General features: G+C 40.9%; 17 protein-coding genes and 2 long non-coding RNA genes across 45 annotated transcripts; 14 read left to right on the forward strand and 5 right to left on the reverse strand.

The window, feature by feature from the left end:
* Positions 1-1,277: 1,277 nt before the first annotated feature.
* Positions 1,278-17,080, forward strand: LOC137785160 (tuftelin-like). 2 transcript variants are annotated; one of them, XM_068576242.1, is made up of 13 exons: positions 1,278-1,410; positions 11,045-11,122; positions 11,227-11,319; positions 11,454-11,528; positions 11,663-11,728; positions 12,107-12,196; positions 12,833-12,943; positions 14,206-14,429; positions 14,775-14,880; positions 15,186-15,269; positions 15,466-15,554; positions 15,690-15,802; positions 15,874-17,080. In XM_068576242.1, the coding sequence occupies exons 1-12, from the start codon at positions 1,354-1,356 to the stop codon at positions 15,760-15,762; spliced, it is 1,146 nt and encodes a 381-aa protein (XP_068432343.1). In that variant the 5' UTR covers positions 1,278-1,353; the 3' UTR covers positions 15,763-15,802; positions 15,874-17,080. The 2 variants fall into 2 exon arrangements, with proteins under 2 accessions (XP_068432343.1, XP_068432342.1); XM_068576241.1 differs by having other exon boundaries at positions 15,690-17,080.
* Positions 16,966-19,571, reverse strand: cunh1orf43 (chromosome unknown C1orf43 homolog). The gene is made up of 7 exons (XM_068576243.1): positions 19,208-19,571; positions 19,003-19,104; positions 18,799-18,907; positions 18,661-18,714; positions 18,161-18,327; positions 17,971-18,029; positions 16,966-17,734 (listed from the first exon to the last, which is right to left on the reverse strand). The coding sequence occupies exons 1-7, from the start codon at positions 19,262-19,264 to the stop codon at positions 17,527-17,529; spliced, it is 756 nt and encodes a 251-aa protein (XP_068432344.1). The 5' UTR covers positions 19,265-19,571; the 3' UTR covers positions 16,966-17,526.
* A 1,236-nt stretch (positions 19,572-20,807) lies between these two features.
* ubap2l (ubiquitin associated protein 2-like) lies at positions 20,808-42,853 on the forward strand. 9 transcript variants are annotated; one of them, XM_068575135.1, is made up of 30 exons: positions 20,808-20,878; positions 22,236-22,373; positions 23,166-23,243; positions 23,769-23,879; positions 24,521-24,695; positions 25,420-25,521; positions 25,693-25,738; positions 28,459-28,503; positions 29,344-29,450; positions 29,762-29,821; positions 29,923-29,975; positions 30,282-30,367; positions 30,789-30,969; positions 31,133-31,331; positions 31,484-31,794; positions 32,014-32,186; positions 32,410-32,530; positions 33,103-33,142; positions 33,255-33,438; positions 34,457-34,523; positions 34,785-35,103; positions 36,376-36,464; positions 36,566-36,619; positions 36,736-36,817; positions 37,084-37,301; positions 37,587-37,692; positions 38,998-39,123; positions 40,888-40,955; positions 41,078-41,275; positions 41,446-42,853. In XM_068575135.1, exons 2-30 carry the CDS (start codon positions 22,278-22,280, stop codon positions 41,539-41,541), a joined length of 3,591 nt encoding a protein of 1,196 aa, XP_068431236.1. In that variant the 5' UTR covers positions 20,808-20,878; positions 22,236-22,277; the 3' UTR covers positions 41,542-42,853. The 9 variants fall into 9 exon arrangements, with proteins under 9 accessions (XP_068431236.1, XP_068431235.1, XP_068431237.1 ...); XM_068575134.1 differs by lacking the exon at positions 20,808-20,878 and adding an exon at positions 20,906-21,056; XM_068575136.1 differs by lacking the exon at positions 20,808-20,878 and adding an exon at positions 20,906-21,056 and having other exon boundaries at positions 41,081-41,275.
* A 1,630-nt stretch (positions 42,854-44,483) lies between these two features.
* hax1 (HCLS1 associated protein X-1) lies at positions 44,484-46,827 on the forward strand. 2 transcript variants are annotated; one of them, XM_068575716.1, is made up of 7 exons: positions 44,484-44,685; positions 45,020-45,282; positions 45,375-45,589; positions 45,685-45,748; positions 45,836-45,969; positions 46,178-46,298; positions 46,391-46,827. In XM_068575716.1, exons 1-7 carry the CDS (start codon positions 44,621-44,623, stop codon positions 46,462-46,464), a joined length of 936 nt encoding a protein of 311 aa, XP_068431817.1. In that variant the 5' UTR covers positions 44,484-44,620; the 3' UTR covers positions 46,465-46,827. The 2 variants fall into 2 exon arrangements, with proteins under 2 accessions (XP_068431817.1, XP_068431818.1); XM_068575717.1 differs by lacking the exon at positions 44,484-44,685 and adding an exon at positions 44,762-44,907.
* Positions 46,828-49,064: 2,237 nt separating this feature from the next.
* aqp10b (aquaporin 10b) lies at positions 49,065-52,276 on the forward strand. The gene is made up of 6 exons (XM_068575213.1): positions 49,065-49,373; positions 50,079-50,205; positions 50,406-50,543; positions 51,159-51,277; positions 51,397-51,614; positions 52,081-52,276. Exons 1-6 carry the CDS (start codon positions 49,065-49,067, stop codon positions 52,274-52,276), a joined length of 1,107 nt encoding a protein of 368 aa, XP_068431314.1.
* A 229-nt stretch (positions 52,277-52,505) lies between these two features.
* Positions 52,506-60,852, reverse strand: znf687b (zinc finger protein 687b). 3 transcript variants are annotated; one of them, XM_068575722.1, is made up of 10 exons: positions 60,789-60,852; positions 57,725-60,079; positions 56,736-57,031; positions 56,466-56,650; positions 56,109-56,285; positions 55,833-55,995; positions 55,278-55,640; positions 54,917-55,017; positions 54,709-54,796; positions 52,506-54,453 (listed from the first exon to the last, which is right to left on the reverse strand). In XM_068575722.1, exons 2-10 carry the CDS (start codon positions 60,063-60,065, stop codon positions 53,836-53,838), a joined length of 4,332 nt encoding a protein of 1,443 aa, XP_068431823.1. In that variant the 5' UTR covers positions 60,066-60,079; positions 60,789-60,852; the 3' UTR covers positions 52,506-53,835. The 3 variants fall into 3 exon arrangements, with proteins under 3 accessions (XP_068431823.1, XP_068431822.1, XP_068431821.1); XM_068575721.1 differs by lacking the exon at positions 60,789-60,852 and having other exon boundaries at positions 56,736-56,998; positions 57,725-60,184; XM_068575720.1 differs by lacking the exon at positions 60,789-60,852 and having other exon boundaries at positions 57,725-60,184.
* A 224-nt stretch (positions 60,853-61,076) lies between these two features.
* psmd4a (proteasome 26S subunit ubiquitin receptor, non-ATPase 4a) lies at positions 61,077-65,393 on the reverse strand. Of its 2 annotated transcripts, none has more exons than XM_068575163.1 (10): positions 65,285-65,393; positions 64,549-64,689; positions 64,308-64,422; positions 63,752-63,838; positions 63,531-63,599; positions 63,170-63,385; positions 62,564-62,672; positions 62,340-62,471; positions 62,174-62,226; positions 61,077-61,703 (listed from the first exon to the last, which is right to left on the reverse strand). In XM_068575163.1, exons 1-10 carry the CDS (start codon positions 65,308-65,310, stop codon positions 61,533-61,535), a joined length of 1,119 nt encoding a protein of 372 aa, XP_068431264.1. In that variant the 5' UTR covers positions 65,311-65,393; the 3' UTR covers positions 61,077-61,532. The 2 variants fall into 2 exon arrangements, with proteins under 2 accessions (XP_068431264.1, XP_068431265.1); XM_068575164.1 differs by lacking the exon at positions 65,285-65,393 and adding an exon at positions 65,073-65,217.
* Positions 65,394-68,257: 2,864 nt separating this feature from the next.
* LOC137784472 (phosphatidylinositol 4-phosphate 5-kinase type-1 alpha-like) lies at positions 68,258-75,787 on the reverse strand. 3 transcript variants are annotated; one of them, XM_068575162.1, is made up of 16 exons: positions 75,758-75,787; positions 74,972-75,121; positions 73,778-73,812; positions 73,500-73,586; positions 73,096-73,226; positions 72,879-72,996; positions 72,460-72,612; positions 71,694-71,993; positions 71,337-71,542; positions 71,173-71,256; positions 70,697-70,745; positions 70,518-70,602; positions 69,654-69,821; positions 69,283-69,499; positions 68,945-69,023; positions 68,258-68,852 (listed from the first exon to the last, which is right to left on the reverse strand). In XM_068575162.1, the coding sequence occupies exons 2-16, from the start codon at positions 75,018-75,020 to the stop codon at positions 68,847-68,849; spliced, it is 1,767 nt and encodes a 588-aa protein (XP_068431263.1). In that variant the 5' UTR covers positions 75,021-75,121; positions 75,758-75,787; the 3' UTR covers positions 68,258-68,846. The 3 variants fall into 3 exon arrangements, with proteins under 3 accessions (XP_068431263.1, XP_068431260.1, XP_068431262.1); XM_068575159.1 differs by lacking the exon at positions 75,758-75,787 and adding an exon at positions 75,508-75,613; XM_068575161.1 differs by lacking the exon at positions 75,758-75,787 and adding an exon at positions 75,250-75,394.
* A 20,165-nt stretch (positions 75,788-95,952) lies between these two features.
* On the forward strand, positions 95,953-103,404 carry hcn3 (hyperpolarization activated cyclic nucleotide-gated potassium channel 3). Its single transcript, XM_068576023.1, has 7 exons — positions 95,953-96,416; positions 100,396-100,825; positions 100,941-101,102; positions 101,650-101,868; positions 102,416-102,562; positions 102,770-103,010; positions 103,202-103,404. Exons 1-7 carry the CDS (start codon positions 95,953-95,955, stop codon positions 103,402-103,404), a joined length of 1,866 nt encoding a protein of 621 aa, XP_068432124.1.
* Positions 103,405-105,223: 1,819 nt separating this feature from the next.
* ndufv1 (NADH:ubiquinone oxidoreductase core subunit V1) lies at positions 105,224-110,872 on the forward strand. Its single transcript, XM_068575578.1, has 11 exons — positions 105,224-105,309; positions 106,127-106,236; positions 106,329-106,411; positions 106,646-106,816; positions 107,365-107,548; positions 108,454-108,643; positions 108,831-109,043; positions 109,419-109,585; positions 109,672-109,753; positions 109,881-110,026; positions 110,614-110,872. Exons 2-11 carry the CDS (start codon positions 106,132-106,134, stop codon positions 110,689-110,691), a joined length of 1,419 nt encoding a protein of 472 aa, XP_068431679.1. The 5' UTR covers positions 105,224-105,309; positions 106,127-106,131; the 3' UTR covers positions 110,692-110,872.
* Positions 110,873-111,265: 393 nt separating this feature from the next.
* Positions 111,266-114,401, forward strand: LOC137784857 (oocyte zinc finger protein XlCOF22-like). The gene is made up of 5 exons (XM_068575810.1): positions 111,266-111,284; positions 111,768-111,910; positions 112,061-112,176; positions 112,954-113,097; positions 113,183-114,401. Exons 2-5 carry the CDS (start codon positions 111,772-111,774, stop codon positions 113,858-113,860), a joined length of 1,077 nt encoding a protein of 358 aa, XP_068431911.1. The 5' UTR covers positions 111,266-111,284; positions 111,768-111,771; the 3' UTR covers positions 113,861-114,401.
* A 1,095-nt stretch (positions 114,402-115,496) lies between these two features.
* Positions 115,497-141,182, forward strand: kmt2ba (lysine (K)-specific methyltransferase 2Ba). 4 transcript variants are annotated; one of them, XM_068575182.1, is made up of 36 exons: positions 115,497-115,845; positions 118,371-119,853; positions 120,305-120,471; positions 121,058-121,150; positions 122,025-122,181; positions 123,971-124,247; positions 124,576-124,637; positions 124,791-125,030; positions 125,359-125,468; positions 127,846-128,691; positions 128,910-129,023; positions 129,151-129,297; positions 129,751-129,843; positions 129,947-130,064; positions 130,339-130,455; positions 130,755-130,945; positions 131,063-131,164; positions 131,398-131,508; positions 131,786-131,862; positions 132,035-132,216; positions 132,337-132,422; positions 132,730-132,864; positions 133,002-133,160; positions 133,325-133,442; positions 133,590-133,668; positions 133,803-133,963; positions 134,059-134,226; positions 134,348-136,736; positions 137,172-137,297; positions 137,550-137,668; positions 137,831-137,956; positions 138,134-138,386; positions 138,481-138,591; positions 138,729-138,812; positions 138,921-139,050; positions 139,255-141,182. In XM_068575182.1, the coding sequence occupies exons 1-36, from the start codon at positions 115,546-115,548 to the stop codon at positions 139,528-139,530; spliced, it is 9,507 nt and encodes a 3,168-aa protein (XP_068431283.1). In that variant the 5' UTR covers positions 115,497-115,545; the 3' UTR covers positions 139,531-141,182. The 4 variants fall into 4 exon arrangements, with proteins under 4 accessions (XP_068431283.1, XP_068431285.1, XP_068431284.1 ...); XM_068575184.1 differs by having other exon boundaries at positions 128,587-128,691; XM_068575183.1 differs by having other exon boundaries at positions 125,374-125,468.
* An 878-nt stretch (positions 141,183-142,060) lies between these two features.
* LOC137784367 (trypsin-like) lies at positions 142,061-143,913 on the forward strand. 3 transcript variants are annotated; one of them, XM_068574946.1, is made up of 5 exons: positions 142,061-142,135; positions 142,256-142,395; positions 142,802-143,055; positions 143,158-143,294; positions 143,764-143,913. In XM_068574946.1, the coding sequence occupies exons 1-5, from the start codon at positions 142,061-142,063 to the stop codon at positions 143,911-143,913; spliced, it is 756 nt and encodes a 251-aa protein (XP_068431047.1). The 3 variants fall into 3 exon arrangements, with proteins under 3 accessions (XP_068431047.1, XP_068431048.1, XP_068431049.1); XM_068574947.1 differs by having other exon boundaries at positions 142,061-142,100; positions 142,242-142,395; positions 142,802-143,064; XM_068574948.1 differs by having other exon boundaries at positions 142,061-142,100; positions 142,242-142,395.
* Positions 143,914-145,670: 1,757 nt separating this feature from the next.
* Positions 145,671-169,822, forward strand: LOC137785115 (uncharacterized). Its single transcript, XR_011077459.1, has 5 exons — positions 145,671-145,780; positions 146,429-146,515; positions 152,301-152,354; positions 160,220-160,299; positions 169,569-169,822. It is a non-coding gene; the product is annotated as an uncharacterized lncRNA (long non-coding RNA).
* A 2,992-nt stretch (positions 169,823-172,814) lies between these two features.
* LOC137784936 (chromosomal protein D1-like) lies at positions 172,815-176,107 on the forward strand. Of its 2 annotated transcripts, none has more exons than XM_068575933.1 (2): positions 172,815-172,938; positions 174,176-176,107. In XM_068575933.1, the coding sequence occupies exon 2, from the start codon at positions 174,242-174,244 to the stop codon at positions 175,517-175,519; it is 1,278 nt and encodes a 425-aa protein (XP_068432034.1). In that variant the 5' UTR covers positions 172,815-172,938; positions 174,176-174,241; the 3' UTR covers positions 175,520-176,107. The 2 variants fall into 2 exon arrangements, with proteins under 2 accessions (XP_068432034.1, XP_068432035.1); XM_068575934.1 differs by having other exon boundaries at positions 172,821-172,938; positions 174,156-176,107.
* Positions 176,108-177,035: 928 nt separating this feature from the next.
* On the forward strand, positions 177,036-181,875 carry LOC137785223 (chromosomal protein D1-like). The gene is made up of 2 exons (XM_068576343.1): positions 177,036-177,165; positions 178,490-181,875. The coding sequence occupies exon 2, from the start codon at positions 178,538-178,540 to the stop codon at positions 179,939-179,941; it is 1,404 nt and encodes a 467-aa protein (XP_068432444.1). The 5' UTR covers positions 177,036-177,165; positions 178,490-178,537; the 3' UTR covers positions 179,942-181,875.
* A 1,453-nt stretch (positions 181,876-183,328) lies between these two features.
* Positions 183,329-190,048, forward strand: tmem79a (transmembrane protein 79a). Its single transcript, XM_068575948.1, has 5 exons — positions 183,329-183,433; positions 185,189-186,036; positions 187,370-187,564; positions 187,666-187,888; positions 188,939-190,048. The coding sequence occupies exons 2-5, from the start codon at positions 185,295-185,297 to the stop codon at positions 189,129-189,131; spliced, it is 1,353 nt and encodes a 450-aa protein (XP_068432049.1). The 5' UTR covers positions 183,329-183,433; positions 185,189-185,294; the 3' UTR covers positions 189,132-190,048.
* Positions 190,049-190,602: 554 nt separating this feature from the next.
* LOC137784426 (myocyte-specific enhancer factor 2D-like) lies at positions 190,603-214,647 on the reverse strand. Of its 6 annotated transcripts, XM_068575048.1 has the most exons (13): positions 214,462-214,647; positions 207,896-208,289; positions 206,080-206,283; positions 205,585-205,722; positions 203,883-204,099; positions 203,520-203,576; positions 202,353-202,534; positions 201,192-201,221; positions 199,406-199,535; positions 198,478-198,718; positions 196,573-196,641; positions 195,385-195,435; positions 190,603-194,874 (listed from the first exon to the last, which is right to left on the reverse strand). In XM_068575048.1, exons 2-13 carry the CDS (start codon positions 207,947-207,949, stop codon positions 194,406-194,408), a joined length of 1,842 nt encoding a protein of 613 aa, XP_068431149.1. In that variant the 5' UTR covers positions 207,950-208,289; positions 214,462-214,647; the 3' UTR covers positions 190,603-194,405. The 6 variants fall into 6 exon arrangements, with proteins under 6 accessions (XP_068431149.1, XP_068431150.1, XP_068431151.1 ...); XM_068575049.1 differs by lacking the exon at positions 201,192-201,221; XM_068575050.1 differs by lacking the exon at positions 195,385-195,435.
* A 9,911-nt stretch (positions 214,648-224,558) lies between these two features.
* Positions 224,559-237,004, forward strand: LOC137785245 (uncharacterized). Its single transcript, XR_011077466.1, has 4 exons — positions 224,559-224,835; positions 226,646-226,704; positions 229,008-229,257; positions 235,341-237,004. It is a non-coding gene; the product is annotated as an uncharacterized lncRNA (long non-coding RNA).
* The last annotated feature ends 14,276 nt before the right edge of the window (positions 237,005-251,280 follow it).

Here is a 251,280-nt window from a genome sequence, read left to right on the forward strand (position 1 = left end):
AGAACTCTGTTTAGTGCACTTCTCTTTTCTCGCTGCTTTGATCCATTATTCAACAAAGATGTTCTCACTCTGTCAGCAACATTGTCAAATGCTGAAAGTAGGACGCTTTCTCTGAGCTGATGTGTCACAGTTTATATACCCAAAAAGATTTTCAAGCCATGAGCCACCAAAGGCAAATGAGTTCTACCATAAGCCTAACAGGATAATAAGCAAGTGAAAGTGGCAACAGGGCCGTCTGACATGTGACCGGACTGTTATTAAACAGGGCTACATCCTATTTGCAGCTCCGACACCGAATTAGCTGCAGATCACAGCGACTGCAGACTCCTGGTGCTGACAGAGATGTTGCTTGAAAGTTGGGGAAAAGTTGAACAGCATTTGTTGAGGAAAGACAGGTGAAGCGAGACAGCATATGGGATCCATCTGGAAGAAGATCAGGCAGGTTACTGAGGACAAAATGCTGTTTTTCTGCAGCACTCACACCAGATGTCTGCCGGATGGAGCTGTCATCAACTTCTCTGAGGTCAGACGTTGTTTATTTCCTGAGTTCTTCAGTCATTACCCTCCCTGGAGATCCCAAGGATAAAGAGGATTTTTTGATTCCGGTGTATCTATCTCACTCTCTGTACCTTGTAATGTATAGTATACATGACTGAGTGCCACGTGTTATCAATATGAAGCATTTTAGGCTTCAATCAATTACCTTTTTCCAAATATGCAAAGCTAGCTTTTTGTGTGAATCAAAATAAATATATTTATATGAACTATCCACGTTGAATTAAGTAATACAATGTCATGAATATCATATTAATGTCATACCAGTTTCCATTTCAGCAGCTCAAGGTAGAGGCAGATATAGGAACTGATTACAAACACAGTGAGAGAGAAAAAAACAGCCTCAGTCCATAAATTACAGCCTACTATAACCCGTAAGTTGGCATAAATGGTTTCTATTAAGCAAATACATGATATGAAAATGATTAAAGAATGATTAAAACGTATTAAAATAGTAATACTAAACCAGTTCAAAATAAAAAACATTAAAAAATAATTACAAACAGACTTCTGTTTCCTACATCCTGAATTATGATTCAGTGCATTCCTCGTACATGAGGTGCGGCATGCTGAAGCGCTGCAGGGTTCAACTTTACTGGCTTTCCTGGACAGACCGTGAACGCAACGGGGCAGGTCCCAGGTGTTTCTTCGCACTTTGCACAAATCGCGCACGAGAGTTTTGCGAAGAGGACGAGATGTAAAGTTTCAAAGACCTGACTGACAGGAAGGCAGAGCAACTCTCGACAGCTACAACTTGTTTTTTATTGTTATGTTTTAACTCAACTTTCTGCTGACAAGATGAGCGGCGGCGTGAGGCGGACCGGGAGACCCGGAGAAGAGGACAGCAAAGCAAAGGTGAGTGATGAATACACCTCAACATGTCTGATGAAAGAGACAATCACTGGCCGATTGAATCCAACTTAAATGGGTCCGCGGGAGTCAAAAATATGTTTATAATGCACAGCTGTGATAGACGGACCAACGATATAGCTGACTGTCCTAGTTTACAGAATGTCTTGAGCACAAGTGAAACTGCACAGAAAAATATGTAAATGGTTCCTGTGAGATATTTCAAGAATATGTGAAAGCCACATGTGCTTTTTCACTTTTCACTTTTCTTCTCCTTCTTCTTCTTCTTCTTCTTCTTCTTCTTCTTCTTCTTCTTCTTCTTCTTCTTCTTCTTCTTCTTCTCCTCCTTCTTCTTCTTCTTCTTCTTCTTCTTCTTCTTCTTCTTCTTCTTCTTCTTCTTCTTCTTCTTCTTCTTCTTGGACTTTCCAACTCTAAATATATGATATTTGAATGGAGATTCAACTGGTGTTGTGTGTCATATAAATTGTGTGATGGATTAAGCATGAACTTCTGAACTTGCATCTCATGTGTGAGAGCAAAGCGAAGTTGATGACACGGGCAAGATGGTCAAGGCAAACCACAAACATGAGTTACCTGCACTGTGACATCATTTAGTCATTTAATGCCTGAAGGTGTGGGCTGGAGACTGCAATTTAAAAGGCAAGTGGATTTGATTGTGTCCTAAATACCTCTTCCATGTTATCAATCCCATAAATACAGATCAAATGGCAGGGGGATAATTACTCGCCACCTGTTGCATAAGTTGAACGTCACTTATCTTTGACTTTTCTCACAGAGTTCATGTGTCACTGTGTACATGGCACTTTCTCTGGAACTTTTACCCGCGCTGTGCCTTTGAATAATGAGTGTGCAGTCTGTATTCTAGTGTATGCACAGAAAAGAAAAGCCAGTATTCGTAGCGCTTTCACAGCATGGCCTCAACTCAATATGAGAAGGAACGTGTTGAATATGTTGAAAACAAGTGAAGTCTAAACGCCCTACTTCAAACGTTGGAAGAAGTAAATTAAGTAATGATACCCTCCAGACATGTTTTAATGGCTTGAAAATAATTGTAATTTTTTATGCTGTCCCAGACAGTCCTTTTGTTCAGGCTCAGTCGAGAAAATAACTTACAGAGGATTCCAAGAACGCATTAAGAAAGTGCCGAGACTTGTTCGTGCAATAGTTTAATAGAAATATCTTCTATTCTTTGGCTGTTATAACATTTATTTTTCTTTGACCATTCTCATGTCATCATAAATGACTATGTGACATGTGACACAGTAAGTGCAAAACCTTTTTTCACAGTGTGTTGTAATTTGTTATAAGTTGTTTGTGTTGAGTCATCGAACATTTCATTGTAGAGACCAAAGTTTAATGGACATTCACCAAAAGTGGCGTGAATAAGAATTGTCAAATGAAAGGTGAAATATGACTCAAACTAAACCATTGAGTCAATTAATAGCTGTTACGTGCCGTCACAATGGCGCATGAAGCAGAACAGGATGTTGGCAGGAATGAACAGATTCTTTGTTTAATCAGAGACGTGGCAAGAAGAGGACAAATGCATCCTTTTAAATACATGCCTAAACTCAAACACATGTTCCAAATGCATTTTTGGCAGCTCTCAGCTTTAATGGGCTCTAACTGTGCTGAGGCAAAAAAAAAAAAAGATTTGAGATAGATTTTAATTTCATTGAGTTGTATTAGTTGTAAGTGAATGTAAGGTGGTGATTGATGGCTCTATGTCCATATAAATGCACTTTAGTTTATTGGCCCTTTTACACAACCATGACTCATTTTTTTTAATGCCTTGAGTCGTGTGATCTGTAAACATTGACTTTGGCCTTGTTTGTTTCCAATTCTGCTAAACACGAACCCATTTCATCCCACGCATGCACATTTACACTAAAACATGTTTTTGTGGATCTTGACATTGCAGTTGAGATGTGTTCTCTCATAGCGTGAGAGCACGCTGGGAAGAGCAACAATGACAAGCTTATTGAAATAGCTCAGCTGGATTGTTGTGGGGGGTTTGTCACCTCCAGGGTTTACCTCGCTGCATAAGAGACATCCGCTCTAAGCCTTTTGTGTGCAACACTGACTTTGTTAAATGGCATGTTTGTACTGCTCACATATCAACAAAAGGATAAACGTCTATTAAATATGTAAAAAGAGAGTGTTGACGTATTTTTAACGGCCAACACTGGAAGTTAGTATCCCACAGAAAGCCAATGGGATTTTTCCGTAAATTTAAGATATTTCTGTCTTATTCAGCAAGATAATCTTCTCAAACGAACGCCACTTTTATGATTTTTGAAGAGTGAAACGCAATCGGTAGAAGTAAAAAGCTAATGTTAGGCTATGAGCAAACTACACCACAGCCATGTGAGTGTGGGTTTACACAACAAGGCTGTAATGGTGGAACAATCTGTTGTTTTTTACTACCATTTAGCCACTTGTGAGCAGCCACCTTCTTTAGGATGCATAAAATATTCAAAATTCCCAGGAGGGGTATCTACTGATGTATTTCATATCTGAGAACACAACATTAAAATCCCCCACACACACATGACTTAATGAACTATACTTTTGTTAAGCAATAACATGTGATAGTTGTTCTCAAAAAATAAATTCAATATTTTTGAATACCTTTGGGTTTTGTACTGCTGGTCTGACAATACAAGCAATTTGAAGGCAATGATGATGCATTTTTCTTCATTAATTGATACATGGTTTGGTCTATAAAATGTCAGAATATGGGGAAAGATTCTCGCTACAGTTTCCCAAAGTGACGTCTTTAAATGTCTTGTTTTGTCTGACCAACAGTCCACAACACAAAGATATTTAATTAGTTAACTATCATGAAAGACGAAGGAACTCATATATATTAACATTTAGGAAGCTTGAACCAGGTCATTTGGGTATTTTTTCCCAGTTATTTACGGCTTAAGACAAAATAATAAATCATTAAATTAAAACAAAACCAATAGATTAAGTAGTATTTTTTATGATTTAATTGCAGCAACACTTACAATTGTAATTAAAAAAACATTAGAATTACGATTGTTACATTGGAAGTTTAACATTTTAAGTTTCAGGTAGTCCTACACACACACACACACACACACACACACACACACACACACACACACAAGCATGGACATATTTGGACTGCGGCATTTGACTTTTGTTTGCACAGTTTTGTTGACATTGCACACTCTCAACGTGCCGGTGACTGTCGTATAAAGACCCTTCATTAATCCCTCTTATATAACTGCAGCACACATTCCTCACGTACCACTGTCACCATGTACCAGATATCTTTAACCCACAATTTATGTATTGGTTACTAATTGTCCCACTAAGCTATATATTAGTGTATATTTGCATGAAAATGTGTATTAAAGTTTAACAGTCACTCATTTACTATTCACTAATTAATGAAGATAAAAGCCTAGTGCTGGACCTCTACATGCAATTTTTTTTTTAAATGTTAATTTGATCAAATTCTAAAGATGGTTTTCAAACTGTCCCGCAGTTTAGATTCATCATCAACAAGCCTCATTGCTCAGGATGGTTTATCATCCAATCAGACAAATGTTCCTTCCACTGTGCATTTGGCGCTGCAGTCCTGCAGGGGAGGCTAGCAACCATGTGCCTCCTCGGACGGGCACTGTGGTTCTCTGACTGGAGAACGATCCGGGGGAAAAAAGGGTTGGGCAGCCGACGGAGCCTCACCCAGCCATGTAAGGCAAGACGGCCGCGGCTTCTCACGCTCTTAGTCACGAAGACACAGACAGTCCGGATCACAGACGCCTGAACATCATTGGGAAGAGTCCCCGACAGCTTCGTCTGCCCAGGTAGATATCAAAGACATAACGTAGAGGGCTTGCGTCTGGGTTCATACCAGGTAAAGTGCGTGATGGTACCTGCGGTTGTAGTTTTTGTCTGCTTCATGACCGTGTTCGTTTTTATGACTCATTTGGCTTCATTGTGGACTTGTCATGCTAAAAGCTAAGGGCTGGTTTCCCTCGCACAGATTAAAACAGCCGAAAGAGATACTTCAAAATATAATATACAACAGAGACATCAATTTAACCTTTATTTGATTGGCATGATTTAAACATCATGCAAGGCACGCGTCTCTGTTAAGTGTCGTTTTCAGTGTCAGACATCAATCTGAATCAGTGGGTTCATCTTCATTACATTTTATTTGACACAGACCCCCTGAATGCAAACGCTGCCATTGAGTTTGTCAATACAAAAAGCAACTTTAAAACTTTTTAGAGTCACTGCCCTTTTGTCAGTTACTGTGGATGAGTGACTCATGTGTCGTATTGGTGACACATGCTGTTGTGAATCCGAGGGAAGGAATTTATAGTTACCATGTGTGATGTGTGATGGTTTACAGCGGGACTTGCTGATATCAGCAAGTTACTCTGTTTGTAGTGTTTTATGGCTTTTATTTGGAATCATATATTGCCTGGTAATAAAGGTAAGTTGTTTTGACTCACTGCACGCAGAGATGGATGGACTTCACGATTTTCTGTGAACTCTGTCTGCTCTTGGGGAAAGGAATGCTGAGGCCGCTGTTGGTGCGAATAATGATCCACCGTTCCACTTTCTCAGCTTGTTAGAACAATTAAGTACATAGATTTACAGCCGTGTCTGGGTGATCCTGTACCTCGTGTGTGCTTCCGTATCCGTCGGCCTGCAATGCAGCTGAGCACAGCAATGCTGTCATCTCCAGCAGCACTCATAGAGGAGCTTGTGGCTCGTTAACTGAGATTGGATGGCCGTGTATTGATTGTGGGAGCGACTGACTGGTATGAGGATGCTCTTGCAGTGTTTGTGTGTGTGTGTGTGTGTGTGTGTGTGTGTGTGCGTGCTCGCATTTAGTTTTTGTGCACGAACACGTGAGTGTCAGAGATATTATCTCCTCTATTCTACTTCACACGGCCCCAATTCTACTTTAGAGGAGCTGTGGTGTGTAGCTACAGCACGGCTCTGTCTCTTCCTCGGGCCCTCGCATGCTGCTCAGCTAAAGAGCCGACCTGGTAAATGATCCGGTGGCAGATAATCTACCCGATAGTTTACTTTAACACCTCATTTGCGCCTGTCGCGTTGTTTTTCTCTCTTGTATCGTTTCGCTCCAGTAGAGATCAAACCAATTGGATTTCACTTGTTATGGAGACATCTGGACACCATTTGAGAGGCTTGCAGCAACCTGTTAAATAATCAAAGCTGTTTTTACCACCGTACCTCCTCTTGAATGACGAGCGTTAATCGTGGAGGTGACTGGCAACACAGAACATCATCAAATGCAGTTTTTTCTCAAGTCATTCATTACATACCGTACATTAATTACAGAAACAGTTTGGATTATGTGCAGTGTCTGCATGTAAACAAGTATATATTACTGTAGAAAATAACAATGCAAGAGGTTACGTTGTCGTAAATTATTTTGACGTTGCATAGTTTTTCCAATAGAAATATTTCTGCACAATATCTTGCAAAGCATCACAGTCGTAAACCTCAACGTCTTAAGAATTTAAAGACCCTGCAGGAAAAACCCCAACAACCAATATTGCTGCACAGGTAAAGGAATGTCCAATACTTTACTTGTCAACTACATGCCAAGGCCTGCTGATACATTTGAAGGTTGATCCTTTGTTTGTTTCTGTTTTTGTCTTTTGATCTGTATCATTTAATTCATGAGGAACTAATTAATGTAGATTTATGCTTCGGAGGAAGAATAAATCAACTAATAGAACAACAGCTGAACACCTCAGTTAACAATATTGATATCATCTCGACAACAATTATCATTAGTTAGTGCATATAGACTGAAGTTTGATTGTATTAAATGATTTGATGTGTCCAAATAACATTTATGCCTTTTAAAAGATATGAAAACACAAGGATACAATTTAACCTCGCAGGTTTTGTTTTCTCTGTGTTTAATAATTAATTTGAGGTTCCCAGAAATTACAAACAAATAGAAGTTAAGCATTTCCTGAGCAACATGCACAAGTGGATTAGTACAAAGTGTAACCTGTTTATTGACAAAAACATGATCCTCATGTTCTTGAGCGCACACTCTTTCTGATGCAAGTCTCTTATTCGTGTCAAAACATGCTGTTATGTTAGAACTGAAGTCTATAATATGTTAATTGTTGGACAGGCCAGGACCACAAAGGTATGCACTGATTCAATGTTTAATTCCACTTTGGAACAAAATCACACCTACATTTGACCTGTAATGATGCCTAATAAGCACCTTTTGTTGGAGTGGTTTCCAAGTAACTCGTTTTCACCCATTTTGATTGGTTTGGGGTGTTGTTACGGCGCTGTGCAGTTTACCTCCGCAATATGTGTTGAGTACAACGTGCACAACAAAGGATTCTGTGGTCATAATGCAGAAGAGATTTTTAAACAGCAGAGATTTCTTTGGCGCTCGATGTAACACTTACACGTGCATTTGTAACATCGTAGTCTGCAGCTTCCCATTTTTCTTTCGTTTGTCTCAAACACGCTGCTGTTGCTGTTTTTACCCCGGATTATTCCCAGTGACCGAGGCAACCCCTCATAGACATGCAGTGCGAGCAGGGAAAAAAAGAGCTTGAAACAAGGGTTTGCACTATTAAGGATTCAGTTGCATTCTGGGAACCAAAACATACCCGTGATTTGCCTTCAATGTAGCTTCATGAAAAAGCAGATTATCACCTGTATGCAATTTTTCAGGTGTGCTTACTTTGGCGCTCTGTGGAGGAAATGTGTCCACGGAGTGGATTCCACAGACATGCAGGAGAATAGCGTGTGGTGAGGAGCTGTGTACAGTAACCAGCTAGGCGTGTCTGTTCCACCATCCTCTGTGGAAAGCCCTCCAGCTGTCGCTCCCTTTGATCGCAGAACGAAATGTTGGCCTGCCTGTCTCTCCCTTGACTCTGATGGTTTTATTACACAAAGATCTGCCGTTCAGGCTAAACCATTTAGCCTGTCTTTGTCATGCAAAGCAGGAAAGTGGTCGCTTACACAAGTAAACAAATGTGTCAGCCACACGTGATGCGCTCTTCTTAATCCTGGAGCTATACGTTACTGTATGTGTCAACATGACTTATGGGAGGCAAGTTTGCACACATTCTAAAGACCATAAATTGTTTCCACCCGTTCACACACAGTGACAGTGACACACACACACACGAACAAAACAATAAAAAGCATTGACTTATATAACGTAACACACACACACTCACTCACTCACATCCAAAGAAAAGTCACTTTTGTGTTAGTTGAATCCTACACAATGTTGCATTTTGCTTATATTGAACAAAGATGATACGAACCACAGATGGACCATTCCGCCCATGTTTTGCTCCTCATCATGATCTGCAAGCAAGAGGCATGATTGTTGATGACCGAATACCATCAAACGTGTTTTAAACTGCAGTGATACATTCAGCACCTCTGTGCAAGTTGTTGCTGTGTTGTCACATAGAGCTGTAACATTCAACCGCTGACTGACACTCAACGTGTGTTCACATGATCCCCGATACAGTGAAGGGCTTTTCCCAGGGAAGAGGTGATTGAATGATCGTGGCGGTACTAGCTATCAAGCGTGAAACAAAATATTTGCAAAATGTAGTATTCCGGTTGGAATACTTTGAACATTCCCGCAGTCAGGCTCAAGTGTCACTACTGAAGTTTTCATTACAGCGCTGCCTTCACGCGCAGACAGACTGCGCTATGTGAAGAACGTGACAGTGCCTCTTTATTTTTTTTTCTTCCTTTAAGTCCCTGTGTCATTCTCACAGGGCGAAATTACAGGTGTTTAAAGTGGCTTTATTAGGTGTACACTATGTGAGCTGAGTCACGGCGAACCAAAGAACACATCATTAAAACATGAGATGTTCCCGAGCAAGTACTTCAAGGGAGTGACTTTATGCAAATAATTACGCAGGTGAAATTGATGAGACAAAGAAGATTATTGCCGTCCTGTAGCTGGATTCAAGAAGAGATGATGATGGAAATATTACCTGTGCGTGTGAAACTTGTAAACAAAGTCAGTTCTGGGTAAAAAAAATTGGGAGCGAAGCTTCCGTTTCCACCCGTGTGACACAGTCTGTGCAGCTGTATTAAACATAATTTAAACTTAAATAGTCTTTTAGACTGAGACTTGAAATGAAATCAACAAAGGATTAAGGTAATCCCAGTGCGGTCATCTACAGGACATTGTGTTTATGTTTCCTTTGTGCTTTTGACTAAAAGATCACGTGTCCTTTGATCGGATCGCTATCTGGTTTACTCTGTAGCTGACACCCACACAAAGCTGATTTAAGACCACTGATAAAGATGATGATGAAGATGATGATAGCACCTACCGCAGTGTCAGAAGGTGAAATAGTTTATAATTCTGTAATGACTGATAATATCCATTCATTCTTCATCTCGTATACTGTCAAGGGGAGGCACACAACATACAGTAGGTCCCGTATGAGCTACATGTAAATATGAGCATGTGCACACACATAAAAAAACACACACACACACACGCGCATGCATGCATACAAACACACAACACCACATAGAGGCGAGGATTAAGCGTGATTCAGGTTGAGGATGAGATAACAATCAGCTATGGTACATAACCCTGCTGTACCTGCACTGTTATCCTCGAGCTAAACTGGAATTAGTTTGTCAAAGTGCCAAATGGTTTGTTTTCTTTGTACATTGAGAGGAAAAGCAACACAATTTTCTGCGTAGCCACACACCTCCTTACTTAAACGGGTGTTACCAAGAAGGATTATGTGTCGTTAAAGCAAGTGTTTGTGTTGGGGAAAGGTCGTACTTTGTTTTGTAAAACATATTTAGTAAAAAAAAGGTCAACTGAACTGAGGCCAATTGCCATTTCACTTTTTTAATTGAAATATGTTGGAAATTATACATTTATTTACCTTCCCATTCTGTTTTGTAACCTATTCACTGGATCCTGGGTTATTTGTTTGTCGCTGAAACATACAATCTGAATAACTGCAGTGTCCAGTTCAAGAACGATAGTGTGTTGAAACATTATGCACACTGCTCATGTGTGTGTTAGGTCATTTGCAGTAGATGACCTTAAATAAATAGAATTCAACAACATGAAACAAATCAATATATTCAATCTGTTGTTGCTATTTTATATTAATACTTTGTGTTTAGAGGGAAGTTGTCAAGTACTCACACAGTCTGTTTTTATTTAAAGTTGCATTGAGAGTGACTCAGCGGTCACACTGTTTTGAGTCTCGGTATTTGTGGCTCTGACTGGAAAGGACTGGTTTCATTTTCTCCAGATGTAGACTGGACTGTTTGGTCGTAACCACCAGACTTTCCCCCCTCGAGGATGCAATGGAAATCCTCTGTGTCGGTTGCTAGGCTTTGTCGTCAAACAGTGTGGCCTCCACAGAGGAACTTCAGTATGGGGAAGTTTTATGACAAAAAGAAGGCCCCTCTTTCTCTGCTCCACCCTCTTTCTCACTGACGGCATTCATTTTACGCCTCTCTGCCTTCTCCGCATTGGTTGTTTCCCTCAACATCCCCACAGCTCCATTGAGTCATCTAAATGTAGTTTCTGTTGTGCCTTAATCTTTCATTTCAGGTCCAATGCGGGAGACTTGGACTCACTCTACAAGATCAGGATCTGTCCGGCTGCACCTCGGAGCGGCACAGCAACAAGGTGCAAATTAGAGAGGAAACGGTTTAGTTGTGTTGTGTAGTAACTGAACGTGGGGAAAAGGACAGTACAACTCTTTTTTTTCTTCTTCTTTTTACTGATCATAGGTGAGCAGCATTGCAGTAGTGCTGCCACAGAAACCAGAGGAGCAGGAAGAAACACTTATCACTCCCACAGAAGACAAAGTTGAAGTCATTAAGGTATGTCGGATTGTTTTGGCGTTTGTTTTCATAATTGTACGCATGTGCGAGCCAGTCCACTTATTTGTGCTTATTTAAAGTATGTGTGTGCTCACCCGTGTTATCTAACACACTCCCGTCACTGTGGACTCCAGGTTTATCTCGAAGCCCGACCAGAGGCCCGGGAGAGTGTCAAAATGATGACAGACGAGGTGTCCCAGATTCAGGAGGTCAGTCTGCGACTGGAGAGTGGAGAACAGTAGAGTGAAGAATAGTAGAGTGGAGAACAGTAGAGTGTGTGTGTGGGTTGAACAAGGGGAAGGGCATCGTTTTGGCATCGAACCACTTGTGTTTGTGTTTCTAGGTGAGGTACTGTCTGAAGACTCTGAGAGAGCAAATGGCTGCCCGGCAGAACACGAACAACAATAAGGTACACACCCTCTGCATCATACATAAAGACGTTTTGATGAATGTTGGGCTGAAACAATTAGACAAATGATTGTTCGGCGTTGATAAAATCCTCACTAAATCAGAAGCATGGACACCACGAGTCGTGTGCTTTTAGTAGAGCAACACCAGGAGGCCTTGAATGGCAAAAGCAACTCATTGCCGGTGTGACTAATCGTAGACACAACAAGATTACAATGCATTACAACAGTACATGACTGTCGTGTTCCACAATATCTTGTGTTTCCTTCAAGTTGCGTTTGCCGTGAGCTCTCTGGGCCACTTTAGTAGTGGTGCATAGTGCGAGTAAAAGGAGAAATAAGCCCTGACTCCACTAACCAACCGCTGCTCTCCTCTTCAGTATCCGGCCAATGGCTTCAGAGTGAATTTACCCAGCAGCCCAGCAGCTGTCTCCAACGGCAACGCTGTTCTCACCGACTCAGACGCTCAGGTGAGCTAAAAACAATGCAACTTTCTCGAACTGATGTTTGCTGCACGTGCCTTCGCGATCTGATCATTCATCAGTTTAATAAGGGTAAGCCGCGGGGAGTAGCAGAAACCAATTTCAGCTGAAACTAGTTTGAATGCTTTCAAATGAGTATTTAAGTGACAGGCGTAACATTCATAATGGAAAAGATGTCTGGCCTCCAGCTGTTTTGCATTCAGACAATCCAACTGCCTGCTGCTCCAAAGAAAATGGTGCCAGGCTCTCTGAAGCTGATAACAAAACGTATCACACACACAGTGAAGGGCTCACTTACATCCTGACTAATAGTGTGCGCTCACAAACACTACACATACACACACACACACACACACACACACACACACACACACACACACACACACACACACACTATTGTATTTCCCATGGATTATTCTAGACTCAGCACATCACATCATCTCCTGTAACAAGACACCATCATCTACCAGGGCAGTAGAGTCAGAGCGGGGAGGTATTGTGGCTTCCCGTACCCAGTGCCGGTCTTATCTGTCTGTTAGCACCAGCCTTGCCCTGGGGTTCAACTTGTTTGCCTGATTAAGCCTGATTGAGCGTTTCACTTTCTGTCTGCCTGCACTCTGTCAGGTCGGGGATAATCAGGAGGAGACTGTGAACCTCAGGGAGGCGACCAAGCGTCTGTACGTGCAGCTGAAGGAGATGGAGAAGAGGCATCAGAAGGAGAGGGAGAGACTGCAGGTCTGTCTCACGAGACAAGTAACATGACACGACTTCCTGTCTGCAGCTATGACTCACTCCTCGGCTGCTGTCTTGTGCCTTTAATCGCTCTCATTATCTGTGGACTTCATCCTGTGATCCTCGCTGTTTGGGTCTTTGCGCAGCAGCTCATTCATGCGTCAGGTCATGCAGGGACACAGACTAACCGCAAGCTGATCTGTCGGGCACTGTCCCTAAAACCTTCCTGTACAGTTAGTGGCACCAGCACAATTATATTGATACAACAGGCAGAGACGTTGAACCATTTACAGAGTTTCAACCATCACGCGTCATTTTATTCAGCTTTATTGCAAGTCATCCGCAAATACGTTTAAGTTGTAATTCAGACAGAACATAGCAAATATTATAACAATGACAATTGTTATAATACAATTGTCATTGTATTATAATGACAATTGTATGCATCATTGAGTATGATGCATACTCAATTTGAGTATGCATCAAAGACAGGCTCTGAGTATATTTTATTTTGTCAATTCCAGTGTGACTGCAATACAGAGAAAACGTATCTGGTAAAGAATTTGAGACACAGCTTGTGTTCTAATAAGGAAGGTAGAGGAGTAAGCCGTCTCGTCCTAACAGGCGCAAAGAAACTATTGAGGAACATGTCATGGGTGTGAAGGGACATCAAATGCGTATGTCCATTATACCCAATGTTAGAATAACTCCCAAAGTTAATCGCTGGGATCAAGGAAACCCACTGAGTTGCTATCTGAAAACACAAGCAGCTATACAATCAGAGGATTTAAACAAACTAAATGAATTAACAGACTTCTCGGGTTTAACTGCTATCCCTGTACTTGCTGTTGTGCAAACAGGGACGGTAAAGGCTAGGGGGGATCCTGTAGATCAAAACATTGCCTTGCAAAGAGTGGAAAAGAAATAAAGTATTTATTTGGAGCATAAGAGTGTGCAGGCCTCCTTTGTGCTCTGCTGTGAAGTATTGTTTGTCTTAACAGAGTATTTTTGCCTGCATGTGCGCACAGTTGGTCCCGCTTTAAATAGGGATTGTGGCCGCAGACATTTTTGGTTTGACTTCCAAATATAGTGGTTTAGATAATCTGAATAATTGTAGACTAGGCCCAAACAACTTCAATGTGACAGAGGTCTAATCAGCCAGAGTAACTGAAAACAGTAATTAGTTATGTCTTGAACATGGTATCCACTCTTACTTAATCACAGGGAAACCCAAACAAGGTCTTACTCTGTGGCTCCCCTCACAGGCTGAGTCACACGAGTGTGGCGCTCGTCTGGCCAAGCAGTCCGAGAAGCTCCAGACGGCGGAGAAGCTGTCGGAGGAGAGGGGTCAGCAGGTGGAGGAGCTGCAGAGGCTGCTGGGAAGCATGGCGATGGAGAGCCGCAACCTCAAGGACAAGATGGCGGAAGGGGAGGCAGAGCTGCTGCAGCTCAAAGCAGATAAGGAGGAAGGGAAGGAGAGTGAGGATAGGTGAGAAGAGAAACAACGTGATGAGACAAAGTACAATCATTGGTACACATGGGGAAATAAAATCTGTATACTGTATACAATAATGTTATCTTTCACTGTTCGATGCCTTGAAATCATCCTCGTTGTACATCTTCAATATACAGATAACAATATATCTGCAAATATAATTTAGAAATGAATGATTTTATTAGCAACTTGTTTCCCATGGTGTTACCCAATAATTATGACAGCTAACGTGACCTCCACTAGTCAAAACTTGTTCAGTGGTTTTCTTAATGTATGGCTTTTTACTCCATTTGCTATTAGTTTGACAGCGTTTTCTCATACATTTGTGTGTGTTTGCAGGTGTGAGGAGCTGGAGAAGGAGGTGGCCATTCTGAAGGAAAAGATCCATCACCTTGACGACATGTTAAAGAGTCAGCAGAGGAAAGTCCGCCACATGATCGAACAGGTATTTACACACACAAACTACGAGCAGTCAAAGGTGCGCACAGACACGTGCACACGTCATGCAAATGAGGCTCTCCGGTGCCCACAACTGCACAGGAAGCCATTAACAAGGAAATTAGATTTTGAGGAGGCGGACGCATGAAGAGTAATTGATGTGCAAGAGTGGAGTCGAGAAGAAACGTGTGGCGAAAACAAAAAAAACTCACTCGTCATGAATAAGTGATGCCCGCATCTGCTCCTGCAGGGAAAGTGTTTCACCTGAACTCACCACATTGTTTGTTTGTGTTTGTTTATTTTGTGATACAGCTGCAAAACTCTCGGACGGTCATCCAAGAGAGGGATCGATTCATCGGGGACCTGGAGGAGCGGGTGGCCTTCCTAGAGGCTGAGGTCAGGAGAATCATAGTTCGAGTCTGAATTTGCTCTTGTCTGACATGTCGATAAAGTACATCATGTGTGTTTTTAACTTTTAACACTAAAAAGAAAAAAGCTGAAAAGTTGGAAGCATGTGAAACATTCGTACCACTGCTGTGTGATGGCGTTGTTTGCACACAATGTAACGTCTTGAACCCCTTTCTGTCTGCAGAACAAAGAAATGCATGACCACTTGGAGTACTTCCTGGCAGGCCAGGAGCCTCCGCCCATGACATCCAAGAAGCCTGAAGTTGTTTACAGGTAAGCCGCTTGCTTTCTTATTTACATTAAGAACGCTGATTTCCCACTGAGATGGTGTCTTGTCTGCCACTCTTGCTAAACTCAAATGTCCACATAAACCTCAAAGCATTGAAGTACTTTGTCTCTTCTGTGCAGTAAAACACTCACACCGACGACACAGAGCAACAAGGCCCTCCCGTTCATCAAAGTCATCGAGCTCAAGTCCTAAACAGTGTCAGCCAACGGAATGAACAAATGGAAAATACTATGTAAATATATATTTATATATATTTAACCAACCATCTAATGTAGACTGCAGTGCTTTTTTTTTTTTTTAAAGCTGGCTTAACAGACCTCATGGGGACCCAACGCAGCACATTGGTCCTTTGGTTAGTACCTCCATGGTTACTCTTGAGGCTGTTCTGCGTACATGTACTGCATCCAACGGTGTCGAACAGAATGTAAAAAAAGGGATTCAAACTGGGATCTGATGGTTGGAGGAATCCTGAAAAGATACGAGGAAGGAGCTGTGCAATGCAAAGAGTTGTACTGAACTTCTTATATAATACACAAAGACACAAATATGTGCAGCGTGTACTTTGTCAGGAAGTCGCAACGTGGCAGAGGCAAGAGTTCAGCAAAGTTCTCTGTGTTTATTGCTATCCACCTCTACTTCTTTCCCATGCAAACATCTCAGTAAATATGTTAAAACAGCTTAATGTAAAAGATGGGTTGAGATTAAAAACCCTCCCTGTTATACATACATACTGTGTGTACTATGTGTTCCGCCTCACTCTGAAGCAGCAGCAGGGTTTGGGGTCAGATGCCTCAGTGCTTTGCACCACATTGCCAATGGCGGGCATGCATTTGTCATCTTAATCTTGAAATATGAGTTATACTTAACTTGGATATATTTCTGACTTTAGAATGGGTTTAATATTATGACTGTTAACATTATTTTAAATTAGAATTTAGATTTTTTTTCTTCTTTTTAGCCATGCTAGTAATTACTTATTTGAGGCTACTTGTAGAGATAGAGGCTAGCTAATAGCAATATTTGTATTCTCATCAATGCCGCCTCGACATCTTTATTATATATATTTCCTGTTTTGTGCTGAATTGTTGCATATTTAATAACACCTTTTCAAACTTACTGACATTATGCGTTGTTTGTATGACTGTTTTTCTGTAAAATACTTCGAGGATGTACATTTACATTTTTATAAACTGAGTACCCATTTACTGTGAACACTGTAGATAGATACATTGAAGTTTGGTCTGTTATTTCTTTGAAGACTGTTATATTTAATTTCAATATCATGAAATACCTGGTTTATCTGACTTATTTGTTGTATCGCTGCTGGTGCATCTTTACTCAGTAACCTTGTACTGCCATCTAGTGGAGTTATTAAAGACTCTGAAAATGAAGAAGTGGGTTTCAAGGCTTTTATCTCAAAACACGAAAGAGTTCAACCTCACACAAATACAAATCACTCAATATCAATTAAATAAGGTATGAAGGTCTGTATAAATATCTTACATCTGTACAAACAAAGTAAATAAAAACATCATATTTACATTTGGACTTGGAAAAACAAATCCAGGTGACTTCGCCTTTACTTTTTGTTTTGTTTTTACAAAAATGACAATGCAAACCTTGCCATGATGGCTACAATCATATTCGTCCTCTGAACATGTGCATTACATCCAAAATACCAATGAAGGCCTTGGTTGAAATGAGAGGGGAAAAGAACCTTCTAACAATTGTCATAAAATGAGTAATGTCTTTCTCCTTATCATTCTTTGAAATTACATGGAAAATAGTGCAATTTACTGTAAGGAGAAGTTTTCCCATCTCATTAGTGGGTGAATATTAAAGCTTAACTTAAGAACACATTTATACATCACAACTTTGTGTTTTCCAGCAGGAAACATAAAGTTGTTAGTCCACAAAAACGTTTTTTTGCCACAGTCGGTCTGTAGCGGCGGCGTCTCACAGCGTGCTCTCTAAGGTGTTGTAGTTGTCTTTGAAACTTTTGAGCTCCAGAAAGTGTTTGGGCCTCTTACTGCGCTGGCCAGTGGAGGGCAGGTAAGTGACCTGGATGGTGGAGGGAGTGCTCCGGACTGGGGAGCCCGTCAGGTCCTTTGCTGCGGACTGGTGGTGCTGGTCCAGGCTGGTGGTGCTGGAATATGCTTTCACCCTGAGGGATGGGAGAAGAAAGGAGCGTTATGATGCAATAACCATACTAGTATGTGTAAAAATGTTCATGAATATCTAAAGAAACAGCAGCAGTGTCAGTAGTAGTAGAAACGATTGCATGTGAAGGCATACACAAGGTCGGGCCTTGTGAGTGTCAGCCATGCGGGTTTTAAAACGTGCCCCAACAGTGTTTCAAGACGAACTATTTCAACTCTGAACCAGTGGAGCAGCACTTACACATCAGCCAGTTCGTTGAGAGCGTGCTGGTATTCAAGAAATTCATTTTCCCCAAACACCTGAAATACACAGTTCAAGTCAAGATGCTGCAACATAACTGTTAAACCCATCATATTCATATTTTATTTTCATCACCCATCAGTCACACACACACACACACACACACACACACACAAACACTTGTAAGCACCCCAGTCCCATGTCGAGCGCTGTCGTAGCCCTCGAGTAAACGGTCGATGAGCGGGCTGCGGCTGCTCTTGATCAGAGAGTGGGAGTTGCGCAACTCCAGAAGCCAGTTCCTAAAGCTGCGTCCAGTAAACGCAGTGGGACATCGGCTTATCTCCTGCAAAGGGATTCCTGAGGGCCAAACATGAAGGAACCACAGGGAAAATTGGGTCACTATAGAAAAAAACATGATTTGGTAAACTCAAAGAGTATAAGACATAAGTACAAAAACCAATGACATAACAAATAAAAAAATGTAAATGTTGGAGATTAACAGATGAAAAGCTGTTTGAGCTGCTGCTCCTCTGTGAGAGGTAAAGCGTGTGACTTTGAGAGAAACTTTGAGAGAGAATCACAGTAATGAGTGTGAGAATAAAAGATTTAGTTTGTGTGATTAGACCATGATGAGATCAAAGGACGCGCCTGCACAATCAGTAAGTCCAAGCATCATGTTCAAGTTCTCACCTGAGTCACGGATGGCATCCAGAGCTTTCATTCTGTACAGGTAGTTGAAGCAACCTGTGAAAATGTGAATAAAGGTTTTTGATATAGAGGGGAAAAGGACAGAAGTGGCAACAAAAGGAGGTGAAAAAGGTGACTAACTGATTTGTGACTCTTGCTTCAGCCTGTCGTCTTCCTCTGACAGGAGACGAGGCTCAAAGCGGATCTCGTGGACCTTGGACAGTCTGGAGTCGATCCTCTCCCTCAAACCCTGAATCAATCCAGGAGGAAAAAAATACACAGACACATGAGCATTGCATGGGCTATTCGATTATGGCAATCAAACTTTTAAAAGATCCACTTTACCTTTGGTGCGTTATGGCCAATAGGGGCATGGGGTCCTCGGCGTGATCTCATTGCGAAACGCATGATTTGCCTCTTGACGAAGATGAACAACAGCACGAACACCTGCACACGAAACCAAAGGTGCCAGGATGGGTGTCAACGTGGGCATCATCATCAGCATCATCATTATCATCACACGAGTACTTCTCAGAGAGACTTCACTTACCAAACTCCCATAGGCCATAACCAGAACAACATTAACCCCTGACAAGGATTCTGCCATGTTGTCTGTCCGTGTGCACGTTACAGTTTATCCACAGGTCGGTCACGTGAAGCTAACCCAGCGAACACGGAATGTAGCCGGCGTTAAACGTTTTGTTATTAACGTTACATTAGCTCGGCAGCTAGCAGTCGACTGTCCATCTTGAAAAGAAACCCCCAATGCTGCACAGTTTTTAAGAGGGTGATTCGACAAAGAGAAAAAAAAACTATGCTGCAACAGTTATGATACTCATCTGTGTGTTCAGCAACATCATTCATGAAGAGAGGTGTAACGTTTGCTTGAGCTAACACTAGCTAGAAGCAGTGAGGGCGACAGCGACTACTGATTTACGACTTTTGAAATTACCGTAATAACTATGTAAGAAGCTCCAGTCAGGTCTCACAACCTACGTGTTCAACGTCCACGATTTGCCCCAAGATGTCACCACACCAAAACCTACTGCTATCTGTTTTGTATTGTACCATGTGTATTTTATGTAACGTTTATTTTTGTAAAAAAAAAAAAAAGTGATACAAATATTGAAGGTACTTTGGCATTATGATTTTTCATATATTGTTGTTGTGTATTAAACAATCAATTTACAACAATATAACTGCACCTTCTTTTTACTGGATTCTCTCTCTCTCTCTCTCTCTCTCTCTCTCTCTCTCTCTCTCTCTCTCTCTATATATATATATATATATATATATATATATATATATATATATATATATATAAACAATGCTTTTCTTTGAAAAAAACTTTTGAACGGTAGTGTATGTACATTATTACTACGACTAATACTACTACTACTACTACTACTAATAATACTACTACTACTACTAGTAGTAGTAGTAGTAGTAGTAGTAGTAGTAGTAGTAGTAGTAGTAGTAGTAGTAGTAGTCGTTTTAGTGGTTACAAATCTAAAACTATTTTATCCAGAATTATTTTGTTTATATTACTTATTTCCTTGTATTTCATACTCCATCACAATTTTTAAATATCTATACAGATAAGTATAATCATTGCATAGTGATTGTATATAAATTACACATTGCATATATTACTCACCCATATATACTTAAATTGATTGTATTAATTATTCATGCTTTACCTACCCATTTATATATCTAGCAAATATAGCATGACTAGTCTCTACGAAATAAGGATTTTAGTTCACAATCGGATATATTTGCACAAATATGCACAATTCATTAAGTGGTTCGTTATGTACTGTGAATTATGTAGTTTATGTAGCTTTTGATTGTAATTGTTGTGCATTCTTAAATGCATTATTGTATTGCATCTATTATATATTATTTTTCACATTCCTCTTAAAATTTCTCTTGCGCTGCTTTTGCACGGGAAACCTAAGTATTTCTGAATATTTTCAAGTTCATGGCTCTCACTCAAATGTTATACATATAATTATTCTGAGATAAATGCTATCCCTCACATGCCACGTCTCTCCGTTTGGCCAAAATGTATTATCTGTGTTGTGCATCCACACCGCTGACATGTCCGCTGGTGATATTGAACTAGTCTGTGATCACATGTTGTGGGTCCAGTTTCCGCGAAGCGCCCGATAGACCACGTGACTTTGCCCTCCGCGGTGTCAGAGTGGAAAAGAAACAGGTAAATTCAGTCTCTCGCTTATTGTGCGAGCGAGTCGGTTCGCTATATTTCCCCAACTTAGTTGTATCAACTTGGGGTTCAGGAAATATATCCTGTCCTAAATCCGACTAGAAGGTCGACAACGAGACCACTTGTCGGTCGGCTGTGTAGCCGTGTCTAATATTGAGCCGGGTTTCTGGTCAGTATCGCCTGTTATTTATTTTCATATTAGCGGCCTGTAGGCCTTCCTTTAGCCTCGGTCTACGTTGGCAGCCCGGCCGGTAGAGATGCAGTGGCGTTCGAATGTTGTATAGTGGTGTTGCCGTTTGTGAAGCGGCTACTGAGCTAACCTAGCTAACTGGCCACCGTTGCATAGCTGTGCGAAACGACGTTAGTTCGTTAAATTAGCACAGCTACTATTCGTTTGCAGCCGACTAGTGGGAGCGGAGTGACTTGGGCGGCTTTGGTTTGGTCGGACATTAAAGCTTCACCGCTCGCCTGTACCCAATGAGCTAATTCACTTGTGGCTACCAAGCTAGGTCTGCTAACGCTAACAACTCATCGTTGTATAGACAATTTAGCTGGTTAGCTAGCGTCTGCAAGAATCAGCCTCGTTGTCGCCATGAGGTGAAGCCGTGAGAAGCGGAAGCCCACCAAGACTTCAGAGCTGGATGCTTTCCTCAAGTATTAGCGACTTGGCTAGCATTTTGGCCATGTGGCTGGTGAATAGAATTGGATATGTTGTACAGGCCCGGCTTTAGGCTCGTGTTATGGGGCTAACGTTAACGTTAGTCCACACAGGGTTTTACGTAACGTATGCGAGATTAAGCAGCCCCCGTCGATAGCAAGGTTAACGATTTGCCATCGAAAAACGATGCAGTCGGATGTGTTTGTTATATACACCAAATGAGACGGATAAAATGCAGTGTAGATCTGTCTGTGATAGATTTGTAATTGTATACTCTTGTTTCACAATAAATAGGTTAAATAAAGACCACCAAGGCTATGTTTAAATAGAAAGCGTTGCATAATACTATTAAGATGTAACTTAAATAAACTAACGGTTTGCGCGTGTAAGCCCTGACTGCATCAGCACCCAGCGTACCATGACTCTTGCTTCCCGGGTCAAACCCGCAAAGCTGTGGTTTTAGGCATTGCCTTAGAAAGGGGCTGAAAACACCCTTTGTCAACGTCCAGCCGTCTCTGGGAACAAAGCTGATGCTGTCTTCTTGATAGCGCTGCTAGCTACCCCCCATTAGGCAATAAGCCACCAAGCAGTTTAAGGAAGTAGTATTCAAGTGCACCAGCCATGTACACTATGACATAAATAGGTCATCATTGCAGGTCTTTAATTCCTCTCTTGGTTGTCTCTCCTCAGGTGTTATTCCTTTGTAAATACTGTTATTTGTATATACTGTAAATGATGACGTCCATGGGCGGGAACCGAGCCCGTGGCAGCTGGGATCAAACACCAAGCCAGACACAGAGTCAGACACAGCACAAGCAGAGGCCTCAGGTACCCTCACCACCTGGCACACTGCCCACACGGATGCACAGTTATTTGCACCAGGGTTGAGTATAGGCAAACCAATTAATGAATCGCACGTCGTTTTTTTTTGGGGACGCCATCAATTGAGATAGAACTATTCAATATAACTTCTAATACAAAAAGCATTGTTCAACTAAATATTTTCACTAAAAGATAGTGAAAAGCAATGTCAGTTAAAGCCTTATTACTTTTGATCTGCTTAAGATCCAAGAATCTATTATAGGATAATCAAGCCTGTCGCCACCATATTTTGACAATTAGGAGAAAAATCCCTGATTTGGGGCATTGGGGATTTACGCCTTCAGTCTGAACTTCAATGATCAAGTTGATCAGCTAACATTTGCCTGTTAGAATGTAGTGTTTGGTCAAGTCTTTAAGTGTGTTTGGATTGAAGGGTTTAACTCGACTTCTAGTAGCCTGATCTGAAATTAGTTTTTTCTTTCCTCACCTGCCACTGGGGCAGGTCACTGAACATGTCAACAAGGCACTTTTTATTGTCTGCCAGCTGTGAAATCTATTTTTAATTCAGGATTTTTAAATATTTATATAATATCATGTCAATGCTATCAATGTCTTGCAATGTTTACCTGCCACAGCCAACATTTACCATGTATTTGACAGGTGCTAATTTCCTGCTTACTGTTCGATGTGGCATATTGTTTGCACAAAAAAAGATGTTGTTAAAGATTTTAGAAATGGCTAAATATGCTCATGGTTGTGTTTGTTATAAATATTGCATGTTGACTTCTTTTTGAATAGGCTACTGCAGAGCAGATCCGACTTGCGCAGATGATTTCAGACCACAATGATGCAGACTTTGAAGAGAAGGTCAAACAGGTGAGCGAATGCACATCCTTTTTTTCCCCTGTTCAGCTGTGTGAATGTGTCAAACACTAAATATACTAGAGTTTGAGTCTTGCAAGAAGCCTATTTCTACACTTGCTTAACTGATCTCTTATGAGTCTCAGAAGTTTCAGTTACTAGTTTGACAAACTACTCAAGCTCAACTTAATCACACACTTGATAACACGCCGAGTAAGCCAGGTAACCTTTTTATCCTACCGATACGCCTTTAAAAGTATTTAAAATGGTATCTATGGTCTATATAAAATGGTATCTATGGTCAGAAATTCAAAGGCATTGACAATGAGCGTGGTGCCAGTCTTTATGGAACATGAACCCTGTGGTGTAGCTACTGAAGTGACCAAGATGCTGAATCCCTGCTGTTATCAGGCATACTGTTTTGTACATGCATACATCCGAACCCAGTGTTCGGATGTATGTATGTATTTGTTTTATGTAAAAGAACGTGTCAGCCAGGAGTCCCCTCGGTCTCTCATCATGACACTCCTTCTTTTGCAGCTGATTGACATCACAGGCAAGGACCAGGATGAGTCTATGATTGCACTGCACGATTGCAACGGGGATGTCAACAGAGCCATTAACGTGTTGCTGGAGGGTAGCCCAGACACTGTGAGTATTGGCTTTGTGTGAGGGCTTAGCGCTGTTAGGGCCAGATCCTGGAGAATCAGTGCTACATTGGCTTAGATAACTATGATAGTGGACTAACAGTGTCCACTGTACAAGGTGGGATCCTGTGACGATACAGCATTGAATGATTACAGACAGAGGTTTTCCTTGTTTAGACAAAGTTGTATCTAAAAGTAAAAATTGCAAAAATATATTCAGCTTGAACACATTTTCTCTACGTCCCTTGTTGGTCAGTATGTCACCTCTATATGCCCAGAGTGTATTTTGTTACAGACCCGGTAAGAAAAATGAACCTTGAAACAAATGTATTACTGTCTCATATATGTCTCAATTACATTATCTAACTAAAGGTGAAAACAAAACAGCGTTTGTGTTTTTACTTTGTGATTTTAAAATAGCTGCTGCCACATCTTGCGCACCCAACCTTAAGTTGCTGCATCTGTGACAAACGTGTATCCAACTCAGAAGCAGGAATATGTAGATTTACTACTTGGTGAAAAAGACAACCATGAACTGTTTTTTAATAACCAGTTAACTCACTGCCAATCGTTTCAAGGCAATGGCCACCATGCAACTCGACAGTCAGTGAGTGCAGCAGTGTAACACCGTCTTTCTTTCTTAAGGAATCTTGGGAAATGGTGGGAAAGAAGAAAGGGGTGTCAGGCCAGAAGGAGACTAGCCAGGCAGAGACTGGAGAGGAAGGAAAAGAGAACAGGGAGAAAGGCGGCGAGAAAGATGTAGTACGTCGTCGAGGTGGAGCTCCACGCAGGGCCCGTGGAGCCAGCAGGGGACGAGAGTGTAAGTGCTTACCATTATTTGCCTGTGGCTTCATCATTTAACTTTTTTGGTATCTTAAAAATAAACAATTTTTTGTTTCCGAACAAAGCACTAGTGCAATAAACATTGCAACAGGCGTTCTACAATTTACAACATTTCATCTCCACACTAATCAAACACCATACGTGTGACCCATTCATGGCCATCATAGTCTTGTAAGACTCCAAATGTACCTGCATCATGCGCATGATTAGTTATTTGTCAAATGAAGCTGTATTTCAAAATGAAAGTTCTTTAGTGTTTAAACAATGAAGGCTTTCAAAGTGAAGAAGCGAAAAAGTGTTTGGTTCGCAACAGTAGCTTGAAACTTGTCTGAACAGTGTAGTTTCTGTTAGATTAAGTTAAAATTACAAATGTTGCTCATGTGCAATAAAAAAAAACTGAGAGATGAAAATGAGGAACCTTTTAAAAATGGTTGGAAAGTGGAAGCTCAGCTCCATCATGCCATTTAGGAACTTGTAGCCCACCCGTTGACCCTTCTTCGCCCAAATTGGTCCCGAAGTAGAAACAGTGTGTCCCACATTTAATGAAAGACAGCGAGAGATTCATAGTTCGTCTCTGGCTCTGATAGAGAATCATTATTTTGATACTGTCTTTCTAAACTGTAAACAATCTAGTTGATGTGATTATTTTGGACATTTTGCATACGGTATTGTGTCTAAATTTGAAATTGTTCCCTCTCAAGTTCGTGGTCAGGAGAATGGCTTGGATGGAGCCAAGGCTGCCATAGCTGGACGAGGTGCAGAGCGAGGCCGAAGGGGAAGAGGCAGAGGAAGAGGGACTATTGGTAAGTGGCTGTACACTCTCTTTAAACAAAGTCGTTGGTGAAAGAAATGTTTCTAATCAAAACGAGCCAGTATCTAGTGATGGTTTTTATTTTTTACCTAAACCACGGTTATTTTTTCTTGTGACAATAGTTGTCAAGCTAAGAAACTGAAGTAACCTCTTTTCTCTCCAGGAGTATCTGGACGGCGAGGAGGCAGATTTTCAGCGCAGGGCATGGGGTAAGAGAACACCTGTGTTGCCTAAAACCAGCGGGCCTTTTGTTCCACGTTTACCTGTTGCCATGGTCACCAGAGAGCAGCACCCCATCCTTTGTTTAGCCTTAATCCAAAGGAGGGAGAATATACATCAGCCAATGGGCTAGAATAACGTAGGCATAACAATGCGTGCGTGTTTGTGTAGATGGCTGGATAGATAGATAGATAGATAGATACTGGTATCTTAATCAGTGGGTGTCAGAATAGGATGGGTCCTCCTTAAATTAGCGGCCAGCCAAATTTAATGGTGAAAGATTGTATTTGTCATGACACATTTCCTGCCATTTAACTTTAAGCAGTTAGGTGGGAGGTTATAGATCCTACAATCTTTTTAAAATTTTTAAAAATCTTGATCTGCTACTTCTGCGTAGCAGATCTGCGCTACTTTAGATCTGCGCTACTTTAGATGTGATCTAAAGTAGCGCAGATCTGCTACGCAGAAGTAGCAGATTCTCCTAAGAGAATTCTCCTAAGAGAAGCATGACTGTAATTTTCACTCAACTTTGTTCTTCAAAACAGCAGTAATCATGACATACATATTTGAACACGGGTTAAGAAGATGGCGGTAGACTTGAATGAAACTAAAAGTGTTGTGATTTAATTCACAGATATTTGCTTAGTGTTGCACACAATTGCTGTAACAAAACACACGTCTTTTAGGTTTGATCTGTATGCTCTGTGTTTCCATGATGCTGTGAAAATGTCAATGTATGTGTATTTGAAGTGTGGCCCCAGATATTGACTTTCATCTCTCAAGGAACACTACAATATGCTTTTTTTTCATATTGGTCGTAATTGAGCTGAGTGCCAGGGCTTCGCACCTACAATTGCATGCAATGCTAGCTGAGGTGTTTTTTCTTTCTTTTATGTTCCCTAACCCCACACACCTCATGCCACACCACAGTCCTGTGATTGCTTTTGCTTCTTGCTGCTAGCAGACAGTTACAAGCATTGCTTCAGTGTCACTAAAACCCAGTGGCTTAATTGAAATGTGGCTTTAAAGGAAGGAGTCTTAAAGCAGATGAGGTCTTTGATCAGTTTATTACAGTGGATTGCTTTCTTGTGTTTACCACTGGTACCTTGTGCTAGTATATTTAATATGGTATGGCAGCATGTACCATTCACCTCGCATACACATATTCTGCATGACAATGTTTAGCATGCCCTAAATTAAATACAATTAATACTGTGAGCTCACAAGGGAAACAAGTACCGCAATTCATTCCTGAAGAATAAGCTGATCAAACAGCTTTGCTCTTAAGTTGGTGTAAATCTTGAAACTTGAACTGATAGGGTTGATATTAATAAATGAATTCAATACAATCCATAATTGTTGGTTTTTATCTAAATATATCAGATAATATATATATATTTAAATTACGTATTAACCAGTAGCTTGTAGATGCAGAAAACCTCAGGGTGCCAAGAATCTCAGACACATTCATTGTATTGTTTAATGTGATACAGAAGATACTCAATCTATAAAGCGGCCCCAGTTTGAAAACACTGTTGAAGGAAGTCTAAGGTGTTTTGCACAATATTAGTTTTGGATCACTTTTCCCCTCTTGTTTCAGAATGTGTCACTTTGTAGGAAAATATGGATGATTTGTCTGAATATATAAAGGTCTCAAGTATTGGCCCATTGTTTGTAAAACGGATCATGGTATTAAAAACCCTATTGAATTGATCTTTAGTCACTTCCACAATCGCTTCAGATTGTGGCACAAACTGTTATGTTGCATCCAGAGTGGCGTTGGCCATAACTGCAGCATGTAACAAGGCTGCATATCTCCATTGCTGATGTTGCTTGGCATAAAGGATGCATCCATTATATAGCCAGGTGTATTCACTTTTACCACATAATGGTTGGTACATTTGCAGCGCTGCCTCTTTGGGTTAACTGTTGGCTGCCTTTTGTATTTGAGTTCTGTGGTTGAGTGTGCAGAAAAGAAACTGATGGAAGAGATGGGACTTTCAGTTTGTTGCATCAATAGAGGCCTCTTCAAATAAGCATGAATATAACCCCCCTGAAAATGGTTACAATTGTAGGACACAGCTTCAAAGAAGTATGGTTTTGCTCCGTTGGAGACTACGCTGTTTATCTGAATTTACAAATTAAATTTGAAGCTGGTCACAGTTTATCGCAAAATGTTTTCGGCATTATTCACTTTTCACTAAAAGATCAGTGAGATCATAGGTGGTGATTTTATTTCAATGGAAGAGATATTCAATGCTGACTGATGCATTCTCATCAGCATTCTGATCCTGTATGATTGTTCAGCAATAGCTTTGAGATGATGCAGCTGTGTGATGGACATCATTGAAATTATGAGATTGTTTAGCCATTAACTGCATCAATGGAAAGATTACTGCATTTACTCTTGCACAACTGCTCTCCTCTAGCTATGGTTTTTGTGTTTGTGGCTGCATTGTGTATACTTCTGGTGAGTTGGGTTTCTTGGACTGTATTTACCCACCATGACTAAAAGCACACTGGCTTGCCTTGCATTGGGGAGTGACTGACAGGTGGTGGAGAGTGTTTGTTACAATACTGGCACAGGCAGATCGTAGGCCTTTTGCTCACGCTGCTTCTCTGGATTGTGGTCTGAAAAACAAAAGCTTTATCTTCTACTTTTTACTTTGTTGTGCTTCTTGTAATTGTTGCCATTATTTTTCCTCTAAAGCCAGATTGATAAGGGGCCCAGATATGATATTGCAGGAGGTGAGAGGTGAGTGCATCGCCTCTGGTGTGTCTGTTATTCTTGTTTTCTGTAGGGAGACTTTTAAATGACAAAACAGGATGTTTTAATATAAGATATAATCACAAATAAAGAATTACTCTACATTCTATTAATAGTATATGAAAAAGAAATTACCTTCCTGAAATTTAAAGTTAATTCTGGTCATGCACGCCATAAGTGCCCTCAGATTTGCACAGGAAATATCTTAGACAAATAATGAAAGCAGCTTAGCTTTGCTTGACTCAAAAGAAGTCTTTTACTTTATCATGTTGCTAGGTTGCACCAGCTGTAACGTTTCCCAGCATGCACGGATGTATCAGATTAATGAAAGACATGCAGTACCAGGAACGAGTTGTTGAGAAACGACAAAAACAATATTTGGATGCTAACACGTCCTTATTTGCATGTCTTGACTGTAAAAACTCTCAAAGACGGTAATGGATTCACTTCAGCCTCTTATCATTTCCTCTTCCTGCTACAACCCCAGTCACTCTGAAGTGTTTCTATTAGCTTAAAGTGTAATGACGATAAGAGCAGAGCTGGGGATTTAGTCAAACAGTACTCAGAGTGCAAATTTCAGGCGCAAAACCAACCAGCTCACTAGTGGTTTGAAGCTCTTAAGAATTGAATTGGGGTCTGCTTCTGCTTGACATTTTCAAAACTTTGACCTGTAGAAGGTAAGTTAAAAATGGACCCCAGATTATTGTGTGTGGGCACCCAGTCTTGACTGAAGTAATTTTTTGTAGCGCTGACATCCCTTCAAATGTGGCCAGTACATACTTTATTACTCAATTCTCAACTCGACCCACTTATTGCTTTCTTTCTCAGAACATTCAACCCTGCTGACTACGCGGAGCCAGGCCAGACTGAAGAAAACTATGGAGGGGGCAGCACCTGGAACAACACAGGAAGTGCAGAGCTTGAGGAAGGACCGAGTAAGTTAATTTATTAGGAAAGGTTTCCCTTCAATAAGAGGGGTTAATCTTATCAATGAAGCATCTGTTTACTATCAACGTCACAAAGATACTTCTGCAGTAAGGATAAAACGAAGGTTCACTTGTGGTTAAAGGGCACACTCTTTGTGAGGCTGATTATTGAGGCGTTCTTCATCAACCATGTACATCGGGACGCATTGTATTCCTCTTAGATCTTGACACCCAGATCTATAGGTCCAGTTAACTCGAGTATAATCAACTCTTTTCATTACATTTAACTTTTATCTCCTCTCCTCTGTCTTTGTCTTCAGGGTTGGAATATGCTGCAGGAGAGGGGACAAATTACCCGCCAAAGTTTGACTCTGCTCCGGGTAAACCTGTTTTTATTTTCTGTTTTTATGCATCCCTTATTCTGTTTGATTCTCTTTCTTTTCTTATCTCTGTCGTATTGAACTCTTTCGTTTTGACACAGGCGCCTGGAGGTCTGCCACAGAGGAGTGGGGCACTGAGGACTGGAATGAGGACGTAAGTGTTTCTGAAATTAACTTCATGCAACTGCTGTAGCTCTAGAAGTTGTAACTCAATGTCATATCTAAAAATCGAAATGTATAAAATATTTTAGCAAACTTGTTACTGAAGGAAAACTGGATACATCTGTATCATATGCTAATTGTTTCAATTCCACAGGCATGTTTTGTTGGATGAAATTAAGTCATGACTATTTGGACAGTCATGGATGGTAACTGGAACTACACTGGTTAGCGGAGGCATACGGCAAATTCTGTGCTCAACTAAAACTACCCCCATTGTCTACTCCCTCTTCTTTTGCAGCTTTCAGAGACCAAGATATTCACAGCTTCCAGTGTGGCGTCTGTCCCTCTGCCTCAAGAGAATGTGACCATCACCAAAGGACAGAGGTGGGTCACTTACACATTTTATTATCCCCGCGCCTGTTTTCCAGGAAATGGTCGAGAGAATAATTACATTTGCTTGTTTTCACTGTTGACTTGGCTTATTGTCAAACATATTTTCTGGGTTAAGCTTCTCAATTATGAAGATTTGCTATGTTGTCTTTCACTTTAGTAAACATATTGTTTTGTTTTGGACCATTGGTTGGAGAACACTATTATGAGGATGCCACCTTAAAAATTATGATGGACATTTCTTTAAACTATTTTGATGTGTAATACAGCAAACAATTAGTAAAGGAAAAAATTGCATAATTCTTAGTTGGTGTCCTAAAAAGATATTTCTACTTGTGATATAAATAAAGGTTCAGTTGACTTGAATCACATTTCAAATGTCTTTGTTAATATACATATTTCTGCCTTGCTATAGGATTGACCTTGCAGTGCTCCTGGGGAAGACTCCCCCATCCTCCTCTTCAGAGACAGAAAACCCCCCCATGGAGGCCACCCAGCCCCCATCCTTGTCCCAGTCACTGGTTTTTAGTAACTCCAAGCAAGGCGTGCCACTCTCCCAAACATCGTCCAGCACCCCTTACACCCAGCACAGCATGGTATGACTCGCCAATAAATAAAACAAAGGCATTTTTAAAGTTTGACATCTCAATCTTACATGAAAGAGATAGGGCCATGAACATCAAGTCATAAATACGGTCATGTTGCAGCAATTGTTTTTTATTATTGTTAAAACGATGTCATAATCTGCTAATGTTGCAGGTCAGCATGCTGAGCAAGGGTTTCGGAGATGTAGGGGACCCTAAAGGAGCTAGCACAGGAACCACTGGTTCTCAATTCCTGGAGCAGTATAAAACGGCCCAAGCACTGGCCCAGCTGGCAGCTCAGCACTCTCAGACTGGACCTCCGAACACAACCCCTTCATCCTGGGACACCAGTGCCACTTCACTGGGACAGTACGGTAAGATGGCGTTCTCCTGTAATTACTCTGCTCTTACAGAAATCCCTTTTGAGGATGTTAAGGATAATTACATCTTTTCTTTTTTTCAATGTTGGCATATCCCAACTACTCTCAGGCTTTCATCTCTAACTTTAAATGTTTCCATTTTACAGAAATTAAGTCTCAGGCGGAGTCTGCAGTCCATACGACCTTTACGAAGCGGCAGCCCTACCAGGCTGCCACCTCAACCTCGTCCATGTTGGATGTTTTCCTGCAGGACAAAGGCCTGCCTCCTTCCTCCTCAACTTCTTCCTTACCCCATGTCGTGCCGCCGCCTGCTTCCTCCCTTCCAAAAATGGCAGTAGTTCCTTCACTAGGTCAGCAAGTTTCCCCAAGTTCCTCAGACGCCCATGGTTCTAGTCCACTGCCGTTGCACCAACACAAACTCAAACAGCAGAAGAAAAAGACTTCCATTTCAACAAAGGTAACAACTGAATTAAAATACTAGCATATTTGAAATGTGATGATTTAATCTTTTATTAAAGTTTTTTATGGATGACAGAATAATGAGCTTAATATATTCTCCATGTAAAGGAAATGGCACATTTCATGGATGTGAAAATAAACTCTTGGTTCTGGGATAGCAAAAAAAACATCCTTCAACATTTGTTCCAAGTCTTATAATGCCCTTCATCTTCCTCAGATTCCTGCATTGGCAGTAGAGATGCCAGGCTCAGCAGACATCACAGGTCTCAATCTTCAGTTTGGTGCATTGCAGTTTGGGTCAGAACCAGTTCTACCAGACTATGAGTCCACCCCCGCCACTTCAACACCAGCCAACCAGGTTCAGAACAGTCTCTACACTAGCCCCAGCAGGTTAGTACATCTAAAATGTATATTTATACCCTTTTGTGTGTTCTGTTTTATACATCCCACAAAATTTAATGGATTTATTTTTACAGTAAGTGATATATGTATGTGCATGCTCTAGTCCTTTTAAAAGTGCTTAAAAACTTAAGTTGCGACTATACATTTTTGCGTCAGAACCACTAGTTGTTCTCTAAGAACACAATCTTGTCAATACCATTATAATCTGCAGTGAGTCAACTCCAGCTCTCTCCAACTCCAGTCAGATGGACCTGTACGATCAGAGAGCGTCCCAGAATCGCCGCTACCCTCCCTCGGTCTCTTCCTCCCCTCAGAAGGATATGCAGTCCAAGGTATGGCCAAAGCTTCCCTCTTTCACTTTTGTTATTGTTATTGCAGTAGTTGGAGCAGTGGCTCGCGTAGACAACATACTCAATGATGAGCACCGTTGGAGCTCATTGCTCGTGTTAATTGAAAGGTTTTTGTTTAATGCAGAAGTCTCCTAGTGTCAAACATGTCCACACCTCATGAACCTTTTGGAAGGTGCTGTGCCTGTGTCTGCTTCGTCACTGACCCTGACTTTCCCTTATGGTCAAGGGAAACACACTGAAGGACATTGAAAACCATAGGGATGTAGCCACCTATACCATGACACTTTGTTTTAGACACTAAAGAGTGCTGTGTTTTCATCTGTTAATAAGAATGTCCTGCTTATTGGCTGGGGCTTGAACCCCTTTTTTCGTCTCTGTAGATGCAGACACTGCCACAAACTTCTAGTGGGTCATAAGAGATAATCAAGAGGGATTATTTTTGTATTAGTCGGTACATTGAATTTTTAAGAAATCCTTTTTTGATATGCCTGTTTAAGAATGGTCTGTTTCTATAGAAACATCTGAGCTCACCTTTTTTATTGTTGGTTTCACAGAATGGCTTCAGTTCGATGCAAACTGCCCAATCTGTGGAAGGTAACTTTATTCTATTCTTTGCTATTATTCTTTTCTTTACAGCATTGTTGACATTTTTCCTGATCACTCTGGGTTATAATTTACTCCAGAAATGTCTGTTCTCGTTTTCCAGCTGCAGCGTGCTCTGCAGGATTGGTCAAGCCGGGCTCTGATTCAGTGACGTCCGTGTCCAGCATGGGCACTTTGGTTGATAGTGGCTCTGCCTCGATGTCTACATCCAATCAGACGTCCCACAGCGGGCTTGGGCACAGTGAACACATGCCTCCAAGCACCCTCCCCCCGCCTCACCACAACAAGTGAGATGCTGCTAAATTACCACATGTGATAATATAGGAAGTTAACCCGTATTTTAAGTTATGACCTCTGGACAGAGTTAGGCATTAAGTTGGGGAACCTGCAAAAATGTGGCAATGGTTGAAAAAGAAAGAACAATTCTATAAATTTGAGGGTTTACTGAAAGCATTTGGGCAGTCGTTGAGAAATCAGAAATGAAAATGGTTTTGCTGCATTTTTTTATATCTATTATCAAGCCTAGTCTGCAATCAGTTTGTATGTTATTAATTAATGAGCGTTTCAATGCTGTCAGCTAAACTGCTAGAATAAATCACTCACTGGGCCTGCAATACACTGGCGGAAACCTTGACGGAGGGCCAGGCGGACATACAGCTCACAACATCGCAGCTAAACTAATTGATGAGGTCCAGTCTTACTGGCTCAGTGGCTGCATGTGTCCATGACAATGCCTCTAACTCTCCCGGACAGGTGAACTCGGGATTTAGTTTCCGGTCTTGCTCATGCATTGCAGCTGGTGATAAATTATGGATTCAGCCTGTGCATTGGTTATTATTGCAGCTGGGTGGCTTGTTAGACATGTCAACCAAAGCACCCCTGCATGCAAGGCATTGTCACTTAACAGTTGATAATCTGTTAATTAGGGTCTGCTATTTTTCAGAAAAATAAATTGACATCCAAAGCTTCCAGGTTGTTGTTGTATTGTGAAAGCCTGGCACTGATTGTGCTTGCCATCACAGCATCAAGCACAGCCATTAAAGGAGACTTCAACTTATCCAGATTTGTGATTTAAGAATGAAGAGCCAAGTTTAAACCAAATGCTGTGTGTTTAATCATGGATCACATGGCAGAACTTGTGTAAACGGATGAAGATGGGTTCAGTTTTTAATGGGTCTGTTCCTGTACTGCGCTTTGTGGGCATGTTCAGGTGTGCAAAACTGTACCCATGCAGGACTCATTAGTACATGTGATGTGAATCGGAGATAGTTACAACGTGCTCTGAACTTTCCTGTATTTTTACAGCTCTCACCCATCACAACAGAACAGTCACGTTTCATCTACAGTCCGGACTTCCAACTCAGGCCTTCTGGTAAGCTGATAAATTATATATATTAATTTATTTAAACCAGAACCTGTCAAGTGGATCTAGCATAATGTCTTCTGTTTTTTATGACTCTTAATGCAGAAACCATGAGCAGAAACAGTGCATCTTTATCCATCTCTAAGCTTTTTCAAAGCTGCATTTCTTGTGATGGCAGATGGACACATTAGATGTTCATTCACTCTAATGGAAATATAATCCCATCAATCCTAACCGCTTCTTTCTATCTTTTTCCTTCCGTCTCTACAGCATCCCAACATAGACGGTGACTCAAGCCTGCACTCCTCCTCCTTCCCTTCCTCGGTGTCCGCCGTAGTGCCATCAGTTGCCTCCTCTTCCTCGGCGGCTGCTGCGCATGTGTCACTCGGGGCCCCTCAGGCCTCCTCTGTGGGCTCTGCCACCGTTTTAGCGCCCTCCGGCCTCGGCCCCGTCAGCAGTCTGGCCATGGGCCTCAACACTGCCGCCATGTGTATTCCAGCAGCAGCCGTCGCTGCTGCTGCTTCACTCGCCTCAGCGGCTTTGGCCATTCCTTCTTCAGCTACATCGTCACGCAACTCTGCGGCCTCAGGTTAGATATAAACACAACCACAAACACCCCGTCATGTTTGTTTGCTACTGATGCTAATTGCAACTCATTAAAAAAACACAATGCTAATAAAGAAATGGGATATTTTATTTTAAAAGATTAAAACACATCTTGTCATTCGCAGTTTTAATGTTATACGTTGGTTAGTGGTAATGTAAACGGCTCATAATTCCCTCTATTTAATAATGTTGTCAAAACATCATCATGATAACGTCTGAAGTTACCTTCGCCCAATGCTAATTTTCACTGTAAAGAACCTGATTGTATCATATTGTAACCAAACAGACTCTTTGTCGGCCATTGGCGTTGCCATCGTTACTATATATGTTAATTAAAACACGGATTGATTGTTTACAATTTAATGTTATCAGAGATCGGCATCTATAAAAGCTGATGTCCTGATTGCATATTTTACTTTCTCTTACACTGATGGTAAACTGTGTAATTAGTTCACATGCATGACAATCCATGAAGGGGGCGGGGGAATCTGTATGGATCACAGGTCAATAGTCTGTTATCCAGCAGTGGTGCAACTATGGCAAACAATTGGGAGCTTCAGAAGTATGTGCTTTTTTTAAATTCAAAAGCCAGTAAAGAAATGTGACTTTTTATATTTGGTAAAAGCTCATAGTTTCTGTCCGAGTTGGATGCACTGTTTTCTATTCCTCTGACTCATCTTACTCTAGTTGCTCCGGAAGTTTTTTTCCCTCTCACTCACATTATTTTTGTCTTACTCTCTGCTTCCTCTGCCAGTTTATCACGTGGTGTGTTGCGGTCGAGTGATGCAGCTTAGGGAGAAATTTGTAGCTTGTGGGTTGATGCAACAGTTCTCTCTCTTCTAATTAAAATCTGGTTCATGTACAGATGAGATTTCATTCTGATGCAAACAAGTAAAATGTGATGCCAGAGGTTTGTTTCTGTTTGACGTTGAATAGAAGAATTGGTGAGCAGATGCTATAGTTACCATGTTTGAGTTAGAAATTATTATTATCATCATTGGCTCTGACTGATTCTCATCATTTTTTTAATGTACTAAAAGACCTTCACTTTGATTAAACAAATGGCAGGTTGTGTCAGTTTTTACACATCATTTAAGCATTTTAATTAATCCCCCTGGGCCCTACTAGCTGGTACTCCATGCCCTTTTGGAAAGCTCTTCCATTTTAAGCAACGGTTAATAAATACATCTGTAGTATTGGCTTGTTTTGGATATTGAGTACAATACTTATGTATGATTTGGCTTTGTGCTTACAGGGAAAGCTCCTCCAAATCTGCCACCTGGAGTGCCCCCTCTACTGCCCAACCCATACATCATGGCCCCTGGACTACTGCATGCCTACCCTGTAAGTTCTGCCAGCTTTAAGTATGTCTTTTTACGATTTGAGCTTTACCGGTTTTGTTACATAATTTATATAGTTACACTGTTTTCACATGCTTTTTTCAGCCTCAGGTGTATGGCTATGATGACCTGCAGATGCTGCAAACAAGAATACCGCTGGTGAGTTTTATTTATTTATTTTTTAAGTCTTAAACTCCTGCAATAAAAACATTATACACAAATAGTACTTTATTGCTTTGTCTATTTTTGTTTTACAAAAATATTTTTCTCTCCAGGATTATTACAGCATCCCCTTTGCAACTCCCACAACGGCACTGACTGGACGAGACGGTAGCCTGACAAACAATCCGTACTCTGGTAAGCCATCTAAGAAATGCGTTGATTATAAGCGTACTTTGTCTCTTCAGCAGCTGCATGTTGAAGAAGCTGTATGTATGTATATGTGTATTGACTTAGGAACATTGAAACTTTTAGTATTATCCTCACGATGAACCTAAAGATGCTGTTTGTGGTTGTTGCTGTTAGTGTAAAACTAAGCCTGGCAGGTTGACGATGTACCCATCTGTGGACACATGGGTTCTAACTTCCCACTTCCTGTCACCTTTCGCTTCACATGTTTGCAGGTGACTTGTCCAAGTTTGGTCGGGGTGATGCATCATCTCCATCTCCAGCCACCACATTAGCTCAGACGCAACAGAACCAGACCCAGACGCATCACACCGCACAGCAGCCCTTCCTCAATCCCGCATTGCCGCCAGGCTACAGCTACACGAGCCTCCCATACTACACTGGCATGCCAGGCCTGCCCAATACTTTCCAGTACGGACCTGCTGTGTTTCCGGTAAGAAGACCTAAGTCTCAACAAGCTGGCTAACTTGTTGAATTGCATTAGTTAGTAATAAAAAATAAAACAACTGTCTGCAATATCTTTTTCATAAGCAACAGAGGCATCATGAGTAAAAATTGGTAGGTTTGGACAAGAGCCAGCTAGGAAATTTAATTTAATGTGTGTATAAATGGGAGACATTATTTTGGTTGTCCTTTTGACCTTTCTTTTGGTGCCGTCCCCCCACAAGACACACTTTGGTTACTGCTTGCTGACTACACATGCTGTGGTTTTGTCTAGGTGGCTCCTACCTCGTCAAAGCAGCACGGTGTGAATGTCGGCGTCAACGCATCAGCCACACCCTTCCAGCAGGCTAGTGGCTATGGTTCACATGGATACAGCACTGGTAAGGCGCTAAACTCTATTGAAGCTGCATTTTTTTTTCTTTCACCAAGGGGTCATGCAGGTCCTGCTCTATATACCTGCAATCCAATAACTCTGTGCTGTTTCTCACAATGAGCCCTTTGATTTATCATTGGCACTGAGTGCATATTTCATTTGAGCTCCGCAGCGTCTACAAGCATAAACATGATGCTTGTGTAAAACCTTTTGTTTCGCTTGTGTTGCTAACGGGTCATAACGCATTGTTCTGTGCTGATTCTCACTTGAACTGTTGACCTCCAAAGTTAATCAAAATGTTCTTGGAGTGAGCATGATAAATATTAAGGTTTAATTGTGTCAGATTATCAGAAATGCATCTTCTCCTTATACCCTGTTTTCATTGTCCGTACATACAAGGATCATGTCTTAATAATGGAGCTGTTTTAAGAGGACTAGAATTTGCCTGCCACTTCTGGTAAATGGTTTCTTGTGATGAAATATATGCGTCATTTAAACTGGATGGGAAAGGGGACAATGGGCTTGAACAGTGGCTCCTGGCTTTAATTGACAAAGGGGTTAGAGAATCGTTCTCCTGCTCGGTCGCTTCCATAGCTTGCTCTGCTATGGAGTTTGTACCATGGCTTCACCTTTCACCACATCTCCTCCACACACATTCATCCTTAATGCATCATCAAATGGATCACCCTGCCTTATTTCTTAAAATGAGTCTCCCTGTAGCGCTTTTTTTCCAGCAGTTTCATTGCCCGCAGTGGCCTTCTGGTTCAACACTTATTTTCTTTTACAGTGACACTGGTTTTTTTTTATCTTCACACTTTAATTCATCACTCAATATCTAGCTTTGGTCCATGTGCAACACCCATTTGTTCTAAGCTGCACCATCTGCTGCTTTCTGCCATCACCCAACTCAAGCTCACTTTCCACCTCCTCCCTCCCCTCCCACACACAACCTGCCTGCCCCCTCACTTCCCCCACCTCCTCCCCTCAGACTTGGGTCAAATAGTATTTGCAAACGATGTTGGCGTTGTTTCTGACCTGCTTATTGTGACCGGATCAACAGATTTTGCCACACAGGACAATCCATTTGGTGTCAAGTTCAGATACTTCCAGTAAAGTATTTGGATGTCAGTATGGGTTTGCTTGAGGGCTTGACACTATCTGTATTGTCGCAATTTGGTAAAACCTGTCCATGTGGTACACAGTTTCAGATGAACGCTACAGATTGTTTGTAAATGCTGTTTGAGGCAGGTCTGTTTCCCCTGCCTGGTGTGTCTAATGCTGTGGGCTGCGGCTGTGTGTCTGACTGTTGCAGGCTATGAGGATGTGGGCCAGGCTTCAGGGAGTGGGGATTTCTGTAAGGGCGCATACGGCACTGCCGTGGCCGCTGCCGCTTCTGCACAAAACAAGCCAGCCAGCTCTGTCACCGGGCCGGGAGTCGGTGAGTGCCGCCACCTGCCAAAATACAGAAAAAGGAGAGAGAACAACCCTGTCCCTCCCGTCTTCCTCCTTGTGTCACCAACCATCCTTCTCCCACTCTTTGCTCTGGTTCCTTTGCCTCAATGCTGATGAGGGGCCTGTGGGAAGACCCGCCTGCCTACATCCACTTTTAGACAATCCAATGCAGCCTGCATCTCTTACTAGCCTTACCTGCCATTATGTCCGTTTAGTGTTCTCTTCCAGGGCAACTCGTTGTCAATCCAATCTGTTCTTTATATTCTTGACATTTATGCTACGTAATTATCAGATTTAGAGTCAAAAATGTGGCAGGTCACAAGGGCTGTGGCTGCCATAAATGGATGAGTTGCTCTGGTTGATGCTGTCCCAGTTTCCCCTCCGTGCTGCTAGCGCTTCACTCATGTCGTCATTGCTGGCATGTCCATCTCCAGAGTATTCATTGTCCTGTAGGTTGCAATACAAGAAAGATGGGGCAGCAAAATGTCCATTACTTGTAAAATATTGCTCTGCTATGAGTGTGTGTGGGAATGTAGCGTTTGAAGAAGCTCTTGTTGTTCACACAGACTGGTACCTGAATGAGACAAAAGTTACCTTGTAAAGGGGTTTGGGGTTTTGATCTTCAGTGTTTTTGCCATATTCTTTGGAGTCTGTATTGTGGCATGTCTGTGAGAAATCAATATGAAATGTCTATAAGGAATGTGTAACTCAAGCAAGACAATGAAGGTAACGTCACTGTGCCATCACTCGAGTTAGAGGTCAATAATTTGTTGAGAATTACAACAGCTTGCTGGCTCAATTGCATAGTACCTGTCAGGAGGGAGCTTTTTATCATATTTAGCTATGCTGTCGTGGGTGGGTGTGTGGTTGATTTATTTTTTTTTAAATTTAAGAGGGGGAGGGGGGGCAGGGGGCTCCAAGTATCATTTCTATAGCATTTTCAGCACAGTCTTAATTGATCCTATGGGATAAATGCAAACTACGAGACTACAGTGGCCCAGAGATGGGCATCTCTCGTGCTGACAATGAGCATTTAAGACTCAACTAAAAAAAAAATCTGTGATTAATATTATGTTCCCGTTTACTGTGGCTTCAGATGCCAAACATGACATTAGCGTTGTGCCTTTTTCCGTAACTGTCATGTCTTAGTTAAGCCATAAATAGGGGTTGCGTAACTAACTGAATGACAAAAGTCATTTTAACTCAATTTAGGATGAATTCATCATGTTATCAGTCTTTTTGCTCACAGATTTTGACAACTTGTTGAGGGTCGCGAAGGCCATTTTGTATGCGACTGTCAGTCCTGTCCAGTTCTGTTTTGCACACCCGTTGACCTTGTTTTACATCTCTATGGCAATATGGCGTGTAACAACCAAAGCAGTAACCACCAGATACACTGCGACACCATCTTCTTCTCTTCTCTTAATCTTCACTTCATCCCTCTTCATCGCCTCTGCTGTCCTCACTACAGGGAAAATTCTACTCCAATCATGCTGACATGTACATTTTTTCCAGGAACCTTGTTTGTTCTGAAGTCCTCAGATTTTTCTTTTTCAGATGATTGAATTGGAGAAAGTGTTTTAACAAATATTTAAAGGGTGTATAAACATATTATACATTGGATTCCTTGTAGCAATTTTGCTGGTTAGAATCTGAAAATGACAAAATGTCTGCGCATGGTTGATTCATTTCTCATTAACATGCCCAGTTTTTGGATTAAATTCGTGTCTGGTCTCCTCTGTCTCTGCAGGAGTCTCTGTGACATCAAGCAACACGGGGGTACCAGATATTTCAGGGTCTGTTTACACAAAGACGCAGGTAATTACAGATCATAAATATTTCAAGCATCCCTCCCAGGAGACGCGCCCCCCCTTCCCTCCCTCCTTGCAGATTGAATCAAGTGAAAATATCATGTCTGTCCTTCGTGTCCCTTCCTCCAGCAGTCGTTTGAGAAGCAGGGTTTCCATGCCGGCACGCCAGCAGCTTCGTTCAGTCTGCCCTCGGCTCTGGGGAGCGGCGGACCCATCAACCCCCCGGCGGCTGCTGCCTACGCCCAGCCCCCCTTCATGCACATCCTGACACCGCACCAACAACCCCACTCTCAGATCCTGCACCACCACCTGCAGCAGGACGGACAGGTAGTGTACATTGTTGTTTGTCTCCATCTGTTGGTGCGGGTCGCGCTCACACCTGTGGTTCAGTTCGGACCTATAAGTGTGTGAGTGGCAAGTCACTACTCTAGACAATATGTGAGTAAAAACATGGCATGAAGGAACATCTCAAAGATAAACTCTGTCTTCTCTCACAGAGCGGCACCGGACAGCGCAGCCAGAACGCCTCCATTCAGCAGAAGTCTCAAATCAACAAGTCGGCATACAACAGCTATAACTGGGGGGCAAACTAACATCAACTGTCGGGGCCCCCACGCTGTTGACAGAAGCTAGTAGGGGGCTCTTCACTCTTCTGCAAACAGTCTCCACATATAAACTCCCCCTCCCCCTACAGAGGCTCCCTCCCCCGTCTCTTGGCCCAGCACTCCTGCAGCTCTGACTGCGGTCAGAGGAGGTGCTGTGCCGAGAGAACCAGCACCGTAAAGATGCAGGGATGGGCGGAAGGGACGAAAGGGGCTTAGACGAGAGGGGAGATCGGAGCTAAGTGGTTATAGAAATACACCGTCAAGAGGTGAAATATTGAGTGTTGGGAATTTGTATTGTGTTAATCCCCCAGCCCCACCTATTTTTCTTTGACTTGTATGTAACATAGAACTGTTTTCTAAAAGAATGAATGTTTCCTGTCTCTTTTTTTTTTGTCTCCCGCCTCCCCGCTTTTTTTTCTTGCAGGTGGGGAGGAATGAAGTAATATCTAAAGGTGGGGGGGACAGGCTGGTTTTTTATTTCTCACCCTCAACTCCCCACTCAATCTTTTGGTGGAACACAAAATACCCAAACACATAAATTTGCTTAATTACTGTTGAATGTTTTTTTTTTGTTTTTTTTAATTATGTCATTTTAAGTTTGAAGAAACAATTCTCTAAATTGGTAGAGTTGTGAAGTTTATTTTTTACCAAATATAGATATATTATATATAAAGACATATAAGCGAGCTCACTGGCTTGGACTGTGAGAAAAGTGTGTTTGTCATGTGACTGCGTGCATGTTTGTACACACGGGGGCTGTGGTTGTGTACTGTGCTTTGTTTTTTGCCTAGCACAGAATTTTTCATTATCCAACACTTGTACAGTAACTGTTCCTATGAATTATAAATATGTTGCATAAAGGCCCCACCTATTCTGCAAGAGATGTTGAATGATTTCCAAGGCCAATACACACCCAATCTGCCTTCCAGTGTGTTTTTTCTTTTTTTTTCTTCTTTTTTTTGAGGCCCCCCACCTCCTCCCTGCTCCACCACCTGTCTCCCATTGTAAGGAAACCTGCAGCATTGAATACCGATGGACAAAATTGTACTATGGGATTTTTGTCAGTGATTTATTTTTTTCTTTTTGTACTGTGCGTTTTAAAAATTTAAATGGATAAACTTGTCTTGTACATATATAAAAAAAACACAAGTACTGTAGTCCCTGTTTGTTCGATGGCTTTCTCCTTTACCTTCTCAAGAATCCTTGCAGACTTGTTAGCGTTTTGTTTCATGTAATTTTTTTTTTATTTTGTAAAAATATATAAATATTAAGTAAATAAACAAGAAAAAGACTTTCATAATTTTGGATGTGAATGTCTTCTAAGAAACTATTTGTTTCGCATGTGGCTTGGCCTTAATTCATCTGACAGTTTGAAACGTTTAAATCACTGTTCCTTGCTATCAGGGACAATGAATTGACAAACACTGTAAGAAGCAGTTCCAGTGTTTGGCACACCTGGAACCCTCGAGCGTTGGTGTCTGTTAGAGGCCCAAGTTATCCAACAAACTCCAGAGGATCAGCGCTGCTTTGTTTCTTTATTTACACAATTTGGAAGACTTCGCATCTAAATACCTGTTTCGCAGAGTGATATTCAGTTTACTGTTAAACAGCTTGGTATCCAGCTCAATATCTGGGAGGCCACCTCCATTCAATGTAATCTTGTACATTTCTTTAAAAAAAACTTTCTGTCAAATGTAGAGCTTCACATTTTAATTAGTCATGTCAACATACAGCCCACTGATAGTCCCTACAGGATATTCCACACATGTCTGGTTCCCCAAGGTGTTGTTTGTGAAACTCAGTGGTGAAAGGTTCTGTCCAGTAGGTATATATTGTACTTAAGTATTTGTTTTGTACCATTTTTATACTCCTACTCCAGAATGGAAGCATTTTACTTTGTTTAAATCTCGTACATTTAAACAACGGTTTCTTCACCGGCTTTGATTTGAATTGTTATGCCTATTTGTGTTGTTTCCCCTCTACTGAAAAGCTTTAGGACACGTGACGACAGGACTAACGGCCCATCGCACACCGCTATCGTCGGGAACGGCTCGTTTTTGTCGAAATATTTCTTCACGACAAACTCCTGTTTATAAAGTCAAAATGCTTAATTAACCCATTCAGACATTTATTTCACAACCATCTCATGAAATAACCTTCGAATTGTATGTCACCTATTTATATCTTTAATCAGTAATTAGCTAAACTGCTTCTTAGACCTGCCTCATGTGGCCGAATTTGGCCCAAATGTGAGCGAGTCACGTTGAGAGGATGTGCAGGAAAAGCATATATTTTGCACAGATAAACTATTTTACAAATATTACTCAGTATATATATATTTTTTTTTAAAAACACACACACTGACCATTTGTATCAATTATTATATTTTGTTTGTGACACAAGGTGACACCAGGCCCTCTACTGGCTGGCCGTCACTGCTTTATGCTTAAAAATAACTAAACTCCTGTAACCAGCTGACTGACTGGCGTCATAATACTGGTGCAATTTGTCACACTGACGGTAATGCCACACAGTTGGTAGGCAAACGTTATTGAGCTCCTTAATAAATAAAAAAAGACTAGATGTATATAGGCAGCAGAATCGCCTGTGCCATAATGTAGCTTTTATTGCTACTGCATTAATGCATGAACATATACCTTAGTTAAGATTGGTAGCAATCAATAACAATAAAAAATACAAGATATTATCCAATGTGATTCTTTTAATATGTAAAAGTAAATTTAAAAAGTCGGATCAACGGCGTTCAGTAAAATGCACAATCCAATTAAAATGTGACTTGTTTACACTCCTCGACGTCTTGCATTTAAAACATTAACACTTAAAACACGCGGATCAGCGTTTACACTTCGAAAAGCGTGCGGTTATTTTTCTCCTGCGCATTTCTTCAGATATTTATGGTAAGGTGGCGTTACGACAGTTTGCGTAATTTGGAAGTATCCGGAACACTTTACGACACTGTTGACAGCGGAAGCTTTCTCCAGCGGGGGTCTGGTGTGCTTTTTTTTTTAAAGTTATGTCTTAAGCTTTCTCCAAAAGCTGTCGATAAATGAGCGTTTTCGATTTATTTCGCGGGTTCTTCGGAGTTCCTGGAGGTCACTATCGTGACCGAAGGTGAGTTTGTGGCGTAAAAGTTGAGCAACGTCACACAGCTGCGAAGCTAACGTGAACTCTGTAGCTAACTGTGATTAATGCACTGCACGTAGTTGGGTAGTAAAACGGCTTAAATTACAAGATTAGTGGTCGTCCGCCAGAAGGACCACACGGGTCCTGTTTTATTTGGGCTGATGGTGACCTCGCGATTAATACCGTTGAGTTCTTCAACTTCTATTAACGGTAACTGTTTGTCTCTCCACCTGACCAACAAACCCGAAGCGAAGTAGCAGTAATGATCAATTCACATCATGCCCCTGTTGAATCATCTATTTTACTAACTGTAATGTTTCAGGGACCCCTTCTTTGATGCTATGACTCATGATGATGATGACGACGACGAGTATGATGATGATGATCAAGATGGATTCTCCTATGATGGGATCCAGGGGGGCAGGCAGGACCCCTTTGACAGTGCCTGGAGGTTTGGCTTCAGCGTGGGCCCCGATGGGATGAGGGTGCAGGAGCCGCCGGTGTTTGGCCACGTCCTCCGGGAGATGGAGGAGATATTCTCCCAGCTGGGCCGCTGGGACGGACAGCCGGAGTGTAGAAACTTTGGTACGAGACCTGAGCCATGAGGTCCTCCACCATCTCCAGTCTACTGCAACACTCGCTTGTAGATTCAGCCTGCGTCTCTCTTTTCGCTCTAGATGTTCCCAGAATCACGCCGCCACCTCAGGGCCGGGCAGAGGAGGGTGGAGGGGGATCTGGTGGAAACTCCCTGAGAGACTTTATGCTCAAGTCCCCTTACAACAACCCACAAGAACCCCGAGCAGGACCGTCGAGAGAGCCCAGAAGCGACCCACCTTATGAGTCACCAGACTTTCCCAGCTTGCCATTCCATGGCTTGACCCCTTTTTCAAAGGTACATGAGATATTGTCTTGTTTTTCATGAAGGTTTCGTTTCTGTGGCAATATAAAGTGTTTCTGTATCAACCTTCTCGTGGTATCTTTCAATAGTTTAATGATATCTGGAAAAGAGGGCCGCACAAATCTTCAGAGGAGGACCTCAAAGAAGACAGAGGTGGGGAACGTGATCGATATTTCAGTAAAACAAATGAAGTATATTACTTTTACTCTGTGTTCCAACTGAATTCCCATCTCCATGCAGATCTGGACTCTGCGGTGTCCTCTGGGGGCTTGGATCAGATTCTGACACCACCTGCTGGTCAGTTACCGGACCAGCCCAGAGCCCGCTCCTTCTTCCAATCCGTGATCGTCACCAAGGTGCTGAAACCTGATGGGGTGAGAGAAACTCTTCATCTTGATTTTAGTATTACTCATATATTAATATGCCATCACAACATATTTAAATATAAATATTGAAAGGTGGTGAGACATGGTAGGAAAACCCCATTAAAACTATTATTCAGTTGTAATCTTCTCTTTTTGTTACCACTTGGCTGCAAATTATTATGTAAATATATTTGTTTACTGTTTTGATGTTTGGTAGTCTGTCGAGGAGAGGCGAACTGTTCGAGACAGCCATGGCAAAGAAGAGACCACGGTGACCCGCTCAGGAGGTTCTGGTAGCCAAGAGGGACCGGACCATCAACCTGGACCCGTCCCGTCAGGTCAGTCTGTTTTTAATGAATTAGGGTTTGAGAGTATTTTGCCTAATGTAGTAGTTATATTTAGCTCTAACGCATTGTTGTTTATATTTCAGGTGGTCCAAATCTGTTTTCAGACTTGCGGGATGACGCCTCCTTATTTTCCAGGTTCTTTGGAGGGTTTAGATAACGTGTAACACGGAGTCCCTCGACTGGTTGAACATAGCTTTAGTGCCCTGAAAACCTTTCAGTCAAGGAGTCAATTTCCCTAAAGCTGTGCGTTTGCATATGTATAGTTTATATCTATATATCTTGGACGGAACACTTGACCGCCACTTGCCAAAATGAACGTGTTGGATGGATGAGGATGTCTGGCCGGTGTAAGGTCACACTGGGGTTTCCACCTCACGTAGACGAGAAGCTGCAAATCCAGAAGACTAGTAATGGTAGTAAACAAATTCACAATTGCATATTTTGTTTTGGAATTGTCCTGTAGGATAAACGTGTATGGATACGAGTGTGATATGTCAAATAAAGAAGCTTAATATATTTACACAGTCGTTGTTGTTTTCCTGTATTTTTTTAGGGTTATTCAGTTTGTTCAGCCCACTTTAAAATAACACCAACTTGGATATGAGCTCTGCTCTCATTTGGCAAACTGCAGAGTAGTTTGACTCTTGATCATGCAGATCACCCGAGTGATGAATGTGTTTGTGTCTGTATATTTCTAGTTCTGCTTTGTGATGGTGATTTGTTAACAGCTGATCAATTTCTGTTGGATCAAAACGTCGCACATTGAAACCTGCTGGGAGCTTTAAACACAAATCTTTGGATTTTTAAATCCACCCCTTTTTTTATTGATTCATTTAACCAGATATTTCACGACGATGTTGAACTTGGGGGGAGCTTTTCAACGGCACAACACTGCAGCTCGTTCTGTTCTTCTCATGTTGAGTTGCCGCTTTGTTTTTACTCATCGCCTCATCTTATTTATCTTATTCCACCACAACCTCTTCTCCTTCTCAAAAATGTCTGTTACATAAAAGGCCCTTTTATTTCTGAACATGTCGGTGTAACCTCACACAGGTTTGTGGTTTCTATGTCCTTCAGATACAGAAAGAATGTTGCTTTATTTTCAATTAAAATGGGGGGGAAAGCTCTTTCATGTGTGAAATATCAAAAGGTCTTGTGTTGTGGTGAATCTTCCTCGGTGAAGGAGGTCCAGGTCGTGGGAGTTTTCCTTTGAAAAAGGGCATGACACTCAACTTCAAAGGGAACTGTCCTTGTGAAACATTCAGGAACCCTACAGTGTGGCGCTCGCCCTGGTTTCCTCCCTCAGCTGCTAACAGTCGCGTTCCTGTGTGGACCCTAAAGCACTTAAAGTCACCCGTTCACATTCATGTAGTATTACATTTTTTAAGTAAAAAAAAAAAAAGGAAAGTTCAAACTCCTCTTTTTTCTCTGTCAAAACTTTACAGATCTTCACGTTATCAATGATTTGTATCTTTGTCCTCTATCTGTGTGATCTGTGATCTTTATCGAGGTTTTACTACGCTAACCGTTAGTCAAGTAGTTAAAGATGATTATTTCTTTCTCATCTAATCAGCTTTGTTGAACACACCTTCCAAAAGCCCTTAAAAGAAACAACATGAAGCACATTTAAACACTTTGCCGTTTAAAAAAAAAGAAGCTTTTAACCAGCAGAAGAATGTGAACAGAAGAGTTTTAGTGTGACATGCTGACTTCCATTTGTATTTATTCCCCCCTTAATTTGACATGAATGTAGTAAGCCTCTAATATTTCTCCATGAACACGTCTGTTGATTTAAGTACATCAGGAGCTTAAAAACAATGACATTGTTCTCAAGCAAAGTTGTATCAATTTTAAAAAAGTCTGTGGGTGATCACAGATCTCGGAATTTGATTCATGCTGTGTGTTGTATAGTCCGGCCCTTTGAAATATTTTCTTTAGTTTCCCCTTTATTCACATCCTCTTTTTCCTCCTTATAGAAGATACTAAGTTATCTTACTGGTGCTCGACCACAAACTACAGAAAATCTTATGAGGTGTGACCATAATCTGCTTGACTTTGTTTCTCCTCTAATGTTTGAACAAACTGTCTTCATACTATAATTAGTGTGATAATCTCTCGACCTCCATGTTATTTCATTTGCAGTGATTTATTCCACCATTCAAAATAGATGCATTTGATATGCATCATGAGAAAAATACACTTCCAATAAACAATATTATCTCTGTCGATTATCTCATCCATGACCAGATTATTCTTATCGAAGATTACAGTGATGACTTTACGAGCACATGGTGCAAGCTAAGGACATTTTTATCTCTTGTTATCTTTATTTTTCCGTGGTAATTTATACAGATGCAATATGGCACAAAACAACAAGTTGTTCAACCTCAAATGTGGAAAAAAATGCATTTATTTGACGGATCGATGTATACTTTATTCATCCCCAAGGAGACATTTGTTTGTCACCGTAAGGTTACATAAAACAAATATCAGGAATAAAAAAAATGCTCAATATATACAACAACATGTATTTATTTATTGGAAGCATGTGTCTTGTTTCAGATAAAGAACGCCGAGATAACGGCCAGAGAAGAAGAAATGTCACGACCAATCACACGAGAACAACAATCACAGACAATTCCTGTCAGGTGAGATCACTGGCAACCTGCCAAAGGGAGCCAGAAGAATCCGGCCTCTGTTTCTGAGTCCAGCTCTGTGCAGCGAAGCGCTCTGAATCATGTCCGCAGTGGTCTGAAGATGTCTTACGTAGTGAGCTACTCTCCTCCCCTGTGTGCATGCACGCCGTCACCTCAGCCGCGTCGTAAAGTGAGTGACGAAGCCTGCAGGTCCAGCGTTAAAGGGCAAACTCTGCTCAGTCAGGCAGACAGTGCAGCGCCGTGCGGGTCACATCCACCTGTTGACGGCGTCCCGGCTCTGAAAGCTCACCTGTGGCGAGGCGGTGCAGAGGAAACCTCTGGGATGGAGAGGCTGCTGAGGAAATGTCAGATCAGAAACCAGCTGGTCAGGGAGTGCATGGCTGAATGCCTCGGAGTCTATGTCCTGATTGTGAGTATTATTCTGTGAACCGGAACGTCAGTTAGTCGCATGAGACACTTTGGGGCCACGCAAGAGGTCATGTGTGTTCTTTTGCATTGGATTGGCTGTAATGTAGAGAAAATAATGACTTTATTCTTCACCAGTTCATCCAAATTCTCACCTGATCAGCAAAAATCAACATCAAAGTGTTTAATATGTTTCCTAAAACAATGACATACTGACGCGCTTGCTTTGAAGCAGATAGTGAATCCAGACAATGGATAACTGAGGACTTTGGCCTGACAGACAGACAAAGAGAAGGAGTGAGAGACCAGAGAGTGGGTGAGGATGGGTGAGGGGAGGATAGAGAGCGAGGGTGCTGCCACCAGTGTTTTGGAGCGACGCGGAGGTGTTTGTTCGTCTCTGCTGGTGGGTTTGTCGTCTCAGCTGCCGGGGCAATGAGCGGTTTACAACACAAATCATAAAGCAGGTTCCTTAGCAATGAAGTTCATAAAAAAAGGAGATTACACCAAAGGAAGCAACGCGTGTTCGCTTATCTGGGACAGACCTTTCTGAACTTCAGTGTGAGTAGGTTTGAAGTCTCTATATCTGACTCAGTTTCATCAATCTGTAGTACTTTAGTACTTAAATGCACCGTACAGTCATGCAGATTGTTTTTTGTTTTGTTTGTGTCTGTTTTTGCACTTTCCTCTAACACTTCTCATCCTATTGCAGCTCTTTGGATGCGGCTCCGTTGCCCAGGTGACCACAACTGGAGATAAGAAGGGGCAGTACCTGTCAATCAATCTGGGCTTTGCTCTGGGAGTAACATTTGCGGTCTTTGTGTCTCGTGGAGTCTCTGGTATGAAAATTATGTTTCACTTCGTTAAAAAAAAAAGCAAGTCCCCATAAAATCTGTTTTTCATTCTGCAGGCCAACGCGTCTAGATGGTTGATCTTAAACGTGCATGTTATGGGTATTTGAAATGATTGTTGGCAATTTCAGGAAGCACAAATCTGTTTGATTTATGAATTACGAATCTGTGTTATTTTGGACCACAAGGTGCCCATCTGAACCCCGCCGTGTCTCTGAGCTTGTGCGCTCTGGGCAGACATCCCTGGATGAAGCTGCCGTTCTACGTCTTCTTCCAAGTGCTCGGAGCCTTACTGGCTGCAGCCACCGTCTGCCTGCAGTACTACGGTGAGCTTCTACGTGATTACTGCAATCAGAATCGCATCATCTGTGACAAGACAAACATTACAAGAGAAGTCAAACCCCTGTTCCGCAGGTACAAAGGCCAAGTTCATATTGGAGGGGCGAATGGTGCTGCCTCCTTCAATCTTATGAAAAGACCAAAGCCAACAGGTGCATTGTTCCATCTCCTCAATACTTTCAGACCTATTGAATACCACTAGTGTCATCATTTAAACAATTTGAAAATACAGCTGGGATCTGTAGTCTTCAGCAAATATGATTTAAATTAAAGTAAATAGTTGATTTGTTGGGGATTAATTAACACATTTGATGCTCCAGTTGATATTTCTGGCAGTGGTAGTGTGTATGTGGCAACATACAGCTCAGTGCAATGTTATGGATCACTGTGTTTATCAACAACAACAACAACAACAACAGAGGACTATTATTGGTCGGTTTTGGTCTTTTCAGGAGAATTGTTGGCGATAAGAATAAAGAATATCGCCAGACTTATCACTCAATGTTTACCATGAATAAAAACGTGTTAATGATGCATGTGTTTCTATGTGGGGTTTTGTATGGATGATGATGATGATGATGATGATGATGATGAGTCTGCAGATGCCATCCGGACGTACAGCGGTGGCGAGCTGACAGTGACCGGTCCCACCGCCACAGCAGGCATATTCGCCACCTACCCGGCGGACTACCTCAGTGTGTGGGGAGGAGTCGTGGACCAGGTGAGCCGATCATCGGCGTGAATTCAGACGTTTTAGATCTTTTTTAAACATGCCCAGCTTTTGTACTGAAACTGTCTACCCCACCACCCCCCACACCCCACCCCTCCTGTGCCCTGCAGGTGATCGGCACGGCTGCCCTGCTGCTGTGTGTCCTGGCTCTCGGGGACCAGAGGAACAGCTTCGTGCCCGACGCTCTCCAGCCCGCCCTGGTGGGAGCAGCTGTGCTGGTCATCGGCATCTCCATGGGCTCCAACAGCGGCTACGCCATCAACCCCGCCAGGGACTTTGGACCTCGACTGTTCACGTACATCGCTGGCTGGGGAGTGAATGTTTTCAAGTTAGTCGACTCGGGACATTCACATGCCCTTTGGTTTATTAATTTAACCTTTTAGAGACCCAGATGGACCCATTTGAGTTTTTTCTTTTTCTTAGAGCAAGTCAACAGTATACGCTGCATGTACGTCATACCCAATATATGCCATGTCACGACTCCTGAGAAATATTCAAATCAAATTTATAGAATAGGTGGAAATAGCACAGTTATACTGAATGTTAAAAAGACTGTCTGTAAAGGGGATTCTCACGCATTAAAAGCTTTTTTATATACAGATATCTTCCAGTGAGGTGTGACCCCTGTGACTACATGCATTCCTGCTTTCCCCCCTCGTCCAGATTTGTGGCGTTTTAGCCCGGTTCCCATCAATTTAGCGTGACGCAGGTCACCGGCTTTAAAACGTCACCTTAGGGATCTTTATGTCGGGTGGGATCACTGCAAAGTCTGACTCGTGTGTAACCCTCTACAGGGCTGGCGGTGGTTGGTGGTGGGTGCCCATAGTGGCTCCCTGTGTCGGGGCGCTGCTGGGAACTCTGATCTACGAGCTGATGATTGAAGTCCACCATCCTCTCGGTCCATCTGAGTTACAGTCATCACCTCAGGAGCCCGTTGAGGACAAGATGGGAATGGAGCTGGAGCCAGACTTTGGAAAAGCCAGACTGTGACAAACACAGAAGAACTGTACAGTAAATGCTACTTGTGTTGTGATACCCATTGAAGCGGTTTGTGTTAATGTTTGGGACTGATTCACTGGATTGGTTCTGACAATGAGGTGAATGCAATATGGACTGGGAAGTCGAAACAATCCCGGAAAGAAGCCGCAAACGCTTCTCTGAACGCGACCCGCTGTTCTGAGGATGAATCGGCCGCATGAGTCAATCTTCTCTTTTACACATTTATTTCAAAAACAGCACAAAAGTGTATGGCATTTCAGCAAGCAGACCACGACCATGGAAAAGAAAATGACATTAAATTTCCACTATTGAGCTATATAAATATGATATTATGACATATAAAAGATACAAACAAAAGAAAATCCACTCTTAGGCCTCCATCACGTGACCATGAAGGCTGTTTTTGAAACATACAAAAGAAATGTGAGTACAGCAAGCACTGAATCTGTAGATAAAAAAAGAACCGTCTCAAAGAGACAAACGTTTGTATTCATACACATTAAGACAACACAACCCCCACGTATCTCCCTCTGCTTTGTAATTACAATGTATAGCTACCTCTGGGGGGGAATCCCTTCACACTTTAAATTGTTTGGAGAAAAAAAAAAGGGAACAGTACAAGTACAAGAACTATACGTATTCACATTATCATAGCAAGTTACTAAAAACAGAATGCTTTCTTTTTAGTGTAATATGTATTTACATGGCAAAACTTACACATATACTACTGACAGGAAGCCTGACCTCTCTTCTAGCTTAACGATTAACAACATCACACATTGTTCACACTACACAGGTTACGGCCCTCCAGTAACCTCGTCTCCTAATGAAATGCCTTCAGAGATTCTCATCTCGTGTCTCCAGGACTGGTGCGACTTGACGCAACCGACTCACACAAATACCAACAGCAGTAATGTGTTTCGTATAAATAAATATTATAGCAACATAAAAATCAGTGTTGACTTTCTCCAAACACTCTTCTTCATGCTTCAGGTGTCTCGAGATCAGTTTTAAAAGCCTCCGGAGCAGATAAAACATCTCATGCTGGAATAATAAATGTGGACGTGAGGCGAATGAGTGTGAATACCACGAACGATAGGTTAGGTATAAAAATATCGGCACTACTGTGAGATGTGCAGTGGGAGGTGTACGTGTTTAGGTGTGTCACACTGAAAAACAAACAGGTGGCTACAGTCAGTGCAGAGTGATTGAAATGGAAGGACGAGACGTATCAAACACAGTATGGCTGATATATAAATGCTTTTCTCAAAGGGCTGCTTGAGTCTTTACACTCGAGAGTCTATCACAGGTGTGTTCAGATAAGTGATCAGTAACATGACCAAGCATGCAGTTACAATCGCACAGAGGAGGTGCCGTAGATTAGAGTACAACTGTTTATGGTGGCAAAAAAAAACTGCACGGGAAGTTTCATCTCAGGATCAACATACATATTCTACAGCCTCTCTTCCTCCGCTGTGACCCCCCTTCTGCCCCAAAGTCTTTGTTCGAGATGATCTGTCAGTCTCAGAAAACCCCGCCCCTTCCCTCTCCTAGGGCTTGTCCGTCTTGTGTGCGGTGAGGAAGGCCATGCCGTGGGTCCTGAAGTGGGTGTTGAGGTCCGAGGCCTTGTCGAAACGCCGGCCGCACACCTTGCAGATCAGATTCCCGTCTCCATCCTCGCCCTGCGCCTGAGGGGAGCCTCCCGGTGAGCCGTCGGGAGAGCCGTGGGCGCGGGGGGTGCCGCGGTCCGCGTCGCCGTGGGCGTCCCGCACGCGGTGAGCGATGAAGCGGTGCCTGCTGAGGGAGCCGGCTGACGCGAAGCAGACGCCGCACTGCAGGCACTGGAAGGAGGCGGTGTCGGCCCGATGCTGGGGGATGTGGCGCTGAAACTCTGCCCCGTCCTCGGTGGAGAAGCCGCAGGGGACGCAGCGGAAAACGTTGTCTTCCTCCTCCAGCTCGTTGGGTGCCAGCGACGTGGACGCGATGGACGCCCTGGTTCTCTTTGCAGGACCTGCAGGACCGGCAGCAACCTCCTCACCGTCCTCGGGGGCGTTTTCCTCCTCGTCTCCGGCCTTCCCTCCAGGAGGTCCGCCCTCGCCGTCCTGTTCTGAGGAGCTGCCTGGTCCTTCTGTCCCTGTGGCTGCTCGCTTCCTGGTCATGGGTCTTTCCTGAGGACCCAGAAAGGTAGAGAGAGACTAAACGTTTGCTTTATTGATGCACACGGCCAGAAGAATTATCAGGAAAACACTATCACCCTTTAACATTTCCATGGTTTTTACATCCTACATCCTAACACACAGCATACACATAATCCTACTGTACTATTTTTTTTAGTTTGAATTTAAAAAATAAAATAGATTGCTTCATAATGAGAAAATTATGCAACATGTGGTATTGGGACACAGCTTTAGTTGTCGTCTCACCTGTCCATCTGTGGGTCTGTGATGGAGCCGAATATGCTTGTCCATGAGGAATCGACTGCCAAAAGTGCGTTTTCCTTCTGTGCAATATCTGAAAAATAATTACACTTGTTAAATCTGATCAAAAAAGTTAAAACACATGATTGATTTTTTTTTGTGTTTTAAAAATTCTGTTTGTGTTTTCTTTTTCTGTGACGTTGAAGTAACTCACTGGCAATGGAAGACTCTCTTGTTGCCCTCATGAATGACACGCTCGTGACGTCTCAGGCTGGAAGACGTGCTGAATGTGCCTCCACAAATACGACAAGGAAACTTTGACAGCACACAGAGAGGCAGAGAGAAATGAGATGAACATTTTAAAAAGATAATAAGCCTCAGTCAAATGTGCAGACAGGAAATGAACAGCCTCCCTCCAAGTATGAGAGCTTCTTTGCCTGCTATACCCTCCAGGATTGGATGCAATTTACCAAACACAAAGTTCAATTTGCTAGTTAACCTGTTCAAAATGACTGCACGAACTAATCACTGGATTCAATACAATCAGGTTAAAGTAAATCATAGAGATGCTCCACCTTGCCGTGCTGTGTCTTCACGTGACTCAAATAGTCTTCGTTGTCGGTGAAGGTGGACTGACACTGAGGGCAGGTCCACTCGGTCTGGGCGGGGGGTTGACTGCTGCTGCCGCCGCCCGCGGCGGTCGAGTTAGCCCCCGGAGCCTCGTAGTCCTCGTCCCCCTCGTCATCATCGTCCTCCTCCTCCTCATCATCATCCTCCTCCTGTTCTCGCCCCCAGTCTTCTCCGTCAGAGTTGTCCGGTTTTCCAGAGGACTTCGACTTAGGGCCGGAGGAGCCGGATGTGTTGGTTGGGGCCGAGGCAGCGTTCGAGGCGTCAGGCTGGGACTCTGTCTGTTTGGCTGACGGTCCTCTGTGAGCCGTCTGAGAGGCGAGGAAGGTAAAGTGTGAGAGAACAGGGTTTCAAATTAATTAGTTTACCTTAAAAAAATGCAAATAACTCAAACTGCCGCACAAAAAGACAATCTGAGACATTATACTCTACCTATTCAACTTAATCTTAAATCTATAACATTTTCATGTATACTTATTCCCTTTACTTTCATAGTAACACACCTTAATATGCTCCATCATTGATCCTTTCTGGGCGTAAAGTTTGGTGCAGTCGGGACACTTGAACACGTGCACTTTTTGCTTGGCTAAATGAGTGTCAAAGTGCATGTACAGCAAGGGTTTTTGGGTAAAAACTGTATCGCACATCACACACTTGTAGATCATTCTGCAAAAGGACAAAAAAAATCAGATAATTTTAGGTTCTAGTTCCAAATTTGTGAATGTAATTGAGAAAGCTTGATCTCCCCTGAATTGTTTTGGTAGCATTAAGTTACGTACTTGGCCTGTCCTCCGGTGAGTGTTGGGTGCTGGGTGCTGATGTGGCTCTGGGCGCTGGGGGAAGACTTGAAGGCCATAGGGCAGCTGGGGCACTTGTGGAAGACCTCGCAGTGAGCGGTTTGAATGTGGGACTTGATGGAGTTCAACCCACCGAACACGACCTGGCAGCTCGAGCATCTGCACGAGCACATGGTACACAGCATGTTGTATTATGGCTCTTGTACAGAACAACCTCTTAAAAATAAATACTTGATGTTCTTAATCAAAGAACAACAATTGTCAAGGACAAGCTTGAATATAGGATAATTTAGCATATGTTACGAGTCTTAACGATGGTTTTGGGAAATGCCTCCACACCTGTATCCAATGCGCCTGGCAAAGTGCAGACATGCCTCTTCCAGGTGGGTCTGGAAGCTGGCCTGCCGGGCGGTCCCCCCACACTCGGGACAGACGTGAGGCGCTTTGTGTTTATGGACCCTCTGGTGGGCGGACACGGCACACGAGTTGGGCAGCATCATGGGAGGAGAGCATTGCGTACATGTCTGAAACGGAAGAAAAGAAACATCAAACGAGTGATCGCTAGCATTTCATAACAGCAGGTATGAGCGGCATGAAACAAAGCCTCACTGAGTTGGGAGCAGCTCTGATCTGCTGGAAGTGGGTGACCAGCTCAGCCTTGCCCGCGAACTGTGATTGGCATTCCGGACATTTGTAGCTGTTGTACTGCAGCCCCTCTGCCTTCTTGCAAGGCAGAGGCATCAGTGCTTGGGGGCCCTGGGGTGCTCGGCGGACAGTACGAGGCTGAGCGGTTGCTGGAGCCGAACCCTCCTTCATTGGACTGGAGCTGGCCGAGACGGCGGGGGCCCCGGATGTGGTCGAAGGAGACGAGACTGGAGGAGAGGAGGACGAAGAGGTGAGCAGGCCTGGTCAGCCAAAGGTTGAAAGTGGAGGAGACAGATGGGATGCAGTCAATGGAGATAAATCACAAATGAATGAGATGTGTTTTATCTTTATTTTATCAGATGTATTACTGTGCTTCTTGCATGACTCTCTCCACAAATGGGAACAAAAACTATGACATGGAGGTGAAGCGATCCAAGAGAAAATAAATGAATACGATTTATTGATTGCTGGTGATTTTTTTAACAAAAATGATCTGGTTCCAGCTCCTGATTTTTTAAATATTCGCTTGTATATACTTGCTTATTTTAAGCTTGTGTCTTGTCTAGTCTATGATACTATATTTCATATCTTTGGGTTTTGTTTTGTGTGGTCAGCCAAAACCAGCAATTTGTTTATAGTCTATAGAGTTTTATAGTTTTTAATAATTGACAGAATAACCCTTGGCATAACGTAAACTGTGTTGACCCCGAAAGCATCAAACAGTTGATTACTTCCTTTGTCAATGAACAAAAAATATACTAACTATTTTTAGAATCAATTGTTTGTCATTAATCTAAATTAAAATCCTCCAATTCTCGCTCCATAAATTGAGAATGTAATGCTTTTCTCCATTTGATACAAAGTTAAATTGAATAACTTACAATCATATCATAAAACTAAAACAACAAATGAACCGACGGTTAAAATAACCGTGCGCTTCAACTCTTTCTTACCACCAATGGGCGTTATATCCTGCTGACCAATCATCTGCTCCACAGTGACGGGTCTCATGACCAGGTGGGAGCACTGCATGACCAGCCCACGCTCCTTGTGCTCCCTGGCATGCAGCAGCAGGCTGCACTTATTGAAGAAGGCCAGCCTCTTAGCACAATGGTTGCAGGTCACCTCGATGCGGAGTGATCGTCTGTCGTAGTGTCGAGCCAGGCTGCGCTCCAGGGCGAAAGCATCCCCGCACTCCAGGCAGCGGTACCCTGTGGCCGGGAGCGGGAGACCCCACTCAGGCGGCGGAGGCGCCGAGAGGTCCGGCTTGTAGCTCGGTAAAAGGTTCTTACTGTTCAGGATTTTGTTGAAAGCCTCCACCAGGCTCGACTGACTGCGGGAGATAACGGCCCCTGTGCTGTTGACAATGGAGGCAGGTTTGTTTGGCTGGAGGGTGCCGCCAATGATGGTGCCGCCACCTCCGTTGGCTGTCTTGTTAGTGGATGTACGTACACTGATCCCACCCGCAGCTACTGAGAACTTGGGAGAGGAGGCCACGGCGGGAGTGGCAGGCAGAGCAGCAGATTTAGTTATGCTGACAGCAGTGGCAGAAACCTTGGCCTTGTCAGAAGCAGCCATTTTGTTTTGGACCTTGGTGGCAGCAGCGAGCATCACGCTGCTTGCTGCCAGCGTAGACACGGGCAGAGCATTGAGAGCGCTTACTTTCTGGGAGGTTGTTGTTATGTGACCTGAGGAAGCGTCAAGTTTTTGGCCCTTGTTTCCCAACACCTTACGTTCCCCAGTTTGAGCTTTGGGGTCCAGACCTTTACCTGCAGCACCACCTTTAGGAGCTACCCTTGTGACAGTTCTGGTGATTCCGCCTGTGGAGGTTTTAATCGTTTTTATTCTGACTTTGAGGGGTCGGGCTGGAGCTCCAGAAGCAGCAGGCGCAGCAACGCCTGCTTCTCCTCCACCAGTGGACTGAGATTTAGGCTTCCCATCATCTACCTCCATCTTTTCCTCATTTGTTCTTCCATTATCTCCCTTGTCCACTTTTCCATCGGCGACCTTTTCTATCCCATTACCCACCTCCATCTCTTCCTCCTCCTCTTTGGGCTCCCGTAGTTCAGTAGGAGGAGGAGTGGAAGCCACTGCGGGGCTGGAGCACCTCTTTGATGCAGCTTGAGTAGTTGATTTTGGCATCTCTGGTTCAGGACTCTCTGGTGAGTCTCTCTCTTCGATGACATGTTCTGGATGTCTGTCCTCCAGCTGGGGACTCTCTGTTGAGCCTGACTGGGGTGTTGATGAAGTTAAAGATGCCCCTGAAGGAGTGTCCCCAGGTTTAGGGTGAGAAGTAGTAGAAGATGTGGGTTGTGCTGAGACAGAATCCGACTTGTAACGGCGGCTCAGCTGAGGGCATGTCGGGGAGTCAGGGCTCTCTTGGATCACCAGCGGACTCCCCAAATCAGGGTCAGAATCATCCTCATCCATCTGTTGATGCTGAAATCCAGCAGGGCCAACTTTGGGAGCTCCGTTAAAAGGCTGAGACGAGTGCAGCGGGTGTGACGATAGGGCAGAGGGTGGAGTGGAAAGCAGAGGCTTGGAAGGGGGAAAGAAAGGCGAGGCTAGTCCGACGGCCCCACCTGCAGCCAGAGGAGACGACCCGGCCGATAAAGAGGAAGATGAAGGTAACGATGCTTTGACGCCATCTGCCCTCTCTTGGCCTGTGTCCTGCTGCTGCTGGTGTTGCTGTTGCAGAAGCTGCATCTTCCTGGCCCGCCCCACTGGATCTCCAGACCCCTGTGCCACAAGCGGTTTAAGTCTGTTGAAAATGTTCCCGCCCTGCTTGTGAGACTTGGCTGCACCAGCACCTGGTGCTTCTGAAGACACTTTAGGGGTGTTTATTGACCACGGTGCTCCGTTAGACTGGGTCTGGCTGAGGGAGAGGGGCGTGGACACACTAGATGCCCCAAAACCGTTGTGATTAAGAGCCTCAGATTCAGCCATTCCAGGGGCACATGCCCCTAGTCTTGGACCCACATCTACCCCTGCAATCACATCGACAGGGTCCTGGTCTGTGTCTCCCTCCTCTCCATCTGCAGCCTCGAGGCGGACTTTATTCTTCACAATCACACTAACAATTGAGGTGTCCGCCTGGGTGTCTGAGGGGCTTGGCGGTCTTAAGGATGACCCAACGCCCACCACGCCATCCGACTTTCCCAGAGATGCACCTGCAGCTCCATGGGGTCCCTCTGCCTCATCTGGGGCAGACTGGATGGCCTCTTTGGCATCAATGTCAGGAATGTCGAATGCTGCCAACAGGTCATCAAAATCTGGGGTCTTCATGTCCCCCATACCGGGATTAACTCCTGTAAAAACAAAATAACAGACATAGTAGCAGCAGGCAACACTGGTCATTAACATACATATGTCTGTGTTGTCCATCAACCTCTGTCATGTTTTGCGAGCATAATTATATATGCTGCAAAGCTAAAACATGCAACATTATTAAAATCTTTAACATGATTATATTTGAGGTAAATTCCGCGAATAAAATGCCTTGCATGTACTTCCGTTTGACACAAAATAACAAGCCACAGCAGGTTAGCTTGTTTTCAGGGACCTGCAGCTAGCATTCGTTTTAGCCAGCTAGCTTGACAGCCACGGCGCTGCTGCAGACAAACCCTCCTCTTGAGAAACAGGTCCGGGACTAATTTGCTTTGAATGGGAAACGCTCCTTCTATTGTGCTTTTTGCGCATGCTGAGCTTTTTAGTAGAGGTCGTTTGAGGAGCCGTTCAACCGGCACGGCGCCTCGTAACGGCTACCTCGGGAGCTTGGAGCCACCGATGTTCCTCCCCGGCTGAGGCTTGCTAGCTGGCCGCTGAGCTCCAGCCAAGACAGAGGGGTCATTTAGCTAACGAGCTAGCGTTCGCCATTAAAAAGCAACTGGAGCGAGTCGCTGAGGTTATGGTATGACAGCAATAACAAGCTGGTGGTCGGAGGGTCGACGATGTCACAACAGAGGATGGTTGGGATGGGGCTTTTCGTTTAATATTTCATGTATTTTGATTGTTTACCTGGATATGCGATTCCCGACTATCCTAGCTCGTTTTCAGCTGAAAATGCAGTGCTTCCCGTCACGTGACCTGCGACATCCTATCAGGCTCAGATAATGCTGGAAAAATGCACGGAGGATGCTGCAAACGACACGTATATTTTTTTCTAAACATTAACACATAAAACATCTCTACATATCGTCGCTAAACGATTTTTTAACATTTAATGTCGGGACACTGGTCTCATAAGAAAATGCAACCGTCTGTCTCGCAGCACTGTCAACATGAGCTGAAAAAACAACCAAAATGCAAGATATTTACACAATGATTTTATTGCAAAAACACACATTCATGACAGGAGGGTGGCTAGCTAGTTTAAGGGCCTGTCATGAAAAATTCTTGCTCTTCTGGTAGGTTAATTATACCATGTAGTCAAAATGTTGGATAAAGAGAGTACAAGGCAATTTGAGAGGAGGCCCATATTACATTTTCAGGGTGATATAAATTTGTGTTACAGGGCATTCAGATTTTACACTAAAGTCATTTAATACTTAGTATGTTTCTTTATTACTGTTATGTTGGTGCTTTTGAGTGTCTGACTGTAAACGATGGTATTAAATGTCAGTGCCGTCTCATGCTGGGCTGTCAGTCTGACAATGCATCAGCAATATTTTGGTATATTAAAGTAATCCTGCATTAGTCTGCAATTGTTCATTTATTTTTTCTAGTCAGTGTCTGATGACTGTGTCCCATCTTGTTTGCCCCTCACTTCTTCTTCTCTTCATCCTTTTTGCCTTCTGGCTTGTTTCCGGTCTGGGAGGCCAAGGAGCCCATGGCGTTGCGGATGGCCTCGTTGTTCGGGTCGACGCCAGGCAGGTTCTCCAAGACACTCTGAAGAAACTCCGGGTCTTGCATCACATCATAGTCATCTTCCTCCTATTCAATCAATTACATTAGAGGATAGAATAGATTAGATCTTATGTGGTTTTAAGATCCCTAGACTGACTGGTCTTGTATGTAAAATATTCCGAGATGGGAGAAACCACTGGTTCCAGGGTTTCCAAAGTAGTTTTTTCCCCCAATTAAAAATGTCCTACTGTCCAACTTTGTCTGGGGGTTTCTACAGGGCATAATATTTAGCTTCCACTTAAGTGTAAGCACAGCGCACACAACACCCACACAAATCTCGATAAAATGTTTATACTAAAGCCACCTTGGGACTCACACGTTTCTTTGTACTTTTGACCTATCAAACAACCAGGTGATTTCAAAATCAGTTGCTAATTTGTTTATACTAATGATTTATTAAAACTTTGAGGACCTTGGTTCCATAAATAACTATTGAGATACACAAGGGACAGGTGAGCCTAATTTAACAATTGCTCCCATAAAACATAATTAATCACCTTCGCTGCTTCTGCCGTGTCCATGGGTGCAGCAGTGTCCATTTCTCCGTACTCTGTTCACAGGACAAGTGAAAAGAACATTTTATCTTCCAACATATTAACAATTAGAGTGACCCTAAGTTATAGCAAGCGCATTCATTTGTACGATTAATCAAATGGAACTCACCTCCTCCGGCAAGTGACATCTGCATGGCGTAGGCGATCTGCTCCTCCTCTGTCATGCTGCTGAAGTCAGGAAGCACTGCTGCAGTGCTCTCAGGCTGAGATACTGTCATCTTCAATAAGGCTTCCTCTGATTCTGAGAGAAAAATCAGTCAAAATCAATTAAGTGTCTATTGAATACTAATAATTGTAATGAAGTGTAAGCAACTTTGTTAGTCCAACTATTACCATCTGCGCTGGGTGTGGGCATGTCTGTATCCGCTGTAGAGGCAGCAGCAGCTCTGCGGGCCTCTTCCTCCTGCCTCTGTCGCTGTTCCTCCATTGAAACACGCAGGGCCTAAAGGAATTCACAGAGACGGCACAGTGAGAAATAGGTCAAAGGGCCTCACTTTAAACGGTGAACACCTTTTTATTCTAATAAAGTCGACATGCACTTGAGATCTCAAGTTTTTGGCATTCTTGGCCCGTTTTCAAGGTTGCCCATTGCCTATCATCGTCATTAAGCCCTCTCTTTGCACCAGTGACATTTTAATGAAGAAAAGTCACACGTTGCTATTTTTACGACCATGCAGCATCAGAATGGCTTCGGATGAGTTTCTCACCTCAAATAGCGAATATGCTATAACAGTCTTAATAAAGTATCTGATTGTTTTCTATACAATAACAGTATAAGTGCTATGTTTATACTTTTTGGGCGTTATCGTAACAAACAAATGTTTGCTTTAAAAGAACCCTCGAATTTCGGTCTTGGGTCAATACATCCAAGCTGCCATTTCTGCTCAGTACTAGTTTAAAATGTTTGCTGGACCTAACTCACATGTATATATTGCTTACCAGGGCAAGTTCTGGATCTGCACTGGGATCCACACCAAACTCAAAGTCACTGGCCCCTAGACCCATCATAGAGCCTCCTTCCCCGGCCAAGATGGGAGAGGAGAGCAGCGCATCAGCCAGACTGGGTCCTGGAGGGACTGTGACCAGATGGGAGCCAGTCCCCTCCTTCCCATTTAAAGTATTTATAAAAACAGTCAGCTTCTCTGTGTTCAGCTCCTGAAAAAACAGTTGTGGAGAAAGCAAGGCCAGTTCAAAACTAAATTTATAAATGGCAGATATGAACATCTAGAATATACAACATTATGTGTTGCTTCACTCTGCCTTATAACAGTGCACTGGTAGACAAACAAGAAATCCTCACCTCTTCTCCAAAGTTGATAATATCCACATTCACTTTCTCTTTTTTCAAGCGCTTTGCCAACTTGACAAGCTGCAGGATCAGCAAGTGGATGAGTAGCAGGTTAGGATGAAGAAAGAAAGAAAGCCAGATGTACATTGGCAGTGATATAGACAGTGGTAGAATGTGTAACCTTTTCGCTCTGTGGGATTTGCACAAAATGTGATACAAGACTTCAAACTCACCTCTTTTTCATTATCCTCCACAGGACTCCCAACAAAGGCAATAATCCTCATCTTGTGGTTTTTCCCTTGTCTGTGTTTTAGGGCCAGCTACAGAGGAAACGTGACAAAAAAATATGGCTACTTAAAGACTGCTGCTGTAGACACCAAACCCCTCTTATTTAGCACTTCAGTAATCACTTGATATAGCCCTTCTTTTAACGCTAGGGTTGGCAATGTTCAAAAACATTTTCCTATTATATAATTTAACATTTCATAACATCGACATAATAAATCAAATGTTCTGACAAAAAGGAAAGAAAAAAAAATGTATCTGTGGCAGTCAAAGGGCTGTACTAATTCAACAGCCCACCTGCCGGTCTACCCGTGCACTCATTGCTCGTAGTCAGTCTTCCTGAAGCTGTGACTTTCATTGGGGAAGAGTTGGCAACACTGGCACAACATTTTTGGTTGGATCATTATTAAATCTAGCATACTCTTGCTGGTTTCTCGAGATTACCAACCCTAGCCTTAATATGGAAACAAATGCTTAAAATGAGAGAAATCTTGAATCACACACATGAGCCACTCTGATGCCAGTGCAGAAGCAGATGTTTCCTTTGGGCTGGATGGCGTGGAGTTTAGACAGGATGCGACCAGAATCTGGTGTCAATGTGTTCAGGACCTCACAGTTGCTGTATAAAAAAACAAAAAACATTCACTGCTATCCATCATCCGCTACCATGTACGACACACTATGAGGTATTGAAGTGATACGAGGATGAACGCTGCTAGACCTTGTGATAGTGAGAATAACTTACTTTGCCATAGTGATCAGGCCCACGTTGTTTTCTGGGTTGCTTCGTGTTTTAGAGTGGCAAACAATGTTGACAGCATCTTGTTGGGCTTGTAGTCTCGTCGGTAAAAAGTCTCCATTCCTCATGTATTCACTGTTGTCCACGCTGTGGGAGAAATATCAGTTTAACGTGATAACGATACGTCACGTAAGGCTCCTCACCAGCATAGGCCGGTAGATACTTTACGTCAGTAATGCATTACTGCGTCCTATTGACTATCAGCTCCATGGGAACACGTTGCCTTCTTCACCACGGGAGTATATGTAAGATTTAATTAGTTCAAATGAAGCCATTACAATAATGTAACAGAATTAGCACGGCTGGCTAACGTTAGCAACTGGTGTGTTCACAGAAAGCTAAGCTAAGTCGCGGGTCGAAACAACCATATCGCCGGGGGTGTCAGTTTATTATGAATATATAAAGCAGTTTACTTGATTGTGAGGTAAATAATGTATGAATTAAACGACAGCTACCTAGCAAAACAATACCTTAACAAGACAGTAAAGCTAAGCTAACTTTAGCTACAATGACTCAGCCGGTCGACAGGCTAACATCAACGGTCCGTGTTGTCCCGTTAACCGGGACATGTGCTCTAGATTCAGGTCGAAAATCTACTACACTGAGAGATACGTTATTGTGTCTTCGAATGAACCGATAACAGATCAACAACTACGCAAAAGAGCATTTATAGACTTCTTACCAGACCATAGTACTTTCGAGCCCCATTTTGGAACCTTCTTGTTGCTGTCTGTCGTTATCCTACCACCTCGCAGCTGATTGGCCGAAAACCGAGCAACGCGAAATGTGATTGGCCGGGTTCTGTGGCCAGTATTTATTTTACTCATTTCCTTCTATTCATAACTTGTAATGTCTTATGTTGAGCACTTTGACATGTCATTATTGTTTCTGAAAGATAACAAATTAACTTTCCTCGCCTGTACAGATGATATTGCTTTTACTCAGTTGTCATATGAAATAAAGACTAGGATTGGACACTATGAATGCAATTCTCCTTTAAGGTTTAATGTAGTTTTGTACTGAAATTTCCATATAAAGTACACATTGATCAATTTAATAAAAAAAAAAAAAAACGTACACACAAGTCTCTGCCTCCTGCAATAATTTAAATTCAAGATTACTTAAGGTATTACATCTTATTAAAGCAAAAATTCAAATGAAATGCTGTTTTTTCATATGCAACATTGCAAGGGTGTAGAACACACATGGAGGATTAGCTCACTCACGATTCAAATTGTTTTACAGCATGCATTAGTCATATTCCATAACTCTATTATAGAGAACAATCTTTATGATGTGATATAATCAAACAAAAGCAACATTTATAACATTGAGAGAAAGAGAGAGAGAGAGAGAAAGAGAAAGAGAGAGAACTTCTAAATACATATTCTGCTGCAAAGGCATTGTTGTGATTCTTGCATAGAGTTGTGCACACATTTATTGTATGAAATGCAAAGGCAGTTAAGGTAAACAAATTTACATTAAAAAATTAAAGCATTGTTGTAATCAAAATCTTCACAACAAATAAAAGATTTTACTCTGTTACAGTTGCATGCCTTTCATACAAGCTTGTTGTGCTAAAGGAAAGGCACATTTTCAATCAGTACTCACCATTAATACACATTTTGGACACCAGAGAATACATACACTAATAAATACTATAATACATATGACAATGTACATGTTTGGTTCATAGGCTGTAATTTTTAACTGCTTTAAACTTGCTTTAATAAGACACAGTTTTAGTTTCAAAATAGAGTAGGACAGTTTAATATACTGTATAACGTTGAGCAGAATAAAATACCTCCACATACCCTAAACAGTATGCATAAAACTGAAGGATGTTCATCTTTTCTTCATTGGAAAATTGTCATGTCAGTACTGTATTGCACCTGCATCTATTATTTGATGAATACAGTATATATATATATATATATATATATATATATATATATATATATATATATATATATATATATATATATATATATATATATATATATATATATATATATATATATATATACACACACACTGTAAACAACACATTTTGCTGCATAGTTGAAGTATCTTTCAAGCTGTTGATTTAATTTGTCTGTCAGACTAAAAATGTATTCTAAAACATTTCTGCATTTTTAAACATCAAACAATAATTAAAATTTAAACATTGCACATCAATTTTTAGTGCTAAAACCCAACTTGAATCAAAAAACAGACTGTTTTTTTGTCTTTTTGTACTTTTATACACCAGAAAGCCATCACCATGTTTTCCTGATGGGAAAAAAAAATAAATAGTACTATTCTTTAGTTGGGACCTGTCTCAAAAATCTCTCTTTATTAATTTGGATAACTCAAAGCTCACACAGCTGGCCCTGTTAACCCCAGGTTTACTAGTTCAGCACATGACAGAGGCATGTTTTTAAATACAAGCCAATCACATGCAACATCAACAAAAGTGATTTTAACAACAGATGGAGAATATATCACTTAGTGGAAATTGCAGTAACAAAAGTTATGTTACTTAAATAATGGTAATATCGTATTAATATAACCAAATAGTTTCAAAACAGCAACGAGAGTTTAAATGTTTAGGAAATACTTGATGCACAACTCATTCATAAATAGCAGGAACACGAAAACAAAAAGCTATAATACATGGTTGACATAAATAAAGGGGAACAAGTAGATTCATACACAGGTTTTTAACTTTTGGCAGTGGACTACTGCAAATAGTGGGAGTGTAATTACAAAATATAGTAAAAATGCAGTACCAACCATGGTTAGAGTTGTATATATTTAGCAGACAAGTCAAAACTCCTACCAAATATATCTAGAAACATATTTAGGTCTAAACTGCGGCTTCTGTTACTTTTTGCCTTTATGTGGTGCAGTTTGGACTGGAAGGCAGGTGGTTAGGCAATTGGATGATATTAGTGGAGGCCAGTTTCAGGTGCTTTACATAACTTACCCGAACAATGCATATGATCTGCTGTTATTTATGACTATATAAAAATATACCTATTTAGAAAATCACATTATGTTCTCCTTGGCTGCAGAGTTAGAATGTGTCATTACTGTGAGACTGAGCTGAACCAATAGGTACGTTGGATGCTCTTTTGGAAACAGTTTATTCCATTTTACAGCCACAGTGGAACACTGACTTATACTGCAAACATTTACTCTATTATCTAAAATGTCATAACTAATAATGAAAAACAAAGTGATTGTACCACGTTTGTAATCATGTCATGCTTTTTGGTAAATGACATTTAAAAGTCAGTTATTTATTTTCCATTGAGCTCATGTAAAATTCTAAGTCAATTTCCCCGATTGATTGATCAGTAGGGAGGTGGTTCTTTATACGACTACACTTCAAACTGAATAACTCACTGCTATTGCTTTATGAGACAGGCACTAGGTCACAGAGTATCAGTTCTTTGGTCACATTTAGACATAAAGCAGTCCAACTGTACAGTATAAGTATAAAACAATCGTGTTAATACCCTTTGACCTGAACATGAGATGATGTTTAGGATTCACAGTCCATCATTAGAATAGTTGGTTAAATAAAAAACACACGCTAAGGATCACCTATTTTTCCAGCATGATTTGCATTCAGAGTAGGCTTAAGAAACGGCAGCTTACTCAGTATGTATACAGTAATTGCTTTAAAAAATGTTTTATTTAAAACGGTGTTCCCAACCCGAATAATATGGGTTTGTGTTAAGACATCTTAGTCAATCATGGAGCAGGAACAGTACTCTCGGATTGGGCCTTTGGGCTGTGGAACAGACACTTACAGAGACGAGTATGCACAAGGACGCGCAACAGCATTTGGTAAAGACGAACGAGGAAGTCATTCTCAAATAGAGACAAGTATTTTGAAGAAACAACACTTAAATACAGACAGTTGCAAATAAGGCAAAGTCCTTGTGTTACACTTAACATCAAATGCTGGCTGAGTCTAGCACATTCGGTGCCAGAACAATCTGGTTGTGCATAAAAGCATTCCTATGAGATGAATAATAGTGTTCAATAACCACAGCATAAATGTACCTGCAAGTACTAGTGTCAGAACACAACCACCCATTGACATACCATGTACAGATTTGGAAATCATAGTGCAAAACAACATTTAATGTCCCTCTTGGTCTCGCTGATGCACTGTAAACTTTACCTCAAATCACACCAAGGGGGGGTCGTAACAGCCTCCAAGTTATCTCGGTTCATTTGAGTTAATCCTTTTACACCTATAAAATAAAGGCAATGAACATAGTTACAAAACAACACGCCACAGAAACAAAATCTGTCACAAGAAATACATTTTCTTTTAGCAACTTACAGCGCATTTGCTTGTGTTGGAAAAAATGTCATTGAGTGAGATCACATCCTCAGAACTGATACTTTCGGCATACTGAGCTCTGCAAACAACAAAGGGCCAGTGTGAATGAATTGAACCTTCACACAATATGAAACACAAAAATAATCTAGTGTATATATTTGGCATAATGTAATATAATAAACTTGAATCTGTGTATAAACTTTGTCAATTTAATCACACTACACATTTAATCATTAGACAACATAATCCATGACAGACCCAAACATATTTAAATATGCACAAACTTCTGACAAGCTTTCATAATAAAATACTATCTCAACGTGTGGTTTCCCTCTTACGTCTTGGGGGAGCTGAACTCCTGGTCTTTGCTCAGTGTGTTGTTTAAATCCACTCCCACTGGCTTGTATTCGTCCTGAGGGTCAGGCGGAGGCTGACTTGTGGGAACAGACACAGGGTTTCCCGAGAAGGAGGAGGCGGTGGTTTCAGTAGCGATGCCAACAGCGTTGCTGGGCGGTAAAGTCTTTGGGAGGAGGTCAGGACGACCTGACTGCATGACTGGGTGGAATGGGAGGGAAAACTGTTAATACCCTGTGGTGAAAGAAGCACTTCACATGCTGGGACAGGCTGGAGCACCGTCGGTACCTAACAACAAACTAAAGTTGATTTCAGCCGTTTAGCTGAAACCTGAAATCCTGTTTCTAGTTCTTACCGTTGTCGCCTTCAGGTTCTTCTTTAGTCTCAGAGCTGACTTGATGTTGGAGGACAGACTGCTGGCTGTTGCTGCTTGTTTGGGTCATAAGAAAAGACCCACCGCCAGCTGTTTTCCTCAAAGGACCATGTGTTACTGTACGGCGCTTCTTAGATGGCGAAGTCTTTACTAAATACAAGAGGAAAAGTGTTAATTAAGAGGCCATAAAATGTGACTGACACGAAAGGCCCAATTTTGGTGTCGGGGGAAATAGTGTAACCCAGTGGGCAGAGCAATCTTGTTGCCAAGATGTTTTTCCTAATTATTTTGTCACTTCATGTGGTAAAGGCACACGAAAATAAACTTCTAAAATCAGACAAACACCTTTATTCATGTTTCGTCCACAGTTCCACTTTTTCAACAAACTGACATTTTACAATAGTTTTTTTATTTTTGGCCCTTTATCAGTTAGAGAGGACAGGTAGACGAGAAAGGGAGAGAGAGGAGGGACGGCTTGCAGCAAAGGTTTACTCTGGTGATGCTCTATTGTCATCTGAAGGCAGCAAAGATCTGTTTTATCTGCAGCCTTTAATGTTGAGTGATGTTAATGAATTCAACAAGAGTCATTATCTGCTCTTGGCAGCATGTTTGAGGAGCTGTTTCTATATTTGAAGCTCTGCACGTTCAAGACAACAATAGGTCTCCTCTGAGGACATCCCCCCCACAGGGTTCCTAAACTGTCAATACACCATAACAGGGAAAAGCCCTGTGTTTAAAAGGCAGTGAAAGCAACAAATGCACCAAACCATGAGGTGACACAGGTGTAATCTGTGCAGGTTTCATAGTATTCATATGAACGCATTCATGGATATGATATCTACTTACATAAGATCTTCCTGAAGACTGCATTGCACATGAACTTCTGAAATCGTTCTGCGTAGAAACTCGGTCTGTGTACCGATACAGTGTCCTACAGAAAAGGAATGGTTACAGGGTTTACATCCAGAAATTCAAATTCAAGCTAATTTCAAACACATACAATTAGGCTAGAGGATGAAGCCTACCCCATCATGAACCAGAGCTTTCCACGAGTGTTCAAGCTTCTTTACTAATCTGAAAAAAACAACACAAAGAGCCTGGATTACACTCAATATTGTAAATGGTAAATGGACTGTACTTATATAGCGCTTTTCTAGTCTTCTGACCACTCAAAGTGCTTTCCCACTACATGTCATCATTCACACTGATAGCAGACGCTAACATGCTAGGTGCCACCTGCCCATAAAAACTAACATTCATAGCACAGCTACGGGAGTAATTTAGGTTCAGTGTCTTGCACCGCCAACCCTCTGATTAAAGGATGACCCTGCTTTACCACTGAGCCAGATGCCCCTAAACACATCTTGTGAAGACACAGACGGGCCACTGAAGCTGCCACTGCTCTGCTAACATGCTGCTTTTGCTATGCAGGCTGTGTAGACATTGTGTGTCACTGACTGGACAAAGGCTTTTGAGGTATACAAACATGTGTGCCATTTACCTGTAGGACTGCAGAATGTCGATGATACCAATATACACCAGAAGTCTCTCGCCTTTTGAGTTTCGTGCTGGGATTCCTCCCGTTCTATCAAATCAAACAATAAGTATAATTTAGTGTTCTGTTATTACTCTTAGTAACATGACCACTAAAACACTGTCACTCACTGGTCCTCTGTCTCCGGGGATCCCATGCTCCCTGCCTCAGCCTGGATGGCCTCTATAGCAGTGCTGTACAGAGACTTTTGACCTTGTGGCCTTGTGGCCACAGCCCCAACCACCACCTCTTTGCTGGCCTGTTCTCGAAAGGCTTGATTTACATTGTGGATTCCCACCAGAAGGCTGTAGTCCATAATCTTAAAACTTTGCAGAAGCTGAATGGAAAACAAGGAACACACCAAACCAGTAATTACAAATTAGTTTGGAAGAAAATACATGATCAAAATGTGATATTTCTGACTAATAATTTGAAAATGTCACACTTTTAGCTTTATGTTTAGACGGCCATTAATCTGTAGTTCTTACCAGGCAGTCTCTCTGGATGGTCTTGCAAACAGCACTATACTTGTCTGCCTCCAATAACAGCCCACCCTGCATGTCCTGCAAGAAGTCCAGGTCTTTGTATGTGGCCACAGACTTTTCTCTCTCTTTAGCTGAGGCCCGCCGCTTGTAGGTGGAGCCCTTTAGATCGTACTTGAGGTGCATTTGTACGGCACTCGGGAGCAGATTGTTCATGACTGCGATACGGATGTTCTTACCCGCTGCCTGGACACAGTAGAGTCCATAAAACTTTGGTAATAAAGTACGTTTGTTTTGGTTCAGATTCTGAAAAAGAGCAAAGAGGATGGTAGAAGGAAAGTCAAATATTAACACAAAATTAAAACAAGCATCGGTGCAATTGACCAGAAAGTGAATGCCAGTATTTGACTAATGTTCACCGAAAAATTAATAGATGATGAAACAAATGAGAAAAAGTAAAAATATTATCCCACACAAGGGTGGCAGTCAGTGACGAATACGGCACCTTGATTCGACATACAATTGTAAAAAACACTTTCCCCCAGTTTCAATCAAAATCCAAACATCGTTACAAGTTGCCCAACTGCCAATATTTATATAGAGCTTGTCATTTCAAAATAGTCTAATAATGGTCTAATGCCTTTTGTGAAGCAACTAATGAATTTTTGCATGAACAAAAGTCATTGTTAATTATTCTCCTTATGTATCATGTTGTCTGCAATATGTCAGAAGTTCCTACGGTAACATATTGAAGCCAATCGTTAGATCTTACCATGAAGTAACCTGGGAGCAGTTTCTGCAGAAACTCTGCCTCTTTGTGCTGCACTGTCTTAATGATGAACTCATCGTCACTGGAAACGTAGAAGAGAGATCCACTTGCCCCGGAGTTTGATAGCTCGATCAGCGGCTCATTACACAGAGAGTACTGTCACAAGGACAGAGCACAATGTTAAATGTTGTATTATAGAAACCAAAGAACACATACTATGAGCATGTGTTAAAAACTAGTCAGTTGTGACTTTACATTATAAGCAGCCTCACTTACTAGTGTGTCAACACCTCATTTTTTCCCACTTCCCCTAGTTTCACTCTGTCACGTCTTTTTTCTCAGTAATTTCACTTTTCTCAGAGTTGTATTGATCTGCTGGCACATTTTGCTGATTATCACAGATGCAGAGTAAACAAGAATACCATGTAGTCATCAGGCCGGATGCCAAACATTTCTCTGAAGTACCGGAAGGCCATTGGGGCATACGTCTTGAACCTGAAATCTCCGTAGTGGTGGGCTGGCGTCAGGTTACTGCCCTCACTGCGAGTAACAGACAACATACACGACGGTTACGTGAGGAGTGATAATTTATTACAGACAGAACCACCATCATCTTTACCTAACAATGTTAAAATGTACCTGGGAAAGAAGAAGCTTTCCACTACTTCAAAGTCCTGCAGCAGCACATCTCTCTCAGGTTTCTGGCTTAAGCTGCCCACCGTGTGAGCGATACCTAGCTGGATAGCGCCTTGCAGGGCTGAAGATGTCGTCTGGAAATAAATTAATAATAATAATTGATTAATTGTTTAAGTCATCTTTAGAGCAAAAGTTTCCAAGTAATGTCTTTACAATTTCAATAGCTTTTGTTCTGTTAGTCAGCCAAAACAAGACTGATATAAAGATGTTACTGCTGGCTCTTCAAAATTGTATAGACTAAGCAATAAATCAAAAAAAATATTTGGCAGATTACAAAATATTTGTTTGTTCCAGCTCAAATTGATTGTAAATGTGCTTCAGTCAGTCAATGAAGGCTGATCTCCCACCTTCTTGTACGTTGTCTCTCCAGTGGTATCAATTCCACGATGGCCGATAGTTTTTTTCATGGCCGGAGACATGCTGGTGCTTGGACTCTGTGAGGACAAACAAGGTGAAAGAAAGAATTACAAAAGGGAAATAAAATGTGCAGCAAAGGAATATCTCCATGTTTCAAAGAGGAAGAAATTGAGGGTGTGTCAGCTAAATATCTCTAAAGACAAACGCAATGCGTTTCCTAACTCGCAGAAAGCTACATTACGCATTTCCTGATTACGTTATATCTTACATCAGGAGAAGCATTTTTTCGGGTCGCAGTTGGATCTGCAGTGAAAAGAGGAATAAACATAAAAGTTAGAAAATAATAAACAAGAAGGGAAAAAAATATGTTAATCAAACTAATTTCATTCTAACACTGGATGCATTTATATTACACAACACAGCTTAAAACAGCTTCCACCATTCCCTAATGGTGAACAGAAAAGCGAGCAGCTTTGAAACAAGCATGCAGACGCACCTCGTTCATTACCTCTGAGAAAAGATAGTCTCCTCCAGAACTGACTCTGCAGGTCTTCGAGTGCAATGGGAGGAATTAGATAAGTATTCTATTACTGTTGGAGTACATTCATGAAAAGCTAATGAATGTCCTGATATCTATAGCGGACAGTTGTTTTCCTGGGAGTCTAAAGTCAACATTAGCCCTTAATAGTACACAAACTTACACTTTAGAATTTGATGCAAAAAAAAAATGGTGGCATAGTCTACTTTTCAGTTTGCTTTACTTACTTAAAAGGAAAGAATAACCCTGATGTTCTTGTTGTAATGTCATCAAGAGAGCATAACTTTAAACAAAAAAGTACTGAGTTTGAAAGTTGTGGATATTTACTAAGCAAAGTGGGTCTAATAAAAAGATGGTTTTGGTTGCATTACCGGAAATGTAGGATTTGTAATTTTTTAGAGCTTGACCCATATCAGGGACTAAAAGAAATGTTGACCATTTATCTTTTTAATCTGTCTCATATGAATCCCACAACTTCATTGAACTAGAATACCAGACAGCTAGAGTTCCACTTATACTTTCACTCAGTCGCAGCGACATCTAGTCCATCACATGGATTTCAATAAGACTTAATAGTATACGAGTAACACCTCTCATTATACCTCAATTAATTTCAAGTAAATAACTCACAAAAGGTTTGAACAAAAACTGCAAACAATAAGCTTTGTGAAAGTAGTGGTTTCAGCTAGGTGTGCCTAAAAACCAGGCAACAGAGTGGATACAAACAGTAGAGCCCATGTTGAAGATCCTTTGAGCCATACAGGTTCTCACAGGACTGACTGGTGGCGTGCTGATACACGTCCGTGCACAGGATCCATAACCTGAGCTAGTGAGCATCGATCCGTGTCATCTGTGTGAATAACTCACGTCAAACACATCGGACCTGTCCGTTTCATAATGTACAAATACAGCGTTAGTACTTACTACCAGAGAGGCCCTGCAGCTCTGGAGGCTCCTCTGCAGCTGTGGCCATTCAGACCGAGACCTGAACTCAGACTCGGTTGTGGTGAAAGTCAGATCCCAACAAGACGTTATCGAGTTGTCTCTGCGCGAGCGCTTCTAGTGGCTGTGGATCTATGGACACAAAAGTAGATAATTAACCGCAAATACTTCTGATGACTTCATGCCATAAATATTGACAACCGCCACGTTGACTGGCTCTGGAGGAGCAGCTTTTGAAAATACACAGTGTGCAACATTACCAGGACGGAGACGGACTGCTGGTAGTTTTTAACGACCACTTTATGCAACCCGACTGTGAATAATGCTCCTGTGGGCTGTAGTGGACGGTGAGACCAGTGCGTTAAGTTACACTGGATTGCGACATTTAACGAAGCTAGCTTAGCTGCTAACTGATCAAACTTTTCTAACTTTAGCAAAGCTAGTCACGCTGATAACTAAGCAACAACAATACAAACAAAGAGTCCACTAACTCAGAAGTATTATGGTTTAGCTCTCACCGTTTCCCAACAAGGAAAAAAATAACTTTAAAGGCACTGTTTTAAATAAACAAGGAAGCAGTGCGGAAGCAGCAGTTTGGCATTATGCACCACAAGCTAGCGCAAGAACACAACTTCCGGGGAAATGTACTTTCAGAATAAAACACAAATGTCACAAGGGGTGGAAAAATAAAACACAGGAGCTTAATTGTGTGCACCACGCTATCAAAAAAATATGTATAATGTAAAGATATAGTGTATTAATGTCTACCTGAGCATCGAAGGAAATCACTCTCCCTCTATGTGTGTCGCAAACAGAGTTTCTCTGTGTTTTAATTACATAGCAGCCTGGCCACTTTATTACCAATTCTCCTATCATAGCAAGGTCATGACCTGTATTCTCATCCCAACCTGAAGCAATTACTCACTAATTGCGTCTAAACTTTAGCAATCCAATCAACAAAATCAAATGACAGAATAGGGTGGATCATACTTTTGCCATAACAGGATTCATAATTTTGATGGCCGGTGCCCACATAATGTTAATGGATCTGAGCGGGTCCCACGAGCTAGCTATTGCCTCAGTTCTGCACTGCCCTTAATGACTCCGGTCAAGTGAGCCCTTATCCGCCGAGTGAGCCGCACACATGAAGATAAATGACCGTTACGATATGGTACCGTTACGGTATGGTACCGTTACGGTATGGTTACGGTATGGTTACGGTACGGTATGGTGGTCTACGGTGGCTGAGATAGCGCTTAGATAGCACAAAAAGCAAACGTTTTCAAACGTAATTTCCCAATATTCAAACAGCTATAAAAACAGATCCTTAAATTTGTAAAGTAAAATTACAACACAGTCTTGTACAGGGGGACCTCTGCTATACACATGCACATGGACATGGGATTTTACTGTACAGTTTTGGAGGAAAGTGACTTCAAAGTCAGCTTACATGTAATAATGATATTCATAACTTCACAATTTCCAATATTCAAAGGACTATAAAAACAAATCCTTAAACTTGTAAAGTGAAATTACAATGCAGGCTGACCTCTGCCATGCAAATGTGTATGGCCGTGAGATTTTACTGTACAGTTTTGGAAAAGTGACTTCAAACTTGATTAAACCATTTAGCCTTATTTAGGCAATACAGCTACTGTTTCCAAATCAAATACATTATTTATTAACCAGGGCACTCACATTAGAGCTTAGCATTAAGAGAGCCTATTTTGACTGTATTAACCACCGTCTGAAATGAACAGTAGGAGGCGGTAGAGGCTGTTTTGGGCTTGCTTCTCTCTCTCTCTCTCTCTCTCTCTCTCTCTCTCTCTCTCTCTCTCTCTCTCTCTCTCTCTCTCTCTCGCTCTCTCTCTCTCTCCCTCTCTCCCTCTCTCTTTCTCCCTCTCTCTCTTTCTCTCTCTCTCTCATCTGCTCTGTTCAGTGCTCCTACACACAGCAAACAGCGCTGTCCATGGTTCTGAAACAGCAGGGAAAGTCACGCTGTACCAAAGGTCGTCGTTCATTACTTCTATTAAGGTTTTTAAATATAGCTTTGAATATCCATTGTTATATTTTGTGACATCATCACCCTAACAAAAATCTGTATTAGCGTGTAGGGATACATCTGAACAAAAGTGTTAGTTCTTGTCTCGTAATACAAACTTTGGTCAATGCATGTATGCATGTCCCTTCTGTTTTTGTCTTTTGTAGTCACCCTGAATGCCACCTGTGTCAATAAGACAAGGCTGATGGGTCCTGTGATGCTATCTTCTGTATGAACCAATTATTATTATTTTTTTACCATTATTTTAAAGCATTATGCTTTGATCAAGTTGATCATTATGGAACGCTTTGCTCTTCTTATTGATTTCTCCGTAACTTGAAAAAGCTGATGAGATAAATCATTAAAAATTAATGAATAAACCTGTGGAATTTATTATAGATTATGTGTTTGAACACGATTTAACTTTCTAGGAAATAGTTTAATTATTTTAAAGAAAAAAAGTTATAATAATATGAGAATGAAGTCATAATATTTCAAGACAAAAATGTACCTGCCCAAAAACACTGGTTTTAACAGAAAACACTTTTGATAAAGAGTAACTCTCACTATTATGTGTGTTATTGTCCACCCAAATGTTAACTTCACCACCTGCCATAAACCTTCAAACCAGCAGTTTGTGGTTTTAGTTGGCATACTTTTTGTGTGTAACATCACAGTGACCACAAACCTTCTTTCTTAACATTCCCAGGATGTTAGCTGGACTTTATTTTCCTAACTTGCAGCGAACCGGTTTATTTTAACATTTACAAAAAGTCGTTTTCCTAATTCATCTTTACAGAACTATATGGTCTACTTTAATGCTCTACAGCTTTATGTATCTCTTCCAGAGCTTGTTATTTATGTATTTCTTTCTAAATTTCTTCCCCAGGGCCTCTAGGTTAGCTGTAATTTCATGTCAATAAGTAAACACCAAGGTTCTGTTGTCTATTGCCTCAAACAGCGGATAAAGCCTTTTCTAAAGATTTTCTAAAAAAAATGTTATTGTGACTTTATCACATTGCTAATCTGGTTTAGCAGCACACTCAAAATTATCTGTAAATGTCAAACACGCAATTATGACATTAAATAGCGGCCCCCAGTGACCTTTTGTTTAACTACACATGCAATTTGTTTATTACAAGACTTAAACTTGTTTCAAAACCCAACTTTATGTTTTTCATTTGATGCTGCCATCCTGCTGTTTCTCCAAAGTTATTATGTGGCTCAATAACATAAAATATACAAAAACTGTAATGTCTATATATCATCCATTATTTCCATAACAAAGAATACTACCGTGCATATAGAAACTGTGAAATTTGCTCGAAACACAATTTATTTGAGCTGTGACAGGGAGTGAACATTTCCAGAACAAAAACATGTTATCTGTTGTTGTGACAAAGCTGGTTAAAATACAATTGTCAAAATAACCGACTTCAGCTGTTATATCCTGACTCAGCATTACACAACCAGCATGTCCTGTCCTCCTCTGTGACCAAGATCTGCAAGACATATCACATTATTAACTCAGCATTTTACAGGTTTTATTCAGCACATTAACCCAAAATCACTCCCCAAAGTTACACACAAATATGTATTTAATCTCAAAATAGTTTAACATAACTATTTGGTTCACTTTTGTTTTTATATTGTATAGATTTACTTCAGCAAGCAGTTGTGTTGAAGGTGAATCCTGACTCCTCGGGGACACGGGGTGCAGTGTAACCTGGTGTTGGTTCATAGTTTGGGTTCGGCTGCTCACTGTTGAAGCACGTCCACCGAGCGTCTCCATTGTCCGCACAGCACACATAGGCCTTAGTCATGGTGGAGTACTCCTCGACACAGAACTGGGACAGGCTTTGTTTCCACTGGATGAAAAACATACTTAAAGTCACAAAGTTGTATTTCATCTCCCTTTGAAAAGCATGTTTCATCTTAACCCATTTTAGTTACTAAAGTTATTTCTATTCCTTTGTATTTGGGTGCAGAAGATTAGACGACTACTGTCTTTTGTCTTTTAATCTAGTCCGGTGCTGATCCTATGAACTCAGGCACTGAGATCCTTGTAACGATTTATCTTGATATTCATAAAAGCAAACAATTAAACATATTTTTTAATTATGACTTGAATCATTGTTGTGATTGACATTGTTATATATACAATTATTAAATTATAGTTATACTAAAATGATTGGTATATTTCCAATTATTAAATCTATTTCATTATTATTATGAAATATTGGTGCAGGAGGTATTTTTCTTGTTGCTGCATTTAAAAAAATATTCATTTATTAAAACATTTTATGTTAAGGTGCCCACAGAACAACAAAATCACAAAAGATGATAAACAAATATAATATATTAAACTATCAGTTTAGTGTAAATTTTTGGAGCAAACAAATATATTTATACGACTATACTATATAGTTGTTGACATTTTGTTATGATTTTTAATCAAAATATTTATTTATATTATATTGTTATTATACTTATTTGTAAAAAAAACAAACTGATGTACTCGTGCTGTCTCACCTTAATACTGTTATAACTGTCTTTATTCATAAATAAGGGTGTAATATAATTCCCCTCCATGCACAAACAGGCAGAAACTCACTGCTTGCTGGGCGCAGCAGAGGAGCTGCTCGCTCTGCTCGCTCTGCTCTCTGCAGCACCAACTGTACCACCCCTCCAGACGGTTGATGGCGACTCCGCGGCGGCGGAAGTGACTGAAACCGGAATCCGGGAAGAAGCTGGACGGGTATCTGGGACGGCCTTCACCTAGATTGCAAATGGCATCAAGGTTCTGAGCAGTGGGAGCAGCTGGTGGGAAAGGCACGTCAGGCTCATTGAGAGAGTTCCTTTTGGTCTCTGTAGGCAAAGAACATAAAGCAACACAGAAGTTAACAGCATTGCAAATAGAAGAGTGCATTAACTATAAATGCTTCAAGAATCTAGAACAAATTACCTCCCACATCTGCACTGTAAAGCAGTGCAATTATCAAAAGTCCTGTGACGCCTCCAATCGAAATCATAGCTGTATGCTTGTCCAGACGAAGCTTAGGTCTCTCAAAGATATTGGGACTTGATCTGCAACCAGCTTATATAAAGCAAAGGTAGTGATAGGGGGTGGAGGGTGGGGGTGGGGGGGGGGGGGGGGTTAAAAGTTGACTGTTTTCCTTTTGTGTGTGTGTGTGTGTGTGTGTGTGTGTGTGTGTGTGTGTGTGTGTGTGTGTGTGTGGAGAGGTAGGGGTTTGGGGGAGGGCGGGGGCGGGACTTAACTGGATAAACTGAAAACACCTGAAACTCCCCTCGCTAAGTGTTTTTGTAAAGTAAGCCATTAAGCCAGTGCCTTAGGGAGGGGAGTTTAAATACCACAAATTGTTATGAATTTGTTTCTACACAAAGATCGGGTTTATCTAGTTCTGAAGCGGCAACGTGTTTTGGTATAGTTTGATGTAAGAAGGCCTAATCAAAAGTCTTCATCAGAGTGTCATCAAGTTTGAGACTGGGGATAAACACGATAAACTGGATGAACACGGTCGTTGTGTAGAGACAAACACCAGAAACTCCCCTTGTCATTAAGCAAGTCATTAAGCCTGAGCCTATGGGGAGTTCCTGGTATTTGTTTCGACACAATGATCGGTTTTATCCACTTATGAGGCAGCAAAGGGTTTTTTGGTATAGTTTGATGATGTCATTTAAATATATCATTGAACTTAAGTTGTAAAAAGGCCTGATCAAAATCCTTGTTCAGAGTATCATCAAGTTTAAGAAAAGCTGTGATTAGCCACAAGTCAGGATTGTGATGGATGAAAGCTCATTAGTTTGCTCATAGGCTACAAAAACTAAAACTGTAGTCCATCTGAACCCTGAGAGACAGATGTCAAAATGTCCTCCTTGAAATTTCCACTTTTAATATAAAAATGGTCTAAAGAGTAGAACAAAATCAAAAAATAAACATATTATACGTCTATCATTCTGATGTCTTTCCCAGAAGTTAATACTTGACAGCAAACTCCCACAACCTGTTTTCAAAAACTGATTGAGTGTGCTTTCTGTTATCTGCCACAAATAGTGTTCTGACTTGTTTCATGTGAGGGAAATGAAGGACGTACTTGCTGGAAAATCATTGAATTACTTTAATAGTTTTTCACTTCCTAGGATTGAAACTTAAATAAAACATTTGAATCACTGCCCTTTTTTTTCTATTTTACAGGCATTCTTTTTAAATATTTGTTAAAGATGTAATATGTAGTTTGACAACATGAAAATTAGTATTTGATGGGTCTGTTTTGTATTTCAAGTGTTTGTTGGGGGTGTGACTTCATATATTTATCACCCATAACTTGTGCTCTGTTGTGTTATCACTAAACCGATCTGAAACTGTCAAATAGTGACTTATTGGATTTAATTCTTTCTCGTCTACTGCATGTGTTGCTCTGTTTGCTTTGCGACCATATTTATCACAGTATGATTGATTTTTTTTCATTGTGTAATTAGTAATTAGTGTTGCTATGCAGCTAAATGGAGAACTTACCAACTTTCTTGTCAAACTCAAACACAATTTTACAGTCAGCATTTCAGCAAATGCCGTGCCACATTTGACCTTTCCAGTTGTTCAAAAAAATATCACCGCTATGTGTATAATGAGACACACTCTTGGGGTGCCAGATGTTTTCATTAATTTGTCTTGTTTCCAATTGGTGTACTTTAACTAAAAATAGGGGACGCTACAGCAGCTTGAAGGTGCTTGATGGTTTGATGATGAGTCAACAGATTAGTATCAGTTACACAAGAGACAGACATTAAACCAATTGTTTATTGAGTACACAGTGAAATGCGTCATAATCTTTCGAGTGGTTGATCTGTTGATATTATTTATTCCCAAGCTAAATTTTTCAGTTTTTATTTAAGAATAAAGTATTACAGATGTTTGAGAAGACAAATATATTTTTCAGAATTAAACCAATTTAAAAGAAGCAAGTAATGGGATAAGGGATTATCTATATAAATAAAAAGGATTTAATTAATCAATGATGCTGTCAGTCTGGTTAGCGCGGAAGGATGTTGATCAATGCAGTTGATGAAAAGCTGGCAGGACTGAAATTTACAAATCACTGAAAAAGAAACAGAGACATTTATTTTTTCAAACTGAAGAAAGGTGTAAGTAAATAACAATTCTATCATATGCAAATCTGGAAGAAATAATTACAACAATAATAATAATCTGATTTACATGCAATTTGCAAAAGTGACTTATGTGCAGTTAGATTTTTGTTTAGTTTGTGAGATTCTATTATAGAAAAATACAATTCTGTGGATTTACTTCATAGGTTCATGGTGTTCAGGTCTTGTTAGTAGCAGCCATTATTTAAAAGCCTAATTTATGTTGCTTACCAGTTGGGGAAATCAGGAGCTAGCCACTGCCCAATGTTCAGCGGCGCAGTATTCAGCTCGAGAAAATAGATCAGCGGGTTCTTTTTCAGACCATCTTGTGTTGTGACAGCAGTCTTGATGGTCCCACATGCCCCACAAACCACATCAGCTACTTTATCACTGACAGCAATAGTGAGCTCATTAGTTGAACTATAGGACACCTGAAAGCTGGACGTGCCGTTAATTCTCACTGTATTGTCAGAGACCACCACTTTCATACCGTTCTGGGAGAAAGTGGTTTGAGTCAACGCTCTTCCATTTATCTGTGAACGCAGATTGAACACTTTATAGTAACGTTCATTTTTTCAAAGTAAGATTAATGTCGTATCTTTATCCAGGCACTTACCCAGACGTGATGTTTTCTGTCGACTGTGATCACCCCTTCATTTAAGAACACATGCACAGCTACAACTGTGTTGACACCAGGAGTGCACGTCTTCAACGTCGCCACCACCCTGAACCAGGGTGACGTCGGAGAGACGGCACAGCTCTTGATAACCTCGTAGGATCCTGGCACTGCAATGGTACCAGCCTCCCCATTAAATTCAGTGAGTTTCCCATTGGGGCCCAAAAGGCATTGATGAACGTGACAGCCCATCACGCCTTTCTCGACCAGGCAACTCTTCCTGGGGTCACATGACATGTTTTGAGACAGAACTACTCCAGAGGCCTGGCAGGTGTGAATCCTGTGACAGTCATCAGTTATAATGGACTCTCCAATCTGCAACAAATGACATGGTTTGGTTCATGGTTAATGTGGCCTCCCTACTTTCAGAGTTTGTAGTGTAATGAAGTTGGGAGTATGCGTTAGTGTTCACGTCATCCATGTTTCAAGTGGTAGAGGCGAACTCTTCTGCCTTTAAAAATGCCCTTTTGGGGGGTCGGTGCACATCTAAAATGTTCTAAAGAACAGATAGGCTTAGAAAATGGACAGAGCTTCTGTCTGCAGAAGTAGGAAACATACACAATCTCACAAGTCTGTACTCTCCTTTGTACTGCCTACGTTTATTTAGTGGCCATACTGCTCCTCCTTCACTTATATTGCAGCAGGATTAATTATAAACACAGCAACTCGTCTCCAATTTGAGTTTTTGACACACTGTCCCTTATAATTTAGGAGAATATTGATTAGAATATCGGCAGAAAGGAGAAAAGACCCAAACATTTCCTCCTCACAATTCCACGTCATTGAATATTAATGAATAAGATGAATGTCTAGTGTATGGATGTTGAGCACTGCACAAGCCTCGACACAAAATGTGTTTACCAACAGACTGAATAGTATCCAGCTTCACTTCATCAGATCTAATCTACCTGTAATGAAACAATAATATAGAATAACTTCTCACCTTGTAACTTTGGCCATTGTAATAGCAGCTGCACTGGTCCGGGGGCACACAGCCAGTTCCATTGTAGAGGTAGCCTTTATCACAGACACAGCCCTCGACGCACTTTGTTGAGCATGTCACGAGGTCAGAGAGACCAGGACATGGAGAGTTACATGACAGTGCACAGATGTCGTAATGGCTGCCAGCACTGCATTTAAAAGCTGTTATAACATAATAGGAGTTAGTCGTTAGAGAGAGAAATCTTAAACGTAAAAGTGTTGAACAGATGTAAAGAGATGGATATTTCAGTGTACAATGAATAATAAAAATGTGCAGACTCACGGCAGATAACAGAACTTCTCCAGTCCTGAATCTTTACGCCAACGGCTTGGCAGTCTGACACATATGCAGCGACACTGAGACACAGCACGCTTTCATTATTGTTAGCAATGCAAGTATCATAGACACAATCTCTGAAGTAGGGGGCGGGATCAATCACATCTTGGCAAGCGGCAAATGGACCTTTGGGAGCGGTGATTATTGAGCATTTTTCTTTTATCAGGGTTTCTTCAGAAGCTTCACATTTGGGGCACTTGTCGCCAGTGCACCCGTCATCACACACCGCTCCAGGCACGGCCACCTTCCACGCTGCTGCAAAGGTCTGGATGTTCTTGGTCAAATTTCCATCCGGCAGCTGGAAGTCATCTGCTTTGTCATCATTAAAATTGCCGCACAGACCACAGGTTTTGCCCTTGTAGTTTCCCGGGACAGTGATAGTGACGTGGTAGACCAGATCATACGCGACCCTCAGTCCAAAGTCGGTACTAATTACATCATAATCCCCCTCCTGAGAAACTATCACTGCACCGTTGTTGAGGTTAAGTGGAAGTTCATATATGACTCCATTTACCTGCAGAAATAATAAGTACTTATTTTAGATACATTGGTCATACAGTAACATTTATCTGACTATGAACAATAGTACCCATTTTGACTCTCCATGATGTCTATCATTGTTGTAATCTTCATTTGCATAGTTCACTAACTCAGTCCAAGCCCTTAAACTAGCAACACCTAATTTGATTGAATTGGCATATCACAATGACTTTCATTGCAAATATATAGCTCTGTTTTTTATCTCTGCCATTTAGATATGTGTTCACCAGCTAGACGATAACTTTGTTTGTTGTTTTGTCTTGAACAAGTAATGTACCAAGAGTTTATTAGAGCTGTTTTGCTGAAAGTTTGAATTGTGGCCTGGACAACTAAAAAATTATCTGAAAATCCAAGAAGCTCTGTAGATTCCATCAATAAATCTTTCAGGTTAATCTCCAGATAGGACACCTTTCACATTGTAACTCACTTCAATATATAAATCAAATCACTGTTAGCGTGAAGTATGGTCACCGCATCTTTAAATCATAGAAGTCACTTACCCAAACCATATTAATGTCATTACTGCGGAGAATCAAGACGCTTCCGTAAACTTCTACCGCTACCATTTTTGCCACTGACACCTCGGGGTTGTCAGACATAGCATACCACTTTTCATTCTCTACCACCACCGAGAACTTAGGCAGCTGCGTGTCGCCAAGGTGGCAGCTTTCAGCGGCGATGTAGGTGCAGGTGCCTTGGAAGTCATAGGTGGTGTTGTCAAAGGTGAAGTAATGTGGATCTCCAATGATGGAGCAAACTCCGTTTCCCAAAGGCTGACATGATCGCACGTTATTCTTCATCTCACACTTCTCATTTGGACCACAAGAGGACTGCTTACACTGCATCTAATGTGAAAAGACATACCTGCTTGATCATTGTTGAACATGTTGTGCATTAAATTGCATTCCCATTGTTTCAAACAGATCTTGGAAAAATAAACCTAGATAACGCCTTAAAACTCTCCGTTCATGTCATCCTTACTGTGCCGTTACAGGTGCATTTCTTCTGGCAAAGGGCATCGGGGTAGTAGACCTGTCCGTGGTGGTAGTATTTCCCTTCAAATGTGCAGCCACACTGGTCCGCAGGCAAACATTTACCTCCACTCAGCACATAACCATCATTACAGACACATCCTTCCATGCACTGAGCTCCACAGTTGGGGTCTTTCTGACATGACTTGAGACATCCGTTGCCACAGAGCTCGTAATGGCTTTCTGATGGACACTGGGAATCTAGAAAGAAGGCATGGTTAGAACTATTTAAGCCCTATCAGGGTTAAAGACATTCACAATAATTTGATAAATAGATGTCCTCACCACAGAACTGAGCTGACCTCCAGGAGTAAACTGTGGCACCTTTCAGCTGGCAGGCGGCTGTGTAGGCAGTCAAAGTCTTGCACTGAATGTTCCCACCCTGGTTAAGACAGACATCATACACACAGTCGTTGAGGAAACCTGTGGGGTCGACCTTGACGTGGCAGTCACGGAAGGGGCCCGCAGGGTCGCTGATTAAGCCACAGTAACTGTTAGTGTTGTAGGTTTCTTTCTGAGTGGCGCTGCAGCCGGGGCAGGTGCTGATGCAGCCGTCTTTGCAGCCGGGGAGTGTGGCGACTTTCCAGCTTTGACCGAGCACTTCAGAAGTGGCGGCTTGTTTCCCATCTCTCATCTGCATGTCGTCTTTGGGGTTGAGGTTGTAATTGCCACAAAGACCTTGCGTGGCGCCCTTGTACGTACTGGGAACGGTGACGATTGCTACACTGCTCCAGTCGTAGTACACGTTCACTCCGGAGTCCATCTCGATAACAGCAAACCAGCCGCTCGGGTAAAGATGGAGTTTATTGCTGTTCAGCGTCAAAGGGAGGTTGGTGAGCTCGCCATTTACCTTAAAAAGATAATAGTAATAAAGTGTTTTGTACACACAATGATAAATACATACAGTATATTTAAAAAATAACTAAATGTACGTGGAGCTGCAACTATTTGTTTATTCACAAAATTAATTTAAACCAATTTTGATACGAAAACCATATAACTGAATACATCTTTGTGTTTTGGACAGCTGGTTGAACAAAACAAGGCATTAGATGATGCCACATTGGGCTTTATGAAGTTATTTACTTGTTTCATGGTGTTGTCCAGCCTGAACAATTCATAATTTCTTGAGCAAGTAATCTGTCAGGTAACTGATTGTCAAAACAATAACAATTATTACTTGCGGCCCTACAAGTAAGATGTTTTTTATTCGGAAGATACGTTACCACAACAGCACCGGGGTGCTCTTTGCTGATGATGATGGTGTACCCGTCCACTTTAACCTCTACCAGCTGGACAGCGGACCCGATCTTCTTATCTTGGCCATTATTCTGCAACATAATGCTAAAATGTTCCAGGTCGGTTTGATTGGAGGAGACGCCAACCAGCTCATACGCACAAGTGCCCTGGAAGTTGTAGCGTTCCCCATCAAAAGTCACAAAATGTGGGTCACCAGACACCATACACGTGGCATAGTTGACAGCATAGCAACCTCTGATCCCTTCCACCACTTGGCACTCCTGCCCGGCGGGACAGCTTGTCTGAACGAAGGACAAGCTTCCACCAGCGGAGCATGTGTAGCGTTTGGTGCAGCTCTCACCGCCCCAGAAGGAGGCTCCGGGTACCACATAGCGACCCTCATACACGCAGCCACACTGAGCCTTGGGGACACACTCTATGCCACTGAAGATGAAGCCGTCATTACAGACACATGTCTCCACACAGGTGTTGTTGCATTTGGTGGGAGGGTCGGGGTTTGCACATGTGGGTAGACAGCTACTACCACAGAACTCAAAGTGGCCGTTTTCTGGGCACAGGGGTGCAGCTGTGTGGACAAACAGGAGACAGATCCAGTTGTGCACGTGTATTCAGTGATGAAGGACATTTTCAGATCATTTACTTAAATAAAAGTACTACAGTAATGTAGAAATACTATGGTGACAAGCTGCATTGAAAATGTTACTGAAGTAAATATATGTAAACTATGTCAAATCGGTAAAATGTACTTAAAGTATTAAAGTAAAAGTTCTATGAAGAAACATGACCTCTGAGGAAATACTAATATATTAGACCTTTATTATTATTACTCATGCATTTACATAGAAGCAGTATTTTACTGTTGTTGGTTGAGGTGGAGGTCAGCATTTTGTATTAATCTGACGATTATTTTCTCCATTAATTGATCAAAAATAGAGAGAACAGTTGTCACAATTATTCATAATTCAAAGTGACACTTTCACAATGTTTTGTCCCATCAACAGTCCTAACCTCAACATTATTTTTATATTATACATATATTTTTCATATTTTCTAAGTTCATTGCAAAAAATGTATTTTGTACAACTTTTAACATTCACCCACTGCATTCTTTAGCATGTGTTTACAATATAATATTTAGTTTGGATTACTCACGGCATTTAGTCGAAGTCCTCCAGTTGGGTCCTTGGGCCCCAAACCTCTGACAGACTAAAGCGTAGCCTTGAAGAGCGTTGCAGAGGTACGTGTTCATAGCTTCACCTCTACAGACGTCAAGCATGCAGTTGTTTTGAAAGATTTTGGTGTCAATGATAGGTTGGCAGCCCAGAAGTTCTACAAAATTTTGAATGAGGGCGCTACAGAAGATTTGCCTCTCCAATTTCTGAACAACACTGAGAGGACAGTTTTTACACTGCTCACCACACCCATCTTGGCAACTGGCATTATGTGCAGCACCGGGAACCTTCCAGCTCTTTCCCAGAGCTGCCACACTGCTGGCCATTGAGCCACTGGGAGTGGTGAGATCATCTTCCGCTTTGTTGTTGAAGTTGCCACACAGGCCGCACACACTACCGGCAAAAGTGCCGGGCACTGAGACGGAAACGTACTCGTTCCAGTCGTACTCCACTTGCAGTCCAAAGTCTGTCTTGATGATGACATACAGACCTTTTCGAGAAAGCGTCACTTGGCCATTGTTTAAGTTGATCGGAAGACTCCATTTTTGATAATTCACCTGAAAATAGATGTGATTTCACTTGCACAGAACTATTTATACAATATGTTGAAAAATATATGAATGAATTGTAAATGTCCCCAGTGCGGGACTTATAAAGGAATATCTTATCTTATCTTATCTTTACTTTTGTTATTTTTCGTTTGTTTGTTCGATAGTAGAATACAATAGGAATCAACATTACTGACTGACTCACCCGGACAATACCAAACTCAGAGCGAACTATATTGATGTTGATCCCGTAAACATTGACAGTGACCGTCTCCACTGTCGGGACCCCTACAATTGCCTCGTCCGTGTTCTTGGTCACCACTTCAAAGGCTGGGAGGGAGTCATCAACATGGCAGTTCTTGGCTAGGGTGTAGGTGCAGTTACCCATGAAGTTGTAAGTATTGTTATCAAAGGTGGAGTGGACCGTTCCTAAGACCCAGCAGGTGCCTGACTGTGGTGTTAAAGTAGTTGGTCCTCCTCTGCAAAATCCTGGAAAACATTAAAAATCTCTTAAGGGCGATTTTTACATGCAGAATATCAGTCAACAAAAAATAAGTTAGGTTATGTACTTAGAACCCGTAGACAAGTACATACATTTCTGAAATATTAATAAATGTCTAACGTAGTATTGAGCTGTTTGAAACAATGTGTCTCTTACCGTTTGTGACAAAAGGTACATTCTTAATTTCTTTACATTCTTAACTTTAATTGTGATCTAGTTCAACTCACATATAGACGTGAAACTGAAACATTTTGTCATCAACCGTTATTTATAAAATATGATTATTTAAAAGATAATGCTTGATAACTTACCACTCAGGAGCAGAGCTGAAAGGATTGCAACAAACAACCCCATGTTTGTCAGTGGGGGGACCTAACACCTAAAAAGAAACCAATAAATCAGGAACATTTCATCTTTTTAACTTTTGGCCGTGCTGCATGTTGCAAACCTCAATTTTGTCTCTGTTACGTAAAATACAAAAATATCATGAACACAACGAAATTACAAGAAAAATGCTTTTTTATAATAAAAAAATTGCTTACACAGAATTTGCAGTATTTCGTTTAATACTTTAGTTAACAAAATCATTCTCACCTAAGCTGGTCAACAGGCATTCAGGGGTGCAGGTGGATCTGAGGATCATTAAATACGTTCTGGCTGCTGCCAATGGACCAATCAGCTTCTATACGTGGCTTTTTCAAGTGTGCAAATACAGCATCACATGACCTATTTTTGCAAAAATCTTCCTTGCCTGAGAGACAGATAACCTTAAGAAGTTAATCATATTTTACTAGGTGATAAAGGAGTTCATTGCAGTGAAAAAAGTAAGTAAAAATGTATAACAACAAGCAAAGTATGTTCAAAGTGTAATGCAAAACTACTAAAACAGGACGTAAGACTGCTGCGATTATTATACAGATGAGTTTAAAATGACTCACCCTGCGTGACCATTGTTATATGCGATTAGCCTGCTGGCTTTGAGCCCATCGATTTGACTTCATAGTGTTACTGTAAAACATTCGACAACTGTGATTTATTTGTTGACTCTGTGGCAGCTTGGTCACCACCTGCAAGAATAATGGGAGGGTGTAAGTGGTTTGAATGCATAACTCTCAATGCTATCGTGAGACTTATTTCGCAACGATCAAGAGCTCTGTGACGCGCTGGTGCTGTTTCTTAATTGTACCAATGGTATGTTTTGTGTGATGTTAGACGATAAAGACTTTGACTGATTGTTCTATTTATTCTTCAGGAACACAATTGAAAAGATAAAATAGTCTCGACAATGTGTTTGTTAGAAGATAATGGATTTTTTAATGGTTTATTTCACTTAATTAATCTGAGAATTGTTTTATAAAGGAACAGTTTATATGAAAAATGATAAATTAAAAAAATCTGTAAGTACAAAGTGTGCATAATTAAAACTGTAAATGAATAATTTTATATAACAATGATATATTGAAAAAAGAAAACATTAAAACAGAACAAAAGTTAACAGAAAGTAGCATAACAGTTGAACCAACACTGAGGTAGGGGACGGACTTCCTAAAGACCCCAAAAGAAAAGAAAAACTTAAGGAGCAAAACAAACAAGAAAAGTTGAAACAATCAAACTGTTTGCAAACTTTGTTGTCAAGTGTTTGAGCAAATAACTACATATTTTTTCCAACTCCAGTAAAGCCAGTCACGCTGGTGAGACCTGAGTTGACGAAGAATGAGAGATAGATGGAAATGGTTTCAGGTTTCATGGTTTCTGAGGATAACTATAGTCTAGCAGATTAACAACAGCAGTCCATAAAAAGTGAAAAAATTTTTAAAAAAAAAGATAGACCAGTTGGGCAAAACTAACTTATTCATGTGTCTTTTTCAATTCTTTTACCCACAAATTTTTGACAAAAAAGGTTTTAGCCCAATTTTGTAAGACACGTTGAACAGCTTTAATAACTGGAGCGATATTAGCTTGCATTACTTTTTCCAAACTTGGTGTTAATGTGACACCAGGTCCAACCTGACGTCATCTACTTGAATTACTGCCGCTATAGCTGGGAGGCAAATCTTTAGAAAGAGTCATGGTGAGGGGAGTCAATTGTGTTTTTACAAGAGCAACACACACACACACACACACACACACACACACACACACACACACACACACACACACACACACACACAGAGACACACAGTTCATTATATTATCACTACAACAGTTGAATTGAATTCACCCACAACCCTCCCACTGTCACTAATTATTACAGGCATAATCAAATGCTCCAATCAGCCATCAGCTTCTTCTTCTTTTTTGTTGAATCCGGGTAAAACCACTTTGCATATCACAAACTACACTTGTGATCTTTATCAAGTGATTGTTTATGATACACAGAATGCTGAGTGAGTTATTCAACCGGTCTGTTGAGAAAGAGGGAGGTGGCAAAAAGTGCAAAGAGCTGAACTGATACCAGTTGTAAATCACTTTGGTTGTTTGCTGCCAAGATACACACAATCTGTGTGGCACATTTGTAAATATATGAAATCTGGAACTAAAGTAGTCCACCTACATAGGAAGGTAAGATGTAAATGTGATTAAGAGTGGGAAGTAGGAAGTTTAACTAGCTATTGTTCTGACACTCTTTTTGATAAAAGTTGACTGAACACTGTGTGAAATTTGTCATCTCGGTGCTTCTGCATATGTTATTATGTCTCTTGTTTTCTTTCCGCAGTACAGAACCCCAAACTGCTTCAATGCTGGCTCAGGGGTTTGTGGCCATTTTATCCATCCTCATGTCCACGGCACTGGTGATGGTCATTCTGAGTCAACAACAAGCGTTGACCGTCCTGTACTGGAGAAAAGAAAAGCTGTCAACAGAGTTGGAGAGACTGCGTAATCAAATATCAAAACTAGAGAGCTCTAATGTCCAGCTGGAAGAGGTGCTGGCTCAGGGGGGAAAGGTAATGGAGGACCTGGAGGCTGAGATGGCCAAACCTGGCACACATATAAAGAAGATGAAAACAGAAATTGACATCTGTCAAGCAAAAAAGGTGAAAGATTTCTTCTTCTTTTTGTGGCTCTTCACCTGTTCTGTGTGTTGCCAGTAAAATGCTGGAGGGCAGGGTGTAGTCCAGGAAAACAAATCTTCACTCTTATCTGGCACAATGTTTTTTTTTTCACAGTGAAACGTGAAGCCTTTAGAAAACTTTATGAATATTTATGAACACTACATGTTCAGTATGAAGGGCTTTATAAACACATTCAGTGGTCAGTGGTGGAACGAATTTATTAGGATTTGCCAACATCTAGCGGTAGGGTTGTGGACTACCTGACACTTGTATGACAAGTGTAGGAGAACTACGGTATAGCACTCCCCTGTAGAGCCACTGTCAGGTTTGGTTTGAAACACGGCGGCCGGCTCCTTGAACAGAACCTGGTCCGTATATAAACTCATATAAGGTTAATAAAAGACCACATTTCATATTTTAGGTGATTAAAACATACTTTTAATTGATAGTACAGTCCATTTCTGCAACACAGCTCCCTGATTGCTACACACTGTTCCTTTAAGTACAATGTTAAGGTAATTGCACTTAACTTGAGTATTAAATGTTATGACACTTTATACTTCAGCTGTAAAACAGATGTCAACTGTATCAATATTTCTCAATGAAATATTCCGCCTCATTAAACATCTGACAACCCTTCAAATTCATTGTGTGACCTCGTAAAACAACTAACCAAAGCACCTTTCACTGCCCATCAAGACATACATTCACACACCGTAGGCCTAGCTATGGGAGTGTCTTTCCCAAGGGCCCATTGACTAGAGAGGGATCAAACCACCGATCCTCTGATTGAAAGACGACCCTGCTCTACCACTGAGCTACAGTTGCCCCGTTGTGTAGTTCAGATCACAATGGAGGTCAGATTCAAAGATGTCTGTGGTCTGAGCAAGGACGCCGGTGGAAGGGGTGTCGGTAGGGAAGGGCTGAGGGGAACAACACACCCTCCTGTTAGAGGAACCGGGATGTAGTTGTAGGGTAAAGACTCACAAGTGAATATTCAGTCCATGTTATATTCCATGTTGTATTAACTAACATTTCTCCCACACTATTTTAGCAAAGAAAGGCAGACGAGCTGGTGACCAAGGAGAAGGACCGCACAGAAACTGAAGGTATTACGCTCAATGACCTCACAGATAGCTCTCAGCTGCTAGTGCCATCATGTGGTAGTATACAAGAATTACTATTATGTCTAACTTGTTCCTTATCTTCTTTTTTTTTTTGTCACTCAGCATATCTAAAATCAGATTCTGACGCCTGGAACCAAGAGATTAAACATCTGAAAGCACAAGTGAATGGTTACAGGCCAATCTGTGATTATGTGACAGATGACACAAGAGCGAAGTAAGTCTCAAATATCAATCAAACATTTGTGAAAAATGGAATTTAAATAGTTTAATGATAACAATACAGCTCAATTCTGTCTTTTAGGAAACTATGTGGCACCGAAGGCAAACCCCTTATCTGACGAATATAAAGGGGTAAAATCTCAACTTTCCACATCTGGGTTTTTTTTTAAAAATTATTTGTCATTCCTGTTACTTTGCAATGCAAACACTGTGGTCATGGCATTTCTTTGTTACTCGTGGTATTTAATAAAATGTGTTATATAATGTCACTTCTTTGTAAAATAAAACATATAAGCTTCTCAAAACATTACCTTTGTATAAGCCGAGAGAAACAGCCGTGCATTCAACTTTGTGTTGATCCATCTGTATTTGGAAAGCCTCTGTTCCTCATTACACATTAAAATGCTTTAATTATGACATGTACATGTCATAATTAAGCAGCACAAATATACTGGTTTTTAATAAAAATTACTGGAGACGTATATATTTTTTATTTTAAATCCCTTATTAGTCCCACAGTTGGACATTTATATTAAGGAGCAGTGGGCAGCTTCGTGGAGCGCCTGGGCAACAAATGGGGATTCAGTGTCTTGCTCAAGGCCATTTCGACATGCAAACTACCTAATAATCCAGGTTTTATGTTGAACATTGTGAGTGTGTTGATTAATTGCTCTCAGGTGAATCTTAAAAAGTTATCTAAAATACCTCAGAATTGTATCTCATGAACCTTCAGTTGTTTATATTCATAGTTTAGTTGTTTTTTTAATGACAATGTTATATTAACAACATGGCAGCAATTTGACTAGACTAGTATGATGAAAATCGTCCCTGTGATGGCACAATTATTTTCAAACATCTCGTGAAATATCTTTATGCTTTTGTCTGTCTCTTTGGTGTCATTTCCCTTCGTCTGACATCATTGTTATATAATATTACCATGTGTGTGTGAAACTAGAATTTAGTAGCATGCTTGAAGGTTACTTCTACATCAGATGGGAGAAAGAACTATCCTACTTCAATTACTTTCACATGTTGATGATAATCAGCGAGCTTTAGATAGGATCAGTTGTCTTTATCCAGAGAGGTATTGTTATTCATGATTAACTTTGTGCATGGTATCCGAAACCCTAACACGAGCTCCAGGAGGTCCAGTAATTGTGTTTTTTTTTAGTGTGCCTGTTCAGGAGACACAGGTGTAAATGTGAAAACGATACCTGTAACTTCAGAGAAGGCATGGACCCACAATGGTGAAATGTGACCTTATAGCCTACAGGGGGTCTATATAATGAAGACTGACCTGGTCACGGACAGAAGATAGCGGGAGAGAGAAGGTCTTTGAGAACGTTGAAGTAGCTGAAAATACAGGTGTAATAAAAGATAATTTTAAGAAATGTCGGACTTTTTCATTAAAGAATTCAAGAATAAATTGAGCATCTTAATCAACTGAAGATTTTTTTTACGCTTTTTGTGCGGCTATTTAACGTTACAACTAAAACGTTACAACTAAAACCTTTGTCATGGTACTTTAAAATGTGACAATTAAAGGGAGTCAATATCTTAAATCAACAGTGTATATCGAAAAATAAATGAATATCGAGCGTAACAGTAGACTTCTAGCCGGTATGCCGGCGCTGGGTTTTCCTATGACCGTTAGCTTAAGTCTTCGCGGCTCACCTGGAGCCTCCCGGTCCGGGCTGCGCAACGAGACCTGCAGCCGCACCACCACCCGGGACTCGTCCTCGAAGAGGGAGGGCCCTTCCTCCGCGGGGAGGAGGAAGAGGAGGAGGAGGAGGAAGAGGAGGAGAGAGGTGAGTGGACGCAGTTATGCCAACAAGCCGATTATTGAAGGCTACTGAAGCCTCTCTGTCCCGTCAAACAAAGACGGACACACTTCATCTGAGGCGGAAGTTTCTTTTTCACGGGGCGGAGGATTCATTCACCAAATCGCAGGGAAGTACTTTTTTCGAATGGCTGCAACTTTTTTTTATGGGTTTGAGAAAACCATTTTTTCTATAGTATACGATTTTGAGACTTGTGAAATGAAATGTGTATTTGCTAATCTGCGGAGAGCTAAAAGTGACCACCTGCTATTTAATGGTGTTCTTTAGTTGCTGTTGTGTCACTGTTTTATAGGTTTAATCTACACTACCTGCATGCTCAAAATATTTTTTGATAAGGATTTTTTGCATCAAATGAAAATGGCAGCTACAGTGAACTTTATTAGTAAGTGAACTGTACAACCAGACCCTTATAAGCCAAGTCACAGAGACAGCAGAGCCCTCTTTGGCTTGCCCAGTTTGAAGTATGAAAATGAACAGCCTCTCAAGGAGTATCGAAGACCAGAGAAACATTGGCGAGAGCCCTGCTCACAAACCGGAGACATCCAGGTACCGCAGCTGGAGCAGCCTCCGCTTCTCGAGGTGGAGAAGTGGCTCCCAGAGGACGACCCCCCCTGGTACACCCTCCCCAAAGGTAGAGAAGAGGGCCGATGTGACCAAGACACTCTTCTCCTTGGTTCAGACTCACAATGACGACTATACGGCAGATCCGGATGGCCTGCTGGAAACCAACGAGGAGGTCGAAGGAGACACCGACGACACAAGACCCTCATCGGACCAGTCCAGCTACTTCCACAAGCAGTTTGGGTCATTGCTGCAGCCCGGGGTCAACAAGTTCTCCCTGCGGATGTTCGGCAGTCATAAGGGGGTTGCTGCTGAGCAAGCTAGGGTCAAGAGCTTTGGAGTGTGGGTCATCCACCCTTACAGTGACTTCAGGTAATAATGAGGTTATCTTCAGAGTTTCCAAACCTTGGTTTTCCTTTTCATTTAAGTGCTGTTTGTGGGAATGTGTGCCCGCATTATTTTTACATGAACATGGACAGAACATGCAAAATGGGTAAAAAAAAACAAAAAAAAAACACAATTCAGTAACCTTTTGCCAAAACCAGATTCCCTAATTGGTCGTTAATCTTAATCAATCCAGTTTACATTCAACCAAACAGCCGGTGAAGGTGCTTATATCCACTTTTTCCAAGGACAAGCTGCAGGACAGCAGCTGATGTCAGGGTCGGTCTCACATGGTAAGGCGATGAAGGGATTTGATTAGTGATACAGTATATAGGACAAGATCATCTGGATTAATAATACCACTGGTAATACTTTCTCCACGCTGACCAGGAAAGAGAACTACATTCATTGATCCTTTTCATTTAAGTGATCCAATGTATTCCATTTTAAAAAATGTAGCTCATATTCAGCCTTTTGGAGGATTTGTCAGATCATTTAGCTTTTGGGGCCGAGCAACATTTTAGCAGTGATGCTGGCGATCCATCTGTGTTGTCCCTAACAACAGTCAGCATCAAATTTAAACAATTTTTAAACATCAGGTCCATGCCAGACAGAGAGGATAAACCAGTGCGGAGGGATTATTGTCCATAAGAATCCCTATAATTCCAATCTTGCTCTATTATGCAATAATACACAGACAGCTGAGGGGGGGATTACCGGAGGCCTGCTCTCCTTAACCGTATGCTCAAACTTCCCCTTTTAGTGGATGAGTTGGAATAGCACATTTTTGTGCTCAGCTTCCCTGTTTAGTGGTTAAGGTTGGATAGCTAGTATAATTTCACATTTTATATCAATTGGAAATTTGAAATACAACGGTGGAATGACATGTAACAAAGGTATTTAACATCTAAAAGTGGTGCTGCAATATCAATTTATGGTTACATGTTCTCCCAACAAACATTCAGGTGGTCAACAAAATAATCTGAATTCATGGGCTCTCCAAAGTCATTGGACTTCATCCTCTGCAAAACCTGAATCGCTGTACCAACTTTAAAGTTAGCGTTGGCCATCTTAAGAAACTAGCGAGAGGGTTCTAGATTTTTTAAATGAACCAACCGATAAGCCAGCCCAGTGTTGAACAACTATTTTATAATGAATGTAGCTAGCAACACAAACTTCAAAAGAAGAAAGAAAAAGAAAGTTGTCAAGTCAGCAACACTGTCAGCGTGTCGCTATCAGGCGGCAACCTTAGAATCTAGTAAGTAAAGGCAATGTAAACTTGCATTTCTCTATAATAGCCATTAGGGGCGACTCCTTTAGCTGAAAAAGAAGTCTGATTGTATAGAAGTCTGTGAGAAAATGACCCTACTTCGCACTTGATTTATTACCTCAGTAAACATTGTAAACATGAGTTTACGGTCTCAATCAAAATAAAAAAGTTTGTCAATACAGCTTTCATTTCGTAAATGATGGTCAAATTTGAAGTAAAATAGTCTAATAGAACAGGGTGTTCTTTGGGGTGTTGCTACCTTGTGATTGACAGGTCTCTATCAGCTCAGGTGTTTTTATTCTAGAACTTTAACCCTTTCACCTTGTGCCATTTTGGTCACCTGTAAATGTCAGCATTTGGATGTACTTATACCCTCTCATGTCACTTCTGGTTGCAAAAAGCGCGAGATGACGACTGCCAAATACCAAGATGGTGTCGGTCAAAATGCCGACCTTGAGGCAGTCCACAAACCAGTAGGTTATGTGACGGTGACTACTTCCACTTTGTTGTATACAGTCCAGGATCCTTTCAGACCTCCCTCTGAAGCTACCTTCTCAAAATTATCACTATAAATGTAAACATACCATAATTAATGAATGAACGTGAGCATTGAACATGGGTATTGTTAGTACTCGCAGCTGTTAAGCATGTGGAAGACTCCAGTGACGTGCAAGAGGCAGAGTGCGTGCATGCAGGCAGGTGGACAGGCAGGTAGGCTGTCTAATCATTTAATTCGGGCCAAAGGGAATTATTGGAAGGTTTATCACAATCCTGTGACAGCCACAAATACCACATTTTCTTTCTATATTTTGTCAGAACATTTATGAATTGATTGCTGCCAGAATGTAATGAGAATTTCAACAAATAACAAAAATGTTTTTGAAGAAGAATAGACTATAGCTTTAATGGCAATCCATATAATAGTTATGTAATAGTTATAGTAAAACTCCGTCATGGAGTTAGATTCAACATAATACTTTTATAAAACCACATGCATATTCCTGTTCCACTCCCCCTTTTATTAATAGCTAAAACGTCTAAAAGGTTTTCACAGTAGAATTAACTCTGCCTCTCACACGCTTCATGTAAACAGCCATAATGGCGTCCAGAGTCTTTGGTTGAGTTATTAGCAGCAGGCAACCACATAATCTGCTGCAACATGAGAGGAGATGATAAGTAGTCATGTAAACCAGCGAGTTGACACAGACAGCATGGATTGATGGGGGGATAAACGGGAATGACAATGGAAAACTAATACATCACTTCCTGTATCTCTGCGAAAGAAGACGGTTATTTTCTCACAGGGTTAATGGTGCGATCGCTGACAAGTGACGGTAGTCAGAAGTAGTCTGGTCTCGTTCATATTCTGTTACTGTGCCTCTGTAATGAGAGAAAGAGAGAGGGAGAGAGAGAAAGAGAGAGAGAGAGAGAGAGAGAGAGAGAGAGAGAGAGAGAGAGAGAGAGAGAGAGAGAGAGAGAGAGAGAATGCCAATGATATTAAAACTGTAAATGTATAATATCATATCACAATAATATATTGAAAAAATATAACATTAAAAAAATAACAAAAGAGATATAGATACCCAAAGTAATTGGCACCTAATGGGAACAACCTGCAAGGAAACCCAAACCGTGTACTTGTGATGTAAGCGAGACACTGGACACTAATAGGAAAATGCGACTTGTATGACACGTAGCAGACAGGGATGATTGAAGCTACGTGCAGCGCAGACATCCTGACATCAGCAGCAGACTGCATATCAGACATTTCCAGTGACAGTGACGTTTGTCTCCATATTGAGCCCGCTGAAGTAAACACTATTCATTTTTGATGAGAAAGGGTTCGTCCTGTGACAGCAGCTTATTATGAGAGTACTAGTCACTCTGAAATGGGTCCTTCACTTAATGACACACTGTTTATTTGATGACTTCACTTCAAATTATCTAACCTAAAGGAATAGGGCAGCTGCAACAAAACCGCTGTCTGGGTGACACCAATAGGCTCCATAACAATTAATTCACTCATTATGTGACCAGATTTCACTATAAGCCTTATGCTGCGTGCAGGGATAAGGCCTTTAACCTCCCGAAAAGCTCCCCGGGCCTCTCTCCTCAAATCTGAACCCAAAGAAGTTTAGGTCGCACGATTAACTGGACAACCAGCATTATTAAGATTAACCAAGAGCACTTACATGTAAGAAGACTTGTTCCCGTGTTTACAGCGCTTTCATTGCATTTTGAAAGTGTTTGATGTATTTGTAAAGCTTGTACATTATGTATCGCACATAACCATTTATACACTGTTTAGATGATATATATATATAAAATTGTATTTTTTTGCTTATGAAACTATTAGTTTCATGCAGGACTGCATTTCTTTTAGTCTGCAAACGACAGACTTAAATAGAAATATTTGATTGTTTCTTTTATTAATTTCCCTGAATATTATCATTTATTAATACGTTTAAGAAGAAATCAACGGTCCTTTATAATAAGAGCACTAAATTAGCCTCAAACAACAAGAGACCATATTATTTTATTAAGAAGAAAAAAGTGAATTTGTTATATTGTGCACTCTTACTCTAACAAATAATTGAGCTGTGAGTCCAACAGGGGTTTGGGGTTTAGTTGTGCATGAACTTCTCACAGTTTTACATCTGCACAACCTTAAACTCCCACCACTCCTGGTCTGTACAGGTTTTACTGGGACATCGTGATGCTCCTGTTGATGATGAGTAATCTGGTCATTTTGCCGTGGGGAATCACCTTCTTTGAAGACCAAAACACCATGCCCTGGATCACCTTCAACGTCCTGTCTGACACTCTCTTCCTCATGGACCTGGTTTTCAATTTCCGCACTGGCATCCCGGTGGAGGACAGCCACATCATCCTGGACCCCAAAGAGATCCGCATGCATTACCTCCGCACCTGGTTCATGGTGGACTTCATCTCCTCCATCCCCGTTGACTACATCTTCCTCGTTGTCGACCTGGAGTCCCTGCACGATTCGTCTGACGTGTACCGCACCGCCCGCGCCCTCCGCATTGTGCGCTTTACCAAGATCCTCAGCCTGCTGCGTCTTCTCAGGCTGTCTCGCCTCATCCGCTACATTCACCAGTGGGAGGAGGTAAAGGAAGGATGAGAGATAAAGCTCACGATGACACACAAAACATCAGAAATTCAACTTTTGTCCAGTTTAATATTGTTTTTTTCCCTTCCATACAACTTCCTCTCTCACTCAGATTTTCCACATGACTTATGACCTGGCCAGCGCTGCCGTGCGCATATTCAACTTGATTGGTATGATGCTGCTGTTGTGCCACTGGGATGGCTGCCTGACCTTCATGGTGCCTATGCTGCAAGACTTTCCCCCAGATTGCTGGGTAGCCAAAAACAACATGGTGGTGAGTACATATTCATAAAAACATACTCACATGCATATGTAAACCTGGAAAACAAATCTATCTCTATTTATGGGGAAAATACATTAGTAATTCTTTATTACTTTCATTATTTCACTATAAGCCAAAATGCAATATATCGTGATTTGTCTGCTTGCCACAAAATCACTGACTGAAAAACAATGTAGGTTTCATTGGCAATTCATTTGATTAAATAAAAGGAATAGTTTGAATGGCTTTAATCTTCTCACCAAACTCTTGTCAATTTAATAAGTGTATTTCCCCAAATGTTAAACTATTTATTTTATTATAGATTTATTAATTATTTATTTATTTACTAATTTATACAAAGTGCACCAGTTGAAAACTGCATTTATTTTGCTTCAAATTAATGCCATATATACCTTAATTCCAGGAAACTTCTAGGAAATTATTCAGCGAACTTTATCTGTAAAATGATGTTACTATAAAAACATCACGTATACTGCATTCAAGTGGCTATAGCCATACAAAGTATATTTTCTCATGACAACGCTATTGTCCTTCCCAGAATTCTACATGGCACCTCCAGTACTCCTACGCTCTTTTTATGGCCATGAGCCACATGCTATGTATAGGTTACGGCGCCCACCCTCCAGAAGGCCTGACTGACGTTTGGCTTACCATGATCAGTATGGTCGTGGGAGCCACCTGCTACGCAATGTTCCTTGGTCATGCAACTAATCTGGTCCAGTCTTTGGATGCATCACATCGCCAGTATCAAGAGAAGGTAATCACCTTTGCATTGTCTGCTAAAGATTAATAAATTTAAACCTTTTGACCTACAGCTTTTGCGCTCAATTTGTCCCGATAGCTGCATGTGGATGCCAATGTAATTCTGGCTGCGAGGTTTAATATCTTATCCATGTTTTCTATCATAGGCTTACTTACTTGCCTGTACTTTATTCATGAAAATTGTGCCAAATGCCTAGAGAATATGTGTATTATCTAATGGATTTTGTGACCTCACTGTGACCCTTTCTAGGGGATTTTCACAAGATAAAGCAGAACGGATGATGGACAAATGGTGGCACCTTTGTTTTGATCGCTATTCACTAATGCCCATTACAAATTAGTTTGTAATCCACTTAAAATTGGATAATAAAAAAAAACACTACAAAACAAATAGAATAAATGCGTAATTATTGTGCTCAGGAATAATTCAGCAAACACATGGTAGAAAATGTGACGAGATGTGACATCTGACAGCTCTGTGGAATTCCAATGTTATCCTCATGAAGGTCAAATCTCCATGTGTTTTGTACAAATGATTTCAGTATAAGCAAGTGGAGCAGTACATGTCGTTCCATAAACTGCCGGCGGACGTAAGACAGAGGATTCATGATTATTACGAGCAGCGATTCCAAGGCAAGATGTTCGATGAGGACAGCATCCTTGGAGAGCTCAGTGATCCGCTGAAGGAGGTGTGTTATTCATGAGGACATCTATTTGATTTTCCCTCTCTTTGTTTTTCTCAATGTCTCTCTTTATCGAGACATCCTCACACAGATTGATTGATTAATCTGAGTCCAACACCCTAAAGATGTAATAAATTGATAACAAGGTACGATAGAAATGTCTCAGCATCACTTATCTTAACGTCTTCTCTCTCCACTCTGTCCACCATGCAGGAGATTGTCAGCTATAACTGCCGTGGGCTCGTAGCCAACATGCCACTGTTTGCCAACACCGACCCTCATTTTGTGACAGTTATCCTGACCAAGCTGCGTTTCGAGGTCTTCCAACCTGGGGACTTTATTATACGAGAAGGAACGCTGGGTCGGAAAATGTACTTCATTCAGCACGGCACCGTCACTGTCATCCCACGTGGCAGTAAAGAGATTATGCTCAGCGATGGGGCGTATTTTGGAGGTAAATAATTTGTGAACCTTCAAACAGTTTCCCATCAAATCGTGAAAAAGCTGATTGTGTTTCTCCTCATGTTGTTGAAGTTGTGCTGATCCCTTTTCACTTTCTCTGCATTTACGATACAAATGTATTGCTCATGTGTAGCACAACGTATTGCCTTAAATGTTGACTCTGACACTCTCTTCCTTGTTCAGAGATCTGCCTGCTAACCCAAGGACGACGCACCGCCACCGTGAGGGCTGATACCTACTGTCGCCTTTACTCCCTGAGTGTGGACAGTTTCAACGAAGTCCTGGAGGAGCATCCTCTAATGAGGAGGGCGTTTGAAAGTGTGGCTGTGGACCGACTAGGCCGGGTGGCTCGCAGACCCAGTTATCAGCCTCCAGCAAATGAGTGACTTCCTCAGTACCAACAAAGAGAAACTGAATGTCATGCTGTGACTGAACTTGAGCACATAACAAAGAAACCTTTGTTGTAAATTTGACTGATTGCGGTTTACTTTAGTGCTGAATAATGGACAACCTGATGTATAACCTCAGTTTTATTTATATACACATTATTGCTGCACTTGGTTGAAAATGTTGTACTTCAGTTGATTTTGTTTTGTTTCTTGGAGCTCAAGTTGTTAGCTGAAATCTCATTTTGTGTTAGGTATATGTATGCATCTAATGTTAGATTAATTGTGTCATTTACAAATCAATGACAAAAAAAAAATCACAATTTTTTTGTTTCTTCGGCAACTTTGGTGATACATAATGCTTTTTATTATTGGCAACACTAGCTTTTTTCAAATGTAAATACTGCTTTTAAAATGATTTCCAGTTGCCTATATGCTTTCTGGCACTGCAGTTTCATAATCCATCACATCTTTCATATGAGCGCAGGAGCACCAGCTGGGCAACACATCACATGGCTGAATGTCGCACTGTTCTAATGATCCCTCAGTTCTGAAGGTTGCATCAAGTCATGGTTTAATACCAATGTTCACTGAAGATAAGCTGCTGTGATGTAATAACTCCCAACGAGACAGATTGTACAGTTATACATCACTGTTTAAATTGCCACATTTAATAGCACTTTAAACTTGAATAGGTAATCTAAAAAATATCTACTTTTGTATCTCTCCAACTAAGTGTCCAGTATCACTTGGATTTCTTTCCACACATTGATCTTCTTTGGTTTTAATTCTCTGCTGGCAATTAAAATGCAAACAAGCATTTGGCTTTAAGATAATATCATACTTATTCTAATAATATGTATGCATATATATCATTATTTATTTTAATACTATATTATATATATATATATATATATATATATATATATATATATATATATATATATATATTGATAATGTATTTATTAAAATAAACCTTCAGTATTTTTTTTTTATTTTATAGTAATGAAAAAATGTAAATCAACACATTTCTAATTTTTTATGTTAATGTGAAAAGGATATTATCAATTTACGCAACTTATCAGATGAAACAAACATATATCATGTATTTCTGCTGTTAGACTGAATTTATTCATATAGTGATATTATTTTTCAGATAATTTTGATGCACAGAAAAAAAACATTGTTTGTCAACTGTCCATTTTACAGTAATGTAAAGTAAGAATGCAATCATGTAAATTTGTTCAATCTTACATAAACTTTCTGATGAATGATCTTCATATGTTTATATGTTTTGTAAATAATATACATATGTCTACCCTTTAAACATGAATATAATGTTTTTTGTTGCCTATGCAGTTCGTTTATAATTTGCCTACGAGCACACACACACACACACACACACACACACACACACACACACACACACACACACACACACACCATTTAACCATTTAAAAACATTAGATTAATAAGTGTGTGTGTGTATATATATATATATATATATATATATATATATATATATATATATATATATATATATATATAAAGCAACATTTTAAGCCTACCCTACATGTTGAATATGTATTCACATGGTTTAGTAAGTATAGCTGTCAAATGCGTGATGAGTGAAAAAGTTGAATATTTCCCTCTGAAATGTAACAGCACTAAATTAAAGTAATGTTACCCAATTACTGTAAAAGTACTTCTAAAGATACACAAATAGTTTGTTATTCAATGCAAAGAGGGCGGTTCATGCTCAGCATGTTGTGCAACCAAAACATTAAGCCATCAAAGAAGCCTGCCCTCCACGGCGCTGCAGTGGTGTTGTTGATGACAGCTTCCGATCCTGTGCTCTTACTTCCTGTCAGTGTTTCATAAACTAAGGACCTACAGCTAGCGAAGGTAAGCAGTGCTAATTGCTTTGCTAACTTACTTCAAACCCGTTTATTTTCTAACGGATTTAATAACAGCTGCCATTGCAGATGTTTTGAACGAGTCCATTCATGTTTTGTTAGTGTGACATCTGGATGCGATGTCGTGAATCCGCTGATGTTATTCTGACATCACAAGGTTAACTGCTAGCTGCATTAGCTTAGCGCCAGGCTAGCTGTAGCTAACGTCAGTGCATGGGGCTGAGGTGTCCGCTTTAATTGAGGTAAAATAGTTAAGTTGTAACGCTACTCCACTCTGTACAAATGTGTTTATCTGACGCATGACAGCTGGGAGTGTTGTGTGGATTGATGACGCGACTGACACTCGTCCTCACCTTTGTTAGCTAACTTCTCTCAATAACATTCCCTCTGACGTATCAACGCCTCTTAACAAGTTATCTGGTTACACAAGCGCTCCCGCAAAACCTTTACAGTGACAGTGCATTTTTTAAAATTAAAATATCTATTGGTCGTCACCAAATAAAAAAAAAACTGAATCTGACGTTAGTAACTATTGGGTTATAATCAAATGTGACGGTGATGAAATATGACCAGCTCAAGCTCATCCTCTGTTGATTAGATGCAGCCTAAAGGTACGACAAATATATTTAGCAGCAAAAGATTGTTTTTACAGAAAAATCATATGTATTATTGTCATGTCATAGGGGCATGGATCAATCAATAATGAAAATAAGTATTGCTTGCAGCCCTAACTGTGATTGTCCAACATTTCTTGTTAAACGAAAGTAATTTAAATTATCAATCTGACTTGTCTCTCGTCTGTGCAGAAAAGATGCTGGCCCTGTCTCGTGCAGTGGTGTGTGGGGTGGCCCGTGCTCCAGCTGCTGTTAGTCAAGGTGGAGTGACAGCTATCACACGATTCAACAGCACAGCTCAGGTACCTGGCCTGTTTTTTTTGTTGTTGTTTTTTTTTACAATAATGTAAATATGTTTAAGATGTTAACACTTTTGATTGTGTCTATTGCTTAGACTGCTCCAAAGAAAACAACTTTTGGACCTCTTTCAGATGAGGACAGAATTTTCACAAACCTTTACGGCCGTCATGACTGGAGGTAACAACCAGTTTATTCGCATGGGCTGTGTAAAATCTAAAGACTATATACATATTAATTATATTCATTCTCACACAGTATAAAATAATGTGCCAGTAACAGTTAAAGAAGAATTCCAGTCATGCATGCTTTTGACCTGACACGAATTTTGGAGACAGATTTAAAACGTTATAAATAATTTCTTTTGAAAAAAATATAGAAGACAATCGTCACCCTCTCATGTTTGTGTTTCAGGCTCAATGGGGCATTGAAGCGTGGCGACTGGTACAAAACTAAGGAGATCCTTTTAAATGGGGTTGACTGGATCCTCAATGAGATCAAGGGCTCTGGCCTGCGCGGGAGAGGTGGAGCTGGTTTCCCCACTGGCATGAAGTGGAGCTTCATGAACAAGCCCAGCGACGGCAGGTCAGTGAGGATACAGACACATGCTCTTTTTTTCTTGATATTCTCAAGTGTGTCTTTTTTTTTACTAGATTCATATGGAAACACAAATGTCTTCCACATTATAAACCAATAGTGAAAAAATGTTTGTGCTGATTTCTCAAAATAATAACATTGGGTGTTTTAAATGGTATTTATATTTTTCTTAATATATCCATAGCTTGATATTTTATCTTTTCTAAAAAAAAAGAAGTAAAAAAACAGCAAGTATATTTTTAATAATTCCATCTTGAGGCATTAAGAAGGAGCCATTAAGGCCAGAGTATGCCCTTTCTGAATGATTTTCACTAAACATGAATTCAAATGGTCAATGGCAATCAACATTCGTTGAAGCTGAAACAATGGACTGGTGCCGCTTTGAAATCTTGGTTGAAACCATGAAACTATATTTGAATGGATGCAGTTACCAGACATTCGCTCAGACAGTTTGGACACATTCACCGTAAGGGGTGCTCTGGGACTAAATTAAGTTGTTGATACCTATTTAACCCAGTTCTAATGTCTTGCTTTAGGCCAAAGTATCTGGTGGTGAATGCTGATGAGGGAGAACCTGGCACCTGTAAGGACAGGGAGATTATGCGGCATGACCCACACAAGCTGGTGGAGGGCTGCCTGGTGGCTGGGAGGGCCATGGGGGCGCGTGCTGCTTATATTTATATCAGAGGAGAGTTCTACAATGAGTCGTCCAACCTGCAGGTGATTATGACACAAGGAAACCTGACATATAAATATTTAAATGATTGCCCTTTGTCTTAATGATGTTCCACATCCATTTATGGAAATGGAAATCAACAAACATTCCAGTCGCTTAAAAAAATAACATGCCAGTAACATTTACTCAATTCACTTTTTAAAATCAGTAAATAGCTTATGATTCAATAATTGCTTTGTAACTAAACTTTGTATCCAATATATTTTTTTTTAATTTAAAATAATTTGTCGGGAAATTCATACCATGCTCATGACATACACCCAACCCAAAGATAGATGCAGACCAGCAATTACTACGAAACATATCAGAGAAAAAACTGTTTTTATGCGTGTAGCATTACCTTGTCTTTGAAAATAAAATTGGAATTGTTACCAAATTGTTCAGACCTTGTTCAACCTTGGGTTTACATCATAGGTCAGTCTCTCTAATGACATAACAGCAACCTGGTTCCAAATAGGGCTCTTGTTTGATGGATCTATTAATATATGTTGCTTATAGATCTGTTAGTTTCAAATTATATAATAAAATTATATAATTCCAAAACAACACCCAACCACTTTTATGCACATTTGTGCTTCAAATCATTCTTGCATAATACAACTCCATCCTTGATAGTCAAAACTCATATGAAATGTATTCTTTACAGCATATGAAATTGCTCTTGAAAATGTAAGTACATTTGTAGTACTCCAATTATCTTATGTTTAACAACATAATAGAAGCTCAGCGGTCCGCCAACCAGTTGTTGTTGTTGTACATTGCAGTGTTGTCTTAATGTGGTTTATTTTGACATGATGAGCTCATGACTGTAATAGGCGATTTGTAAAAAATTCAACGTATGATTGTCGTAATTCATCATGTTGAAGCATTTTTCTATATCTGCTCTTAGATGGCTATCAACGAGGCCTATGCTGCAGGGCTAATTGGAAGGAACGCCTGTGGCTCGGGCTATGACTTTGATGTGTTTGTGATGCGTGGTGCTGGAGCGTACATCTGTGGAGAGGAGACGGCTCTTATTGAGTCCCTGGAGGGAAAACAGGGGAAGCCCCGTCTGAAGCCCCCATTTCCTGCTGATGTCGGTGAGTTAAGGGGCCAGGAGAGGGTTGTATAAAATATTGAAAACATGGGGAAAGAACTATTGATTGTGTTATTTCTTAGCTTGTATCCCACAGTGCATTGTCACACTGGTCACACTAGTTAATATGATCTGAACACAGTGAAAGTGCCACTGAAATATCTTTACTCACTCTTGCTGCTATCTTAAAGGTGTGTTTGGTTGCCCAACAACTGTTGCCAATGTGGAGACTGTTGCCGTGGCGCCCACCATCTGTCGTCGTGGCGGCTCGTGGTTTCTGGGCTTTGGCAGAGAGAGAAACTCCGGCACTAAGCTCTTTAACATCTCCGGCCATGTTAACAACCCCTGCACCGTAGAAGAGGAGATGTCTATCCCTCTGAAAGACCTCATTGAGAGGCATGCAGGTACTGTGACGCTAAGAATGTGTTACAAGATGTATCCAATGAGCCCACTTGACTGATATCATTGAGACAATGTTTTTGAGTTCATATCAACACCGTGGGTCTCAAACTAGTGTTTAGAGTGACCTGTTTGTAAATATTCTATGGCATGTGTCAGTAGTTAAAAAAAACTGAGTGGAAGAAATTTACTATTTCTGGTGAGTTATTAAAGCCCTCCTGGAATCGATAAAGTGAAACTGGGGGAATTCCGCAAGACCTAAATGCATCATTTGCTTATCTACAGGGAGGGGGTCAAAGAAGATTAAGATGGCTTAACATAAGCATGCTCTAAGTAAATGCATTTTTTTTTCTTAATTGAAACACAAATCTGTCTGGTAGGTGGTGTGCGTGGTGGTTGGGATAACCTGCTGGCTATAATCCCTGGTGGCTCCTCCACACCCCTTATTCCCAAGAATGTATGTGCAGAGGTGCTGATGGACTTTGACGGCCTCCTCCAGGCTCAGACTGGCCTGGGCACAGCGGCTATTATCGTCATGGACAAATCTGTAAGTTGCCACCTCTGCTCCATAATGCATTATGCATAAAGCAATCATCAAACGTGTTACATTGGGGTATACGTTATTTTTTGCAGACTGACATTATCAGAGCCATCGCCCGCCTAATTGAGTTCTACAAGCATGAGAGTTGCGGCCAGTGCACACCCTGCAGAGAAGGTAGGAGTTAGTCATTTTCTGCAGCGGCCATAACATCATACATAATGGGTTTTTCAGTGTCTCGTAATACCTAAAAAAAAATAAAAAAGGAAACGTATAAATTTTCCCTTTTTATCTGTTTCTGTAGGAGTGGACTGGATGAATAACATGATGTGGCGTTTCGTGAAGGGTGATGCACGGCCATCAGAGATCGACATGATTTGGGAGCTCAGCAAGCAGATTGAGGGACACACTATCTGTGCCCTGGGAGATGGTGCAGCATGGCCGGTGCAGGTAAACACATGGACTCTCGGGATCATTCAAAAAATGAATGTGGGACTGAGGAATGAATGAGTAAATATTTTGCACATTGTAGTTTGTGGTGCTGTTAGTATGGTAGTGTTTTGTACTACATTATCAAAAGTTTCCATTATTGTGTGAACTCTGATTGAGGGTGGACAAAGATCACTACAGAGTTCAACAAACAGCTCTTCAGCAGAGTAACAAAAACGGAATATGATAAGTTTCGGAAAGGAACGATTGATTGCCGGGCAGTTGTATTGGATCATATTAGTAAGAAAGACGAAATGTTCCTTTATTAATCCCCTTGCGGAAATTCTTCTCTGCATTTGACACATCCTTGATTAAGGAGCAGTCGGTTGCCCTGTGAGGCGCTTGTTGAACAGCTAGGGGTTAAGTGTCTTAACCCCTAGCTGAGCAAACGTCCAACCACAAATCATAATCTCTAAAATAATTACTCCTAAATCTCTACAACTTCTAGAAATTAACACTTTTTTTTACTGTATGTGGTACAGTGTCTGTTGCTCTTATGCTTTATTAATGCAACTTTTTCCTCTTTTTTCTCTTTTCTCTGTTCTTAGGGATTGATCAGGCACTTCAGACCTGTGATGGAAAGCCGAATTGCTGAGCACCAGCAGAAGCAGCAGGCCAGGGCTTAAATGGTTCTTCTAACTACTTCAACTCCTCCTTCTGCCTATTTGCCCTCAACCTTGTGCTTGTTTCATTGACAAATTATTTAAAGCAAATATGTGCCGTCTTATCACCTCATCATCAAGTTTTACATTGATGTGTCTGCCTTGTCTGATAATAACCAATAAAATTCTAGGAATCCTAATTAAACTAGACCTTTGTTTTTTGTAGTGGGGAAAAAACAACTTGCAATAATAATTTTGAAGCATTGTAGTTATTATGCAATTTTTTTCTACTCCTTTTTACAAAAATAAATTATTATCATTCATTAGTCCATCCATCCATTTTCATTCACTTATCCAAGATCAGGTTGTGGCAATATTATCAATGTTTGGGAATTAACAAAGTTAAAACTACTGGCAGCTGAGTTCATGTATTTACAAAATAATAAAAAGCATTGTGTCGCCTTTTAAAAATATAATATAATATATTGGCCCCTCGAAAAAGCCACAAAACCGCAGTTCCATAATCTCGCGATATCTCCGTGACCGGCAGCCTTCTCATATCACGTGATGTGGGCAGAAAACTCACTGCGGCTTCATTTCGGCGGACGTTTCGTACGGTAAGAAATGGATCCCTTTTTGAATTGTTTACAAAGACTTAAGTCTAAATTAATAACGTTTGCTCCTTTATGCACAGATGTAAAGTACAAAGGCACAACATGGAATTAAGTACAAAGCAACGGGATTTAAAATGTTGCGACAGTACAGAGAGGCACAATCCTCTCGCTCTCAATTGTGGCTGTGCGAGACCACCAGTGTCCGTTTCGCTGTCAAGTAACTAGCTCAGGCCTATCGTTATAGGTTGTGTTTGCTCTTTATTTCATAATTAGTGTGCCCAACGTAAAACAAGATAACCAGCCTCTCTTCAGCCCTGTATTTATTTGTATATATTTTATAATTCCCCCGCCCTCCAATCTCTGAACATATATTGCGCGGGTTAATTCAACGCTAGCCTCACGTCTGCCACTGCAGTCATCTTCTGTGGTCGCTCATCAAAACATTGAAGATGCATGACCTGTTTAGTGTGTGTTTCAACATTGCAGCTCCATGAGGCAGATTGGTGTGTGTGAAAGCATCAGCATGGAAAGGATGAAGATCGAGCAAGTCATTGTTGGGAATGAGAAGAGATCCGCCGCCGCGGAGATCAAGCCTGAGCCCGTGGTCGCACCTGTACCTTTACAGTCCTGTAAGCAAAGATGTGTCATTGCATACTTCATGCACGATGTGATCATGTTAATCTAGTTTAATAGCAGTACAGCGCGAGGTTATAAATTTCTATTCCTGCGGTTTTGTTATCACTAATCGTAAAGCAACGTGTCATCTCATTGTTATGCAGATCAGCACGAGAGTCTGCAATGTTTCCAGTGTTTCATCACTTTCTGTAACTCCAAAGCCAAGGAGAGACACATGAGGAAGAGTCATCGGGACCAGTACAAACAGCACCTGCAGCAGGTAGAGAGAAGCAGCCTGCAAATACAAAACGGCACATAGTAGTGACACAAACTCAAGCATCCATATGTAATATGGCTTAATGTTAATGCCGTCATTGGTAAAATTATAGATTCATCTGTATATTGTCTTGTCATTGTATTAATATTATCTTGTTCTGTTTAACCAACAGTCCAAAAATCCAAATGTCTTTGTCGTGTAGTCTCATAGAAATCCTTAAAACAGCAAATTGTACATTTTCTGTTGATTGACAAATTAAATAATTTACAAAAAATTGTTTAAACTTAAGTAAATATTTTTCAATGAATTGCAACTGCGGTAAGAAGTGGAATGCTGTATGGACTAAAGGAGGAGGAGGAGGAGGAGCGCCGGTATCAATATATGACCTGATATTTGTCATGAACATAAAACATTTTTTATCATTTCAGAATGTTTATTATAAAAGTATTACCATAATATGTACAGTATTTAGGACATAGGACATTTTACAGGTAAAAGATTTGTCAGTATGCCCTCACACAAATCTTCTGTATTGCTGATATTGACAGAGCCCAGTCAATATTGTCTCGGCCAATGTATCAGTCAGGCTCGTGTGTAGACGCAGATTTTTCTGCAAAACCTTGTCTTTTTATACGTTGTATCTGGATAAAAGATGTAATTGAAGTTAAAGACAGATTGTATTCAGTTGTGAACATCTTCATCATTCAACAAACTATGAATAATGCCTTTCGTTAGGATTTCATATTTTTTAAACCATTTTCCTGCTCATCATTTTCGTAGACTGATACAGTCTTCACGTGCTACAAGTGTGACAAGAGCTTCTCCTACTCTGAGGAGCTGAGCCAGCATCAGGCCACCCACAGCACAGAGGAGAAGCCTTTCCTTTGTGCTTACTGCCAGAAAAACTTCTTTACCTTCACTGAGGTGAGTGCGCAGCCGGCTACATCATTTATTGTGCCGGAGAACCCATTTAAATAATTGCAGATGATAAATGTTTAATGTCTTGCAGCTGAACAAACACAGACGACATGAGTGCGTAGAACGACGGTGTCCCTGCAGGGACTGCGGCGCCTTGTTCCCCAGTCCTTCACGCCTGCGCAACCACCGCCTCTCAGTGCACCCCCAGCGCCCCTTGGTGGCCGATGACACCAACACCTACCAATGCTGCAAATGTACTCACGGTTTCAAAACAGAAGAAGAGCTTCTGGAGCACCAGGAGGAATTTGCCAGTGATATAAACTGTGGCGTTAAGCCGCAAGGCAAAAAACGTGGCCGTAAACCCAAGAACGCAGCTCAAGGAGACACAGTTGAGAGCAAGAAGATCAAAGAAGAAGATGAAGCAGAATACACTGACTCCACAACGGAGGGTTGCCCCACCAATGAGCTGAAACTGGAGCTCAAGATACCTTGTTCTGAAGCAAACTGTGACATTGTGTTTCCTTCTGTTGAAGCCCTGCGGGCACACAAAAGAGATGCACATGGGCCACCCCCTCATAATGCTCACACGTGTACAGAGTGTGATGAGAGCTACGCTCAGCCCGAGCAGCTCAAAGCGCACATGGCCAGCGATCATCACCACTCTGGATACGCTTGCCCCATCTCTGAAAAGAGTTTTAAACAAGAGAGCACCCTGGAGATCCTCCAAAACACCCACACTGAAGGAGAGGTGGCAGCAGAAATAAGATAATATATGGGGAAAAAGACTAACTTCATCCTACATTATTCACAAAAATGATGTTTGTATTATAATCTGTCTTGTGTAGGTTGAAGATTTCTATGTGAATATTTGAGGGTGAGAGTTTTTGAAGCAAGGTTATGCAACACATGACTTATGGAGGTTGTTTCTGGAATGCAGCTATTCAATTGCTTTAAGAAAGACATTCTACACATGCAAATAAAACTGTATAGATTGATACATAATTATGATTTATGTCCACTTTAAAGCTCATGTCACAAGGCCCTCGCTCTTCATATTACCTCTATTGTACCTGGACTATTTTGTTTTTCATGTAGACTAGCTACCTATTTCTCTCTTAAATGGGGGGATGTTTTGTATTTTCCAGGATGTACACATAAGAATGTATGACCCAAACATCATAAAATCAAATATCTGAAAAATGGCAAGTGTAGGATTCTGTAATAAGGGACTTCAACAATGTATTCTGCAGGTTCTCTTTTTTTCTTTCTAAAAGTAAATTCTTGTTGCATTAAAACAATACTTATGTTTCTGTGACGTCTTTGGTTGTCAATTTGTGAGTGTGTGTGAATGGTTGAACGAGGCGCTCAATCAAGTGTAGTCATGGTTAAGGTTGATGGTCACTTCTCCCCGAATCTCTTTATGTTATAATATACTTTTGTCCTCTAAGTAATACAAATACAATAGATTCAACAATGTATATATATATATATTTTTAATTACTATACTATAACTTTGGTCTAATGTATAGATGCCAACATGCAAATTATTGATTATATTATTGCTTAACCACAGATTAATGTACATTTTTGCTTCTACAATATACTAAAAAAGTCTAAAGCTCAATATGTTTTTACGTTGTTCACACAAATACAAAATAATGATGGAAGTGATAATTATATGTACAACTCAGGGGTATAAAGTAACAAAGTACGACATTATACACAAGTACAATGTTGAAGTTCTTGAGGCACTGCTTTATTTGAGCGTTTCCATTATTTGCAGCTTTATATTGTACATTTTACTCCACTTCATTTATTTTAGTTACTAGTTACTTTGCTATTTGAGATGTACGTACAAAACATACATCTGTTCATATAAAATAACATTAGCTGCTTCTTCGCTTTTGCATGCAGGACTAGAAATGTAGTAGTTTAAGATATTGCAACTTGTACATGTGATCTGAATACTTATTACACCTATTATAGAAGCTATAATAGTTCATCTATCTATACAAAATAGTTCATGTTTAACGTTACACCTGATTTACAAAAAAAATGGTCTTCACAAGCGAAGTCTCGCAATTTGCCGAACTGGCGTCGTCCTGGGGCCTCAATTTGGAATCCTAATCCTGCAATGGCGAAGGCATGACCCGCCCTACTATGCCTCCGATTGGCATGTACCTGTTTGGCTGGATTGGTTAGATTTACGCGATTGGTTAGGGTAAAGTTAAGCATATCCATGTAAACCAATCAGAGGCAGAGTAGACTTTATCAGAGGCAGAATAGGGCGGGATATGCATAATATCGCTTCATGAGGGGGAGAAGTTCGTTTTCCCATGATGCACTTGTGATTTCTTTCTATCTCGCGCCTTTGCATCGGCGCAGTCCATCTTGCCTCACTTATCGCTGCTGTCACACTCTGCCAGCTCGCCGTCCGTGTTGTTGTAGTAAATAATGGCGGCATCGGGAGGTGGATTATCATCTCCCGCTACCGTTGCGGGATTGAGTATCCAAGCGCCGGCCCGGGCTCGGTTCCCAGGTCGGCCATGTCCGGCTCGCAGCAGGTTGCGGTCGGAGAAACGTACCAAACGCGGAAGGTTGGGTTCCGACGATGGGGAGCTGCCTACCGAAGGGCCGAGGCCCGTAAACATCGGCCTGGCGTTGAGCGAGGACCCGGCCCTTCTGCGTCTGCTCGGCGTGACGGAGAAGCACAGGAGGCAGAGCGATGCGGGCTTCGAGTCCAGCAGCAGTGAGGTGAATAAGCTAACTGTAGCATGTCAGCTCGATGGGTAACAATACGACGCAAGTGTACGGTTTTTTCTTTCAAAAGCACGTTCAAATTCATTTGTTTGTTACTTTCTAAAAGTGTTCAAGCTAACGTAAAGCTATTAGCGGTAACTTAGCTTGAAAACTAACCCCAAATAGGCATCGGAGCTAGCTGCCCGTCTGCGGGGTACGTTGTGCTACACATTCCTTAAATTGGTAGATATTTCGTCTTATTGACTATTCAGTTATTCATTGTTCACGTTAGGTTTTTAAGTTGCAACAGACACACGGAGATCATCGTAGCTCCAGCTGAGTTGTTTTGCATGAAAAGAACATTAGGCGGAAAGTTTGGCGGTATGATGACAATCGTGAAGGCGTTTTGTTGTGGAAACCAGTAGATGTCTTTGTTTGTACATCCCCTGTCGCGTTTTGTTGAGTTGAACTTCCCACATAGCGCTGACATGCACTCGTTGATAATCTTGTCGTAGTAAAAACGACGCCGCTGTTAAAGGCGGATCACTTTCTCCACTTGAGCGGTCAGCTGATTGCACGGTGTTTTGAACGTGTGGCGCAAGGGAGAGGAAAACAGAAACTCCACCTTCACGTTATAATATACAAAGTCACACACTGGAAGATGAGCCTTTTCTAAAACCTCCGTTTGCATAGTGCATGTTACCAAACATGTATCACTCCCATCATGCATTCTTATTGAGATTTGTGTACAGGTGATGCAAACGAAGAATCAAAGCTTTTCCAACTTTTATACGGTCAGTTTATTTTAAAAAGAGAGCAGGGTTCTCTGCATGGCCACCATGCTCTCAGAGGAGCACATTTGCGTTGCTTGCATAAGCGTTGTCACAAATGATGAGTTATTGCCAAGTGCCCTTCTACCTGCTAGAATGAAGTGGATAAAAAAACAAAAACATGTCTGCAGTCATCTAGTTAGGATGCACTGTGTGTGTCTTGTACTAAATAACTGTCTGTTTTTATGGATGCTCTTGCAAGATTGTAGTGTGTGTGTATATATAGTTTGTTTCGGGGTGGTTGTTATGTTGTGGCTTACTTCTCAGTTTTTGGTTACCGTGTCGATGGTTTCATACAAAATATTGTTTCACTATCTGTTCTAAAATGCAGACAACAATTTAAAATGGTATTGTTTTGACCCCCTATTTATTCCTATCCAGTTATTGTGAGAGGTCTGCTAAACCAAAGTTTAAGGATGCTCTTAGCAAAACCTTACTTCCTAACTTGTAATAGCAGGAGTCTTCATAATGAGACTGTACTACTGTATTTGATGTAAACTGATGAGAGGACTTTAATCTACCACACTGTTGTTAGTTTCAGTATTTCTTTATAGAACCTAGTCTGTTATATTTACTTACAAGTTGGTCTCATTGTTGCTCCATTCAGATATGATTTTGATAATGATATATTGCCAAATCTGATGTTATTATTTAATCTCCAGAACAGGGGCTTTAGTCTCTGACATCAGTTGGACTTCACTGACACAATCCCTTTAGAGTGGACTGTAACTGAGTCACATGGCTTAAAGCCTGTGGGTGCTGATGAACTGGATACCACGCATCACGTAGTGGCACATACTCAAGTGCTCTGCAGTTATTTGGAAAAGTAATCATATAGGAGAGTGCATGATAATCATGGTATGACTCAGAAGTGGGGGAGAAAGTACCAAATCTCCATTTTATCAGAAATCAATCACTTTCAGGCCCCTCCCCTTTCGATGTGAACGGTTTTTTCCTACATGTTAACCGATACAAGACTGTTAGAACGTGGTGTAATTAACCAGAATGACCAACCCTTTAGGATTCATGGGCTTTCAAAGTCTGCTCATAGCCTACCCTACCCAAAGGCATGGATCTCTTCTTAAAAAGTAAACGCAACAGTAGGGTTCTTTGATTATCAGAAAGCTAACAGAAAACGTTAAAATCAATAAACCCCAAACAAATATGTAAATATGCAATTTCTTTATAATTTGCAAGAAACACGTACACTCTTGATTAGTTACCAGATTGTAAAAATTAAACAGGGCAAGTTCTTTAAAAAGGAATGTCCCTAAAAAACTTTATTGAAAAGAAACAATTTGCTTATTTTTTAAATAATTTATAGAAATTGCTCAAACGTTTGATGTGCTTCAACAAGTTATTATGACGACAAGAAGGTGTCATCCTATTGACACTGATCCTCCCAACACACACAGGAAGCCGAGCACCCGCTAAACCCTTTCATTATCATTGAGTGAATCACAATACTCAGCCAACAAAGTCGTCGTGTTTACTACCACTTTCATATCAGCTCTCTTTATTATAGGAATGCTGGATAACTAAATTATTTTATGCATTTGTCATTAAGTTTTAAACATTTTCATGTCTTTCTTTTTTTGTCTGCTTTGTAGGGTGTACAGCATACCAGTCCTGTCTTCATTTCAAAATGCTCAAATGTTTTATGTCCTAAAGGTTGTACTTTCTGTGTTTTTTTTTTTTTTTTTTTTCCAGGAGGAAGTTTTCCTTGGATTTGGGACCTCAACAGTTGGTCCACAGAAAGCTTCTCAGGCATCGTTACTCAGCCCAGCAAAGCCTCATCAAGCTTCAGGCCGTTCTCTAGCAGCATCGCTTCTCATTGGAAATATTACACCCAATATCCCAAAACCGAGTCTTATTGGGAAAATTGTACCAAGGGCCTCTAAAGAAGGCCAGGGTGTCACAGAGAGACCAGCAAAAGACAAAGAATTACCCACGGTGGTAATTAAACTGCATGGAAAGCAGGTAGCTTTCTCTGCAAAAGCCAAACATGCTGGCGAGCAGGCCTCAAGGGGACAGAGCCGTACAAGATCAGCTGACTTTATTAGGAACGAAGGAAAATTGCCGCACTCGCGCAGTCGGCAAAACCAAACAGCCGCTACCTCAGCTGGTGGCCACAAGCAACCTACTGAGGTCAGAGAACTCGGCGAGGTGTCGGAGAACTCAGACACAGACCAACAGCCACAGCGATCTGTGAGAGGCATGAGGGGGTTTCGATTTGGGCACACCAGACGCACATCCCAAGCAGTCGCTCTGTCATTCGCATCCTTCCACAAACGCCAGAGGAAGAGAATAGCCAAGGGTATGGGTGCCTCTCCAGAGGCTGGAGCTGAGGCCGGTGCCCAGAGTGGAGAAGAGGCAGCGATGCCCCTTGAGTGCAAAGCAACAGACTCTTCTGGGAAAAAAACGCACAAATCACAAAGAAGACGCAAATCTTTGTTGGGGCACAGGCGGAAGCAACGAAAAAACACTCCACCATTAAGTCCTCCAAAAATATGTCGTAGTCGCACTAGGCGTGTTTATTACACTTATGTGGCAGAACCCATTCCGGCCACACCAATGCTGGACGGGAACGAGCAGCAGCAGCAGCAGCAGCAAATGCAGAGTATCACTCCATCTGAGGGTGAGCTGAGCTTGTTTCCTAAAGAAGTCCAGAAGAACTCATCCACTCCTGTAATGAGTGCACGGTCCTCACGCGTCATTAAAACTCCAAAGAGGTTCTTGGATGAGCAAATGATTGCCTTTCCAAGGGGGCCTCTTTCAGCATTGCTGAAAAGTCAACAGAGAGAGGACGGAAAACCAAGTCCATCATGTCATGAGTCGAGCTATGATGGCAACCTGCTGCAGTCAGACAGTGAATCAATATCTGTAACTGACAGCCTGTCTGCAGTGACAAAGTTCTCATCAAAGCCCAGGCCAGGAACGAGTCATGTAGAGATCTACAAAAACCTCAAGAAACTAACCTTGAAACTGGCAGAGAAGAAGAAAGGCCACTCCTACACAGAGGAGGATCCGGCACATCATGGCGACGGTTTGACTTATGTCAAGAAGAGACGGCGGTCAAAGATCACGATGGAGGAGATGGACTCTCCTGGTGTTGTGAGGAAACTAGCTGTGTCGGTGGACGCTGAGATGAAAGTACTCTCACATTTGCCGTTCGCAGATACAGGCAACAATGGTAAGAATTGTTTCTTTTTATGTTTATTATCTATGAAGATCTTGTTTTTGCAGATGCCCTATAATGTTTTTCCTGCACAAAATGTATCTTTTGAAATGGTGATATGTTTTTAATATAAATAGGACTACACACTTGAGTTCATGGACCATTGAGGAAAAAAAGTCAGCAGATGCTTCAGCCAGTATTTTAAATGTATTTCTTTAATGCAATTTTTAAGACGTAGCTTTATTAGACAGGTCAAACTAGAAAAAGACAATAAAGATGTCCTAGAGAATGCAACTACACTATGCAATCTCGACGCAACTCCATTAAAAGGTTGAATGTCTTGGAAATTGCAAAGAGATAATTTAAGTTATTTTACTGTTTAGTATACATTAATTGACGGTCGAAAAATGACAAAGCGCTTGGTCGTACACCACACTATTCACACGTTCTTCACACTGTGCTACAGATGAAGCAGCAGGCATGACTGCAGAGAGTCATGAGGCATTAGAAGTCAGCGGGCCCAGCTATCGAATTGGTCTCAGTGGAGCTAATAAGACGATGCTCCACCTGCTGAAGAAAGCCAAAGTCCAGCTCTTCAAAATTGATCAGCAGAAGCAGCTCAAGTTGTCACAGGTAAGAATCCAATCTATACAGAAGTATAAAAGAAGATGCATCCGATTAAATAATTGTCCCTCTGTAGCTGTATGTCTCACCGTGTGGCAGTGATGAGGATCATTCTTTTTATGTGGATACGAACATCAGGCTTGGTTTTTAACATTGCTTTCTTAACATTGAAAACCAAATATAACAAAGACAGAAACTGAATTGTTATTATAATCCTACACCAATAACTTGGTCCAAAATTGAACTACAATTCTCGTGTTAACCTTTTTAATGCAGACAAACAATTTGATCAAAGCTTAAATAGGGTTTCAAATTCCAATATATCATATTTAAAGTATATAAATAAAAAGATTGACCCCATTGTCCCAGATAATGATTCAGTTATTTGAGTCTGTATCAGCCTCGGTGAATACCTGCTGGTAATGACTCACCACATCCACACAGCAACATTAGTGTTGCCGTTTTATTTTAGTCTGAACTTTACATGTCAGTTTGTAAGTAACATGAATATTTATTACAGAAGGTACTGTAACATAATGACGTTGTAGCATCTTTTACATAAAACCTTGTTTCTCTTCTTTGTTTGGTACGATAGTTGGGCTCCAGAGAACCACGAGTGCCAGTGAGCGGAAGGAGGAGAAGGAGGAGGAAGAGAGTTGGCGTATCTCCCAAAGAAATCAATCCTCAGGTAATACTTTCAACTAAAAAATTAACATTTGTTTGTTTTATTTTCTGTGTTTTGAGTGAAGCAGCATCAGTCCTCTCAAGTGCTTGTAATCACCTGCAGTTTGGTTCTTACCTTGATCATTTATTACGTGCTGAGGAGGATCCCTCTAACAGTCTTGCCTGTGTTGTTTATGTGTTTCTGTGCAAACAACCACACATAGTTAGGGTGTTGAGCCATTAGGAAACACTCCTGCTTTTGCACTTCAAGCAGTGGAAACCCAGCATCAGCTGCTGCTGTACATCCGCATACCAAAAAAAAGATAAAGTGCATATTTCTTTGTGCAGCATCTTCACAAAGAATAACTAAACTGATGATACATAGCACACAAATTCATAAGATCTGATGTAAACTATTTTGAGGAAATTTCTTTATGTTACCACTCTGTTTAACTGTTTTCATTTGTCAAGTAATGAAATCACACAGGAGTATACAAAAATAGGCTTCACTCTGTAATTATTTCATATAGACTTTATTTATTTAAGATATGAAATAACCTATATTGCATTGAAGGTTTTGGCCATGTCGCCCAGCCCTAGTATCATACTGTTTGTATATTGTCAGACTAGATCTTTAGAGGGCGGTTGTATATCTCGCAAATAATGTTTCGATCATTTGTTTACCATCAAATAGGCATTCGCCGTCACTCGCCACTTTCAACGCGGCACTTAAAACTTTTTTTTATTTTCTCACTATTGTCATCTCTTGTTGCTTCTATTGTTGTTTTTCACCATGGAAAGTGCCTTGAGTACCCTTTTTTTTATAAGCGCTATACCAAACAAATGTATTATTGAATAATATTTCTGCATTTCACCATATGTTTTGGGTTTGTGTGCAGGAGCAGCCGCTTGGTGGTCCGAGGATCAAACATGTGTGTCGGGCAGCAGCAGTGGCTTTGGGGCAGCCCCGTGCCATGGTGCCAGATGACATCCCCCGACTCAGCGCCCTGCCGCTACACGAGAGAGAGGGCATCACTTTTTCTCCTGCAGCAGAAGGTACAGTGCATTTGCATGTGTTTGGATTTCAGCAGAATGCAGAACTGAACTTCTCTGTAACTGTACAAGAGGAAGAGGAGCACATCAGTGCATTTTGCTTTGCACTGTGTATGTACATTTTAATTGAGGTTTAATAAACAAGGTAGTTTATCTCAGTGCACTCGCTGTGTATGATGCCATAAAGAGAAAGCATTCAAGTTATTAAGTGATATGCTGAATGGGTTCATTCTGGATCAAATACATTTTCTCTCGTTAAGATCTGACCACTAAGGAGGGATGTCAAGCTCTCAATTTAGTAACTGCGTCGCTTAAGAGGTCTGAGAGCGTTGATTTCAGTTTTCTCACAAAATAAAGGATTTAGAAACTACTAACGTTTTTGTTGCTTGCTGTGGGCAGTAATGTTAGTTACAATGATTTTGTATCCTGGTGATACGACAGTGGATTGTGCATCCAGAAAACTGTTGAATCCTTTTCATTCGGCACCATCTGACGACGCATATTCAGATCCAAGTCGCATTCATTCTATTATTAGAATTGATTGTTATATACTACTCTGAGATGTGTAAACAAAATGGGATGTAATTATTAATAATTTAACGCCATGTCGTCCCTACTGGTTTCCCATCATACTTTTATTAAGTTGCATTTATGTGGGATTTAAAAATACCTCAAAATCTTTACAATTGAAGTTTCTGAACCCTTCAAAGACAAATTCAGAAGCTTTTCGCATATTGTGTGCAGTGTCAATTGTTGCTGTGGTACAGTTGGAGTTACTGCTACCCTGAAATACTCAGGACTACCACGTCTTTCAGATTGACTGTAAAACACAGGTGGACTTGATACTGTATGTAGCCATGCTCTCAGGTAGGTTATCTGTTTTCAATCCAATTGCTCCTGAATGCTTTATTAGCATTTCTGCCAGTTGTTGTTTGGCAAAGCTGCTCTGTATGTATGTATTGCAATCAAAACATTCACCAGCTAAAATATTTTGAACTGGCAGTAATAAAAATCCAAGTCCAAAAAAAAGATTATTTTGTTAAAAACAAAAAACAAATCACAATTTTGATAGCTTTTGGCAAAGTTAACCTGCTGAGCGCAAACCATAAAAAAAACTGCTTTGTTAGCTTAATGTAGTTGTAACTAAGATATTTGCCAGCAAAAATATCTTTTGTCACACACAGATTAGCCACCGCTGTTGGAAAGCTTTACCCAACACTGGTCGAGTGAGCATCTCTCAGTATGAGGTGAGGAAGTGCCGTTTGACAAGTAGTCTCACTGCCCTGAATTTTGTCTCCTTATGAACACATCTAGTGCTGTTGGGAAACACAGATCCTGACACAATGTTAGTCCACCTACATTACGCATTTAAAATTATGACAGTAATTTATTTCTGTGCCGGCTGGCATTGAAATACTACTACTGGGGGATTCCAGAGGTTGTCAAAGGAGTTTCAAATCTATTTCTTGTAGTTTTCAATGCTAAAAATGTTGACAGAGACTCCTGATGTGTTTGTCCACTCACTTAACATTGTTCTAGAGTGACTTTTCCTTATTTCCAACACTTCAGGCAACCGGTAGTTACTTGTAGCTGTAGAAACCAGACAAAAGACCACTAAATGAATATATTCGCACCTGCAATCACAGCAGTTAGACCTGTAATGTCTCCTGCAGACTGAATAGTAAGTTTTTGGCTTCCACAGATGTCTGCCCCACACCACATGTACTTTAATAATGATTGAAATGTATATTGTGGGCCTCTTTTACCCATCCTCTCCGTCTCTTGCTTGCAGATGTGGCAGATGATGATGACGTCTCTGATCAGGACAGGGCTCAGTGGGTTGTCTCTCAGGAACACAGCCAGCGGCGGAGGAGAAGGAGGAGGGGGAGGGGCAAGGGCCTCAGGTTCAGAAAGAGGAAGACCCTGAGTCAATATGCACCCGGGGGAATCCGTGCCCGACGCTGTGGGTGCTGCGAAGGCTGTTTGATAATGGAGGACTGTGCAAAGTGTATAAACTGCCTCGATAAGCCCAAGTTCGGGGGGCCCAACACCAAGCGCCAGTGTTGCATGTAAGTTAAACTCATCACAAATTCTATTTGTTGAGTTTACAGAGCATCCTGGGGAAAAGGCTAAGGAGACAAAAGCTGGCAGCATAAATTAAACTATTTAAATATGAGGATCTCAAGTTGTTCTTTTTTTGTCACTTAAAATAAACTTTGGACGATTAGGCGACTGATCAAGTGAAGAAATGCCTCAATACTGAACTATGTAACCTGTTACTCATATTTGCATTCTGATTACCTTAAATTTAAACAATGGCCACACAAAAAAGTGAAGTGAAGGCAAGTTGATTCTTCTTATACATTATAGTGACACTTGACTGTTTCTTCTCCCCAGACATCGGAAGTGTGAGCGGATTGAGAGAGCGAAGACTGACCGGGTTGTCAAACCACTGAAACGTAAGTCTTTAAGTATTAGATAATGCTCTTGTTTTTATCCCAGAGTGAATGAGTCTTTTTCAAACTCATGTGCACTTATTTATGGTCTAAACAAATTCGTGAACATCCAAATATCTAGTTCATAAAATTAATCATGGGGCTCCCTGTTCTCAGTCCAGGCGAGGCGTTTTGTGGGCTCGGTGTTGAGCGGTGAAGATGATAACTGGAAGGTTGACGGCGCAGGTGACGGATCGTCGTCGATGGCCCCTGCGGTCAGGAAACATTCCCTGCGTAACATCACACCGCGCTCCTACAGCAGCCTGCTCAAGTCTGAATCTGAGGAGGAGGAGGAAGAAGAAGATAAGGCGGAGAAATCGCCAGTCAAGAAAACTGTAGCTGGAGCCAGCAAACCAGGTAACTAATGCTTTGTCCTTGTGACACAAACCTCTCGGTGTGTCTTTTCCTGTCACTGTATTGGTTTAGCAGGTAGTGGGTTGAAGATCTTGGCCGAACACAGGTTTGTCGCAGCCAGCGTATCACAAATGATAACTTTTATATTTAATGGAACAGGTAACAGAGTTTTAAAGATTAGCTAGCAGCCTCACCATTTTTCTCTGGATTCCAACTGTGCACTGCACACAAACCCAAAACTTATGCTCCATGATCACGTCAACAGCAGGTGTTAGATAATATAATATGTTAGTTATGGGACTGTCTCAGATCTATTTTTCTCCTATTGGAGATGTCGCTCTTCCAGACGGCGCTCCTCTGCCAGACGACCCTCTAGCTGAGGTGGTGAAACCTCGCCGGCCATTTGCCAGAGGATCTGCGAGCAGACCCAGAGCTTACAAGGTAAAAACATCCAACACATTTCCCTCCTCACTCCCAGTGTTCCATCTGATCAAACCTGGGTCAAATTGTGCTTTTATAAAATGTTTTTTGCGTCTTCCAGAAATGTGATGTATGAAAATGATACTTTTTTGTCTTTTTTTTGTATCATATATTTCTGTAATTAAATTTGTCAGTTTAAATTTAATTGATTAACTGACATTAATCATGATTTAGACGACACAAATATTTCCAAGTAACACTTTGCCCAGGTCTGTGTCTCACTCTGTTTCACATTTTATTTGATCATCTTTGTTGGAGTGAGTGAGTCTAGTCTTTCAAATTCACCCTTGCTAAACTTCTATTTCTGACTTTTAGCTTTTGTCCTTCATATTAAACACCTTGCATGTGCTTGACCTCACGCTTTATGAATTATAGGTGAGTTGGTGTGTGTTCATGATCAAGCATGGCACTGGTCTATCTAGACTTAGCCTCTGAAACGTAATCTACATCTAAACTGGAAGGAAAAACTACTTCTTCTGTTAAAAGGACTACCGTCGTCCTTTTAACAGAATATGATAATTTAGTGCCATCTACTTGTCCCAAATTGCAGCCATCCTTTATTATGCACACATGGTTTACAACAGGGTTCATGACTGGGACTTTGAATCATGAGGGGGACAAAGATTCAGAATAAATAAATTGATGACCTCTCATAAGTGTGAGCATTAAATCGGCAAAATATAACTACTATGACCGGATGTTATCACCTTAAATAAGAAATTTCTTCATAAAAAGTAACACGACCTTAAACTTGATTTGTAAAAGCCGTAATAAATATCACTTTGACAAACCTAACGATTTAAAAACCTAACTAACTGACAGTCTAAGCCTTTCGGGTCTCACGGGATAAGTGATCAGTAAAATCTACCATCGCTTTCTAACGCCTCTGATTTCAGTGTTGCCCAGCCTGTTGGCTAAGATGAACCATCCATCTGGGATTTGCCCTTTTACGCTTTGCTTCTGCCTGTTCTAGTTGGACTGTACATTTCAGATCACATGCCAATCTAATCAAGCAATCTTGTGATTTAAGAACCGTCTGCTTGTCCACTGTCAAAGCTCTGATTTGAAAGAGTTGCTAATTCTTTTTTCTTTTACTTTTATATCTGCATTGCTTCAATCCCTAACATTCTGCATAAGCAGTCACCCTATATTTATGCACAGACACTGTTTCCAAGCGTTTATTTATCTCCATCTGTGTATGTTGCTTGTGAATTGGTGATGAACTCTGGTTTTGTCAAGTTATCATGACATGTACCCATGCATACGGCCATGCTGCTCCTCATTGGCGATTGACTCATTGGTTGCCACAAGCCAATAACTCATCTTGCTCAACAACATCAAAATCAGAACCCTTTATTGCCATGTAGGTTTTCACATACAAGGAATTTGTCATGGTGGGTGGTGCATAACATTAAACAATAAACAGAGTGCAAGATGTGGTCTATATAAAACGCATTGTAACCAAAGCGACAAGTGGCTTTTCCTTGTTTCAACCTATTTATGGACTTTTGTTTGCTGCAGATTTGTCCATGGTTGTCGACAGTATACTGCTGGGTGCAAAGCAAATGTACAAGTTATTGGTGGAGACCCACTATTCAGGAAATGCTCATTTATGATACAAATGCATACCATATATCTAAATGCAGATTTTTATTTATTTATTCGGGCTGGGCATGTTAACGCGAGTCGCTTGTCCCTAACGGGAACCCTTACTACTGAACCCTTACTTTCTTCTGTTACCTGTTCAGAAAAAACAAGAAAACTGATTTATATACAATGTATTTATGTTAATTTGCTGTTGCTCTGAAAGTGCCTGATATATTGTTCTAACATTACTTGAAAATAAAAGCGCGCAATACTCATTCATTATTGAATTTGGCGCATAATGCCATTAATCGCAGAAAAATAATGTAACCAATCAATAGTTGTTTTAAACTTTGCCCAGCCCAAAGGAGTAAATCTATAATTTTGGTGATTGTTATCCACCCCTGTACCTTGTTCGCCTGTTTGACACTTACGTGACACATTTTGTGAGTGTTTTTGTATATATGGACAGTAGTTCATATACTAAATGTCAGCAAAATAATAAGCCAGTTTCGCTTTTGGGATTATCTGGTGGACCTTGAACACCTTTTGTTAGTGCCTCTGCTGCAGCCTAAAGCTTCTTCTTTACCTTTTTCTTACCTTTTATTCCTGGCTAACATTCTCACAGTCATAGCACTGCTCTCCTTTTCTGTCACTTTGGCTGCTGCCAGTCGCCGCCTCTGCATGCCACTAGAATTCGTGTCACTTTGGTACCTGTCGTGCTGGTTGGCTTAGGCAGTCCCCTCCTCCACAGGAACAGGAGAACACGGAGGAGATGGAGCCCAGAGAAACTTTACCAGAAACCAGCCCACCCAGAAGCCCAATGCCGAAGCTGCAGCAGCAGCTCCAAATACACTTACACCGTCTGCCTGATTTTATCCTGCAGTCTGTTTTGAAAAAGACGAAGCAGTGTCCCCAGAGGCCAGATCAGTGTGCTTCCCCGTCGCATCTAATATCGTCCCAGCTTTTAACTCAGCCGGCTAATTCAAAATCATCACATTCCACACCACAGTGTCCTCCAGAACTGTCCCAGCCCGTAACGCCTCCCGATGCTCCACTTCCCCTGCATACGATAACAGACTCTTCACAGAAGGCTCTGCTGTTACGTTTGCACCGTTTGCCCCAGGCCGTGGTGCAGTCAGCCTTGCATTTGCACAAATGTATATCATCACCATCTCAACAACACCCCCAGTCCATACTACACTCAGCTCTGTCAGGGGCTTCGGCAAAGTTGGGTTTTCAGGAACATCTGGAGTCTGAGGTGCAGGACCCAGATGTTTTGACGGAGACATATAGCGCTAACAAAGATAAAACTGTACAAGTGCCCCCTCAGACAGTGGATCCTGGCACAGAGTTACAGGAGGGCACGCCAGAGGAGCAGAATGTCAGACGAGGGCATCAGCCCGAAGAGGAGAAGCAGGAGGACGGTTCTGTAAAAGAGACAGTGACGAAACACTGTCTCTCAACTGACAAACACTATGTCCTTCATTCCCAGAATCCTGCAGAGTGTGCGTCAGTGAACACCCTGACTGGATTAACTAACGGGTTTCCCCAAAAGGGCTTGTTGCAGAACAAGTACAAGATTCGCGTAGACTTCAAGGTGAGTTTTCTTTATTTTTTTTATTGTGTTAGGTGGTATTTATATTTCGAAATAAACTGCTGACATGTTTAGGACCAGCAGTTGTTGTTATAAGGTTATAATGAAGCTCCTTAGTTTTAGATCTTTCAGACCAGTTATTGAGCTCACGCCTCATCAGAATACCAAAGAAAAAACTGATCTTTGTTCTTACTTTCTATTTCTTTCCTTGTGTTCACCAGGAGGACTGTGCTGTGCAGAACGTATGGCTAATGGGCGGCCTCAGTGTCCTCACATCTGTCCCTACGACACCACAACCTGTCTGTCTGCTCTGCGCTAGTAAAGGGCGACATGAGGTAATCCTTTACCAGAGCTAGAATAGTATTTCTGTTGCTAACATTTTACACATGATATTGCCAAGCCTGTGTTTTGTTTTGGTGCTTTGCAGGGCCAATAATAACTTTTGCTTTACACTTCCATCAGATGATATTCTGCCAGATCTGCTGTGAGCCGTTCCACAGTTTCTGCCTCTCACCAGAGGAGCGCCCCCAGAAGGAGAACAAGGAGAACTGGTGCTGCAGACGCTGCAAGTTTTGTCACGTGTGTGGCCGCCGAAGCAAGAGCACAAAGGTATCCAACTCGGCATCACTCGCAGTATGATGTCAAAGCTAAAATGTCTCCTAATTGTGTTTACAGATATGTTCAAAATGTTTCAAGTCTATCCTAATGCAATAGTCGTGTTCTCATGTATACTTTGAAACTGGGGTCACTTGCTGTAATCATTTCTCTGAGCCTATCTTTTTAAAAACTAGAAAAAAGGGGTAACATTTCTCAAGCACACGGGTAATGAAAGATGTAATGTAATAGACACTGGCAATTCAATTGTTACACTTTGCGATATCTAATTCATTTCAGAGAAATGTATGAATGGAAATTATCTTTATGGAACATGAACATTTTGTGAACATTATTTTTATTTAGTAGCATGTTTGCAAATTTGAGAGGGATCTCAAGCTGAAGAGGTGCTAGTCAAATATTAACACCATCAAATAACTCATCATTGATTTACTTTTTCCACTCTAGCCAGTCTTACAGTGTCGGAGATGCCAAACAGCATACCACCCTTCCTGCTTGGGACCAACCTACCCTAAACCTATGAACTGCAACATGCCCTGGGTAATTGCTTTAATAGCCATGATTGTTTTTGTTTTGCCACATCCTATGGATAGAGAGAAATCCTGAGGGAGAAATGTTTTGTGACATCCTTGTGAATGTGCAGGTGTGCATGACATGCATTCGGTGTAAAAGCTGCGGCGTAACACCTGGAAAATCTTGGGACTTGGCCTGGAACCACGAGCAGGATCTTTGTCCTGACTGCACTTTGCTCCACAAAAAAGGTAAGATGTCAGTGTTTTATAGAGGCTTTGTAATCTTATTGCTGCGTTTGGGATGTTTCTGGGCATCGTCAAAGAGTCTTCGGGCCCCATGTGTCGGTGTATAGGCCAAGCAAGCCTTAAGCTGGCCAACTGTGTTTGTGTTTACAAACAACAATGCTTCAGGTGTTGTTTCGATGGACGACCTGGACTTGTATACATAGTCAGTTTTTAAAGTTAAAATGTGCGGCACAAGAAATGGATAATGTGACTAATATAAGATCTGTATCTGTATCAGGCAATTTCTGCACAGTCTGCCACAAATGCTACGAGGACAACAACAACCAATATACGCAGATGATTCAGTGTTTAGAGTGCAGCCACTGGATTCATCACGCATGTGAAGGACTTTCAGGTAAGTGACACTATGTATTCATCCGTGAAATTTTAAAGTGATCCAGGGTTTTCATTCCAACCAAAGACTTCCCTCGGTTTCCGTATTTGGTAGAATATGTTCATTTTTTATAAATGAACAAAGTATTGCACAATGAAACATCGGTTGTTACATGTAAAAGAATACAGGGGCTTATGATCCCATTTCAACTACATCTTGATTACTTAAAGAGCGCCATAAAGTATTCTGGACAACAGAATAATACTTCAGATCTAACCTTTAATCAACAATATGCCTCTAAAATGTGTCTGCCATTACAGATGAGCTGTTTGGGTTGTTGTCAAGCCGACCACAGGACGTGCATTTCACTTGCTCACCCTGCAGCGAGCGCCAAACTGAAAACAGCAGCTTGAAGGAGGAGCTGCAGAGCAGGCTGATAGCCGGGTTGGACGAGGTGCTCACTGACCTCCTCTCCGATGACACCACACAGCACCTTCTTATGTGTAAAATGGTAAGGGCTTACCCAAGGGACTTTTATTCCAGAGTAATAAACTAAACGGAAGCCTTGTTCCCTCAACCAGATAGCAGGATTAGTCATCTTATTTTAGCTGTTCTTTTTCTGTTTCAGTGTCGGGACCCAACCAACACACAATTTCTCAGGGAACAGCAACCAGTGTGTGATCTACAGGCCGTGGACAAGAAGTTTAAAGAGGGTGGTTACACCTCAATAGTGAGTATATTTTTCCTGATTATCTGCTAAGAACAGATGCTGTTTATTCCTGTGCATGTATCAATGGAAACAGTAATGAATAGAATACAGCAAGTGTTGGCACATTCAGCTGAGAGAAATCAATAAAAATGGTAATTAAATCAGTTATGTAATTTTTTTTTTCTCAAACCCACTCTTGCAAGTTGCTCGTGATTGAATCCCTGACCTTCTTTTTTTTCTTCTTGCTTCCTCAGAAAGTTTTCCATGCCGATGTTGTCTCTGTGATGAGGAAGTGGTTGAAGGAGGAGGAGATTCTCCCTCAGGACCAGAGACCAACCAGTCAGGCCAGGACCTGCTATGTCAAAGTAAGCTTCCCTTCCAAATCTCCCACGGTTTAAGTTTATTTTTAGAGACTCATATTTTCAATGATTTGCATTGAAAATCCTCTTTCCTTTTCATTTCACTTTGCTTCTGTTTTCATGGTTATCTTGAATACGAGCTGTAATGTGGAGCTGAGTCATTAAACAAATATTAAAGTCTATAAAAAGACTGTTTCGAGTAACTTTTTTTTTTTCAAAATGTCCACAAATAGACCACAATATTCACCATAAATTTCTAAATTAAATTGTGTTTTTTATGCAGCTGATTGAGCAGGTGTTCAGTTGGTTTCCTGCAAGCTTTCTGAAAAAGTGGAACACATTCTCTCATGACTTCCCAAGGTAATTACCATGTGCAGTAAACTTAACGTTACTCCCTCAATATCTAAACATTAAATAGTCACCACTCAGTATGTATATTGGAGCTTTTTGCCATAGTTGTAGCAGTAAATGTGCAACTCACGGTGGAGTTGTCTCAAATGTCCTGTCTGACCCGGTTTTCTTCGCTCTGTAGTGGCATGCTTCCTGAGGCAGTCCTCCCACCATCTAAGGAGCACAGCTATGCACAGTGGCTGGAAAGGACATATCAGTCCAAAGAGACTCTGGGACAAGAGGCGGGGAAAACTGACTCGGTCCTGTCCTCGGTCACTACGCAGCAGTCTGATCTAATGCATGACAGCCCTCTGTATTCACGTGGTATGGAAACCATTGTAGCCTGTTCTGTATCATTTGTGCTGCCGCATGGTACATCACTTATTTTTGTTTTCGCTGGTTTAAAACATGCATTTGTTCATTTGGTCCTCTTACTTTCTTCAGGTATGAAGAGTGATCTGCCAACAACCAAGACTGAAGATATGAGGCAGTGTGCCTTGTGTCAAAGAAATGGAGACTACGCGCCAAAGGTGAATTTCACTGTTTTTACTACAAGGGCTGCAACTAATACATATTTACATCATCCATGAGTCTGCAGTATATTTCCTTGATTAACCAATTGGTTATAACAAATTATAAAGAAGGACAAAAAACTTGACAATTTAACTAACAGTTAAAAAACCCAAAGATTGAAACTAATTGTTTCAGCTACTCTTGTGGATTCTGAAACGCGATGCATCGTGTTTGCAGTGGCTCCACATTACAACTCTTCTGATAAGACTTATTTCTAAATGTTCTGCATTATTAAGTGATGTGACTGTGTGTTCCCCCCGATAGGATGCAGGACGGCTATTGTACCTGGGACAGAATGAGTGGGCCCACATTAACTGCTGCCTTTGGTCTGCAGAGGTGTATGAGGACAATAGTGCTCTATTGCAAGTGCACAGCGCTGTCTCAAGAGGGCGCCACCTGGTAAGATATTACCAAAAAATAAAGTATATGTTTTTTGTTGCCAGATGTTTAAGGATTGGCACAAGTTCTGTAACTCTGTGAGCTACCTGTGTGTTTGTGTATAAGTAAAGTAACATTATTTGTACTTTATTCTGCAGCGTTGTGATCGTTGTGGGCAGTCCGGGGCCACGGTGGGCTGCTGTCTTTCCACCTGCCAGAGTAATTTCCACTTCATGTGTGCTCGTGCCCAGAACTGTGTGTTTCAGCTGGACAGGAAGGTGTACTGCTCTAATCACAGGGATCTTGTCAGTGCAAAGGTATAGACACAATATCCCTCCAAAATATCTCTATTTGTATTATAGTTACAGATTAACATTTTTGAACATTACTCAATCCATTTACCCACACACACCTTACACCTGCTGAATTTCTCTACATTATATTGATTTATGTTTGACCCTTTACACCCTTATCATACTAGATGGTGTCTGGAAAAGGGTTTGAAGTGCCTCGACGGGTATATGTGGACTTTGATGGGATCAATCTAAGAAGAAAGTTTCTCACAGGCCTGGACCCAGAATCCATAAACATGACCATAGGTGAGAATATCTTGGCTGTTGTTGGTTTGAGCCACTCGACTCCTGTTCAGACTGTGTGGTTCTATTCAGGGCTGCAATGTTACTGCTACATATCAGAATGCCTTTAATCAGCTGTAACGTGTTTTATTTTCTTCCTCATTTTCCCAGGCTCTCTGCAGATTCAGAAACTTGGTGTGTTGTCTGAACTGTCGTCAAATGGGAGGATGCTGTATCCTGTTGGTTATCAGTAAGTGTGCATTGTCATTATACTGGTAATCGTATCTCTTAGTACCTTTTTGGTACATAAAAACAAATGGAACATAATTATTGCTCCTTTTTTCTTTATTTACATTAACCCATTTTTCTCTCTTCCTTTGCCAGATGTTCTCGGTTGTACTGGAGCACTGTTGACCCCCGTAGACGTTGCAAGTACACCTGTAAGGTGACAGAAGTGAGCACACCTCTCCCTGGTGAGGAACAAGATCCGAAATGGGACAAAGAAGAGAATCACACCATAATCCACAGTCCCAACCGCCACAGAGGTCAGCATTTAGCTTTATTACAGCTAAATCGTTTATTAAAACTGATCCAACTGAAATGTCAATTTTGCAACATGACACCTTTGCTTCTTTGCCAGATATGGATTCCCCAGAACGTTTAAATTCTACATCAAGCTCTGGCTCTGTAAAGTCCGCTACTCCATCACCTAACTCTAAACTGCACAACTCGCCTGGATCTAAAAGTCCTGGTTACTCACAGACCAGGAGACCAGCAGGAGGATCATCCCGACCTCTTCCATCCCCAGGTAAATAGTTTATGAAGATTTTTTTTTTTTTTTTGCGGTTGAGTGTCAAATGCCACAGGGTCTACTTCAAGAATACAATTGGCATCGTTGCCTCTTCTTTACTCTTTATTTGATGTTTCAGGTTCAGCGCTTCCCAAATCTCATCACATCCTGACATTGAGGGACCTGGAGGACACCCGGCGGCCTCGTAGGCTCTCATCAAGAAGCCGCTGCAGTTCCTCTCCAACAGACAGCGACCCATCTGTACCGATGACCCTCCGCTCTGGTGGCACCATCAGCTCCAGATGTGCTCTGTTCAGCTCCCCTCCCAGATCATTAACCCTGGGTGCGGCCTCCCCGCCTCTTTCTCGACAAAACTCAGCATCACCGGTCTGGAGCTCCCCGCCTCGGTCCAACTCTAGCATTTCTGCAGGGCTGTCGCCTCGAAGAGGAGCAATCACTCACTCCCCCAGAGGGAGGCAAAACTTCAAGATTACCACTCCAGTTTCTGCAGAGGTTCCCCACGACTTCCTAGCATCATCTGAGGCCGAAGATACAGCAGTGGCCACAACCAATGGGATCTCATTAGCTCCTGATAACCTTGAAGAGGAGGTAGCTCACCTGATGGCCCAGGAGCTGCCCTACACTGTGTTTGATACTGACACAGAGGTAGCAGTGGCCTCCATGCTGAATGCCAAGCTTGAGTTTGATGAGGCTTTGCTCACTGAGAATGTAGCACTTCACTGCGGAGCACAAGGCGGGAGAGGAGAGGTGGAGGGCGTAGTGCAAGATGTGGAAATGCAAGTAGATAATCGGGAGAATTCCGAAGATGAAGACTCAAGCCATTACTTGAAATTTTCACGCACAGTGGTGTGCGACGCAGCTGGCAGCTCGGAAACCTCAGGACAGCTCACTTCAACACAGTCAATCTCACAGTTGGACGGAGCAGATGGCGGATCAGAGAGTGATGAGAGCGAGGTGGTGGACGATGAAGCGCAGGACACAGAAGGAGAAGATGAAGAGAATACGATTCACGGCAACCATAATACACCTACTAAACGTCTCACGGTCGCTCTCAAGCGGTTGGAGCCAATCTACACAGTGTCAAAGTCAGCTGACCCAGAGTTTCGGGAAAGTTTCTCACCATCTGAAGTTCTTGAAGCAGGTTACGGAAACGATGATATGTCATTTCAGGAGGAAGTGGTCCAGATGAGTTCTGAAACACCAACACTTCAAAATGATTTGTTTTTGGATTCCACTACAGGCCATTTTATTTCTGCCGGAGATGACTCTGCGATGTGCCCAAAGATCAACGAAGATGGCACTCTGATGTGCCCAAAGATCATCGAAGTTGCCAATAAAGATGACAGTAGCTCATCGACTGACTCCGTTGAAGGGTTTAAAGATGATTTGAATGACCCTGACTACTCTCCAGAGTGTACTCCGGTTCCAGAGCGTAAAACCAAAAGATCTCCCACAACTCAGATGAAAACCATCATTGTGAAGACAAAAAGTCCGGTTTCAAATTTCAAACGCTTGTCGCCAAAGCCGTGTCTTCCACAGCAGCGCAAATTCAAATTAATGTTGCCCCCTCGACCTACACAGACTGTAAATAATGCATTGGCGTCCCCTGCTGCTGCCACAGTTTGTATAGTTCCACGCGCAGTCACCTCCCCCATTGTGATCAATGGTCTAAACGTCCCCATCCAGCCTGGCGCCTCAATGGGAAGAACCATTGCCATTCGCTTGGACAACTCGAGGACAGGAAGTCAGCAGCAAGTTGCGATTCCCAATCAAGCTGCAGCCACTAGCTCGCCCTCGACCCCGGCTCCTGCTCCTCAGGTCCTTCTAGTCAACCGGCAAGGTCAGATTCTTATCAAAGACCCGAGATCCAACACTTATCAGTCCCTCAGTACAAACTCTCCTGCCTACAACAAAATAAGCCAGATTGCTAAGATTCTCCACAGTGGTAATGCCCTGCAACGCTCAGTCCCCCGTGTCGTAATAAAACCTCGTTCTAGCCCCTCCGCCACAAACGTCCCGTCTGCCGGTAACAACACAGCGACATCTGAGAGAAAAGTCATTTTTAGAGTCGTGCCTGTAAAAAACGTTGGGACTCCGGCTCCCACAACTCCGCTTGGTGAGCAGAGTTTTCCTGAAACGGCTTTCTCCAACATTAAAGAAAGCACAGCCCAGGCTATTATTGACAGAGCCATGGCGACCCACCGCGAAGAGCCAAAGACACAACCCCTCATCCTCAGTAAAAATCTGCGGCAAAAGTCCAGACTTCCAAGTCCGTCCATGTTTCAGGACGCAGAGGTACCAGATCAGTCTCAGGCTGCACCCTTAGAGTCCCCAAGTGATTTCCCCAATGAACCAACTGTCAGCCCACAACCAACACCAGCGTCATCATGCCACCAGGTGAGAGTCAAGAGGGTGTCATTAGTGTCTGAGCGGCCATCCAGGAAGAAATCCAAGACGGACTTCTTAAGGGATCCATCAAGTGAGCCGGATGAAATTGAGGAAGCCAGGTATTCAAAGATTATATTTTTCTTGAGTTTTTTTTATTTTTTTACATTGCAGTCAAAGTACACGAGTGCATGTTTTCCAAAAAGGAACTTTGTGTTGTTAGGTTACAACTTTTATTACTATTATCGCAACATTTGGCTATCTTCATAATTTGGTTGGTTCCAAAATTATAAAAGTACAAACAATTGAGTAATAAATTGAGTTTTCTTTTCTTTTTTTTATCTGTAATGCGGTCTGCATTATTTTGACCTTGTAGGTCAGCTGTCCATTTTCATACTGTTATATTTTAAGATTCTTGGTATGTTCCCGTTGTCTGTCATATATGGTTGTAAAAATGTAAACCTTTAACAAGAGTGCAGTTTACTTCATTAGGGTTGTCAAAGTCTCAAGTATGGGTGTATTACATCATCTAAATGTGTCTTGTTTTCTTCCAACAGGCCGAGTGGTGTGAGAATGAAAGCTCCGTCAGTGAAGGATGTCCTCGATATGGATCAGGAGAAAATGTTACCTGAGCCTAAGCAGTTGAGAATTACTGCTCCACTACCACCTCCTGCCCCCACCAGGTTAGTTCTCATTAAAGGCTCCCTCATTAAGAGCCTTATTACTCTTCTATCGTGTAAAGAGGTAAATGATTTGTGTCAGGTAACATACAGATCAAAGATAAATCATTTTAAAAGGAGGAACAATCTTTATTTTTTGTATTTTTCATGAACCAAATGCCCAAGTTCTCTGAACATGCCTGTACATTATTGAATTTTGTTCCTTATTATTTGGTACCTATTTGTTGTACTTAATTGTTTACTCTTTCTGCTCAGGCATCCTTTGGTTGAGAACCACCCCTCAACACCACAATTTAAGAGTCAGATTCAGGGTAAAACACACATGTGGGTCAGTGCTCGCCATGGAGACCTCTCCGAATGGGGCCCTTATTCAGGTTTGCAACTAATTCAATGTTTATTTTTTTGCACGTCCATTAGTAATCAACCGCTACTCTTCCCAATGACCCAAAAAGTTATGTTAATGTAATTCAATGTGGAAATATTCTTTACATAATGTAGGATCATTTTTTACAATTACGGCTCATTTATTTCTCCAGGTTTTAGCTCAGAAGAAGATGCATCTGCACCTAAATACAGAAAGAGGACGTATATGAACCAGCCCCACCTGCGTTTTGAAATCACCAGCGATGATGGCTTCAGTGTTAAAGCCAACAGCATAGAGGGTAAGAGCTGTTGGTCACCGTCCCGTGCTCTGACTATGTAAACAATGCTGATGCCTAGTTTTCTAGGCATGGTGTGTTTGAGCTACATAATGTTTGAGAGGAGCGACTAAAAGGAGAAAGTTGTCAGCATGTCGGCCACTTTGCTCTCACACCCTCCTTATCGCTCTGCTCCCTCAGTCGCCTGGCGTGCGGTGATTGACGGCGTCCTCGAAGCCCGAGCAGGCTTCCATCTGAAACAGCTGCCTCTGGGCGGTATGGGCGGGCCGCGGGTGCTCGGCGTCGTCCATGACGCCGTCATCTTTCTGCTGGAGCAACTGCAGGGTGCCGCAAACTGCAAGCGGCACCGTTTCCGCTTCCACCGCTGCGATGACATCGAGGAAGAACTTCCACTCAATCCGAGTGGCTGCGCTCGGACTGAAGTCTACACACGGTACAGACAGTTACTTTTATTATTGATATGTTATCAGAGTTAAATGTTGTGAGGCGCCTCAAATGGATTTTCTTTTTTTTTCTTCTATATTTAGGAAAGCCACTTTTGATATGTTCAACTTCCTGGCATCACAGCACAGAGAGCTCCCTGACATAGTGGGCCCGTTTGATGAGGAGGAGGATGAATTCCCGCTGAAGTCTTCCAGGTGAGGGCAGAACCTTTGTGTCACTTTCTTGAACCTAACTTTAAAATTCAAACCCACTAACAGGAACTCTAAAGATGGTAATTTAGCAGATGCCATGTCCTTGTTGACGCCACCTTTTCTGTGCCTCACTCTGACAGGCGCGCCACCAGCAGTGAGCTTCCCATGGCAATGAGATTCAGACATCTGGAAAAAATCTCCAAAGAAGCAGTAGGAGTTTACAGGTAATGTCAACAAAAAAAATAAAAATAAAGACATGAGATTTTTTGTATTGTCCCAAATTGTTCTCAAATGTATTTAACTGTTTGTATTCAACGGTAATCCTCTCTTAGATCTGAAATTCATGGTCGTGGCCTTTTCTGCAAGCGGAACATCGAGGCTGGCGAGATGGTGATCGAGTACGCCGGCATCGTCATTCGCTCTGTTCTGACTGATAAGCGGGAGAAATATTACGACGGCAAGGTGAGTAAACAAAGTAAAGTAAAAGTTGTCCTTTAGAAGTCAGACTTTCTGAGCAGGCTTGCAGACACTGCGATGAATAATATTGTGAAGAGGGGTAATCCCAAAATGGAAATACTTTACGTAAGGATCATAATTTCAAGATATCTAATGTATTTAAAAAATGAAAATTGCGACTAACTGGGTTGTTAAATCCCTCTCCATCAGGGCATTGGCTGTTACATGTTCCGCATCGACGACTTCGACGTGGTGGACGCGACAATGCAAGGCAACGCGGCTCGTTTCATCAACCACTCGTGTGAGCCGAACTGCTACTCCCGCGTCATCAACGTGGACGGCCGCAAACACATCGTCATCTTCGCCCTGAGGAAGATCTACCGGGGAGAAGAACTGACCTATGACTACAAATTCCCCATCGAGGATGAAAAAAGCAAGCTGCACTGCAACTGCAGTACAAGACGCTGCCGTCGCTTCCTCAACTAGTACAAAACACGCACATCCACACGCACCCACACCATAAACCAATACCCATCTTGGTCAATGCACTTAAAATTAGGAGGAGGACTTTGAAGGACTAATAAGGGGACTGTTGCAAATACACAGACCTGCGTCTACTGAAAGTCTTCACCATGTTGGAAGCTCAATTAAAGACTCATGGAGAATAGCATGCATTTGCTCATTTCTGTCCTCTGACCTGCTGTGAACAGCCACAGAAACCAGATGAGAGCCATATGTCGAAGCTGAGGATGAATGCTATTTATGTGATTTCAGACTGCAGGAGAGTTGGTCTATTGAAGTAGGAAGTGCAATTAAGGAAAACTGCACACTCTTTTTGGATATGTGTACTGTTTTACCATCTCATACATTCTGACAATTTAACATTGTTGAATTTGTCAGTAGCCTCTGCTGGAACTGGGGCCAAACAACAGCCGGGAGGCAATTATTAGCAGCTACAAACAGTGTGAACTAAAACCACCTGATTGCAGCTATTACTGCGTGAAGGGGGATCTATTGTTTTGCTGTCGACGAAGTGTTTTTGTAAATACAAGGTCACAGAGAAGGATGTGGAGAATTTATTCAGCACATTACTTTGACACAACCTTCACTCGCAGTATTGGTGTCTCAGCTGACGAGACAACTTCACTCCAGAGCTTAATAAACATATTTGACTCAAGGCACCTTGTGTACATTGTAGTGTAGCTACATTTTAACCTCAGTCTGGATTCCACAAGTTGTGTGAGGGGACAAACCCTCACAGTAACCCCACCACCCCATTCAGCCAGTTGAAATTTCCTGTTTTTATTTGTGACGGCAGAGATGCTGTGATCTAATTGCTTTTATCCTGCCATTACAGTCTGTTCTTTATTTGTTACTTTGTACCGTTTGTAAATTTTAAGGTCTATGAGGGAGAGTTTCCTTGGTGCGAACTGAATATAGCAATTTGCTCTGCACAGTACCTTATCAATCTTTTTGTATGTTTGAATAATAAATGTATATCCAACAAGCTGATGGAAATAAATGTGTTTGAGCTTTTAACTTTCTATTTGTAAGTGCAGGCTGATTAATGGAAAAGAAGCTATTTCTGAGTCATGCGTTTATCTAAGTTCACTTTTTGTCTCTCCTTGTCGAGGTGTTTTTTTTTTTTACCCTCTTTCCCCTGTATTTCTCTCTCAGGTGTACTACCTCAAAGGAATTTGTTATGAAGCAAGAATAATTTCATTACACAACACATAGGTGATAAACAACCTCCATTTCCTCTCTTGTTCAATCTTTCTAGTTTGTGTAAAAGAAACATCAGTACTACTAAACAATGGTTTGCTATTATGCCTGCGATTATTCTGAAAGAAAAGGTGGTCACCTTTTTTGTGCTCATTTTCCCCATGTGCAGTCACACCCAGCTGATGGATGTTGATGGGACACTGGAGTGTAGGTTGAAGGTTGAAGGCTGAATGCGGTGGAAGTGGTTTTTTATTCAGGATTAATAACTGACACGCAAAGCTTTGTTACTTTATTGGCTCACTATGGATCCCTGCCTGTATATAGTTGTATAAAGAATTTCTAAACGTGTTAAATATTTTTGTACCTACAATTTTCTTTTCTTATTTATGTTCAATAAAAAATTTAAATGTTCAGAAGTTGCCTTCCATTTGCCGATGTTTTTACAAATGAGTAAATATTAAATTAATTATCATAATACTTGTGGTTCTTGAATCTAGGGCAGGATTGCAGACGCCATCATGAACAACGAATAATATTGAAATACTTTAAAATGGCTGTATATATCATACATTTTTAATGTTGATCGCAATAGATTTGTGCCAAATCGGAATATACTGTACACGCTGCTCTTTCTGTTGCGTTGCCCTTTTCTTAATTGTTACTTGCTGCAGTTTTAGAAAAGTCTTATCAGGTCTTCAGTGACTTCCTGATAAATCCACTGAATGTTCCTGCAGCCCACTGCTGAGTTGAGACAGGGACACCTGCAAACTGAGCTGAATGCTCTCAGCCGGTCACATCACTGGTCTCAGTTAGAAAAGAGGCCTTGATGCGCCCTGGTAAACGGACCACCTCTTCATAAACAAGCAGAATATCAAGTTCTAACAGAGTATTTCAACGAAGGTAAACGCAGTGAACGGCTGTAGATTTTATCAACATGTGTCCTGCTACCATGCTTCATGTCATGCTTCAGGTGCTGCAGGGATTTCATGAACTGAAGAATGTTTTTTATACAGTGTAATTAATTTGATCACTTTTGACCAAGTAATAAATAAAGTTATTCTCTTTTTAAAGGAGTGAAAAGTAACTTGGTCCTCTTACTGAGTAACTAAAACTGCCATTAATGGGCCAGGGAGTTTTATCACTTGGTCTTGGTGTCCTCAGCCATATGGCTCTTTCCCAGAACAGTTTTTTTTACCTTCCTGACCTTGAGGATTATGAGGACATAAAGGGCTGGACAATATGTATATAAAGAGGTACAGGTTAAACTTTCTCTTGCATTCAAAGAAAAGTCACCATGAAGACCCTGGTATTCCTGGCTTTGCTTGGAGCAGCGTGTAAGAGCTTAATCAACTTAATATTATCAAATTCTGTTTTGATCTACTTTAACTTTACTCGTGCACATGGTACAGGACTGTATCATTGTAGCCGTATTTCTGGGTTGTGTTTCATGTCCTAATCCTCGCATGCTGTTTCAGTTGCTGCAGCTGAGGATGATAAGATTGTCGGAGGTTATGAGTGTCCCAGACACTCTGTCCCCTATCAGGTGTCTCTGAACGCCGGGTATCACTTCTGCGGTGGATCCCTCATCTCCAGTCAGTGGGTGGTGTCAGCCGCTCACTGCTACAAGTCGTAAGTACAGGAAGTCAAAGTGTTTTTGCATTACAATCCACTTATGTACCTGAAGGTCATGACATGTTCTACTATACTATCAAACCAAGGATCTTTGGTGATTGTGCGTCAGCAGTGGGTTTGTTGGTCTGAACTCTAAGCATGATTACATTATTGTCGTTCGGATAGAAATGAGCCAGTTGAGGTTGTTATAGCAATGAAATGTGAAACTGAATCGAACTCTTATGTGAGCAGATCTCCCGACACACACACACAGTGGCTAATGTTCTCTTTAACCACATTATATGCTTTGTAATGACACCACTGAGTCAGATCTTCACATTATGACTCGAACCCTAATGATTATTTAAGTGTTCACAAATCCTTTTTAACAAAACCGACCTCTAAACCTTCATACCTCCTCCAGTCGTATCCAGGTTCGTCTTGGCGAACACAACATCGCTGTGAATGAGGGCACAGAGCAGTGGATTGATGCCACTAAGATGATCAAGCACCCGCAGTACAACAGCAACAATCTAGACAACGACATCATGCTGATCAAGCTGAGCCGCCCGGCCTCCCTCAACAGCAACGTCCAGACCATATCCCTGCCCACCCGCTGCACGCAGGCCGACGAAAACTGCCTGGTGTCTGGGTGGGGCAACACCATCACCAACGGAAGTGAGTTGAGTATTCACACAATGGGAGGTACAGTAACTGAGACTTGCCTACAATAACTGAGACTTGCCTACAGTAACTGAGACTTGCCTTCCCGCTCCACAGACAACTTTCCTGACAGGCTGCAGTGTCTGAGGCAACCCATCGTCGATGACAGGATCTGCAAGAACGCCTATCCCCACCTCCTCACCGAGAACATGCTCTGCTCAGGATTCATGCATGGAGGGGCCAGCAGCTGCCAGGTGAGTTGGACTAAACAGTGTATGTGTATATAGATATAGATATATATGTATATGTAGAGGGCGGGTGCTACACTTCCACAACAACACTGTTGGCACCGTTAGCTGCAAGCCGCAGCCATGTTGATGGAGGTGCTCGCCGTTAAACATCTTTAAGTAGTAGTGCTCTATCAAATAGTAGAGGATTTGATTTCATATGATACACATAGAACAAATATCTGTCAACAAAGTAGTTTTATCATCACGCATGGATGTTATTAGTACATATTTTCACTCGTTTGACCATACCCCAAGATGAAATGGAGATCAACAACCAGAGAGGGCAGCAGAATGCTGGCGTTTTCCTTCAATAGAAAGTTACTGTTTTCATCTTGATTTACAGTGCTCACCATGACGGTGGAACATATGCGGTTGATTTACTATGACCACTTCCATCTAAACCCCTGTGATTCTTCTTCTGTTTGTGTTGCAGGGAGACTCTGGCGGTCCTCTGGTGTGTAACGGTCAGCTGCAGGGAGTTGTGTCCTGGGGTTACGACTGCGCCATGAAGGGACACCCCAGCGTCTACGCCCGCGTGTGCCGCTACAACAGCTGGATCAGCAACACCATGAGGAACAACTAAAGGCATCACCCGTTCGTCAAGCTGACATTACAACACCACAATCAGTGTTCACCCACAGTTTGTTTGAAACAACCTTTGTTTCACGTGTTGATTCATATGGTCTGAAGAATTAGACAAGTGAATAAAAATCAGCATCCATTGGATTTGCTTTTTTCTGCATTGAGTTTCACAGTTGATGTCAACACATCAAACATTTTCACTGGTTCTGTATCCATTCTGTCTTGACACAAGTCCACTGCTGTCTTGAAATTCAATATAAATAACTGTGCTATAGACACACGCATCTCTATAAAATACCTTTGGTACTTGGTTACCGTGGGCACAGCAAGTGATACGGAAGACAAGCAAACTTGAGTGGATAAGCAATAAGGAATAAATGCATTTCACTTGTTTGTATTCTTTGGATGCATTCCTCAGATGGCGCTTTGTAAACGTCACTGTTTCTTGTTTGCGGAGGCAGCCTAAAACATACAAAGAAAAAGACAGAGAGAGCAGAGGCTACAGCCAGGCAGCCATATCCAGCCGGGAAGCATGTGCAAATAAAAACATATTTAGGGATGACATAATAATAACAAATACATATTTGTATCGCACCTTTCATACAAGAAATGCAGCACAAAGTGCTTTACAATAAATTTAAAAAAGACGAGAGTAAAAACATGGATGGAATGCAAAAATTAATGGAAAATAAAACCCACTTAACAATAATATTAAAGACAGTATCCATATTTGCAGCAGACACAGAGGCCGTAATAAACACTGCAGCACCATCAAAGGGTCTCCTTTCTCTTCTGTATCAGTGGTGGAGGTATATATTCTTAAGATGGTCATTTATTGCTCACTAATGACAATAAATGACGCAGAACACAAGAGGGAGCCATTACTGTGCCACTGATTGTCGAGTGGACATTACGACATGCATACGCATAAATAATTGGAGTTTAATTTAGTCACTGGTTAGTAACCGTCTTTTATGGGATACGTAAAAGCTTTAAAGTCTTTGAACGGGTATGTACTGGTGTTTTTTTTAATGTCTTTAGATTGATTGATTCACCCTCACAGGGAAATGTGTCATAGCAGCAGATGAACAAAAGGAGCAGTAAAGAAAAACATTGTCATATCTTGTATATTTGAAACAATAAAACCGTTCTGTATTTATGTAAAAAAACATTTGAAAACCTGCATTTGGATTTTCTACACACCTAATTGTAATAGTCACTTTTAACTCACTTGTTTAATGTTAGCATGTAAAACAAATTGCCATTTTGGATGTTATGAGTCACATTGATATTCAACTGTATCCAATTTGCAATGTTACCATGTTAAATATATTGCTCAAAGCTACAGTTGGTAACTTTATGCTTTTGTTATTTTTGCTGATACGGTCTTTATTTCGTGACAGTATGTGACAGAGGGAGGCAGTGGAGTAGTTTTACTCAGATTGGCTTCTTTTATCATAGCATATTGCTATCTGTAATAATTGCAATTTTTGTATACTTCTTATATCTTCAATTTGCTTGTAATTATTTAGTTCAATACACGTTATAGTTACTATTTATGTTGTATATAGTCATTTTCTCATCTCACTTGATTAACACTTAAAATCAATTGCCCCAGCTTAAATTAGATTTGTTTTAAAATACATTGTTTAATCTATTTTCGCTCCCCTGATGTTTCACGTCAGATACGTTGACTTAGACCTACGCCTACCAGTCTGTGATTGACAGGTGGCTCAGCCAGTCACGTCGAGCTGGTTATGAACTTTACCTCCATACTTTATGAGGAAATCTGATTGCGCTCTCCGAAACTGCTGGTTGACAACTTTCACCGCGACACTCGGCGTCTAAAAAGAATATTGGAAAAAAGAGTGAGCTTTAAATCATCATTTAATTATTTAAATTATTTACATTGTTACTTAGCGTACTAACCAAAGTGCAGTGCCATTGAAGCTCTTTGCTAACGTTAGCTGCTAGCTTGAAAAAGTAGCAGTAAATTAGCTAGCTCGCGTTAAGCTAACGGTATGACATACAACTCCCATAATATGTCCGGTAATAACAATGACTACATTTCATGTGATGTTAATCTGCAAAAACGACAGGCACGTGTTCGGGGTTGGCTTGGAGTTTGATGAGTTTAGCCGATAGCAGCTCTGCAGTTGAAGGAAGGATGCTGAGGAGTGAGGGAGGGAATGAGTGAGGATGCCTGTAATAGCCTGTAATCACTTGAAATAACCTGTAATAATCTAAAATAACCTCGCAAGCAGCTTGAAATCCCTGCTTTCCTCAGCCCTTCAACTAGAGTAACGCTAACTCAAACAGCAACGATATTATTCCCCATGTATATTTAACCTCACAGTATGCCTCGTGCCATATTAATGGTTTGTCAATGTTAAACAAGGAGCCTTTTCACTGTGGCGGTGCTGGGTGTGAGTTACAGCTGCTCACATTGACCCCCAGCAGAGGGCAGTGTTGAGGCACACATTTCACATCTCAGTCCCATGTCTCTGTTTTACTAGACTCAAAGGATTTTCAAGAAGTGTGCTGCAGTCAGCTGGCGTGGAGAAAGCAACTTAATGAGGAGGACACCAACAGTGGATCGTTTGGTAACCTTTTAGTTTCTTTCTTTTCTTTTACCAGCCGAGGGGCATTTCCGGCCTGCGAAATACAGTCATCATATTTGCTGATTAGAGTTCAGTTGATGTATAAAAAACTGTGCTCATGGCATGAAAGAAATTCAGAAGTTAATGTGAATTATGAAACATTTTAAAGGATGATATAATGCTTTTCATGAAATGTAATTGCTTTCTTTAATCAATTCAGTATTTGCTGCCAGTAGCATGCCATCTTTTTAAAGATTTAGGCATTAGTTAAGGTCTTCGTTTCCCTGGGTGATTGCTGACTTTGAGGGGGGAAAAGAGGCAGTATGCAGTGACTGTTATGAGTATTTTATTATTAAAAGGACCTCATCCCTGCACAAATGTAGTTATGTCGAAAGACAGAATACAGAGAAGACTTCATAATCAAGAATGAATAGGTTTTCAGCAAATTTCTAACTTGACCTCCCATGACCTGCTTGCTTCTCCTCTGTTCTCAGCACTTTATTTTGATCCCTGACATTATATTAGTAAGAGTAATTAAGTGATTCCAATGTATTCATGTCACCCTATGTCAACCTCAAACCATATCTTTAGACAGGCTTTAGCACAACTGTAAAATAAGATTTTACATGAGCTGTTCTTTAAAAAAAAGCAAACCAAAAAAATGACCAGATTCCGAAGATTTAGGTTTTGGTACATTTAACCAATAAAACAGCATAATTGCCATTTATAGTGATGTGAAACCCAGAAATCAAACATTACAATAAATATGATAGGAAGATATGTTAAGTAAATTAATTTAGTCAGTGGGAGATTAATACAATTGTTTTATCGTGGACGTTTTGTAATCTTTGTTATAAATATCAGTCATTAGCTTTTAACCGATTCTTAATTGTGAGGATTTGCTCATATTATTGTAAGTAGACTCCCTTTCGAGTTTTGAGTGTCAATTCAGAAATATGAACAGGTTGAAGGCATCACATTTTGGCTCTGGTAGCTTGAGATAATACACTTAAATGATTCACCAAGAAAATAATAGTAATAATATTAATAATAATAGTTAGATTAATCCTTGTGAGACTAATTATATTGTATGTCTCCAAAGCATTGGTAGATTTTTTTTAGTGGTTTGTAATAAGTATAGTTTAAACTGCTGAAAATACAGTAAATCCCACCGTTTTAATAATTGCTTTCTTTGACCCCAAAAAGTCATGTATGTATTTTCTGGTATGTAGGATAACATGATAAGAGTATTACCACCAGCCTGTGAAACACTGCATCTAAAGCCAATGTGAGTTTTTAAATGTACACACACACACACACACACACACACACACACACAAATAACAGCCCTGTGCTCTCTATGTCAGCCCGTCTAAGCTTCTTCCCCTCCCCCCTTTCAACATCTCTCTCCCCTTTTTTGTCCCCCTCGCCCTCTCCTTTTCCCTGCCGCTTACTCTCTCCTTCCTGCTAGCACTATTTCAAGCCACTGCCTAGGAGAGAGAGAGAGGGGGGGGGAGACACACAGATGCGCAGTTAGAGGGGGAGAGAGAGAGAAAAAAGAGAGGGGAGGGGAAAGCAAACAGGATTTAGAGTTCAAGTACACGTGCAGAAAATAGGCTGAATAGAGGGCAGTCAGAGCAGAAAGGAAACCAGGAAAAGGAGCGGTAGGGGCATGAGACAAAGCACACAGTAGCTCTTTCTCTTCTTCTTTCTTCCTCGCGTTTTTTCTTCTCACAGAAAGAGAAGATATTAGCTGTGGAACAAAGGGGTGAAGAAATGAGAAAGCACAAAATTCAAATAGCGTGAGCATGAAAAAGACAAAAAAATGTATTCCTATTCCTGCCCCCTCCTCTTTCCTCTCCCCACCGACACACTCCTCCTCCATCCCTCCCTCTTAGATATTTCTCCATGAGCCCCCAGTCTCTCTCTCTCTCTCTCTCTCTCTCTCTCTCTCTCTCTCTCTCTCTCTCTCTCTCTCTCCCTCTCTCTCTCTCTCTCAATCTCGCTCTCGCTCTCTCTTCGTCTTCTTGCTTTCTCTCTCCTCCCACCTCTTCACACACACACACACACACACCCCGGAGTCCTTCCCACTCCTTCCCCTCACGCGCGCTTACTATCCACTTCCAGTGGAGACCGCAACTAGCTTGTTTTTATTCCTTCTTTTTCTTTGACTTGCCACTCTTTGCGTTGGTTATGCCCTCGTGTACGGAGGCACCATCAACCCTACAATGCAGGGCGCCCCTGAAAAACGCAGGCCGTGGATTGTCCCTGCATTAGACCTAATGACAAACTGCTTGTCCTTTCCTGTTAACAGTTTTTTCTATGCTTTTGAAGTATTTTTTTTGTCAGAGCTGGACTTCTGTTTAGAAAGCTTTTTAAAAAAAAATTGATCTGTGTGAAGCAGGAGCTGAGGGTTGGAGAAAAGGAAAAGAGTGTCCGATGAACGGACAGATAAAGGGGACAGAGGCAAAGAATGACGAGAAAATGGAGAGCATGGTCTGCGGGAGAAAGCGAGAAAGACAGAGAAAGAGAGAGGTAGGAGAAAGAGTACCGGTACTGGCAAGAAAAACAGGAGGGGGAAGAGCAGAGAAGGGGGACCAGTAGGGGATAAACTTAGGAAGGAGGGACGGCTGGATAGGAATTGGCAAAATCGCGGGAAAAAAAGAGAAAAAAAGAAACTCCAGAAGGAGAAGAAACTGGACTTCTTGTCAATCTCAGACTTGCAGTCTTGGTCGCATTTGATTTTTTCTGTTTTGACATGATTTTTCATCACTTCTCCGGTCACCCTCTCATTCATCTGTGAGTATACTGAATGTACACGTCCTTGTACTTTCACATACATGCATCATCTCTGCCTTTCATTTATTTCTTCTTTAAACCGTTCTCATCTCCCCCGCCTTCACTTGACTTGATTTTTCTTTTTTTTTTGATTGCTAATCCTCTCATCCTATTAATCTATCCCATCTCGTGCTCGACCTCTTTCCCTCTTTCACTGTCTTTCTCTTTTTCCTTCTTCTGCCCCTCTTTATCTTGGGTTATCACTGTTCTCTTTGCCTCTCCTTGAAGGATTACCTCTGCTCACATTTAGATGAGGGCTTTGGAAAGGGATCACTGAGTGCACCCAGTTTTAAGGGGCCCATGCATGGGAGGCAGGGTGTGTGCCTTTCTGTGTGTATCTATCTGTATTAGTGTATGTGAGTATGTGTGTGTGTGTGTGTGTGTGTGTGTGTGTGTGTGTGTGTGTGTGTGAGTGTGAGTGTGAGTGATTTAGAGTTAACGGAGCCGGCAGTGGTGGACGGTCACTCCTGCTTACGCATGCGTACAATCCCGTTTCATGTTTCATATTCATGGATGATTGTGCGCTGGTGTTTGTTACAAAATGCACAGAAATGAAGGGTGATGTGTTAAAATGAGGCGAAACAGAAAGGCACAAATACTGTAAGTACTGCAGGATTTCTTCTTCTTCTCTCATTGCGTATTTCACTCCTCCCATGCTTCTCCCCCTTTTTCTATGCTGTCTTCCATCCGTTTATCCGGGTATCCCGAATCTATCTGTCGGTCCGCCTGTAAAGACAAAACCCAGAGTCCAAGATGTGGTTCGGTACCAACAAAAGATAAGGGCGGATTTGTTCCAGGGACATAAACTCAGTAACACACCTGAGTTCTCTTCAACAAGTTTTTTTCATTTACATTACCTGCGCATTTTGGCCGAGATTACTTTTGTTTGATGTGGGGAAGTTACAGGTAGAGACGGAGCATTTGGTGCAAATTACTGCATGTAATGTGGAGGTGTCGACAGTAGTGGATTACATGAATGCTTTAGTGTACTAGGGCTCTAGTGTATTAGAGTGAGCCTGAACACTAGACAGACGCATACGATGCATCACAAGTCTGCTATCGTCCATTTGCAGTCCATCCGCTGTAACCTCCATCGAATATACCCTTTTCTCCCGCGGTATCGGCCTCGGATATCTCCTGGCATCTCTTTCCTTTCCCCTTTTTTCTTTCCTGTGTTATATATCTGCCTACTCAGTTTTTTTTTATTGGCATAGCCTCGTGTTATCTCTGCCCACATTTTCTCTATTACTTGTTTTATCTGAATCCATGATAATCCATTGGTATCGTTCCGAGGGGAATGTGTCGACAACGTTTTTATTTCTGTGAGTGTGTTACTTGTGCGAAACACCTTTTGATCGTTTGTTCTAGTTTTTTGTCTTTTTGGTCTTCTTTAATATCTTTGTCTATTATCTGTTTGTTATTAAAGTGGGGTTATTAAAAAATTGTGAGGACATCGTCGTCAGAAAAATGTTGATTAAAAACAGCGCAGTCATTTTCAAAAATACATACTGCAGTTATGGGTAAAAAAAGAAGCTAATTGTATCGCCAAAGCCGTTTAGATAACAGTTACTGGCCTAGTTTTGTAGTCATTTTCAGTGTCTAAATGTGTGCGCAATTAATTAATATGCAATGATTTGATTGTTACACAATGATATTACATTCATGAGCAGCATCACTGCATTCTGTATTAAGCCAAGGGGGGAGGACGCTTTTGTTTAGTGGCGTCTGGGCTCAACCTTTCCATGACCTCCACTATTGCGCTCAAGAAAACTAAAGGAACAATCTTTGATGTCAAAATCTGCGGGGCGGGGGAACCAAACTTCTGAGATTTCCAGCAAAAAACACAAGAAGGTTAAGAGAGATAAATCCCCCCAAGAGCCGTCGACTTATTATATTTGTGTTCAACTTTGACTTTTACGTTGCAAAACCTGCCTAGCACCTTTGATTCCACTGTTGAGGGGATTTAATGTTAATGTCAGTGTAGTGCGACCCCCAGGTTATGAAATATTACTCAGACAGACCTGGTGTTATGTAATCTTACATAACTGAGGCCGCAGCTCAGCAGGGTTGTGAGCGGAGCCTCTGGAGGAGAAGCTATATGGGTCTGCTTATGGTATGAACTCACTGGCAGGGTCAACACACTCTGGGCCTTAAAGGGGAAGAGGCCCCAGCTGCATAAAGATACTGCAGTATTCACACATATGGACTAAAGCGCCTGACACCTAAAGACTGAGGAAATAGAATAACCCCACCTATAGTAGGAGCGGTTTGCTGCAGGCTGTCTCATTTTCAAATGTTATGTACGCTTCTCTGTAATTTGACTAAACTCCTCCTCCTGTTTAAGCTAAATACTTATACATGTCCTTAATTCACCCAAAATACTCACCGATTGAAAGCATCGTCTAATGTGAGAATTGCTTTGCTTAAAAAATTTGCTCACTTTTGAAGATAGCATAATATACTTCACACATTGTGTATCACATATTCACGGTACTACAGTCCAATGACCCATGATTCTCTCCCAGCTCTCTGTGAATCTCACATGTTTCTCATTCATAATTGATGACATTCAACCGCAGCACACATTAATGGATCGAACAGACCTCAGGAATTCCCGTGCAAGCTGTCATTGTGTGTAGCCGGTTTGAATTTGTGCTGCTACATTTGTGTTTTCCAAGCTGGAAACTGACTAGTGCTAGTACAACAGCCTAACAGGCCTTGTGTGAAGTATAAATAGTACAATAAAACGCCTGCAAAAATTAGGTATGTCAAAAATCTTGATAAATGGTTGAATTTAGAATAGGGGAGAAGTGAAGTGAAAAATGGGTTTGGATTTAGGCTAGCTAACAGACAAAAAACTAATTTTCCAGAATCGGTACTTCCATTAAATAAATCCTGTTTTACAAAATAAGTTCAGTTCAAATAATGTACATGTATGTCTGTTTTTCAGGTTGAGCCTCTGAGGGAACTTGAACTTTTTCATTGAAGACATGAATTTTATCAGGTAAGGAACAAATTTACTTTACAGTTATTAAATTCAACAAAGGTCCAGAATAAGCAACAGATCAGGTACTGTATGTATATAAAGATTGAGTCAAAACAAGTGCTTTACTTAATAGAGTTGTGCTTCATGGCACTTAGCAGTCAGAAACACTTGGTCAGCCATTTTAGTCCATGGCCCGATCTAAACGTCGATGCACCATCAGAATAATTGAATTACTCTTCCCTGAGTCATTCTGTCGTGATTAACCTCACAGATATGTGCTAACTGTGCAGCTAGCAGACACTTTTGCCAGCGTGCCTATTTGAGTCAGTTTGGTGTCACACTGTTGGAGGCGACTTACTCTTAGTAAGCAACAAGTGGAAGGGTCATCTGTTGGTCACGTCCCGATTATCAGATTTTGCTGAAAAGTGAGAGAGTACAAGTATAAAGAGTGGTCTGTGGTCTAACCTAGAAGCTAGCTTTGGAGATGCCTCACATTACATTTTTGTCTTTGTGCTGATGTCACCCCGATGCCCCCGGTCCAGCAGCAGGAGAATGAGAGCTACATTCTGCCTCTGCGACACAATAGAGCCCTTCTTGCACTGATATTTTCACAATGTGTTTTTGCAGGGCCTCATACGCACACAGACCGTTGATTCAAAGCTGGTTGAGCCGTGCACGTTAGCTGATGTTTCCCTTCTCGCTCCCACAGTCAGAATTAGTTCTGAAAATAAACCGAAGGTCATGGATTCAATTTCCAGATTAATTCGCAGCACACATTCAAAGTGGGAAACGTTAGCGCTGCTTCATAATCTGTGAAGGGCCGGTGGCATTGGTACTTTTGAGATTGTCAGTGATATTTTTCATGGGCCGGCGACAGAGAAGCAATGTAAGCCACTGCAGTACAGTATGGTGGGGTGGCATGGGTTAACGTCTGTGGACCGGAGGAATGTGTTCGGGTCGACAGGGAGAATTCCTCAGTCTTGCGCGACTAGGTCACTGCACTGACAAGAGTCTGCCACCTATTTTAGCATGCGCATTGCCTCCTCTATCTTTATCTAATTCTGCCTGCCTCTCCCTCTCTCGCTCTCTCTCTGTCTGGCTCCAAATCTGTCCTTCTGTCTCCCATTCCACTCTCTTCCTTGACATCATTTCATCTTTTGTTCTTCCTGCCCGCTCTTTGTTTGTCTCTGTCTCTCTCTTGTGACTCTTTTAGTTAATCTATCCTTCAGTCACGGTGTGCTTTTTGTTGTCCTACTTTGCCGCATGTTTTTTTTTACACTCCTTTATTTGTCCCCTTGCACTTTATGTTTGTGTTTTTTGTCTTAAAATATTAATCCATTCAGGTGTTTATGCTCCAAACGCCATTATTCTGTCGTTGGGGATTATCCATTCTCCGAACCTTCAACTTCCTATCTTTTTACATTTTTTTTATCAAGTGTGTGTCTCCCTCTCTTTGTCTTCTTCTGTGGTATATTGACTTATGCTGCAGTTGGTTTCAAGAGGACATGGCGGACGTACAGGGGAGTAAGACAAAAAAAAAAGCAGACATATACATCCTTTTTTATACGAGTGTATATGACACTGGCATGCTTGTTATTAATGCAGTGCTGTGCATATGGTGCCTGGTGGTGCTGGTCATGTATGATTTATAGGCTGCGTTCCCACATACAGGCCAAGGGCTTTCATACCAGCTATCTGTATTCCTGGGTGAAGGAGTTTGCAGACTCTCGCCTCTTCATTGGCTGACAGCGGGGGTGACAGACAGACCCCCAGGTACAGGACTGTTTCCGCTGCTGGCAGATGTGGCAATTTGACACAGTCTGAACCCAGCACACATGCTCAGAGAATGGAAGCACGTTTCTCCCTCTTACACAAATGTGGGCTGTGCAGCCTTATACCCCATGCAGAAGGATATCGGCAGCCACATCTGGAGATTCTCTTGTTCTTCTGTACTCTACATCCAAACACACTGGAATTACTTGTGGAATACCTGGCTCAAATGTTTCATGATTTAAGCAAAGTTGTTCACTTGTTCCTAGCTGAACTATTCTATCGTGCTCGATCATTGACTGTTCTGTCATCCACATCTTGCAGATAATTTAGGTCAACACTAGAGGAATCTGAATTCCATAAAAGATATTTAAAAAATACATCTTTATAAAATAATGTATCTGGTTCTGGACTTTAAAATGTGTTTTTTTGGGGGGGAGGGGAGGTTATCTTAATCTTCTTTGCAATCTAAATATGTCAACTTAGGCTCTGTAAAAAATAGATTTTTCACGATTACTAAATATTTTATTGCCCAAAAAACTAATTGACTAATACAATTTTGTATTGACTATTCTGTCATGTTAAATTATTAACTGTAATGTCATGCTCATCTTGCCGTCCGTTTAAGGTTAAAACTGAATTATTAAGTGAAGAGTTTAGTTCCATAAAAGATATTAAAGTTCTACCTTGCAATGAAATGCATACTACGATAAAATAATGTAATTCAAAACTATGTGTGAGTCTCAACTATTTTAATTAACAAAATCCTCTAAATTGGATTTTCAGATAATTCTCGGATAAAGCTCTTCAAATGCTATTTGATTCATCTCTGACACCATGTGTGTAACTCTGTGAGTGTATTTGCTCGGTGCACTATCAAGCTCCTAAAGCCCTGGCAGTTTCAGACAGTGAGGGGAGGTGAGACGTGAGTAATAGCAGTGACTGATGATGTCACAGACAGCATCGCGCCGCTTCAGCTGCCCCCCGTGACCCGGCTTTAGGATGGCGGCAGCAGCGCGCAAGCACCCGTGGGTAACACACGCCAAAGCACATTAGAGGTAGGGAGATGGAGAGAGGCGGGGATGGAGCACACAGAACACAGCTCAGGGGGACAGAGAGAGCGAGACGGAGAGACAAAGGGAGACAGAGATAGAGAAAGAGAGGATGGGAGGTTCTCAGATTAAAGAGGAGCGACAGGAAGAAAAGCTGAGAGACATGTTCATGTTTGCCTCTCCATGCTTCTTTTTTTTTAGCAGACTGTCTGGTTGGTGGTGATGTTCTACATCCTTGCCTTAGGTAGCTCTCACTGTCTCTCTCGTTCTGTCTCTCTGTTGGTTTTACTTCCTCTTATCAAAGAAAATGAGTCTTTGCATAAAAACAAAGAAACCTTGATATAATGCAGACAACTATTTGTATTATCAATGTAAAGTTTATGTCCCTTATTAAGGAAGAATGCAACACATCTTCTGGTTACAGCTCTATTAAAAGTGAGGAATGTCAGACTTTCTCTCAATTATCTCTCAATCTTTTGTATAAGAAATCAAAATAGTAATTCTTGATTTGCAAAAGGTTCAACTTTTAGTGTATGTTCAACAAGGGTGAAATGAGTGACTGATTCTCCACATCTTCAAATTATCGAGTCTGAAAAATCACTGGCTGCAACTCCTCTCTCTGCAGCCAGACTCTTCTTTGCTCCAGTGGGTCCATCAGGTGTTACAAAATAATTTATGATGATCCATATGAAGTGTTGCACAGAGAAACATATTGAAAGACATCGAAAATCTGATGAAGTGAAGAATGCATATGTACATTATTACTGCACTTTCATTTATTACCAGGGCTGGGCAAAGTTGAAAAAAATTAACTGATAAATCATAATTTTTCTGTGATAATCGTATTACGCGCCAAATTCAATAATGAGGTAAAAACTAGTGTATTGCACGCTTTTTTAAAAAGTAATGTTATCAGAACACTATAACAGGCTCTCTGGAGCAACAGCAAGTAAATTATAAAACTGCCATTAAATAATTGTGTAATTGTATTCAGTGTCCCCACCGCCGTTCATGCTTCTCTTTCAAGGCTCAAAGGGAATTCTGAAGAATGCATTGCTATATGTATCTCTTCAATTTAACAATATTGCTTATATCATGCATACTTTCTTTAGATATACTGCACTTAAAGGTAACTGGGGTATTCATCATTGAAATCTATCTCAAGAGCCGAGGAACCTTGTGCTGGAAGTGGAGAGTGCCCGTTAAGAAGCACTCAGCATCCATGACATGTGTTTGTTTTCGCCACTATCACTTCAAAGTCTCATTCAGTTACGACTCCCAAATGGCTCTCGTTTCTTTGATCTCATTGCCGAGCAGATACTCAAAGCTCAGCAATCCTGTTTGTAATTTCAAGGCGATACTCCGAAGCAAGAAAATCTCAAAAAGGAACTTCAGCATAGGTACGATATATCTCGCCAATAAACAAATGCTGATACATTGATTTGAGATAATCAAGGGTATATTATCAAGTAAATTCAGCAAAAACATATACATTAGGTATAGATACACACTTTTTAAAATAATTAAATCAGCCATAGTGAGACATCATAGTGACGGAGCAGTAGCTAGGCCCTAGGGCTAAAGCGGGAAAAAGGTGGATGCTCCAGATAAATAAAAAATTCAGTGTTCAGGCGAATGATTAAAGTAAAAAAAGAAAGCGAGATTGACAGCAAGGACAAACGCTCCTGGGGGAGATGCAGCAAACACCTTCAGGCATTCGTCTTGAGCACGCTGAGACAGTGTTTGTGTAATTACTCTCACTGCCAGAGGAGGAGACTGCCGCTTTCATAAGATAAAAGTCCGAGGGGCTGATATTGATACTGCTGTAATCCATCGTCTATGTATTGCTTAGCTCGAAATAACATTCTCAACAACAGAAATTTGATACTCGATCAAATCTCTAAGGATTTCTCAATCGCGGTCTAGACCATTAGAATTGACCGGTGTATCATATTTCAGCGTTAGACAGGAATACAGCTTCAATTGAGCATTTTGACCAAAGAATCCTTTCCTACCGCCACAGTAGACGAAAACCGAGCAATTCGAGCTGAAGTTATTAGCTGATTAATCAGTTGACTGATCTTGTGAAATTTACATCAATACAAGAATAATTGTAGTATTTTTTCAACACATTCAAGCTTCGCAAATGTTACAATATTCAACCCTCACTGTTTCATATAAACTTAATGATTTCGGAATTTAGATTTTGGTTGGGGAAAAAAGCTATATTTGAAAAAGTTGTATAATATATTATAATATGTTATTTTGTGACATTATATTTACAAAACTAGATTAATCGACAATGAAGATAACTTTTTGTTAACAAACCCCTAAGATTGTTTGATAGTTTTTGTATTTTCCAAACCTTGCAGGAAAGCAATGAATAATCCAGCCCACCCCCATCTGAGCATTCCTTACAGGTTTGGCTGGAAATGTCAAGCTTCAACTGGGAGTTTAAGTGAAAAGGTCACAATTATATTCCCAGTAGCCTGAGATTAAGAATAGAAGTGAAGGCTCAAAGTTGACTATGCGGACAATGGCACATTTTTTCAGTTTGTTTATTCACAGCCATGACCTTCTCACCTCAGTCATCAACAGATAGGATTCTAACATTCAAATACTTTCACAAAGTCTAATACTAACATGCTCTAATATTCAAAAAATGTTGATTATTGCCAGGTCCGTGAGGCATTTCAAGCATGAAACATTTTTAAACGCCTGGAGTGAAAATTGGAAATACTCAATAAGTTATACAAAGAGGTAAATTATTTTATTCAAGCATAATTTAAATTTAAAGCACCATTTAATGGTCTTTTCCTTTCATAACAATACAACAAATATGTAACTTTATTTAACCGAGAAAGGGTCTATAGAGAAAACATTTTTTAAATAATATTAATTGAAGAAAAGGAAGCATCGTCCAGTCTCACGTAACAGCACCAGGGATGCAGGAATGCCGGGCTCGTCTCTGGTGCATCGCTGCTCACATGTCTCTCTCTCTCTCTCTCTCTCTGTTTTCTCTCTACCTCTCTTAACCATCCATTTTAACCGTCGATGACCTCAAATCACTGAGGTTTTTGTTGCAGAAATGAGTGGTCTTTCCCAAGTGTACAGTTAGTCGCTCTGCTGCTGGTAACACATCACCTCTCCAACCCTCCATCACCCCTCCCCCATCTCCTCCTCCTCCTCTTCCTCTGTGGTGCATCACCCCACTCACTCGCTTTCAGTCTCTCCTTCTCTCTCCTTCACTCCCTGGTTTAATATTGATCTGAATTCATTTGTTTCCTATTGATCTGCCACTCCACCCTCTGCCGCATTGAACAAACACAAGGACACACACCATACTCACACAAGCCTCAGACAGGCAGCCGTGCAGACGCAGCACATGCGCATCTCGAAAGTCTCACGTGTGCACACACACACAAAGAAAAAAGGCTCAAAACGACCATTTACCAACGTGTTATACGAGAACTGATTTGAAGGTTAATGTGCCCACAAACACCGACTGCAGACAGACACACCTGCAATTGCACACTCGTCATCTGAGAGATGTCAGAGGGTGCACACACAAAGGTTTGAAGAGGTCCCAGCTCCAGCATCAGACATGCTAATGACATACAAAGGAACCTGGATTCCATATTGATCCAACTCCTCAGGAGTAAGATGAAAACACAGGCAGTCTAGGGCAAGCAACACAATTACAGCTGCAGTTAATTTCTTAGGTTATCTCAATTGTACTAGAGTTATTAGCACAACAAATGTCAATTGTTCACGGACGCACATGAGCCAAGGTGGCGTTTGTGACAGCATTTGTGTATTTAAATAAAAAACCTTCTTAGTCAGAATAAAATTAGCGAATGAAGTCTGTCAAGTTTAAGGGTGCACTAGATGTACTGCACTGTTTAAAGGCCCAGAGCAAAAAAAACCCAACTAAATCACAATTATTATCATGAACATGGCTATATGTATGTGTAGATCCTTCAAAATAGACAATAATGTGACACAGAAGAATACGATTTCAGGCTTTAGCTACAATGGAAATACCCAAGGTCACTGGTTGGTTTTGGTCTTTTCGTGGAAAGTTAGAAGAAAATCACGAGCTTCATCCTTTATAGTTCAATGTTTAATTCAGTCATGCTCTCTCTTCACTGGGATGTGACAACCTTTTTTGCGGCCCCACCAGCCACTCAAATTTTGGGGTTGGTGGCATCAAGTTGCCATGACACCAGACTGTTTCTCCTGCCCTTTGACCTCCTTTCAGGACACGCTGTGCTCAGTCAGACTACATCTCCAACAGCGGCTTAAGTTCAAAGGGCCAGGGGGGAAGAGGCAAGGGGGAGAGGCTGTTTCCTCTCGATAAAATTAGATAAGATGCACCACAGGCAATACTTGCTCTCCCTAAGTGCATACAGACAGGAACACAGAGGCTCATATTTATACGTGCATGTACACATGTGGGAATGAATGAGTGCACACCAACACAAAAGCCTCACATGTCCGTCTCTGTTGTCTTTCATTGTGTTGCAGTGTCATAATTATTGCATTTGTTTGGCTCTCTGCTGTTTAATTTATGACGTCGAACTGTGTTTTCCAGCATTATTAATATATTATTCATCGCCGTTGACTTTAACCGTCTTGGCTGTACATGTATTTTTGTCCCACCCTCTCATTTATTCATTCTTAATGGCACAGTATTCATTCTCACCATTATCTCCCACTTTGTTAATCCATTTCATACTCCACACATGATCTGTGATGTTTCACTCGTCATAAATGCTTGCTTTTCTCCTAATTTCTTTGTTCTTTTGAGTGCTTCATCTCTAATCAGGGATTGGTGCATCACAATTTAATTACCTTCTAGAATTCTTTCATACTTAAGTCCAGGTTGTTTTTTCTTCCGAAAACGGCCCTACGTGTTTATGTGGCCTAGATAAGGTTGTGTCTGGGTGGCTGACTTTATTTATTTACTTATCCCAACTTCATGGCTCAATGTGTTTATTGATGTTCCCCTTCCTATCCTGTGGTATGCTAATAATCTGCATGATGCTCTGCTGATTTCAGGAATGCTGTGGTCAACCACAGAAGCTCCCCAGTGAGAGGAGAGCCATGGGAAAAACCTCAAACTAGATCTCGTTTGTGAGGTAAATGCTTTGGCAACATCTGTTTCTTCCTTTTTATACCAACAAAGACTCTTTGAATCTGACTGAAATGAAAGAGAGAGCAAACAGCTTGAGAGATCACAGCTAGAGATGGCGAGCGTCAGCTCCAAGTATACAGACACGTGAGAACGTCCATGTTTCTGAGCCTCTTTTTCTTCTCTGAAAGTCTCTTACTGTCTCTAAAATGTTTAACTTCCATCAAAAAACACAAGTTACTTCTAATTGACGATGCATTTTAATGCAGCATTGTAATATCTCGGCCCCTTTAAACAGACTAGTTCCTGACTGTTAACGATCACACACACACAAACCCGATGAAAGAAGACTAAATCGTAGAGCCATCATCTTTATAATTTAAGAAAATTGCACATGGATCTGGCATAACTGCTCTCATGATTAGCAGTTCTCTTTTTCTTTCACACACATATACACACTTTCCCCTCTCCTACTCATGCACACACACATACAAGACATCAAGCACACACAAACTCGCAGACACTACCCAATAGCCATTAACAACAGTGCCCTAGCAACCATTGGGCATCATGCCAAGCTGCTGAGGCTGCCTGGTAGTGTGTTCCCATGGCAACATTTTCTGCCTTTGTAAATAAGGTACGGGGAGAGCGAAATAGGGGGGTTCGGGAGAAATTGTTCTATCTTAAGAGAACTAATGATTTATGGTCTGTGAGTCGTGGATACTTATCCTGGCCTTGCACTGTCCTGTCCTCTGACTGGAGAGGTGCATTAGTACCCACAGGGATCTGATGTCCAAGACCTCGCCACACATGGTCAGATCCAGTTTTGAGGACAACAGGGGAGAAGCATGTAGTGTGATGATGAGTAAAGTAATGATCCAACTCAGTTGAAGTTAAATCCATATAGTTCTATCAATATATATATAAACATATATATATATATATATATATATATATATATATATATATATATATTAATATATATATATATATATATATATATATATATATATTCCTCATCAGTATAGTTTACGTGTATTTTAACTTAATCTGAATTAAGTAACAATTGTTTTTTAGCTCTTCTGTAAAACGAGTGGACCCTCAGCAGTCCTTGACCCAGAGTTTGAGAATCGCTGTCTGAGGCCCGCATTCCTGTTGAGCTGGCACTCGCCAGACGATTCATAGCTGCGGTTAACAGTTTATTTGCTGTCACCGGGCAGATTTCACTCCTCTGTGCCCCTACATTGTTGGGGTGGCGCCGTAGTCTCTGTGCGTCACTTCTCAAAGACAATGAGTGGTGGAGAGTCACCTGAGGTCTTCAATTGAAAAAAAGTCTTGTTGCGAGGCAGATGTGTGCTTGATTTTAGTAATGATCTCTCATTAATACAAAGAATTATAATGTGTTTGTGCCTTATTAACTATCGGTTCAATAGATGAATTCAAACCTTAAGCCCTTTTGTCAAAAAAACAAAAAACCTGAACGTTTGTAGAGATGTTGTAGTCGTCTTAATGAAAAGGCCTTTCCTTGCAATTTTTATACAAAACCGGAAACATATGTAATTGATATTTTCCTCAAACGAGAGAAAAAGAATATTATTTAAGTGTGATTATTTTAGCAGTGATGACTGACAAACAATAAGTTATTGCTCCGTAAACTGTCAGCTGTGGTTCTACCAGATTAAACCATGATCCCTGAAGTCGTTGTTTGAGCAACAACTTCAAATTAATTTTCAAACTGAAGTTTAAATAAACATTTTACAAGCCTGATGTATGAACTGGTTGTAATTTAATAAGCCACTGAAACATTACTTTATAAATGTATTATCAAGAGGACATTTTTTCCATCACTGTCATTATCTTGTTCCTCACGGCTCAGATTTTTACGTCACCTTTAGACACAAGTACAATGTTGCCATGAGCGACGGCTAATATTAGCCAAAAAAACATAATTGTTTTGATAAAATAAATCACTGAATAGATATATTCAGAATTATTGTATTGCATGACCTGTTTTCTTTCAATTTTCAGGTTCATCAATATTTGGTGATTTAGACATACCGAGACATATACTTTGGCTCAACTTGATTAATGTGTTTTCACTTTCTCAATAGGCCAAACTGTAATCCCCACAAAGCTTCACCTGACCCGACACCAGCCTGGGTCTGGGCTTATGCACAGCCCTGGCCTCCAGTGTAGGGGCTTCCCACCAGACTCACATTGGCACACAAACACACCCAGGCAGATTGGCAAAGAGCTGGTATTGGCACAACCATGCCGCATTCATGCGTGATCCGACTGCGAATGAGTCGGTGAGAGAGGTTTAAAAAGGGGCGGAGCAGAATCAAGGGCATCAAGGGGGAGACTTAGATGGTATAAACAGGGAGATTGTCTCAGAAAAAAGAAAGAAAATACTTGTAAAGGATTTTTGAGGCCCAAAATGTTCAGTGACGAAGGACGAATAAGAGGCACTAAGAGAGGCGGGAGGACGGCCAAAGAAAGAAAATGAAGGGTAGGCGGAGGGTGGGCTTTTAGCATGGCAGAGGGCAGTGGAGAGAGGCGAGGTGAATGGGTTTGTGTTTGGATGTTGGCCAATAAAAAAAAAATCTATGTGTCTATTAAGCAAATGGTGCTGCCGTACCTTTTGAAGTTCACAATTAGTTGGCTCATCTTTTGACTGTTGAATCTTTAGCTCTATTACAAGTTAAGACTGATTACAAATGTATTTTATGTCCATCATGTAACTGAACAAGACCCAACACAGCCATCCATCATCTTGTATACATGTTTACCTGTACTATGCAGTAAATATCAAAAGCAGGTATTAGAGTGAGTTTCCTTTTAAGGAGTCAGGCTACTACCTCTTTATCAGCAAGGCTCCAATGATACAAGACTTCAAGGTTGTATTTTTGGTGCATTGACCAAGCTGAATAGGAGGCCAAGCAACTCAGTTGCACAGCAGCTATCAAGTAATCAATGAGTCATTGAGGCAAACAGGAGGAGTGTCAAAACACAGCCATTGACTGCTAACAACAGCCAATTTGCTGCTTTTGCAGGAGATCACCTCAGCGAGATGTTGAATGTGTGGGTGCGCCTCATTATTTATGGAGTATTAGAGCGATAGACTGGATTGTGCTGCTACTCCAAATTGTCAGCCAATTACTCATCCATTAGATCCTCTCTGTTGTATTGGAAACTGCTCTCCAATGCACCAATTTATGCATTACCCAGAATCACCTTAAGAAACAGTGCAAATCAGCTGAACATGTCTTAATGTGTCGAGATACCTGCCACCATTCCTGCGATTCCGATGAGACCAAAACTAGATAAACAGACAGGCAAACAATAACGGCACACAGTATGGATGAATATGTTACAGTTGTCTTTATTTACAGTTAGAACATGCAACATTTTAACAAAAGAAATTATGAATTCTTCTATTCATTCCTGCACTCATGTCGAGCCAATCTATGACTCGACATGAGGAGACGTGGTCATTAATTGTCCCCTCTGCAGCACTGCTGAACTCTGCAGGGTGCTTTGCATCTGTGGCACTGTTTTTGCCCTTGTTAATGCCAAGACCTGAGGGCAGTGACATGTTTTCACTACTGCCACCATTCTGTTAGATAACGCTAGATAATGATCCTCCCCCGGAAAGTCAGTTATCCATTTTAAGATATCCGAGCTTTTCAAAGTATATGTTTACCTTTGTGTCACAGTCAAAAGAGAAGAGAGGGAAAGAACTTGCACATCAGGTTCAGGACAACAGAAGACTTCAAATGAAACAGGAAAAAAAGTGTTTCATGTTCAAACCAAAGATTGCATGTTGTAAACATAACTTAAGACAAGCAAAAGTGCTCATACCACAGATGACGGTGGGGCGTCTGGGGATGAGGTGTGATAATCTTACAAATGTTCTTAGGGAGCACACTTCTGGTCAGTGAATAAAATAACGTCAGAGAGTTCAGACCCTACCTTCATTCACAATTCTGCACACCTGGTCACATGATTGCTGGATTGTTTCATGAAATTACATTTTATGTGCAAAGTCCCTCAGATAACGCCTTTGAGGAACGTGTTTGAGACAAACTGACAATGACTTTGATTGAGGCACAGGCAAAGGAATACCAATTTATTTTGCATAGTGCCTTGCAACAACAAGCCAATTCAAAGTGCCCAACATAAAAAACCATTAAGACAAGATATAAAAAAAACAAGTCAATATATTAAATGATAGCATCATTACAAGATCAAAAAAATAAAACAATAAATTATATTATGAATATAGATTACCTTGTAGTTACAGTGCACTTAGTGATATACATGAATAATACCAAATTCATGAAAAGGCAGAAGAAAACTTTAATACAATCTCAAGAATATTTGTGGTCAAATGTCTTGAGTTAATATACTACCGTACAAGGGAAAACGAGACCCGCCGAAGGTGTGATATTTAATTTCAGCATTCTTCAGACACCGTGACACGCTTGAAATCTAACTATTGGTTTAGTAAAATGAAAACAGAAGAGGAGTATTCGACTTTAACCTCAGAATGACAATGAAGTTTGCTCAGTAGTGCTGAATCGAGTTGAGGATGAGAACGATTCCTACAGCTCCAGTTGCAGAAGTAGGTCAGGCAGACGCCTACAGTAAGCAACTGCAGGTTAAGTGCTTGTCTTTGTTTTCAGAGACTGTAACGGTCTGCCTTGGCCTGTGGTGAGGGGGTGGGGTGGTCTCTGTACTGAGCATACCCACAAGAGGGAGACATGTCCTCAAAAATGCTTTTCGTGCAGTCACTTAGCCCCTCTCAGATATTATTTCATTAAATTATCACAGTATTCACTCTAATCTTGTTGCCACAAACCAAGGTTTTTTTCCTATAATTTTTATAACGTGGTAATCTAAAAATAAAACGTCATCATAAATATATTAGATTACGAAAGGAATGAGGCGTAAAGCAGCGACAGATGACAGACAAAGACTGACTGAAGTAAAAGACACAGAATACTCTGCATGGAAGAAGAAAAAGAAGAAACTCCGGCGCTGACCCTGCTCCGGTGCTCTGCAGTGTGAGGTAGTTGGTTGTATGGTTTCGCATCATAAACAGCCTGGAGATAACTGTACAACCTTCTAGCTTTCCCTGCGGTGTCACCCAGACTTCAGATGAAGGACATCGCTCTTAATGCCTCTTGAAGTGGTAAGTTCAAAGACTGACCTGAACACAGACAGAAAGTTGTCAAACCTCACGTTTCTTTAAGATTACAGACAATCCATTTTAAAAATGTATTATTATAAATAATATACAATGATAGTCCTAATTGTATTGAGGGGTAAAATAGTATTTTCCCTCTTTGTTCTCTCTGCATGTGTCTCATACATTGGAAACACAACGTTTTAGTTTTACCTCTTTATTTCAACATGGTCTGTTCTCTTAGAGATCAGATGTCTGTGAACAAAAGATCGGCTCTATCACTCACTACCATAGAGACCACATCCGTTATTGAATCTAAAGTAATTCAACATTTCTCTTTCAACACATTTCCAGTCCATAATTATAATAATAAAACAAGGAACAAAACAGTATCTGCACTGACTGTAAATCTAATTCATCTGAAATAGTAATCAGGTTTTTCTGTTGAGGTCCAGCTAATGCAGACATCAATAACCCACCTTGCTCTGCAGTGCTCTTGGATATGTTATTTGGTGCAGTCCAACGGTGTAGCGAGCCAACTATCAATAGCGGTCTGCTTCTGTGCATTTTTAGCACCCTGTGCAGAAAAAACGCCTCAAACCTGTTTATTATTATACTGGAATATGATATTAAAACATTAAAACCAGAAAAAGAAAACTTAGAGAGAACTCCTATTTAATTAATTTAATTGTGGGTGAGGGGCCTTTTTGCTCTCAGTAAAGTAAAATATTAGCTTATTTATTGAAAATATGAAATTTTAACTGCAACATGTGATAACCTTGGCTTTTTATTGAACTCATAAAGTTTTAATTACATACATAATTAATATTAGTTACTTACATTGTACAAATATGAAGTATTTGGTGGCAAGAACTTTCTAGTTATAGTTTGTTTTTTTAAATTAGTCCGCGTGCATTTATCTAGTCGACACAAAAATCTCCAAAGTGAACTCTCTGCTCCTGCTTGCTGCTCTCTGTCGTCATGGTAGATAATGACAGTGTGCCCAGACGCCAGTATCAGTGCGTCCTGAAGCACGAGGCTGCATGTGAACTTGCTTACCGCCTCCTTCTCCTCTCTGCAACCCCCCAACCAGCCCCCACCCCACCCCCCTCTGTCCCCCAGTGTGTCTGGCTAGTGGCTCAGACACTCAGTATCCGCATTGCGTTGCAGTGCTCCAGCGAGGAGGGGAAAAAAAAGAGCATATATCAGCAATCTCTGCCAAGCGCTGCTTTTTTCCGTACGCACACAAAGAGACGACTCCACGGCATTTTCCAACTCAAGAGGAAATACATCCATCACAATAGAGCTGCTTGCCACCTGCTATTTTATGAAATGTGACCACTTCCTGCATGTTTTTGAATTTAGTATTAACATTTTATACATAATGTTGACTGTTTCTTTTTGTATTTTCTTGTTTATTTATCTTTAGTCTATTATATTATATAATTTCAAACCTACATACAATTTTTGTATGTAGGTTGTGGTAATTTGGGGAGTTTTCTGTAAAAGTTCAGCTTTGTGATTTCACAATTTGCAATGGCTCACTTCATGCTTGCTATGTGAAGAGGAGGATATTTAGGAATTTGTGCAACATTGGCAAATAGATTGATATGTAATAAGTTGTGCAGATAGCAGACCGTTGTGTTAATGAACTATGGAAGAGGAGCAGCAGTGTTGTGGTCAGAACGTCTGGGAGGTTAATCACCTTTGGGCTCGCTGTGGCTTTGATCCTCATGCTGTGTAAAATCCACAGCCTCCGTCTGTGAGCTCCCTCCACTGCTCCCTCCCCCCGTTCCCTCCCTACCTCACACACACACACTCTCTCACACACAGATGTGTGCACAGCAGTGCACAAGGACATGCACACACACACACACACACACACACACACACACACACACACGCCTCACACACATGCACCTCCCTCCGGACACGTTGACTCTCTCTGCTCCAGATGTACACATTTTCAAGCTTACACACACAAACACAGTAATAGACACCAATTCAGAGACACCAATTCAGAGACACGGCATCGTGCGAACGTAGACTGCAAGATGGGCAAGACGACGTCCCGTCACGCCTGAAATGTAAGGGGTTAGAGTTGGAGGAAGGGAGGGAGAGAGGGAGAGAGGGTGAGAGATGAGGAGAAGGGGATAAAATGAGAGGAAGGGCTGAGACAGAGTGGGGGAAGGCGGGGGACAGTGATAGAGAGTGTTCAAGCAAGAAAGGAAGAAAGAGCGATAGCTGGAGATACTGCATGCTTGCATAAGTGCTGGAGTGTGTGTGTGTTTCTGCATGTGTGTGTTTGTGTGTGATGTATGTAGGTGACACAGATTTATGATAGAGAGGGTCATAGATGGAAGCACTGTTGGTGGTTGTTGGGTGAAGTGGGGGTGTTGGTACATCACCAGATAATGGAATCAATGCAATTGTCTGTGTGTGTTTTACTGTGTGTGCATGTGCGAGTGTGTGTGTGTGTGTGTGTGTGTGTGTGTGTGTGTGTGTGTGTGTGTATGCATGCGTGTGTAGTGTACCTGCCTCATAAACATTGCCTGCTCGGACTCTAATCGCCTGGAGAATTAGTGATGTGACTTGGCAGAGGGAAACAGGCACAAAACAGAGCCAGCGCCTGAGAGAGGGATAGAAGAAGAGGAGAGACAAAAAGAGGAGAGCGAGAGATGGAGGGGTAGCGAGAGGGGAATAGCTTTTTCTGTTCGGCGCCGCGTGCAGCGCTCAGTGAAAAAGGAAGACTGTGAAGATGGGGCAGGATAGGTTTTATCAAGCGCTATTTTCTTTACCTCTGGATTAATTTATGCTATTTTTTTTCTCTCAAGGGAAAACGGATCAATAACTCATCGTAAGAGTGCGTTGTTTTTTTATGTGTGTGCGCATACCTGTTTACGCACATGCACTTGTTGTATGTATGTACACACGGACATGTGTACAAATGTCTGTGTGTTCATGTAAGGGACATCAGAAAAGGGTAAATGGTGAGTTGAGAATGACTTAAACGGGCCGGCTAACAGACCTAGACGAGCAATTCCACTGAACACGACCACCCGCCATTTTTCCTTCATTTTTTTCCACCTTTCATGTTCATTCTTTTTGGCGTTGGTCATTTTTTATTTTTACATGCGAATATTTCTCTTCATTCTCCTTCTGGCTTCTGATTTTCATCCTTCGGTCTTTGTCTCTGGTGCTTCTGAGAGCAGCAGAGGAGCTCATGAAACTGGGACAGAGGAAAACATCTCACAGCTCAGAGACAAAGAGGAAACTGAGAGAGGCAGTCTAATTTCTCACAGTGGCAGCGAAAGGCTCCGTGTCTACGTGCCTCCGTGGAGTCGCATGTTTGTCTGCATGTGCGCGCACCTGGCCCTAGACAGATTTGAGTAAATTGGGATTGTTTTAAATTGCTAGCAGACAACAAAGCTGTCGTCGGCCCAGACTTACATGTGACTTACCAATGCAGCTTTTCCGGCTGTGTACCAGTTGTTTGGACCCTGGCTCATATTCTTCGTGTGGCATTTGCAGTGTCAGTCTTGTGTGACATTTATTTTGTCTGTGGAAGAGTAAATCAGTATCACTCCCTCAAGGCTGAGCATCTTTGTCACGGGGGAGTGATTGCATAATCCTCCTATGAGATCACAAGGCCTGTAGGACATATAAGACGACAGTGTTGTCTGTGGCTCCAAGCACGGCTGTCTGTGGATGTTTCATGCATGTGCACAGGCAAAGAGTCGCGTGTGCGTATGAACCGTACGAACCGTGTGAACCGTATGAACCGAATGACCACTCTGTTGGAGCTTAAAGCTCAGCACGCGCAAATCCCGATTCAAACATTCAATTTGAGGATTTTCCTCTGCATACGTGAGTCTTTGTCTAGCTGTCTGCCAGCAGGGGGCATTTTATTAGATTGCCTTACTGCACAGACCGTCACTAAATTTTAGGCGCTGGCTATGTCGGGAGGACAGACAGCAAATGGGCAATAAAAAAAACAAATAAAACAATAAAACAAACGGACAATTATCGAGAATTTATATGTATATGTTTTACATTGTACTCTAATGAAATCTTTCTTCTTTCTGCAGGATGTAATCCAGTCCATTTTGTACGGATGTGTCAAGACGCTTCATTTCATGTCGGACCGCATCGGCATCGATTAAAAGAACAACGGTAACCACCCAACATGAAGTCTGAACTATTTATCATTGTAAAGTCTATTGTTGTGGCACTGTAAGATGCTACGTATCCATGTGACGTTAAACAAGTAATAATGTGCAGTTTTTTTGTCGAAATGTAATCTAATTTAAATGTAAAATAAAGAATAATTCATAATAAAGATACATGGCACATACCTACATACATCACAGAAATTTCAGGGCTGACAGAAATATTTAAGATTTGATGGATTTTACTCGGGGACGAGGCTGATTGAACAGCTAACTAAATGACGGTGTGCTTCATTGTCCCTGAGACCCTTAACCTGTGATGATATGAGGTCACAGGTGAGGTCCTTGGGAACAGAGTGGCACGCAGTTGCATCTGGAGGCTACAACATTTTGTGTCATTAGACAGAGAGAAAACCTACTACAAGTCATGTACCATCACAAATGTCAGAAGTGTATCACAGATCAGAGTAAATCTGCAGAGCAGTTTCGACTGCATGAAGTCATCTAGCGAGAATTCCCCGACCTTTCCAGACATCATGGAAAGCCGAAAAGAGACTACGTGCTCCTCTGGAGGGGGCAGTTCCTTCTGGCCAGCTTTGTACGGTTCAATAAAAAGACAGCCAAGGTTCGTGACCCCGATGTATGACTCTTCACATGGAATCTCTACAAGCTGTTTTACAGACACTCGAGATTACAACATCCAAGTTAAAAAACCGTTAGTGTCACGTTAAGACAGCCAGGTATCATCACCTGGATGCTTATTTATTCGTAGACATTTTAAAGCTCTTCTCAGAAAGATATTTGGTGATGTTTAACGTATAATAAAATATGTTGGAAATAAAAAAGTGGTTTCTCATCATTTTCTCAATTAATCCATGAATCATTTGGTCCATAAAATGTAAATAATACATAAACAGTTCATTAAATATAAAACTTTTTGCAATTTAATTATCTGTTGATCAACTACCTGATTAATCAACTGGTTGTTGCAGCTCTACACTTTCATTATAGTTATGGATGATTGATTTGCACTTTGTGGATATTTAGCAACTGAATGTTTTAAACTGTGAAAATGTGTGTTGTTTTTGTTAAATACCATGTACATCCAATAAATCAGCATGTGATATTTGCCACCTACATAGAGCACAAATAAAACTTGTCACATGTTATGACAGCTTAACGAAGCACCAGACTGCAGTTTTCAGGTGAATAAATGAAGAGTGGTCCTCTCTCAGACTCTTGCTCTGACACTCAGCCAAGGTGGCTCAGTGTTCCCTGGCTCTCCGCCCCACCATGTGTTTGTGCATCCCAGGACAGTTGACATTGATTGTGCAGGAGACAGACTGAGACACATTAGTACCCAGCTCGCTCCTGCCGCTGAAAAACACATTAACTGGCTGCATTGGGAGCCCTGTCTGGTAACCATGGCAAAGCACACAGGGAGGGAGGAGGAGGAGGAGGGTTGAGACGGGGCAGCGGGTTCAGAGCAGTCTCTCAGGGGTTGTCTTTCTCAAACGCTCCTTTCCTTTCCTCCGGCCATGTCTGTCATTTTCTCTATGCCTCTGTCTCACTCTTTAGAACTGACAACCTCTCTCTCTCTCTCTCTCTCTCTCTCTCTCTCTCTCTCTCTCTCTCTCTCTCTCTCTCTCTCTCTCTCTCTCTCTTTCTCTCTCTCTCTCTCTCTCTCTCTCTGGCTCTGTTCTGCTCACACACATATAAACACAATTTGCATATTTTTTTCCTCTTTTGCATTCTTCTTATTGACGCTGACCTCATCAATCTGCCTTTACCTCGTACTCCACCCCCTTATCCAACTACGATATGCAACATAATCTGCCTTGCTCTAATTTGCCTCTTTTTTTTCTTTCTTGCCTTTTTCCCCCCCCCATATTGTTTCTTTCTTTGGCAATATGGTTCCCCTTTGTGGAGAGTACAGGAAAGACAAGAAGGAGCAAAAACAATCTGGAATAAACTCAGCTAACACTGATTCCACAATCATTCTCCCTATCCTTATCCTACGATATACACAGTTGGTGTATATCGTAGGATAAGGGTTGAGTTTTTACAGAAGTTGTAGTTTTAAGTGACAAATCTATAGATAATATGTGTGATACTGCAACACTTTTCCTATGAGGGATCAATAAAGGTAAAATAAATAAACAATTTTAGGGTATTTATACTACATGAGAAGTCTTTGAAATTGAAAACCATACACTTGCTCAATAATATTTAGTAATAAAGTGTTTTTGCATATAAAACTTAAATATACAAATGATTGACGTTTTAACTTAAAGCTTGTGCTGAGTTCAAAACAGTAGAACAGTAAGTTAAGAAGAATCATAGTAAGCTGACTAATGTTAGTAACACAGTAAAGTTTGTCATTAATAGCCATTAGAAGCCACTGGTCAGACCTTGAATTGACCAAGGGTGCATTTTATTACTGATAAATTCAACTTGATTTGTAAGAGAAATAATTTGTAATTATTTCTTTCAAGAGTTACATTGTAGCTTGAACTATATATATTAAATCTGTTGTCAACCACCATCGTTTTCATCACCTCATATACACCCCGTAATAAATTTAGGTTGATCGCCAACATTCCCCTTCAGGTTAAACCCGTCCAACACAGTGGAAAGATATTGCTGATCCAGACAACTGAGATTGATTGAATCAAGTTAAGTTGTATCTGTAAACGACAAACCTGTTAATAGTCAACTTTAATATACTTAAGGAATGAATCTGTCAACTTGAACTCAGGCAACGACTGTGTGTACTGCAGCAGCTCCCACTCAAGCTAACGGTGGCTATCTATCACAAGTAACCTCACTGTCACCAGCATCATTTAGCAATTTCAGTGCATCAGCGAGATCAGAGGGTTTTTTTTTTTAATTTATTGTTGGCTCAACTGCAACTCTTTGGCACAGCGTTATTCTTCTAAACTGGTTTGTTTTAAGTAGAAGTTTGGAGACATGTTTCAACTTCCTATGTTTCTAATTGCGGCATTCCGAATCTCAAACTTTTTGTTTTTACGGAGGCGGCATCGTCTAAAAGGGGCGCGGTGATGACAAGTCTGCCGGCCTGGCACTGACAGGTCAGCAGAGATTCGAAGGAACGAAAGCTCTGCGCTGCAGTTTCCCTCCGGCCCTCCTAAACAACACGGACAACCGGAAGTGGTCGCAAATTCAAACCGCCATCACAGCAGCAATAAGCGCGTATTTGTTTTTTTTCCACTTATTTGGCTGTCTGACGAATAGGTAGTTTATGAAGAATTAAGCTAAACTCTTGCAGGTAATTTATTTAAGGTGGTGTATACACTTCACTTAATGTATTGCACTGTTAAATGCCGCTAGCTATTTTTTCAATCGCCGTCGATTTTGAAGCTGACTATTACCTGGAAAACAATCTGGTCCATCGTCCGAACGAGTTTCTGAAACCCTAGATGTTACCAAATGCATTAAACTTTCATTACAGAGTATACATTGAGCTGTTACAATAAGACATCATATTTTCAGATTTTGCCATCTGTAAACATGCAGTCTAAGAACCCCCAACTATTATAATTGTCATGTAATTATTATTATTTATTATTGCTACGCCTTCTCGCTTTTGCAAGATTATACTCCAGTAAATAGACTTTAAATAGTATGCTATCTAAATGTGTTTATTGCTTTCCAAATAATAATACAAAACATGCATGTAGCTTTATATGTGTGATTCTGCAGACTAACTTTAGATTGTTTGTTTATTTAACTTGTTCCCTTAGCTTTGTTAGCAGAAGAGTAATAATTATATTTTGGGTCGAGATGAAATAAAAAATGTCGTGTAACCCTCATAGATCTCACTCCCATATGTTGTGTTCATTTAAAAACATATGCATTATTTATTTTAAATAAATCTATTTCTTTTATTTCAAATAAATATATTTAAAATCACTTTATTTCTTGTAAAACAATTAGCTAGTAATATCCCAATTCAACCCATAGTTTAAAGCCCTGGTTTTCAACCTTTTTTCAATGGTGTACCACCTGTGAAAGTACCCCCTAACCTAATTCAGTTTATGAACTTACGCTTATATTTTATTGAATATCTATTAAATAACAATTTTTGGCCAACCAGGAAGTTTGCTCCAGACTTCAACCTTCGACTGGTTATCACTCAAAATCAGTTCTCAAACTACTGATTTTTTTTTCTCCACTTGATTAATCAGCTGAGTCATTTATTTTCTTCATTATTGTACTACTCCTTTAGTCTATAAACCGTTTAAAATACCCTTTAAAATATCCTAGAGCACTATGTGTCGTCATCAAACGTCGTTATTTGTCTGATGGGTAAGACAAGAAGCAAATTCTCCCATTTTAAAAACCTCCCATTTTTTGCTTGAAAAATGACCATGTTTAATGGATTTACTATTATGCAATATTGAAGTCTGACTTTATCACATGTACACGCATCATCCATATCAAAAAGTTTTACTTTGGCAGACAGTGATTATTATTAAACAATAGTTTTGCTTTTCTATGTTCAGTTTACAGGTGCCGACCTAATCGATGCTGTCCAAGCTGACGGCAACAGTGTGGAAGAAGAAATTAAGATGGAAGAGATGGAACAAGGAGATGCTTCAAGCATTGAGGGAAAGGCCAGTGTAGAAATGCCCAGTAGCAGTCCAATTAAGAGAGGAAGGGGTCGGCCACAAGGTTCAAAGAAGCTGAAAGTTTGTATTACAGATGTTAACCTCACACAGCAGGTTTCCAACGGTGGGTCCAAGGAGTCTACGAGGGGAAGAGGGCGTCCAAAACTCACAAAAGACAAAGTGCATGAGGGATCAGGAGACAACACTGCAGATAATTCTGTGCAAACTAAAGAGTCCAACGAACAGGCCAGTAATGAAGACAGTCCTAAGATCAAACATTCTCCTAAGAAAAGAGGCCGGCCGAGAAATCCTCTCAGCAAAAGCACCTCTGAGAATGCTGACGCAAAAGACTTACAGAACGGTGGCTCTGATACACCAAAAAAGAGAAGGGGTCGTCCTAAAGGGTCCTTGAATCGCAAGTCAAAACATTTAGCAAGTGGACAAAATGAAGGCAGTTCTGTAATGCGTCAGCGACAAAGACGCTGTCTCAATAAGAAACCCATGCTAGAGACAGAGGTGAGCAGTGAGGAAGAAGAAGAAGAAGAGGAGGAGGAAGAGGAGGACAAGCACGCAGCAAAGCCTCAAAGAGGTAGGGGAAGGCCAAAAAAAAAGATTGTAGAGAAGAGCTTGTTCTCTGATGAACAAGAATCAAGAAAACAACCAGCCAAAAGGGGACGGCCAAGGAAGTACCCTTTGCCATCCCCTGATGAGCTGATGAAGCCCAAAGAACGGAAGCCGCTGGGAAGGCCGAGGAAATACCCCCGCGCTGATCCTCCAGAGAACTCTCAACCAGCCCCTCGCAGAAGCCGCGGTCGGTCTTGCAAGTCACAGTCCAAGAAAGGCGCTCACCTGCGCAAGAGTTGGCCTGCCTCTTCACCGCACGACCCCAATGTTGGATCCCCGAGAAAAAGAGGCCGTCCCCCAAGTACACCAAAAAGTGAAGCTACAGGTGACGCTACACGAATGCGGAAAAGGGGCCGTCCGAAAGGTTCACTCAACAGAAAAAAAGCCAGCAGTGAAACGAAGCTTGATGGCCCCAACCATTCAGAAGCAGAGAGTGATTCCTCTCCAGCAGAGGCGGTAAAAGAGGAGCTGGAGCACAACACAGAGACGTCAATCCAGCAGAAAGAAGAGACTTCCATCCAGCAACTCCAGGAGACGCCCACTGAGCACGGGGACAATACAGAAGACTCGCTCATCGATCAGGATGCAGGCTTTGAAGTTAGTAACCAGGCTTGATGAAACACCCAGTCTGACCAAAAAAGCAAAACAAAATATGAATATGTCAATGAAGTCACATTTTCTCAGTCGGGTAGGCTAGATATTCTGCAGCTGTGCTGTTTTCTGAATAACTTTTCCAACTTGTTTCATTGTGCTTGCTTTTTTTCTTTGTCATCTCATTAAGCAGCTTTCATTTAGCTCTCAGATTGAGAGCTAGTTGCTGGGGAATGACGTGGAAGGAGAAAAAAAGTCCAAACAAATCTTGGAAAAAAGATTAAAAACTGTAAAACTAAAGAGCTAGAGTCCTGACATCACATCTGGGCTAGCATCTTTTCAACTCGCCTCTGGACTTCAGTATTTTTTTAGAGATTAAATGTGTTCTCGGGGTTGCGATCCATATTTTAGGACTAACCGGTCAGCCACCATAATTTTTATTGCCTTGTCATATTTGTAAATAAACTGCCTCTATGAATAGAAATAGACGTATCTCATATTGTTTCTTGTGTCACCAAGAATTTATTTACAGTAGTGAGAAAGTGAAGGAAGAAGTATTAAACTATTTCAGCTCATGCTGGTGTACCTGAATGTAACCGCACAGATGATAAACATGAGAAAATGGCTACAAACAACGTAGGTAAATAATTAAACACTATGTACAAAAAAAGGCGGATTACTGGATGTTCTTTGTAAAAATGGAAAAGAGAAGTGATGGCTGGTGAGCAATTACAGCAGTTAACTGTGACGTGTTGCAGCTTTTATTTGACCATGTTGAGAGAGGTGACAGCTGTTGGTTTGAGCGTGTTTTGTAGTGAGTTCCAGTCATTTTCAGCGGCAATATAAAAGGCGTTTAGACCAAACACAGTACAAACTTTTGGAATGATGAGTCTGATGAAGTCACTGGGTCTTAAACGGCGATTGCTTTCAGATATGTGCAGGAGATTTGAGATGTAGCCAGGGGTCGTTCACAAAATGAATTGGTAGACCACGAGTAGCCAGTGTTGTACACATCAGATGTTACTATAATGTCATATGAAGGGTGTGAAATTGTTAATTTTCCTCACCACCTTTTTTGTTTGTGTGCAGATGATACCAAATGAAACATTTAGAACTGATCACTTTTTTTCTCAGGGTCAAAGAAACTAGGCAATTTAATTCTGGTTCAACTTTACTGAAGTTAGATCTGTACTTGTAGCATTCTTTTTATATATAATGGGCCTCATTTAGATTAGCAGAAACGAATTGTAGAAGTATGGATACCGAGGGAGAATAGATTAGATTAGATATTCCTTTATTAATCCTGTAGTGGGGACATTTTCGGGATTACAGCACCAAATGGCTAAAGTGCACACTAGAGACATAAAATAAGAGTAATGCCTGAAGGTGGCAGCAATGCGACAAAGTGGATTCAAATAGCCGTAAAACCTGCAAGAAGACGATGGCAGTATGATACAGTAGCAGCGGTAATCATGGACATTGAGGCGGAACTTAAGCTCTGCGCTGCTGTTTCTGTCGGAGCCTTCTTCTTGTCACGGACACCCGGAAGTGGTTGCAAATTTAAACAGCCATCACAGCAACAATAAAGCTGTACTTTTATAACATAAGCTTTTTGGACAATCGGACATTTATGAAAAATAAGCTAAACTCTTACTGATAACTTCTTTAAGGTGAGATATGCATTTTAGTTGTTGCAGTAATTTATCTATATTTCTCTGATAGCTACTCTTTTCATCGCCGTCGATTATTTTGAAGCTGACTATTACCTGGAAAACAATCTGATAGTCAAAGCGGTTGTCTACATTTCACGAAATGATTGCGTTTGAGTTACATTTGAGAGTGCATGGAGCTTTTACAATTAAAAAAAAAACTTTACAGATGTTTGAATATATAGCTTAATAACACAACATTATTATTATTATTATTATTATTATTTGTAGCCTCCTCTACTATCGGTACGCCTTCCCGCCTTTGCGAGCTTGTAATCCGGGAAAAAGTCACAACCGTGCAAAACCCTTTAATTTTAAGATAATATATTCCCCCACCCCTCGCCCCCCAAATTAATATAGGCTATACGAATATTAACATGTATATGCTAGACTTGCAGTTTGTTCTTGTAGATTATATTTTGTTACCTTTTTAGCAAAACATTAATAGTTTAATTTTGGAGCCAGAGGTATATTTTTCTTTAATACTAGTTTTTCTGTTGTGCTGTTGTGATGGATCAGTAAAACATTCGACAGTTATAATCCCTGGATATAAACAGTATGCAGACTTGTGAATACACATATAATAAGGGTATAGTTATTGTTTTTGTTATAATTAATCATTGTTTCACACAAGTGTGTCAGTGATTATGTCCAGTTAGACACATTAAATTGTGTACCATTAAAGATACTGTGAGGAACTTTTAACTGGTTATGAAACCATCTCAATGTAATACTAATGACTTATTAGGGCCTACATAAGTAAACGAGACCATCAGAGAGAAGATTGGTTATTTCTGTATTTGTCAGTGTGCAGTTCACCAGAAACTCCTTCAGCTCTCAGACAAAAAAGTCTTGTAACGACAATATTTTTTGTTTTACCAAAGCCTTTAAATTAAACATTGTAAGAAGATATCGTTCATGTTTTTTTAAGACATTGTTAATTCTACGTACCCCATACTCATATTATATCAATATCTATTTTGCAGAACTTTCTTGTTATAGCTCAAAATCAGTTATTTAATTAACAATTATATCAATTTCATGTGAATAATCAGATGATTTATTTTCTTTCTTATTTTACTAGTCCTTTTGTCTATATCTATAAAAACACCAGAAGATCTTGTTTAGTCTGACTAACAGCCCAAGTAAGGCCTAGAAAAGCAGCACAATCTTGCATTTTAGATCCTGCAAATCGCATGTTTGGCATTTTGCTTGGAAAATTACCACATTACAGTTGATTCTCAAAATGAATGAATTAAACAATAATTGTGCTTTCAATATTCAGTTTACAGGTGCAGACATAACCGAAGTGGTCCAAGCGGACGGCAACAGTATGGAAGAAGAAATAAAGATGGAAGAGACAGAACAAATAGATGCGCCGAGCAATGAGGAAAAGGCCAGTGTAGAAATGCCCAGGAGCAGTCCAATTAAGAGAGGAAGGGGTAGGCCACAAGGTTCAAAGAAGTTGAAAGTTTGTATTACAGATGTTAACCTCACACAGCAGGTTTCCAACGGTGGGTCCAAGCAGTCTACGAGGGGAAGAGGGCGTCCAAAACTCACAAAAGACACAGTTCAGGAAGGATCAGGAGACGAACAGGCCAGTAATGAAAACAGTCCTACGGCCGAACATTCTCCTAAGAAAAGAGGCCGACCAAGAAATCCTCTCAGCAAAAACACCTCTGAGAATGCTGATGCAAAAGACTTACAGAACGGTGGCTCTGATACACCAAAAAAGAAAAGGGGTCGTCCTAAAGGATCCTTGAATCGCAAGTCAGAACATTTTACAAGGGGACAGAATGAAGGCAGTTCTGTAATGCGTCGACGACAAAGACGCTCTCTCAATAAGAAACCCATGCTAGAGACAGAGGTGAGCAGTGAGGAAGAAGAAGAAGAAGAAGAGGAGGAGGAGGAAGAGGATGAGGAGAAGCATGCAGCAAAGCCTCAAAGAGGGAGGGGAAGGCCAAAAAAAAAGATTGTAGAGGGCAGTGAAGATGAACAAGAACTGGAGACAGATGACTCCCAGCCAGCAAAGAGAGGCAGGGGTCGACCCAAAGGCTCTTTAAACAAGAACCCTCCTTCATATAGGGTGCACAGAAAGGTGGGCCAGCCGAAGAGAGGCCCGCCAACACGAGGGAAGCGTGGTCGACCAAGAAAACAACCAGCCAAAAGGGGACGGCCAAGGAAGTACCCTCTGCCATCCCCTGAGGAGCTGAAGAAGCCCAAAGTATGGAAGCCGCTGGGAAGGCCGAGGAAATACCCCCGCGCTGATCCTCCAGAGAACTCTCAACCAGCCCCTCGCAGAAGCCGCGGTCGGCCTTTCAAGTCAGAGTCTAAGAAAGGCGCTCACCTGCGCAAGAGTTGGCCTGCGTCTTCACCGCGCGACCCCAATGTTGGATCCCCGAGAAAAAGGGGCCGTCCCCCAAGTACACCAAAAAGTGAAGCTGCAGGTGATGCTGCACCAACGCGGAAAAGGGGCCGTCCTAAAGGTTCACTCAACAGAAAAAAAGCTGGCAGTGAAACGAAGCTTGGTGGCCCCAACCATTCAGAAGCAGAGAGTGATTCCTCTCCAGCAAAGGCGGTAAAAGAGGAGCTGGAGCACAACACAGAGACGTCAATCCAGCAGAAAGAAGAGACTTCCATCCAGCAACTCCAGGAGACGCCCACTGAGCACGGGGACAATACAGAAGACTCGCTCATCGATCAGGATGCAGGCTTTGAAGTTAGTAACCAGGCTTGATGAAACACCCGGTCTGACCAAAAAAGTTGCTGTTTTAGAATACAATCTTGTCAATGAAATCACATGTTTTTAGTCATTTTGTCAGTCGGTCAGACTCGATATTCTGCAGCTCTTTTCTGACTAACTTGTTCATCTTGTTCTATTCTGCTTTTTTAAAATTATTTTATCTCTGTCGTCAGAATATTAGTATTACTAATAATCTTTTTTGGAACTGGCACTGATTGTCCCGGTTTACATTTAACTTTTAGATGTAGTTTTTGTCAGTTTTATTGTAACTATAAAACAGTTGCTGTTCAAATGATTTTAAAAGGGAAACGGTCAAAGCAAATAGAAACTGTAGAGAGCTGTGTTTGTGAGATCGCATCCGGACGAGCCTCCATTCCACTATCTTTTGTAACTCACTACAATCTCTCATTCTGTACTTTTTTCATCGCTCTTTCTGAAAGGTTCTTCGTGTTTCCATATTTCAGGACAAACTGCTAATTGCGTACAGAGCCTTATGAAGCTCAATCATATTCTAGGAAAATGTAAACATTTTTGCCGACTGATTTCCAAACACTATGATACTGCTCTGCTACCCTGTTTTGATTTTAATTCGAATGATTTGACTCGACAAAGACACAGGATCATATTTTGGAAATACTTTTTTGTTTTTTTAAATTGTATATTTTAATTATAATAATGTAATAGGGGTCACTCGTATGCAATGAACGCACAAAGAACGTACGTGCTTAACAGAGCTTTGCACCCTTTTGACCCTGTGGCCGCAAACCTTCCTGTTTTCGTTCATTCTCACTGTTCTCATGGTGCCATTTTTGGCCACAAGAATCAACTGTTTTCAGCAACAAAATCACACAAAAAAACACTGTACAAAGCAGACTGTCACAGTTAGCAACTAGTTGGTCAACATAGTGAAGCATTTCACAGCTAAAGACACAGATATTTGCCTCAGGAGTTGGTTGAGATGAAAATTTGAGCTTAAAAAAGAGGTAATATTAGCCTATTGGACACAAACACAAACCCAAATGAATTATGATAATTCTGCGTAACTGCTGGATGTGAAATGGGCAAATTGTAGTTCATAAATTTGCTAAACCGTCCTAAAAGGTGCTGATATTTCAATGTTGTCTTGTGTAACAACTTGTTTCTCGTTCCTCCAAGTGGTCAACACTAATCATTATTGCAGGTTTAAGCCATGACGCTTACAAGGAATTGTTAGAGGCCGCTAAAGTACTGTGGAATAGTTTGTGTTTAATAAATATGGTTGTGTAGGAGATTTCCTTGCTTTTGGATATTAAAAAAACAACAGAATTTGCGCTTTTATATTGGGAATCTGTGAGGAGAGTTTGAGGCCCTGCGAGATAAAATACGTGCACATTGATGTCATGATTTTCTTAATGCCATTTCAGTTGGTTTTTAAATTTGCCTTAGTTGCCAAAGCTTTGAATGTACCATCAGTTTGTTACATAACAAATCCCTCAACAGGACTGAAACCTCTATAAGAAATGCCTTCTCGTCACACACTTACTTGTGTAGTTTCAGCTTTCATTATTTTCTCATTATGTGGACATGTATTTGAAAGCTTTTCTTTATTTTTAATTTGTTTTACTATTACCGTCATGAGATTAGATTGATGTTATTGGATTGATTTCACAAACATTCATACATTTTTCTTTTTTTTGGCACCTTGTTTTAAAAAAAATAGTGCAACTTGACTTGTACATCATTATTACTTAATGTGTATCGACATCTTTAGGGTTGGGTAAAACAATTAAAAGTTTCTAAATGCCAAATAGAACTTCGGCTGTGTCAAGTTATTCAAATATTGTTCAGTGGACACGTTTGGATTTTGTGTGTTTTGAACAAAAAGTCAATAAATTGTGATTATTATGCTCTTGAAATAAAATGTGATGATCTGGTTGTTTTATTTTCCACGGCGTGTGTGATGTTTGAATCCAATGTGACTCGATGCCTCAATACCTTCCCATTTACATCCAGACATGATTTAAAGATGGAGGCAAATACATAATTGGGAAAATATGTATCTGATGATTATAGTAATTGTGTGAAGCAGCTGCTACACCCTCACCCGTCCTGTTTGATGACTTGACTGCTGCACTATGCACCGAGATGGGCTGAAGAAAGGCTTTGTGCGTTTTGACGGATGAATCATTCAAACTACAAAACTTGTACAGGTCAATGTGCGTGTAGATAACAAGAACTCGCCTTTAAAAAAAAAAAAAAATCCAGACAGCATTATCATTGCTTGTTATCGTAATGACCGACTGAAAACAAAGGAGTGTTTCATGTAGTACTCAGCTGGTTTAATGTATTATTTTAGACCCGTTCTAGGAGCCTACTGGGTGTGTAGTGTTACTTCAAAGATATTTTACTCAGATGCTCACAACTGCAGAGGGTGTCATGTGTGGGATGAAGATTCCTGCTTGTTCTGGTAAACAGAGCAAGATAAAAAAAAATCACCACACTAAAGGAAAGCATCGGTAGGCGTATTGAAACGGTCTTTTTTACTGTGCTGGGGATAAGATATTGTTGAATATGTTAAGATCTATAACTTCATACTATATACTTATTCAAAAATAATTTAACGGCTTTATTCTTGACATTTGTCAATTGTTGAGACAAACAAGTAAATAGATCTTAAGGTCTTGACTCAAAAGTGATAGAAACAAGCAAACAAAAACCTCCTTATCAAGAATGAGTGTATACTTCTGATTCAAGGGGCTTTTTTGAGAGCATGAAATGTTTAAATCAAAAGCAATAATGCTGTAATGGAGTGGTGAGCACACGTTAAGTTTCTGTACAAACTGTAATTTTATAAAATGTTAAATAGTACATAGGTGGAGGCTTCAATAAGGCTCAGTTGGCTTATTGCCTCTTCCTGCCTTGTGATATTCATTTATCTCCGTTATGTTTGTTTATGTTTTTGATTTTATTTTTTGAATTGTGCAAAATGAATAAAATGGGTAGAGCACAAATGACATAGTCGAGAACACAAGTAGACAGTGAGAAAGCACTAATGTCTAACTGGAGCATTGCGTTCAGAGCACAATTTATCAGACTGGGTGCAAACATCCTTGATTTGACAGGACGACACTGAATCAGGATTACAAATTAGTTTTCTTTGACACATGACTCCTCCGGTCCTCCATTAAAGGACCATTCTGGTTTGACACCCTCAGACAGTAATGCACCAAACAGTTGTTTGCCAGTCGCCAATAAACCTGAAAGATGAAGAAGAAGACACCCTCTGACACGAAGGGACTACAACGGGCGGATCTCTGCTGTGACTTGTGTTTTTCGGTACGTGGAAATAGAGGCAGAGTGACACCTCTTCACCGGTTCTTCCTCCCTGGCGATTCAGATCCTGGCTGCACCTGCCAGGTCACTTCTCCTGTGAGGAACAGCTCGGTCTCGCTGCTTTTGGACACAACTTTGCGGAGGGTTGCTGTAATGTGAGCGGAGTCAGAAAAGGTAAGCCTGCGTCAGTATTTACCTTCAAGGTGTTTATGTGTGTAACTGCTTCAATCTCACAGGGCTCGGTCGTCGATACGTTTCTGGAGTTGCCAAACAAGTTTCGGCTTTAGCCAGAAACTACATGACCCACTGCTCCACAGGCCTCACCAGCTAAAGAGCGAGACGCAGGAGAGACAGCTCTGTGAATCTTAACCCACTCAAATGAAGCAAATAAATCCGTTTTCAAGTGAAACTCAACAGTGAGCCTGTTGAGTCTGTCTGTAGCAAGCTGGCAGCTCTCAGCGAATAGTTTCAGAGTTTGTAAAGTGTCACATTGTGTTGCAATGTGACAGCGAACAGACGTGTAAGATAAGGAAATGCAGTACTAGGTCGACATTTCCTTACAGGTAACTTGATCCTATTTTTAAATATGAACCAATAATCTCCCCTGAAACCAGACTCAAAACAGGGATTCGTCTGAAAGTCTCACTTTTAGTGTCAACAAATGTGTTACAAATCCCGCCATGTTTCCTAGTTTCATCTCGCAGTAACAATCAATCAACACGCCAACTTCATTCTGAGGCAAAGTCCAGCTGTTATTGTGTCTTCATAGAGCAGGAATGCAGACATGTTCATCCAGCTTCTTACTCACTTTATGGCCGAAATTAAACTGTGTTTTTTTCTGTTAATAATTAGCCGGTTAGAATAATCTATATTATCTCCAAAGTTGGGTTGGACACACTTGGGACATATTAAAAGATGCACTAGGCTTTGGTCTCTACTGTATGTGCTTTTTATGTGTTTTGTTATGATTTTTTGTTGAAGTTCAATCACTTAAACAAAAAAATCTTAAATTTGAAACTTTTTTTATTCAGCAGGCACAATGTACAATCTGTGTATTGTACCAGATATAGATAAAAGCACACCTTTGTCTGCAGTCCATCAGTTTTCACTTCACCTCCTGATTCAGATCAACTGAAGTGTAAATATAGTTCTATCATATTTAGAGATTATTTGGTCCTCCATAAACAAATAAACTGCCGCAGAGATTGCTTTGGAGCTGAACAAAACCTTTCTGTTTTCAACAGAAACTAAGTAAGTAAATAAGTAAAAGAGTATTTAGAGTAGAGCTATATGATTTTGCAAGTTCTCCTGATTTTATTATTAGTGTTCACAAGATTTCTTTACATGTAAGTTCATGTTAAGTTTGTCTGGACTGTTTTTAGGTTTTGAACTGGACAAAACGAGCAGTTTGGCGTTTTTTTTTTTTTTAAATAGACCAAACGATTAAAGGGTGATCGACAAAGTCCTCTCCAGATGAATTGATAATGAGGCCAATTGTTATTTCACGTTGTTATTTACTTTAAGATATGATTTAAACTCTATTAACTGTGGTGAAATAAGGTACCAACATTCTTCAAATAAGCTCATTCTGTATTTTCACAAAGTTTTTAATTCACTTGTTACACTTGTTATTTGTGATACCTGATTTGATGTTTGAGTCTGATACTTCACCATTCAATCAATACTTAAATTAACGGAACAAATGTTGCATATTTATTGCTATTTTTAAGTGGAATTAGTCTGATCTTCAGACATGCACTCAATCAAATCAGACAGCTGCATGAACACGCTGCATGAACACGCTGCATACAGCGTGACGGCTCCACAGGGCAACACTCCCATGATAAACAGTGAACTTTGATTTTCCTTCTTTGAAGGCGGAGCAGGACATAGTAGTTTAACATGTTTTTGTACTCCGCCCCATCACAGACAAATGAAGAAAAAATGACTTTTAGCAGCTGGAAGAAGATTTGCTAACAGTCAGAATCTTGACAGCGCACACAGACTAAAAAGACAGAAAATTTAAATTAAAAAAATGTCTGGCCAAGCTGGTTTAATCTCAACCGAGGACGAGGCACTTCCACCTGCAGAGCCACAAATAGCCGGAAGTAAAAAGCCAGAAGAGAGCGTAGAGGAAAGATATGAAGTTATAGACGACAAGCAGCAGCAGCAGCAGCAGGAGGAGGAGGACAAAGGAGAAGAAGAAATGAAGAACTCTAAAGAGGAGGAGGAGGAGGAGGACAAGGAGGAGAAGGAAGAAGAAGAAGAGGAGGAGGAAATGACCACCTCTGCTCATCTGGAGCCGAACACTCTGCCATGGCCTGAAGACAGAGACAAGAGGCCTCAGACAGACAACGACGATGGAGTCCGGTCAGGAAAAGGTGTTTCTGAGCCTGAAGACATGGAGCTCTCTGGAGGAAGCCGGGACCTGCCGGAGGAGCGGAGCCCGGCCGACGGAAAGAGCAAGTGGAGGGAAAGCATGCCCGAGGGCGACAGGTGGAGGGACGATGAGCTCGAGCTGCAGCGGGACCATAATGGGGGTGGCTCGCTGGCAGATGATGAAGATGAAGGGGAGGAAGAAGACGAACAGTCAACTTGGATTTCAGAGAAAGATGCTCAGGGTTTCTCTCCACGAGTCACGATTGTGCGTCCGTCCAGCAAAGAGCTCCCCGACGAGAGCAGGCTGTTCATAGAGGACGTCGACAAGGAGCCGCAGACGGAGCTCGACTCAGCGGCGCAGTTTCATCCAGTGTGGACAGAACCGGACGACAAGTACTGTGAGTAGGAAACCAGACTTCAATGTGTGACTCATTTATCAGAAAACTCCCTGCCTAACATTCAAGTCATCACATAATTGATTGGATGTTTGCCCTGACCAGGAACAGCAGAGTCATGGATTTACCTCATGGCTGCACATTATCCCCCAAAATGTTCCTCTTCAAGGAAGTTATTATGCAAAAACATATGCACTTAAAAAACAACAGCAACGTTGTATCCACTATTTAATATCTACACTCATCGTTAACCCGTGAAAACATCAATCATTTAGTGATATTTCTGTATAGAAATAGGGATTTGAGAGTAAGAAGTTGGTTGGCAGAATAATGAAAGAAAATAATGCATCAGAAATTCAGAGTTGCCAACGAGAAATCATAAAATAAGGACAATGTGGTGTTAATGAGAGAAGACGATGAAGACGTAAATTGATGCCAGCATTTTATTAGTGAGACGGCAGAGAAAAGACGAGAGTCTGGGACAAAACTAAGGCCATAAACCCTGGCGGACCCACCAAGCATCAGATTTCTTAATCCCCTAATCCGTCTCTACTTGTTTCCTGTCCAAAAATCCTCATTCAACATCTATTACATCAAATTAAAGGCAGATTAAGAAAGATTACCGTTTAAACAGATGCTTACAAACTACTGTGTCATTGTGATACTAAATCCTGTTGTATTCTTTTTGAGAGGAAGAGGGAAAACATAATCTCGTTATCTCCACATGTGAAGAGCGTAAGAGCTTCATGTGCTGTGGATTTTGAGTCGTTTACTATTCGTTGCCTTGTCGAGTAAAAATACCTGAGCAGGTTTAGTTTTACATGAGCAACTTTGAGTTGAACTGGTCACATATCTGATCACTTTGTTCTAGAGACGCATCACTTGTCATTTTCTTGCCCGATTACTTTTTTTTTTTAACCTGCCAAGCCTGCATTCATTTCCTTCTGAGAACTATAATTAACACTTTTGTAACTTTTCTTTAGTGGAAAATGGTGTTTGTTTATTCTTGTGCACCAGGGAAGAATCAGATAGATTATTATTCAATACTGTTTATGAACTATTCATTATCTATCCAAAACTATGTACATATTAACCTAATTATACAAACCTACATTCTATTAACTCCTCCCTTAACTACACCAGCTGACTGCGCCCGCCACAATAGTAGAGGAAGACCCGCTGCTGGCAGAAGAGCTGGTCACTCTGACACATTCAAAGGCATTTCTTGCATTTCCTGTGGTGGTCATGCTCTGGCTTCAGTCTCGTCCTCCTGCTGCCATCGTGCTGTCCCACCGAAGACAGAAATGAACGTCTTTAATACATCCTCCTTCCTCAGACCTGTGTGAGCAACTGTGCGGCAGCAAGCTGACGACAGCCCTGTCCACGGCGGCCGCGGGACTCCTCTTCCCTCTGCTGCTGTGGGGCGGTTACGCCCTCCTTCCCTTTGACCCGCCTCAGCTGGGGAGCGCCCCCCTCAGGGTGGTGTACACTCTACGCTGCGCCTTCTTCGGCATCGTCCCCATCCTGCTCGGTAAGACCTCGTGTGTCCAGTTTATTGTGTACTGACACAAACACGTTAAGGACCTTCCCACAGAATAAAACCCGGTAAAACTGACCCTCGTCTCTCTGCAGGTGTGGTGGTGCAGGGCGTGGCCCGGCTGCGCTACAGCGCCCTGAAGCCCCTCTATCAGGGCAAACGGTTGCACAGAGAAGTGGCGGTGCACTGGCACTACGTCAACGAGTCGCTGGCCCTCTTCCTCATCTACTTCCTGCAGCTCGCAGTCATGGCAACCTACATCAGCCAGGACCTGCTGAAACTGGTGCCGCTGCTCACCATCATATTTGTGTTTGGCAGGTATGCGTTGTTGAATGTTTAGGATCCAAACCGGGAATGTGTGATGGGATAGAAGATATTTACTTTCCAGCTGGTACATGATTGTGTAGTTGAGGTTGTTTATTCCCGTCAGTAATACACTTGATTTACACCGCATGACACAACTTTACAACGCAGTGAAGCCACGTAACTGATCATGAAGGATTATTACTAATCTCCGTTTAGCCATATTTAAACCACTTACTGTGTTAGCGAGTACTTTCTACTTCCTGTTGTAACTTTGCATGCGTGCAACAGTAAGTACAATGGATCAAAGTTTAACAGGGCTGAAGAACAGTTGGAGCAGTGATTTTTAAAATGCATTCACCTTTTACAGTAACACACACAAAGTGGTTAAAAAATGTACAACCATTTGACAAAAAAAGTCGAGAGAGCGAGCGAGAGAGAGAGATAAAAAAAAAACAATTTATTCAGGTTTCTCGCCAAAAACATAAGATCACAATTGATCATTCGCCTGATACAATTTTTTACTGTCCGGGCCTTAAATGCACCAGGATGGTAAACGTCTGTGAACAGCCGTCGACTTCGTCATCAGCAGGACGGTCAGAGGGAACAAATACATGAGGGGGAGATGTAAAACGAGAAGAAGCATCTATTCATTTATCAATCCAGAGCCTTTGAGTCATCAAGCACTTTTCAAAATGATTTAAGGCGTGAATGAGAGGAAGCCTCGATTCAACTTTCTTGAAAAAGAGACTTGAGCTGAAGAAGAGCTCTTGAAAAGGAGACGTTTGGATCCTTTACGCTCAGCGCAGGTTTCCCCGCTCAAGTCCATTTAGTTAAAAAAGGCTGAATGTGCAAAAACAAACAAAGGGCTTTGTCTGAGCGTGACGTCGCTCTGGCTGCGCGGACACGCGTCACAGATGTGGAAAGCATGAATCACGCCCAAGCCGCCTAACATTCCTGCTGAAAGGGGTGTGTGTATGTGGGTCGTGATCGGCTCCATTTGTCATGTTGATGTGCGTCTTGTTGGCCTCTAGCTGATAATTTGTGTTGTTTCCTGTGCTGCAGGCTGATCTACTGGCTCTGCCTCTCTCTGGACAGCAGCATCAGGGGGCTGGGCTTCGGCTTCTCCTTCTTTCCCATACTGGTCATGCTGGGCACCAACCTTTACTTCATCTGCGCTTCAGTCGGACAAGGGGCGGTCTTTGACGTGGAACCTCCGACGACGGCTCCTCCTCCAAAGCTGCGCTGGTGGGGTTGAAGGCCACCGTCCAAAAAAGCAAAGAGGAGTTAAGAGACAAATAACTGTAAAACGCCTTTTTTTTTTTTTTTTTTTAATGTGACGACACGACAACATGCAGACAACTTGGCTTCTTCTTCTGGGCTCTTACATCGTTGTAATCCCTCAGATTTCCATCCTGGTTGATTTGGTGTCATCTGTGATTACTGCGACAGCTCTCCATGAACAGCGACTTGTATGATTAAATAATAACACTGTCAAAACGTCTTCCAAAAGTGACCGTTGCTTTGTTTTGTACACGTTATTATTGGTCACAATAAAACACTGATTCTCCAGTTGGATGCTTTTAATGTTAAGCAGCAGCAGAACACATTCTGCTTGCATCAGCAGTAACAGTGAATGCCTATAGGAAAGGCGGACCCCGCCAAAACAAATGATTTTATGAAAATACTTATGAAAATCAAGGATTCTAACTCTTAGGTTTTGTTTTATTTGGCCTTTTGTTATTAAACAAATCAAATACATAAAGGTTATGGGGTTATTTGTAACTTGAATCTGTGTATATACAGTACATAAAAAAAGAATTCAAACAATATTCACATGCTTACATTAGGAAACCAAAAAGGTCTCCATGTCCATGCAAATTAAAGCAGAAGAATAAGAGCTATTTTTTGTGTTTACTAATCTTTGATCGCAAATCTCGACCTTTACGCGTGGAGTTGATGGACTCCAGTGTTTGCCGCAAAATCAAGAAGAAAATGTGGAATATAAAAACTGAAAAGTTTCAGTTGGAAGCAAAGAAACAAGTGAGATGGAGATCAAAGGTTAAAAGTTACAGGCACTGTTTTGTTTGTGAGATTTCAATGTGAAATTGTCTTATGCATTTTAACATTTGTATTTAGCTGTCACACTGGTAATCTTTGAACTGTATATTTTATAAGAGATACTGTTTTTCATCTTGTCTATTTTTGAGATGCAATATTTGTGACTTAGAATGAGTCTAATAAAGCTTCAAATCTGATACTCAACGCTGTGCAGCAGCTGGTGATTCAGCTCCAAATGACTGAGCGGGGAACAGGTTCTTTAGTGACATAAGAAAATGAAAAAACTAAATTGTGATACTATTGAAGTAATTGTCTCTGTGATCATGATTCATGGGGCATGTTTCAACGAGAGCAAATAACTTTTCTTAAAAGACATCACCAGATTGCTCCAGCGTTAACGTTTTGTTTACTGTTTTTTGTTGTCTTGCTCACCCAGTTGTTTACCTCACAGCAGGTCACGAGAGATCAGCTGAATTTAGCTGCGTAGTTCTCACCGAACGTGTGAAATGAAGCGTGTTTGAAGCTGTGACAATAAAGAGAGAAATTATGTACTGAACAGGAAAAAAAAATGATCTAATGCATTGCTGAAATAACATTTTTCTTAAAATTAGTTAAAAATTAATTAAACATTCAAATAAAACCACAAACTCCAATTAATTTCACTCAGTTTGTCTATTTAATATATAAAATACGATAAAACATACGCAAAAAGGGTAAGGATTCAAGGGACTTGGATACTTTGGTACAACAAACACTTTTTTTTGTAAAAGCGGTATAGAATTTCAATAACATATCAGTGCATACTTTGTATATGAAAATATACACAAATTGTAAATCATTCTCAAAAAAACAACCAAAAGAATTATTTTCTTTACAACAAAAACCAAAAGCAGACTAGCTCAACACAATATATTAGCTATAAATTTCATCTTTAGTATTTCATATGCTACATTATTCTGAGTTGTTTATGACTCATCTGTGATGCATGTCCTGTATCATTACTGTGTGTAACATAAGTTGTGTTACCTGTATCCCATGCATTTACTTTTTTTTTTTCAAATTTCATGAACTAATTTCAGTTGTTTCCCGTTTTTATAAATATATTCTTTATCTTAATTAAAACTGCAGCATTTAACTGGCATTTCCTTCATTGCATTTGCTAATACCACATTAACTGATCGTGCAATTTTCAGCAAGTTGTTTTAAAAAAAAGGAAACCAGTACTATGTTTATGATAAGAGAAAATAAGAGAGAAAATAAAAACTATCCTACACAAAATAGCAATAAAATAATAGCTCCATAATAATATCATAATAATAGACAATGGAACTGTCACCAGCACAAATTAATCCAAAAATAGTGAGATTCTAAAAAACGTTGTACACAACAAGTAACAAGGGTGCAGGTTTTCATTTCTCATATAGATTGTCTCGTGACTAAACGGCTAGATTGGATAGAGAACCTTTTTGTACATGAACAAACCTGCTCGAGGCAGGAAGCCCATCGGTGTGGTGTCACATTTCAGTCAACCATCGGCGCCCACAAACACGAAGAGTTTCCACTGAAATTGAGTTGAAAAATGGAAATGACTGATAAGCTCAGTACCGCTCATCAGTTTAAATATATTGTTCGACATTTCTGAAAATGCACTCGTTCGCTTTCGCAGAGTAAGATGAGAAGTTTGATGCCACTCGTATTGATTTGTTAAATGGGACGTCACAGCCGATTAGCTTAGCTTAGCTTAGCACAAGGACTGCGGTAGTGGTTGGAAACGCAAAGTCACATATTTTTTTTCCCCTTGTGGAAAGTCTTGTTAAGTTTTGGCTAAATTTGGATGACAATGGTTCATAATCAGGGTTTAAGTGGTATGACATAAAGGAGGCTTCAGAGGTGCTGGAAGAGGAGTTTTGTTAGCTTTGCACACAGCAAGGCAAGCAGTTTACCCCCGTTTCCTGCTCACCTAACCAGCTCTTTACCGCGCAAATATCATTGAGTGAGGATTAATCTTCTCATCCAGCCATCTGGAAGCTAGCGACTAAACAAATTTCACAAAATTTAGAAATACTCCTTTAAATGGTTCACGAGGCAAATTTTCCCCAACATGAATTTATTGTGTTAAATTGATGAGAACATTTATAAAATAAACAAAACTAACCTGAAATTATCAGCGTAAAGAGTTACCCAGAACACTGTCAAACGAGGGATGGAAAGTTACCTGATCAGAGAAAACATCAACAACACTGGCGTGAAAATGTCGCACAGCAGGGTGATGTTTTTTTTCCAGACACTTGCCACAAACCCAAAGTCAGTGTCAAACACTAGTGTCACACTCGTCTACAATCACACCAAACTGCATCAACTCATGAAAGACGCCGCTTCCACTTCCCCTTCGCTGACATGAAAGTGTTTCTGATAAACAGTCAACAAACAGCTGTCTGCACTCTGAGCATCGTCTCAAGGGAAAAAAGGTCCAGCAATCAGGAGAATCGTTCTATTTTTAGGCTGTGAACAGCCTTTGTACACTTATACACCTACTTGAAATGGTTCAGACGAAACTAATTCGTACTAGAAAACATACAATTAAACAACAAACACAGCACTTCATTTCTAAGTGAAAAAAGGCATAATCTGTGTAAGCTTAACGTGGAAAAGATTCTGTCAATCCAAATATGCGTCAAAGAAGTGCATTGTGTTTCTTAAAAACACGAAGTGAATGGCAGTGTCCTAATCGTGTCATAATTAGGTGGTAATGGACAATTATTGTGGGTTGGATTTGGGTTTTTTAAAAATGTGTGGTAGGAGAATATGATGACACCACAACCAAGCAGGCCTCTGTGAGTGAGACAAAAAGTGCACACACCATCAACACTAGCATACAATAGGTTTACTGAAACAAGTCCGACCCACCAGCACGACCTAGTGTGGCGAAACCCCTGCACCGTAGCTCGAAACATATCAAAGTCACACTCATATATGCAAACAGATCCACTGAGAATCAACACATTGCTTGTTTTTAGGGATACCTAGCAAAGTCTATGCAAATATAGTCATATGTACATACACGTCGTTGAAGCCGAAAAGCTATTTTACTTTGTCGCCAACTGAAGCGGTAGAAATATAGAAAATGTCTTTTTCCTTTACTTTTTGAAACACGGCAACGAGCTAAAGAGAGAGAGAGAGCTTAAGAGGACATCAAAGCTTTTGTATAGGAGGGATTTTTATACAAAGTTCCTACTTCTGGACAACCAACGGACCTTCAAAACTGATTTTTTTTTTTTTTCATTTTAAATACCAACAAATTACAATTGGACTGAAAGAACCAAATACTTTCCCTACCCAAAAAAAGCCACCAGAGCGGCTACAAAAACTCCTACTATGCATTTAACTGGATGGCATCTACTCCTGGTTGTAAGCCGAGCGGCTGGCTGGATTTCGGATGCAACAATTTCCATCCAGGTTCCAGAGGAGATGAGGCGAGAGGACGGGAGGAGCACCCCGTCTGAGGAGCGCGACGGCGGATTCAAAGCTTGAAAAGCATCAACAGTTTCTAGTTCTCATTTCCGTGACAGTGCAGGTGATAATTCGTCATTGTCGTCGCACCGTGTGCGAGAGACATTTGGCATTTCGTTAGTTGAAGAGGTTGATATTGGCACTCTAGCGAGGTGCTGGGCTCCGCCCGAGGGCTCTGCCTGGGGAGCAGGAGGTTGCGAGATGTGGCAGCGGAAAGAACCATTGATGGTTAAGTATCTTAACCAGAGAAGACCCCGTTTGAGTCGGTTTGCTCAGTGCCAGATAGATGCTCAGTCCTCAAACATGTCCAGATTAAGTTCTATCCAAAAGTGCAGTTTGGAAGTGACTTATGGAAGAATGGGGAGCCCATAATCTAAGCTACGCTGGATTTCAAAGAGCAGGAAGTGGTGAGTCATACAAGTCCCGTGACGTGGACGTGCCACTAATCACATTGTGAACGATGCTCGATGTAAATACATGAAGGTGAAACCATGTGATGAATGTTTTCAATGGTTCTGTCAGATTGAAGAAAAAAGATTCGACACCTAATTTCTACCAAAAGAAATTACTTTACGGGAGTTCATTCAAGCAAGAAGGCTTTAGAGATCTACTGTCCCTCTATTCAAGGATCAACACGGGACAACATATCCAGCTGCGCACTAAGTCATCCTCTCCTCCCTCAGAGCGTGATCCCCAGTGGATTTTTACGTCTTTTTTTTAAAAAAATGTTTATTTGTCAAAGCCTCGTAAGTCTGGGTGACGCAGCTGAGTTGTATAATTTGGGACAGAGGCAGATGTGTGATGATAGTGTCACATGGCAGTGGGGTCGTGTTGGTGGGGGTTTAACAATGAGTGTGTGTGTGTGTGTGTGTGTGTGTGTGTGTGTGTGTGTGTGTGTGTTGCGGGTGTTTAAGTGTCACCAAAACTTCACTGTGGGTGCAAAGAGGCATGGCAGGCCCCTCTATGTGACCCAGGTATCCAATCTCATGCGCTTGATGTTTCCTCCCTCCTGCTCTGGTTCGTTTGACGCCCTATTGAGCTCAGTCGAGGGGCTGAAGTCGGGGCGGCTGCCGGGGCCGCCGCTTCCTGCAGCACCGGCTGTGCTGCCACCACCGCCCCCGCCTCCGCCCACGCCTCCTCCTCCAGCTGCACCAGTGTCATCCCGATCGCTGCCGTCAAAGGAGCTGGCGTTGCTGCTGACGCTGTCTGCAGGCGAGCGACCGGTCGGGGGCTCCAGGCACAGCAGGGAGCCCGGGTACTGCGGCGGTGCCGTCAGGACGGCTCCCCCTGAGGTCGAGGACGGTGTAGTAGAAGACGGTGGAGGGCACGGGGTGCTGCGATCCCTACCGGGCGAGATGGGCTCTGACTTGATGCTCACACAGTTGGTGTTGACGGTCAGCATGGCGCCTTGAGGTATATGGGTCACAGGCCTGAGAACGGGGTCACAGAGGACAGAAAAAGAGAGGAAGCCAATGGAAGATAAGGGACGGAGCGAAGAGGAAAGGCGAGAAAACAAAACATACGCATGATTAGCTTCTTGACAAAAGGCATATGAGAAACTGGAAGTTCACTTGCATCAAGACAAAGAACAACGTCACAAGGCACGGCACCAACAGGGCAAAGCCACAATCGATTATTCAATAATCAATCAATTCTGAGCCTTCAAAAAGCAGAAGTAACCCTCCCGCTGTTCCCAAAAGATCAACACATCAGCCCAGGAAGCGTGGAAATGATTTGCGTGACAAGGTGGTTCGCAGTGAGTCGGCTATGATGTGAAGATACTACAGATGATAAACAGAAAATAATCTCGGGTTAGAGGACATGGTGGAAACCGAACTACGTCTTATTTCCTGTTTGACTGCAGACAGCCCCCGTCATGCTAAGGGGAAGCCAGCCAGAAGCACACAGACACACAGGAAAAAGAAAGTGAGATACAGTACCGGCCCAACCACTCATCTCTACCCAAGAGCAGGTTGGACGGAGAGCCAACACTGTGGGGGGAAAACAAAATGTTGGCGCCCAAACCGAAGGTAAGAGGTGGATTAAAGGGTGGATTAGAGTGGAGAAAAGTGTGAAACATTATTGCAAGCAAAGTTTCTTCAACAACAGCAATAATGTCTTAGAATCAGAAAAACAAAGACCCTAATCTGCTGAATTTTTGTTCCCACACACAACAAAATCCAGGCATGACAATCTTGTTTTTTGATCTACAAGCACAGTGAATGAAGCATTGAAGAAGAATAAAGAATAAATGTGTTAATCAGGACTGTTACGCGGTTGGAAGTTTACTACCACACAGTTTGTACGATGGCTCTTAAGGATAAAGGATAAAAATGCATGTGTGAATAAATGCAAAGGCATGAAAATGTTTTGCTTGTTTGCTTCAGTAAATGTTCTTTTCATGGTTCAATTGAGGATTTTTTTTAGCATTTGCATGGTTTCATACTTTAGAGTGCATTACTCTTAATGTTTTAACCTTTTTACATTTGCAGCATTTACGGATTTTGCCGTAAATAAGTCAGGAAAAATAAGAGGAAAATGTTTGTTGGATTTATCAAAGCTGAGCCCTCCAATTAATTCTCAAATGTACATCAGTAGAAAACAATCTTAAAATGTCTACCGGTAACATGTAATTGGCTGCAGTGTCACAATGTTATAATTTAAAAGATCTTTACTGCATCAACTTTTTGATATTTGGGCTGCCAGCTAAATAAAAACAGTAATATTGGTTTAAATGTGGCATGTTGTAGTGACTATACATTAAAGTGACATTATACATACATTAGTGATACATTAAAGTTAGTCTACAAGCTGCTGAGGCGCTTATTACTTAGTGAATTACAGCAAATAACACAGTTTCATATAATCAAGGTTTCATGTCATGATGAATTACAAAGTCAAATGTAGTAACCATACAACTTCTTGGATTACTTGCATCTAAACCAACACGAGGGTTTAGAAGGTTTATGTTTAAGGCCAGTGCTTTGCTTTGAGTTAATAAGATAAATGTAGGGAACATTTACTGTATGTCGTTTTGTTTTAGACAAAAGCAATTCACATACAAAGTGGACTACAACCCACACGGTCACGACATTTCACACACGCACACACTAGTAGTGGCTGTTCACCTCAGGTTGGCAGCCAGACTGGACACCTGGCTAGACAGCTCGCTGCTCTGCTTGTCCACGCCCCACATGCTGTGGACAAGAGGAGAGAGCACACTTCAAGGATCTGGTGTTCAACACGAACCCTGCAGCGCTCGCGCAGCTCTCCTCACTGCAACTGCACTTCAAGAGGTTAGCGAGTCTAATGCAGAGGCTTCCTAATAGTCTTCTTTATTTCATCTTGAAATTAAACTTTATATTTAAAAAAAGGAGAAAAAAAATCCGGCAAGTGCGTTTAAAAAAATAATAAAAAAATCACGTTCCATTTACTTGATTCATGTTCAATTTCTAGAAATAGCCGATTACAAATTTAAATTGAAGATAATACACATGATTGTCAGAATATTTCACTTCCTCAAAAGGAAAGTTTCAATTCTGACCTTGTTAAATCCCTAAAGACATCCAAGTCTCAAAGTCTCGATAACGACAAGAAACTAGAAGCTGAAGCTGACTGAGTGTAACTGTTTCTCCAGATATGAGGAGCCAAACATATCAGGACACTGTAACTATGTTTCATGTTAATAAATCCAGGGTGGAATATCATCTTTCACAGGAGATCCAGTAGCCCTTGAACTTTACGTCTTGATTAACATAACTTTACATTTTAACTTGATATAAATTTCCCTTCTAAATAAGAATGAGGAGATAAAACCTTGAACTGTGTATCGCCGTCTAAACCCCAAAGTCCATTGTATAAACATCTACTATATAGGGATGAGAAAGAATTAAAGAAGATAGTTCATGTGTTTACATTAATTATTTTGTATTTCCTGCAATGCTCTTCAGTAAAATGAGGTTCTTGATGCTGTCCTTCAGTCCAAAAACAATCTTTTTGTTGTAGAGTAAATGTAAATAGACTTTAGCAGGCAAAATAAATCAGAGTTGTATCAGTCAAGGAGCTTTAATTAACCTCCGTTACATTAGCGGTGCTATGATTGGCTAGTAAGCCATCTTATTTCTCGCTGTCGCAAAATTGCTGTTGCGCATGTGATCGCAGCCGAGCAGAACGTTTATGTGAAGCTAATTGTATCAATTAAAGTGGTGAGAAGTTTGACATGCAATACAATGGAGTACAGTAGAAGTAAATATATTTTTTAAGAAAAGAGTAAAACGTTTTTTTTTTTTACTACTTTTAGTAGTATAATATACATACTGGTTTTAAAGTATTCAATTAAATGTAACAAAGTAAATATAACAATTTACTACACTGACAAAAAAAGTTGAGATTCTCATGGTTAAAAAATTCTGCAGTTACAAATGTTATGTAATTAACAGAAGGAGCTTTGAGAAGGTGAAATTGTTTCACACTGCTGAAGTGCAACAACTCCAGAAAAACAAATAGCAGAAATTCAGATCGATGTTATGAAGAGACGGAGATGGCGAGATGCTGGTGAGACCAATCCACTAACAAGGAACATGAATTGCTTGATATAAAGGTTATGGTATGGATGTCATGCAAGCTGACTAGTAAGGTTAGCAGGACAGTGTTTCAGTGTTTAGAGGGTTGTCATCAGGCAGCTTTTACAGCAGACTGCCATCATCATCATCATCATCATCAGTTACGTTGTTCATTCAGTACACATGAGACCTCTCTCTCCATCCGGGAAGAGGGATCCTCCTCTGTTGCTCTCCTGAAGGTTTCTTCCCTTTTTCCCTGTGAAAGGGTTTTTTGCTGGTCTTTGGAGAGTTTTTCCTGATCTGATGTGATGTCATATGTGTACGGATTGTAAAGCCCTCTGAGGAAACTGTGTAATTTGTGATTCTGGGCTATATAAAAAATAAACTGAATGGGATTGAATCGCTATGCAAGTGACACAGGAGCTTTTATGAAAGATGCAGCGCCAATGAAAAAATTAAGAAAAGACTTACACCAAGTTGCTGAGTGATGCAAGATTAAGTTGCTGCTGTTGCTGCTGCTGTTGTTGTTGTTGTTGCTGCTGTTGTTGCTGCTGCTGCTGCTGTTGCTGTTGCTGCTGTTGCTGCTGCTGTTGCTGTTGTTGTTGTTGCTGCTGCTGCTGCTGGGAAGCTTGTTGCCATGTGGTTGGCAACAAGCCGCCAGGCGACGCCAGAGCGTGTAAAGCAGTGATGTCCGCACTGGTCAGCTGATACTCTGAGAGGACAAAGGATAAAAAAAAGTCCCAGTGTCACTTCTCTTAATTTAATTATCTGGGATAAAAAAAAATCCTGGCAGTTTTTAAATTGTTTTGATGGTTTAAAAAAAAGGCACCTGATGGACTAACGTTACAAACAGTAACACCATCACTAACGTGTCGTATATTTTACCTGATACAATGTGCCTGATAAAAAATACTTCATCAAAATATGTTAAAATACAACAATAAAAAGGCAAATTGAAGTACTCTCCTTTTTTCTTTTTTTTTTGACCATATATAGAACTTTTCATGGAAAAATAAACAGGTATTACGGAGGGACCCAAAGAAGAAGAAAAAAGGCTTAAAATCAGGAGAAAAATTAGGGAATCGTCAATGAAATATAATTAAAAATATAAATAATAGAACTATGGACTTGTTTTTTGGTCCGCCCGTTCCGGGGACACGCGAGCCTTGTCCAGTGAAGGAAAAGTCTCCCCACCCAATTTCTTTTTACCCTCCATCACTAACGTCGGGTGAAAATAACCGAACACGTGTCAGATGAGAAAACCTGGGATTGGAGCAGAGAGACACGCCCACCTTTAAAAGCACCACAATGACAATTACGTAACCACAATCGCACGGGTAAAAATCACCCGAAAGTTCTGAGTTGAAGGGATAATTCTGCTCCTGAGCGTTCGGCTCACCTGTGTTGTACGCTGTGGCCATGGCGGAGAAGGGCAGCCCTTGTGCCAGGAGGCTCGGTGTGGCCACAGAGACCACCGGCGTGGTGAGGCTCTGTGACACCTGGACTCCTGCTGCCAGCCGCTGGGCGTTCTGCCGGGAGAGGACACCGACGTGTTAGTCACGGCTGAAACAATTCTTACATGTGGCGGAAAGCTAATAAGACCTATTTTCGACAATGCCAATTCTGACATGCTGGGAATGACTATGTGCGTATGATGGATTGAAAAAATGATGGCTTGAGTCAAGTAAATCTCAAAGTCAAGTGGATTTACTATCAGGAGGATCGTAGCGTCATGCATCAAAAACAAGTTCCTTGTTTTGAGGGTGGCATAAACAGACATATTACATTAAAGGCAATTTATTCAACCATCAGATACACTTATGCTGTAATTAGAAAGCGACAGAGAGAGATGACAGGAGGGGAGAGACACACCAAGCAGAGATATTGCAGCTCATCCACTAAGGCTAGCAGGGCGATACAAGACCTACAATAAGGTAATTAAAGCACAATATAACTTAATGCATCATATTGTGAAATTGTCTCATTCAATTTGTATTTATTTCATAAATCTATAATTTCTAAATATTCTGCGCTTTTCTTTCCCAAACATATATAGTATAAACAACTTCAGAAAGTTATCTAGCACTGCCACAAATGGTTATTTTCATTTTTTTTTCTCCATTAATATTCAACTCTAAGAAGTTAGGACCCCTGTTTGTTCTTTTTTCTGATGTATTTTCTGAAGAATGACAAATATATTGATTGACTCCTCATTTCAGCTTTAATACTATTTGTAATGTACAGACAGTACACTCTGTATTTTATATTATTATTAAAACAAACACTGGAAAATATCTTCAACTATTGTGACTTTGTTTGACTTTTAATTGAATGTTCAGCTCATCTCACGTTCCTCCAGTGGATGTCACTACAGGCCTCACAGCGTGGCCATGCTTCACGTTTCAATCATTACTTTTTAGAGGATTACTTTTTACAGGATACAAACCTACTGCTTGCTCAGCGTTTGTACATTAAGTCTGTCATTTAGATGACAAAAGGAAATCTGTGTAACGTATGAGGGTTTATTATGATGTACTTCTACTGAAAGACATACATTTCTGAAGTAGCGTGACACTCTGGTCAAGCTGAACTATGAAAGATAAATGCAAAACTCAAAGTGCTTTGTAAGAGTAAAACATAGGAGGTTCTGTGAAAAAAGAGAGAGGGATAAAGAGAGAGAATTATTAGAGTCAAATGCCTTCAATGTATTGCCAGTTAGTTTAAAAAACAAAAAAATCTCTGATAATTTCGGCGGAAAGTGAAAATGAGTGTCAGTGAATGGGGAACATGCCACGAGTTGCTTGGCACCACGATGCCAAGTGGAGAAACACCCATGCTTAATGTGGCATCACATGATGAAGTTAATGGGCCAGATCAAACCTGACTGGATAGCTCAAAGACAAATTCTGCTCAAGGTCTGATTACCGACTACTTTTTTTCAAATTATCACTGCGATCGCATCATGATCCTAACAACACAACCACGAGCCCTGAATCACATGCAGTCAGGTGGGAGGCATAAGCTGAATACCATCCCAAGAGATGTCAGTGGAACAAGACGAAAACAATGAGAAACTCTTGCACAGTGTAATATATCATGAACAGTATTGTAACCATGCTAATAAAGTGCGGACAGTCGATGACCATCAACTCATGCGAGTGACCGACGTGGGGAACAACAATCACCTCGTTTACCAATTCCAGCTCATCCTCTGTCTGCAAAGGGTGGCAACAGATCATATTAGTAGCTAAACGTAAATAAGGCTAAATAAAAACATACAATGTATACTAATTCTTATAGTAAAATGCATGGGACCTGAAATCACAGAAGATTAAGATTAAATTAAATAGTTGATGAAACAAATTGACCACAAGGACCATTTAGTAGCAGGTCTGCAGCTTTTGCTATTCTCTGATCTTTCTCAACACTTTTCTACTGTTTTCAAGGTCAAGAATAAATAATCAATGTCAACTTTTAAGGCAACATAAACAACACGTTTTTAGACTTGCAATATTTATTGTTTGTTGGTTTGTTTGTTTTTTGCCACACAACACTGCCATCTTTTATTTCATCTCTTCTTTTGATAAAGCTGGTAAGGTGACCGAGTTAGCAAACAGATGCCTATTAATACACCGAGCAGACATGGAGCAACATAAGCATTCATTTGGAGTTGTGACTATGTTCACTTGATGATTATAAGCCTGGTGTTTACTTTTCTTTTAACTTAAAACAATTAATTGTGTCTGTCTGCTCTTTGGTCTCTTGCAGTGTCTTTTTACTGAATCTTTTGTTTAAAAAAACAGTAAGACAAAACAGTAAAGTTGTAAAGTTAGAATCAAAAGCTCCAGTTTTTATTTTTGATAAAAGGTTGTGAGAACTCTCATCCTCAGTATGTCAGTGGGAGTTCATTTAAGACTTTACTAACATCGCCAGAGTTAGAGTGAAAACATAGAGCAAAGAGCACAAATCTCTCTGGTCTTCACTTAGAAAAAAAATATGGAAAGCAGCTTTCAACAGCCCATTTACCTTCTATATAATCAATATAGGGTATAATGCTTATATATGACAGTTCCAAAGTTTTTAAATAGTTTTCCATCTCATTCATTGGCCGGTGAATGCAAAGTTTTTTGAGATAAAAAGGATAGAAAAACTTTCTATCCCCTCATGTCCCTTAAGAAAGCCTCTATAGGTTCCAGGTGTCTTGGTTTTCTTATCGTTTGTAAGATCCCTACGTTTTATCATCCCAAGTGTGTTAACAAAAGGTTCAAAGTGTCATTTTTTCCATTGTGTAAGGTCCACAATGTTAAAGGACCCAGGCCCCACAAGTTCTGCTTGGGTAAGCTCACCATCTGCATGAGGCTCTTTCCGCCCTGCGAGGTGATGACTCTGAGGTCTGGCTTGCGGCTGCTGACCATCTGGGGGCTGGGAGGGGGGGGCGGAGACTTGGCCGGAACTACTTTCCCCAGACTGTTGCCGTTGGAAACGGTGAGGAGGCCTGGGGAGGCCCTGGCGCTGGTGTATCCATTAGCTGCAGGGAGAAAGAGAAGCAATGGACAGAAATCAATAGGAAAATCAAACAGGTGAACTCGGACAGCGGGGTACGGAGACTGTGCACACTCAAGATTGTGTTGAAATAATCCTCGGCAAACTCTAATTTAAAGACACGTTGTTTGTAAAAGCAAACGTCCCCTCGTCCGGAGAAAAGAAATCTAATCGACAGCCAAAAAGATGTTTTCTGATTCTTTTTTGCTGGTGATTGTAGGACATTATGTCACAATAAATTTATTAATTCTACTAAAATCTTACACACAAAAAAAATATGAGTGGGGATCCAACATTTTAAGCAATTATAATAGAACATGTTTGGCTGCAAACTCATAAAAAAAACTGATTTCTGAAAAATAAAATGGACCATAAGGGGCTATAATGTGGTAAAAGAAAAAAGAAAAAAGAAATTAGAACTGAGCTTCTGGGAATCCCAGGCCTGTCTGTTGATGTTACTGGTGGCATCCCTGATCCCTCCAAGGCCCCATCACAGATGGTGCAGAGGAGGAGAGGAGAGGAGGAATCTTTTGGTGTTCATTTTGTTACCAGAAATTTCAACAATAAGCTTCTGTTGATGCCCTTTTATTTCATGACTAGATCAGAACAACAATGTAAATAGAAACTGAATATTGTTAAATCCGTTTCCATTATGGCTTGAGACGAGATCGCTGACTCGATTGAGCAAGGACGCTAATTTAGATTTTTTTATTTTAAAAATGTAGAATTAGATTTCAGTGCTGGCTGTAGGATTTCTGACAACTTGTGTGATCTCAACATTTTCAATAATTCCGGAGCAAAGTAAACTTACTTCCATATTTGTTGGCATTTAGCTTTTAAACAATGATTTGTTGGGATAAATACTCAAATATCAGACCAGATACAAGAGGAATTCTTGGCAATACAAAAAAAAGAAGCAATGACTAAAACCAAACTGGGAATCTGAACAAATATAATAGCAGATTACTCACGAACTGGACTTGGACATCCTCCATTTGAGTTACTCAGCTCTCCTCCCAGAAGAGCTCCTATTGAAAAAGGATTAAAGAAAAGTCAACTAAAACCAACATTAGACCAAGAGTATTACAATGATATATATACAGTACTTATCTGGAAGCGTTAAGGTATTAGGTGACGTATTGACTTTAGATCTTAAAACGCTTAATATTTGGTTGATGTAGATATTAACTAATCATTTGAAGGTTATACAAAGAAAAAAATATTGAAGTATTCCTTATTTGCTCACGTCAGAACGATCTCTTCCCAAAAGGAAGAGGCTCATTATTTATGATTAGTTCGGTCTCGCTGCACTCGGCACAGTATCACTCGCTCACCTGCACTGGCTGGTCGCTGTGGCAACCCGGGAGACACCGTGTTTCTCTGAAGAGCCGGTTGCTGTGGCGACAGGAGGTGGGTATCCGTGAGCGATGATGATGTGACATAGGAGGTAGTTACCAGTGCGTTGCCAGGGTTACTGAACTGCAATGTGCTTTGATTAGACGCCTGGACTGGGACCGGCATGGAGAACGTCTGGGCCGCCGCGGTCGACTGCTGCAGAGGGGAGACATCGTTTTAGGCTTCATCGAACGTGAACTGCTCACCGCTCCGTCCCGGCCTTTCAGACTCCGTGTTTGAACACAGATGTCTCTTTGGTAAGATGAAATAGTTTATTAAAAGCTAAAATCATCCAGGACCAGGACGATGTATTCGTTGGCACTAATTGAAGGTAAGCGACACATCTCAGAATGATCACCATAGGCGGTGTTTCATTGCCAAATCCCAATTATTTATTTTCTCCAAATGTAAAATTCATGATTTATAGATAGGACCAAGTGACACCTTATTTTATATAAAATACGTAAAAATAAAAGTAATATTTAAGGATAATTACTTCTCTTAATTAAATACACATTGAGAAGTATTAAGTATTACCTTAAAACAATGTATAGACTGAAACAAAAATCCATCTATCCATTATACAAACCGCTTATCCTGTTTGGGGTTGCGACAAAAACAACCTCTCAATCATAATTCACGACCCACTAAAAGTGTGTGGCGGTGTCTGTGTCTGCAGCGACCCTCAGCTCAATGAAAGCAAAAGAGTAAATAGGAAGTGTTCGCCTCTGTGCCCCTCCCTCCGCCTCCAGCTGTCACTCCTCAGCCTCTTCTCCCCTGGGCTCCGTTCTATCCTGGTACCCTAATCTGTGCCGTCTCAGTCGGAGGCTCGGATAAATCCTCCGCTCTGGACACAAACACTACGCCCATTAGCTCGCTCGACGTAACATTGCTGAACACACAGGCTAGTCTCAACATTGGAATTTACTAACCACAGCGGACAAATCCTACTCATTCTGACTTTTAGTTGAAGTTGGTTCTTGACATAGAGTGCAGAAATGATGTAATGCCACTGGGGCAATTTGGCTTTAGTAAAAAATACAGGCAAGCATCATCAGCATACAGTTTTTCTGACCGATAGCCGACGCTTATTAACATCAACCTTACATGCGGGGTGCTGTGTTTGAAGAAGCAATAACTGATGCACAAAAAGACTAAAACTATAATGTATCACCAGCTGCAGTGTATGCACCAAACAGGCAACTAAACCCCTAGTTCACCTGTCCGGGAGAGTTAGAAGCCACAATGTGCTGGACTCATGAGACACTTTTCCATCAATTAATTTAGATCCAAGGTTTTCAGCTCTGCGCCTCCTTGGCATACCTGTCTAGGTTTCTGACAGTGTATTGGCCAGTAAAGGAAGGCTAACCTTTAGGGTGGACCAGATAGTTATTTTATTGAAAAGCCTAGCTATCATACCTGGTCAAAATCTTTGGCCAGGTACGATGTAAGCTGTTTGTGAGTCTGTTATTTCCTTCATCTCTTTCTGAAAACGACCTAGTGAAACCAACAGTAAGAGGAACTTCACCCCAGTAGCTGTTTCCTGTAGGCACTCAAGCCAAACAACAAATACTAGCAGACATGTCTGACCAACAAGGTTACAGTGAAGAAAGAAGCAGAACAAAATACTCGATTACTTACCCCGTAGCGTTTGAAGAGAACATCCAGATCTTCTGTGGTCTTACGGTACTTGTCATCATTTAGGGGACTTTGGTCAATGGAGTCTTCACCGTCCGGCTCTGGACTATCACAACCGTTGAAGCCTTTCTTTCTCAAAGTCTATGAAAGTAAAACAAAAAAAGGCAGTTTAGTTGCTGGAAACTGGGGTTGTGCCAATTAATTTTTTTTGTCTGCAAACCCAATCTGGTATCTCGAATACCAAATCAGATTTAATACTTATATTTATGTAAACGTTAATTATAAATGTATCTGACTCATCACCATGCCATTTGATGGAGAAAAAAAAACGGGGAAAAACAGCTAAACGGTGACTATGTGCATCCTCATATCTCTTGGTTCTGAAACATCACTTGTACAAAGGGGGAGGGGAGGGTGGTATGCGTTATCAAGCTCATGCTAAATTTTTTAAAACTCAAGCAATGAGAACTGTCAACCTAAGCTGGCTTATGGGTGTACCTCAATAATATCTGCATTGGTCCGGCTCTCATGCGGCTCGTTGTACTCCGTGTATTTGAGCAGGACCTTGTCCATGTCAGTGCTGGCATACTGAAACAGCTTGTTGGCGTGGTTAAAGATGATCAGAGCAATCTCGCAGTCACACAATACGCTCAGCTCGTAGGCTTTCTTCATCAAGCCAAACTTTCGCTTTGTGAATGTCACCTGAGAGAAAGCCGTAGAGGAAGTTGGGTAGAGGAGAACAGGGAAGAAGGTGAGGGAAGAAAAAAAAGATATTTGAGTAAACACCCTTTATTCATAGCTTAAAAAGGTCAGAAATTTAGATATACAACTATATACATGCACATTTTCTGTGTAACATTGGCTCACTGTTCTTCATTTTACAGTATCTCTTTCTCAGGGCTAACACTTTGCTATGAAGCTAAATATGTATATGATTTGTAGGTCTTGATCCACAAATCAAAAGTATATTCAGTTCAGGGGAAGTTAATGACTTGTGAATAAACTTTGCCTAGTAATGAAGATAATATATGCAGTCACATTACTGGCACATCAGAGAACATATATAACAAAATATATTTTGATGCTCTGCCTGTCAGAATGATCACTCAAACACTGTTACACGTCAGTGTTGTGTCTTCTCCCCTCTCCCTCGTTTCCCCTTCAGGTGCCAATCAGGTGATTAGTGGCCTTCTGTGCTGTGCAGGCCAATCCTGCTGCACCTGGGCTCCTGAAGGCAACCTGGCAAATCAGCTAAGTGGGCCCCGTTTAAAGGAGGAAGCCTGAAGAGTTTGGGTCGTTTTTTGTTCTATGCCATGTACACATTGAGGTTGCGAAGCGTAAAGGTTGGTGGTGGGAGGTTAAAGACGATAGTTAAGTTTGGGCTACCCTGTACATTTGTGCAATCACGTCGGTACTTTGTGTGAAATGTTAGGTTGTTGGTCCGTGCACCCTCTGTATTTGTTTTGGTAGAACATTGTTTAGAGAATCATGTGAAGCCATTTTTTTTGTTTCTTTTCTGGAGGTAGTTAGCCAGGCCTAGTTCTGTTATCTTGATTTCTGTTTTGTTTGGCATGACCACAACTGTCCCAACCGCTCCCACTTCATGGAGAACAGTTTTTTTGTGTTGACCACAACCATGTGTAAATAAATCTGGTTTAAAAAGTTACTCCTACTTTTGTTATTAATTCATTGCCTGTCGGAATTTTTGTAATTTGTTTTTACTACTTTGTTTTGGTTTCTGTAGATGTTTGTTTTAATAAAAAGGGGAATCTTTGACGTCTATACATTCGAAGCAAAGTACTACATAAGGAAATAATGATGAATGGTTTAAAAAAGTTTGGCTCGTGCGGTCTTTCTGCATACAAATTATTTAAAAATTCCTTGCATTGCAACAATTTGATTTATAGTGAAATGTTTTCAGTATTCACTGTGCAGTCTGCAGAGGTGAGTCAGAGCTGTAAGAAAGTAGTTTACAAAGATTACGCTGGGAAAGAACCCTAAAAATCCCAAATGAACATTTTTGGATGACAACTCATCTGACCCAACTGAGCAAACAAGATGTTGGTCTGGGAGGAAACGCGAAGAGGGTGGCGGTCTTGTTTTAAACACAGCAGACCTTTCACTGTAGTCCAGTGTATAATGGATTGAGACAATGACACGCGCATGAAGCCAAAACAATAGAGCAGCTACAGAATGAGAAATAAGTCCATTTCTCGACAGAGTTCCCATAAAATATACTAATCTACCTGGTGTCTTGTACTGGGAGTGAAGGACAAGTCACCCAAAAGAAAAACAGAAACTAAGTTTGACTCACCTGCTTGTTCCTTTCGTCGGTGATCCGTTGGATCTGAATCTTTTTTCTACCCATAATGCTTCGCAGTTGTGGAGACAAACTAGTCACTTAAGTGGAGAAGCGCCTCTTAGATGGTGCGAGAGGAAGTGCAGCCTGCAACCTCTTACTTTCAGTCCCAAAAACTCTCAGACACAGTCATGCATCCGAGGATACACGCACACACGCATTTCTCTGCCCAGGTGTGGTCAGGCAACGCTGTCGACTCCTTTTGATGGGCGGCGAGGTGAAGAGTGGGTGCTGCGGGGATGCGCGACGCTGAGCGAAAGAGGACTTCAGTTTCGTGTTTGTTCACCGAGGAACAAAAAGGGAGAAACTTTCCTGCAGCTGTTGTGGCGAGGAAGACGTCGCTCGTCTCCTGTGTGACACAGAGGGACAGAGAGGTCACTCAAATATCACAAACATCAAAACAAGATGTGCGTGGAAAAAAAAAATCAATGTCAGATGATGGCGATCTTGCAGTCACTAAATCAATTAATCATCATATTGTCATGTGATAAATGAAATGCCAATGTGAGCTCCCTAATACATGGGACAATGCTGCCTGATGATTGAGGCAGGGGCTCACAGACAAACGTTTGGGTTTCTTTCCAGCCAACACACCATCAAGAAGCAACAATCCTATCAAGTGGAACGGCACTTGATAGGATTGTTGAGTTTGGATTTGATCGCACACTTTGAGAAATTCTCATTCGGTCTTCATAGCGAACCAAATCCATTACAGTCCTAAAAATTTGCTTTAAAATCATAAAATACTAGCTGCTTCTTATATTAGTGTTTTTCTACTATCTAGTTGTGTCAAACATCACTCCTTGCATACTACCTAATAGACCCCTATATCTAATTTTCAACCATACACTTTTGCATCGTCCTAAATTTCATACAAAACTTCCCCCTAAAAAGCCTAGAAAGCACAACTTCTCCTTTGCATTAGTTTCAGTTATGTGACACTACCTGTCAGTGGTGAAGCAGATGATGGTCTATCTATAAATAACAAAGTCATTTGAGAACATTAGTTTGGGAAATTCGTAATTGAATATTGGTTTCAAACATTATATAGACTAAATTACTTGTTAAGTAAATAAACACATCCCCGAACTATGAACGGCTGCTGCTGTGGCTTCATGTCACGACCATACTTGGACATTGTAACAATGCATAGTGCACTTTATACACTCAGCAATACTGTTCCATCTTTTTTACCTTGAGTTTATTGTAATGCTGTGTATTAGAAGCAAAATAAGCTTTTCATTGTACAGAATCACTACTGTTTATATCTGTTCATATGTTAGTAAAAACATCTTAAATCATCTCTTGAATAGATACTTAATTAGAGTATCCCGACATTTAAAAATAAAAGGCTGTCAGTAAAACCAACTCAGTACGGGCTGCTTAAGACCTCTAATATAAACCCTATGTGACTTAATTGCATGTTCCACAAGGCTCTGTACAAGTATCAACACATTTGACAGAACAACTTTATGTCAAGGAATGATTATTTTTGATGGAGATGGGTGTTAGTGTTTAAGATCATACTTACACACTAAGTAACAATCTCAGTAGTATTGGTATGATCACAGCTCAGGTTAAAGGTCACTTTATATTGGCTGTACTTTGAGTGATATATAACACATAAATAATAATCAAATGATTAATAAGGAAGCATTGTGAACTTCTGCATGAGTTACAGATAGATGTGAGGCCAAATAAACTAGCGTTGTTACACACTAACTGAGCTCTTAGAGTCTAATGATCAATTTTTTCTGATCCCAAAGGGATATTTCTGCATGTATTATGGCAGGTTATGGCAATAATTCAGATGTTTTTAATGTATCATTGGTGGCAAGGATAAAGATTTAAATGAATATTCCACAGCAGTAACAAACGTTTCCCTTTGCTTAGTCTGTCAACATGACTAACATCATTATTGCTGACTACGCATTTGATTCTGTCTAGAAGGACTAATTAGTCACTTAATCTTCCGTAACATATACAGCTGCACATATCCTTCCTTAAATATGTCTTCAACTGTGAGCTAAGCTTACAGTAGGGCTGCACAGTTAATCATAATAATAATTGTAGCTTCTACATTTGATTAAACTTGGTTAGGTGTGATGCTGATGCTTTACATTTAGTGTGGCAGCTCTGGTGCATAAAATCAAGTGCTCCCTGGAGCAGAACAGAATGGTTTATTAATCAGCAATGAATTAGTCGATCAACAGAAAATTAATTGGTCACTATATTTTATGAATGATTTATCATTTCAGTTATTTTTTTCATTAGAAATGCCAAACACGACTTGGTTTCAGTTGATAGAGGATTTCCTCCCTTTCTGAGTTGTAGATGGATTCAATCGGGGCCTGTGGGACACAATGATGAGCATTTTGTAACGACATTTAATTGACTGACGAACACAATTGTCAGATAAATTGATGATGAAAATAACAGTTAGGCCTTGGTTGTACTCTTTTCTATCCAACTTTTGCCGCCGTCCGAACATGATCATTATCAATCTGATCATGCCATTAACTGGAAGTCTGTACGATGAGAGATCGGATCTTGCTCTTGGAATCGATCAGACGGACCACATCCGCGACTAGGAATTGACATAGTCAAATGTAATTGGTTAAGTTGTTGACTGATAGTCATTACTTATTGTGATGTCATTGATCCCCTCTGTATAAGCTTAATACAACAAAATTACAATGCCATGCAAGGCATCACCTGCTCATCAGGGTCTAAACTAATTATTCAAAGACATTTGCATGTCGATGGCACAGCCTTCAGAGGCAATATGCGTTTTAAAATGTTGCCCATGGACACTTAGACCTGTGGACTGAAGGAGCTGGTGATCAAACCAACATTTGCTTCCACTAAGATTGGTATTAAGGTTACTCCATTGTTGTATGTAAAAAAAAGCATTAAACATTTTATTTGTTTAATGCTTGACTTTATTGTTATTGATTTGTTTCAGTTATTTGTTTAATATACTTCACAGGAGAGGAAAAGGAGCTGGTTTGATGGGAGCAACGACACTTCTCTAGTGGAACAAACCTTTTACATGTTCTAACAACCATTAGCTTCTCCTCCTTACACACAGGCTCAGCCTTGTGGCAACAGTTTTACTTTTCCCCCTCCAGTCTTGACCTTCCACAACCATGCTCTCCTGTGGGATTGTTGTTAGGCCAGACGGAAAAATTGAAAACGCCAGTGGATTGCACATGGGGCCTCAAAAAAACCTAATTTCAACACTTTAGAGCATCCAGCTTGAGAATTAATCAAAAGTTGTAACAAAAGCCATCACATTAGGTTTAACTCTAACACGCTCAGTGTAATTTATTATTGCCATGTATTACAAGTGTTTAAATACTTGTCCATTATCAAACAACATTTTATACAAACGAGAAATGCATCTAAACAGCCTGAAAAGCTAACACAATACTCCTGTATGATGTGGTTTGTGCAGCACCCACATGTAGCTTTTTATACCTTAAATATTTGTATATCAGCAGTGCGGGACATCATTATAAATCATTCATTAGCTGCAACTGTAAGGCCTCAACTCTAAAAAAAAATTACCACAAAATGTAGCAATATCCCACTGCGAGAGGGAGAAAATGACTAACAACAGCTCCTCCCTACTGACTTTGTCAAGCGACAATCTTTGATTAGCCGTGAATTGACCAGAATGGGGCCACACTGCCAGGCTTCTGTCCAGCCTCCCTCTCGCTGACTGCCCTCTGCATGGCTGCCCCCTCATTACTGTAATTGACACGTTCATCCCTCTTCTTCCCCCTTAAGGCGCTGATGGCTCAATTAGGAGCTGGCCGGAGGACTGATTGGACGCCAGCATAATGAGGTCGCCGCTTGGCTAAAACTGAGCCCTGCATCCAGCCAAACCTCGCTCGCTCTGCGACATACGAGAAGCCAAAGAAGCAGAAAAGACTGGAGATAGAAGATAGAAGTAAAGATACGAGACAAGTGTTAAATTGTGAAAAAATGTTTACTTTTGGCTGGACCAGGTTTGCCTTATTGACTTAAGAAAGCAAGCAGTTTGTCACTCTAGTAAAAAAGAAGAAAGTAAAAGGAGCGTTCACATGTTATTCAAATCATCCAAGTGAGGGTTGAATATTGTTCTGATGAAGAAGAACGCAATCAAGCTCGGGATAGGCATCTGTCAGTTTTGGATGAGTGTAATTAGTGGCTGTGACCTTTAGCGGATGATGCACTAGCCAATGAAACGTGCCAAAGCCCTGAGATAAATGATCCATGCCTCAAACGTGACTTGCAGTGGGGTTTGCCTCTCCACAGCTCTCAGACAGGGTTTGGGACGGCCTTAATGGCTCAATCTCATTTCCACAAAGAGGGACAGAGCTCTTTTTTGCACTCACATTGTCTTGCAACGTTGTACGCATGTTGGCAGACCTGGTTTTAGGTACTATGCAACTTTTAAATAGAAAGAACTGCAAACTGCCCGTAAACTAGAACTGTGCTTTTCACTCCAAATTACGAATCAACTGCTATAAAAAACATTAACTCAAACGCATAATAACTATCAAATTAAACCATTAACAATGTTAAATTTTTCATTTTAGTCTTTTGCATTTGACATATTTTACCCTTGTGTCTTACTGAAGAATTAACATTAGCAGACAAATCAATGAAAGCATGGAGGTCTTACTGAACTTTTCCACTTGATACAATCAGAAGGAGAGACAAGGAAAGTAAATCATATCACTCTGGTGAATCTCAGAGAAGTTACTACAGTCTAGACATGGCTGAGGTATTTCAACCAACAGAAAGGACTGAACTTGGAAGGAAAGACGTTACCACTGCATTTACTAGAGGCTATACTGAACATTTGTGTGTGTTTCTTTTCTGTTTATACTCATCTCCATTTCAATCATTTAAAGAATATCATCTATTCTGGGCCCTCCTCTTTGACTCCCTTTAGATACATTTTTAGTTTGTATGAAATGTTTGTATTGCTACACATCTTCGCCTAATTATGAAATATCAATAACTGTTTGATTTGTTTATTCGACCTGAGAGACAAAGAGGTCAAACTCCCATACTGACATGAAGGCAACAATTCAAGACCTGAATTCAATCTGAAGGAATTGCTGCTGCGGACTTATTTGATTTATTTCTGTTCATTTTGGCAACCACTCCTAGCTTTATTAGCTCAAAGTCCTACCCATAGGGACGACACATTTCAACAGCACTGTTATTTCAAGCATTTTAATAAAATACTTCCTTTGTTGATACTGCAGCAGGGATTTTGGGAAGCCAAAAAGGCAAAAAATGTTGGATTCTGAGGTGAGGCAGAAATGTGAACCTTTGGGTCGGAGAACTTAGGTTTGACTTTAAAAAAAAAATAAAGATTCAGCAGCAGATCCAAAATGCATATTACCCATTACATTATACATGCTGCTGGTGGAGAACCGAATGAGAGCGTGGATGGCTCATTTCACCAATCAGTAAAACTGCACTACCTTCATATGTTGATATGAACCCATCTGCAGGAATGGCGAGCAGCGGTGTGTCACTGTCAAACTGGCCTACTTCTTGCCCAACAGCTATGGTATCTACCCTGGGATGGCACAGAAAATCATGGCTGCTGCTCTCCAGTGCACTGCATGCATGCATGCATGCATGCATCCCCATGCTAAACCATAATCGGTGCCCTGATTTGACTAAAGTTGCTCTTACGGTTTATATGTTAAAGAAGACAGTTATAGACTTACAGTAAAGAAAGCAGTGCAAATGGCCTTAGCATGCCAACAGCATCGCTGCCTGACATTTAGCATGATCAATATAGTGTCTTTTGTACTAAATTTCTTGAAGTCACTGCACACGCAACGACAAAAAAACAACATTTTTCTTGAGCCTCCTAAGAGTGAAGCTGGAAAAATGCAGCTAGATGAGCAGCCTTGAACAATCGCTTCATTTATATGTCCGTTTTGTCCTGAATGTCATTAAACTACGGATCATGTTAGATCTGGTATGAAGTGATTTCCTTTTTTAAAACAAAGTGGCAGCAGGACTCTCGTCTGTGTGCTACAAACATGATGACAGATGGAGTCTGAAGACTGGTAGGCCCACTGACTGCAGACAGGTAGCGTCAGCCTAAGGGTCGGATTTGACAGGTTGGAGGCTAATACCGTTATCAAATAGCGTGTCCTGGTTTTCACCGAGCACCTTCATGTAAGACAACACAACCGGGTGGATTTACAGAACAAAAAAGGACGAGCTACTCTTTTCACAAGGCCATTTCACAATGTTCAAGTTACGAGTCGACCGACAGCCATTACCTTCCTGACACTCCGTATAACTCGGCTGCGCGAGCTCTAGCACGCGCTACTTTAAATCACGTCACAAACATGTTGTATTCAAATCGAGACGGTCCTCTCGTGGAATACAGATCCAGCGAGGCTTATTTACTTTGCGATATTAAAATAATAAATCCAGCAGGTCTGCTTCTGTGCTAGGAGAAAAGACGCAGGAAGGAAATGTATCACTCCACTTACCCTGAAATATTGCTGATATAGACGAAAATAGGCCTGTCGTCACGCGCCGCAGGAGTCGTAATGTCTTAATTAAGAAGCATTAATTAATTACGCTGAAGTCACGTCTCTATTTACATGAATCCGCGGCATTTTATTCCATTTAATGTTGAAGTAACTATACTGTCCACCCAGGCGATACAGCGCACCCAGCGTACGATCGACGTCATTGAAATTAGCCCGTGATTGACCCGTTGGAAATCCAATAGGAGGCTGTCGTGCCAGCCTCCCGTCCAATCAACGCGCCGTATTGAAAAAAGGGGGCTGGTCTTTGCGAGAGGACATGACGGAGGTGACGGCCATGTTCTGCAATTGTGTCTGTATCCCTCCGCTTCAGTATTTACCTTTTGCATGATTTTGCATGTGGGGAAAATGTCACTGTAGCCCCGCTGTGCCCTGCCTGCTTTCCATAAGAGAACCCGCTAGGCCATTTGTTTTTCACGACTGGAACCACCACAGTGCTGTAACGCGGCGAATAACGACTCGTTACGGTTGTTGAAAAGGGAATAATGTTGAGTGTTGTTTGACGTTAATCGTCGACATTTTTCTCCCAGACCTTCTATTATCGTATTTTATTATGACTTGCAGTACTGCTGATATGATTTTTTTTTAAATTAAAAAGTCGCTTTGTGAAATTCTGCACGTCTGTAAGCTATGCACAGTCTATGAGTTATATGGCAAAAATATGTGAAATGCATTGCAATACAATCATACACTATATAATATAGCTGTAATATACATAATATCATTGTACTCATGTGCAGTAGGCCGACTGTACATATACTGTCCAAAAAGCCACCTCTGTATGCTGACTAATTTAAAATCTATAACATACACCCACTAGAGAGCCCTGATGGGGCAAATTATATAGATGCTTCCTTATACCCAACCAATCCTCTTCCCAAGTTAGTTTTCCATATTTTGATTACATACCGATTTTCTTTAGAATAAGCCCCATGTAAAAAGTATTCAACGTGGATTTGAAGAAGACACGCCTTTAAGGTTAAAAAAAAATGCAGCATCTACCACAGAGACCTAATTATTTCAGGCTATTATTTTCAACTAAATTTCAATTAACCAAATAACCACAAGGGGCAGCTAAGGCAAATGCCCTCTCTGCAACACAGCTCTATATACATTTGCCTTTACTGGGGAACACATTCATTCAATTGGCAGCCAGTAGCAAAGGAGTAAGTCATCTCACTACCTTCTCATCTCTGCTCTGTTGACCGTTCACATACCCAGCACCGATAAGGCAGGATTGCCTATTGATTGTCGCAAGTAGGGAAGTGCTCTACTGAAAATATGTCTCTGTCAGCCCAAATTGACAATGACATGTGTTTGTGTGTGTGTGTGTGTGTGTGTGTGTGTGTGTGTGTGTGTGTTTGTAATTGAATAGCCCTGCTTTACAGTAACGATCTCACCTGTTCACAAATTGTATGTATACGTTTAAAGCATTTCCGAACACTGGCACATTTTGATGTATTTCCTCAGAAACGTTATAATTTAACAGAAATGCAGTTTTTTCCCCCCCCCTAACAGGAGTACTGGTTGGTTTCTGGGTCTGTGGGTACACAATAAAGTTGCCGTGGCCTAACCGGCACTGTACTGAAGGGAACAATTTAACATGTTAGGATACTAGATTGATACCACCATCATGTTTGTATGCTAAACATAAAGCGAGAGCCTGCAAGTGGTCAGCTTAGCTTAGAATAAAGATTGCAATCAAGTGGGAGCAGGTTTTCTCCCATCCAAGGCCCTGCTAAAGCAAATATATTTCCCAATATGTTGAACCATTTAGTCAATTGGGGATTCAGAGGCAACGAAGGTACAAAAACAATTTGCATATAGGTTTAACAAGGTCAGTAGGAAACCATTTGCAAATTACAAAATTCCATTAATGCGGTACCAGTAAGAAACCAGTGGGCATAGTTCATCCTGCAACTAAAGTCAATGATGTGCACTGATCCTGCAAGGAGTAAAAATATACGCCTAAGAAAAACTTAACATTTCGACTAACATGCTGCCCACATTCGTTTTCTTCATGGCAGATGTGTGTCCTAGTTTGAAAACAAAAGCTGCATCAGACCCAGTACTGTGGATCATTGGGAATAGAGCAGCTGACAGAAATAAAACACATGACATCTTGGCGAAATGCCTCATAAGGGACATCTTGGTTTTGAAACATAGTATTAAAGGCTGGCTTGATTTGTTGGATTCAAACCCACATGATACAAATAGGTATGAAGATGAGTCATAGACATCAAGCTCGGGCATGGATATATATGGACCAGGAGAACGTTGAAATAGAATGGTTAAGCAGCAAAGGATAAGAAGGTCTGCTCTTTTGAAAGTAGGAAATAAACCATGTTAAAGGGACCTAAATGTCCCCAAGACAAGCAGCATCCAGTGATGACCTGGATGTTTTGAAAACTTCGTAGAAGACCTTTGAATGAAATCTAGTGGTAAGTGTCTTAAGACACTCGGTAGCATAAAAGTGTCCAGAGCTGGCATTTGAAATGAATTGCAGGTTACAGAGGGCAGAAAGATCAGGCAGCAAAGGAAGGATGAGTTTAGCTGAAGAAAGAATTGGCCTCAGGCTCCTCAAGAGAACAAAGTGGGTGTCTGTTAAATCTTGTACACCAGTGTGGAAAGGTTTACAGTTAAGTAGCTAGAACTATCCAACATGTTGGCTGTAGATGTGTTGGTAGAGCAGGTTAATTACAAGGTTGACGGTTTCATCCTTGAGCCATCGAACACCAAACTGCATAAACTGTAACTGTAATAAACATTAAAGACGCTGAATACAAGATTTGTTGCCTCTCAACAGCTCTCAACATGGCGACGCCTGAGCCAGCGGCTTATAGCCAATGGTGCTAAAAGGCGCTAACAGTACAAACTAAGGGAAACGCACTGACAGTAAGGGGAACTGGAGGGTTACGCCGCCGTATGGGACGACATCAACAGCCAGAAAAAAGACGAGAGCAATGCAGCGTGGCAGCAGTGAGCTAGCCAGTGAGGCATACTCTCATGTACATAAAAGCAGGAGCGGCGGATGGCTGACAAACCGGTAATGTCTAACCGGTGACTATTTGTTTAATCTCTTGTTATATAATTCATGCTGTAATATAAGCATACAGAGGTTAGAGTTATGCAGACCCTATCCATGATTAAACACATCGTCATCCTGTTCACATGTGCACCCTGAACAGAGGGCAACATAACAAGCAAGTTTACTGATAAATGTGTTTCCATCCTCAGGAGCGACCAAACCGGAGGGGTCACCATATCCCATCTGCATGCCAGGAAATGTGCTTTACAGTCCCTGTGGTAATGATAAACACAAGCCAAAGTGCTCTCCATGTAGGTTTACCCCACTTTGCTGCCCACACACACTCCACGCTGCGTCCCACGCTCACTGCACTCTGCCATCGTGTTACTCCTTTATGATCTCGTTTTATTGTGGAGACGAGAGCTACTTGTCACTCTTACTACTGACGAGAATTCATACTTCTGCAACGATAAATAGGTCAATGTTGATATATGATCTTCAAGTAATATTAAATAAAATAAGATGCCAACTTACGTAACCATGCGGTTATGTATTTGTAATGACATGACATTTAAATCATACATCAATGCTTTGACAAAAAGTAACAACACCACAATCGAAGCAAAGAAAGCAGTTTTACGTAAAAATGTTAGGCAACATGACACAATGCACACATCTTAGGTTTCATCTTTATCCCTGGGTGAATTTCGGTTCTGGACTGTCAACTGCAATGTGTGATTGCCTGTGTGAGTAATGAGGCCCCAACAATCTCAACAATCTCGGTCTGCCTTCATTCTATCACTGCAGGGAGTTTGTGTTTTTCATAAAGGTATGATAAATGATAAATATGCTCATAAACGCAAAGGCATACAGAGAGAGAAATCTCATTATGCAAGGTGCAAGTAATTCCACAGATAAGGCCGCCGTGTTTGGTTCATATTCAAATGTTATTTTGTGGGCTGAGACAAATAACATGATCCTCACATAAAACAAGTTTATTGACAAGTGAACCATGTCAAATCCATTGTTTTTTAATGGAAAGACGCACAAGAAAGTCATATTCACAACCTGATGGTATTTCACAACAAATAATATCCGTCTGAATTTGAAAGAACATTTGTTTGCAAAGTGCATTACACTGGCCATTTTTGAGTTAATGCAGCAGTTGATGTGTTCAAGAGAAATCAACAGTGATAGTGGCAAAAGCCACTGCAACAAGACTCTTCTGTAAATGTATGAAATGCTACAAAGGAGGAGTTATTGATCAAGTGTCCATTATTATTTTTGGTGTTTGAATAAAAGCAATTAAATGTTATTAGCATGTATCATCATCCAGAGATCTAGATTGTCCATTGTTTGGCAGCAGATAGTAAAGACACAATAGTGTTGAGGATGTAATACACAAAACGTCCTCAAGATGGCAGCAGGAGAACAGAGAAACCTGCATTCTGCACTAATGTCATCAATCTCATCGTCGCCTCGTTCAAACAACCACGAGGCCAAATATCTCAGTGATATTTTCTATTTATTTGAGTTCACTATGAGAAAAGCTATAAAACCATCTCATTGTACTGAAACACTGCTAACTCTACATATAGCCGACTGTAGCGGACGAATGGATTTAAACCTTTTAGTTAGATTACAAATGACTGATTCTGCCAATATAAGCTGAAGACAACGGCAGCAGGTACATCATAATGTATACTGTACGTCCAGTGAAGATCGGTCCTCAATTATATAGTCCATTAAAAAATGAATAAACCGCGGGGAAGATTTTCAATCACGTCCTGCTCTGAATTGTAACGCTTTCTGTCAAATCAAGCCGAGATTGGATCTGTGATCGATACGTTTGGTTCTATGATGCTTTAAAATGTACTTTGAAGAAGCATGCTTTTCCAATACCTGCTGATCTCTTGTTCAAAAGATTAAAAACCAAAAAACATAGTTCCTCTAAATATTCAATACATTGTCCTTTAAAAAACAAACAATAAAACGTGCAGTTACTCGGCTGAAAGTAGCTCTGTGAGTCATTTCTCTTAAAAAGTAATGATTAAATGCCAATCAAAACATTTGTTTAACAAGATGTTACAAGCTCAAGTTGTTTTTAGCAACTCCTATTTAAGAATGTGAACCTGCTATTGCCAACTTCAGCCATGAAACTGGGAATAAAGAGAATAACCGTTTTAATAGCAGAGCAATTCAATATGTCCAGTAGTGGCCTTTATCTGTTGTAACTTTATGATAGGAAGATACATTTAAAGCTTTTTCAAAATAAATGAAAAAGAGAAAAAATAATCCCAAAAACTTGGCATTCGAAACACATCGCTTTATTTTTATTTTCTGGAATAGACCATTAAATGTCAAGGGTCGGTTGTTGAGAGTGTATGTGCTGTTCACTAACATCATGCATTGGCGAAAAGAAAAATATTACTTCAAAATAAAGTCCTTAACGGCTCTGCTAAATAATCTAAACCTTCGTGATAACTGCAGACAAAAATACCTGTTTGCCATGAAAAAACGTGTGGAACGGGACGTTTTTATGCACAGACCAAATATAATGTTTATCTATTTACCCAGTAATGACGTCAACCTGAGGCTCTCAGAGCGGAGTACTAAGAAGTGTCTGACTTTTATGCAGCTCATGTTGCTCACCGGTACTCCTCGACCAGCTGGAAACAAAAAGCCTGTTGAATCTCAAGCATCACGACATTTCATTCACTCCCTCTGTATCTCCGCTTTGTTTAAAGGTATTATCAAGTCATGTTAAGTACATTTTATTATATTTATATTGCCCAAAATCCCCAATCACAAGTTTTCCTCAGGGGGCATTAATATCAAATTAAGCTATTTTATGTTGTAATAATAATAATAACACAATTGTTTATTGAATATTAAATAATTCATATACAATAGTTAAATGTACATATTACTTTATAAAATCAAGCAGAGTCCATAGTATTTTATGAAATATAAACTAATTTAAATTATTTTCAAAATGAAAAAACATTGTCTTATTTGAACTAGATAGAATGAATATATATATCTATCTATCTATCTATCTATCTATCTATCTATCTATCTATCTATCTATCTATCTATCTATCTATCTATCTATCTATCAAATGCACTGCAGGTTATCAGTGGTTGACAGAGTGATTTGATTTTGTGCTCTACTTTAGAAATTGTGCTTTACGTTATTAAAAACTATATATATATGTCAATATTCACTTTGAAAAAAGAAGACATGCCCATATTGGTCACAAAAGTTTCTCAATTCACTAAGGAAATTGTTGCATGCTAATAAAGAATCAGATGGTCTGCCTTTTAAAGCATGTACTTCCTCACTTTAATTCACTTTTTTGTTTGTAATTTTATTAAAGTGTTTTATATGTTCAATGTAATTGTTGTCCTGGACCCTAATAACTGTATGTCTTTCTTTCTTTTACACTATGGATCGCCAACAAAGAATAACAAATAAATAAATAAGAATACACTGCATATGGCCCCATGTGCATGTTCAAGGTTGATTCAAGATGTTAACTGCTGGTCATTTTGCTCTTCCTTCAGGGAACGTTGGGAAAGATGAAAAACCATCACTCTTCCCTAAATCAGGATGTCAGAGAGACACCATTAAGATCATCATGCAAAAATAGGAAACTGTTATAGACCCTTTTGTAGAAACAACTAGAATTAATTTGAGTGACATTAAATGAATAGATAAAATACTTAAACTTCAGTGTGCCAGATTTTACCATTTCATTACAAATTGCAGCACCAGTTATCAGGTAGCAAAGAGTGTGATCTGTATCCTTAAATGTCCTGCAACACATGAGGAACACCATGTGAACATATCAGATCCCAGAATGTGAAGGAGAGTTTGCTGGGGACCTTCTATGCCCCAACTGGTGAACTATTGACTTCATGCATTACTCTGAGCTTCAGCAGTCAGAGAAAATGTATCTACAAGTAAATATTTTACCAGCAAATATACACTACATTTACATCTAGCCCATATATGTTTACTATTAATTACAATAAGAGAAAATTCACATTTAAATGCAACTATTTGTCTTTTTTTAAGAGGGTATATGTAAACCTCTAACTTCTTGCAACATTACTGAAGCAACTCTGCTAATTGTGCAACATAACTTCAATCGCATGAAGTACCCCTACTGCCATTTATTATACACCACCATGTCTCATTAAGCTCCCATTCAAATCGCAGGAACCCAATTTGAATATTGGCGCGCCGTGCGGGTGGAAGGGTGCCAGAGTCCCTGCCAGCACGGGCACACATACATGGAATCCTTGTGGTAAAGCTAAAGCATCACATCTCATATATTTTCTCATATATTTATAGTTACAGGTGAGATGTGTTTGTTCATATGAGCCGTATACTTGACAATGTTGCGCGTCCAAGTGCGTAAAAGCTGCTTTTGTTGCGATGCGCGCCGACTGCGTGAAGCCTGCCTGGTGTCTGGGCTGGTGCCAGTAAAACAATGGAGGGATGTCGGAGGGAGGTTTACTGCTGTCGGAAGGTCTGGGACAGACTGTGACCCACCAGCCAAAAGACTGTCTGCTTCTCACGGCCTGTAACGCGTTACAATAAGCAACAGGGCAACACGCCATTGTGTTTACGACTTTGAACGAGCCAAGTTAAGTGGATAAAAAAGTTCTCTCCCAGAAACAGTTCTAATAAGTCGTTATATAACATGGCCACATAAGTAACTGGTTGTATCAACAACTTTACTTTTGCTTTTATTTTATCATCATAAAAGCAACTTGTTGGCCTTAAGACGTCAGAGCGCTCCGCATCAATATAAACTATTGAGCTGTTATTAACAATTTGTTTCCACTAGAGGCCTATACACGTATCTCAGAGGTCAATATTCTAAGATTCACTTACATTAAATATGATTAATTGTTATTAAACTACCAAGCAATATAAAAGAGGCTCGTTGAGACTATCTGCAGCCCAAACAACAATGGTGCATAAATAGTATAACAGTATTGGCCTATACTCTAATTTATGATGTATATTGATAGCTTCATTCGGCCTTGCTGCTCTTAATTAGGTAACATCTTTTAAAGCATAGCCTGAGACCGATGGGGCTTTTTTTCCTTATACGAATAGAGGCCTCAGGATTATACAGCCCTCTCAAATTTTGTGGCTGAGCACCTATACCCCACTTCATATAGCCATTTATCATTTGAAGTGGCCGCAGTTCAAACCCGTGCATCCTATCGCTACTGTGAACTCAATTGTGTTGACAAGGAGCCTACAAATACTATATAATGTTGACGTCTTCATTTGTTAACTACAGCGAATCAAAACCTACTAGTTGTTTTTTTTGCCCATCAGCCCGACAGCGGTCTGCGCTGCGGCTCCCCGGGGCGCGTGATGGCGCAGACTCTCTGTTCACGTTGAACCTGAGTGATCTCATCACAGCCCCGCAAACGTGTCGGGATCTGGTTCCCATGCGTAGAGTAGAGAGGAAACCGCGACACTTTACGGTAATTTCCACCATGCTCTCCCGGGTTACTGAGCCTCTCTCAGCCCTGCAGCCCTAATTATGACTGACATGCTTTCATTTGTGTTATTGACAGCTGCAGCAAGAAGGTGTGAACGGAGAGGTACTCGCTCGATTTTTTCGACATATTTTGGGGTGTTACGTTGTGAAAAAAGTCCCTAATAATGTAAATAAAAATAAAATAAATGAAAATGAAGCATCAGAAATGTATGTTGGTGATACTTAATGAGTTGTTAATACATGAGTTTTGGTCCACAGTTCCACAGCATTGCAGACAAGTGGTCATATTGCCAATTCTTCACAAATCTATCAATGTTTAAATTATTTTATGGACAACTTATCCCAAAATATTGTATTAATCATTATTTAAAAATTGATAAGCCATTTATACATATCTTATTATTATAATTAATATTATATTTATCATGCATTACCAAAAGTTATATTTAGCCCATGTAGTGAACATTCTTATGCACTGTGTGTGTGTGTGTGTGTGTGTGTGTGTGTGTGTGTGTGTGTGTGTGTGTGTGTGTGTGTGTGTGTGTGTGTGTTGGGTGGCTGCGACTTTGCGGCCTGTGTGTAAAGGCAGTTCCACACATTGATGGAGTCTAGACAGATCAACATGACTGAGTTAACGTTATTAATAAATGCAAATGATGAGCAACGTCTAGGGTTATGCACATAAACAAGACTGAGACCGTATACAATAACGTTTGAGAGGATTCGTCTTTCATTGATTCAAAAGAGTTCTGGTGTGATTACCATGATAATTAACCAAGCTGGAGCGCCTCTCAAGTCTGTCTGTCAAGTCTCTACAAGTTTCAGCTGCAGACAGCAACATCTTTGAGATGCATGTAAATTCTGGGTGAGAAGCTAAATACAAAGACTTTTCTGATTGAACCGTCTGAAAATGACGTGTTCTCCTGTAATGTGAAGTCTGCAAGTATTTCATTAATAAACAAGTATTGGCCTCTAATGAGATACAATCAATTGTATAGACTTAGACCTCCATTGGAAATAGCCCCAAAGTTGGCCCATGATGTTCGTGAAAGTACAATATCATCACTTTAGACTTACAAAAAATAATACGAACATATATGAGTTATACATCTTTCATGTGAAGAACTCACTATACCATGTCCGAATCATATAGATCTATAAGGATTTTACCAGGATAGCACGATAAAGTCATGCAGACAAGCACACACACTGTCTGAACTTCCCTATAGGAATTAGAGGGATGTTTGCTGGATGAATGAAGGGTGGTGCCACCATGCACTTCTGCATGCGTCTGTTGGGGGGCGTGAGAGACGCTGCCATAGGTCCTTATTATAATTACATCGGCCGCCTTGCATAATACAAAAATCTCAGAGGGTGGGAACAGTGTTACCTCACTGACTCACAAGGGGGTGGGGCCTTGGACGGCGTATATGATTGAGGACAAATGAGATGTTAAACCATTTGGAATCAACGGTGGTGGAGATGTAGCCATCGGACAGCCCCAACTCCCCCGTTTGGTGAGGGGGGAACGGGGGCTGTGGATGTGGAGGACAGCCGTGAGGAAGAAACAAGAAGACCCGTTAGATTTAAACAAATGGACGGAGCCGGCGGGACGTCACGATGCGCCGTCGCCACAAAGCTCAATACGTCGCTCGCGAACGCGCTCATTTGGCTCCCAGTCCGGAGGGAGCGCTGGTTACCAGGAGCTCATCCAAGCCCAGTGCAACCCAGTCGTCTTCACCTGAGGAGGAAACAGTAAGAATCGTGCTTTGTATTATGAGCTTTTGAGGCATATAGTGTGAGTTTAAACCTGCAGAGGAGGATTTACATGGAGAGATCATGCGCGTTTATAGCTGCAACACAGTATTGTGTGTGTAACCCGGTGGTGAAATAAGTGAGCATCTACAGGCCGAACATGCTTCAAATTAATTTCTGCCAGTGATGCTCGTTCTGTTCTCAGACTAGTTTAAGGTCCGTGTAAAAGGTTGTGCAGCAGCAGCATCCGAGATAAAAGGCTGATCATCCTCTGATGGCAGCAGCACAGACGTGTAGTTTCACTTGTGGCTGCACACAGTTTTGTTTGGCACTGATACTACAGGACATGTCCAAGGCGGCATGCTGAAATCTCAGCATGCGAGTGTGAAGCAGTGACTTCAGTGGCCGAACAGTCACGGGCGAGGTCCAAGGCCTTTTAATTATGATCCCAGTTATCTTTACGAGTATTGATGTTAATATTGTTCCCAAAAAATAGGATCTACATGTATCCCCCTCCTTCCCACCCTTCTGCATTTAACCTACACTTGATGAGATGACTCACAGAAAATACCACACGAATGAGAGTTTTTTTCTTCTTCTTCAACTTAAAGTTGCAACATAGGTTTTTATCGTCCTCGATGCCAGATCGGCCAACAGCTCGGTTGTTATTACCATTCCATACGTTCCTGTTGAGTTTAGAGACGGTAAACACTAACGCTCATTTTGCCATATACATCATCACATTGCATACCTGATAAAGTACACGACACCGGCCTGTGGCGGTATCAGTGTGGCCTCGGGCGGTGCAACCTTTCCCAGCTCAGGGTTACGTTTGGCCCGCTTGCTGTCAGCAGCTCACGCGCTGAAAAAGGCTAAGCAGGCGGCAAATCATGCAGAAAAGCAAAAGGTGATTGTTGTCCATGAACTCAGCAGTGTGCGGCTTCCCGTAGCCTGAGAGATTACACAGCATAGGAGAGCTCTTACGTAAAGCCTATATAATCTGTGTGAGTGGGTAGAAAGACCTCCTTCAACTGTGTGTATAGGTTTAATTCTAACAATTATTACATCACACTTCTATAGTAAAATGATGTGTGGGATGTATTGCGCCAAATTGTGGCGGACAATGGGGACGCTCTGGAGAAATATGCTACAGTGCTTGACTTTTTCTATTCTCAAAGTGAGAGAGCATTTGTTTGAAAGGGAACAGATTTTCCACGTGCAAGGGATTTCTTGATGATCTGCCTCATCACTGAACAGCCTAACTCGCACGTGCTGCAGGGCACAGGGCGGATGACGCAAAGGCCAAATTAGTCGGATGCCCCCCTCCCAAAAAAAAAAAAAATGAAGACATGAATCGAGGCTTTAACATGAGCAGTATGACCATGACTCTGCACTTTCAACGCCACAGAGGGATGCGGGTAAAATGCACGAGGCGTGTTGGTTGACCTCGCACGTTAACAGGCATGTGTCTGAGCAGACCTGCCACTGGGCTGTGAGACTCAGGTCTATGACATGTTGCGATATGAAGAGGGGCCGCTGGATGCAGCAGCATCCCTGGAGCCTCATCCTGCTGCAGTCAGTGAAGCTGCAGGTGCAACGCAACCCTGCTGAGCAATATAAACTGGACTAGTTTGGGGCTTTCTGTGACCTAGTAGGCAGATTTCCCACGTTTGGTGTTTTCCAGGGATTTTCTTGAGAAGAAGAGAGCGAGAGAGCAAGATGAAATGCTATTCAAGCCTTTCTTCGAGATTCTACTGAACTTTATTTTCCTATATCCTCAAGTAATTCTTTTTTCTCTCCTCCCCACTAGAACAATACACACACACACATGCACCAGAAGTGAAGATGAGAGCTTCCTCCAACTTCCAGGTGAATATCAATGCTCACTTTGTACATCCTTTGCTTGTAGGCTGAGACTGACGACTCGGTCACGTGGGCTCTCAACGCACTTCAAGAAAATTAGGAAAATCCATACAGACTATACAACATATTCCTCTCTGTTGCACACCCACCCACACCCACACGAGAAGTGACCACGCTGCAGCAGCAGCACACTGTGGAACTAATTGATTACTCCTGGAAATCATTTAAAAACCCTTTCGGGATTATTTTTTTGGAAGAGAATGTTCCGCTTAGATTTTGCATCATTTATAGAAGCCTTCTATGCTCTTGACAATCTATTAAAGTAATTTATCCACACCGCACTGACTCTGTGCTGTCATAACTGCATGCAGAAAATGCATCAGATATCATAAAATAAATAAACAAATGCAGTATTTTGTCTTAGTCGTTACAAACAGCAGTGCTCAGTATTTAATATTTGCTTTAATTCAGGGAAGTTGAAATTTAACCTCACAGAGATCTGATTAACACACACAGACAAATCAAAATCAATACACAGTTGCAATAATATCCATTTTATTTATTGCATTTAAAAGGACAGAAAAATACAAATACACATGGTTTTGTAAAAAACGACCATTACGTGATACATATTTAGTAACAGCTTCAGAAGTCACACTCCAATGCAGTTCGATAAATAAAGTCTTTTTTTTTTGCTATTGAAAAACGTAATACACACATTTTTCTGTAACCAGAGAATTATATTCAACACATATATTTCCTTATAGGGGCAACATGCTGTAACTCACCACCCAGATCACCAGATACTCACATAGGAAAATACATACTGGTATAGTCACAAATCTAAGAATATGCAAAATATGTGGAATGTTAATAAAAGTATTAATACACGAGAATGCGCTGTATGGGATCATAGGAGTGAATGTGAACGTTGAGCTCGTGTTAAAATGTGTGTGTCACGGCCTGCAGACGTAAAACAGCAACGTGATCTCCACTAATGGATGTTTCTTTTTTTTTCTCTGGCAAAAATCCAAAGCTTGCTCTGTATAATTAAATAATAATCTCTCTCAGCTCTTCCAGAAAGCAGTTGTACAAAAATAAAATGCAGGCTAAAGGATGGCAGAATGTGTAGAATATCTCTCTTCGTGTTTTACAGAGCCTTCGTGTTTGAGGCAGTGGCCTATTTTCAAAGAACACCCTCTCCATAATGGCGTGCCTGTGTGTTAATTGGGCATCACACCTCGCTGCATTAATTGAAAGCCAGCAATGCTGGTGACGTCACTCCCCTCTCACGGAAAACGCCATTTAATACAAAAGCAGTTTAAGGGAATATTTTAGAGACACACAACAATTATGTATTTGGCTATAGGTCTCCAAATATTTTAGCATTTTAGCAGATAATTATAAATTATGGAAATTGTGTCCAAATAAAAAATATATAAATAAACATGTGTCAGGGAGTTCAAACATTACTGATCAGAACCATGTATAAATATAAATAAAGGTGCACAACAATTCTCACAAATATACATTTAATCTATTCAAAGTGTTATGAAGATATGAGTCTCTTAACACTCATCCCTCTGAGCAATATGCTTAAACATCCATCACAGATTGTGTTGCATTTGAACTGAAATGTTTCACTATTTGAAGACTATAAACTGTTTATGTTAATAATATTTGAATAATGCTCAGGATGAAAATTGAGCAGTGCTTTTAAAGACGTAAAATACTGTTAATGTTACAGGTTTATCTGCTGTACAGTTAAAATAATACTGACTGAATATTTTTGTATAGTGGGCGAGTATTACCTCTACTAAAATGAGGTCATGTGTTAACATTTCAAGGGATTTCCTCTTTTATTCTGCCATACTGTAATATTTTCTTCACGCTGCTATTTGTGTAAATTATTCCACTGAGTGCTATTTCATCCCGAGCTTCTGATGCCCCTCATAAAGATCTTTATTGTTGTTGTCTTTAGTTCACTGGATAGTCGGCCATAATGCATCGTTTTGAATTCCTATAAGAGCTCATTCACATTTCAGTCATATAAAAGACACTTAATAGCTTGGAAAATGTGTTTTCCCAGCAGTATCCCTTGTGAATCTTTAGTCATGCTTGTGTTTCATCTCATTTCACTGAGGTGTTTTTAACACCGTGTAATAAATCATCTGCACTAACACTCCAGATTTATGACTATTATTGTCATTATTTACACCTCTGGAATATGTCCAAATATGAGTAAAGTAGCTTTGCTTTGGTAAATTAACCTTTTAAGCATTTTTCTTTGTCATCGTGTGTCCTTACAGGTGTGTCGGATGTGGTGTGTGCGTGAGTGTGCTGCCGGCAGAGAGCTGTGTTTGCAGGCCTGAGGGGTTGTCTGTTATCTTTGGTTATCTAGCTGTATGAGTGACGTACATTTTTCATAAAGCTAGATAACCGAAAGTAACAAGAATCCCATTACACGCCTGCACGGTAGAAGAAAACTAAGTGAAAAGCACAAGAAGAACCAGCAGGAATGGGCTTGGACAATGGACGTTGCCAAACGATGACGTGAAGGTACGATGCTGTGTTACATAAGGGGTATTTTTAGAAGGAGGGGAGGGGGATTGGGTCTCTCGTAGAGGATCCAGTGTGCACCATGCAACATAAATAATACATTTTTGAATTGTAAATACAAAAACTTTTCATATTTTACAAAATACATCAAATCTGGTTGTTGAACAAACCACAAACTGTTGTGGTGCTGTGTGATAAATATGGTCGTTTGTGAATGTTTCCTAATGCCAACTCTTTTCAGACCACTATAGCACACTTTGTCCATCAAGGGGTTGGCGGGGATGGAAAAACGTATGTCCTTACCAAATATATGCACTTAAAGTCACACTGATACTCATAATTCTCTGCACCTGCTCCCATCACATGATACACTGCATGAAATCAACAAAACAATCTGTTATTTTTACGTCCAAATCTTTACTTTTTTACTTTTGTCTCCTGAAAAAACAGAATCTTTTGTTGACCTTTATGTAAACGGCTCTTCTCTTCATAAATCCACTCTCCTATTCTGTCCGATCATCTCGCTTCAGGATGAAATAGATCAAACTAACAAAGTACAACGTGATTAAAATCAATTGCACTGGGACTTTAAACTGGTCATGCAGGGCTGAAGCTTTGAGTTGAGAAACATATACAGCAGGGCTCAGCTAAGGAGCGAATTCAAGCTCTGCTGACTTTTACACAAACAGCCGACATTAATGAAGGATCAGCCTTATTTTCCAAGTTCGTTTTCAAGGTTTTAATCTGCTCGTTGTGCCAGATTAAAATAAACTGTGTAGCCAAGTTAGACATTTTAGTGTCCCATCCTAAAAGCATATAGACAGTATTTTTCAACATGTCTGCCACCTTCTTGTCCCACCCATCTGTAACCATACATGGTGTAATTATATACTGCTACAGTACTTAACACTCAGAGGATTATAGTCTCTGTGCCCTGCCTCAGAGAGTTATGACCCCCCCACTTTCCATATTGTATCAGTTTTGTGATTTTTTTTTATTTATAGAGGCCCCTCTGATCACAAATCAAATCAAATGAGGTCTCCTGTGAGGACGCTTCACCAAGTTGGGTTTTGTTTCTGAAAAATGTGCAATCACTGCAAGTACAAATAAGTTATGAATGAAGCAATTATTTTACATGAGATACAGTTATACAGTTAGGAAGAGTTTTGAGATTCAAAGCACTGGATAGAATACACACGCACACTCTGGAATCTCTTTGTCTAATTTCACTTTGTTTGGGTAAGAATTTGGCCTCAATCTGTTTCTAATTAGCCTTTATTTTTGCCTTAGCAATGCCAGATAATTGGCTAAAATATGCGTGTTTTCATGTTTTCATGCTTGAATCCTTTTCTTTGTTGTTGTTGCTGTAGTCGTTTGATGAGGCATCACATGGTTGAAACATGGAGCTGGAGCCTCATCAGCCCCTATATACACATAAAAACAATACACAAACATCTCTATTTTTCGAGCTCCAGGATTTGGATTATTCATAAAGGGGTGATAACGTGAATGCATCCCTTGTGGTTTTAGAGAGCATGTTGGACAGAAGCAGTGGTGGCGAGAGAGGTGAAAAAAACAAAGAACACCTAGAGAGGCAATTAGCAGCACTTTGCCATCATTTGGAGAATCTCCTCCAGTTGATGCTCGTCTTGATTTTCTGCTTCTGCTGCTGAAAGCACCCAACGGGCTTTGTCTCAAACAAATATGACAGTGGGGCAGAAGTCACCGAGGAAGAGTGTCATCGTATCTCCCATGTTACACGTATCTTTGTCGAGCATGAATACCAAAAATCTTTCTAAAATAATAGGCTTAACGATCTCTTCTTACACCTCATAAGCTCCATCAACACTGCAGTGTGATGTAGCACAAAGCACATCTATTTCAAAAAGTCGCAGACAAAATAAGGTTGTCCTATTATTTTCATGTAGAACTTCTCAATCCTGCTTCCCATTCATTCGTCTCTTTAAACCTTTCCTCTGGCCGCAGCTTCATTTTTTATATTTGAGATGTATCCAGCTTTATTATGTCTTAAATCCTTTTTTGGTGGACAAACAAATGAGTATAACATAAGCTATATTTCTTTTGACCACGTGTTCACATGTGTCGACACTGTACTTTCACCACGCACTCCTTCAAACACGCTTATTCTTTCGGCTTTCCCCCCTCATTCATTTGATTTTATTCTTTTCGTTTTTTTCCCAGCTTGGATTCTCAGATGGTTGGCTCTGATTTGTATTCATTTGCATAATGAATGTCATTTGCATGCTCAGGGGCAGACCATACCATGAGAACGGCTGTGTTGGTTGTTTGTGTGTATGTGTGTGTGTGTGTGTGTGTTCATGCATGTTCGTGTGTGTGTGTGTGTGTGCGGCGTATATTAAGCACATGTAAATTACACGTTTTTTACACAAACAGACCAGCACAGGGTGTTGTTTGTTTCGCCCCCACGCTGTATACACACTTTGTTCCTCCTCTCTGATGTTGGTGTGTGTGTTTGTGTGTGTATGTGTGTCCATGTGTGGGAGAATTCCTCTTCTATGTGTGGTGCATGTAGGGCACCAATCTGACAATCATGCCTTTTTCTGTCTCTCCGCCTCACTCTCTTCTGTCTTGGTAAGCGTTCAGTAATGTACCGACTAGAAGAATAAAAAATAAGAGACTCCCTCTTCAATCCCATAATCCTCCTCTCTTCCGACCCCTCCCTTGCCAGTTTGTCCTCCTCTCCCACACGGCAAGTCACAGTCCTGCCACCATCTTAGGTGTTGAGACTGGCACAAAATGGCAGCTGAAAACAGCAGAACGTGGATAGCCGGCGCGGCACCTTCCCCCACTCCATGTTGGCCCCGATCCTTTCCGCGCCATTGGTTGCCTCAAGACACTGTTAATTACTGCCAGTGTGTTAATTGTGGAGATCGCCCCGAGAGACATGCAGGAAGGGATGAGATAGGAGCAAACCGTGAAGGCGGTGGCTTTTGAGTGCCGACAAACTGGCATTTTTAAGGGCAGCTGCGGTTCGTGCGTCGCTTTCGTCGTGCCCGTCGTCAAGCTGCAGACGCTGACGATCGACCATTTTGTGGATTTCCACGACGCTCTGAAAACTCTTTCTACGGCTTGCTTTCTAGGACATTAATTAGATTATTATTTGGATTGCAAAGAGTTATAATTTCTACCGGTACTATTTCTGCATGTGGAGCATTCACATATTATTTACGCTCCGACAGCTGTGTTTGATGACGTGGAAGAAAAAAACACCTCCATGCTCACTGACATACGCGAGGAGCCGTAATTAGCAACATGGCAGTCTTCATAAATCTCCGCTCGTTAGCACATGCGTTTTTTTTTTCCACATTTTCTTCGCACTAGACTTCACATTTGGCTTGAAGAATATTTTTGACATGTGGCTTATTTGACATGGCAGCATGAACTGTCACTCATTTCTGAACCGGAGGAACATCAAAACCTTGAGATTTTATTTGAATTTCTATAACGTAAAAGAAACTTATCATCACCTTTCCCCATTTTGTAGCTGAATGAAAACTATGCATCTCTAACAGGTCACATTTTCTGGCCTTTTTCAGCCCTTTGGATGCTGGTTTATAACGGGTTTCACAGTCCAAGAGATGAGATAAATATCTTTTGGGATTTAACTGGAAATTACTCTAAATTAATAAAATAATAATAGTATAAGTTATTTCTCAATTTGTTGCTGGAAGAAAACTCATTCTGCCAACCTCTCTGGCCTTTGTGCTGAGTGAACATGCTTTTTGTTGTTATGAAAGGGTTTTAAAAATCTGAGAAATCTTTAAACTTTGAGCGAAGCATACAGTCTTTCAGCGAGAAAACATATACATTTACTTTTTATTGTTTATACGGTCGCAGCATTTCAGCCAACCTTTAAGCAGCTGGATAATAAGTTAGTATTGCATCCTACGACGTGTTCTTCAGACCTGACCGTTGAACCTGCTCCTCTCACGACGACCGGCCGAAACGAGGGAGCGACAGTTCAGAGAGGAAAAAAGTGTCGTGAGTGAATGACTGAGAAAGACTGGAAGCAGAGGGGGGCAGACAGAAGAGGAGAGGGAGGCTGCGACAGTGAGATCTCAATAGTGAGAGGCCTTCTTTGTGTTACTGTGTGAGGTTTATCTTGGGGGTGCAGGGGGCGCTAAGAAAGGAGGGGAAGAGGAGAGGGTGGGGATCCTATCCCGGGCCCTCAGACAAGCGGCACATTGTCCTCCCCAATGTGTGGCGGCACTTGTGGCGTAACGCCATTATTTAGGCCAGTGGAGGGAAAGGGGGTCTGGAGACCAGCTTAACCAAAACGCCAATTAGAGCCGGATCGTCCTGATTAATGGACGAGGGAGATTGGTAAACAATGCCTGCCATTGTTAACGTAACCCCCCCCCCCCACACACACACACACACATACAAACCCCGAGCCCACGGGTTTCTTTCACATAGCAGACCCTCTGACACACACACACACACACACACACACACACACACACACACACACACACACACACTGTCTGTCATGCCAGTGTTCAGAGGCCCTGCCATTAGCATGCTGCTCTTGTTTTTTTGTTTTAGCGTTGGCAGCCTCAATGTAAAGGTTTGCATTGATCCTCTCATGTAAATTGGCATGAATGTTAATTTTTAATCTTCCTGTAGATAAATATAACTGGGTTAAGAAGATTTTTTTGAAACAAAAAATTATACAAAAGTTCACATATCGCAATAGAAATGGTAAATGTTGGAAGAAACCAAGAAAAAAAAAAGAATTTCAGTAGAAATTTTAAAGCTATGCCTTAATGTATTTAACATGCACATACAATTACTCATTGCAGTTAAGTTCTACATGGAGCGATGAAACTGAGGCGTCTTTCATCAAAAGCAGCGCTGGGCTCATATGTTAATCACACACCATGCGATGCTTGGCTCTGCATTTCAATACGTCCTACTTTATTGTTTTTTTTAAGCATATGCGCTGAATAATTAGTCACCACATAGTCCAATCAGGGGCATGCCAATGTGGGGTTTCCATGGCGACCCCATCAGTTCTTACCTCCCACCCCCTCCACTCTTCCACCCTCTCCTCCTCCTCCTCCTCCTGCCTGGCTGCAAACAGGACGGTGAAAATAAAGCGTGGGAAAAAACATGTTGGTGGCTCAGACAATGATCGTGGGGGTGAGGAGGAGGGGGAAAGAGAGGGAGAAGGAGAGGAAGAGAGGAGGACGAGAAGGAGGAGAGGAGGTCCGATGTTGGTGATTGGAAGAGCAGCTTGTGTCTAGACTGGCAAACACAGACACGGTCTGTTTTGGAGTTTGGTGTTTTTGTGGGCCGGGGACATATTTGATTGCGCGTTCCCTCTGTTATTAGTGTGCCATCTATGGGCAGCGAATGGGAGCTTACAGTGAAGGCCACTCAGAGAGCGATAAGGAAACAGTAACATTAAGCTTTGTGTTAAATTATGCGGGGCTTGGCTCAGAGTCCAACAAACGTATGAGCCTGTGCACATGATCCGCGACTCAAAATCCGTCTGCAATCTTTCCACATATTTGACATCGACAAGAGCTTCAAAATATGAAAAAGAATTATAGAAAAATGCCGTGGCTTTGTTCCAAAACAGGCCGATTGTTCAAGACATATCAGATATGTGCATCATGCAGGAAACGTGTGGGAGATTACTAATTACACGTGCAGATGCAGAATTATTTTGGCCATATTGAACCAAGATGGTCTCCTGGGATCAATATATTTAACAGTCCTGTACTAAATGCAGTAATGCTGAACACTGGAGAATCAGAGCAATGGGGGAACAGATTTGAGCCAACTGGTTCACCAACACAATAAGAATAAAATACAGGATGAAAAATGCATAACATGTTTATTCTGCTGCTCCACATACTGCAGAAACTGTACCTCTTATCAGGGCATTAATGAAAAAACTGATTATATTTGTTGCATCGCTGCCCATTTGTGGTCTCCCTCGATGCAAAGTGTTCACTGTAGATCAGTGTGGTTGTGCTTTCTCTCTCACCTTATGGAAGGACTTCTTTAACGACTCATCTGTCTCTTCCTTTAAGGTTTCGGATCAGTCTGAAGTTGGAAATCATCGGATCTTTGCCTCCTTGCTCTTTTGGACTCTGATTTTGAGTCCAGTGATGTTCGTCTCACACAGGACTATGTCTTTAACCACCAAGGACACACACCGATTCTGTGCGGGCAGCCGTCTCCAGCGACCCGACAGAGAAAACTGTCAGGTCTTAAAAACTGGTAGCTGCAGCGGGACATCTTTATGTGAATGAAGACAGAAACAAACAAGACGACACAAGATTTTGTTACAGGCGGACAAACTGACTGAGACAGAGAGCAAAGGACGGCAAAAGTGATTTGTGTGTGTGCGTGTGTGTTGTGTGTTCTTGGGAGCTGCTCTGCACAGCTGTTCAGGAAACATCTGTACTACATTTTCATGTAGGTCAGAGCTTGGATTATTCTCTCTCGAACACACACACACACACACACACACACACACACACACACACACACACACACACACACACACACACACACACACACGCACACACACACACTGAGATTCAAACTCATTTAAAAATGGTTAGATGAAGGTATAAATAGTTAGTGTGGTATTTTGAATTTTTATTCATTCATCATTCATTAGTTTCCCAATGTATTAGCCCTTGGATAAGAATATTATCTTAGATCTTAAATCATATATTTTACATTATATTTTCTTAGTTTTCTTTTGAATTATATATTTTTTATAATAATTTTAGTAAGAAATTAAATGTGTCTATTTGTCTCATGTAAAACTTTTGGTGTTTCAATCTAATTGTTGACAATCTGCGTGACTGAATTACTTGATTTTTCTTTTGTAATGTGAAAAATATTGTATGGACTTAATCCATCAACTATGAATTGTATAAACAATCATTCAGATGATTTTACCTTTTAAAAAAATTCTTTTTAGAAACAACTAGTTTCCTCTCCATTTCATCTTCTCGTATTAGAAGGTTTTTACATCTCAGGGATGTAAAACCGTAACATGCAAAAGGATTTGCTCTTATGGAAATCTTCACGGCATGTATTTCTATTTTACTTTTTAGCGTAGACATTTCATAAACAGGGATATTATCCCCGCAGGAAGCGTTTTGTGCAATCATAACTACAATGTTTTTATGTTTTTTCTCTATGCAAAATAAATGAGTAGTAGGTTTTTAAGTTTGCACTATTTGTATAAGTGTTTGCACAATAATTGTATTGTTAAGTTTGCACAGTGAAGTATGCGGGTTCAGTGTGTGCGTGTGAGAGAATTGTGATGTTATACTAATATGCACTATATGAGCAGAGTTGCAATGTGTTATATTGTTGTTCAGAAACAGTGAATACAGCCTTTTTCTATTGTTTTAGTTATAATTGCAGGAAAAGTGGATTTATTCATTTAAAATCAGTTCCTCTGTTAATGTAAGACGAATATGTGAATGCATGGGATTTTGTTTTGATCTATCGAGGAGAATTTATGAATATGTGCAATAGATTTTATGCCGTTTGGATCCTATTCCGAGGGTATAATTGATTATATTATAATGCACTATGGACGACTGTTTTAGGAGTCGTATAAGAAGGATTTGCACACGAGCTGCTGTTAATGTGCTCCATGTCTGTACTATGCAACTGTTTCACCTGCTGTTTATTTGAATCAATAAAAGTATTAATGTTTACAATGAGACAATAACTGGCTATGTGTGTATTCCTATGTCAACGATTGTGTATTAAAAAGGTACTACAAGGTATCTTTGAAAGAGAAAGTAACGGATGTGAATCAAAGACGACACAATTATCATTTCACAAATTAGTAGTACTCAAAAATTTACAAAACGTCATCCCATTTCTTATAAAGTACAACATCCACATATAATGACGTCACAATGACGTTACATTAACAACCAAAAGAAAGCATGCACATTTATTAGTTAGCTATGCAAATCCACTTTAAGTATGTGACATTTTAAACGCGTAGTTCAATTGAATTTATATCAGTCGGCATAACAAAGAAAGTCAATAAGATATCTGAGCCTTTGTGTTCCACTTTTGTCCCTAAATCATGTAAATATCCAAACAGAGGGCAACAATTGAGAAAAATAAACCACAGCTCCTGCTTTGTAACAGAAGATGCACAGAAAATAACCGTCTGACATGATGCTTTATTTATAGATTAGTGTTGTCCTAGGGGGAGATTTATTTTCAGTCAGGGCAACAGAGATTTACACAGAACAATACACAAAAGAACCCAATTGCAAAAAGAAAAATATTTGTCATATTAAATTCCTTACAAACTTTACATGTGATGTGCATTAGTTCCTCCTGTAGCAGGCTTATCTTCACGGGGCAGTGTTTGGGAACATTACCATTGAGCTGTGTGCCATTTGTTGTGTTTTTACCACTTATTTATGAACGAGATGGTCGGATACACACTTCCTCTCACGGGCCTCATCCAGTACAGTCCTTTACTGTTACTGTCAGTAAAAGGCACGTCAGTGATAGTCATGGAGACAAACGGCTCTCTTACTTTCCCACAAAGCTCTTCACAGCACGCCTGAGACTGCAGCCTGTGACTTTACGGTCACTCCTATTTGCTCACATGTTTGATTTAAGATAATCTTTTACCCGCAATTAGAGAGAAGTGTGGCAAAAAAATCATTGTAATGTGAAAATACAAGATAACAGTGATGCATAATTTCCCAGAATTTTGTTTAAATCCAACCAACTATGTGGAAGAGTGTATTTAGTGATAATGCCAGACGTATTAAAACATATTTAGCTTTACATTACAGAGAAATGTGGGACGGGGAAATGTTAAAATACAAAATCTTGGTATATGTAATAATCAACGCATGAGCTAACTGTGAGAAAGTGCCATGCTATGAATATAAAGATGTAGAATAAAAAGATTGAGAAATTATTCAGATTGAGTGCATCCATTTGTGTGCAACAATTTTGAAAGGTTTTGAAATTGGGTTTTATTGCACGGTTTATGAATTCAGCATCAAGACGTGGTTATAAACTACTCCGCTATAACTGTACAGGTATGTGAACGGACCAACTTATTACTACGCAAAACCCTCGTTAGAAACTTCCAAAGGTAGAAACGCTCCAGCAGTGAACCGAGAACAACATGCTCATATGAACACTAAAAACAACCACTGATCAATGTTTACACGCGCTGTACACTCACACAGTCACATCTGGTTGATGTGTTGAGTCTGGGACAGCGTGGCACAGCTGCTCTTAAGGAGGCGCAGGCCAGTGGGTCCAGCTGCTGCCGCGCTGCATGAAGCATCCGGAAACATCTGGAGGGACAAGCTCATCGTTGAGCTCACAAACAAGGTCTCGAGGAAAAAAAAGGTTTCTTTTGAGCTTTTAACACGCGGGACGTGAAGCAAAGTGTAACGCACAACTCGGCTTCAATTCACTGTATAGACATGGCAACCGCAGGAGGGACTGAGGTTAGTGTGGATTGGCTGTTTGTCAACTTGTGATAGCAGTCTTAAGTTTATGAACACTATTTATTTGAACTATTTTAAGTTGCACTTGTTCAAAATACACACTACAAATAAACAGTTTTAGTGTATGTTACAGTGTTTACATTTGACTTAGTTTACATACTTATTTCAAGCCCAACTATGATATTTTTCCTCAACCTAACTAAGTGATTTGCGGCTCTTTTTGTAACAGCCGAATTTCCTTTAAATATCATGCTACTTACTTACACCTTCCCATGGGATTCTCATGGATTATTTATAAAACAAAACTGCTCTAAATGCAGACATCTCGTGCAATAATCTGTAATATCACCTAAAAATCTAAACACGTAAACAGTTCTGTAATTTAAATACCACTCAACGATCCTTTTTCTCCGCACCTGTGATTGCTTTCACTGAACCTGAACTTCGACTCTGCTGTTATTGCTATTTTGTATCTTCTGTTCGACTTCACTGTAAAAACAGCACGTCTGCTCATCTAACCTCCTGTACCATGAATAATGTTGTAAGAAACTGCATGTGGAAACATCTGATTAATAGAGACCTGGCAGACAGTAATAGTATCAGCTATATAAATTAGACAGTAAGTTGTCAGTTACAGGCTATATATACAGATATATTTAGTCCATTTCAAACCAGATAAAGAACACGTTACAATGTCCAGATAGAGTATTTCCAGTACATTTGAAAGCCTATTCTTTAAAACTTGACTCGCAGTGTACTAAAACAGGGTAGACTCCTCTGATTATAAGAAACACTGCAGGTATTGTACACATGATAATTTGTTTTGTTTTACTAAACACATAAATCCTGAGTGGATGTGAGAAGGGCCATCTGACAGGTAGCCCCTCTGCTGCAGTCAGCGCTGCAGACCGGCCTCCAGACAGCAGGAAAGTTACGGGAACCGTCTGATTATAATGGAATCAATAACAAAACAAAAGCTCATGTCTGGGAGGAAAATCGTGGGAAGTGCCGCCGAGGGCCTGATTAGCATTCTGTATTGCGAGTCCCAGTGGGCCGTCTCCTGGAGCCCCCCAACCCAGAAGTGAAGAATGGCTGCAAAGGAGGGGCGGGGGCAGAGATGGAAGAGAGGTTGCAGAGGGCCAGACGGGGGATGCGGAAAGTCAAGGAAGACAGCTTAACAAAGACAAGTGCGGTGCTGGGGGGGGGAGGGAGGGCTCGAGGCTGCCACCGTGAAATCAGGCGGTGTGAGGGAACTGGGTTCAAGTTCAACGGCAAATCCTCGTCTGCGTGATGAGGTGATGAATACGAAATGTCTCTGAAAGAATCCTGTGGTGAAACCCACGGAAGTCTCACCGGAGATGAAACTGATCCGAGTGGTCACTTCGGATTCATCATCCCGTGTCCTCGTTCCTCAAGTCTCTGAATCTGAAGCACAAAAGGTCAAATTTCATTTCAAACTGTATTTGAATGCAGCAGATTCAGATTCACAGGATTGACAAGAAGAAGAAAAAAATCAGGGGTGCAAGTAACTACTTTCATTATCATTAATCTCAATTGATAGATTATTCATTTAAAACACCTGTCACAATTTCCTGAAGCTTGAGTTATAATCTTCAAATTGCTTATTTTCTTCTGAGCAGCAGTCCAAAAGAAAAAGGAAAACGACTCACGAAGTGAGAAACTGGAAGGAAAAACCTTGATTGTAAAATTGATAATCTTCTGTCGACCATCCATACTAATTAATCAATTGATTGTTTCAGCACTAAACAAAAGAAGTCCATTCAATATTTAAGAAACACTTAGCTATGAATGATATTCCCTTCAGTTATCTGGCATATGTGGAGATGTAATCTGTTACAGTAATTGTATTGCGTATGTGGGAATTGGGACTGCGCCTCACTTGTTTGATACCAACCGAAATACAAGTATAACTGTAGCGCTGTATATCTGTCAAGTTGTTATCAAATGCTTCCTCGGATTTGCACTTTTCTTGAGGTATAATCTCCTTTAGATAAAGTATAATTAAAAGTAATAACCTTTTGATAAGACATTTTGCTTTGATTTTGGCGAAGATCACAGGATGAGAAACACAAAACACTGTAATTTACTGTGAAACAGAAGTCACGACGGTGCTGCTTCACTTTACAATTGTTTTACATTTTTCAATGTATTTGTGGTTTCCAAGACATCTGAAGTCTTTTACCCTGCATGATGTGAAAAAAAAACAGACTAAAGAAATGTTTAGTTTTCACAGGCTTTCAATTTTAACTTATAGGCTGCATTGTATTTATCCAAAGTTAATGTAAATATTATTATGTTTTAACAGGATTTATCATTTACACCCTTTTACGAACATTATTAAAATGTTGGGTATCGTTACCAAAACTTGGGTTTTGTACCAACACTTGCATTAAAAAACTTTAATATGATACAGACATTAAGAAGTGAACTTGTCTGGCTATAGAAGGTGCTGACTGAGAAAGTTTAGATTTGATAGACAAGCAGTTATTTGTAAATAATCTGTTAATCCTCACAAACACCAGGCAGACATCATCCTCTTGTTCGTGGTAATCATTTGCATGATGTACTGAACACAATATTTATGTCAAGGTAGAAAAACAAACATCTTAAAACAATGAATCCTGAGCATGCTAAAGTTTAGAAATTAAGTTTGACATGAAGAGCTCTGACCTCAGGGCAGATGGACAATGGTCACTTCCTCTTTAATTCACCACCTCTCTAAACACAATTGACCTTTTGAATGTGTGTGTGTCTGTACGTGTGTGAGCGTGTATATGTGTGTGTGTGTGTTTTGCTCGGTGTGACCATTTTCGATGGCCTTTTAAATCTACAAGTTGCTTGACCTTTGATCCCTCTGATTGTTGTAGTGTGTCCTCGCAGGCCTTTGGGATTTCTCATAAAGACACCTGCGACATCATGCTGGTTATTTTTTTTTACAAAGGCACGCCCTCCTCATCTAATACCATTAATTCTTGCTAAAAATGGGAAGTCAATAGTGGAGGAAGTACTCACACAACATGTAGAAATAGCTTTGTTATTATAAAAGTAAGAATTTGGCTGAAACAGTTCTTTTGTGACCGATATTATTAAACAAGACATTAATAGAGCTGATGGGTGTATATGATTTGTATTATGTGTTATTGAAGTAACTATGATGTCAAATGAATTCAGCCGATGAAAAAGTACAATATTTTTCTCGAAATTGTATAGCATTTAAAATGGTACGTAAGAAAAGGGTGTGTGTGGAGGTTGGTGGGGGGGGGGGGGGGGTCAAAGCTGGATAAAGAGGTCGTTGACCTGCTGGTTTGCGGAGTTTAACCTCTTGGCCTCCTTTTTGATGAGAGCTCAGAGGTCGTGACCCAGTCAGGAGGCGTGGAGGGGACAGACAGGAGGACGAAGTGTGTCGTCCAGCCCCACCGAGCCACGGAAATCTATTTCTACATACAGACAGACACACACACCTCCAAACATGACGACTAATTCCAAAGAAATATGCCAAAACAGTTCAGACTGACCACACCGTTTTTAAGAGAGTCTCTTGACTTCTCCTTTTGGTCACGTCATCACATATTGTTCCGCTCATAAACGCGTGACAAAGATCATGCATGGGAATGCTCAGTCGAACCTCTTTACACCAATGAACATTGTCTGGAATTTTCCTCTTCTGTCTAAAAGTCATCCACTCGCTGGTTTCCCACAAAAACAGTCTAGTGGGTGCTATTGAACGTTTTGTTGCGTTATCCCTCAACTCTCTCACACCGTTGACAGTGGGGCGGCGAGCTCCAAGGGGAAACAATATCTTATAGATTGCGATATAAAACCAATCCGTCCAGACGAAGACACAGGCACAAAACATGGCTAGAAATCAGCCATGAGTATGTCATGGCACGTTGGAGGGTCTGACTACTTAATTAGACATATAAAAAGGCTGGGTCAGACGGAGCAGACAGGCAAAGAAAGGCAGGCGAGATGAGGCCCTTCAAACCGTCTGCGTCACACTGTGGGTGTGTGTGTGTGTGTGTCTGGGTGGCGCTGTGAGAAAGTGTGTGCCCATGTTGTTTGCATGTCTGAGTCTCGGCTGTGCGGGTCTGCGTGTAGAAATGTGTCCGTCTGGCACATGTGTGTTTGTGTAACGGTGTGAACAAGTTTGAGGTATAAAAAACTTCCTTAAAAAAAGGAAGAAAAAAAAGCAAGGTAAACATGATCGACGAAATACGGCCAAGTGATGAAGGTTTTGGTTCAGTCGAAGAAGATTCGGACATGCGTTACTTTCTTCTTTTTTTGGGGAATTAGAACAAAAATAAACTGTTTGTACCCATAAATCATGCATTCAAATTATACATTTAGGGGAACAATCGAAAAATACTACAGGCTGTGTATAAAACCACTGAGACGTCAAGAACAACTTGATTAATAGACTAGAAAAGCAAAACATTTATAATTGTGCTTCATGAAATGATCTTTTGCTAGTCTTTTCTCTAAATAAAGGATTGATATATTACAAGGTTAAATTGATGACAACCAGGACACATACAGTGTCAATCTGGTCGTCAGCACTTCATTTTGACTCTAGAGGTCACAGGTCAAAAACGTTGGGGACCACTGTTTCATTAACCAGCTAAATTAGATCACATTATGTTAAACTAACAGTCAAACACCAATGTTTTCTACTTCCGCTGTAGGTCTCCTGTCACAGGGAACACATGATAACCCAAGAGGTTTATATACTGCGTCATTTAAATATTGACGATGTCATAATTCATGAGGGGGGTTTTGCACATACCACACAAGATGGTACATCATTTGAATGTTGGACAATAAATTAACCAACTGTAAATCCATCAGCCATCCAAATATTTCAGCGGAGGGATAGAAATGTCTAACAATGTAAAATACTAACCGTCCTCACCAGCAAGGTAACACAACAAGCTAGGTTCAAATGGATCTCTCACATTCTTCGGTTTCATAAGTTGTCATATTTGTTCTCTCATTTCAACACAGCACCCTCTGCAGGTTACCAAATATTACTCGACTGCTTTCCAGAAATAAGAGGTTTTATCTGCTGTTAATCTGCACTGTGTATGCACGTATGTGTCTGGCTTGTCTGGCCTCTAAGATGTTTAAACTATGTGAAGTATATAAGAGCATGAAGAATGTGCCTCAGTAAGTCATTACTGGTCAAAACAAGTCAGAACCACTTATAATAATCACTTCTTCTTACTCACTCATTGTTGGCTGTGAGCAGACAGGGCCCAGTCAATCTGAGCTGGAGTCTGTGGGTGAGAAGCGACTGGGAACCCGCCGTCGCAGCTGCAGCTATTTGTTGTCTGCAAGCCTTAGAGGAGAGGTCGGAGGTCAAATAAGTTCACAGGAACTGGGGGCTTTCACATGTTAATGCTTCGGTGCGGCACAAGAAACAACACTGAGAAGACACTGTTTGTGTCACAATCTCACATTTAATGGACATCTCTACTTAACTGAAGGACTTTGGGTTGACAAATGTTTAAAATTGGGGATGCGTTTTAAAATGACGTGAAAATATGGACATGAGCTTGAATGAGATGGAAGAGAAAATAAGGAACAAAAAGGTCACCAGACACTTTGTCATTTGTTTTTGGAATAAATCTTTGATATATTTTATGATTAAGGAATGTGCTGCGTGGAAGTAACTAAGTACTTTTACTTATCTACTGCGTCCGAGAACACTTTTAAGCCTTGTACTTGTTTATTGCTATTTAGTGCTACTTGTACTACTTCAGAAGGAAATGTTGTACTTTTTACTCTCGTACATTAATCTGGCATCCAGAGCTATTAGTTATTTTACAAATTAAGTTTTGACATGTAAACTTCTCATCAAATACAATTGTTCGAGATCAAACTACCCAACAATATGTACATTTGTTACAGTTAGCTCCAACTTTACCTGCAACAGCAAACAGATTAACAGTTTGATGTAATATCATAATATAATAAACAGGGTCCAATTACTTTAAATACTCCACTGATTTTCAAAAATACTTTCCTTTATATTCCTTATATCCTAAATAATATTATATTATACGTCTAATATTTCTACATCATGATATTACAAGTTATACTTACGTAAAGGATCAGAATACTACCTCTGCCACTGGTTATCTACCCAAAACCTTTCCTGTTCTTGATGCATGTTCTTCTTATTGTGCTAATATTTACAGTATTACACAAAGTATTCAGTGAGGCTTTCACATCAGGGACCCGGAACCGGATCAGAGTCCACTTGACCCCAATATCCAATTTATTTAATCAGTTCTACGCAGGTACGGCTCCTCACTTCTACCACATTTCTTGTTAGATTTTAAAGCCAGGTTTATTTCGGTTCAGTGACTAAAGACTGTAGAGCAGTCATGGTATGCAGTGAGACCTCAATACTCGCACATCACAGTGTGTGCCGCTGTTCGAGAGTTTAAGATGGTGAACATGTAATCGCTGATTCAAGTCTCCAATCCCCCACTCACCTCAGTTCCTCTCAGGCCTCTACTGGCAACCATATAAAACAAAACTCTAGAAATACCACAGACAAGACAAGAGAGATATGTTTTGGGGACAAGGCATCGTCATTGTCATCATCATCACAAGGATGTGTGGCTTGGATGTGGCATCGTCACACCTCGGTCCACTGCTCCGTGTTCAGTGGCGAGGAACAGAACGGGACAGCCTCAAAGACACAAGAATGACACCAACACTCAACAATAATCCTCCAGTAGTTGTGCCCACATATCCCCGTCACACAGACTGAAACAGAGGGGTAATTTTTAAAAGGAGGTCATTCCCATGCCGTCTTTAGTTGGTCCAACTTCAGTTCAGAGCACCCCCAGCTGGAGCTTTGCAGCACCGCAAGGGCCGAGGCTCCAGCAGCATCATCAAGTTCAACTCTTCCTCAAATCACCTCCTGTCGCCAAAGAGCAGAAGGATTTCAACTTGAAGCTGATTTTTTTGTTTTGCCATTTATTATGTCATTTTTTAGATGGAATTGGTTAGGATTATGATGTTTTGCTTCATGTATTCAAATAAATGCTGTAGTTTACAGCCCTGAGAAGTTGAAATGTTTATACTTGAACGGAGAACAGTCAACTCGTTTTTGCTTTCATAGCAAATTAGTCATTAAGTAACAAAGAAGTAATATTATTTTAAACAGGTACAACAGTAATGAAACAAAATTCCTCTTTATCTTAATAAAGCAGTGTTTACCATACGGCAGTGAAGTAAAGCTGAGGGGGAATTACATTATTAAGAGAAAGAAAAACAACATTACACCAAATTATTTTTACTTTTCGGATTTGTCTTTAATTCTTACTTTTATCCTTTCATGCCGGTAAAACATATTATATGAAACATGGAATATGAACTGCTTTTTGTCAGCGTAAAAAGATTTGGAACATTTAGTGATATGATCGATTGTTGGTAAAGTTTTGGAAAAAACTACCAATAAACTCTGAATGTGTTAGTTTGTTCTAGTGGTTCAATAATCTTATTTCTTTTGATCGCATGCTCCTGAATGATTGTTTCTGAAGTCAAAAAACTCCCACAAATACTTTCCCATGCAGGCTGCGTCCTCCATATTGCCTCTCCATGGGTTCAAATTATAACCTATTTGTCTTTCTGTTTTCACACGGCTGCCTGTCGATCAGTCCTCCCACCCTCAGCGCAAATTGCTGCAGTGTGAAAACAGCCACTCCCCGTGCCCTGTGGGTCTAATTGGCTCGGATTAAAGGAGCCATTATATCAGTGGAGCTGATCTGAAAGCAGAGCTGCCGCGCTGCAGGAAGCCCACACTTTCTATCACGCTGAGAAACCGATACAGCTGCTGCAGCTTCCACATGCACTCACTTTTTAAACACAGCACTCCTGATTGTATAAACAGTGTGTGTGTGTGTGTGTGTGTGTGTGTGTGTGTGTGTGTGTGTGTGTGTGTGTGTGTGTAACGGATACAATGATCTGTATTTGAGAACGTAATTGCAATGTGCTTCATCTCAACAACATGAGGTATTTCTTGTTGTGAGATGGTTTTATGGGCCAATAAAATGGGGAGAATGAAACGTTACGTGCCCACGATAAATTGGTCTGATTAATTAATTCAGCTGTAAGCTCGAAACCTACTGTTTATTGCCAGAAAAAGAAGAAGAAGAAGAACAAAAAAAAATCGAACCTGCTCCATGTGGCTGCTCGCTTGTTCTACTCAAACCTTCTAATTATGAATCAAAATATTTTTTCAGATGTGTGAAGGACATGATACGAAGAATTGAATCGTAACCTGGTTTTTTACTATTAACCATTTACTGTAACCCTGTATAAAACGGCTGGTATATAACAATAACTATACGTCTGAGATAGGTAGAAGTGAAGATTGTAGTGACAATTTTTATCAAAAGCATTTGTTTATGTTTTGTTTTATATCATAATTTGATTTGTTTAAGATATCAATTATGTATCAGTTGTGTTATTACAGGAGACTGAACCTAAAAGGAGAAAACATTAATTAAATCAACAAGAAGATAAGACACAAAATAAGTGTCAAAATATTGCTCAAAAAGAATAAGAGTACACTAAGAAAATGGCCGAAATGCTTGTATTAATGGGACTCAATATTTTATATTACGAATCAGAAAGAAGATAACAAAAGAACATGCAGCGACCACACTGACTATATTAGTTTAGTGTCTGTCCTCTATTTTCTGGAGAAGTTATGGAACAATACAGTATCTTCCTTTTATTTTCCTATAAAATCCCTGGCAGTTAGTGAGTGGAAGGTTTTAAAGTATAAATACTAAATGTGTTTCTTGTATTAATTTCTCCCAAAGACATTTTGAGCAAAGCAGCACTAAGTTTTTCCAGTGAAGTTCATCAGAATTTTGAGAACATTTCACTGTTCCTGAAGCTTTGAGGTATCGTTCTGTTTAAAGCTGCTCTATTTGAGAAGAAATATATAATGGACCTTCATTTTATTATTACATATGTATTTATTATATTCATGTCAAATTCATAAGTTGTTTTTTTCAGCCAAGTATAGATCTCAATTATTTGGCATCTCATGCCTTTTAACAGAAATATGTAAATGAAAGATCTGTGGATTTTTCTACTGATGGTATTCGGCTTTTTCCCGCTCGCTGTTGAATTCCTGAAGCTGCAAACAAACCATCACGCTTCCCTTGAGTGTGTATGCCTGCATGTTGCAGGAGTGAGAGCAGGAAGGATGCCGGGACCCAAAAATCACAAAGCACTCTGCGTTTGTCCAAATCACGAGGGGGTGAGGGGTTGTGGGGTTGTGGGTAAAGCTCACTGTCGAGGTATCACATCTTGTGAAGGGCTGCGCCGTTCAAATAAAACTATGTTCATTCAAATATCATATTCTGTTTTCTCTAAAACTCTCTCCATTTCGGCCAGATCCACTCAAACTGTTTGCAACAAACAAACAGGTTGTTTTTTTCAGCAGATGAGAGAGATTAAAAAGAGAATTTCACTGCCTTGTTTTAGGCGGGAAAACACATTTGAAACATCTCTATATAGACATTGACAGTCATTTTCAAAATATAAAGAAACCATTCAGATCAAATATCAAGTCAAAATGCTAAATATTATCTGGTAACAGCTTTATGCCATTTAACATTTAAATGTTTTGTCCTGTTGGTTGAAAAAAAAAAACAGGCAACACTTTGGGATCTGCAAACTTGTAATGAACATTTGTGACCATTTAATTATATTCTAGAGACAATAAGATTATCAAAAAAAGTGTCTGAGAATAAATTGATGAGAAAGAAATATCAGCAGTTCCACTCAACTGATTAACTTAAGGCATTTTATAAAATAATCTATAAATCACAAACAAAATAATCCATAATGGCTAAAATCATTAGTGGCAGCTCTAACAATACTGCCAACATTATTACTGCCCACTTTTTTTCATTCCCCATACCTCCCCCTGCAGTTCACACCAGCGGTCATTTTAGGGTGTCAAGGGCCTCGCACTTGGGGTTTTGAGAGGTGGGCCCTCAATTAGTGAGCCACGCGTCCTTTGGAAGAAAGAGGAACTCCGTGAGGAGTCCTTAACGACTGGCCTCTGTTCACTCTGCTCCGACCCCGTGACCTCGGGGTCACAGGCCACAATACACTCCCATCTGGGGCTGTGTTATCGCTTCTATGACGGAGGGTACGGACAGCAACCCTCTGCATTCAGGCTGAGCTGCGTGACGCTATTGAAGGCCTGAGAACGGCGGTCCTGCTCCAACACCTCTGTGAATATCCGCCCGGCTTTATGAATTCAACTTTACCCTCTGATCAGGTTCGAAATGTGGATCAGTCTTTTTTAATTGAGCTGGACCCGAAGGAAGAAAGGTTGCACACATATCTGCACACCGGGGTGCTTGGACCGCCTATAATCCTGTATTTCTGGCCAATGACCAGCACTAATGTGGATCTGTTTTAGGGGAGAATGCCTTGCTCAATGGCACATTGCTGGGAAGGAAACATGCTTCCTATTCAGCCTCATGTGGAACTGCTCTGGTGGTTTGGAATGCTGCATTAAGACAAGTGCACATATGAATGATGGAAAGGTTTTTAGCAAACACTGCTGCTAAACTCACTATGAAGTGATGACGATATTACACTTAAGCAGTGGTGGAATGCAACCAAGTACATTTCCTAAAAAACTGTACTTAAGTACAATTCTGAGTTACTTAAGCGTTTCCATTTTCTGCCACTTCTACTCCTCTACATCTATTTACTTTAGTCCAGTGGCGGGCCATGGATTTTCTACCTTCTATCTGGAAATACATTATTTTGATGTTGCCAATTCTGTATAATTAGTACTTGAAGTGTATTTTGATACCGATACTTTTGTTACATCTACTTAGGTAAATGAATGAAGCCAGGGTTAATATTGCAGTATGGTTTAGTTGGAGCCAAAAGTTGGAGCCAAAAGGACTGAGGGATATCAAATTAACAGTCAAATAAGCACTGAATATTGGACATCTTTGCTTTAAAAAAACAAACATGTCCCTATTACTATTTATTGATTCTACAAATGTATCGTAAATGTATGTAAATGTATAGTAAAATGCATAACTATCTGAAGTATTACACAGGTTGTAGGTGTAACCTGAGGCATTCTTCTCACACAGCAGCAATATCTCATTCTTTTTCTTCACTGACAAAAGACAGACACCTGCTTCTGAATGCAGTAATCAAAGTCTTGCATCTGACACAGTAGAGAATAACAGCACATTCAAGTGAACAGCGAGTAAGTGGAGGTACTTTCAGGAAGGAAGTTGCAGTGTGTGGAGCAAATGGTTGGCACTTGTAATAACGTGATTGTGTTCATTTAATACATAACAATAACAGCCAATGCTAAAGTAGCTTGGAAACAGAAGTAACACATATTTATCCGCCATAAAATGTGACTCATAGAGCGTTTGCCATTGTGGATCTCACCGAGCAACAATTCCTAGTCACAGCTTTGTCGGTTCCAGCCTTTCTTTTCTTTACGCGGGAGTGATCTAAATGTTTTGCCTGGGCTCAAACGTTATATCAAACACTTGCCTGTTTCTTGACATTTTGCCATCGGTTTCCTCCAGTTCCAACAAACCAATGACGCCACCTGGTGGTGGGATTATTACTGCAGCTGTGCGGAACCGTTGAACCTTTAACACAAACGAGAGTGTTTTAATGTTTACCTGGCTTTCTACTTTATCACTGAAGGGTTCCCGGATGTACATTGAACAACTTTTCCTGCTACAAACATGCATTCACAAACTTAATACTCACATTTTGTATTGCTCGTGTTTTCCTCTCAATTTAACTTCCTGGTCCGAGTGACGAAACCATGACGCGACATGTCTGCTGCTCATGGACAGGTGTGGGATCACGTGCTCACGTTCACGTGGGTCACCAGACCTGAAATATCTTTTTTGTTGCTGTTGCTCCTTGTTACTTGTACATTTATAATGCTTTAAATATAAACATTCATTAAACGATAACTACACTTATCATTTTCTATATTAGGGTAACAAAAAATCAGTTTGTATTTATTACAAATGTTAGTGCCATTATAACATTTTAACAGCTCATTGACATTTATGTTTCATTGTTTTGAAGCACAACGTTGTTGGTAGCTTGTCTCTTTGTGTGTCTGTATATTGGCTTTCATTGCTTTTGTATAGGTTAAGCAGCATTTTATATAATACAACATGACTGGTATAGTTTATACAAATTGTAAACAGCATAAATTAATTAATTAATGACCAACAAGTAGTGGTGGAAAAGGTGCTGCATTGGAAACCTTACTTAAGTAAATATATATATGTATTAGCAGCAAATTGTACTTAAAGTATCCAAAGTAAACATACATAGTATATCTCATCAAAGACTTACATTGAGGAATTATATTTCTTCTTCATTAACGTTAAAACAGAATCTACATGTTGTCAAGGAAGAGCTCATTTTA

This window comes from Clinocottus analis, unplaced genomic scaffold, assembly GCF_023055335.1.
Source record: "Clinocottus analis isolate CAN_PGR_092001 unplaced genomic scaffold, fCliAna1.0.p SCAF_14, whole genome shotgun sequence".
In the NCBI taxonomy this organism is placed as follows: domain Eukaryota; kingdom Metazoa; phylum Chordata; class Actinopteri; order Perciformes; family Cottidae; genus Clinocottus; species Clinocottus analis.

Bases quoted from the DNA above. Each gene is read 5' to 3' on its own strand.
- aqp10b (XM_068575213.1), top strand. From the start codon at position 49,065: ATGTCTTACGTAGTGAGCTACTCTCCTCCCCTGTGTGCATGCACGCCG. The intron at 50,206-50,405 runs GTATGAAAATTA...TTGGACCACAAG, and splicing joins TGTGTCTCGTGGAGTCTCTG to GTGCCCATCTGAACCCCGCC. The intron at 51,615-52,080 runs GTTAGTCGACTC...AACCCTCTACAG, and splicing joins TGGGGAGTGAATGTTTTCAA to GGCTGGCGGTGGTTGGTGGT.
- hax1 (XM_068575716.1), top strand. From the start codon at position 44,621: ATGAGCGTTTTCGATTTATTTCGCGGGTTCTTCGGAGTTCCTGGAGGT. The intron at 45,590-45,684 runs GTACATGAGATA...ATCTTTCAATAG, and splicing joins GCTTGACCCCTTTTTCAAAG to TTTAATGATATCTGGAAAAG. The intron at 45,749-45,835 runs GTGGGGAACGTG...ATCTCCATGCAG, and splicing joins GGACCTCAAAGAAGACAGAG to ATCTGGACTCTGCGGTGTCC.
- LOC137785223 (XM_068576343.1), top strand. From the start codon at position 178,538: ATGGAAGAAGAAATAAAGATGGAAGAGACAGAACAAATAGATGCGCCG.
- LOC137784936 (XM_068575933.1), top strand. From the start codon at position 174,242: ATGGAAGAGATGGAACAAGGAGATGCTTCAAGCATTGAGGGAAAGGCC.
- LOC137784426 (XM_068575048.1), bottom strand. From the start codon at position 207,949: ATGGGTAGAAAAAAGATTCAGATCCAACGGATCACCGACGAAAGGAAC. The intron at 202,535-203,519 runs GTGAGTAATCTG...TTCTCCCTGCAG, and splicing joins AGGATGTCCAAGTCCAGTTC to CTAATGGATACACCAGCGCC. The intron at 195,436-196,572 runs GTGAACAGCCAC...TTCCCCCCACAG, and splicing joins AGTCTGGCTGCCAACCTGAG to TGTTGGCTCTCCGTCCAACC.
- LOC137784472 (XM_068575162.1), bottom strand. From the start codon at position 75,020: ATGGCCACAGCTGCAGAGGAGCCTCCAGAGCTGCAGGGCCTCTCTGGT. The intron at 73,227-73,499 runs GTGGGAGATCAG...ATTTATTTCCAG, and splicing joins GAGAGACAACGTACAAGAAG to ACGACATCTTCAGCCCTGCA. The intron at 71,257-71,336 runs GTGAGTGACAGT...TTGATTTGATAG, and splicing joins TCCCCGGAGACAGAGGACCA to AACGGGAGGAATCCCAGCAC.
- kmt2ba (XM_068575182.1), top strand. From the start codon at position 115,546: ATGGCGGCATCGGGAGGTGGATTATCATCTCCCGCTACCGTTGCGGGA. The intron at 131,509-131,785 runs GTAAGCTTCCCT...TTTTTTATGCAG, and splicing joins CCAGGACCTGCTATGTCAAA to CTGATTGAGCAGGTGTTCAG. The intron at 138,592-138,728 runs GTGAGGGCAGAA...TCACTCTGACAG, and splicing joins TTCCCGCTGAAGTCTTCCAG to GCGCGCCACCAGCAGTGAGC.
- tmem79a (XM_068575948.1), top strand. From the start codon at position 185,295: ATGTCTGGCCAAGCTGGTTTAATCTCAACCGAGGACGAGGCACTTCCA. The intron at 187,565-187,665 runs GTAAGACCTCGT...GTCTCTCTGCAG, and splicing joins CATCGTCCCCATCCTGCTCG to GTGTGGTGGTGCAGGGCGTG. The intron at 187,889-188,938 runs GTATGCGTTGTT...CCTGTGCTGCAG, and splicing joins ATCATATTTGTGTTTGGCAG to GCTGATCTACTGGCTCTGCC.
- znf687b (XM_068575720.1), bottom strand. From the start codon at position 60,155: ATGGACAACACAGACATATGTATGTTAATGACCAGTGTTGCCTGCTGC. The intron at 56,651-56,735 runs GTGAGGCTTTGT...CTTCCGTTTCAG, and splicing joins TCAGAGCTGCTCCCAACTCA to ACATGTACGCAATGCTCTCC. The intron at 56,286-56,465 runs GTGTGGAGGCAT...GTGCTCGTGCAG, and splicing joins GCCAGGCGCATTGGATACAG to ATGCTCGAGCTGCCAGGTCG.
- LOC137785160 (XM_068576241.1), top strand. From the start codon at position 1,354: ATGAGCGGCGGCGTGAGGCGGACCGGGAGACCCGGAGAAGAGGACAGC. The intron at 1,411-11,044 runs GTGAGTGATGAA...CTTTCATTTCAG, and splicing joins AAGAGGACAGCAAAGCAAAG to GTCCAATGCGGGAGACTTGG. The intron at 14,881-15,185 runs GTATTTACACAC...TTTGTGATACAG, and splicing joins TCCGCCACATGATCGAACAG to CTGCAAAACTCTCGGACGGT.
- psmd4a (XM_068575163.1), bottom strand. From the start codon at position 65,310: ATGGGGCTCGAAAGTACTATGGTCTG. The intron at 64,423-64,548 runs GTAAGTTATTCT...TTTTTTATACAG, and splicing joins GGCCTGATCACTATGGCAAA to CAACTGTGAGGTCCTGAACA. The intron at 62,472-62,563 runs GTAATAGTTGGA...TTTTTCTCTCAG, and splicing joins GCCCACACCCAGCGCAGATG to AATCAGAGGAAGCCTTATTG.
- ubap2l (XM_068575135.1), top strand. From the start codon at position 22,278: ATGATGACGTCCATGGGCGGGAACCGAGCCCGTGGCAGCTGGGATCAA. The intron at 25,739-28,458 runs GTAAGAGAACAC...TTTCCTCTAAAG, and splicing joins TTTTCAGCGCAGGGCATGGG to CCAGATTGATAAGGGGCCCA. The intron at 29,451-29,761 runs GTAAGTTAATTT...CTTTGTCTTCAG, and splicing joins AGAGCTTGAGGAAGGACCGA to GGTTGGAATATGCTGCAGGA.
- LOC137784367 (XM_068574946.1), top strand. From the start codon at position 142,061: ATGAAGACCCTGGTATTCCTGGCTTTGCTTGGAGCAGCGTGTAAGAGC. The intron at 142,136-142,255 runs GTTTTGATCTAC...GCTGCAGCTGAG, and splicing joins ACTTAATATTATCAAATTCT to GATGATAAGATTGTCGGAGG. The intron at 142,396-142,801 runs GTAAGTACAGGA...TACCTCCTCCAG, and splicing joins GCCGCTCACTGCTACAAGTC to TCGTATCCAGGTTCGTCTTG.
- hcn3 (XM_068576023.1), top strand. From the start codon at position 95,953: ATGAACAGCCTCTCAAGGAGTATCGAAGACCAGAGAAACATTGGCGAG. The intron at 96,417-100,395 runs GTAATAATGAGG...TGGTCTGTACAG, and splicing joins CACCCTTACAGTGACTTCAG to GTTTTACTGGGACATCGTGA. The intron at 100,826-100,940 runs GTAAAGGAAGGA...TCTCTCACTCAG, and splicing joins ACATTCACCAGTGGGAGGAG to ATTTTCCACATGACTTATGA.
- ndufv1 (XM_068575578.1), top strand. From the start codon at position 106,132: ATGCTGGCCCTGTCTCGTGCAGTGGTGTGTGGGGTGGCCCGTGCTCCA. The intron at 108,644-108,830 runs GTGAGTTAAGGG...GCTATCTTAAAG, and splicing joins CCCATTTCCTGCTGATGTCG to GTGTGTTTGGTTGCCCAACA. The intron at 109,754-109,880 runs GTAGGAGTTAGT...CTGTTTCTGTAG, and splicing joins GTGCACACCCTGCAGAGAAG to GAGTGGACTGGATGAATAAC.
- cunh1orf43 (XM_068576243.1), bottom strand. From the start codon at position 19,264: ATGGCAGAATCCTTGTCAGGGGTTAATGTTGTTCTGGTTATGGCCTAT. The intron at 18,715-18,798 runs GTTAGTCACCTT...ACATTTTCACAG, and splicing joins GAAGCAAGAGTCACAAATCA to GTTGCTTCAACTACCTGTAC. The intron at 18,328-18,660 runs GTGAGAACTTGA...TTTGGCCCTCAG, and splicing joins GGATGCCATCCGTGACTCAG to GAATCCCTTTGCAGGAGATA.
- LOC137784857 (XM_068575810.1), top strand. From the start codon at position 111,772: ATGAGGCAGATTGGTGTGTGTGAAAGCATCAGCATGGAAAGGATGAAG. The intron at 112,177-112,953 runs GTAGAGAGAAGC...TCATTTTCGTAG, and splicing joins ACAAACAGCACCTGCAGCAG to ACTGATACAGTCTTCACGTG. The intron at 113,098-113,182 runs GTGAGTGCGCAG...AATGTCTTGCAG, and splicing joins ACTTCTTTACCTTCACTGAG to CTGAACAAACACAGACGACA.